Raw genomic sequence first — 288,358 nt, 5'->3', positions numbered from 1 at the left:
ATGAATGAGAACAGTGGGAGAAAAGTGTTAGCTGGGACTGTAAAAAAGCTGGCCAACAAGATATCAAGAAGAAATGCCTTAATTACTCATCTGTATATCCCATAGATCAACTGAAGTGAAAAAAACAGCATCCAGATGCTAGGAAGGCCAATTATAGTCATCATTCAAAAAACCAGAAAAATGAAGATGTTCCAAACATGTTGGATGTTCTAAAGGATATGAATAAGGTTAAAGTATGTGCTATTGAAACGTCCCCTGGAGGCAGAACCATTCATAAAAGGAAAAGAGAAGACTCACCATGGGATCTAGTGTCTCTAATATCCTATGCACTTAAGCAGAAATTTGTGTTCCAAGAAGATTCCTTTGAGAAAGAAAATAATTGTTGGGAGTCTTCTACATTTTCTAGTCCAGAAACTTCAAGGGTACACTTATAACTTTGGACATCATATCTCAAGTCAGAAGTATGTTGAACTAAAGGTAGAACCAACAAACCCAGCAGGTGTAGACCAAGCCATGAGCAACAGGGCCTGTGTCTATTCCTAGAAGGCAGGACTGCAGAAGTGTACCTACACGCCTCTCCCTGCACGTGAAAGGATCCCGTCTCCTGTTAATGAAGTTAAATGTAGTCCATACACTGGGGTATGTTAGTGCAAAGGTCTGAAGGATCTTAACCTGTCTCTGGTTTTATAAGATCCAACAGTTAATGGGCTACTGATGATGGCTAGGTGTATGGATCTTTCTCATTTTTTTCCACATATGTTGGGCTTCCCTTGTGGCTCAGCTGGTAAAGAATATGCCTGCAACGTGAGAGACTTGGGTTGGGAAGATCCCCTGGAGAAGGGAATGGCTACCCACTCCAGTATTCTGGCCTGGAGAATTCCATGGACTGTATAGCCCATGGGGTCACAGTCGGACACGACTGAGTGACTTTCACTTCACTTCACTTCATATCCCATAAATCCCTGCTCTAGTCAATCTATGACTATAATAAATGTATACTTATTTACTTACTCAAAAAAATCATAAATAATTTAGTCATAAAAGCAGTTCATTTGTGGAAGACTAATTCACAGATTTTAATAACCACAGTCTTAAAGCAGAAGTTTATTTATTACAGGTGATGTAGTGGATAAATACAGTAGGTCAAGGCATAACTATCAAACAACTGAAAATTATTATGACTAACTCAAGCAAGAAAATTAAATTTATTAAATTAACACAAAGATGTGGAAAACATATTAAACCATCTTCCTGCCTTCACAAGTCTGGGAATGAAGGCTGTTTTGGGTCTTCAGCATTAAAAACTTGAAATCTTCTCTTGCCTATTGATTTTAGCTACAGCAAGCACTCATAGCCCTCAGTCTCTATGTGGCTCTCTTCAAGTGTCATACTACAAGAAAAAGAACTGGATTTGCCTAACATAAATCAGACACTCCTGTCTTTAGTAAATCGGCCAAGTAAGTGTTTCAGGGCAGAGGGTGGTGACATTGACACAACCGTGAGGTAAAAACTGAGCCATTGGCCCAATTTGTATCACTGCAATTGCTTATCCTCCTGGTTCTCTTGGAGTAGAAGTGGATGGTGATGCTTGAAGAGTCCTCTCAGAATATGGCTTGACCACAGTTGGGTTTGCTCTAAGACTAAACCAAGTGAATTTATATCTCTTAAATTGATTTGAATAAGCAGAATATAGTTTGCCAAATCCTACAGCCCTGACCTATCACTCAGATTTAAAATACCATTCCCGCCTCTTCCCGCTACCCACTCCAGTACTCTTGCCTGGAAAATCCCATGGATGGAGGAGCCTGGTAGGCTGCCGTCCATGGGGTTGCTAAGAGTCGGACACGACTGAGTGACTTCACTTTCACTTTTCACTTTCATGCATTGGAGAGGACATGGCAACCCACTCCAGTGTTCTTGCCTGGAGAATCCCAGGCACGGCAGGGCCTGGTGGGCTACCGTCTATGGGGTCGCACAGAGTCGGACATGACTGAAGCGACTTAGCAGCAGCAGTAGCCTCTTCCCGCTTCCTCCAGTTTCTGTTATAGAAACAGTGGCCACGTTTCTTTGTTTCATTTTTCTCAAGGTTGCTTCATGGAGAGCTGTCTCCTTATTGACTTATGCAGTCCTGTGTTTAGCTCAGTAGATGTGAAAGGACTACATCTTGTTGGCTCTTTGCTCATGCTAGCAATTATTAGCCCATACTGTGGCAAACATTTCCTAAAAAATGCATGATTGTATCTATCTCTTTTAACCTGAAATGGTATATTTTAAACTTGAACACAGCCTGACAGCTCATAATTCTTAATTTTTTAAGGTGAAATAGTCATAAAAATATACTTATAAAACTTCTATTAAATAGGAATATCAGAAAAGATATATGGCCAGATGTTTTAGTTATCTGTTAGCTCATAGCATATTGTTCCAAAAGTTAGCAGCATAAAAAACAAACATTATCTCACTCTCTCTGTGGCTTAAGAATTCAAGTGCAGCTTAGTTGGGTGCCTCTGGATCAAGGATTTTCATAATGTCATAGTTAGGGTGGTAGATAAGACTGTGATTCTACTTGACGGCTCCACTTGGAGAGGATGTGCTTCAAACCTGCCTCAGTATGATTACTGACCGAATTTAATTTCTCATGGGCTACTGAACTGATGGCCTCAGTTTTTTACCAACTGATGGGTAGAGGCCTCCCTCTTTCTCTTGCCGTATGAGACTCTCCATAGAGCAGCCCAAACATGCCATTTGGCTTCTGTCAGCAAGAAAGTGAGAGTGTAAGACAGATTGGCAAGATAGGAACCATAATTTATTTGCAACCTTATCTTATAAGTGACATCTCATCATCTTTATGAGAATCACTTAGATCCAATCTAAAGAGGAAATATTTATATAAGTTTGCAGATCCCAAGAAGCAAGAATCATTGGGAGCTCTCTTAGAGTCTGCTTATGACACCAGGGAAAACCAGACCTGTGATTCTTGAAATTTGAATTACAGGTACATTCTGACATTTAGCAAACAGAAGGAAAGTCAGAAAATAGTGCACAACAAAGTAACATTAAAACTAAGGCGAGATTTTGGATAAAAATGAAAAGCATTTACTAATATGGTTCTACAAACCAGGAGAGGAAGGGGTTTGATTTCTGAGACATATTTTCAGTCACAAGCATGAGAACTTTTACACCGAACATTCACTAGGCCACCGATTTCTGTACAAGTGTTAAGAATGTGAGGGAGGAGCCAAGATGGCGGAGGAGTAGGATGGGGAGAACACTTTCTCCCCCACAAATTCATCAAAAGAGCATTTAAACGTCAAGTAAATTCCACAAAACAACTTCTGAATGCCAGCAGAGGACATCAGGCACCCAGAAAAGCAACCCAACTCTTCAAAAGGAGGTAGGAAAAAATATAAAAGACAAAAAAAGAGACAAAAGAGGGAGGGACGGAGTTCCGTCCCAGGAAGGGAGTCTTAAAGAGAGAAGTTTCCAAACATCAGGAAACCTTCTCACTGCCGAATCTGTGCTGAGCTTTGGAAGCACAGAGGGCAACATAACAGGGAGAAAAACTAAATAAACAATTAAAACTTGCAGATTGCAAGCCCTATGGTAACTCCCCCAGCGGAGAAGCAGCGCAGACGTCTGCACATGCCATTAGCAAGCGGGGGCTGGGCAGGGAGGCGCGGCGCGGGCTGCATCGCTTAGAGTAAGGATCTGGCCTGAATACCCTAAGCGCTATCTGAGCGAAATAATTTGGGCTAGCAAACCAGACTGTGGGATATCTACCACGCGAAAAGCCAGCCCTAACCTAAGACACCGCCAGGCCCGCGCAGGGAACAAAGAATTGAACAGAGATAGCCGGCTGCAGACCTTCCCCCTCCGGTGACAGGCAGCCAGAGCCGGAAGGGGGCAATCGCAGCCCCAGAGAGACATTATCTATAAAACTGTAAGCAGGCTTCTTTGCTAACTAAAACTTCTTGGGGGGTTTGGATGGTCAACATCTCCCTGAGAAGGTGCACCGGTTGTACACCCAGATAACCGAGCGGCGGGGAGGCGATAAGTTGCAGCAATTGTGCTCGCTAAACACCTTATCACCTGAGCTGCTCAGACCTGGTAAGGGCACAAAACGCAGGCCCAACCAAGTCTGTGCCTCCGAGAACTACCCGAGTGCCTGAACCTGAGCGGCTTGGACCTGGGAGGTGCATGCAGTCCAGGGCCGGCCTCGGATTGTTCCCGGCGGAACAACCTAGAGCCCGAGCAGTGTGGGCAGGGAGGCTACATGCACTGTGAGTGGGGGCAGACCCAGTGTGGCTGAGGCACTGCGAGCACACGCTAGTGTTATTTGTTTGCAGCATCCCTCCCTCCCTCCCCACAGCATGACTGAACAAGTGAGCCTAAAAAGAAAAAAAAAAAAAAGTGTCCTCCACCGTCCCCCTTGTGTCAGGGCGGAAACCAGACACTGAAAAGTCCAGCAAACAGAAGAAGCTATAACAGAGGGAACCGCCTTGGAAGCTACAGGCAATAGATTAAAACCCTGTGGTTAGTACCAACTACATAGGAAGGGGCCTATAGATCTTGAGAAATAAAAGTCGGACCAAGGAACTAGTCAAAAATGAGCTGAACCCACAACACTCACAACAAAATCAGAGAAAGTCGTCAATATATTTTTACTACTTTTGCGATCATTCTTTCTTTCTTTTTTAAATTTTTTTAAAAATTTCAAGTCCTCTATTATTCCTTTAATTTTCACTTTTATAACCTATTACTTTGCAAAAAAAAAAAAAGACCCTATTTTTTTTTCTTCAGCAAACTTCATATATATATTTTTTATAATTATTTGATCTTGTTTTTTTTTTTTTTTTTCCCCCTTCTTTTCTTTAACATTGTATTTTTGAAATTCCAAACTCTACTCTAGATTTTTAATTTTAGCTTTTTGGTATTTGTTATCAATTTTGTACCTATAGTTTTTTTATAATTTCTGTGACTTTTTTTTTCCTGTTTCTTTCTCTTCTTGTTTTATATAACATTGTATATCTGAAATTCCAAATTCTACTCTAGATTTTTAATTTATGCTTTTTGGTGTTTGATATCAATTTTGTACCTGTATTTTCTTTATAATTTTTGCAACTTTGTTTGTTTTTATTAGTTTGTTTGTTTTTCTTTTTCTCTCTTTCTTTTTCTTCTTTTTTTTAACATTGTATTTTTGAAATTCCAAACTCTACTCTAGATTTTTAACTTTTGCTTTTTGGTATTAGTTATCAATTTTGTACCTATATTTTCTTTATCATTTTTGCGACCTTGTTTGTTTTTGTTTGTTCATTTTTTCTCTCTTTCTTTTCCTTCTTCTTTTCTTTAACATTGTATTTTTAAAATTACAAACTCTACTCTAGATTTTTAATTTTTGCTTTTAGGTATTTGTTACCAATTTTGTACCTTTAAGAACCCAATCCTCAGTACCCATTTTTCACTAAGGAACGAGATTACTGGCTTAACTGCTCTCTCTCCCTTTGGACTCTCCTTTTTCTCCACCGGGTTGCCTGTGTCTCCTCCCTAACCCCTCTCTACTCTACCCAACTCTATGAATTTCTGTGTGTTCCAGACGGTGGAGAACACTTAGGGAACTGATTACTGGCTGGATCTGTCTCCCTCCTTTTCATTCCCCCTTTTATCCTTCTGGACACCTCTGTCTCCTTCCTCCGTCTTCTCTTCTCTGTATAACTCCATGAACATCTCTGAGCGGTCCAGTTGTGGAGTGCACATAAGGAAGTGATTACTGGCTAGCCCACTCTCTCCTCTATTGATCTCATCTCATTCGGGTCACCTCTAACTCCCTCCTCCCTCTTCTCTTCTCCATGTAACACTGTGAACCTCTCTGGGTGACCCTCACGGTAGAGAAACTTTTCATCTTTAACGTAGATGTTTTATCAATTGTGCTGTATAGAAGGAGAAGTTTTGAAACTACTGTAAAAATAAGACCAATAACTGGAAGCAGGAGGCTTAAATCCAAACCCTGACTCCAGGGAACTCCTGACTCCAAGGAACATTAATTGACAGGAGCTCATTAAACACCTCCATACTGATACTGAAACCAAGCACCACACAAGAGCCAACAAGTTCCAGGGCAAGACATACCAAGCAAATTCTCCAGCAACAAAGGAACACAGCCCTGAGCTTCAAGATACAGGCTGCCCAAAGTCACTCCAAAACCATAGACATCTCATAACTCATTACTGGACACTTCATTGCACTCCAGAGAGAAGAAATACAGCTCCACCCACCAGAACACCAATACAAGCTTCCCTAACCAGGAAACCTTGACAAGCCACCTGTACAAACCCACACACAGCAAGGAAATGCCACAATAAAGAGAACTCCACAAACTGCCAGAATACAGAAAGGACACCCCAAAATCAGCAATTTAAACAAGATGAAGAGACAGAGGAATACCCAGCAGATAAAGGAACAGGATAAATGCCCACCAAACCAAACAAAAGAGGAAGAGATAGGGAATCTACCTGATAAAGAATGCCTAATAATGATAGTGAAATTGATCCAAAATCTTGAAATCAAAATGGAATCACAGATAAATAGCCTGGAGACAAGGATTGAGAAGATGCAAGAAAGGTTTAAGAAGAAATAAAAAAGAGTCAATATATAATGAATAATGCAATAAATGAAATTAAAAACACTGTGGAGGCAACAAATAGTAGAATAACAGAGGCAGAAGATAGGATTAGTGAATTAGAAGATAGAATGGTAGAAATAAATGAATCAGAGAGGATAAAAGAAAAACGAATTAGAAGAAATGAGGACAATCTCAGAGACCTCCAGGACAATATTAAATGCTACAACATTCGAATCATAGGGGTCCCAGAAGAAGAAGACAAAAAGAAAGAGAACATGAGACATGAGAAAATACTCGAGTAGATAATAGTTGAAAACTTCCCTAAAATGGGGAAGGAAATAATCACCCAAGTCCAAGAAACCGAGAGAGTCCCAAACAGGATAAACCCAAGGAGAAACACCCCAAGACACATATTAATCAAATTAACAAAGATCAAACACAAAGAACAACTATTAAAAGCAGCAAGGGAAAAACAACAAATAACACACAAGGGAATTCCCATAAGGATAACAGCTGATCTTTCAATAGAAACTCTTCAAGCCAGGAGGGAATGGCAGGACATACTTAAAATGATGAAAGAAAATAACCTACAGCCCAGATTATTGTACCCAGCAAGGATCTCATTCAAGTATGAGGGAGAAATCAAAAGCTTTTTAGACAAGCAAAAGCTGAGAGAATTCTACACCACCAAACCAGCTCTCCAACAAATACTAAAGGATATTCTCTAGACAGGAAACACAAAAACGGTGTATAAATTCGAACCCAAAACAATAAAGTAAATGGCAACGGGATCATACTTATCAGTAATTACCTTAAACGTAAATGGGTTGAATGCCCCAACCAAAAAACAAAGACTGGCTGAATGGATACAAAAACAAGACCCCTACATATGTTGTCTACAAGAGACCCACCTCAAAACAGGGGACACATACAGACTGAAAGTGAAGGGCTGGAAAAAGATTTTCCATGCAAATAGGGACCAAAAGAAAGCAGGAGTAGCAATACTCATATCAGATAAAATAGACTTTAAAACAAAGGCTGTGAAAAGAGACAAAGATGGTTACTACATAATGATCAAAGGATCAATCCAAGAAGAAGATATAACAATTATAAATATATATGCACCCAACACGGGAGCACCACAGTATGTAAGACAAATGCTAACAAGTACGAAAGGAGAAATTAATAATAACACAATAATAGTGGGAGACTTTAATACCCCACTCACACCTATGGATAGATCAACTAAACAGAAAATTAGCAAGGAAACACAAACTTTAAACAATACAATAGACCAGTTAGACCTAATTGATATCTATAGGACATTTCATCCCAAAACAATGAATTTCACCTTTTTCTCAGGCGCACATGGAACCTTCTCCAGGATAGATCACATCCTGGGCCATAAAGCTAGCCTTGGTAAATTCAAAAAAAGAGAAATCATTCCAAGCATCTTTTCTGACCACAATGCAGTAAGATTAGATCTCAATTACAGGAGAAAAACTATTTAAAATTCCAACATATGGAGGCTGAACAACACGCTGCTGAATAACCAACAAATCACAGAAGAAATCAAAAAAGAAATCAAAATTTGCATAGAAACTAATGAAAATGAAAACACAACAACCCAAATCCTGTGGGACACTTTAAAAGCAGTCCTAAGGGGAAAGTTCATACCAATACAGGCATACCTCAAGAAACAAGAAAAAAGTCAAATAAATAACCTAACTCTACACCTAAAGCAACTAGAAAAGGAAGATATGAAGACCCCCAGGGTTAGTAGAAGGAAAGAAATCTTAAAAATTAGGGCAGAAATAAATGCAAAAGAAACAAAAGAGACCATAGCAAAAATCAACAAAGCCAAAAGCTGGTTCTTTGAAAGGATAAATAAAATTGACAAACCATTAGCCAGACTCATCAAGAAACAAAGGGAGAAAAATTGAATCAATAAAATTAGAAATGAAAATGGAGAGATCACAACAGACAACACAGAAATACAAAGGATCATAAGAGACTACTATCAACAATTATATGCCAATAAAATGGACAACGTGGAAGAAATGGACAAATTCTTAGAAAAGTACAACTTTCAAAAACTGGACCAGGAAGAAATAGAAAATCTTAACAGACCCATCACAAGCACGGAAATTGAAACTGTAATCAAAAATCTTCCAGCAAACAAAAGCCCAGGTCCAGACAGCTTCACAGCTGAATTCTACCAAAAATTTAGAGAAGAGCTAACACCTATCCTGCTCAAACTCTTCCAGAAAATTGCAGAGGAAGGTAAACTTCCAAACTCATTCTATGAGGCCACCATCACCCTAATACCAAAACCTGACAAAGATCCCACAAAAAAAGAAAACTACAGGCCAATATCACTGATGAACATAGATGCAAAAATCCTAAACAAAATTCTAGCAATCAGAATCCAACAACACATTAAAAAGATCATACACCATGACCAAGTGGGTTTTATCCCAGGGATGCAAGGATTCTTCAATATCTGCAAATCAATCAATGTAATACACCACATTAACAAATTGAAAAATAAAAACCATATGATCATCTCAATAGATGCAGATAAAGCCTTTGACAAAGTTCAACATCCATTTATGATAAAAACTCTCCAGAAAGCAGGAATAAAAGGAACATACCTAAACATAGTAAAAGCTATGTATGACAAATCCACAGCAAACATTATCCTCAATGGTGAAAAATTGAAAGCATTTCCTCTAAAGTCAGGAACAAGACAAAGGTGCTCACTTTCACCTTTACTATTCAACATAGTTTTGGAAGTTTTGGCCACAGCAATCAGAGCAGAAAAAGAAATAAAAGGAATCCAAATTGGAAAAGAAGAAGTAAAACTCTCACTATTTGCAGATGACATGATCCTCTCTACATAGAAAACCCTAAAGACTCCATCAGAAAATTACTAGAACTAATCAATGATTATAGTAAAGTTGCAGGATATAAAATCAACACACAGAAATCCCTTGCATTCCTATACACTAATAATGAGAAAACAGAGAGAGAAATTAAGGAAACTATTCCATTCACCATTGCAACGGAAAGAATAAAATACTTAGGAATATATCTACCTAGAGAAACTAAAGACCTATACATAGAAAACTATAAAACACTGGTGAAAGAAATCAAAGAGGACACTAATAGATGGAGAAATATACCATGTTCATGGATTGGAAGAATCAATATAGTGAAAATGAGTATACTACCCAAAGCAATTTATAGATTCAATGCAATACCTATCAAGCTACCAATGGTATTCTTCACAAAGCTAGAACAAATAATTTCACAATTTGTATGGAAATACAAAAAACCTCGAATAGCCAAAGCTATCATGAGAAGGAAGAATGGAACTAGAGGAATCAACCTACCTGATTTCAGGCTCTACTACAAAGCCACAGTTATCAAGACAGTATGGTACTGGCACAAAGACAGAAATATAGATCAATGGAACAAAATAGAAAGCCCAGAGATAAATCCATGCACATATAGACACCTTATCTTTGACAAAAGAGGCAAGAATATACAGTGGATTAAAGACAATCTCTTTAACAAGTGGTGCTGGGAAATCTGGTCAACCACTTGTAAAAGAATGAAACTAGACCACTTTCTAACACCATACACAAAAATAAACTCAAAATGGATTAAAGATCTAAACATAAGACCAGAAACTATAAAACTCCTAGAGGAGAACGTAGGCAAAACACTCTCTGACATACATCACAGCAGGATCCTCTATGACCCACCTCCCAGAATATTGGAAATAAAAGCAAAAATAAACAAGTGGGACCTAATTAAACTTAAAACTTTCTGCACATCAAAGGAAATTAGCAAGGTGAAAAGACAGCCTTCAGAATGGGAGAAGATAATAGCAAATGATGAAGCAACTGACAAACAACTATTCTCAAAAATATACAAGCAACTCCTACAGCTCAACTCCAGAAAAATAAATGACCCAATCAAAAAATGGGCCAAAGAACTAAATAGACATTTCTCCAAAGAAGACATACAGATGGCTAACAAACACATGAAAAGATGCTCAACGTCACTCATTATCAGAGAAATGCAAATCAAAACCACTATGAGGTACCATTTCACACCAGTCAGAATGGCTGCAATCCAAAAGTCTACAAGCAATAAATGCTGGAGAGGGTGTGGAGAAAAGGGAACCCTCTTACACTGTTGGTGGGAATGCAAACTAGTATAGCCACTATGGAGAACAGTGTGGAGATTCCTTAAAAAACTGGAAATAGAACTGCCTTATGATCCAGCAATCCCACTGCTGGGCATACACACTGAGGAAACCAGAAGGGAAAGAGACACGTGTACCCCAATGTTCATCGCAGCACTGTTTATAATAGCCAGGACATGGAAGCAACCTAGATGTCCATCAGCAGATGAGTGGATAAGAAATCAGTGGTACATATACACAATGGAGTATTACTCAGCCATTAAAAAGAATACATTTGAATCAGTTCTAATGAGGTGGATGAAACTAGAGCCTATTATACAGAGTGAAGTAAGCCAGAAAGAAAAACACCAATACAGTATACTAATACATATATATGGAATTTAGAAAGATGCTAACAATAACCCTGTGTATGAGACAGCAAAAGAGACACTGATGTATAGAACAGTCTTATGGACTCTGTTGCAGAGGGAGAGGGTGGGAAGATTTGGGAGAATGGCATTGAAACATGTAAAATATCATGTATGAAACGAGTTGCCAGTCCAGGTTCGATGCACGATACTGGATGCTTGGGGCTAGTGCACTGGGATGACCCAGAGGGATGGTATGGGGAGGGAGGATGGAGGAGGGTTCAGGATGGGGAATGTATACCATGTATACCTGTGGGGGATTCATTTTGATATTTGGCAAAACTAATACAATTTGTAAAGTTTAAAAATAAAATAAAATTTAAAAAAAAAGAATGTTCCTAGCCACCCTCTACAAGAATAACTGCTTATCATGACTTGTGGTTACCAATACAAATAGTTAAGTAAAGATATTGACAGTTCAGAAATGACTTTGGTCAACACAATAAAAAATGTGAAAAAGTATTAAATAATTTTAACAAAAAAAAGGTCATAAGAAAGTGCAATAATTTAAAAAACTTAGTAATAAGTTTATAAGTAATAACACTAAAGAAAAATATGTTTTAGGCAAAGGAGTTTAAGACCTATGGCTCTAAAAGAGACTAGCCAGTTATACCTCTTCATAATGAAAAACAAGGAGGATTACCAAATTCCTTAATAATTAAGAATGTTATATTTAGATATACTAATCTTCTTAATTAAATACTCTGAAATACATACTCAGAATGAAAGCTATTTTGGGTGGGGGAGTAGCTGAAAAGTAAATAGAGAAAGAAAATTAATAGACATTGGTAGAACAACTTAATACATCCAATTTGGAAATGTCGAAATCAACACATTTTATTTAAGAAATGGCAGATACTCTATACCACTAGCTACTCTATACCCCACCCCCAGATAGCAGGAAATTCTCTTAGATGTTTTATTTCAAGGGGAAGAATGGATAGGTGAAGTAATACATTGGTACCCTATTTGGAAATGTGGGAAAAAAAATTTTAAATAAACATTTTCAAATCAATTCATCAGAAAGTTTATAGGAACATAATGATTAGAAGATTTTAAAAAATGTCAACAAACCAGTGGTCCCAATATACCTAGCAACTCACCACAGTTTATAGAAGGTCGACAGTGGGAAGAGCACTGTGCACCACAGGCAGCCAGTGAAGCACAGTTTACATAATTATTTTGTTTTACAATAATATTTTTCTAGTTATTATTTGGAAAGAAATTGAAGGGTATAAAGAAGAAAATATAAAATCACAAATACATAGTTAACATTTTGGTATGTTTTGTGTTAAAATTTATATGTGTTTTTACATATGAATATGTATATGTAAATTTTAAATATTGGTATGTAATTTTTAAAAATTACTTTGCGCCTTTCTTTTTTCCCACCTATGATGTCAGGGTTTTTTTTTCTTATGTTACTACATGTCCTTATAAAAACATCTTTTCAGTCTTTATTCTAAAGGCTTTTAGAATATATTTAGTATTCTATTTGTGATTGTAATAAATTAATTAGTTGATTTAATGATATCATTAACAAAATTTAATATAATAATGTAATTATAAATATAAATTATATTCTTAATTTACATAAAATATAATTCATTAAATCTCCTCATATAATAGATATTAAGCTATTTCCAACCTAAATATTTATTTTGTCTATTTTTGACATTCATGCACTGGTAAATATCTAAAGCAAAATGTGCTGGTCATTTACAATGACACACACAATCTGTGCTTTTAGAATTCTTTCTCTGGTGAGAACAAAAAACAGTATAAATAACTGTTCTGATGTGGTAAAAGGTAAAGGATAAATATCAATTTCAATGGAAGCATAGGTGATACAGAACTACCTGCCTTCTGCCTACCTGTCAAGGTCTCACAGAGATCTCACTTGCTTGATTCTTCAAGGAGAAATATGAGCTTGTTAGCAGGAGAGATAAGAGACGTGGATCTGATCCCTGGGTTGGGAAGATCCCCTGGAGGAGGGCACAGCAACCCACTCCAGCATTCTTGACTGGAGAATCCCCATGGACAGAGGAGCCTGGCTGTCGGGGTGCTACAGCCCATGGGGTTGCACAGAGTCTGGCATGACTGAAGCGACTTAGCACGCACACGCAGACAGACCATGAGCTTAAAGAAAGGTGCAAGCATGGCATTTGAACAGTGATTAACTGTTGTTTTCTTCTTGAAACATTCTCCTCTCTTGATTTCCATGACTCTAAATTCTTCCTCTTTTCCTCCTGTCTCTCGTTGGAGGAGGAGTACATGTATTATCCATTTCTCTTGCTTCCAGTGGATGGAATTCACTAACACAAACTCCTGGCCGCTTGCCCCACCCCTAACCACTCCTCCCTGTGAAGACTGCAGATTGTGTTATGGTTAAAAGTCACTGGTCCACATTTTATGTCAATCATCTGCTATCACTGAGGATTTGAATGTCTTTTCTTCTTTCTTTAGCAGACCAATAGGAAGCAGAGAAGCTTAAGTTACTTTTTCAATACCAAATTAACTCCTAGAAGAACTTTCTGAAGACATAGATGGGAGGTAGGAGAGGAGCCAGGGGCTACCAGGACTTTCTAGTCAGTCCATTTGGCTCTCATCCAACTTCAGGAGTTCAAGAGCAATCAAGATAGTATTTAATTTGGTGCAGCCATTATGGAAAATAGTGTGGAGATTCCTCAAATAACTGAAAATAGAACTACCATATCAAGCAATCTCACTGTTTGGTATATATCTGAGGAAAAGAGAATCACTAATTTGAAAAGATACATGTACCTCAATGTTTATAGCTGTGTTGTGGAAGCAATCTCAGTTAACCAGACAAATTAACAAATTAACAAATCTCATTAACCAGACAAATGGATAAAGAAGATGTGGTATATATATAGCTTAGCTATAAAAAAAGAATAAAATTTTGCCATTTGCCACAACATGATGGACCTGGAGGGGATTATGTTTAGTGAAATAAGTCACCGAAAAAGATAAATTCTGTATGTTATCATTTATGTGTGGAATCTAAAAAATAAAACAAATTAATAAAGATAACAAAACAGAAACAGACTTACAGATATAGAGAATAAACTAGTGGGAAGAAGGAAGGTATGAGGGCCAAGACAGGGGTATGGGATTAAGAGGTACAAACCACTAGATATTAAAAAAAAGCCAATATGATCTCCACTTTCTAACACTCTTCTCAATTGCTTCTGAAGTGGACAAATAAAAGGGGGTACTGTGTTACTGACCACCTGAAATCCCAGTAATTTGCATCCCACTTGTAATTATTTTCTGTGTGCCATGAGAATTGGTGGTTGGTTAGATATGGAAGGTGAGAGAGAAGTAGAATGATTCCCCAGATGCTAAGAGAACCTTTACAGGAGAAGTGGCAGAAAGCAGTGAATACCATAAGTCTGTTCTCTGAGCTTAAGGCATCTGTGGGACTTCAAATGGAGACATCAAGGAAGAAGTTACAAGAAGAGTTACAGCCTTGTTATGCAAGGTGCCAAAAATTCATTCCAGAATACACATTTCATAAGTTAAGAGAAGAAAGTTGATTTACAGATTACTAAAGGCAACACAATGTAGTGAGAGATAGCCATAGTCTCATAAAAAGACCACCATATCCTAGAAGAAAAATTTAGGAATTAGAAATATTCAAAGCATTTCATTAATTTGAAAATCTGTGTGATGTGAGGAAAACCAGCAGTGACAACGTTTGCTGATATCTGTTTCTTTAAAATGAGACTGATATTCAGTCCCATTTCCCTCCTCTGCACTAATCTCCACAGCAGTACTATTACATGATTAACTGAAAAATGTCAGTGACTTGGAAGCCTACATAAAATCTTACCAGGCGAGGTAAAGGAAATGTTCAAGATTATAATTTAATGTGTGAACTCTGACAGTGGGAAGCATGCCAACTTTTAAAGAAGAATTTATGAGTCAAAAGCAAGCAGGAAAGTACCTAACAAGTATGTAAAAGTATTAGCTACTAAGATAAAATATATCTTCCAAGAGAAGTGTGTTTGCAGTGGGTGACAAGCTTCCTTATCATTTTTATCTTAATAAAAATGTATATGTTCGTAGCACTTTGTCATGTAGCTAGTTCAGTAAAAGCTACACGCAGTGAGTCACATAAAACAGTTATATGCCAACCCAGGCTTGTGTAAGTTTTCAAACCTTAAAGGCCAGTTTGCTATTTCACTGTGCTGACAAACTTGTGTTCTTTACAAATAGTATAAAGAAAATCTGCAGGGTTTTCAAGGAGGGAATGAGAAATCACATCCAATTGGGGGACCAAAGAAGATTTTAGAGAGGAGGTGGAACTTGAACTAGACCATCAAGAATTCTGACAGATGAGTCTGTGGCAGAAGGAAGAGGACTGGAAATATAAATGTTTCTCAAAGTACATTAAACACTGTAGTGCAAAATTGATATTTTGAAATTAGTTATGTCTCTTTTCTTGCTACCTTGACACAAGGCATTTAACGCAACCTGAACTCTTTGGAACCAGTAACCCAAATGAAAACGAGCCCCAGACCCATCTGGGGAATTCATGGCAATCAAAGTCCCCATCAGTTCCTCTGTATCATACTCCTATTCTCATCCTTATTTTCAATATGGTTCTGACTCAGCCCTGGCTCTTATTTGAAGCTACATGTTTCACCTATTGGATCTGGAAGTCTATATTCAATCTCCCTGACTTTAGTTATTGATTCTCTTTAATCGGTTTTTGACATTTCAGTTCAGTTCAGTCGCTCAGTCATGTCCGACTCCTTGTGACCCCATGGACTGCAGCACACCAGGCTTCCCTGTCTATCACCAACTCCCAGAGCTTGCTCAAACTCATGTACGTATTTTGACATATACGCCAATGGTAAAGAACTCGCCTGCCAATGCAAGAGATGTAAGAAACATGGGTTCAATCCCTGGATCAGGTAGATCCCCTGGAGGAGGGCACGGCAACCCACTCCAGTATTTTTGCCTGGAGAACTCCATGGACAGAGGAGCCTGGCAGGATGCAGTCCATAGGGTCACAGAGTCGGACATGACTGAAGTGACTTAGCAGCTGTAGCAACCCTGTTACACTTCCCACTCTAGACTGTCTCTGGTAGGATGGTTCTCCTTTGTTTTGGGATCCACTCCCAGTGCCAAGGTTGGTTGGTAGCCAGAGTACCTTAACACAAATCCACATGAAGGATTTGGATAGTGTCAACTGTCACATGGAAGTGACTTTTGTTTTATTGTTATTTTTTTTCTGGTAACATAAAAAACACATGTTCATTGGAGGAAAGTATAAAAAAAGAAGAGAAAAATCAGTTGCAGTTCTACTATTCAAGATAAACACCATTAACCTGTTGATCTATTTTTTTCTAGTACTTTTTCTATATGTTTGTTTATATACATATTTTTAAAACTAAATTTGTTTCATAACACATATACAGTTTATATGTTTGCCTTTACATATTTACCATTTTATCATGATCATTTCCCAGTATCATTAGATAGTTTTGGCTCAAAAAAATGTTTTTTTCAGGGCTATATATTTCAACATATAACTATAACAAGATGAAACTCTATTATTAGGCATTTATGTTGTTTTGTTTTTTTAATTAGAAACACTTCTATCCAGTGGGCTGTGTAGTGCAAGTCACAATCAAGGGACTAAAGGTATAAAACTAAACGTACTAAAAATAACATAAATTCTATACGTGAATCTTGGAAAACATCCTTAGGGAATCAATAAAGAGGTCACTAAAATTTTCTGTAACATTCCCTAATCATTTCAGTCTATGCAAATATCCTGTTTCTTTTACCCACTAAATACATACAGCATTCATCAGTGATGTTCTCTATAGGAGTATTACTGTGATATTCTAATGGTGATTTTCTATTTACCTCATTTTTTCTTCATCTATTATTTGGAATTTTTCTGTAAGAAAGATAAAAACTATTAAGGAAATCAAATGCAAAGTTTAAAAGCCTCTTGTAGAAATTTCAGATTATAACATAAATAAGTACTATAAATGTGATGTACAACATAATAGTTAACTCTGTTTGTATGTTATATAGGAAACTTATTAAAAGAGTAAGTCCTAAGAGTTCCCATCATCACAAAGAAATAGTTTTTCTGTTTCTTAAAAAAAAAGCTATCTACAGCCTGATATTCATAACATTATTTACAATAACCAACATATTAAAACAATCTGTTTATTGGTGAATGACCGGAAAAAGAAGTTGTGATAAACATTATTGCAATGGAATATTACTTAGCAATATAAAGTGAGGAAATCCTACCACTTGCCAAAACGTGGATGAAACTTGAAGGCATTATGCTAGTGAAATAAGTCAGAGAAGGACAAATACTATACAATTTCATTTATACATAGAATCTAAAAAAAATTAAAGACAAACCCAAACTCATAGGAAGAGGTCAAACTTGAGATTATTGGAGGCAGAGAGTGTGGGGTGGGGGAACTGGAGGAAGGTGATCAAAAGGCAGAGACTTCCAGTTGCAGATACAATGAACAATGTGATGACTATAGCTAGCACTTCTGTATGATACAAAAGTTTTTAAGTAAGAAAATCCTAAGAGGGAAATTTTCTCATCACAAAAGGAAAATTTTTTCCTCTTTTCTTTTTATTCTATGTATATAAGAAGTTAAATGTTAGCTGAATCTATTGTAATCATTTCAGAATATATGTAAATCAAACTACCATGCCCAACACCTTAAAATTATACAGTGATATATGTCTATTTCTCAATAACAGTGAAAAATAAAATTACATAAAATTACATTTGGTTGGTGGCATACTCTGGAATTTCTGGAGTCAGATAGGGTAAAAGAAAAAGATTTACAGAGATGTCAAAACTTAGAATTGGCTCACCAGTCCTCCTCAGGGACTGAAATACTAAAGACAAATGTTTTAGTATGTTAAGATGAGAGTTTACTGGATGAGCCAATTTTCATACCAAAATAAAAATCAAGTTAAGCAATCAAACACAAAGAAACTTGAATCCTCAGTCCTGACACTTTTGAAATCTAAGAAAATAAATCAACAAATACTAAGTATGGTTGACATGATAAAATCAACCATGTAGGATTTAAGAAGAAATATCTATATATGTGTGTGTGTGTGTGTATATATATATATATGTATATATATATTTCAAAGACAACCAACTACTATAAAAAATGGAATAAGAGAGAGAAGGAAACATTTGTTATTAATTATTCTAATTAGGGCTCTTATACCAAAGAATCTAGGCAATAGATTTCTAAAGTTAGCTCTGCCCCTTAGGAACAGGGAATTTAAACTCCTCAAACCTCAGATATATCCTTCACAAGGTTGGAATAATGATAGTAACCTACCTTACGGAGTGCTTGTGAGGATTAAATGATGTAATAAAAATTATGCTCTGAGATCTAAGATCAAGGATTGAATTAAGTTCTCAGCAAAAGGTTGATAATGATAATGATTCAGTTCTTCAGTCCAGTTTCATAATTCCTCCAAAACAATACAGTGGGGGGTGGGGAATCTAGGAGTTAAGAGCTCTCAAGTTTGTATAATTTTTTAACTAGCAGAGTTGCATCAGTGAAGTCATTTGGACTGAATTTTCTCATATTTTTAGTACATTTTTAGTCCCTCAATGCTCAGATATACTGCACCTCTTTATGCAATATAAAATTAATGAATAGTCAGTTATCTCTGGAAAGCAAAATGCATGCCACATGACAACAATCTCACTTTTTCCCATAAGTAACAGAAAAAGTTTAGTTGAAAAAAAACCCTGTAAACTATTAAGAAAAAAAAGAAACTATCATTTTTCAAGTATTTGAATATTATTTGTCACACTTAGGTTGATTGAGTCATACAGATTTGAACAGTTTACATGTATGGTGGAAATTAAAATCTGTTTTGACATTTTCTTGGCCTACTGTTTGAGAATTTTTAGAGTAATTCTTCATAAAATCTGATTGATAGGAAACAATTGTTTTGAAGAACTGCCTCTTGAAACCTAGCCCTTTTTTATCCTGATGAAAACACTGTGCTTCCCTGATTGTTTAGTTTTCACCAGTTACTTGAACAGGTACACTTGCTTCCAGAAACACTTGAAAATATTGACTATAATCATACATTAATTGAGGAAAAATTCAACTGAGAAAATGACTCAAGAAAATGAACAAAATGTAGAGGGTTATCTCAAACAATCCTAGAGAAAAAAAAATTTTTTTAATACAAACTAAATTAATTTTGAAAGCTGTGTATATGTGTATGCTCAGCTGTGTCCAACTCTCTGCAGCCTCATGGACTGTAGCCCTCCAAGTTCTTCTGTCCATGGAACTCTCCAGGCAAGAATACAGCAGCAGGTTGCCATTTGCTACTTTAGGGGCTCTTTCTGACTCAGGGATCAAACCCACGTCTCTTGTATCTCCTGCATTGGCAGGTGGATTTTTTACCACTTCCCTGGTGACTCAGACAGTAAAGGATCTGCCAGCAATGCAGGAGACCTGAGTTCAATCCCTCAGTCAGGAAGATCTCCTCCAGAAGGGAATGGCTACCCACTCTGGTGTTCTTGCCTGGAGAATTCTATGGACCAGATGAACCTGGCAGGTTAGTCCATGGGGTTGCAAAAAGTCAGACTAGATTGAGCAACTAACACTTTCACTTTTTCTTTACTACTAGGGCTACCTGAGAAGATTGAAAGTTAATAGACAAGAAATGGAAGACACACCACAGTTTTTGGTTTGAAGTTTTTAAAACGTACATTTAGTTGGAGATGGTGGTGGCGGTTTAGTTGCCAAGTTGTGTCCAACTCTTGTGACCCCATGGACTGTAGCCTGCCAGGCTCCTCTGTCCATGGGATTATCCAGGCAAGAATACTGGAGTGGGTTGTCATTTCCTTCTCCAGGGGATCTTCCTGACCCAGGAATCGAACCCAGATCTCCTGCATTGCAAGCAGATTCTTTACCAACTGAGCTACAAGAGAAGCCAGCTGGGGATACAGAATAAGATATATAGGCAAAAGATCATATAATTTCCTAGGCAAAAGATCATCTAATTTCGTAGGAAAACATTTAAAGAAACATGCAAATTTTATGATATTTCCCCTTCAAGTTTGAATTACCTTCCATGGGATAGCAGTGTGACTTTATTTTTATTTGGGAAATTTTAAATTACTCTGGTACTACTACTACTACTATTGTTATTTTCAGAGTCAAAGTAAAAGAAAACTGAAAAGTAGAAAGTAATCATTCTCATCATAAAATACTTTCTTTTTATATCATTTTTAAAATTATGCTATACCTGTAAATATTATTTTAAAAAGTTGGGTGAATGTTTCTATTAACACTTCTAATTCTCTGATTTTTATGTCAGTGAGACTATATTATTTATAATTAAAATTTATTTGTAAGTAACTAAGGAATAACATAATTATTGCATTAAGTGAGATATACACCAAATTGTGGATGAAAAAAAGTAATTCATCTTACATGAACAATTTTCTAAGTTACACAGGAAAATTTTTTCTTTGAGAGAAGGCTGGCATTAGAATAAATTACTGAGGTTGGCTAGAGATTATAAATCTTTGGAAATATTTATATGTCAAATAAACAATGATGTGATGTACATATTCTTCACTTTGCATATATGTCAATATAGATAAATAAATAAACATTTACATATTTATTACTTATATGTTTCTCACTTCATTTAAGCTTTTGCTCAGAAATAAGCATCTTGAAAAGACTTACCCAAATCATTCTATTTAAAATAGTCCCATTACTTTACATTATTTTTGTTTGTAGCACTTTATGGCTATCTAATATAAATATTTTATATTTATATAAATGCATATTTATTTTATGTAAATATATTTTATTTTATATTAATATTTTATATTTATTTATACACTTATTTTGGAGAAGGAAATGGCAACTCACTCCAGTATTCTTGCCTGGAGAATTCCATGGATGGAGGAGCCTGGAGGCTACAGCCCATAGGTTTGCAAAGAGTCGGACACGACTGAGCGACTAGCACACAAATACACTTATTTTTTTCTCCTCTCAATAATATAAGTTCCATGTTAGTAGGGACTTTGTTTTGGGCTTCTCTGGTGGCTCAGCAGTAAAGAATCTGCCTGCGATGCAGGAGCCACTGGAGATGAAGTTTCTGTTACTAGGTAAGGAAGATCCCCTGGAGGAGGGCATGGCAACCCACTCCAGTATTCTTGCCTGGAAGATCCCATGGACTGAGGAGCCTGATGGGCTACAGTCCATAGGGTAGCAAAGAGTCAGATGCAACTGAAGCAACTTAGCATGCAGGCACAGGGACTTTATTTACTAATGTATCCCAGAATCTATTAAAGTGACTGGAATACAAACGTGATCAGTAAAAATATATTTGACTAATGAACGAAAAACTGTCTTCCCTAGTAGATGTTGTTGTTGAGAGCCAGGATATTCACATTCTCCAGAAAAATATTTTGCCTTGTAAATAGCTGGCTTATAATAGATAACTAATGAATTTTGTTCTAATGCTATAAAAGTCCTTAGAGGAGAAAGATAATATGGCATTATGTGGAAAATATTTAGAGTTCTTACTTCCTAAGATGTCACTTACCTAATATAGGCATGTCGTATAACCTAATATAATGTTCAGATTTCTCCTATGAGGTCAGATAAATTCATTTTCCAAATGATGACCTACATGAGCAAAACTATACATATTGATATTTCTCAGTGCTTGACTTTGCCTCTTATTGAAATTCCTTTTCACTGGAATTATCTGCCTCTGGTCCCTATCCACTCCTCAACAATACCACTACTTCAAGAGCTCGTGAAGGCTGAATAACATTTCCTGATCTAACTTGGATGATCAAATTTTAATCTCTGTGCAACCCTCTTTTTAGTTTCCATTTTATATGATGGATCTGATCAATTCCTTAGCTTACCTTTCTCTCTCTCTAGAGGTTAATATTAACTATATTAATAGGCATCAATAATAACTTATTAACTATTAATAGATAGGCATGAAGTTACTTTTCATGTCTTACTTACTATATTTTCTATGATATATTATCTCTTTGAATTCTAACTAGCATAATTAGATAATTGGGGGTAATACATTCAAATTACTTTTATTTAAAATATATGTTTCTAAAAATAATTTTAACTTTAAAATAGAAGTCATTTGATCATAGGTTAAACTCAGAACATGATCTGCTCATTAAGAGCCAGTGTTTATTTACACATCAACACTGTCTAAATTAAATAATTACTTGGTTATTATAGCAAAGCTAAATTAGAATTGATTTTACTTACAATTGGGTTGGGCTTCCCTGGTGGTTCAGTGGTAAAGATCCACCTGCCAACACAGGAGACCTGGGTGCAATCCCTGGGTCGGGAAGATTCCCTGGAGAACAAAATGGCAACCTACTCCAGTTTTCTTGCTTAGGAAATCCCTTAATCAGAAGAGCCTCGTGGCTACAGTCCATAGGATTGCAAAAGAGTTGGACCCAATTTGGCAACTAAACAACAATTGGATTATTCTTCTAATGATTTTTGTTTTTCTAAATTATATTACAGCATCACATGATCTAGTAATCTAAATTTTTCTTTCAAGTGGAGACCTATTTACTATCATATACACTACTTTTTTTGTACTACTAGATTATCTGTTGTTAATGTGTTGCAACTAGTATTACCTGCCAAATGAAAAAAAAAATTAAAAAAAAAACAGAGATTCAGGGAAATAAATTATTCAAACACTGGTAACATCTTTTATTTTCCTCTTAGTCACACGACTGTGAAAAACAGATCCTATATATATAAATGAAGTACTAAATTATGTTATCTTTACATTTTTAAACAATATCAATCACACCTTGTCTCTTTTTGCGTCTGTTTTAACACTAAAATCGACATTTTCTCACATCATTACAGTCTATTTTTTAATAGCTTTAATTTTCCAACAGTTTTTCCAGTTATCTACCACTGCATACCAGAAAAACTTAAAGCTTGTGGCTTAAAGCAACAACTGCTTTATTGTATCTCAAAATTCTGTAGGTTGACTGGGCTCAGCTGAGAAGTTCTAATGTACTACATCATGTTGACTGGGGCCACAGTCATGCTGAAACTGCACATCTCACATTGGACTTGAACACATGTACCAGGACTCAAATCCAGGCAAAACTCAGTCTGAGACTTGAACCCACGAGCTGGGACTCAAACAAGCCAGAAACATTGTCTTTTATTTGAGATCACAGACCTGGTCTCCAAACATAATAAATGTTCTTTATGTCTAAAGATGTTCTTTATGTCTAAATGTTCTTTATACCTTGGGCTTCCCTTGTGGCTCAGCTGGTAAAGAATCTGTCTGCAATGTGAGAGACCTGGGTTCGATCCCTGAGTTGGGAAGATCCCCTGGAGAAGGGAAAGGCTGCCCACTCCAGTATTCTGGCCTGGAGAATTCCATGGACTGTATAGACCATGGGGTCACAAAGAGTTGGACACGACTGAGTGACTTTCATTTTCACTTTCTTTTATGTCTCATTGAAGAATGAATTCAGTGAGAGACAAAGTGACAGATGAGTAGAGGATTTATTTAGAGAGAAACATTCCACAAACACCGTGTGGGCCATCTCAGAAAACAGTTCAGTTCAGTTCAGTTCAGTTGCTCAGTCGTGTCCAACTCTTTGCGACCCCATGAATCGCAGCATGCCAGGCCTCCCTGTCCATCACCAACTCCCGGAGTTCACTCAGACTCATGTCCATTGAGTCAGTCGTGCCATCCAGCCATCTCATCCTCTGTCGTCCCCTTCTCCTCCTGCCCCCAATCCCTCCCAGCATCAAAGTCTTTTCCAATGAGTCAACTCTTCGCAAGAGGTGGCCAAAGTACTGGAGTTTCAGCTTTAGCATCATTCCTTCCAGAAATCCCAGGGCTGATCTCCTTCAGAATGGACTGGTTGGCTCTCCTTGCAGTCCAAGGGACTCTCAAGAGTCTTCTCCAACACCACAGTTCAAAAGCATCAATTCTTCGGTGCTCAGCCTTCTTCACAGTCCAACTCTCACATCCATACATGACCACAGGAAAAACCATAGCCTTGATTAGACGGACCTTTGTTGGCAAAGTAATGTCTCTGCTTTTGAATATGCTATCTAGGTTGGCCATAACTTTTCTTCCAAGGAGTAAGCGTCTTTTAATCTTAATGTTAGTTTTTATGGGCTGGATAATTTCATAGGTTAATGACTGGGAGAAATATCAATAACCTCAGATACGCAGATGACACCACCCTTTTGGCAGAAAGTGAAGAGGAACTAAAAAGCCTCTTGATGAAAGTGAAAGTGAAGAGTGAAAAAGTTGGCTTAGAGCTCAACATTCAGAAAACTAAGATCATGGCTCCGGTCCCATCACTTCATGGGAAATAGATGAGGAAACAGTGGAAACAGTGTCAGACTTTATTTTTTTGGGCTCCAAAATCACTTCAGGTGGTGACTGCAGCCATGAAATTAAAAGATGCTTACTCCTTGGAAGGAAAGTTATGACCAACCTAGATAGCATGTTCAAAAGCAGAGACATTACTTTGCCAACAAAGGTCCATCTAGTCAAGGCTATGGTTTTTCCATTGGTCATGTATGGATGTGAGAGTTGGACTGTGAAGAAGGCTGAGCACCAAAGAATTGATGCTTTTGAACTGTGGTGCTGGAGAAGACTCTTGAGAGTCCCTTGGACTGCAAGGAGAGCCAACCAGTCCATTCTGAAGGAGATCAGCCCTGGGATTTCTTTGGAAGGAATGATGCTAAAGCTGAAACTCCAGTACTTTGGCCACCTCTTGCGAAGAGTTGACTCATTGGAAAAGACTCTGATGCTGGGAGGGATTGAGGGCAGGAGGAGAAGGGGACGACAGAGGATGAGATGGCTGGATGGCATCACTGACTCGATGGACGTGAGTCTGGGTGAACTCCGGGAGTTGGTGATGGACAGGGAGGCCTGGCGTGCTGCAATTCATGGGGTTGCAAAGAGTCGGACACGACTGAGTGACTGAACTGAACTGAACTGAATGACTGGGAGTATTATTCCAACTGTATTGGGGAAAGGAAGGAGAGTTCTAGGAACTGGGACACTGCCAGTTTTTTGGCCTTTTATGGTTGGCTTAAGAGCTGTCATGGCACTGGTGTGTCACTTAGGATACTAATGCATTACAATGAGGATACAATGAGGCTCAAGTTCTCCTGGAAGTTGAATCTTCCACCATTAGGGTCTAGTTAGTTCTAACCAGTTTTTGTCATGCCCTATGGCTATGTCATTCTTTTAAGGTTGTGCCCTGTCCCCTTTTCTCCTGTTTCAATCTGGGGCTCACTTGGGCTGGAATGTGCCAGGAGGCTCACTCACATGGCTGATAATTGATCCAGGTTATCAGAAACATCATTTTTAACAGTGAAGATTAATACTCCACTATAAGAGAAAAATCTCTAGATGGTGGAATTGCATGTGATTTTTATTTTCTTCTCTTTCTCCTTATCTGTAATGTCTAATTACCTTGTGCACATATATTGCTTTTGTGGCAGGATATTACTCAGTAATTATTATTCATAATAGTAAAAAGTATCTTTCTAAATCAGATTAGCATTGTATATACCAGCAAAAAAATAAATAGTACAGTATTTAAAGAGGTAAATCACAGGAACTTTGTATGTAGTTTAGAAGATTTAATAGAAGTTTTTAGAGTGCTCTGTCCTTTAAGTAGCATTAACTCTGTAAAAGTTAAAATGTTAATTCCTATTATAATTAAATAATATTTAAAGCATATCTTTTTTTTCTTCCTTCTCCTTCTCTTTCCTTTCCACCCACCTAAGTATAGAGTAGGAAGACATTTCAGTGCTTTTTAAATTTTTCTGCTAATTTTTACATTGAAAAGAACAAAGTTAAGAATATCCTTAATAATCAGGTTTAGGGACAGATGGCCATACAAAAATAACCAAGTTTGCCAAAATGATGGCAAAAATGCCACATTTCTCTGAACATTGTCACTGAGCAACAGGAATAAAATTCAAGGTTTCTATGCCCCCTTCCTCAGAGCTGAAGAGAGTGATGAAATAACAGTATGAGATCAGTTAATATTTTCCCTATTTATTTCATTTGGATTAGTTCAACTAGAGACTTACATGAATAATTTGACCTCTCTCTTAATAGTCTAGCCTTTAAAAACCCACCAGAGAAGTTCCCTGGTGGTTCAGTGGCTAAGACTGCACCCTCCCAGTGCAAGGGCCCTGGGTTTCAACTAGATCCCCATGTGCTGCAACTAAGGGCTCACAAGCCACAACTCAAAGATCCTGCCTGTGCAACTACGACCTGGCATAGTCGAACAAAGACATTTTTTTTCCAAAAACAAAAACCAACCCCACTCCCACTAGGCTGTTACTCTCTTTTCCTCAGTGCTATCAAAATTGTTGTTGCTATTGTTGTTCACTAGCTTTGTTTGTAGTGATGTTTCCTAAAGCCCACTTGACTTTGCATTCCAGGATGTCTGGCTCTAGCTGAGTGATCACATCATCGTTGTTATCTGGGTCATGAAGATCTTTTTTGTACAGTTCTTCTGTGTATTCTTGCCACCTCTTCTTAATATCTTCTGCTTCTGTTAGGTCCCTACCATTTCTGTCCTTTATTGTGCTCATCTTTGCATGAAATGTTCCCTTGGTATCGATAATTTTCTTGAAGAGATCTCTAGTCTTTCCCATTATATTGTTTTCCTCTATTTCTTTGCACTGATCACTTAGGAAGGGTTTCTTATCTTTTCTTGCTATTCTTTGGAACTCTGTATTCAAATGAGTATATCTTTCCTTTTCTCTATATCCTGGAATGTGAAATCAAGTGGGCCTTAGGAAGCATCACTACGAACAAAAGTAGTGCTGGTGATAGAATTCCAGTTGAGTTATTTCAAATTCTAAAAGATGATGCTGTGAAAGTGCTGCACTCAATATGCCAGCAAATCTGGAAAACTCAGCAGTGGTCACAGGACTGGAAAAGGTCAGTTTTCATTCCAATCCCAAAGAAAGGCAATGCCAAAGAATGTTCAAACTACTGCACAATTGCACTCATCTCACATGCTAGTAAAGTGATGCTCAAAATTCTCCAAGCCAGGATTCAACAGTATGTGAACCATGAACTTCCAGATGTTCAAGCTGGTTTTAGAAAAGGCAGAGGAACCAGAGATCAAATTGCCAACATCTGTTGAATCATAGAAAAAGCAAGAGAGTTCCAGAAAAACATCTACTTCTGCTTTATTGACTATGCCAAAGCCTTTGACTGTGTGGATCACAATAAACTGTGGAAAATTCTTCAAGAGATGAATTTTACCCACCTTACCCACCTCCTGAGAAATATTTATGCAGGTCAAGAGACAACAGTTAGAACTGTACGTGGGACAACAGACTGGTTCCAAATCAGGAAAGGAGTACATCAAAGCTGTATATTGTCACCCTGCTTATTTGCAGAGTACATCATGTGAAATCCTGGGCTGGATGAAGCACAAGCTGGAATCAAGATTGCCGGGAGAAATATCAATAACCTCAGATATGCAGCGGAGAAGGCAATGGCACCCCACTCCACTACTCTTGCCTGGAAAATCCCATGGACGGAGGAGCCTAGTAGGCTACAGTCCATGGGGTCGCTGAGGGTCGGACACGACTGAGCGACTTCACTTTCACTTTTCACTTTCATGCATTGGAGAAGGCAATGGCAACCCACTCCAGTGTTCTTGCCTGGAGAATCCCATGGACAGGGGAGCCTGGTGGGCTGCCATCTATGGGGTCGCACAGAGTCGGACACGACTGAAGTGACTCAGCAGCAGCAGCAGATATGCATATGACACCACTCATATGACAGAAAGCAAAGAAGAACTAAAGAGCCTCTTGATGAAAGTGAAAGAGGAGAGTGAAAAGCTGGCTTAAAGTTCAACATTCAGAAAACTATGATCATGGCATCTGGTCCCATCACTTCATGTCAATAGATGGGGAAACAATGGAAAGTGACAGACTACTTCTTTGGGCTCCAAAATCACTGCAGATGGTGACTGCAGCCATGAAATTAAAAGATGCTTATTCCTTGGAAGGAAAGTTTCTACCGACCTAGACAGCATATATTTTAATATGAGCAGAGACATTGCTTTGCCTACAAAGGTCCATCTAGTTAAAGCTATGGTTTTTCCAGTAGTCAGAACTATAAAGAAAGCTGAGTGCCAAAGAATTGATGCTTTTGAAATGTGGTGTTGGAGAAGACTCTTGAGAGTCCCTTGGACAGCAAAGAGATCAAACCAGTCAATCTTATTGGAAATCAGTCCTAAATATTCATTGGAAGGACTGATGCTGAAGCTAAAGCTCCAATACTTTGGCTACCTGATGCAAAGAGCTGACTCATTGGAAAAGACCGTGATACTGGGAAAGATTGAAGGCAGGAGGTAAAGGGAATGACAGAGGATCAGATGGTTGGATGGCATCACTGATTTGATGGACATGAATTTGAGCAAGCTCTGAGAGTTGGTGATGGACAGAGAAGCCTGGCATGCTGCTGTCAATGGAGTCGCCAAGAGTCAGATATGACTGAGCAACTGAACTGAACTGATGGTTTTTCAGTCCCTAAGTCAAGACCAACTATTTGTGACCCCATGGACTGCAGCACATGAGGCTTCTCTGTCCTCCATGAGTTCCTGGAGTTTGCTTAAATTCATGTCCAGTGAGTCAGTGATGCTATCTAACCATCTCATCATCTATTGCCCTATTCTCCTTTTGCCATCAGTCTTTCCCAGGATCAGGGTCTTTTCTAATGAGTCAGGTCTTCGCATCAGGTGGCCAAAGTACTGAAACTTCAGCTTCAGCCTCAGTCCTTCCAATGAATATTCAGGACTGATTTCCTTTAGGATTTACTGGCTGGATCTCCTTGCAGTCCAAGGGACTCTCAAGAGTCTTCTCCAGCCCCACAGTTCAGAAGCACCATTTCTTTGGTGTTCAGCCTTTTTTTGGAGAAGGCAATGGCAACCCACTCCAGTATTCTTGCCTGGAAAATCCCATGGATGGAGGAGCCTGGTAGGCTGCAGTCCATAGGGTCGTGAAGAGTCAGACACGACTGATCTACTTCACTTTAACTCTTCACTTTCATGCATTGGAGAAGGAAATGCCAACCCACTCGTGTGTTCTTGCCTGGAGAATCCCAGGGATGGCGGCGCTTGGTGGGCTGCTGTCTATGGGGTCGCACAGAGTCAGACACAACTGAAGCAACTTAGCAGCAGCAGCAGTATTTTTTATGGTCCAACTCTCACATCTTCCCTGGTGGCTCAGACGGTTAAGCGAATGTCTACGATGTGGGAGACACGGGTTCGATCCCTGGGTCGGGAAGGTCCCTGGAGAAGGAAATGGCAATCCACTCCAGTACTATTGCCTGGAAAATCCCTTGGACAGAGGAGCCTGGTAGGTTACAGTCCATGGAGTCGCAAAGAGTCGGACATGATTGAGCGATCTTCACCTCACATCTGTATATGACTACTGGAAAAACCATAGCTTTGACTAACCAGGCCTTTGTCAGCAGTGATGTCTCTGCTTTTTACATGCCATATAGGTTTGTCATAGCTTTTCTTCCAAGAAGCAAGTGCTTTTTAATTTCATGGCTGTAGTCATTGAACATCGTGATTTTGGAGTCCAAGAAAAGAAAAATCTGTCAGTGCTTCCACTTTTTAACCCTTCTATTTGCCATGAAGTAATGGGACCAGGTGCCATGATATTAGTTTTTTGAAGGTTGAGTTTTAAGCCAGTCTTTTCACTCTCCTGTTTTACCTTCTCATGAGGCTCTTTAAGTTCTCTTTTGGTTTCTGCCATTAGAGTAGTTTCATCTGCATATCTGAGGTTATTGATATTTCTCCTGGCAATCTTGATTCAAGCTTGTGATTCATCTAGTCCAGTATTTCCCATGATGTACTCCTTATACAAGGTAAATAAGCAGAGTGACAATATATAGCATTGTCGTACTCCTTTCCCAATTGTGAAACGCTGTTTCTGTGTAAGGTTCTACATGTTGGTATTTGACTCACCTACAGGTTTCTTGGGAGTCAGGGAAGGTGGTCTGGTATCCCCATCTCTTTAAGAATTTTCCGTAGTTTGCTGTGATGCACAGGCAAAGGTTTTAGCATAGTCAATGAAGCAGAAGTGTAGATATTTTTCTGGAACCCCTTTGCCTTCTCCATGATCCAAGGAATGTTGGCAATTTGCTCTCTGTTTCCTCTGCCTCTTTGAAACCCAGCTTGTACATGTGGAAGTTCTTGGTCCACATACTGCTGAAGTCTAGCTCTAAGGATTTTGAGTATAACCTTGCTAGCATGTGAAATGAGTACAACTGTAAGGCTTCTTAAATTACTCCATCTTTCAGCTTCCTCAGCTGTAAAATAATGAATTACATCCTTGGATGTTTTCTAACTTTGAAATGATTTTACTCCAGATATGAGAAAGTGACAGTAGCTGTGACTTCCTAAGAGGTCTTGGTTCTTACTCTTCACTCTATTCACACCCTCTCTCAGTACCCCACATACAATTCAACTCAGTATTCTTTGTTAATTTCTATTAAGCTAAATATGTTTTTTTATTTAAGTGATAAATTATTTGAGTCAGTGGTTAATTGAGGACTGTGAATTTACTAAAATATTACTTTGATGCCAGTAATCAGTAATTTTAAATCTCCAATGAAATATGGGCTTCCATCCTTCTGATTTTGGTCAGAGGACTTCCAAATACTCAGGAAAGGCAACTACAGGCATTAAAAAGAGAAATTACTCATTTTAAAATCAGAAACTGGTAGGAACTTCTGAGAACCAAGAGGACAGTCTTTTGGAGAAATGATAGGAACTATAAGATTGAAATGTTATTTTTCTTTTAAAGCACTATTGTGTCTTTTAATTCATGTTGGTGAAATTCAAATCTCTGAACTCTTTTCATTCATTCACACATTCAACATTCACTGTATTAAGTACTAAAATTTATATTAAGTACTAGAATATGGAAGAAAGACGTCCTCAGTACATATGTGAATCTTAAAACTGCTTCATTTATAGAAGGGGAGCATCTTCAGAAAAGATCAATTAGCAACTTGTCTGTTTCTATAATGAAAACATCTCCAAAATGTGCTAATAGATTTACAAAGCCATTTAAAAAGGGTGTTAGTGAAAAAAGGTAGAGATGAGAGCCATTTAGCTTGTCCTGAGGAGGTATTTTCTATATTTAGAGTATTGGCAATGAATACAGACAATGTATTCATTGTCTGTAAAAATGATCTTTGGAGGGGTAGAGGTGAAGGGAGAGAGTTTATGTAGACAAGCTGACAAAGGAACATTTCTTTGCAATTCTGTATTAAATTTCAGTTTCTCTATTGAACTAACTGCCTTTATTAGTGAGGTCTCCAGTTCCTTCACTGCATCTGTACTTTGTTACGTGACTTGGTTGCTAAAGACGGCTAAGCTTTATGACACCAGCTACACCTCAGCAAAGTGTGTATACATTATTCCTTGACAGGGCTCCTTCCCCAAATCCCTGCCATAACGTTTGGTTGGATAAGTCATAGACATCAAAGATCCCTACCCCCACTTTTTAAAATCTCTTCCTTAAAGTTTAGTTCACAGCTAGTCCATCTCCCCTTGATCCTTTTCCTTTGATCCTATGCTGGCCTCAAATGGCCATCCAGAGCTGAGGATCTCCCAGACTGTTTTATAGTCCTATAGGGAGGTATTAGTCTCTTATCACAGAATCTTCCCCAGAAAAGTTGCCAATCCAATCATAACATTCTTTCCTTCCCCTCAAAATCTCCACCCTAGTACAGGGATCACATTGTGTATCCATTAAGAAACCATTACATAGCCTCTCTCTGAAGCTGAAGTGATGAGAGTGTGGGAAGTAATCTTTACTGAAAACAACAAGGTTATAGGAAATCCAGTATTTGAGAAAATCTTAGCCATTGCGTTGTTGAAGCAAACAGAGGAAGAGACAGATGCAGAGTACCCAACTCGGGTAACAAAAAGCTGCTGTCAAACTTTTACAGAAAGGAGACGATCTTAATTTTATCTTTGTCCATATCTCCGAGATAAATATTGCTGAGCAGCAAATGATGCTAACTCTGTTATAAAGTCTGAATGATAAACATGGACATTGAGAGTACTGGGCAATTGTATTTAAAGCCCTGATACACCTCTCTGATATAAAGCAAGTGGCTATTCCAATTCAGACAAGACTCAACACAGATATGAAAGACGGAGAAATGAATGGAATAACTGAGTAATTTTAAAAGAGATTTGATCTCTTTAATGTTTTAATCTCTTTAGAGATCTTCTTTGGCCACATATGCCTAAGGATTTTACCAGAGAATTAAGAATGGAAGTTCCAAAGGACTTCATTGTTTATAGCAGGTTGTATTTATAGTTATTCTAGAGGATGAGATGGTTGGATGCTATCACCAATTTAGTGGACATGAATTTGGGCAAATTCCACCAGATGGTGAGGGACAAGGAAGCCTGGTATGCTGCAGTCCATGGAGTCTCAAAGAGTTGGAGACGACTTGGTGACTGAACAACAACAACATAGTAATTTACATACTTTTTCAAGTCTTAGTGTATATTTGTTTAGTTTCAAGATATTCTTATTTTTTTTTAAATAAAATCCCAAGTTTTTATTTTTATCCCAAATAAAATAACTCTCAGTTCAGTTCAGTTCAGTTCACTCAGTCGTGTCCAACTCTTTGCGACCCCATGAATCACAGCATGCCAGGCCTCCCTGTCCTACACTAAAGGCAATTAGGTAATCTGATAGAAACAAAAGAATGACTAACATTCACAAGTCCTGTGTACCTGGAGAAGCAGAGCCCTCTAAGAATAGTATTTTAATACAACTGATTGATTCTTGCTGAGTTGTGCAGCAACCTTTCATGGACCCTGCTATCAGTTGGCCAATAGGAGTAAATTTTGTACAGTAATTTGGGTTGTTAGTGAGCTAAAATATTTATGTAACTCCACTGTCACTGAGAGGATTTCTGGTTCTTTAAACAAAACTGTAGGACAGGAATTATAAGTAGCAATAAAAATTAGCACCACTTAATATAATCCTAAAAGAAACAGATTCAGAATACAGATTTTAAAAGTGCCTTAATTAAAATATTAACTAAATCAATAGTGGAACTGAGAACTTAATGCATCCCAAAAGTTATTCTAGACTTAAGGCGTATTTGTTTTCTCCTGATTTCAGATGTATGAGCCACTCTTACTCAGCTCCTTAAGACCCATTTCTTTTTTTTTTTTAATTTATTTTATTTTTAAACTTTACAAATTGTATTAGTTTTGCCAAATATCAAAATGAATCCCCCACAGGTATACATGTGTTCCCCATCCTGAACCCTCCTCCCTTCTCCCTCCCCATACCATCCCTCTGGGTGGTCCCAGTGCACCAGCCCCAAGCATCCAGTATCATGCATCGAACCTGGACTGGCGACTCGTTTCATACATGATATTATACATGTTTCAATGCCATTCTCCCAAATCTTCCCACTCTCTCCCTCTGCAACAGAGTCCATAAGACTGTTCTATATATCAGTGTCTCTTTTGCTGTCTCGTCCACAGGGTTCTTGTTAGCATCTTTCTAAATTCCATATATATGCGTTAGTATACTGTATTGGTGTTTTTCTTTCTGGTTTACTTCACTCTGTATAATAGGCTCTAGTTTCATCCACCTCATTAGAACTGATTCAAATGTATTCTTTTTAATGGCTGAGTAATACTCCATTGTGTACATGTACCACAGCTATATCACCTCTTGGCTGAAGCTGTCTTTGTCCTCTCTCTGCAAATACATGCAGTTGCTCCAGCTGTACTCACTGTTCTCTACATGGACTCTTAGAACACTTTGTACATAGCTCTGTCATAATTTATTATTAGAGTGAGTTGTTGTAACATATTCCTTTCCCACTAGCTGTGAAATTATGCTAACGCATGAACAGCATTTTATTAGTATGTTTATCTCACTGTTTAATACAGTGTCTAAAACTGAGTGGTCACGAATTAAATATGAAGTTTGGTGGAATGGTGGATCTGCAGCCAGTTACACTAAAAAGTGACCATGGATAACACTAGCAGCTGCCGTAGATAACATTTGTTAGCCATAAAAGTTCTACATTGTTTATTTATCTTTGGTCCCTTAGATCATTCTCCATGTACATCTGTATCTTCAAAATTCTCTGTGGATTATATTCAGCCAAAAGACAAAATGCCTACTGACTTAAATTAAACAGACTTCTCTTCTGTTAAGGGCTCTTTAAGCAAGTCGCAGAATTTGATGCCTTTATACAGCTATGGAAATAAATTATAAAATGTAATATAAAATGGATGGTATGTCTGGATCAAGCTTTTAAATTGTATTTTATTTAAAAGTGCTATGATTCATCAGGAAACAGATCAACTACTAAGAAACAAACAAATGGAAAAAAAATGTGAGCAGCTACTGAAGCACCATATGTGATGGGTCATGTCCTTCAGAGTACCTGATAAAGGGGTTTAAAGGGCTTCTGACTGACTAAAGGAGTTCATCTTTATTACCCTTGTAAGACTAAAAGAATATATTGCTGTTAAATACTGGCCAGCTGACAACAGGGAGTCTTGAAGTCTTCTACTGACTTTATTTTGAAGTACCCTAACTAAAGTTGCTTACAAAAACCTAGCTCACTTGTGGTAAAGTTCCAATAATTATGAACACATGGTGATCATTAGACTCACTAGAAATAAAGTTTTCCTTTGTGTGTGTGTGTTTATAACCATTTGTTTATAGCACTATTAATGTAATGTTTTTATCAGTGTTTGTTTAGATGGAAACTGAAAATTTTGGTTAGGTTACAAAAGATAAAGAATTACTTTGGGATTTCACTTATCTCTCAGTCTAGCCCACACACAGGAGGGAACACTATCACAAATATCCTCAGCTAATGAAAGGATTGGGAGAAGGCAGTGGCACCCCACTCCAGCACTCTTGCCTGGAGAATCCCATGGATGGAGGAGCCCAGTAGGCTGCAGTCCATGGGGTCACTAAGAGTCGGACCCGACTGAGTGACTTCATTTCACTTTTCACTTTCATGCATTGGAGAAGGAAATGGCAACCCACTCCAGTGTTCTTGCCTGGAGAATCCCAGGGATGGGGGAGCCTGGTGGGCTGCCGTCTATGGGGTCCCACAGAGTCGGACATGACTGAAGTGACTTAGCAGCAATGAAAGGATTACAGTGTAGAGAAGATACTGGCGTAACACTGAAGTCTAATTTTAAATATCCTGTCATGTTTGGTAATTAAACAATTATTCTTACCAGGAAAACAAGGGCATCCCTCATTCACCAGCAAGACATTATAGATAGCATCAATCTCCATCAATACCAGAAGGCTTTTTCCTTTTTTTGTAAAAATTGAGAAGCAGATTTTAAAATGTATACAGAAATGTAAGAAGCCAGCATATCCAACACAGTCATGAGAAAGGAGACTAAAGTTGGAAAGCTTATATTACCTGATCTCAAGACAAAATATAAAGCTACAATTATTTGGGGTTTCTCCGGTGGCTCAGTGGCAAAGAATCTGCCTGCCAATGCAGGAGACTCAGGTTCGATCCTTCAGTCAGGTGGCTCAGTATTCTTGCCTGGGAAATCCCATGGACAGAGGAACCTGGTGGGCCACAGTTCATGGCACTGAAAAAGAGCTGGGTACAACCTAGAGACTAACAGCAACAATTATTTGAATAGTTTTGTACTGGCATATGGATCAACAGATAGACAAATGACAAAACAGAGACCGCAGATACTGACTTACACTTTCATTCAGTTTTTTGGTTCTTCACAAAGGCTCCAAAGCAATCTGTAAGAAATGAAAATCTTCTCAGCAAATGGTGCTAGAAAACATAGATATCCATATGAAAAGAATACACAAAACTTTAACTCACAGTTTGCAAAAATTAATTTGAGATGGATCATAGACCTAAAATGTAAAAGAAAACATTATAAAAATTTTATAAGGAAATATAACAAAATACATTTGTGACCTAGGGGTAGACAAAGATTTCTCAGAAAAGGCAGTAATAACCATAAAACAAAAAATGACAGCTTAGAACTAATCAAGATAATAATTTCTACTCATAAAAACATATCATGGAAGAAACAGACAAGATGCAGAATGTGAAAAAAGTATTTGTAAAACTTATGTCTACTAAAGAACCGGTATCCTTTATTATAAACATAGGCATGACCATATCAAGAGTATGGTGGTTTTCTTGGCAGTTAATTGATAGGAATTTAATGAGAAACAGTAGCCAGGTCAGCCTTGGTCCAAGGAAGTTCAGGTTATTGAGCCCATGCATAGCCTCCATACTTGTCATCATGGCCACTTTTTCTCTGAGTTCATTGAGCAACCACTGAGGTGGTTGGGGAAAGAGACAACTAGCCAAGAAGCAAGACTACAGTGGAGAGAGCAAGTCAAGAGACAGAATTGTTTAGATTGCTTCATTTCCTCCTTTAGAATATCAAGAGCTTGAAGGACTTGTCTCACAGAGCCCTCCTGTAGTACAGAAGCACTTCCTACCCAATAACGTAAAAGCAGCCGAGTTTGCTGATACTCAAAGGCAGAAGGGAGAAATGACATAGGGAAAGGAGAACAAACAAAAGTCATTTTTTCCAGTCCCAGGGGAGAAAAGGAGGAGACAGCAACAAAGAAAGGTAAGCATGAGCTGAGTGTATGACAACCTCCTTTGGTCCTCCATCTTCTGGCTTAGTTTAAGAAAGAGGATTAGGTGATTTAGAAAAGTGAAGTCAACACGGGGATGGGGAGAGGATAGTGTGGCTATTCCTCAATCTCTTAAGTTATAGAAAGAGTTTACCTTGTGTAATGCTCTTGTGGGAAATGGCAACCCACTCCGGTATTCTTGCCTGGAGAATTCCATGGACAGAGGAGCCTGGTGGGCTACAGTCCATGGGGTTGCAAAGAGTCAGATATGACTGAGCAACTAACACTTTTATGGGCTTCTCTGGTGGCTCAGTGGTAAAGAATCCGCCTGCAATGCAGGAGACTCAGGACATGCAAATTTGATCCCTGGGTGGGGAAAATCCTCTGGAGGAGGGCATGGCAACCCATTCCAGTATTCTTGCCTGGAGAATCCCATAGTAAAACCTGAAAGCTGCAGTTCAGAGGGTTGCAAAGTGTCAGACATGAAGCGATTTAGCCCAGTCCTCTTGTACTACTCTGGGGCTGGGCCATACTTACTTGATGTTCTATGAGATAGGTGAGATAGGGGTCTTAGGAATCAACCTTCTCAAACCTTTCCACCTTGAGTGACATGGGTGAGCATTGACAGAGGGCTTGCCACAGAGCCAGCTGGAAGGAGCACAGTGATTCCTGGCAGAGGCTTAGGATTGAGAGAGAGAGAGGACGTGGAAGCACCTCTTGATTCTGTAGCTAGAAGGAGATGAAGTCAGCTAGGCAATGCCATTCAAATTCTGGCCAAGACAAGAGGTGCCAGTTTACAAGTTATAATACATTAATTACAGACCAGAATTAATGTGGTCTGTAATTACAGGAGACTGCTTTGAGACCAAAGGTAGCCAGGCATGCCCCACAGTTATTCTAAGTCTTCCTTTTCAACACAATCTTGGGAATTCCTTATACTTTTCCTTGGTTAGAATACTTGTTTCCCAAATCCCATATTTCTTTGTTTTCATCCCCAAAATTCTCTTGAGCCTAGTAGTTTCCTGAAGAGGCATGTTTGGGAGGAAAATTTTCTGAGAAATTGAGCACCTGAAAATGTCTTTATTATATACTTATCCCTCAATTAACAGTTTTTGTTTATTTCTGAAAATCCTGTTGCTAAGTAAACAGTTATTAAATGAAAAACTAGTCTCCCATTAATTTAATGGGGAAAGCAATGATTCATTCTTTCCTAATAAAAAATACACATATTATTTTCACAGCTAGAAAAATATATCAATTGAGCAATAAAAATGTTTCAGTTCAGTTCAGTTCAGTTGCTCAGTCGTGTTCGATTCTTCGAACCCATGGACTGCAGCATGCCAGGCCTCCCTGTCTATCACCAACTCCCAGAGTTTACCCAAGCTCATGTCCATTGAGTCGGTGATGCCATCCAACCGTCTCATCCTCTGTCATCCCCTTCTCCTCCCACCTTCAATCTTTCTCAGCATCAGGGTCTTTTCCAATGAGTCAGTTCTTCACATCAGGTGGCCAAAGTATTGGAGTTTCAGCTTCAACATCAGTCCTTCCAATGAACACTCAGGTCTGATCTCCTTTAGGAGGGACTGGTTGGATCTCCTTGCAGTCCAAGAGACTCTCAAAAGTTTTCTCCAACACCACAGTTCAAAAGCATCAATTCTTCGGCACTTAGCTTTCTTTATAGTCCAACCCTCACATCCATACATAACTACTGGAAAAACCATAGCTTTGACTAGACAGATGTTTGTTGGCAAAGTAACGTCTCTGCTTTTAAATATGTTGTCCAGGTTGTTCATAACTTTCCTTCCAAGGAGTATGTGTCTTTTAATTTTGTGGCTGCAATTACCATCTGCAGTGATTTTGGAGCCCCCCAAAATAAAGTCTGCCACTGTTTCCACTGTTTCCCTGTCTATTTGCCATGAAGTAATGGGACCAGATGCCACGATCTTCGGAGAAGGCAATGGCAACCCACTGCAGTACTTTTGCCTGGAAAAGCCCATGGATGGAGGAGCCTGGTAGCCTGTAGTCCATGGGGTCGCTAAGAGTCAGACACAACTGACCAACTTCACTTTCACTTTTCACTTTCATGCACTGAAGAAGGAAATGGCAACCCACTCCAGTGTTCTTGCCTGGAGAATCCCAGGGATGGGGTAGCCTGGTGGACTGCCGTCTATGGGGTCGCACAGAGTCAGACATGACTGAAGCAACTTAGCAGCAGCAGCAGCGGCAGCAGCCATGATCTTAGTTTTCTGAATATTGAGCTTTAAGCCAACTTTTTCACTCTCCTCTTTCACTTTCATCAAGAGGCTCTTTAGTTCTTCTTTGCTTTCTGCCATGAGGGTGGTATCATCTACATATCTGAGGTTATTGATATTTCTCCTGGAAGTCTTGATTCCAGCTTGTATTCATCCAGCCCAGCATTTCTCATGATGTACTCTTCCTATAAGTTAAATAAGCAGGGTGACAATATCAAATGTTTATATAAAAATGCTTATATAAAGATATCAGAGGAGGCAATGGCAACCCACTCCAGTACTCTTGCCTGGAAAATCCCATGGACGGAGGAGCCTGGTAGGCTGCAGTCCATGGGGTCACTAAGAGTCGGGCACGACTGAGCGACTTCACTTTCAATTTTCACTTTCATGCATTGGAGCAGGAAATGGCAACCCACTCCAGTATTCTTGCCTAGAGAATTCCAAGGACAGAAGAGCCTAGTGGGCTGTCATCTATGGGGTCGCACAGAGTCAGACACGACTGAAGCGACTTAGCAGTAGCAGCATATAAAAATATAAACATGTTTATATAACTAAATATAATAACTTGCAATTGAATAAATGCAAAATGTAGTATAATAAACATTTATTGTACTCACCAAGGCATGAAAAGTAGATTTGACAGTGGTTGGTGGCTGGTGGAAGAAGGTACAAGGAAGCAATTCTTCGAGACTTTGGTAAAATAAAGCTATGTATAAGAGCACTTTGAAATATATAAACATAATATAACACAATATACATGCTCTGAAGGGTCATAGAAAATCTCTTCATCCTTCTTGGCTGTTTATTTATATTTAAGAATGAAGCCCTAAAATGCTGACGAGGTGAGATGTGTTGATTGGGGGATTATGGCCATGTGGTAATTGTAGATGCTTGTTTTAGGATCCTCAAACTATAGAATCTGTGGCACTTTTAGACTGGTTTGTTTCCTCAGAAAGTACTCCTCCAATCTTTGACTAAGAAATGCATGTGATAAATGGCATAGGTTTAGCTGTCAGTATTAAATTAAATATAGGAAGTGGGTTGGGATCTCATAGTTCACTCTGTATGCTTTCAATTAATCATCAAGTCTTTAGTATATGTCTCTAAGTATAGTTCCAGTTGGATTCAATTTCTCCAGAAAACAAATTTCTTTTTAAATACCAGGATGTAGGAAAGTGAAAGTGAAAGTAAAGTCGCTCAGTCTCGTCTGACTCCACGACTCCATGGGCAGTAGCCTGCACCAGGCTCCTCCGTCCATGGGATTTTCTAGGCAAGAGTACTGGAGTGGGTTGTCATTTCCTTCTCCAGGGAATCTTCCCAGCCCAGGCATCGAACCCAGGTCAGCCACCAGGGAAGTGGGAAAGTAGACACTAGCAAAAGGTAAGAATGGAATCAAGATGCCTAACTACCTCTTAAAGAGAGGTAGTTTCAACCTTTCTATTTTCCTGGGTAATTAATGTCTATGATTCCTGAATCTTTATGGTGCTATGACACTTCTCTTGTGTCATGTGACATCTCTCTTAAAAAAAAAAAAAGATTTGTTTTTCCTTCTTTGATTAAATCAGTTACCAATTCATCCATCAGATTTCCATCTTCAAAAATTTGTTGATGTATAATATTTTATGTTCCATTATCTCCCATTCCTTTTTCCCCTTCTAATTCCACATTGTTATTCCTTTACAGTAGTTTTGGAAACAGAGAGGGCAAACATGAATTCATCTGTAATCTTTAAGAAGAAATTTCCTTCTCACTCTTTTTCTCAGACTTGGTAAAAATTTGCTCATATCAAATGACTTTGAATTAAAATTTCAGTAGAGACTGAAGAGTAAATATGACAGACTAAAGTGACAAAAAATTAGAACCTAAAAAGTGTTCTACTTGACCTGAAAGTGAAATTTGGGATAACATGCTATTAGGAGTTCCATTATTAGTAAATGATACCATACTGATTAACACATAGAAGGAAAAACTTCAGATCCAAGTAAGTAAAAAAAAAGTGAAAGTCGCTCACTCTTTGCAACCCCATGGACTGTATCCCACCAGGCTCCACTGTCCATGGAATTCTTCAGGCAAGAATACTGGAGTGGGTAGCCATTCTCTTCTCCAGGGGATCGTCCCAACCCAAGGACTGTACCTGGGTATCCTGCATTCAATTTGGGCTCTGCCATTTATTAGCTGTGGGACCTAGAGAAAGTTGCCTTGGTTTCCTCCTTTAATTAAGTGAGGATAACTAATGCCTACTTGATAAGTTTTTTTTTTTTTTTTTAATAATATCAAATGCTTAAGTGAATACCTCACTCAAACACAGTGCTCTATGGTAGTTATTAAATTTGGCTACCCATCATAATATTTAGTACTCCTGAAAAGCTTTACACTTTACAGTACCATTATTCTCATTGTTTTATAGAGATATATATGGTATATGGTATCTACACACTATATAGTATGAGTATATTATGTAGTATACAGTACAGGTGAGCAATTTGAAGAGGCACTAGCAACAAGAAACATAAAGAAGGACTGGAATCTAAAGTTTCATCTTTGAAGCCACCTTTTCCTATCCTATTCTATATGCCAACCACATTGTAAAGACATCTCTATAGTGCTAGCTGATCTATGCCAAAAGAAAAAACACAATAAAATTCATAGTTGAGATAAACTGAGTGCTATGAAGTGCTGATGTTATAAACTGACACTTCGCCTGGCTTTTCCATTGACTGTATTCTCTTCCTCTCTGTGATCTTCTTTGGGCTTTTAGCCTAAGGATATCTTCATAACTACAGGCAAACTTTCACAAGAATCCTTGACCAGGAATAACATGTGTAGTATCATGTTCATTTGCTTGAGGTCCCTATGGGTGTGAAATCTAGCAAAGAAACCCTGGAACAATACACCTGCTGGTCTTTCATTAAAATCAACTATGCTGAAGTTGTAAATCTAAAACTTGAACACCAAAAGGAAAATTATAAATATAAAACCACTTTTTATCATTATCCAAACCAGTTAAATTCCCTTTAATCCAGGGAACAGAACTGTAGTGTCTATGCCTGACATCTATCTATACCATCATGGAGTTATTAAAATAATTCTCTTATGCAAAACCCTGTTTTAAAAATAGGTTTCTCTTTTTCTGTTTTAATCAAGTTAAAGTAATTAATTATTTTTTGGCCGGGCTCGGTCTTTGCCGCTGCGTGGGCTTCTCTCTAGTTGAAGTGAGTCCGGTCTACTCTGTAGCTGCGCTACTCTCTAGCGGAGGCTTCCAATTGCGGTGGCTTCTCGTATTTCAGGCTTCAAGGGTGAAGCCTTGAAACAAGTCTAGGGTGCCCAGGCTTCAGTAGTCGTGGTGTGTGGCCTCAGCAGTTGCAGTTCCTGGACTCTAGAATGCTGGCTCAATGCTAATAGCTGTGGCACACGAGCTTAGTTGCTCCGTGGCATAGGATCTTTCAGGATGAGGGATCAAACCTGTGTCTCCTGCATTAGTACGCAGATTCTTTACCACTGAGCCCCGAGGGAGACACCCTCAAAACCTTAAAAAAAAACAAACAAAAAAAACAACTCTAGGTTGAGCATGGCAACAGACAGGGTTAAAATGTTAAAATAATATTTTTCAAATAAATTATACTGAAAATTTCAGTGAAAGGAAGAGAGAGGAGCTCTGCACATGCATGAAATGCTACCTGAATCAATAACCTTGCATAAAACACAAGCACTTTTTGTCCTATTTTAACAACTTTCAATAGTTTGATTCATCCATATTTATTTTGACACCTTCAATTAATATCCAGATTTATAGCCTGAGAATTTCTTCTGGGCATAGAGAAACCTTCTTTTGTCTATTCGGAGACAGGGCAATAGATTTTCCACCTCATTATCTTTAATTATATAGTTTGTCTTCTCAGTTATTTGCAGGGAGAAAATGATTACAAGGCAGTTACTTATAAGAGAGTCTTTAAAGACTTCAAGGAAAGGGATCAGGTTTGAGACTGAGTTTAGTATCTTTTAAGGCCAGAAATAGACCGAAGATTTTTTTTTCTAGCAGAGTAAACTATATTTTTAAAAATTTCATATGTGAAAACTAAGTTGGCATTTTATAGATGTGGGGGCCCTTTGAGAATTTTTCAAAAATGGAGAATTTTCTTGGCTGTGATGAGAGAGATGTAACAGGCAGGAGGATCAGTGAAATGCAACATGGGAAGGACTTAATAGCAGCATGACTGGCTTTGGGGATGAAGGAAGGGGAGCACAAGTCAAGGAATGAAGTGACCTCTAAAACCTGGAAAAACAAAGAAATTCTCCTCTAGAATCCCCAGACAGGAACATAGCTCTGCCAACACCTTGATTTTAGCCCAGTGAAACATAGGCTTCTGTTTGATTTCTGATCCACAGAACTGCAAGGTAATACATTTCTGTAGTTTTACGTTATTATGTTGGTGGTAATATGTTACGCCAGCAATAGAAAACTAACAAACAATCTTTAATACATTTTATAATCTATGCACTTCTTTAGTGTTCCATGATGTTGAAATAGAAATTGTCTTGGTAAAAAGATTTTCAATACAAGAAAGAGTAAGTAATTAAACATTTTCAAAATATGACAGGTCTAGGAGTCAATAGCTTTATACACAAAGTCTTTGCTCACAAGAAGGCATACAGTTATATTCATGACAAGTAAGTTCTAAAACTCAAAAGTAACTAAGTTCTGGGGAGTTAATGTACAGTTTGAAGACTATAGTTAAAAGTATTATATTGCATACTGGAAAGTTGCTAACAGAGCAGATTTTCATGACAAGAAAAATTTGTAACAATGTGAACTGATGGATATTAACTAAATTTATTGTGGTAATCACTTCACAACATTTTCAGATATCAAATCATTATATTGTACATCTTTGTTGTTGCTGTTGTTCAGTCGCCAATTTGTGCCCAACTCTTTGTGACCCCATGAACTGCACATCAGGCTTCCCTGTCCTTCCCTATCTCCCAGAGTTTGCTCAAACTCATGTCCATTGAGTCAATGATGTCATCCAATTAAAATGTCCATCCTCTGTCCACCCTGCTTCTCCTGCCCTCAGTCTCTCCCAGCATCAGGGTGTTTTCCAATGAGTCAGCTCTTTTCATCAGGTGGCCAAAGTATTGGAGCTTTAGCTTCAGCATCAGTCCTTCCAATGAAATTCAGTGCTGGTTTCCTTTAGGATTGACTGGTTTGATCTACTTGTTTTCCAAGGGACTGTCAAGGGTCTTCTACAGCACCACAATTCAAAAGCATGTTTTTCAGTGCTCAACCTTCTTTATGTTATTGCTCTCACATCTGTATATGACTACTGGAAAAACCATAGCTTTGATTACATGGACCTTTGTTGGCAAAGTGATGTCTCTGCTTTTTAATATACTGTCTAGGTTTGTCACAGCTTTTCTTCCAAGGAGCAAGCATATTTTAATTGTATACCTTAAACTAATACAATGTTACATGTCCATTATATCTCAATAAACCTGGAAAAATATAAAAATTCAAAAGAAAAAGTGTTTTCATGATGCCAAAGAATTAATCTTATATAACTTGTAAAATAATATGCAATATCTCTTGTCACAAAGGAACTACTAGATTAATTTCCTTTACTAATTCTAAGATTCTATACTAGTCATGGCTAAGTCCCAAGTAATGGAATGTTTTTATCAAGGCTTAAATAAATTATTAATTAAAGCTGTTTGTGACATGTAGTAGATAAACCTCAATTCCAGGGCTTTTGTGTATGAATAAAACCAAATACCAAGATTCACAGATGTTGAAGAAACCCATCAACATCTGGAAATTAAAATCATGGGAAGGGATAGTATAATGACAACAAAAGAATGAAGAATTAATCTGCTGGGAATGTTTGCTTTCTGGAAACTAAAGGCAATTTTCCTCCAAAGTGAGAAATGTTTTGAATTAAATACAAAAACAGCATAGAACAAAACAACCTAACATAACCCAAATGAAACACCTGTAAACTTCATAAACAATATTTTTTATCATAATATTACACTTGTTAGCATATTAGAATATAAGCATATAAGGCACCAAGCATATTTAGATCTCCAGTGTACAGAGCACTCTGCTAGGTATTGTGGTTGATTTAGAAAATCTAGTCTCTGACATTAAGGAAGGAGTCAAGATAAGAGCAAGCAAAATGACAGAGAATTATTATATAGCTATTATTAAGAAGTATATGATATTAAAATGATGTAGAAGACTGATAAGAGTAAAACAAGAGATAGGGAAGACGAGATAGGCAGCAATACCCAGAAGTAAATTGGGTTGCCAGGTGCATGATGCAAATGGCTATGTGCTGAGAAAGCCACTTTTAGAGAAAAAAATATTTTCCCTGCCAGCGCTCTGCATACATGTGTGTGTGCTAATTCGCTTCAGTCATGTCCAACTCTTTGCAACACTATGGACCGTAGACTGCCAGGCTTCTTTGTCCATGGGGGATTCTCCAGGCAAGAATACTGGAGTGGGCTGTCATGCCCTCCTCCAAGGGATCTTCTCGACCCAGGGATTGAACCCACGTCTCTTAGGTCTCCTGCATTTGTGAGCGGGTTCTTTACCTATAGCACCATCTGGGAAGCCCTCCCAGACCTCTAAGGTGACTTAAACTTTTACCATTAATCTGACCCATTAGCTATTCATTTAACCAGACCATACTTATTGAATACCACACACCAAGTTGCATGGGTGCCAGTGCAAGTATTTTCTTTTCTCCCTCATTTCTTTCAGTTTTGAGTCATTTTAAAGATGATTGTTTCCCGGAAGAGTAACATAGAAAGTCATCAACAGATGCTAACACAACATTATTACTTGTAAGTTCCTTTCCTTCCTCATCCCTAACTTCACTGAAGAATTAAAATCAGCTTTCAGGTATGTTCCAACTATCCATTTTCTATAGATAGTTGGAACATACCTAAAAGCTAGAGATAGTCTAAAATCATAACTCTTACCATATTCTCATATTTACTATTAAGTGATCAGGCCCTAAAGTATTCAGGCCATAGCCGAAGTGAAACTAAGAAAAGTTTAGACAGTGCTGGGGAAGAATTCAGGAAATGACTAGCACTCAATCACTTTTATGATTCTGGTAAAAGAGATAATAGGTAATAACACAAAGGATAATGAGTGGATGAACATATTTTTAAAAGTATCAATTTTGGTAAAGAAAGATAAGAGTTTAGTATTTGATATTAGCATGACTGATCTACAGAAAATTATTGAGAGTTTGGAACTTAGGGTAAACATTTAGCAGTTAATCCATACAAAGCTGATAGTTCATCATGAGAAAGGAGGAGTTTCTGAAAATAATAAATGATAAGGGAAAGGAGGAAAGACTAAGACATTAATTCCTGAGAATTCCTAAAGGATTGCAGGAGGAAAAAGGAATCGGAGAAAGAGTATTCAAGGAAAAAATGATAGAAGAAATGAATGCTATAAATTTTGCAACAGGGCTTTAAAAAATTCTATTTTATTTGCAGTCAGAGTTTATGTATGGGATGTTGTAACTAAAATAAAGTGTTCTGTGAAATTCTTTCTGATTCTCTTTTGGGTCAGGTAGGTTTTGATATTAAGCAGGCTAAATGGTTCCAATTCTTCTTTTCTGAAAATTAAATAAACCAGAGCAGCTTTTTGGACTGTTTATAAAAGAAGAAAATGAGCTGTCAAGATACAGTTAATAATGTTGTATATCTTTGAATTTGTCATGGAGGAACTTTTAACAAGCCTTAGCATGACATCTTATTTTGGCATAACCCAGCCAGATAACTTCCCAAATTTCTTATTCTTAAAACGGCTCATTAGTGTGAGCTGGTAGCCAAAATACAGCAATAGCACAGAAACACTGCTTATTCAGCCACAGAGTTGCTTTAAGTGATTTTTACCTACTGACTCATTAAAATGAACCATGGTAATCCAACCTTTTTATTTACAATGAAGTAGCTAAAGGTGTTTTAGCCTCATGACTATACATTGAATTGACTACAAAAACAAAACAAAACAATCATTTTGTGATGTTATCCATAAACCCTCCAAGAAAAGACAGGAATCAAGGAATGAAAAAGCAAAAGAAGACAGTTTATATAGTCTTGCAGTTCTTAATTTCCCATTATCAAAGTGTTTCAGAGGTTGGTATGCCCACAGAGGGCATATACTGCCACCCTCTTGTCCATTGCTTACTGTCACTGATCACTCTCCTCCTTTCTGCTGAACAGGGATGAACCAGCATAGGATTCTAGGCAGCCACTATCAACTGATCTGAGCTAGCATACTACTTGAAAACAAATTGCCATGCTCACAACATTCAAAAGTTATCCAGGAAAAGACTGAAAGCGATTCAGTTCAGTTCAGTGGCTCAATCATGTCTGACTTTTTGTGATCCCATGGACTGCAGCATGCCAGGCCTCCCTGTCCACCACCAACTCCTGGAGTTTATTCAAACTCATGTCCAATGAGTCAGTGATGCCATCCAACCATCTCATCCTCTGTCATCCCCTTCTTCTCCCGCCTCAATCTTTCCCAGCATCAGGGTCTTTGTAAATGAGTCAGCTCTTTGCATCAGGTGGCCAAAGTATGGGAGTTTCAGCTTCAACATCAGTCCTTCCAATGAATATTCAGGACTGATTTCCTTTAGAATGGGCTGGTTGGATCTCCTTGCAGTCCAAGGAACTCTCAAGAGTCTTCTCCAACACCACAGTTCAAAAGCATCAATTCTTCTGTGCTCAGCTTTCTTTATAGTCCAACTCTCACATCCATACACAACTACTGGAAAAACCATAGCTTTGACTAGACAGACTTTGTTGGCAAAGTAACATCTCTGCTTTTTTTTTTTTTGGCAGCCATGTCTCCTTTGGCTGGAGTCACTCACACCTCACTCTACGCAACTCCAGGCTCCTCCCAGGCTCACCCCCTTCCCCTCCGACACGAGGCGAACCCAGGCACACACTCCGCCCGCCCAAACTTGAGGAGAATGAGAACGCAGAGGGGGGACTGCAGGGACTCCAGAACGCGGACCACAGCCGCTCCCCAGCTTGCTCCCATCTCTGCTTTTTAATATGCTGTCTAGGTTGGTCATAACTTTTCTTCCAAGGAATAGGCCTCTTTTAATTTCGTGGCTGCAGTCACCATCTGCAGTGATTTTGGAACCCCCCAAAATAAAGTCTGTCATTGTTTCCATTGTTTCCCCATCTATTTGCCATGAAGTGATGGGACCAGATACCATGATCTTAGTTTTATGAATGCTGTGTTTTAAGCCAAACTTTTCACTCTCTTTCACTTTCATCAAGAGGGATTATTTTAATGCATTTTGGGGGTAGTATATGATCATAGTTTCATGAATCCTTAATCAAGAAGAAGGGCTCACTATTATCTCTCCTAGCTATCTATCATCTAGTCATTCACCCATCCTTCAATCAATCAATCTTTTTGTTCACATCCCCTTAGCAAAGGCTCCTGTGAGTTATTGCTTTAGAAAGAGCTTAAAATTGTCATTTTGAGTTTCACTCAAATTATTAATTATATTGCATGAACTCTATTTAGATGTGAAGACTTCCTAATTCCACTTGTGATGGTCTTATATTGGCCTTATTGTGATTTGTTTTTTAAGAGAAATCTCTGCTTTATTTCATCTAATCTGCAGCATCCTCTAGGGCCAACTCTTTCAATTCCCAAGACATAAGAAAAGCATAGCTGCCATGTATGCGCTTGTATTTACTTGGAATGTTGCAAACATGTGATTTGCAGTAACAGGAGCTAGGAAGACAATAGGCAAGTCACTTAAAAATATGCCATGAGAGCAAAGCTAAGCGATCACTTACTCTTCTTAGGGGAGAAAGAAAGCCTTGATAGAAAAGGTGATGTTTTCCAGAAAAATAAGGTTAGAGGTCCTTCAGCGGAAGGGGAAAAAGGGGGAGGGCTTGATAGTTGTTGTCAAAAGTATTCAGAGGACCCATGGGATACAGAGGTGAATAATTAAATCAATCTCATATGTAAGACCAGATGTGAAATAACTTTAGTCCCAAGATAAAGTGTTTGGATTTTTATGCAGTAAATGAGTCAGTAGAGATTTGTTAAACTGGGTAGTAAATACATAGTCAGATTTGGAGTGGAGGGGAGAGTAACCTTATTCTTTTATCAAATTTGGTTTTTCTTCTTTTATTCTTATCAGAAAAGAATATTTATGTTTAAAATTATAAATATAGATAAGTATAATAAAATCATGGAAAATAAAAATCAACTACAATCCCATCCACTCAGAGATGAATCTCTGTTAAAATTTTGTCAGCTAATATAAAGTACTTTTCCCCATGAATTAGGGTAAATATAAATATTCATGTGATATATTTAATAGTAATTATAATATTATTAAATATAATTATATCTTTTCAATATAATCATATTTATATCTAAATATAATTATGTCTTTTAATGAATATTATACATAGCTTTTTTTTTAGTCTACTTTTGTCCATCAAATACTATACTGTAAACATCTTACCGCTAAATAACATCATTTTCAATTTTTTAATACCATAAACAATACTGAAATGGTGGTTCTCTGTGTTTACATTCTTATATTATCTATTTCTCTAGGACTAATTCACAGAATTAGTGATTTTTTTTGCTTTATTGACTATTCCAAAGCCTTTGGCTGTGTGGATCACAATAAACTGTGGAAAACTCTGAAAGAGATGGGAGTACCAGACCACCTGACCTGCCTCTTGAGAAACCTATATGCAGGTCAGGAAGCAACAGTTAGAACTGGACATGGAAAATAGGTTCAAATAGGAAAAGGAGTACGTCAAGGCTGCATATTGTCACCCTGTTTATTTAACTTATATGCAGAGTACATCATGAGAAACGCTGGGCTGGAAGAAGCACAAGCTGAAATCAAGATTGCCAGGAGAAATATCAATAACCTCAGATATGCAGATGACACCACCCTTATGGCAGAAAGTGAAGAGGAACTCAAAAGCCTCTTGATGAAAGTGAAAGAGGAGAGTGAAAAAGTTGGCTTAAAGCTCAACATTCAGAAAACGAAGATCATGGCATCTGGTCCCATCACTTCATGGGTTAGGGTTAGGGTTAGGGTTAGGGTTAGGGTTAGGGATAGCGTTAGGGTTAGGGTTAGGGGAAACAGTGGAAACAGTGCCTGACTTTATTTTTTGGGGCTCCAAAATCACTGCAGATGGTGATTGCAGCCATGAAATTAAAAGACGCTTACTCCTTGGAAGGAAAATTATGACCAGAGACATTACTTTGCCAACAAAGGTCCATCTAGTCAAGGCTATGGTTTTTCCAGTGGTCATGTATGGATGTGAGAGTTGGACTGTGAAGAAGGCTGAGCGCCGAAGAATTGATGCTTTTGAACTATGGTGTTGGAGAAGACTCTTGAGAGTCCCTTGGACAGCACAGAGATCCAACCAGTCCATTCTCACGGAAAACAGTCCTGAATATTCATTGGAAGGACTGATGATGAAGCTGAAAGTCCAATACTTTGGCCACCTTATGCGAAGAGTTGACTCATTGGAAAAGACTGATGCTGGGAGGGATTGGGGGCAGGAGGAAAAGGGGATGACAGAGGATGAGATGGCTGGATGGCATCACCGACTTGATGGACATGAGTTTGGGTAAACTCCCAGAATTGGTGATGGACAGAGAGGCCTGGTGTGCTGCAATTCATGGGGTTGCAGAGTCGGACAGGACTGAGCAACTGAACTGAACTGAAGAGCAATCTTATTCAACCACTCAAAACTATTTGTTGAATGCCTTTTATTTGTCTCAAAAAACTAGTATATGAAGGTATATGGTTTAGCAAATGATCCCTGGTCCCTGATCAATTAGCCTTCAATCACTTCTTTCTGAGGATTTGACCAATTTATCACAATAAAAGTTTTTAAAATACCCTGTATTTTTTATTTGGTTCTGAAGACATCTTGTCCAATAGCAACATAACTTTAGCAACATATCATTCAAGCTAGTTTATATCTACTGAAGGTTAGTTTCATCCATTTTAACATTGCATTTATTAATTGCAGTATCAAAGAATAATTTTTATAAGCTTATGACAATACTCTTGAATATATCTTACAAGATTGGAATACTGTCCTCTTCTTGAGTAAATCATGTTATATATTAACAAAAAAAAAAACACACTTATTTCACTTGACATACTACATAAAGCAGATGTGTTTGCTGGTAGATTTTTTAAAAGATGAATTTAACATTTGTAGTTGTTAATATGTACACTGTATCATCTAGGAGAGACAAATACAAGCAGAGAAAATGCATCATGTTTGAAAAGGAAGGGACTCTGAAAGAAACAGGTCTGGATTTTGAACCCCTTTTCTATTCATTCCCAAAGTGTTTAAGATAAAATTATTGTAAATTTCTTACTGTTGTTATAACAAATTACCACAAAAACTTCATGGTTTAAAACAAATAAATGTATTCTTCCACAGTTCTGGAGGTCAAAAGTCTAAAAGCAAGGTATTTCTAAGGCTACATAACTTCTGGATGTTTCTGGGGAGAACCTCCTTCCTTGCGCATTCCAGTTTCCAAAGGCTGCCTCTCATGGTCCCTTTCTCCATTCAAAGCACACCACAACAACCTCTTGCACTGTTAGTCTCATTTCTGCTTCTGACATTCTTGCCTCCCTCTCATAAGGACATGTGATTATATTGGATCCATCCAGATAAACTAGGCTAATCTTCCACCTAAAGATGCTTAATTTAATCACATCTATAAAAGCCCTCTTGACCATATAAAGTGACATCTTTATACCAGGGATTAGGATACGGACATCTTTTGGGTGTCATTACTCAGCCTAACAGTCACTATACTAGGGAATTCTAACTAATTGGAGAAGACACACAGCTGATCCACACGCTTATTGACTCATCTTTAACCTGCTACTTTCATAAAAGAACAGTTCATTGTATGGATACATATTTGGGCAAGTACGAGTTCCTTGAACCTTATGTGTCCTTCACTGGTAAAATAGAACTAATGCCTACTTACTCAGAGATGTCCTGAGAACTCAAGGACATAGTGTATAAAGAGCTATTTCCATTCTATCATGTAAGAGTATGTGGGTATTGTGCTAAAAAGTAACTCTTGAGGGCAAAAGGGATAAACTCGGTACTTTTGCCGCATGTTTGCAGCACACTGAAATTTCATTCCGGTCACCCTGAAATTACTTGAATTAACTTGCATGCTTGAAGAGAGAAAGATAAATAATGTAAATAATATATGCCATTCCACCTAATGGATACATGAAAGAGTGACTATGGGCTACTTGATTCTGCTCTTACTTAGGTTCAATTTTCTCATGTCTTCCATAGCATGAGTCTCTTGGGATCAACTGTTTAAATATATGTACTCTTTCAGATATTACTGCAGTTATTAATTGTTTGTTTTTACAATATGAAATAAATCTGAAGTTTAACACAATACCCAATGTAGTCAGTGTTCAATGTATGACAAGTATTATTATTATGCAAATAAATACTTGCTTGAAAAAAAAAAAGTGCTCACCAATAAACTGGCAACATGTAAGGAGAGATAATAGACTAGTGGAAAGAACAAATTTCAAAGTTGGATACATCTGAGTTCAAATCCTAAATTTTCCACTAGCTGTTTCTTTGGATATTTTACTTAACCTCTTTAAACCTCAGTCCTATCATTTTAAAAAGAGAAATTGTAATCTAATCTCTTTAGATGTGAGGATCAAATGAGGACTATACTTAGACGCCTAGAATAGTTTCTGTCAGTAAATGGTAATTATTATAACCTAAATAAATATTTTCTTAATTTAAATATATTTAGCAAACAACTTTCTGAATAACAAATATAGCTATCATAGGTGGAAAAAACAGAATTATTTAAATTCCATCTAATCACCTAGATTTCTAAAGTATATGAATTTAAAGGATCTATGACCGCACAATTGCACTCATCTCACACGCTAGTAAAGTAATGCTAAAAGTTCTCCAAACTAGGCTTCAGCAATATGTGAACCATGAACTTCCTGATGTTCAAGCTGTTTTAGAAAAGGCAGAGGAACCAGAGATCAAATTGCCAACATCCACTGGATCATTAAAAAAGCAAGAGAGTTCCAGAAAAGCATCTATTTCTGTTTTATTGACTATGCCAAAGCCTTTGACTGTGTGGATCACAATCAACTGCGGAAAATTCTGAAAGACATGGTTATACCAGACCACCTGATCTGCCTCTTGAGAAATTTGTATGCAGGTCAGGAAGCAACAGTTAGAACTGGACATGGAACAACAGACTGGTTCCAAATAGGAAAAGGAGTACATCAAGGCTGTATATTGTCACCCTGCTTATTTAACTTCTATGCAGAGTACATCATGAGAAACGCTGGACTGGAAGAAACACAAGCTGGAATCAAGATTGCCAGGAGAAATATCAATAACCTCAGATATGCAGATGACACCACCCTTATGGCAGAAAGTGAAGAGGAACTCAAAAGCCTCTTGATGAAAGTGAAAGTGGAGAGTGAAAAAGTTGGCTTAAAGCTCAACATTCAGAAAACGAAGATCATGGCATCCGTTCCCATCACTTCATGGGAAATAGATGGGGAAACAGTGGAAACAGTGTCAGACTTTATTTTTCTGGGCTCCAAAATCACTACAGATGGTGACTACAGCCATGAAATTAAAAGGTGCTTACTCCTTGGAAGGAAAGTTATGACCAACCTAGATAGCATGTTCAAAAGCAGAGACATTACTTTGCCAACAAAGGTTCGTCTAGTCAAGGGCTATGGTTTTTCCTGTGGTCATGTATGGATGTGAGAGTTGGACTGTGAAGAAGGCTGAGCGCTGAAGAATTGATGCTTTTGAACTGTGGTGTTGGAGAAGACTCTTGAGAGTCCCTTGGACTGCAAGGAGATCCAACCAGTCCATTCTGAAGGGATCAGCCCTGGGATTTCTTTGGAAGGAATGATGCTAAAACTGAAACTCTAGTACTTTGGCCACCCCATGTGAAGAGTTGACTCATTGGAAAAGACTCTGATGCTGGGAGGGATTGGGGGCAAGAGGAGAAGGGGACGACAGAGGATGAGATGGCTGGATGGCATCACTGACTCGATGGACCTGAGTCTCAGTGAACTCCAGGAGTTGGTGATGGACAGGGAGGCCTGGCGTGCTGCGATTCATGGGGTCACAAAGAGTTGGACACGACTGAGCGACTGATCTGATCTGATGGCCTATTAATAGTTTATTACTAAGTGGGAGGGATTCGGGGCAGGAGGAAAATGGGGCAACAGAGGATGAGATGGCTGGATGGCATCACCGACTCGATGGACGTGAGTTTGAACTCTGGGGGTTGGTGATGGACAGGGAGGCCTGGCGTGCTGCAATTCATGGGGTCACAAAGAGTCGGACACGACTGAGCGACTGAAGTGAACTGAACTGAACTGAAGTGGATTTTGAGTACTTGTACTGGTGAGGCTATTTAAGGTCACATGCACAATCACTAATGTACCCTTAGTGAAGGGGTTTACGAGAATATAGACAAATACTAGTAGCACAGTTCTTAATGTTAGCAACAGCGCAGTCAACCCACGTTCTAGATCTTCTGAGACTGGGATATGCAATAGGATCTACCAATAAGGGATTTGTTGTTCCTCTCTTCAGTTACTGTGGCTTGGTTGACTCAACTTCTCTATTTTCACAAAACATTTGATTTGGAAACTACTCAAGCCACCACATAGGTGCTTGGGTTTCCTCTTACTTAATCAACTTAAAATTATCTCTGATTCACAACAGCCAAGACATGGAAGCAACCTAAATGTCCATTGACACATGAATGGGTAAAGAAGATGTGTACATATATACAATGGAATACCACTCAGCCATAAAATAGAATGAAATGATGTCAATGTCCAATCCCTAAACTGTCTGTAAGCCTCAAGGCATCAGTAGGGGCTGCTTGTTCCTTTCCCACTTGCTGCTGCATGGAATCTTGGGCCTACGTTTCTATGTCTCATCATTCCAGCTATGCCTTAAAGTAGCAAGTAAAATGTCTCCCTCAGAGGCCCTATCCTTTGACCTACACCTCAGTCAGCTTTGGCTCCTCAAGATTTTCAAAGATTTGCTTCTCAGGAGTGTTCTTACATGGGACCCCACATATAAACTAACCTGGAAGGAGGATAACTAACGACAAAGGAATAAATATCAAAAGAAACACACCAAAAAGAAGTGAGCACTGTGCAGAGGAGAGAATTATTAAACGAACATATTTACAGGATCATAATATGGTTACCTGAGTCCCTGAAATCTTCACAACCTCCCACAGTTACCCTTGGATATTCTGACTCTAATGACATATATTCTAGGAAGGCAGTGTCCTAAGCTGCAGGCTCTGAAGACTTAGCCTGCATGGTAATTAATTTACCTTTTTCATTTTTAATAATTCTCTGGCCTATAATCAAGTATTTCCTTTTTTACAGTTCTTTATATTTATGCACTCTTCAAAATTTCACTGTGTCTGGTGTTCAGTTTTGTTTGAAAAGAAATGCAAAGAATTTTTGGAACCCATGTAGATTCATGAAAGAAGAGTTTTTAGGCACAGAGAATGGGAAGTGTAAAGGCCCTGGGGTGGGAGTTCAGCAAGAACTGAACTTGGCTGGCTGAGATGGAATGAAATGGGTGAAGTGGAGAGAAACAGGAGATTAAGCCAGGAGGAGGGTCATGTAGGACTTTTAAAAGCACATTAATCAGACTTTTTTTTTTTTGGCAGATTTTTGAGAGAGGATACAAAACTCAGAAAATGTGAAGAACAATTCCTATATTCCCACCTGTTGAGCAGGCTTACCAGTTCCAATTTGTCTTTGGTTAATGTCAGACTGACTTTGGGAAAACATGTTGCTTTGAAAAAGGTTTTTCTTGGATTACGAAGCACTGAAAATGTATTTAAATATTTAAAAAACTATCAGTGGATTTTATTTAATTTCTTGTAACAGGAAATCCAATGCAATGGGTTTAAGAACAAAGGGAAAATAATTACTTCATGTGTCTAAAAAATTCAATTTCTGGCTTCTACTGCATCTTGACTGGGGACCAAATGATGCCACCTGAACCCAGATTCTGTTTGCTTCTGTTCATTCATTGTGCTCCTTTACTGTCAGATTTCATGCCCTTCATGCTCTAACTCCTGACTTAGATGGTCTTTCAATCAAAACAATGGAAAAGAGCAAGAGATTTTGGGAAGTTCCAGCATTTTAGTAATTTTGACACATATAATTCCTGAACTTATGGCTACAAATGGCAATGGTACAGGGGATGAAATGTACTGATTTCTTTCAGGGTGGCTTAATTTCTCCCCTCCAGCAGAGCATCCTTGAATGAATCTCCCAATGGCAGTACTAGAAATAGAGTGAATTGATGTTGAACAGCAGACACAACCAAGGAAATGTCCATTCTTTTTTCTAGTCCATATTCCCATTCGATCATATTCAAAAAAAGCCCTGCCTACATAATAAATCTATGCTATGTCCCATCAAAAACACACTCGCCTCTACCTTCCCAAAGTATTAACAATAACACTTAAAGTCTCATTCATTTACAGCTACAGCTAGAAGTCAAAAATACGTTTAGTGCACAGTCTTCTCAATCAGATCACTCTCTGATTCCTTTGTGCCCAGAGAACTAATGCTAAATAGTACATTTTAATGAATCCCTAAACATCTAAAACACACCTTTTCCCATAGGTTGTCATTGGAGAAAGGGAATGACAAAAAACAGTTTCTGGTACATAACTTACATTGCATCTTATGTGAAGGATAAGGTAAGGACCCTTCAGTCTAGAAATAAAATGCAGTTTCTTGGTCAACAAGTCTGGCTGTTCTAAACCTGTTCTCTGGAAGTATCTTTGTTCCGTTGTTGAGGAGAAAATGGTTAATCACAGGTCAATAAATCACTTCTCTCCAAGTGGAGATATCAGGAAAAAATGATTTTCATCAGATCTCCTTACACACAGGAATTCCCTACTTATATGTTTTAGTAGGATATTTCTGATCCATCTGTTTTTCTTATTGTACACAAATCTGAAACTTGTGGACTTTAACCTCTATCTGGTATTTGCTTATATTTTTGATATAAAATTGTTGAGAATAAAGTAACATTTATGATTTGTATGTGTCTGCTTTGACAATTCAATCTATTGAGCAAACACAACTGTCTTCCATGACCACATTTGAGATGCCTCTTGTAATTCTTTATCAGTGTACTTTAACTTCAGGTTCTGGAGTCTGAGGATTATTTTAAGGTTTGAGCAACCTCAGCCTCTTGTTTGTAGGGCTTGAGATTTCTCTAATAATAAAATTTATTTAAACTATTGGTATACTTTTAACTATTTCCATTAACTCTATATGATGGGGTAGTAAACAAAGAGTATCAAGAAGAATCATTCTTTCAAACAGGAAGTCACCCTTGGATTTCCTGTCTTCTAGAAATTGACCATGGCCACTTATGTGGCTTGAATTTTGTCCCTCTAAAAATACACTGAAATTAGAAATCTTTGTACCTAAGAATGTGACCTTATTTTTACATATGTTTGTTGCAAACATAATTAGTTAAGATGAGGTCACACTAAAGTGGGTCCTTAATCCAATACTATAGATTAAGAGGAAAGGAGACAAAGACACACAGACACACAGTCACACAGACAGAAGAGGGGAGAGAGAGGGGGGGGGAGAGAGAGAACGCCATGCCATATGAATGTTGGCAAAGATTAAAATGATACATCCACAAGCCAAAGCACATAAAAAAAGACTGCTAACAACTGCCAGAAGCTACGAGGAAGTTATGAAACAGATTTTCCTTCAGTGCTTCCATAAGAATCAACTCTGTCAACACTGTGATTTCAAATTTCTAGTCTCTCAAACTGGGAGACAATGCATTCTGTCATTTTCAGCCACCCAAGTTTGTGCATCTTGTTACAGCAGACCCAGGAACCTAATACAGCCACAATGCACTGCCAATCCCTTTGGCCTTGAGCTGAATGTCCTTTTTCTTAGTATTTGTGCCTCTGGATTACATCTTCTCAATAGGAGTAATTTGTTCCTACCTCAGGCAATGTTTGGTTAAATGGAAGAATGTGAAAGGGACCTACTAGATTACAATTTCATCTACCATTCTTGATAAGTCTCCCAGCTCTGATTTTGCTTGAGTCAACTTTAGTTTGGGGCAGAGAACCTGGAGTGCTAACCCTTGCCAATCCTGCTACTGTAGTACTGGCAGCTATGTCAGGCTTCAGACTGCAGGTAGACAGGGTCCTTATACTAAAATAATTCTCTGATCTGGTTGCAGAGAGAATGGATCCACCTTAAGACTTTTTTGTTCTTGTTGACCTTCCTAAAGGTTCTAACAAGTTGATTTTTCAAAACAAAGACTCTTATCATGTTGACTTTTCAAAACAAATATTCTCTTACCTGTTGCCTTGTTCAGCACAAGACACTCAGTTTAGCCAGTTGTCTTATACTTAAAACTGCTAACATCCAAGATTTGGATGGAAAGATCCATGCTGCCCTTCATGTGACTTCATGAGCTTGGCCAGACTACCCAGAAGGTCTAGTCCTTGTTCCAAAGTTGGCACAACGACTCAGATATAGCTTAAGTTGCTTCCACTTTATTGTCTTTTCAGATGCATTTTGACCAAGTCTCCAACAAGGTCTCTAACCCAGTTTCCTATCTCCGTGATCTGCCTACTCTGTCCTGACTCCATTCTTAATAGGACCTCTTGTTATGGTGGGAAGGTGGCTGCTACAAATATAAACTTACATTCTCTCTCATTTTAAGTCAATAAAAGCCTCACTTGGAAAATTTTGAGCATTACTTTGCTAGCATGTGATGAGTGCAATTGTTCTGTAGTTTGAACATTCTTTAGTATTGCCTTTCTTTGGGACTGGAATGAAAACTGACATTTTTCAGTCTTGTGGCCACTGTTAGTTTTCCAAATTTGCTGGCATATTGAGTGCAGCACTTTCACAACATCATCTTTTAGGATCTGAAATAGTTCATCTGGAATTCCATCATGTCCACTAGTTTCGCACTTCAGGATGTCTGGCTCTAGGTTAGTGATCACATCATTGTGGTTATCTGGGTCATAGAGTCTTTTTTGTATAGTTCTTCTGTGTATTCTTGTCACCTCTTCTTAGTATCTTCTGCTTCTATTAGGTCCATACCATTTCTGTCCTTTATCGAGCCCATCTTTGCATGAAATGTTCCCTTGGTATCTCTAATTTTCTTGAAGAGATCTCTAGTCTTTCCCATTCTATTGTTTTCCTCTATTGCTTTGCATTGATCATTTAGGAAGGCTTTCTTATCTCTCCTTGCCGTTCTTTGGAATTTTGCATTCAGATGGATATCTTTCATTTTCGCCTTTCCCTTTTGCTTCTCTTCTTTTCTCAGCTATTCGTAAGGCCTTCTCAGACAACCATTTTGCCTTTTTGCATTTCTTTTTCTTGGGAGTTTTGATCACTGCCTCCTGTACAATCTTATAAAACTTCATCCATAGTTCTTCAGACACACTGTCAGATATAATTCTTTGAATCTATTTGTCACTTCCACTGTATAATCATAAGGGATTTGATTTAGGTCATACCTGAATGGCCTAGTGGTTTTCCCTATGTTCTTCAATTTAAGTCTGAATTTGGCAATGAGTTTGTTCTGAGCCATAGTCAGCTCCAAGTCTTGTTTTTGCCAACTGTATAAGGCTTCTCCATCTTCAGCTGCGAATAATATAATCTATCTGATTTTGGTTTGATCATCTGGTGATGTCCACATCTCAAGCTGTCTATTGTGTTGTTGGAAGTGGGTGTTTGCTTTGACTAGTATGTTCTCTTGGCAAAACTGTTATTAACCTTTGCCCTGCTTCATTTCATACTTCAAGGCCAAATTTGCCTGTTACTCCAGGTATCGCTTCATTTCCTACTTCTGTATTCCAGTCCCCTATGATCAAAAGTACCTATGTTTTTTGTGTTAGTTCTAGAAGGTCTTGTAGGTCATCATAGAACCATTCAACTTCAGCTTCTTCGGCAGTAGTAGTTGGTGCACAGACTTGGGTTTCTGTGATATTGAATAGTTTGCCTTGGAAATGAACAGAGATCATCTTGCCATGTTGAGATTGCACATAAGCACCGCATTTTGGACTCTTTTGTTAACTATGAGGGCTGCTCCATTTCTTCTAAGGGATTCTTGCTCCCAGTAGTAGATATAATGGTCATCTGAATTAAATTTGCCCATCCGGTCCATTTTAGTTCACTGAGTCCTAAAATGTTTATGTTCACTCTTGCCATCTCTTGTTTGACCACTTTCAATTTGTCTTGATTCATGGACCTAACATTCCAGGTTCCTATGCAACCTTGTTCTTTACAGCATCAGACTTTACTTCCATCACCAGTTATATTCACAACTGGGCATTGTTTTTGCTTTGGCTCAGCTTCTTCATTCTTTCTGGAGCTATTACTTTACTCTTCTCCAGCAGCATATTGGGCACCTACTGACCTGGCGAGTTCATCTATCAGTGTCATATCTTTTTGCCTTATCATACTGTTCATCTAAACCTAATTAACTCCCAAAGGCTCTACCTCTAAATACCATCACATTGGAGTTAGGGCTACAACATATGATTTTGGTGTAAACCTATTCAGTTCACTGCAGAGTGAAAGAAGTCAGACAAATATATATAAATTTTTAAAAAGGTAAACTACTCTTTAGAGACAGAGAGCAGATTAGTAGTTTAGGGACAGGGCTAAAACGGAGGGATGAAACTGGAAAGGGGACAAAGGACATGAGGAAATTTTGAGGGGGTGGCAAATAGGTTCACTATTATAACTGGCGATACTTTCACAGGCATGTTATATTGTCAGAACTTAAATTATCCAATTCAAATATTCTACTTTTCATGAATATTTTGGTTATTTGTTGGGGCCCCAATAATCTTCCTAAGAACCTTCTGGTAGCTGTCTTTTAGTGTGCATTATATGTATTTCTTTTGTCTATACAACTTGGAGTGGGATTACTAGGTATGGGTATTTACCTAACCCTGAAAAGTTCCCTAAGGCTTCTCAGGTGGCACAGGGGTAAAGAATGCACCTGCCAATGCAAGAAACACGAGGCGTGGCTTCAATCCCCGGGTCAGGAAGATCCCTTGGAGGAGGAAATGGCAACCCATTTCAATATTCTTGCCTGGAAAATTTCATGGACAGATAAAACTGGTGGGCTACCGTCCATGGGGAAGCAGAGTTGGACATGACTGACCAACTGAATACAAGCACAGAAAGTTCCCTTGGGCTCCTTTGCTCCTGCCTTAACCCTGTAGTTCTAGGCATCCACTATAAATTATCTTGAGATTTCACATATATGAAACTGCACATAATGTACTCTTGTGTATGGCTTCATCTGTTCAGATTCATCTATGTAGTTAAATATGTGATTTTTTTTTAATTGCTGAAACTTATTTCATTGTTTGAATATTACAACCTATTTATCCATTCTGCTGATGAACATTTAGTTTACTTCCAGTTTTGTGCTACTATGAATGAAACTATGAACATTTGCATTATGGTCAAAGAACATCATCTTTTAGAATTTACTAAGGCCCTTTGAAGCCTGATAGTATACTTCTTTTGTACCACACTGTTTATTTGCCTTGTCTCCATTACATTTCATTAGCGTGAGCTTTCTTCTGATTACAAATCAATTTTTTTGTGTATTTATTTTTAACATAAGTTCCATAATTATATTTATTTACCCTAAAAGTGAAAGTCACTCAGTTGTGTCTGACTCTTTGCAATCCCATGGACTATACGGTCCATGGAACTCTCGAGGCCAGAATAATGGAGTGGGCAGCCTTTTCCCTTCTCCAGGGGCTCTTCCCAACTCAGGGATGGAACCCAGGTCTCCCGCATTGCAGGAGGATTCTTTACCAGCTGAACCACAAGGAAAGCCTGAGAATATTGGAGTGGGTAGGTTATCCCTTCTCCTGGGGATCTTCCCAACCCAGGAATTGAACTGGGGTCTCCTGCATTGCAGGTGGATTCTTTACCAACTGACCTATGAGAGAAGCCTTATTTACCCTACTAATGTCTTAAACTGATGTTTTGAGTATTTGAGTAGATACTAGACCGTTAGCAAGACTTCATGTCCCTTTGGCTCCTACCTCCCTTTTTTGCTTTAAGTTGGAAATATGTTTTATTAGAGTAAATTTATTCAGTAGGGAAAGCTTCCCTGGTGGTTCATATGGTAAAAAGTCTGCCTGCAACGCAAGAGACCTGGGTTCGATCCCTGGCTCAGGAAGATCCCTGGAGAAGGGAATGGCAACCCACTCCAGTATTCTTGCCTGGACAGTTTCATGGATAGAGGAGCCTGGTGGGCTACAGTCCATAGGGTTGCAAAGAGTTGGACATGACTGAGTAATACTTAGTAGGCATGAAATTTGGAAGAGAGGATGGGGGAATGAATGTCTGTGGATCTGGTGTTCAGTAGACCACTGGACTCATAGGTCAGGTGCTTAGAGAAAATCTGGGCTACAGATTTGGAATCACATATAGCCAAAACACAGGCTTCCCTTGTAGCTCAGCTGGTAGTGAATCCACCTGCAATGCAGGAGAAGTCAGTTCAATTCCTGTGTCAGGAAGATCCCTTGGAGAATGAATGGATAGGCTACCCACTCCAGTATTCTTGGACTTCCCTGGTGACCTAGACAATAAAGAATCTGCCTGCAAGGTAGGAGATCTGGGTTCGATATCTGGGTTGGTAAGATCTCCTGGAGGAGGGCACGGCAACCCACTCCAGAATTCTTGCCTGGAGAATCTCCATGGACAGAGGTCCCTGGCGGGCTACCATCCATGGGGTTGCAGTCAGGCACAACTGAGCAGCTCAGCACATAGACAAAACCATTGCTCCAAGAAGGGGGGAAGGATGGGTAGAAGAGTGAACACTAAAATTTAAGGTATAGGCAGAGAAAAACCCCACAAATGATACTGTAGAGTCACGAAAGGAATTGGTGTCATACAAAGAGACCATTTAAAATGCACACACTACATCTACTTTCAGGAATTCATTTTACAGATACTGCTATTAGAGTAAGGTATATTTTTGTTGACAACCCAGTACTGCTGATTCTACTTCCAAAGGGCAGTCACTTGGCTTGCCAGGGCCTACCAAAAACAGGGCTCTGGTCAAGAATGGCTTTGTGGTTACAAATCTTTTTTTGGCCTCTTTCAAATCTACACAGAATTCTACTTCAATTTTTAGGCACTGAGAAATTCCATAGCTCTCAAATAGCTCCTATTACACTGCCTGCAACTTTACAAAATAAGAGGCTCACTTGACTTACCTGTCAAGATGGCCACCCATTAATCAAACTATGCTCCTAATATCAGAAACTGAAGCCACAGGAGAGGAAGGAATAAAGAAGACTGAGTATTAATCATGGAAGTCTTTAAGAAAGGGCAAACTAAAATGGTTTTGTAAGGGGTATTCTGTTCAAGGCAGAAACATGAAGGTAACAGGTTCTTACAGAATATAAATGCTACTTGATGGGAAATATGCTATCCATTACTACAGTCACAGAATTCACCAAGAACGTAGATTCTAAAGCACATGAATTTGCCTGCAATTGTCTTCAGAGACTTTTAGGTATATTTCATCTTATACTGCTTCCTAATGACAGTGACTGCTTCCTAATGCAGAGTTCCAAAGAATAGCAAGAAGAGATAAGAAAGCCTTCTTCAGCGATCAATACAAAGAAAAAGAGGAAAACAACAGAATGGGAAAGACTAGAGATCTCTTCAAGAAAATCAGAGATACCAAAGGAACATTTCATACAAAGATGAGCTCAATAAAGGACAGAAATGGTATGGACCTAACAGAAGCAGAAGATACTAAGAAGAGATGGCAAGAATACACAGAAGAACTGTACAAAAAAGATCTTCATGACCCAGATAATCACGATGGTGTGATCACTGACCTAGAGCCAGACATCCTGGAATGTGAAGTCAAGTGGGCCTTAGAAAGCATCACTATGAACAAAGCTAGTGGAGGTGATGGAATTCCAGTTGAGCTATTCCAAATCCTAAAAGATGATTCTGTGAAAGTGCTGCACTCAATATGCCAGCAAATTTGGAAAACTCAGCAGTGGCCACAGGACTGGAAAAGGTCAGTTTTCATTCCAATCCCAAAGAAAGGCAATGCCAAAGAAAGCTCAAACTACCGCACAATTGCACTCATCTCACACGCTAGTAAAGTGATGCTCAAAATTCTCCAAGCCAGGCTTCAGCAATATGTGAACCGTGAACTTCCTGATGTTCAAGCTGGTTTTAGAAAAGGCAGAGGAACCAGAGATCAAATTGCCAACATCTGCTGGATCACAGAAAAAGCAAGAGAGTTCCAGAAAAACATCTATTTCTGCTTTATTGACTATGCCAAAGCCTTTGAGTGTGTGGATCACAATCAACTGTGGAACATTCTGAAAGAGATGGGAATACCAGACCACCTGATCTGCCTCTTGAGAAATTTGTATGCAGGTCAGGAAGCAACAGTTAGAACTGGACATGGAACAACAGACTGGTTCCAAATTGGAAAAGGAGTTCGTCAAGGCTGTATATTGTAACCTTGTTTATTTAACTTATATGCAGAGTACATCATGAGAAATGCTGGACTGGAAGAAACACAAACTGGAATCAAGATTGCCGTGAGAAATATCAATAACCTCAGATATGCAGATGACACCACCCTTATGGCAGAAAGTGAAGAGGAACTCAAAAGCCTCTTGATGAAGGTGAAAGTGGAGCGTGAAAAAGTTGGCTTAAAGCTCAACATTCAGAAAACGATCATGGCATCTGGTCCCATCACTTCATGGCAAATAGATGGGGAACAGTGGAAACAGTGTCAGACTTTATTTTTCTGGGCTCCAAAATCACTGCAGATGGTGACTGCAACCATGAAATGAAAAGACGCTTACTCCTTGGAAGGAAAGTTATGACCAACCTAGATAGCATGTTCAAAAGCAGAGACATTACTTTGCCAACAAAGGTTCGTCTAGTCCAGGCTATGGTTTTTCCTGTGGTCATGTATGGATGTGAGAGTTGGACTGTGAAGAAGGCTGAGCGCTGAAGAATTGATGCTTTTGAACTGTGGTGTTGGCGAAGACTCTTGAGAGTCCCTTGGACTGCAAGGAGATCCAACCAGTCCATTCTGAAGGGATCAGCCCTGGGATTTCTTTGGAAGGAATGATGCTAAAGCTGAAAGTCCAGTACTTTGGCCACCTCATGCGAAGAGTTAACTCATTGGAAAAGACTCTGATGCTGGGGAGGGCTTGAGGGCAGGAGGAGAAGGGGACAACAGAGGATGAGATGGCTGGATGGCATCACTGACTTGATGGACCTGAGTCTCAGTGAACTCCAGGAGTTGGTGATGGACAGGTAGGCCTGGTGTGCTGCAATTCATGGGGTCACAAAGAGTCGGACACGACTGAGCGACTGATCTGATCTGAATGACAGTGAAGAGCAAGAGTGCGGTAGTATGCTTTTAAGGTGTCTTAATTTGAGTTATTTTTGCATTTTAATAAATAAATTTATATACCTTATATTTAATGAATATATTTTATTTTAGATTATTTATATATCTGTTGGCTTAGATGCCTATGGAACATCTAATCTAATAAATATTAAATTTCTAGTAATTTGTTTGCAATCATTGATATTATGTATGCTAATACATATATAAATCATATACATCTGGAAGTCTGAATCTTGCAATTACAATAACTAGTATCTATTATTTACTATTGTCCCAAATAATTTAAATATAACATGTTTAATATACATTGTCTATTTACATTTGCTGAACTTATTAAACAAACCAATTGAGAAATGTCATAGAATTAAACAAAACTTCTGATATGTAAACATTGTGTCCCGTTCCTGAAACAGATGTAGATATCTGATAAAAATTAAAAATTGCTTGTTGGAAAGATGTCCATAAATAAGTTTCATCTTCATCAAAACTAAAAATATATTGACTCTTCAGCTTTTCTAGTCTGACAACGCAACACGATCAAGCTATGAAAGTGAAAAGTGCTAGTCACTCAGTCATATCCGACTCTTTGTGACCCCATGGACTGTAGCCCACCAGGCTCCTCTGTTCATGGAATTCTTCCAGGCAAGAAAAGTGGAGTGGGTTAGCTTTTCCCTTCTCCAGGGGATCTTTCTGATCCAGGGATCAAACCTATGTCTCCTGCCTTGGCAGGCAGATTCTTTACCTGTTGAGCCATTAGGGAAGACCATCAAACTATAATCAAATATAATAAAGACAACAGTGAATGGATCCATCTGTATCACTGGTAACATGGCTGTTAAAACTGTTTCATTCTTTGAGACACATAAAAACAATTTAGCCAATCACATCCAATAATTTTCATGGCTGAAAAATAAAACCACAAAATTCACTGAGTGACGTTAATCATGGTTGTGGTCAAAACTTTTGGTAAAAGTTATTTACAGTGTGCATGGCTGAGCATGCACTATTTATAGATACTTGCCAATTTATTACAATAGGAGATATATATCTATTGTAATATATACATAAGCAAATATACAACATACATTACATATATATACCTCCTTTTAATAACTTTATGAGGAAAAGTATTTTTCCCAACCTGCAGATAGGGAAACTGATGACATGCGGGTTAAACAACTTCTCCTAAGTTGTACTTTTTTAGCAAGGGTGGTACCAGTATTTGAATCCAGGTAGATTCATAATTCAAACTAATTATTTCATTACACTGACTTCCAACTGTGCATATATATAAAATTTCACATATGAATTTAATTGTCTCATTTTCTTAACTGAGTTTCTGTCACTTTGGGTTGTAAATGTATCACTCTTAGGAACTAAGTTAACACATTGGGCTTCCCTGGTGGCTCATATGGTAAAGAGCCTGCCTGCAGTGCAGAAGACCCAGGTTTGATCCCTGAGTCGGGAAGATCCCCTGGAGAAGGAAATGGCAACCCACTCCAGTATTCTTGCCTGGAAAATCCCATGGATGGATGAGCCTGGCAGGTGACATTTCAAAGGGTCGCAAAGAGTCAGACATGACTGAGCAAATTCACTTTCTTTCTTTCATTTCTCATATCATTGCTAATAAAACTACCCACCAGCTCTTCTTTCTTTGTGGAGGCTCAAATGTTTTGAATTACTATTATATTTTTTCACTTTAACACTAAAAGGCAATTCAGGTTAATGTTTTAAAAAGTATCAATTTAATACTGAATACTTAGAAATACGGTACACAGATGCCATAGAAATATAAAATGCATACAACTAGCAACTATTTTATGAAACTTTAACATGGAGGGTGACATTTTCCAACAAATAAAACTACAGACAAAAGTACCAGATATATTTGAGGTTTCATTTTAAATACCATTTAGTCATGCAGACAATTAGGAGGTTTTTAAAAAAATAAATATGACAAATATATGGATTTCTGAAGTATAAATTGACATACAAATCTATATATTTTCATAATATTTTTCATTAAAGCATCTTTAAAGAAGCATTCTGGAACATGAAGTTGAGAGCTCAAATTAGATGAAAGGCATGAGGTTTTATAGAATTGAGTAATTCACATACCAGATATCTACATAAAAGTAAATACAAAATTGCAAACATATGTTTTATCCTCCAAATTATCAACTTCATAAAAATTACTTACTGGAATAATTATTATAAGACAAAATTCCCAATTCTGAATGTTAGTAAGGAAACACATATAGGAACAATATGAGAGTTAATTCTTCCTTCTGAGAAGCAGTGAAGGAAAGTGTAGCATAATTAACCCTTGGGGATTGTCAAAGCTTTCCTAGAACTCCACAGAGTAGGTTCTTTTGTAAAACAGCAAGAACTAAAACTACATCCTCTTACTAATACATAAACCTACGATAAGCTTTTTTTTCTATGATAAGCAAACTTACAGATGCTTACAACGCTGAAACAAGTTAGTGAACTGGGCTAAAATATCCCTACACCCCATTTCCTCAAAATGGCAGCTCCAAAGGAAAAAAATATTAATTCCCTTTTTCACCTGAACAGCTTGAATAAAATTTGTATTATGAATTTAAAGAGAAGAAATAATCTTATACCTAAGCAAGCTTGATGGAACTTAAGATGAAATAAATACTAGGTATCAGAACATATTCCTTAGTTAAGTTAAAGCATCAGAACTTAATTGGATTATATCACTAGTTTAAAAGTTAACATGGGAGACAGAAGAGGATTTTCTTGAACTAATTTAGACTAGTGATCCTTAACCCTCACTATGAATTAGAATCACTCTGAGAGCCTTTGGAGAAACTGACGCACAGCTTGACAATAAGAAATTCAGACTGCACTGTTGTAGGGTGGGGTCTAGATGATTCTAATATGAAATGAAGGTTTAGAAACATGATTTGGAAAAATTAATTACAGTGAATTTGATTTAAATAAATTATTCAACATGATAGGCATTAAGTTCTAATATGGAGAACAATTTTTTTTCTGTAAAAATCATTAGATAATATTAATATATATTTTGAAGGTTACATAATTTTATTAAAATATTATTCAAAGTTTTTATTCTGGTCTGCTGTCATAAAAGATTGCCTTCTACTTTTCACATCTATCCTCACTTGATATTATAAGAAGACATTAAACTCAAACTTCTCAAGATATGTGCAGAGAATGTAATAACAATTTAATTTTTCAAGTCATAGTATATGAGGTATTCTCCATCATATATCCAGAGTAACAAAGCTGTGATTTAAAAACTGAAATTAGGTATTGCTTTAATGCTTTAGTGAATCAAAAATGCACTACCACTGTCGTCAGTGCTCGGTTTATATTGCCTAAAACATAATCTATGACAGAGCCTCAGAGAGCCTAGTAAGAGTGGGTCTCTAATGCAGACCATGTTTCTTATGAGTATTTATAAAACATTTAAGAAAAAAGTTACAAGAATGTGGTTTTTGAAACATTAGAAATTATCTCAAAGGAACAGAAATAGTTTTTGAAATGCTACATTATAAGTTAGTTACTATTCCAGGATGATAGCTTGACCTTTAACATTTTAAACGAAAACCAACTATATTAGTATTATAAAATGCATTTTACTCATGAAAAAAATCAGATTTAAATTAATAAATTGGATTTGTATCTATTCTTCAAACAATTTTCAGCTTTAAATGTGCTAAGACCAGCAGACTAATTTGCTAATCCTATATTTGGCTAATTACCATTTTTTCTAGCTGGACAGCAGGCCAAAAAAAATGATGAAATTTTGGTTAAACTATACTAAATGCCCTGGAAGCCTGGCATGTTGCAGTCCATGGAGTCTCAAAGAGCTGGACATGAGTGAGCAACTGAATGATAACAAATATGTATGCCGAGAAAAAATGCAATAGCAATTTATTTTCCATACTTGATGGAATTAAAAGTGTTAAGAATTTTATGAAAGCTCAGTAGTCAAAATAAATATTTAATAAAAATATACACCATAACAAGCTATCAAGCACTTAGTGTTTAAAAATAAACTTTGTCACACTGTTTTGCCTTCAGTTAGACAGAACTCAATTTAGGTATCTAATTAAGGTGTGTTTTGGAAACAAAATTAAAATTCAAGTAACTCTAGAAAGATAACACTAACGTGAAAGAGAATCTTACTACATTTTTAACTCAAAAGTTTAATGAAGTTATACTTACTGGGATTTCTCAATATGACTATGACCCTAAGAAACAGGACAGTTTGGGAAATAAAAGTCAGGGTCAATGATTATGTGGTGATTATGTGGTTCATGCTGTGAAACTCAGTACACAAATCAAAGTCCAGTATAAATGAGCACCATCAGAAATGTGTGTGTATATACTTATTTAAAACTTTCCCTGATTAAAAATTGCCATATAGATAGGGAAGTTAAGGACAAGCACACAGTTATGAAAGTATTAATACATTCTAAAGCTAACATGTCATATGACTTATTTTAAAATGTTTCATCTGGCTTTCCTTCTAAAAATCAAAAAAGAATACAAAGTGAAGAAAGCCAGCCAGTATTCTTTTGTAGTGCAAAGTCCCTTGGTTAAATAGAAGGTTACAAAGGGAAAAAGTATGTGTTAAATAGTGTTTTCAACTCACAGTCAGACTCCAATAGTTAAAGGAAAATATGGTTAGCTAATCAATGTGAATTCACAGAATAAACCAGCACATGTTGGATTTGCCACCATGGGATTATCATTCAGACCTCAGATTATTTTTAATTGAGAGTAGTCAATATTATTCTGCTGAAAGAATCTATCTACCTTCTATAAGAAAAGATACAGATTTGCCACCTGTGATTACTACTTATGCTACAGTTCCCAAAACTCAAAAAACTACTGTCAAATATAAAACATATCCTGGGGTAATGAAAGGGTCTTCAATGAAAATCTTATTTTGATACTACGTAGAGGCAGCTCATGAGAGACTCTTAGTATGCTCACTATTTTCAAAGCTCTCAGTATAAGTAATCACATGATATAGACTGAAGTTCTTTGAAACCCTGTCCCATGATAAAGAGTAATGCTATTCACCATTTAAAATACGTTCAATCTCTTCTAGTCTTTTTAAAGCAGCAACTCTTTTCTTCTCAATTTCTTTGATTTCTTTTGTTGTTTTGTGGGGAATTTCTTTGTCTGTATTTTTTCCTAATTGTTTGCTGGCTTTAGATTGACTCTTATTATCATTTGTTTTTATTATCTGTGTAGGTCTGGGCTCGCTTTTTATTTCTTTGACATTTTCAGTTGGAATTTTATCTCCTTCAACACCTGAAGTCTTACCAGCTGGGAATATAGGTTGTTCTACAAAACTAGATGAAGAAATTTTATCCCTGACTATATTCAAGTGGCGTTGAATATATTCTTCATGTGGTGCTAATGCCAATGTTTCAACCAGGCATCTTTCAGCTTTTAGTAAGTCCTTCTCTTCAAAATAAACAACACAGAGATTGTGTTTTCCTTGCACATTGCTTGGATCCATCTCCAAAATCTTTTCAAAACATTTTTTTGCTCCACGTATATCTTTCTTTTGATTCATCAGGATGTCTCCCTTTAAAATGAGACCCTTGATATGATCAGGATAGTATTTGAGTAATTCTTCCAAGACTGGCAAAGCCATTAATTCCTTTGCAGTCTGAGAGTACAGGAGAGCCAGATTAAACAAAGCACTTCTGAAGTCGGCTTGTAATTTTATGGCTTTCTTCATCCACATCTCTGCTTCAGAGTCCTTTTTGTCATCCATGGCAAGCATTCCCAAATTGAAATAACCATTAGCATCTTGTGGCTCTTCATTTATATAGCTTAAAAGTCGTTTTCTAGCTTCAGGTCTGAGTCTAACTTCTCCTAAGAATTTTTTTAAAAAGAAAAAAAAAAATTATATCATTAGCAAATGAGTAAGTCTGAGGTAAAAAATGGAGGTGCAGATATATATCTAGATTATAAAAACATAGCATCAAAATAGGTGATGGACAGGGAAGCCTGGCGTGCAGCAGTCCACGGGGTTGCAAAGGGTCAGATACGACTGAGTGACTGAACTGAGCATCAAAACAACTAACTGGTGTATCTAAATTAAAAAGCAGAAAGCAAAACCCTCAAAGTTTTCATAAGAAAAACAGTGTGTTTGATGCACTGGATTGACAGCGCATTACAAGTAGTAAGAGTTCCTCAAAAACTAAAAAAGGGTGAAATATTTCCTGATAAGTTTAGATTCTAACTGGGAGTTGAGAAAGAATACAGAATTAAGAGGAAGGTGCATGGAATTTGAAAATACAGACATATATTCAGTCATGATTCTGTTAATATTATGACTTTTACTCACTAAAATAATTACTTGTCTGGGTTAATCTATTGAATCTTATAAGAATTATATGAGATATATACAAAATGCTCAACAAATAGTAACTATTTTGGATAAACAAAATGTTTCAGTCTTACTAAATTAGATATATTTTGTATGTTATTTAAAATTTTTTAGGAAATTTCAAATATAAAAAGAATACTATTATATCTAAAGCCTATAAATATCAATTAAGATTCAGGAAGCAAACATTTATTGAGATGATTTCTACTGCAAATAAGTACCAAAAAAATTTCAACTTCTACAACTATACACCCCAGGGTTTAATCTTGTGTTAAATTATAGGCACTTTTCATGATTACTAAGGATAGCTAACTTTACAAAAACATTAGTTTTCTAAATTAAGCTTTTCTGAATGCCAAGCATAAAGATCTTTATCCTTTTATTTGATAACATGATGATTAAAGAAGTCTGAAATAAATCAGTAGGCTTAAGTCCTTGTCTTGGACTACTTACTAACCTAGCCATATGAAGTTAGGGTAGTTAATACATTTATTTGGTCCTCACTCTCTAATCTATAAAATAGATGACTGGTAGAAATAAACTCAAAGACTCTCTTTAATTATAAAATATGATTCTTACATTTTTTGCAGAAGTTTTATGAAAGTATTTAATAATTAATATAAAGATTTTTCCAAACATAAAAATTAAGAAAACCATAAATTATATATACTGCCTTCTGGAGCAGAACTAAAATTCTGATATATCAAAGATCCTAGTTTATTGTGATGAATAATTTGGTTTTGCTAATTTATATAAAATATAGGAAATTATAATAATATCTCAGAAAACAGTAACACTGGATATAACATGATATTGAAAATATTTGGACTTATAGATCAAGGGAAAATAGAATACTATTTTGTTTAAAACATATAATGCTCTTGACATCCTAGAAATAATAACTTAAAACTTTTTTTTTTTTTTTACAAATTCAGATTATTTGAATAGTATGATATTTATGCATAAGAAATATACTTCCAGGCATAAAATGACAAAATAGATGAATAAAGTATTGTTAATAGACTGTCTGAGAAGTCATTTTTAGCATATACCAGAGAAATTAACATTTAGAATGACACATATGCTAGGGTATATTACCTGAAAGGTTTACGTTAAGTATTTAAAATATTCTTCTTATAACTATTTATGAAGTTTTGATAAAAACCATCCATTCATAAAATGTTTGCTGGGGTAACATAATACATGACTTTACCATATTTCAAACTAGAGTATGTTTAAATATAGAGAAATTTTGAGAAAACATACCTGATTCTTGCATTAATATAGCAGAATTGAATAATGCTAGTTTATGCTTTGGATTTAGTTCTAAAGCATGATTAAAGTTTTTCAGCGCATCATTTGGTTCCTTAAGTTCAATATGAACAATCGCCAAGTTGTACCAAAGATCTGCATTATTTCTGTCCAGCTCTAGGGCTTTAAGATATGCTTCTTTTGCTTTGGCAGGTTTATTCATTTTTAGAAGCAATTCTCCTCTGTGGAAAAACACAAGTTTTACTTATACTATCATGTCAGTCTGTAGATACTATTTTCACAAGTTTTAAGCTTTTCCACATATTCACAGCTTTCCTTTTAACTTAGGTTCTTAAATTTTTTTTTTCAAAAATAACTATCTGAAACTGTCCTTACACCTAAACACATTAATTTTGAACATTTGGTTTGATATGTTTTCAAGTATTATTAAAGAAGGAAAAAACATGCCTGATTCTAGAGGGTAAGATATCAGGAGGTATCCAAAAAAGGGGAACAGAAGATACATCCTTTGAATATATCTTGAAAAACAGCAGACTAGTCTGCATAAGAAAAATGGTAGCAACTAGAGTGGGAGATCAATTTGTCAGAAGATGAGTAGCATCTGGAGAAGGAAAATAAACATAGTAGTGATGGGGAAATTCCAGTATTCAAATCTTTGTTAGCAATGTCTAACTATAAAAAAAAGCAGAACATCTGAAATTGTTTACCCCTTATAATTATTTAGTTTTCTTCAATGAATTCTTAAAAGAAAGGAATTACAAAGCTGATCTGGTAGCATGGAAGGGCAATACTGCCACCTGTAGATACTTTTGAGGAACACATCTGGAAATGATGATCAGTCTGAAAATCATTCTAATAAGGTTATATTTTCTGTTACAGAACTTAAAAAGTCATTTTTACATATGTGAAAATCAATTTAAGTACTGATATAGAGTCAATTTTATTTTAATACTACTCTTTCCTAAAATATTAGCATAGGCATGAAGTCAAATGAGCTATTAATATTCACACTTCCTAGAATGTGTCCAAAATATTATTTTTAAAATAAATGCAAAGATTATTAAGCAATTCTTTATAAGTTTACTTAAGACAGTTTTATTTATTGATACAACCCCAGTAAACTTAGTGAATTTCAGCAAGTACTAGATAATGTTGAAGAAAGACAGCTTTCAGCTTATGAACAGATTTTATTTCAAAAACTTAAATTCTGAATGCATTTTCCATGTAAACAATGTGATAAATTATAATTAGGTTTCTGGAGCAGGCTTCAAAACAAAGTTTAAAACAATTTTTTCTCAAGTATAACACAAATGATAACATTTACATGAGAAAATATCTAAGATTCTGACACTTATTGCCAAATTTTTTTTACTAGCAACTGAAGTGTCTTTCTAATAAAATCATAAATAACCAGTCAATTCTCTTAATAGTTGGATATTATATAATTATTTATTATTTATTTTATATATAATGATTCCATAATTATACAATGATTTCTTAATCTATAATAATTAAGAAGTAATAACTTCTTACAAAAATAATTATTTTGTTACAATTAAGAAGCAATTATAAAAGGTAAATTTTGGTTGTTTTAGGTAAAAATGAATTTGGTGTTGAGAAGCAGAAGAAACCAATGAGCTTTTCCTACCCTTCCTTTTGTATAAATAAATCTAAGTTTGCTGCTTTAAGTTATGGATTCTCTTGTCAATTTAAAATAAATTAAATTTGTTAGTCTAAAACAAGCTATGTTTCTATGCTCTTGGTTGTCAACTAAGATTTACCAGAAGAAAAAAAAGCCAAATTAGTGAAGATAGCCTAAATGTATATGCAGATGAAGCTTCCATCTTTTATAGTGAAAACCTAAAGCAAACTACAATACCTGCTAATGTAAGCCTGCTTGAAGTCTGGCCTCATGCTTATTGCTTGTCGGTACAGCTGATCTGCTTCTTCTAGTCGGGACTCATTTGCTCGGATCAGGTTGGCCAGATTAATATAAACATTTAAATGGTTAGGTGCAATTCTGGCTGCATATTTTTTACCAGGAATAATCTGTTAATAAAAAAACAAACATTTCTACAAGTTGATATTTCAGTACCAAATAAAATCTGAAGTAAGAAGTCCTAGAGTCTTATTTAAAACTTACACAGAGTTCGATGCACGATACTGGATGCTTGGGGCTGGTGCACTGGGACGACCCAGAGGGATGGTATGGGGAGGGAGGAGGGAGGAGGGTTCAGGGTGGGGAGCACATGTATACCTGTGGTGGATTCATTTTGATATTTGGCAAAACTAATACAATTATGTAAAGTTAAAAAAAAAAAAAAAACTTACACAGAGCATAAAAAGCTAAATTGCTGTATTAAAATAAAACATAAAAATATGAAATAACCTGCAGTATTCACAAAATATAAGTAAAATAATGCTTTGACACAATGACGGATGTATTTTTTCATTCATGTTATCTCAGTAGATTATCATTAGATTTTCATATATGTGTTATTTTATGAAGTCATATAAATCAGAACTTCCACAGGCTAAAGTCCCTTAGTACGCTTGAGTCAGACCAGGAACAGAACTCAGGTCTTTTTCCTCAGTCTAGTATATTTGTTACACCATGTCAACTTTCAAGTTGTCAGCAAAATGTTTCCTGGTTGTGACAGAGGGGTAGTTAACTTCAGAGCTTTACTAATTCCTCACTTGTTTGCTGGAGTTAAGACATAAAAATATCTAATTAACTCTAAAAGTTATTAGGTATAATATATGTGAACCCCAATTCTCAATGAATATAATAAATTATATCTGATAAAAATCCGCTGAACACAATTTAACTTTAGAATCTTAGGACTGAAAGAATTCTTAATGTATCATGTGGTGTAAGTGTTTTAAAAACATTTATCAAACTATCAAAATCAAACTATCAACTCATTTCAATATTGCTACAGTATTAATACAAACTACTACTGAGAAAATTAGAGCCCAATGTAAACTATCTTTTTTGATTACACACAGCTGATAAAGGGCAGTGTCAGATTTTGTAACTTTGTCTTGTGACATCCAAGAAATCTGGTACTTGTGACATTATAGCAACTGACAGGCACAAATATATATCTACTCATTTTATCACTTTGCTTTGTTCATTTATTTTTTGATAGGAGTTAATGTTTACTGCTTAATGTACATAAATAAAATTCTTTTCATTTAAAGTCACTTAAAGTCATAGATAACTTATAATAAAAAATATCTAAAACTCATAATCTCATAGATTTAGTTTTCATGACTATGAACTTTTTAAATTATGAGCTAGATAGGTAAATGCAATCTTTTATAACACAATAATAGATGGTTCACTGGACACCTTAATTTTAATCCAAATTAAAGAAAAGATGAAGATTTTCCATCTGGATAATTCTATTCAATATAAACATCCAGCAGACATGACACAATAGGAATAATTTTTGACAACTTACCTGAGGCATCAGCGACTTAGCTGTCATATAAGATTCTTCAGCTTCTTTGGTTCTATTTAAATTTTTGTAAGTTCTTCCTACATTCATGTGGGCACCAATATCATCTAAAATAAAAAAATCATTTGTTGGCAGATACACTAACTAGTGTCCAGTATAAACTAAGAAGACACGTTTCGAGCAACAAACAACTAGGCAAAAAATGTGAAGCAGGCAATAGGTCCTGCTTTTTCCTTAAAGCTCTTCTAACACAACTTACTATAACTTATGAGCAAGGCTATACTAGAAGACTATTAAATAAAGTACTGGAAGAATAGAAAATACACATATGACATGAAAAAACTATCTGAATGGTTCCTGGAAGGGTTAAGAGATGAGACAGGAGAAATAAACATAATGAAGGAATTTACGGTTTTTTTTTTTCTTCACTATATTTTACTGTCCTCTACTAAGGCTTCTATTTCCTTAATCACATGGCTGTGGAATTCACTAAGAAAGTATGGCTCAACTCTAAAAGTGAAAAGGATCACCATAATTCCCAGAATAATCTCAAGTATTATAAATTGCAAATATGCATCCATGGTGGGAAAGGGGCAAAGAGACTGAAAAACTTAGAAACTTTAAAAAAATTTTTGTGAATATGGTTGGAGTGTAAGTTATCAGGTTCTATAGTATTATTTAAGATGCAGCAGCCCAGCTCCCTTAAATGATGATATATTACCATATAATTTAATTAAAACTTTTAAAAAGGTTGTGTTAGTATCAGAATGTCAGGAACTTTTGTCTCATTTTGTGATACAGAAAATTGAGCCCTCAGCAAATTTGTTCAGAGACAGAAAAATATGCAATTCAAATTACAAAGATATGAGGGTTCACTGTACACTAGTTTTAAGATATACTTTCCAGTAAATATTTCAAAGGTTTGGAATAAAGATAGAGAGAAGGATCTTAATTTAGACAAATTTTACTCAACATGAATCTCTTAACAGACATGACAAGGTTTCAAATTATGATTACTACTTGCCTGTGACACCGATGATGATTTTGCAATTGTGGAATAGTTCTCTGCCTGCAACTCCCAGGACACATAGGGGCCAAGCATATATATCTTAGGCATTCCCCTAGGAGGAGAGTAACAGTCCTAAGATCTTGCTATATTATGTTTCAGGTTGGCAATTGTGTGTACTGCACAAAAGCTGTTAGATGCCATACAGCTTCAGTTAGAGAACTAAGGGACAAGATTGGGGAAAAAAGGTTGATTTTTTTGTTTTTAGATACATTACTGAATCTCTTGGGGTTTCAGTAGGGGGTCAAGTCAAAAAAAAGAGAAAAAAATGCTTCCCAATACTGGCTGCATTCCGAACACTTGTGTAGCTTTGAAAAATTCAGATATCTTATCCCACTCAGTTCTATCAAAACAGAATCTTCAAAAACAGGACTGTAAAAATGTTTTTTAAAGTTTCAGAGGCAATTCTGATGTAGAGCAAAGGTTGAAATATACCGCATTACCAAGAGTATATAGAGTTTTGCTCTTAAAAACTTTTTTAAAAATTTACTTTTTATTGAAGTATAATTGTATTACAATGTTGTCTTAATTACTGCTGTCCAGCAAAGTGACTCAGTTACACATATATAAGCTTTCTTTTTCATACTTTTCCATTATGGTTTATCACAGGATATTGAATATAGTTTCCTATGCTATACAGTAGGATCTTGTTTATCCAAGCTCTTTATTTTTTTAAACATCAGATAAATCTATACCAATTACTCTAGAGATCAGAAAGTTACCCAGAAAAAACGAAAGAGTGTACAGAACCTGAAAAAATTAATTATACAGTGAAAATTTAATCTAAGAAAAGAATAAACTGAAAGTTTAAGTAAATAGTGCAATTAGGTCAGCTAAGTATTTAATATATCACTGAAAGGAGCTCCAATTAATCTTAGAAAAGAAAGAGGTTATCCATTAGGATGAAAGACAAGGCAAATTACTACACACTGGTCAGGTTCTTAGAATTATGACAAGGAGATATAGATGAAGACTTCAGACACTCAGTAAGACATCCTTACTTTCTCAAGGAACAAAGATAGCAATTAGATAGCTTTTAGCATCAAAAGAACTACATGACACATCTAAAAAGAAAAAATGAAAAAACACAATTTTTAAAGCAAATTTCTTTATAAGTTACAAAGTTTTAAGATTCCAGGAGGAAACAGCCTTACTGTTAAAGTAAATTTAAATTTGGAAAAAAAAAAAAGGTAAGCAAGCGGGCAAAATATAAAAATCAGTTACATTTGAATGACTAAGAAGCTACAGAGTTTCAAAAAACAACCCTGCTATTGTGAGTGCACTATCCAAACCAAAAGCAGCATGAACCTGGCAGTCTGTCTTTAATTCAACATAAAGGAGGACTGGCAGACATCAGGCAACTCTGTGCCGAATAATTCTTCAGCCATAAACAGTAGAGCTACGTATTCTCGCACTGATAGCCTAGGCATCTGTGTTGCTTTCCCATTATTTCCTATGCACAAATTTGTCAATTTTATTTAAAAAGATAAATTATAAACATCTGGAAACGTCTGAAAACTTAAAAAATCATTCCCTTCTTGATGGCATCAAATCTGAACTACAGGCCCATGATTGTTTTATGATATAAACAGTGTCTAAGATTTGTTGGAGTTAGATAAAAATGAAATTTTACTGATTTTAAGGCAAAAATAAACCATAGGGGAAATCTGGTGTTTCCTGAGAAAAATCCACTCTCATAATGTATTTATGGAAACTTTAATTCTATTCGAAAAAATTTTAGCTTGTGAATTGATTTTTTAAAAACACCCGTAACCATCAAAACAAACAAACAAAAACCCATCATCAATTGTTTGTCTAACATGCATGTCACCTGGTTAAAGACCACTCTGCAGTTTATATTCTTTTTCTGGCTAAGCAAGAAAAGCCTTCAGATTGAATGTCTTCTTGTTTTTTTAAAGCTACTTTAAATGTTAAGAATCTCTACTCTCTGTGATCCTACACTTCTCTAGAGTTTTAAATACTACCTACATGCTTGTTACTTCAAATCTTATCTTTAGTCCTGACCATTCATTACCCTTATCTCCAAACTTACAGATCTGTCTCCATCTGCACATCTAATAGGGACAAAAAGACTTGATTTCCTCCTCTCCATGTTGTTTCACCTGTCAAATCTATCTATGAAGAACATAGCTGAAAAACACAGAATGAGCCAGAAGTCTCTGAATGCCAAATTCAGTGTTTCTAAGATTATGTACTTTTTCATTGTAATAAATGAAATACAATGAAAATACATTTAAGTGAAATACAATAAATCATTGTAATAAATCATTTGCCTATTTTTCTAGCTCATTGCTTATTATTAATAGAAATAGCAACTTTGAGCGGATGGTAGGTAAGTCATACTAAAGGAGATAGGTTTAGTAAGTATCTCAAAAACAGCCAAAAGTGACAACTGACAATGAGAGGAAAAATGATTTTAAACTAAACATCCATAATTACATCCACTGGTGAAGAACCCGCCTGTCAATGCAGGAGATACCAAAGACGTGGGTTTGATCCCTGGGTTGGAAAGATTCCCTGGAGGAGGGCATGGCAACACACTCCAGTATTCTTGCCCGGAGAATTCCATGGACAGAGGAGCCTGGCGGGCTACAGTTCATGGGGTTGCAAAGAGTTGGATACGAATGAAGCTACTTAGCACTAGCTGCTGCTGCTGCTGCTGCTGCTGCTGCTAAGTCGCTTCAGTTGTGTCCGACTCTGTACGACCCCATAGACGGCAGCCCACCAGGCTCCCCCATCCCTGGGATTCTTCAGGCAAGAACACTGGAGTGGGTTGCCGTTTCCTTCTCCAATGTGTGAAAGTGAAAAGTGAAAGTGAAGTCGCTCAGTCATGTCCGACTCTTAATGACCACATGGACTGCAGCCCACCAGGCTCCTCCATCCATGGGATTTTTCAGGCAAGAGTACTGGAGTGGGTTGCCATTGTCTTCTCCAACTTAGCACTAGCATGCAGCCCTAAACACAATTTCATTCAGTTTCAACAATACAATGAGATAGAAATTACTATGCCAATTTAAGATAAGTCTGAAGGGGCCTAAATACCATCCTAAGTCTCAAAGTCCCTGCATGCCCGGCATAAAGATGACTTTGCTTCTCTAAAAACTCCTAGAATGAACCTAAAAGGCTTTAGAAAGCAATGAATTAAAACTGCCAGAGTTAGTGACTGCTGACTGTGTATAAAACTGTGCTAGATGATGCAGTAGGTACGAAGATGAGCCAGATGTTCATGCTACCCCTAGGGAGCCCCACAGTTTAAATATAACATACATATTTTAAATAAATAAATATTTTAAATAAACATTTAAATAACAGATATCACAGGAAAGATATGAAAGTTGTAAGGAGTCTTGAAGATGAGAAACATTTGCTTCTAATTTGAAAGACAGAAGGGTTTTTTTTCCCTCTAATAAGAAGAGAAGCCATGTGAGATGGGTTGCAAGAGATGCGTAGGATATGGTAGAAGGTAGATTGGAAGGAAAGGAGAAGAGAGAGTTCTAGGTTCAAACATGTTCTAGGTTCAACATGAACAAATGCAAAGAGGTGAGGAAGCCCACCACATATCCCCTATATTTCGAGAAAAAACTAAACTGCATGAAGAGCCAGGGGAGATAAAACTGGAAAGACGGCCAGACCATCAGTTACATATTTCTACAACAATCTCTAACTAGAATTCAGCTTTGCCTTGGGGAAACTGGTAGTTTTTCCAAGTGATGACTGTGATGTTTTTATCTTTTGCAACACTGGGCCTGGAGTTAAGTGTCCTCCTAGATCCATACCACTTGCAGACCACTGCCACTCCTTAAAACCACTCCTTTCTGAATTTCAGGTCATTAAACTCTGTTATCCACTATCCCTCCTTACTGTAGTGACCAATTGCAAGCTTCTGGTTCCTTGTTATTCTCGCCTTCTCTCCAACATCACACAGTTGTCACAGTTCTTTAGTGGTTTCAAATCTATGTAAGGTGTATCTTCTAATACTTGCTTTGATATCCTTTCTTTCAATGATTTTCACCACCATTCTCCTGTAATTTGTCAGTTCAATGGTCACTGTCTTGTCCAGCAGAAACATAGGGGGCCATGCACAGCACTCCCCACCCCGCCAGTATATTGAGAAATGTGTGTGTGTGGAAGTACTTTCTGGTTATCATGCTGAATGGAAAGTAATGAGTTTATTTGGTAGGTGGGGGCCGTATTTGGTACATACCCTGGAATACAGACAGTTCTGCATACTTGAAATGCCGACAGCATTTCTACTGAAAACAAGCAATGCTCCAGCTAGACCGTCCTCAGAAGCCAACAATTTCAGATCTATAAACCACTGATCTGATCATCTTTTCCTCATGTTTCACCCTCTCTCACATCTCTTCATAACCAGTTTAGACTATGTTTCAAAATTCCCTTAACCCTTTGTTTAGTAATACACATCTGACAAAATCCTAATCCTGTTAACCAAATTCTCTGTGCCTGCCTATACTATATATAAAGTAGTGGGAGAAAAACATAATCACATCAATCAGTTTAATTTTAATTAAGCACTGCTAACCTCAAGAAGTGGAGAAGGCAATGGCACCCCACTCCAGTACTCTTGCTTGGAAAATCCCATGGACGGAGGAGCCTGTTAGGCTGCAATCCATGGTGTCGCTAAGAGTCGGACATGACTGAGTGACTTCACTTTCACTTTTCACTTTCATGCATTGGAGGAGGAAATGGCAACCCACTCCAGTGTTCTTGCCTGGAGAATCCCAGGGACGGGGGAGCCTGGTGGGCTGCCGTCTATGGGGTCGCACAGAGTCGGACACGACTGAAGTGACTTAGCATAGCAACCTCAAGAAGGGTGTTACAGCTGCTTGGCAATCACACTGCATTTTCCTAGTCTATACATTTTCCTAGATCTTCGTTTCTCAACACGTGATTCATGGGCTAAGTATCACTTAGGAACTTATCAGAAATGCAGAACTTCAGGCCCTACTCTAAATCGCTATACACCAGAACATGCACCATTAGATCTCCAGGTGACTCACACACACATTAAAGTTTCTGAAGCCATGTCCTAGATGACTACTTCAGACTCTCTCCTGGTCTTAGATCTCCAGAACGTCCTTTCCCTTCCCCACAATCTACTGTTGATTCTGCTTTTTATGTCACTGAGAAAACAAGCAAACAATAACTTTCAGAAGTTATTTGTCTATTATTCACCTGCCTATCTATATCCATGTTTCTACACTCTGCTTTCCCTGTTACTATATGGTAACTACCGGTTCAGCTGACTGAAATCCTCATCCTGAGTATCAGATCTTAATTATCTATTCTCATCTATTCAAGAACACTGATCCTTTACTCCGTTCCCCAACCCTGAATTACTACTTTGCCCAACTTCAATGCACTAGTCACATACATGCCTTGTTTCTTTCATCTTTAAAAAAAAAAAACCCAAAAACCCCAGCATCCTACTACCCTCTCTTGACCCCACACTCAACACCAACATTTCTTACCAGTTTTTAATATCAACTGTCTCCAGTTCTTCTTCTACTCTAATAGGCCTTTGTATCTATCATTCCACCAAAATTGCTCATCACTGCCATCCAACAAATCTGTATTTAAAAACATCCCTAAATGTCTGATATAAACAGCTCTAACATATAACCCAATTCAAAAAATAAGCTAGCACCAAACATTATAGTATTCAAGTCAGCTGGAATAAAGCTTGAAAATAAACTCCACCTACTTTCTACAAATATAATCAAATTTTCAAAAAGAAAACAAACTATTAACAATAGCTTTATTAATCAATAATGCTTACCTGGCTGAACATGCGTAGCCTGTAAGAAGTATTTCAAAGCTCTCTCAAAGTTTTTTTCATTTTCCAGAGCATGACCCACATTATTCCATAATTTGGCATTATTTTTATTTACCTTAAATACAGAAGTACAGATAGAAATTAGTTAAATTTTTAAAAATGAGTCTAATTAACACAGGTTTTATTTGGTATACTATTAGGAAAGGAGTACTCCACAGAAATGTCTATGAATGGATGAAGGCAGTTCAAAGGTACAAACTTCTAAGTTATAAGTAATGTCTAAGGATGCAAATATATAGAACAGGGAATACAGTTAACAGTACTATATTGCATGTTTGAAAGTTGCTAAGAAAGTAGATTTTAAAAGTTCTCATCACAAGAAAAAAAGTAAATGAAGTTATGGATATTAATTTATTCTGGTAATTGTTTAATATATATATCTAAAAATAATTATATTATACACTTTAAAGTTAAGATGAAGTTATATGTCAATTATATCCCCAAAAAACTGGAAGTCATTCAGATTTCTTTCAGGAAAAAAAAAGTGTATGTACATGTGTGTGTGTATATGTGTATATATATATAACTCCATATATATAACTCCAATTAACACAGATAACTGTCTGATATATTATTAGGAATAGAGTTTTCCATGGAGATGAAGAAGGGGTCAAAACGAAAATTGCTTCATGAAATTTAACCTCTCCTCCCTTTCAACATCAACATGCTAAAACTTCAGTTCATCTATTTTATATATTAAAATTTTACTTCATCAAAGCATAGAGTTGTTTGAAAATTCCTGCTCTATTATTTATAGTCTTTTGGGAAAGAAGGAATTTGCACGAGAGAATATGTTTAAACACTGCACTGATGACTTATTTTGAGGCTTGACATAAAGCTATTTATGTAGTCTATTAGAGTAATGGGAACTGTGCAGAGTACAGAAACAGCCAAAAAGGAAGTTAAGAGTTTAAAGATTTGAAGAAAAGGAGCAACTGAAAAAAACATCTTTGCTTATAACTTTTACAGAAAACAAATCATATGATTTTTAAAAAGAACTTTTCTCATTTATATTGTCCATTCCATAGAGATGCAACATCCCTCCTTTCTGCCAGTTCCTATCTTTCTTATAGTTTTATAACCATTGGTTATCCTCAGTATGATAGGGCGCCATTATCTGCCATGTATTTTATTTCACTGAATCTAAGATGCCACCATGCCGGGGTCCAGCCCTGGCTGATCCAGGGTATTCGAAGCGGGGACGGCGTCGGTGACCTATTTATTTAAATATTTTATCAAAGATATAAAGAGTAATAGGATGAGGATAGCTCAGTAGGAAAATTCAGTGGAGAAAAGAGGCTGAGTAGCTTGGTTTACGCGGGAGACCAATAAAACTTCAAGACAAGAAGCTTGTACCACTTATTTAGGCCGCAGGCGTCCTTCTGTTCTCCCGAAGGAGAGGAGACACTGAGGCCTCCCCGGTCGGATCTTAGAAGCCCAGGCATAATTAGTAAGCATGGCGGGTTCCGCGCTCCAGATGGAGACTCAACCAGAGTGAGAGAGAGAGCGACATGGGGAGACCAGTATTTCGAGAAACTGATCCCAATTCTTTATTTTCCATGGTCTACTTTTATACACTGAGATGTTATGCAAAAGTCATGCGGGGTCAGCATTCCTGACTTTTATCAAAGTCAGGTGCTTCATACAAATGTATACAGAGGTCTTAGGGGTGTTACATCATCTTCTGGCCAGGGGGGCCTGCTGACAATTTATGACCCTCTCCTTGTGACAGTGGTCAGTCAACCAGGACACTTATTTCTCCAGGGGTGATTATTCTTAAAACAGACACTACCCAAATAAAGTTACATTCCTATAGGGTGAGGGTGTAGTGGGTTTTAGTTAAGGAAAGAATTTACTTAGCCTAAGGTCTAATGTGATTAATATCAAAGGTTAATACTTATTTCTTCTATATATTCATTAATGTATGTAAGGGCAGGGGATGTGGAGACTTAGCAACAAACATTGGCTCAACAAATGAAAAACCCTTCACCAATACAATTTCTAATCAGCCCATTATACTTATACTAATAGTTTTCTAACTTTTCTAAGGAACCTGTTTTTAGAAGGTTTAAAGCATCTCGTGCCTCTCATGGTTGGGAGGCTGTGAGCAATCACATGTGGCCGGATAAGCCTGTCAGGCAGGCTAGAGAACCTTCAGAGGAGTTTGTAGGTTAAAACACTCTTATCATGCCCAGGAATTATTATTAACTGGAGCTCTAAGTTAACTCCTTCTCTGAAAGAGGTGGTGGGGGACAGCCCCCCGTAAAGTCAGAGGTGTAGGTGAGCACAAAGTAGTAAAGTAGGCAGGCTCTGGTTATGGGGGTAGATGCTTGAGGAGTTCCAGGGGGACTCCTGAGGTTCGATCCTGCCTTTGCGTATGTCGAGCCTCCTTCCTCATGACCTTTGTCACAGGCGGAGTACCTCACTCTGGCCCCCAACATCACCAGTTATAAGGCTCATGGTTATCTTATATATCATTAAGAAACAAAAAAGGTCATTAATTGTAAGATGCCTTTCACTGTAAGATTTATTCTGATTTCAGACATGTTAAAAGGTTAAAAAAAAAAAAAGTACACCTTAAGAACAAATGAAACAAAGTATTCACATTTAAACATTTTATCATTTAAGCATCTAACAATTGTATAGCATTTGGGGAATTATTCATATATGCTCCAGACATACAACTAAGACTATTCAGAGCACTGGTTATGGTGTAGATTATACAAAGAACAAATTGTTTTTATTAATTTTTTGGTGAAGTATTTAACATTGAGAATTAATTGTCAAGTTAAAAGTAAAGTTAGAACACCGTAGCAGAAATGGCAATAAGAAATAATTGGTGATATATTTTGAATAACATTTTACCTTCAAGGCTGACATAAACAGCGTATATTCAGACTCCCAATCCCAATTCCTGTGGAGTGTTTTTAAGGCATGAGTGAATATCACCAAAGATAGACAAACCCAGGATAACTTTTTAAATACACTGTTTAAGGAAGAAAAAGCAGAACAAAAAAACATTGTCTTCATCACCAAAAAGAGGTAAGAAATATGTTAAATATCTCTAAATGTTGTGTTTGAATTCTAAAGACTAGGGACTGTTCTAATAATCATCCAGCTTGAGAGAGAATAACACCAAAAAAAATTATTTACTATAAACACTACTGTATAAAGTTCAATGACAAAAAAACTGATAAACCAAATTTTTAATTGTGACTTCTTAGAGTTCTTTTGTATCATTACCTATAACCTGAATATTCTTAGTGGTGTTTATAAAGGGTCAATCTCATCCCTGGCTATATTTAAAAACATTACCACTTACAATACACACCACAGGTTATCATGATATTCTCCAAAGAATCTTACTTTTTTGTGTGTGTGGCTGTGCTGGGTCTTCGTTGCTGCGCACAGCTTTCTTTAGTTGTGGTGTGCAGGCTTCTCAATGTGGTGGCTATTCTTGCTGCAGAACATGGACTCTAGGGCACATGGGCTCAAAAGTTGCGGTGCATGGCTTAGCTGCCCTATGCATGTGGGATCTTAGTTCCTGAACCAGGGATTGAACGTGTCCCCTGCATTGGCTGAGGGATTCTTAACCAGTAGACCACCAGGGAAGTCCCAGAATTTTACATTTTAAAAAGCTAGAATTATTCATTAAAAGTCATAGTAAAATTAACCCTTTATAAAATAGATGCAAATTACATAGCTTTAGGTTAATCACTTGGGACACAATTTGTCACTTACAAAATGATTGTTATACTTCGATAATCACTATGATCTTATTTGGTATTAGTAGTATTAATGTTCTTTGAGCTTTTGCTTTTTGCCTCAGTTACAGAGTTCTGTTTCTTTCGATAGATCCACTTAACCAGGATAAGAGTGCATGGATCAGAAGGACCATGGACATGAGAGATAGTCAGATATAAATTTAAATCAAGACTCTACTGTTTACTAGCTGTGTGTTCTTGCATAATTCAGGTAACTTATATGAGCTTCAATTTTCAAGTGTGCAAAATGAAGTTAAGGGATGTCTAGATTAAACGAGAAAACAAATCTATATAGTGTATTACAGAGCTGGCACACGGGAGGCACTACAAGATAGGCAGTGATTATAACTAGATACATCTACGAGAAAGTTTAGAGTGAAAATTGTAGTCATGGATGAGATCGTCAGGGAGAACATGCAATGTGAGAAAAACTCTGAGAAATAAAAAAACATTTAAAGAGCTGGTACAACAGGAAGAATCTGAAAAGAGGCTGAGCAGAAATGAGCACAGGTGGTGGAGAGTCAGGACAGAGACTTTTACAGCTGCCAGGGAGATACACTTTAAACCAAGCACTGATTGGATTTAGCCACAAGACTCAATGTGTTACATGACAGTAAAGTGATGAAGACAAGTCAATTCTGTGGGTTGAAAAGGGACAGGAAAGTAGGAAAAAAGAAACAGTGACTATTTTTTCCATATACAGTCAGTGATTATTCTGTTCCTTAGCAGTGAGTTCAAACATGGTGGTTTCTATGAAGCAAGAAATTACATATTGCTTTCCATATGCATTTTACATGTATTAATCCAATATGACTCATTTAAGAAGACTGTATCTTAGTTCATTACATATGAAAGCAGCAATGATCATTTGAAACTTTAGTCTCAATAATGTTCTTTGTAGCATCTGTGTCTGAATGAAAGTCTCTTATGTGTTAGACTGCAAAATAAAATTGTATAAATATGAGGAAAAACATAGATAAGGTAGGAGTTAAGGAGCTAAGGAGACTATCAATGTGAAAAACAAAAAGGTTAAAAAGATGACATAAAAATAGAATAAACATTTTAAACACTTAAATGCATCATACTAAATTCTACAGTTAGTAAGCATTAAATGCACTAACATTTTAATTCACCTTTTGTTTGATATTTTCTGCCATCCATGGGCTACCAAAATACAGAACCCCATGCTAGGAACATATAATACTCGCTCAGCAACAACAAATCCAACTGGGAAAAAAAGATTTGATGCAGGAATAAATGGTAATGCCATTAAACAAAGCGCCTACAAAGAGAAAAAAGATAATTTATTAAATTAAAAAATATACACACATCAACAGTCAAATCCAAATATTTTATCATTTAATCTGGATAATGTACCAGTGGATCAATTTTAATAACACTATAAAGAATACTGATTTAAACATAAAGAAGGAAACTTAAGGATGGTAACAATAAACATGAGGATGTATGTCAGCAAGGTGAGATGAAGTCTTCCTAAATAGTATTAGACCTTACACCTCAGCCTCATCAGATAAAAAAAAATTTTTGAAAATATATCTAAAAAAAATTAGTAATTTTTATATATCTAACTAATGTGCACAAAGAATCAGACACGACTGAGCGATTAACGATTTACATAACTTATGTGCACGTGGTAAAAACAAACTGACAGGAAAAGATATTAGTACTACTACTATGTGTAAGGAACACTGGAAATTGATAAGCTACATCTCAAACAAGACAGCAGCCTACTTCTACATGTTACTTCAGGGCTGCTCTGCATAGCATTCTGATGGGTCACATACATTTAAACGACTTAAAAATAAAACTGGCCCTTTTAAATCAACAGTCATTTATTCCATAAGAATTTCTAAATTTCCAACACTGTGCACTGTGTTAGAAATAAACATCACAAAATGCGTAGACGTTTTTGCCATTTTGAGAATGGGATGGCATATGGTTTCCAGATTATAGTCATTACAAAAGATAAGACAAAATAACTAGCACACAAATAACTTATGGAAAGAAATAGGCTGGTTGTCAGTAGGATATCTGTTTCCATGGACATCTGCTTCCATATTCTGTTACTCTGATTTGTTTTATAGTACCTTGTGGAATAAACATGTTGTTTTTTCAATTTCAGAAGTCTGAGAGTCTTCTAATAGTTTGAGGAAGCAATGTTTTTTATTATACATTACTACTGAAAATCGATGTAGAAATGTAAATAGTGAAAAGAATACTTTCTCCATGAATCACAAATTAATAATTTGTAATGATCCAACACTGAATCTGAAGAAAAGCACTACCATCAAACTGCTCACTTATTATCAATTTATAAGTCTGAAATTTTAGTGCTTTCTTTTTAGTCAAAAAGGTAAAACATTAAGAGTGCATAATTCACTTTCCACTTCCCAGAAATATTTGACAAAAACAACCAGGTAGCTGTGAAACAGAGGTATTTGTTCCTAAATACATGATCCTTTTAAAAAAAATACCCTGTTAATTCATGGATGCCCTAAAGCAATTTCATTTGAAAGAATAAAAAGTGTTAAATTCATCTAAAGAGGCATCATGGATTGATGAATAAGCTACACACAAAAAAAGCCCTCTCTCAAAAAAAAAAAAAAAAATCTATTGATTCTTCAATTAGAAATCTCAATGATTAACTTACTCAGATGTTCTAATACACTGTTAATGTATGCCAACCAAGTTAACTATAATGCAATATCTTTTCAGAGAGTGGAAAGAGCAAAGAGTTCTGGAGGCAAATCTGTTTCACTTTTTTATAATAAGGTAAACTACTCCAATCACCTTGTGACTCCATTTTTTAAAATAAATAAGCGGGATTATTAACTACTTATACTATTGAGATAAACATGACATCTTATTTACTAAGTGCCTAACATACTGGTGCTTGGTAGATATTCCTTTGGTCTACTTACCTCTTTCAGATATCTTCAAATAATATTACCATTAAAAACAGTATGTTTAGTTTTATACATACATATTAATTTATTTTCAGACTATTTTCTATTATAGACTATTACAAGCTATTGAATATAGTTTTCTATTTTTTACGTATAGTATCAATAGTTTGTATCTGTTAACCCTATACTCCTAATTTATCCCACTTCTTCCTTCCCTTTCCCTTTTTTAGATTGCTAAATTGGTAAGAGTCCTGTCCAACTCTTTCACGACTGCATGGACTGTAGCCCGCCAGGCTCTGTCCATGGGATTTCCCAGGCAAAAATCCTGGAATGGGTTGCCATCTCCTACTTCAGGGGATCAAACCTGCATCTCCTGGGTCTTGCATTGGCAGATAGATTCTTTACCACTGAGACACCAGGGAAGACCCTTCACCTTCGGTAGCTAAGTTTGTTTTCTACAAAACTAACAACACAGTATTATAAATTGACTCTATTTCAATTTCAAAAAATTTAAGAGTATGTTTAGGACTATATTTAAAGCAGTTATACCTAAAGTCACAAGGGTTCCTTTTTTATACAAACAAACTATAACATAATTAATGTAAATCTATGTTAATTTCATTGGCAATATCCTTTCTATTTTTTATTCAGTTTGCACTATACAAATTATTTTATTTGCCAAAACTTTGTATTTAACTACTCTTCTTTACTTTGCTTTTTAGTAGAAACTCACTTTTGGATGTATTCTACCATGTATCTACTTCATTTTTATTTATGTGAGCTGCAAAGTCCCAAAGCAAAAATAAATCTGTATCGTCATAAATTCATGATCAACTTCAAATTAAATCCTTAAGACTGCTCAAGATTCTAGGTTTCTTTGGTAGGCTCACTCTCACTCTCTTTTACTATTTTCAGTCTTGACTATTTTTCTCAAATTTTTGACCCATGTCACTTTTAGGAGGTGACTACACTACCAACTTTCAGAAAAAACAAAAGCGATAAAACAAGAATTTCTTTAATTCTCTGCTACTAAATCTATTAACATCTACATTCACGACCATTGCCATCCTTCCTATAACATAAGCAGTGTCTCCATCTATCTGAGGCCAAACCTGAGCTCCACACCTCTAATCTTACTATCAATTAGCTTTTCTTTCATTTACCTAATCACTTTCTTATATCAACTTTCTATGCTAAAAATGCTCTTGCCTTTCCAACCTTAAAAATCTTCTCCTTTGACAATATTATCTTTAAGTTATCTTAACCATTCATTATGACCCTTAGGTATAAAACAAGTTCCCATACTCTTAGGGAAAGATTTTTGTGGACATGGATCACAAGCAGTTGGTTGTAACCTCACTTAACGTTTCAACTCAAAGAGCATGTTTTTGTAAGCAAACCCATTAGTAATATCTCTGTGTATAAAGGTCAGCCAACTGAGCACTCCAAGGAATGTGATTCTAAATGCCAACCAAGCAAGTCTTTCCCCCAATATCAACCCACTTCAGCCTCGGAAGGTCCATCAATTCCAGGTCTCTATGCTTCCCCCAAGCCCTGACCCCCCAACAAAAGATCGGTTGCTTTGTTATACTTGAAGCCATTGCCTGACTGGCTATCTTCTCTAAATTAGACCTTATCTCAGTTAAATCACTCCTAAAGGTTACCTTCACTAGCAATCTTCCTTTCCTCATCTCCTAATCAAATCATTCCACAGATACAAATTTCATTTAAGTAACTACATAAAAGAAGTCAAATCCAACTGATCTCACTCACTACTTGACAGCAACTGTTGGTGTTAACTATTCTTTCCAGAAACGTTTTCCTACCTTTCTGTCCATTTGGTCTATTTCCTATTTGGTACTCTTGCCTGGAAAATCCCATGGATGGAGGAGCCTGGTAGACTGCAGTCCATGGGGTCGCTGAGAGTCAGGCACGACTGAGCAACTTCACTTTCACTTTTCACTTTCATGCATTGGAGAAGGAAACGGCAACCCACTCCAGTGTTCTTGCCTGGAGAATCCCAGGGACGTGGGAGCCTGGTGGGCTGCCGTCTATGGGGTCGCAGAGAGTCGAGCACGACTGAAGTGACTTAGCAGCAGCAGCAGCAGCTATTTGGTTTATTTTCCTTTACACAACACCTAAATATGGAAGCTTTTAAAGACTGACTGAGATACAGCCTTCTTCTCTATTCAGCCCCTTCAACTCTTTATTGAGGGAAATTTAAGAACAAATAGTCTAAGGCATTATATGTATGAATTAACTTCTATGCATCTAGAACGGTGATAGCTAATTACCATCTCTAAGAGATGTGACAAAATCCCAGTTGAGAAAGGCTGCTCTATAACCTCTCCAAAGGTCTTCTTCTTTATATCTTGCTTTCAATTACTATCTCTATGGCAGCTGTCAAACTTCTCTGTGGCAATTTATCATATGTTTATGTGTATCTCAGGCTTTGCCACAGAACTCCAGGCACAAAGCGCCATTCAAAATCTCCGTTAGAAAATTTCAAAGACACCTCAAACTCAACAGGTCCAGATACTAGTAAATATGATCTTTCTTCAAACCCTATATTCTTTCAAATTTCTCTAGAATGTGAGTTCTCTGGCAATGGGGGCCCTGTATTTCTTTTACTATCATATACGCAGTGCCTAAAACGCTACCTGATACATAGGCTACAAATCAAAATTTTTATTGAATGAATAAATGAATCTAGTGCTGCAGCCAGAATACACTTGCAAAGTATTAAAAGCACTTTCTGGCATACAGTAAAATCTGAAGAAAATGTTAAAGATGATTATTTCCTTCCATAATTTAAAGTAAGAGGCAACACAATTATTATGAGTAAGAAGTGAGGGCAGAGCTAAGAAAACTGGAAACAGAGCTCATAAAAACAAAAAAAAAGACTTTCAAATAATCAGAATTCTCTGAACACAGTAAGAAATACTTCAGGGAGTAATTAAAGTTTTGCTAATGAAAAATAAAGAGCTATGCATTTCTAGGGGCTTATCTTACATGATCCTCTTCTTTGTGCCAAGAAAACAAAGAAGTATACAGTATACTGAATATTTCATTTCTTTAAAAGGATGTATAATCTAGTGGGGTAAAGGTAAGAAATATTAAAAAAAATATTAAAAAAAATTAATGCTAAAAAGGATGCTCCATGATTTCAGAGATCCCACTAAATTAGGGAAATTCATAATCACTCTTTGTGTCACATGCTGAATGTGCAGCATTAAGCAAAATCTGACATAAAATTACAGGATAGCCTAAAATAAGTTCATAAATTAGGATGACATGAACAAAGACAGCAATTTTTCAAAGATGCTTTTGAAAAAGTAAAGGCACTCAATAAACTGAATATAGTATTATCTGAAAATTTAAGAAGCTTTCTTACCATTAAAACGGTCTTGGAGGAGTTACTAGGATATCTGAGACTAAATACTCCCAAAGCTCCCAAAAAGCAAAAAAAAATAAATGTGGCAAGATTTCGAACATCTAGAAACGACTCTATCAGTGGTATTGTTCCCATGGTCCAATCACAGCAGAGCTCTGAAGGATTTAATAGAAGCCAAGCATTCACAGGAAGCAGGTAGTTAAAAGTTAGCTGCCTTGTAGGAGTTGGGCTTACAGCAGCTGGGTTATCAAACCTGTATAAAGAATGGGAAAAAAAAAGTTACTGAAATTAAAACACTTTAAACACAAAGTTAATATATAAAAGATACAAATACTGAACAACAACAATAAGACCGGCATTTTACATGTAATCTTGTTAAAGACATAAACTTTTTATGGATACCTTAGATTCTTGCCTGAGTTCAAATCTCTTTATGAAATGTCTAGTTAAGAGGAATGATATTTATGAAGAACTGTTTGAGGGGCAAGCAGGTTACCTATTTCTAGTTTATTATGAGAATGCTTCAGACAGGTATTCTATAATATTATGACATTCTGCAGAAATGCTTTTATTAAACTATGGCTTTCTGCTTCAACATCATAAGAAAAGTTTTGTACGATTCATTGTTGTATGTGTTGTATGAATGCTTCTGAGAACACTAATGTTTTCCTTTAAGAGATGTTTCTTTCATCACCAAATGCTAATGAAAACTATGTTTTCTAGAAAGAATTTCTATGTTTTCTTTTGTCACAAACAGAGAAAACTAAATCACCTATGAGCTTTTTCTTTTTGATTTCTACAAAGCTAAAAACCAAATTCTAGTACAGAGTAGTAACTTCACAGCCCTATGGAACATTTTATTTGTGCTCTACTTAATACAAACTTATATCCTAGTTTATATAGGCCATGATATATTATTAGTCTGTTTACTGCAAATTAAGTCAAATCATTTTTTAAAAGTACATTTAAATTAATCACTTCAGATTTTTAATTCTTTACACTATGTTTTAAATTGTATTAACATATCTAAATTGTGTTAACATATAGTTGTTTAAATCTTCCCTGGTGGCTCAGATGGTAAAGAATCCGCCTGCAAGGTAGGTCCAATCCCTAGGTCAGGAAGATCCCCTGGAGAAGGGAATGGCCACCCACTCCCAAATTCTTGCCTGAATTCCATGGACAGAAGGGGCCTGTGAGCCACAGCCCATGGGGTCACAAAGAGTTGGACACGACTGAGTATCTCTCCTTCCTCTAATATAGTTGCTTAAAAACCCAATTCTCATTTTAAAATGAGTAAGTCAAGGAAAAATCAACCTCTATCACTTATTTGACGTGGTCTTCTTAAAAATATCAACTGGTTGAGAAAAATGAATTATTATTTGAACAAATAATATTTTCTAAACTTTCATGCTGTGCTAAGTCACTTCAGTCGTGTCCTACTCTTTGCAACCCTACGGACTGAAGCCCTTTAGACTCCTCTGTCCTTGGGATTCTCCAGGCAAGAATACTGGAGTGGGTAGCCAACCCCTTCTCCAAAACTTTCATACTTCAATATATACATGTATGAAAAATACTAAATCTTGAAAGTCAGGATTTGAATTCTCAACATGACCAACAAAACTGAACACAAAACTTTTTCCTGTCATCCACTTTTCAGAGTTCATTTAAAAAATTAACTATTTAGGATAAATTATTTGATAATCGAACTTTAGTCAAAGAATATATGTCAAACCAAGTCTAATCATATTATAATCAACCTCATAGGATAACAGAATAAAATTTATATAACACAAGTACATATACACACATTTTAAAATGCTTATATTTGGAAAATACAGTGTAAACATAACATACTCCATATACCCATCTACATATATATACAAAAAATGAATACATTCACACCTATAAGGCACATTGTCATATTATAGAACTAGAGATGCAAAAGAGTTGATTCAAATTCCCTAAAACAAATGATAAACAGGAAACATTAAGGAGTGAAGAAGGAAATACAAAATATCTATCTACAATTCAATCTATTTTCCACACTATTATGCTTAAATGAGCTTTTAGTTTAGCATGGCTAGACTCAGAAGTAAAAATTCTGGAGGTAAAATGTTTAAATATTCTTTATAGAAAAAAATGTTATTAAGGATAATTATTATACAATAGAATATTACTCAGACATAAAAGAACAATGAAATAATGCCATTTACACGACTCTGTGCGACCCCATAGATGGCAGCCCACTAGGCTCCTCTGTCCCTGGGATTCTCCAGGCAAGAATACTGGAGTGGGTTGCCATTTCCTTCTCCAATGCATGAAAGTGAAAAGTGAAAGGGAAGTTGCTCAGTCGTGCCCGACTCTTAGTGACCCCATGGACTGGAGCCCACCAGGCTCCTCTGTCCATGGGATTTTCCAGGCAAGAGTACTGGAGTGGGGTGCCATTGCCTTCTCCACCATGGACAGACCTAGAGATTATCATACTTGGTGAAGTAAATTAGGTAGAGAAAAACAAATACCATATGATATCACTTTTTTGTAGAATCTAAAAGATGATACAAGTGAACTTATTTACTAAACAGAAACAGACTCACAGACATAGAAAACAAATATATGACTACCAAAGGGGAAAAGGTGAGGGAGGGATAAATTAGGAGCTTGGATTTAACAGATATACCTTACTATATATAAAAGAGATAAACAAGGTCCTATTGCATAGCAAAGGGAACTATATTCAGTATCTTGTAATAACCTATAATGGAAAAATATTGGGATTTTGTTTAAAAAAAAAGTTCTTGCATGTAATGTCAGTCACTTGAACAAAACTATGAATAGGTAACTTTGTAAATTTTCTTTTAAACTTTGGATGAGTGAGGTGAAATGGAAAAATGCGATGAGAGCAGGAAAAAAAGATAAGAATGTTAAAATTCAGTATAACTTTTGCTTCTAGCCTTAAACAAATAAAAAAAATGGAAAATTAAAACTTCCTTTAACATTCTAAGCATCGAGCAAAGAAAGACAATGACACTCGATTGATAGGAAAAAACCAAAACAAAAACAAAAAAACAGATGAGGGGAGCCCTATCTAAAGAGTTTAGAACTTGGATAGAATTTTTAGTCTGTGCAGTAGCAAGAGAGAATCTGAGTGGAGACCATTTGTATCCCTAAATTGAAAAGATGAAGCTGGGAGCCCTAGAAGTCCAGGGGGGTTAGAATTAGCAGGTAGAATACCAGGGAGAAGAAAACTGTTGAGAAAGAGAACTCATATCTGTAAAGGATTTCTCTCTAGTTTTCAGTACTATTGAGAACTGATCAGCATATATATACAAAGAAATACCTAAGGACAGTATAGTGGGTTGATTTCTGTTTCTCCAAAGTTTATGTCTACCCAAAACACCAGAATGTGACTTTATTAGCAAGTAGGTCTTTGTCAATTCAGTTATAGTTAAGACGAGGTCATAATGGATTAAGGGTGGGCCCACTGTCTAATGAGGGCATGGTGACACACTCTAGTACTCCTCCCTGAAGAATCCCCATGGACAGAGGAGCCTGGCAAGCTGCAGTCTACGGGGTTGCAAAGAGTGGGACATGACTGCACGACTAAACACAGCACAGCACCATCTAATGACTGATGTTCTTATACAAAGAAGAGAAAATACAGAGAAACACACAGGGAAAAAGGCTAGGCAAAGACAGAACAGATTACAATGATACAGCAACGTGCCAAGGAATGTCAAAGATTGCCAGCAACCTCCAGAAGCTAGGAAAGAGGCATAGAACAGATTCTTTCCCAGAGCCTTCAGAAGGAACCAACTGTGCCTGGTACCTTGATTTTTGGACTCTGGCCTCCAGCACCATGAGAGAATAAATTCCTGCTCTTTAAGCCACTCAGTTTCTGGTAAATTGTTACAACAGGTCTAGGAAAATACAGTTTGGAAAGTACCTTCTGAAAGGATTAGATAAAAACTCACAACTAGGAACAGTTCTTCAGCAGCCAGAGTGGAAATCCTCATAATGCAAAGTCTATCAAGTAGAGAAGTCAGAAGGGTCTTGTGTCAGCAAAGGAGCAAAATTAGCCTTATCCTAAATGTTGCTATGCTTCCCAGGTGGCTCAGTGGTAAGAATCTTCCTGCCAATGCAGAAGTGGGTTCAATCCTCGGGTAGGGAAGATACCCTGGAGAAGGAAGTGGTAACTCACTCCAGGATTCTGGCCTGAAAATCCCATGGACAGAGGAGCCTGGCAGGCTATAGTCCATGGGGTTGCAAAAAGAGCCAGACACGACTTAGCTATTAAACAACAACAAACACTGCTATGGTCTCCTAAAACAAAGCTTAAAAGCAAGACTAGAAGACGAAACATCTTTCAAATAACTTACATGCATCTGAGAACAATGCTCTACAATATTTATAGGAATACATTAGGTAAAATCAGATACAGTACCTATTAGAAACACTACCAAGCATGTGAAGAGATAGAAAAATACAATCCATGAGGAGAAAAATTATTCAATCTAAACTGACCAGGAAATTACACAGATGACAAAATCAGTGGAAAAGGACATTAAAGTGCTAAAACAGTCAGAAACATGGAATACACGCGCGCGCACACACACACACACACACACACACACCTCAAACAGAACTCAAATAGAGATGAAAATGTCTGAGATGAAAAATAAAAGAAATTAAGGACAGATTAGACATGCAGAAAAAAATTAGTAAGCTTGAAGCTACAATGGAAGAAATTATCCAAAATGAAAATGGGAAAAATGGCTTTGGAGGGAAGAGGAATAAATACAGAGTAACAGTATTACTTCAAGAAGCCTAAAATACATGTAATTGGTGTCCCAGAGGAAGAAGGGAGAGGAAAGAAAAAAATATTTCAAGAAGTTTATAACTGAAACAATTCTAAAATGTAATGAAGTAAGAGTTACATATTCTAAAAAGCTAAATTAACCTAAGCACAAGAAACATGAAGATAAAACAAACAGTAACTGAAAGCTTGCAACTTTTGGCCCTTTTCACTCAAACTGTATTGTACAATAAGTCCTGAAGTTGCAATGTATAGCATCATGACTGTAATTAACAATACTGTATCATATATTTGAAAGTTGCTAAGAGTGTAGATCTTAAAAGTTCTCATCAAAAGAAAAAAAAAACTTTTTGGTAATTATGTGTGGTGACAGATGTTGACTAAATTTATTATGGTAATCATTTGTGTGTGTATGTATAAGATTCATTATGTTGTACACTAATACAATGCTACATGTTAATTATGTCTCAATTAAAAAATACAGAGAAGAGAAACAATAAAGAGAAACTATTAAAAGCAAGGATTGAAAAATAAAGACATACTACATGCAGAAACATAAAGATAAGGATGAAAAGATTTTCCGTTTAACATAACACAAGCCACAGAATATAGAGTAATATTTTTAGATTAGTGAATGAAAACCAGCATTGTAGAATTCTACACTCAAGGAAAATATCTTTCAAAAATAAAGGTAAAACAAAGGTATTATATATCAGATCAGTCGCTCAGTCGTGTCCAACTCTTTGCGACCCCATGAATCACAGCATGCCAGGCCTCCCTGTCCATCACCAACTCCCGGAGTTCACCCAGACTCACGTCCATCGAGTCAGTGATGCCATCCAGCCATCTCATCCTCTGTCGTCCCCTTCTCCTCCTGCCTCCAATCCCTCCCAGCATCAGAGTCTTTTCCAATGAGTCAACTCTTCGCATGAGTTTCATGAGTTTCAGCTTTAGCATCATTCCTTCCAAAGAAATCCCAGGGCTGATCTCCTTCAGAATGGACTGGTTGGATCTCCTTGCAGTCCAAGGGACTCTCAAGAGTCTTCGCCAACAACACAGTTCAAAAGCATCGATTCTTCAGTGCTCAGCCTTCTTCACAGTCCAACTCTCGCATCCATACATGACCACTGGAAAAACCATAGCCTTGACTAGACGAACCTTTGTTGGCAAAGTAATGTCTCTGCTCTTGAATATGCTATCTAGGTTGGTCATAACTTTCCTTCCAAGGAGTAAGCACCTTTTAATTTCATGGCTGCAGTCACCATCTGTAGTGATTTTGGAGCCCAGAAAAATAAAGTCTGACACTGTTTCCACTGTTTCCCTATCTATTTCCCATGAAGTGATGGGACCAGATGCCATGATCTTCATTTTCTGAATGTTGAGCTTTCAGCCAAGTTTTTCACTCTCCACTTTCACTTTCATCAAGAGGCTTTTGAGTTCCTCTTCACTTTCTGCCATAAGGGTGGTGTCATCTGCATATCTGAGGTTATTGATATTTCTCCCAGCAATCTTGATTCCAGCTGTGCTTCCTCAAGCCCAGCGTTTCTCATGATGTACTCTGCATATAAGTTAAATAAACAGGGTGACAATATACAGCCTTGATGTACTCCTTTTCCTATTTGGAACCAGTCTGTTGTTCCATGTCCAGTTCTAACTGTTGCTTCCTGACCTGCATACAAATTTCTCAAGAGGCAGATCAGGTGGTCTGGTATTCCCATCTCTTTCAGAATGTTCCACAGTTGATTGTAATCCACACAGTCAAAGGCTTTGGCATAGTCAATGAAGCAGAAATAGATGTTTTTCTGGAACTCTCTTGCTTTTTCCATGATCCAGCGGATGTTGGCAATTTGATCTCTCATTCCTCTGCCTTTTCTAAAACCAGCTTGAACATCAAGAAGTTCACGGTTCACATATTGCTGAAGCCTGGCTTGGAGAATTTTGAGCATTACTTTACTAGTGTGTAAGATGAGTGCAATTGTGCGGTAGTTTGAGCATTCTTTGGCATTGCCTTTCTTTGGGATTGGAATGAAAACTGACCTTTCAAAAGCTTAAAGAATTCATCACCAGCGCAGTCCTACACGGTCAAGAAATGTCAAAGAAAGTCCTTCAGTCACAAGGAAAAATGGTACCAGATGAAAATCTTGATCTAACAAAGGAAGAACACTAGAAATGGTAACTCTACAGGGTAAAACAAAAATTTTTCTAAGTTTAATCTCTTCCAAAGATAACTGTTTAAAGTAAAAATTAACAATGTATCGTGGGATTTATAATGTATACTCAATAAAAACATATGCAAATAGCACAAAGGCTATGTTATTATTTAAAGTGTTTATATATAAACTTATTTATTGTATATGTATTTGTACTATATATACTGACATTTATAATTTATATTCATACAATTATAATATTCCTTAGAGATAAATTGTGATAAACAAATGATGTAAACCAAAAATACCCCTAAAGCAATCACTAAAAATACACAGGGAAGATTTATAGCTAATAAGCCAACAAGGAGATCAGAATGGAGTAATATAAAACATTCAATTCAAAACACAGAAAAAATGGAACAAAGAACAGATGAGACAAAGAGAAAACAATTAGCAAGATGGTAGATTTACAACAAACTGTATCAGACAGCTGAACCTACCATTTAAAAGACAGATTATCTGACCAAACAAAAAAGGAAGACCCAACTATATGTAGCCTATAAAAAAATCTACTTTAAATATAAAGATATAGATAGAATTAAGAGGTAAAGAGATGAAAAAAGATAAACCGTTTATCACTAACAAAAGACAGCTGGAGTAGTTAATATAAGGAAAAGTGAATTTCTTAGTAAAGACTATTAGCAGGGATAAAGAAGCTCATTTAATAACGATAAAGGGATCAATACATCAAGAGAACATTAAAATCCTAAATATTGATATACTTTAGTTTTACAATAAATACAGGAAGCAAAAATTGTCAGAACTGAGGAGAAATAGACAAATTAGTCAGTTTGTAACTCTGATCAGTTACAGTCAGAGATTTCAACATCCTTTTCTCAATAATTAATAGAGCAAGTAGGCAAAAATGACTAAGGATATGGAAGACTTAACACTTAACCAACTGGGGGATCATTATTTTGACTGATGCTTCCAAGAGTGTACATGTATGTCAAAACCTATTAATCTGAACATTTTAAATACATGAGGATTCTTAAAAAGTATAAATTATAACTCAATAAAGCTGTTAAAAAACCTTAATGCAAATCAAAGACTTTCTGGAACATTTGCAATCACTTAAAACTCAAAGTTAAAAAAAAGGAAAAATACAAAAAGAACCAGAATGTCATACCTGGTGAACACTGGAAGTTGCGACTGAATAACCTGGACTCGAATCACAACAAGTAACAGGGTACTGAACATCAAGACAATGAGTTTTATTAGTGTCTGCAGCATAGAAAATGGAATACTACCCTTTCCACGAAGAAACTGTCCAGCAGTAGTACATAACAATGGCAAAGTATACTAGAAAAAGAAAAAAATTTAAGTAAAAAATAGCAATTTATTGTAATGTTTTCAACAACTGTACTTTCTAATTGCAAGATTAAATAAAAATTGACTATAATTATAAAATCAACATGGAACTGATAATGAATAAAACTGAGCCCCAAAGTCTTATCCAATAATGAATTACACTATGCAGTATTACTGGGTGCTTTCCCAAACTGCCCTATAGTTCCTTTACTGAAACTTAAAAATCTGTCCTTACAAAACTGAAGGTGTAATATAAAATGTTAAGTAATATTCAGTGGGTATGAAGGCAAAACATGCTTGTTTTTTGCAAATTTTTGCTAAATATTATTGGTAAAGCAATTTATATGATGATACATTTAGAAAATAAATTCATTAGAATTTGATTCAAATAGTATAAAAGACAGCAACAAGGAAATTTATATTTCTCCTTACCCCTTGGGCAATAAATACTTCATATACACAGCAAATTCCCACAACTGTTATTCCTTGTTCTTTACACAGTGTTGCAACAGCCACTAAAAAAACTGTCAATGCAATTGGAGTCCACACTACAATTCAGGAACAGAAAAATATAAAAACACACAAATTCAATTTTATAATATCATTAAAGAATAAGACAATTAGATATTACTGAAAAACTTCAAATGTTGTAAGCAATTTCTGCTTTATATATTCAAAAAAATACATTAATATATATAATTTGAGTTTTACAGCTAAAGGAAAAGTATTGAATATTAGACATTTACCTATGGAATTATCTGGTCCTTTTGATTTAGTATATGACAAAAATGCAGCTAGAAAAAAGATAGATGACAGAAGTTCTGCTCTTCCTACAACACCTGTTACCTAGAAAAGGAAAGGCAGGGAGGTCCATATTAATGAAAAGCATTTTGAAATTTTAACTATATATAATTGCAACAGTAGTTTAATTAGAAATTAAGCTGCTGTAACTTATCAAGTGCACATTTCTGTTTTATAGGCATTCCTTGAGTGCCCTCAGGTGGTGAACTTGTGTATCTTACATAAAAATATATTCATCAGTAACTTTTATTATTTTAACTATCAATATTTATAGACTCCGAGGAAGTTACAGAAATAGTACAGAGAGGCCCTTGTTTACCCTTTACCCAGCTTCCTTCAATAGTAACATCTTACAAAATTATATAGTATACCATCTAGACTTAGTTCTAAATTTTTTTTAAGTACAAGTGTTCTTAAAATATAAGTATATAATAAACTCAACACAATGCATCGTATCTCACAAATAAAACCTGAAAAGTTTAAAAAGATAATACACTTTAAAATATCCTTTTAAACTCAAAAAAATTTAAATATAAAATCCCCCCAAACTCCCTTTAAAGTGTTCTGAACTCACTATAAAACTTAAAACAACCTAGCATCTTTGCAGATGTATAGAAAAATGTTCAGTTAGAAACCAAAAGGTTCAGGATATTGGGAGAGACACACAACGCCCCTGCAACACACAAACACAACTCTGCAAAGTTTAAATGCACAGATTATTGTTTCAAACTAAAAGCTTGTAATAAAACAACTGAATAGAGTCCTCCTTGCTCTGCTGAGAGGCAATTTTGGAGTCTCAAGACTACAGAATTAAGTAAGGTTATAATTTGAATATGTGTTGGTCATAAGCATACTGGCAATAGTAGAGACAGCGCACAATTTTTAAACTCATGGTAATAAATAATATGAAATTACTGAACATCATTTGTTAGGATGTCTGCTTATATTTGCATGTATTCTGATACATTTTCATGCCTTACATAAGTTTCTCTTATTATTTTCTGTCCTTTGAAACACAAAGCCAAGTTGACAAATACTTAAAATCTTTATTCACAAAAAAAATTAGCAAAGAAAAGAACTGTATTCATTTATATTTTACATTGCTAAAGTTGAATAATTACACATTAAATGTTTATGTTTCAAAAATTGTTTTAAACTGAAAAATTTTACACACTAGGAAAGCTATATCTTGTGTACTAGGAAGGTAAGACACTGTACCAAATTAAGGAGTCTTTAAACACTTGAAGTCATGGTTAATTTTTTTTCCTTAAAAACATATACCATCATAGTCATGTGTAGGAATAATGCAAAAAATAAATTTTACTTACTGCTTCTGTGTGTATTGGGTGCACTGCAAAAAGTAAAGAGGCAATCATACTACTCTGGTTATTCAGAAAAAGTCTGCAGACTTTAAGAAATATCACACTAACCACAGCATGAAAAATCATATTTAGGAGATGATATGACATTGGTGTTAGTTCACTGAACAGATAATTTAAGCGAAATGTCAATACTGTTAAGGGACGGTAAGACTTGTGGCTTCTCTCCTATAAGGAAAAAAACAATCATTGATTATTAAAGTATCCTGGTTCTTCTGGATACATAAACTAATCACTGCTTTTACTACTAAAGAATCTACATTTGGCTGAGAAATAACAATAAAATAATAAAAGTCTCAAGAATAACATAAATATAAGACATAGCTTTACGTGGGTTTTTGTGTGTGTGTGTGTGTGTTTTCCTACTTTCTTTGTCCAAAAACAAGGCAATTTCCTCTTTGATATATAGTTGAGTTCAGTTCAGTTGCTCAGTTGTGTCTGACTCTGCAACTCCATGGACTGCACAGCATGCCAGGCTTCCCTGCCCATTACCTACTTCTGGAGCTTGCTCAGACTCATGTCTATTGAGTTGGTGATGCCATACACACACACACACGCACACATATATATACACACACTGATATAAAGTAATCAAAGAATAGAAGAAAAACATTTGACTATTAATTCAATACCCAGATTAAGAAAATAGGATAATGGTGGCATTAATCAAATTGTAGTACAGGATTTCCCTCCAAAGCCTGTTTCCCAAACTATTACCAAAAAACATTCATGTAACTGCTGGCTAGATTTTCTAAAGGAAACATAAGAATAGAATGATCGCCCAGTGCCATTTAAATAACAATGACTCAAAAAGGTTGCCTAGATGTCTCATGAAAAAACACCTCCATAATGTATAAACCTGAATATATTAAACCAAAAATTCCTAAGTACCACACAGGGAGTGATATAAGAGAAAAACTTTCTTAAAGAATAGGCACCTTTGCTATTGTGGTCTCTACTTGTAGCAGATAAAATTTTATGTTAGGTACTGAATTTCTTTATAAACTAAAAGTTACATTTAACAAGAAATATTTTTACTCTAAGACAAAATCAAAGCAGATTAAGAATAAAACACACAAGTTAAAAAGATACAAAATATTATCCTAGTCATTTTTTTGTAATTTTATATAAGGCATCCACACTCACATTCCTTGCTCTCCTACATCTACCGTATTTCGCTATAACTCTGTTTTATATCTATAGACTTAAGCCTGCTCATCCCCAACAGGGAACACTGGGAAGCACAAGAACCAAACATTTCTTATTTTGAAATTAATAGCACTCTAATATCTCCGTCTGTACTGACTACATACAACATGAGTGCTACCTACGTCGAATGTTTTTCTCTTTCTTGCCTAATTCCTGTACATCCTTCAGGTTTCACCTCAAACATACAGAAATGTTTTTAAGGCAATGTACTGAACTGAGATCACTTATACCAGAAAGCACCTTTAAGGTCAAAATCTAATATCATGATTAAAACCACAGTACATATTAGCATAATTTGGGGACAGAGGGTATGCGTACAGGGGAATGAATTATCTAGAAAATAATGTAGTATTTATCAAGAAAGTAATATCACAACAGGACCATATTTTTCCCTTGTTATCAAAAGACATTTCTTCTAAAGGTTAGAATTGGGTGAGAACAGAAAGGCTGCAGGAAAATAAATAACCTGCTTCTCTAGTAAGAAAAAAAAATACTTGTTTGTGACTAAAAGAATGAAAGATTCCATACCCCTTCTTGAGAAGTTTCCAAGTTTGGAGAACTTGGAAAGGGGCCATGAATGACAAATGACAAAAAGAGTGTTACATGCTATGTTTCAACAACTATGTGCTACATATTACAGACAATTAATGAATCCTCAGAGTTTATTCTTTTATAGATCTGGAAAATACCTCATTACCTAAAAGCTGTGTGCCCACCTACTTCACACAGCTTTTATATCATACAACTAAAATTAGAATCTAGTCTATATGATCCTAAGCTGACAGGTGTTTGGTCCTTAATAGTTTAACACTGACCTTCAAAATAAAGTTACTAGCACAGGAAAAATACCTTCATAAAAACAACCTAAACTTTTGGGTTCTCAGTATAAAATCAAAATAATTATTAGATATGAGATATGGCACAAATTAAAATTTTTAATAAATCATTTTTTTCTGCAGAAAAATAGTTAATATGTGTACTTTGCATTTTTACTCAATCTGTAATGAAGCTATATAATTTTTAAATGGTTAATGCTTAGTTGCTCAGTTGTGTCTGACCCTTTGCAACCCCATGGACTGTAGCCCTCTGTGCTCCTCTGTCCATGGGGATTCTCCAGGCAAGAATATTGGAGTGGGTTGCCATGCCCTCCTCCAGAGGATCCTCCCAACTGAAGGATCGATCCCAGGTATGCCACATTGCAGGCGGATTTTTTACCAACTGAGCCACTAGGGAAGTCCTTTTAATGGTTAAATATACCACAAACAGTTATCTCCTTTGCTTGAGTCATAAAAAAGAAAAAAGAAATGAAGTCAGTTAGCAAGAAATAGTTATGTATTGCCCTTATTGTCAGAGAAGGCAATGGCACCCCACTCCAGTACTCTTGCCTGGAAAATCCCATGAGCGGAGGAGCCTGGTAGGCTGCAGTCCATGGGGTCGCGAAGAATCGGACACGACTGAGCAACTTCACTTTCACTTTTCACTTTCATGCATTGGAGGAGGAAACGGCAACCCACTCCAGTGTTCTTGCCTGGAGAATCCCAGTGATGGAGAAGACTGGTGGGCTGCCGTCTATGGAATTGCACAGAGTCGGACACGACTGAATCGACTGAGCAGCAGCAGCAGCCCTTATTGTTCTCCTAATACATTTGGTTTTTACACACATATATTAGTTTTAAAACATTTAAGCCAAGGTACACAATCAAGGAAAGTATCAGGTACTACTTTAAAAAAAAAATCACGTTTTCCACTTCCTATCTAATTTATTACAAATATTCATGTCTTATATGAAATATCTGAGAAAAAACTAAACTACTAAAACATTTTAAAATCTGAGATACATATAAGTAATTCATACTTACTTCAGACATAGGGGTCCCCCAGAAATCATTCTGAAATAAAGTTTTTAAAGGTGTAGATGGATGCAGGTCTTTATTATCCAGTATTGCTGAAACATCATCAAAAACAAAACCACAAAACAGGCTGTTCCAATAGCAAACAGCAACCACACCAACTATTAAGGTTACTTCTTTGAGGTTAATATCAGCCATCTTTTCCATAAGCACTTGTGGACAGGATCTGGGGAAAAGAACATGAAGATACAATGAAATAGTGAAGTTGCTCAGTCCTGTGCAACTCTTTGCAATCCAATGGACTGGAGCCTACCAGGCTCCTCCATACATAGAATTTTCCAGGCAAGAGTACTACAGTGGGTTGCCACTTTCTTCTCCAGGGGGATCTTCCTGACCCAGGGATCAAACTCAGGTCTGCATTGCAGGCAGATGCTTTATCCTCTGAGGCACAAGGGAAGCCCAAAATGAAATAAACATTTTTTTTTTAATAAGTGCAGCCATGAAATTAAAAGACGCTTACTCCTTGGAAGGAAAGTTATGACCAACCTAGATAGCATATTCAAAAGCAGAGACATTACTTTGCCAACAAAGGTCCGTCTAGTCAAGGCTATGGTTTTTCCAGTGGTCATGTATGGATGTGAGAGTTGGACTGTGAAGAAAGCTGAGCACCAAAGAGTTGATGTTTTTGAACTGTGGTATTGGAGAAGACTCGAGAGTCCCTTGGACTGCAAGGAGATCCAACCAGTCCATTCTGAAGGAGATCAGCCCTGGGATTTCTTTGGAAGGAATGATGCTAAAGCTGAAACTCATGAAACTCATGCGAAGAGTTGACTCATTGGAAAAGACTCTGATGCTGGGAGGGATTGGGGGCAGGAGGAGAAGGGGAAGACGGAGGATGATATGGCTGGATGGCATTACCAACTCGATGGACCTGAGTCTGAGTGAACTCTGGGAGTTGGTGATGGACAGGGAGGCCTGGAGTGCTGCGATTCATGGGGTTGCATAGAGACGGACACGACTGAGCAACTGAACTGAACAGTTTTAATAGAAGGACAATAAGTAAAATAAAGACAGAATGTTAACTCTCACAGAGAATTAATTCTTTAAAACTCTGTTCTAAAACCATCCACCTAAGAAGCATTAGTAGACCACCTCTCCATATTCCAAAGGTAGAAGGAAATGGCAACCCACTCTAGTACTCTCGCCTGGAAAATTCCTTGGATGGAGGAGCCTGGTAGGCTACAGTCCATGCAGCTGCAACGAGTCGGACAGGACTGAGAACTTCACTCACTCACTCTCTTTCATGTGTGTTTTCATACCTCTATTACAGTTCTTTATCACATTAATCAATCTTTAAGCCTATCTCTTTAGCTAACTTTAACCTTCCCTGGTGGCTCAGAAGTTAAAGACTCTGCCTGGAATGTGGGAGACCTGGGTTTGATCCCTGAGTCGGGAAAATCCCCTGGATAAGGAAATGGCAACCCAGTCCAGTACTCTTGCCTGGAGAATCCCATGGAGGGAGGAGCCTGGTAGTCTACATTCCATGGGGTCACAAAGAGTTGGACATGACTGAACGACTTCACGTTCATGTTCTTTAGCTAACTAGACAGCTAACTTCTTCAGCTGTCACAGGTCAGGTTACCTGGGAAACAAAGATAACTGAAGAAAACCTGGTATGATATGTCCCAGCAGGATCTAAATGAATCCTTGTGGGAAAACAAATACATACTTAAAAAGACACTGATCATGGGTTTTCTAAAATGTAGATAAATCTCACGTTTTAGTACCTTATGAATCTGAAGATCAACTATTACTTACATCAAGAGTCCAAAATTGTAGCCTGAAGCCTTGCTCAGATTGATCAAGTCTTTTTAAAATGTCTGTCTGAATGCCTTTAAGCTCACTGTATACTAGCCAGTTTACTACAGTTCCTTTATCTTTCACTGAGGTTGAGTTATTCGATGGATTTATGTTATCTGGTTGGCTCCTGGGGTATAGAAGCAGTTTATGATCCAGATATAAACCACTGTTTTCCTTTTTCCCAATGTAACAAAAGCCTTTAATCTACAGACTGGCCTTCATTCATACATGACAATGCATAATTTAAGTTATTGCTTTAAAAAGAATCCAGTGAAACAATATTTATAGAGGAGAAAGAACTATATGAAGTGGAGGTTACTGAAGAAACAACCCTATTATAAAAATAAGGATGCTGATGATTTACTTTTCTAGCTTGAGTAGTGTCATTAGCATAACTTTAGTTTATCACTTGTGGAGGGAACCCTCCCCAAATATGTAAACCATCTTAACCTGTGAATATGTTCAGTTCAGTTCAGTCACTCAGTCATGTCCAACTCTTTGCAACCCCATGAATCGCAGAACGCCAGGCCTCCCTGTCCATCACCAACTCCTGGAGTCCACTCAAACTCACATCCATCGAGTCGGTGATGCCATCCAGCCATCTCATCCTCTGTCGTCCCCTTTTCCTCCTGCCCCCAATCCCTCCCAGCATCAGAGTCTTTTCCAAGGAGTCAACTCTTCGCATGAGGTGGCCAAAGTACTGGAGTTTCAGCTTTAGCATCATTCCTTCCAAAGAACACCCAGGGCTGATCTCCTTTAGAATGGACTGGTTACCTTACAGCAAAATAGACTTCACAGGTGCGACTAAATTTAGGATTTTGAGATGAGGATATTATCCTGGACCATCTAGGTGGGCCAATTCAATGAAAAGAAGCCTCACAAGTCAATGAGGGACACAGGAGTCAAAAAAAAAAAAGCAGAGGTCAGAGTGATATGATGGTTAGCTGGGGGCCACAAGTACAGGCAGAAGCTGGAACAGGCAAAGAAACACATTATTCATTAGAGTTCCTCAAAGGACTACAGCCCTGTTGAGGATTTCTGACTTACAGACCTGTAAAATAATGAATCTGTTATTTTAAGCTACCACATTGTGGCATGTGTTACAGTAGGAACAGAAAATTAATGTATCATTCACAGAGCCAGAAGATCTGGAACCTGAGATAAATCTGTAGGAGTTCTGGAAAGATCAGAGAAGAACAAGAGACTTCCAATCAGATGTAAGATTTGTATAAAAATGCATACACAGAGCCTATGAGAAGGTATTAAATTATTTTAGAGTTAAGAACAATTTAGAAAACATTAAACTTTTTAAGTGCTGCACGCAATATGCCAGCAAATTTGGAAAACTCAACAGTGGCCACAGGACTGGAAAAGGTCAGTTTTCATTCCAATCCCAAAGAAAGGCAATGCCAAAGAATGCTCCAACTACTGCACAATTGCACTCATCTCACACGCTAGTAATGTTCAAAATTCTCCAAGCCAGGCTTCAAAACTATGTGAACTGTGAACTTCCAGATGTTCAAGCTGTATTTAGAAAAGGCAGAGAAACCAGAGATCAAATTGCCAACATCCTCTGGATCATCAAAAAAGCAAGAGAGTTCCAGAAAAACATCTACTTCTGCTTTATTGACTATGCCAAAGCCTTTTGACTGTATGGACCACAACAAACTGTGAAAACTTCATTAAGAGATGGGAATACCAGATCACCTGACCGGCCTCTTGAGAAATCTGTATGCAGGTCACGAAGCAACAGTTAGAACTGGACATGGAACAACAGACTGGTTCCAAATCAGGAAAGGAGTACATTAAGGCTGTATATTGTCACCCTGCTTATTTAACTTATATGCAGAGTACATCATGAGAAATGCTGGGCTGGATGAAGCACAAGCTGGAATCAAGATTGCCAAGAGAAGCATCAACAACTTCAGATATGCAGATAATACCACACTTAGGGCAGAAACCGAAGAAGAACTAAAGAGCCTCTTGATGAAAGCGAAAGACGAGAGTGAAAAAGTCGGCTTAAAACTCAAAGCTCAGAAAACGAAGATCATGGCATTTGGTCCCATCACTTCATGGGAAATAGATGGGGAAACAATGGAAACTGTGACAGACTTTTATTTTGGGGGGTTCCAAAATCACTGAGATGGCTGGATGGCATCACCAACTCGATGGATGTTGAGTTTGAGTGAACCCTGGGAGATGGTGATGGACAGGGAGGCCTGGCGTGCTGTGATTCATGGGGTGGCAAAGAATCGGACACAACTGAGAAACTGAACTGAACTGAACTGAAAATCACTGCAGATGGTGACTGCAGCCATGAAATTAAAAGACGCTTACTCCTTGGAAGGAAACTATGACCAACCTAGACAGTTTATTAAAAAGTAGAGACATTACCTTGCCAACAAAGGTCTGTCTAATCAAAGCTATGGTTTTTCCAGTAGTCATGTATGGATGTGAGAGTTGGACTATAAAGAAATTTGAGTGCCAAAGAATTGGTGCTTTTGAACTGTGGTGTTGGAGAAGACTCTTGAAGAGTCCCTTGGACTTCAAGGAGATCCAACCAGTCCATCCTAAAGGAAATCAGTCCTGAATATTGATCGGAAGGACTGATGTTGAAGCTGAAACTCCAATAGTTTGGCCACCTGATGCAAAGAATTGACTCATTGGAAAAGACCCTGATGCTGAGGAAGATTGAAGGTGAGAGGAGAAGGGGACGACTGAGGATGAGATGGTTGGATGGCATCACCGACTCAATGGACATGAGTTTGAGTAAACTCCAGGAGTTGGTGATTGGTAGCGAGGCCTGGAGTGCTGCAGTCCATGGGCTCGCAAAGAGTTGGACACAACCGAGGGACTGAACTGACTGACTGACACTTTTTAAAGACATGCTAAATTGAAACCAGCACATCAGAAAGGTAATTAGCTGTACCTTTTGAAGATGTATAGAAAAATTATTGAAGGGCTTATCTTGAATCCAGAAGCAATTTAGCATATCTAAATGGTATGGACTTGCATATACCTATTATCATGACAGAGTTGATACTGCTTATTTAAAGAGTAGAGAGATCTGCTTAGTTCCTTCTCAATCATACTAAAATAACAGTTGTTACTTCTTAGAAAAGGAAGGCTATACATTCACAAGGATAAAGACAACTGGAGAGGAGATCTCAGAACATTTTGGAAGCTAAAAAGGCAAAAGGATTCCTAAATGACTCAACAAAGCTCAGGAAAGTGAATCCTTAACTGAAGGGGGAAAAACTGGAAAATTTTCTGCACCCCTTACAGCACCAATCTCAAAAACTGGTGCAAAGGAACTCAAGAAGTAGGGTGAGGAACAGATGGATTTGTTAAAGTTTAGACTCCTCTCTCACTGCATACAGTCAAGTAACTTTCTCTCCTAAATCAAGGCAGAAGACTGGAGAATTTTTCTCTGGAGCAGGTAAAACAGAGTGTCTGCTACTGGAGACAATAGAAAGGACACAGCTTATCGAAAATGAGGGTTAAGTTAAAAGTACATGCTTTTAGACCCTCAAGCTATCTTCTACCATTTGAACCCAGAATCCTGTACAAAAAGAGAGGGTACTAAAACCTTCAGAAAGAAATGAGGCAGGTTCCATACCGAAGGTCAGAATCCAATTAAAACCCTTTTTTTCACCAACAATACTAGCAGCCAGAGAAAAAAATCCAGAAAACAAAAAGGAAATAATGCTTCAAATTTCTGCTGGGTAATCATTTCCAAATTAAAATTTTATTTTAATAAAGTGTAATTTCCCAAGTAGGAAAGCAGAATAAAATACTGTAAAACATTCAAGATCTCAAAAACGTACCTCCAACAATTCTCCTCTCAGGAAACTAATAGAAGACTTACTCCAATAACATGAGGGAGTAAGAAACACAAAGACAGGGAAATCAAGAGACAGGGAATCAAGCACAAGAGAGTAACAAAGGAAATACCCAAACTACAGACGTTCCAAGCAGTAATACCCAGGCAACAATAGAATAGGTCAGCAGGCTATAGAATGACATTCTCAAGAAGATATAATTCATAGAATACTTGATGCGTTTAAACATAGAGTGAAGAATGATTTTACTTTAAAATCATGTGTGTCTCTAATTCAGAAAAACAAAACAACTCAAGACATTCACCATCAGGTAGTGAAAATCAAGTCTTGTGTATGGGGTCAGAAACCTCTCAGGTCGCTGACCAGGTAATACTTGGGGTGACAAACTGCTGCCTGGCTATATGTTTTCACATAAAGAAAGTTTAAAACTAACAGAAAAAATAAGCAAATTAAACTGATGGTTTTAATACTTTGAAATTATATACGGGAATAATATGTTTTTGATTTTTAGAGTACTTATAATGTTGAAGAGTATTTAACATATATACTAGAAACTCTGATATACTAGCTTCAAAACTGTAAGTTAAAATACAATATTATGTAAAATATATAACATCAGTCAGTCAATTCAGTTCAGTCGCTTACTCGTGTCCGACTCTTTGCAACCCCATGAATTGCAGCACGCCAGGCCTCCCTATCCATAATATTAAATTATCGACCATGCAATTTCTGGATTTAAGACTTTTAGTTGAAAAGTATAAGAATTTATAGCCAAGTTTACAAATATTGAAATTTTTGTAAGACCAAGGCAGTTGCCATAGTTTTAAGTATAGTTTTCTAGCTTTATAGAAGTTGTTTAAATTTTGAGAAAGTTTTGCTTGTTAAGTCAGGCATCTGAAGTCCCTGAATAAAAATGAAAACACTAAAATTACAAATGCAGCTTTAAATTAGGCAAATCAAGCTTTAAATGTAGCTAAGAGCAGTTAGTCCTTTCTACTTCTTGTAGTCATATTCTTCAATAGGTTAACCTGAACTTTAAATGGTACTGTCAGGAAAGCCAGATGGTAAGTCCCAATGCACATGCACTTTTCAAGTTCTTGCATACTGCATTTTTTTTTACTATCAATCAAGCAAGGTAAACCCAGAAACAATGTGGGAGAGGTTATAAAGGGTCAAGACAATAGAATTTTTGAAGATTCTCTAAGGAAGCATATTATGAGAGAAAGGGAGGAGAGCTACTTCTCATATATATCCTGAGTTCAGTTCTGGAGCCATCTTGGGTTTTGTCCAAAAGAGTCACCTGCAAGGGAAGAGGTTAGGGCAAAGGGAGAGGGTTACATAAGGACACAGAGAGAGGGCAGCGAGATTCACTTTACTGTAACAATGTAACACATCCCTGTTGAATGCTATAGACTGGATGTTTGTGTGTCTCCCCCACCCATAAATTCATGTTAAATCCTAATGCCTGATGTTATTTGGAGGAGGGGGCCTTGGGGAGGTGATCAGGTTATGAGGGTGGAGCTTCATATTATTATAAGGGCATTAATCCTATTAATGGATTTGAGAGATCCAGTGCCCCTTCTGCCATGTGAGGACACTGTGAAAAGATGCCTGCTATGAACCAGATCCTCACTAGATACTGAATCTGCTATGCCTTGATTTTGGATTTCTCAGTCTTCAGAATTGTGAGCAATTCCTACTGCTTATAAACCACCAAATCTACGGTATTCTGTTGGCAGCACAAACAGACCAAAGGGAACTTCCAGTTCTTTTCCTAGGCACAAAAGCATATTCACACAGATGCACAGTGTGAGTGGATGGAAAGATTGACTGGCTTACCAAATGCAATGTCACTATATGCAAAGAATCCAAATGCAACTGACCACTCATAAACACATTACGAACACAGAAAACAATGTAATTCCTTCAAAATTGTAGTGAGTGCTCACTCTTCCATATCCCGACAATACAATCATGGAAAAAAGAAATCTATAGGACTATTTTATGAAATACTTATATAAAATCTGGGAGTATTTAGCCTGGAGAGGAACGTCTTCTCAGCTCAGTAATTTCATGATTATATCTTCTTCAAAAGTAAAACTTTGGCTTGCATGGTCTGTATTCACACTGACTCCTACTAATCTTTCCAGTCTCCTCATGTTGAAAGAAGACAAGTGTTTGCTTGCTGCACACTGATTCCTCTCCATGAGTGCAAGGCAAAACAAAACATTTTCTGTACACAGTAGAGACTAAATTTTTCAACACCATGCTTTATGTTAGACACTGGAACAGTAAGTTACTATTCCTTTTCTTGATAAGGTAGCATAAAAGGGATGGAAATTACATCTAGAATGCAGGTTGGTTGGTACAGAGAACAGAAGTATCAATTATAAAAGGCAAGCCTTTCTTGTGAAATGATTCTGGGAAGATAAAACTGCTCATAAAACCAAAGAGATGAAAGAAGGCAGATTTAGGCAAGTGCTCCTATAGTAAAGACATTTACAAAACTGTCAGATAAATTCCTTCTCTTGGTGAAAATTGAGTGATTTAGAAAACTACACGAAGAATAACAGTGGGTTTTAGGGATTTTCCTCAAAATTATACACAGGAAGTGACTGAACTAGAACCTGAGTTAAATTTCTTTCTCCACAGTTAAGTACAAACATACTACAGTGCATTAGAGCCTAGACCTTAGTTAAGCCATTTCCTACTGCACCCCCAGTGTCTAGCAGAGTGAATAAGCCCTAAAATACTGTTAGAATAAGTAATGTGTATTAAAGAGTAGAGACATCACTTTGCCTAGAAAGGTCCGAAGAGTCAAAGCTATGATCTTTCCAGTAGTCATGTACAGATGTGAGAGCTGGACCAGAAAGAAGACTGAGGATCGAAGATTTGATGCTTTCTAATTGTGGTGCTGAAGAAGACTCTTTGAGAGTCCCTTCGACAGAAAGGAGATCAAATCAGTCAATCCTAAAGGAAACCAACGCTGATTATTCATGGGAAGATTGATGCCAAAGGTGAAGCTCCAATACTTTGGCCACCTGATGTGAAGAGCTGACTTGCTGGAAAAGACCCTGATGATGGGAAAGATTGAGGGCGGGAGGAGAAGGAAGTGACAGAGGATGAGATGGTTGGATGGCATCATCAACTCAATGGACATGAGTTTGAGCAAACTCTGGGAGATAGCGAAGGACAGAGAAGCCAGGCATGCTGTAGTTCATGGGGTCACAAAGAGTCAGACATGACTTAAGAGACTGAACAACAATAACAAAGTTATAAAATTTAAGTGAGATTTTGCATTTAATCAGTACTGCAATTGAGATGTGGGTTATAACTTTAGTTTCAGTAAGTATTACAAAATTACTTAGGTTCTCTGAACCTATACTCATTCAGTTTTGAAAAATGAGAATAAAACTTACTATTAGGCCAGGTACCCTAAATGTGAATAAGAAAGTGAGGAGAGGTAAAGGTAGAAAAGACTAAAACAGACAAGAACAAAAATAATAAATAGAAAATAACAGTCACAATGAATGAAAAAACAAGAACAAAAATAAGGTGATGCAGCAAAAATAACAGATTATTACTACAAAAGCAAGTATGTAGTTTTAAGCACAGTAAATGACATATGTGCTCCAGAAACACTAGCTTTCCTCTCTGCCTCCCCCTGCTAAATTATGAATTGAAAACACTGAATATGAAGAATATTTAATTCAAATTCTTGAGTAAACAAAGTTATGTAATCAGAATACATATTTTAATATGGACAGCAAGACAGAGGAATAAGCACATTACAAGTATTGGTATCCAGCACGCAAGAGAAAGCCATGTATCAGTTATAAACATATCCTTTAACCAGAAAGATTCGTGTGCAATCATACTACTCAAGTCTGAGCAGAGTTCTTAAACTCTCCAAGCCTAGGTTTCTTAACTTAGTTGGAAAATGAGAACAATATAAGCAGCTATTTCACTGAGTTATTATGAAGATTAAATGAAATAATGAATACGCTATGGTAATCAAAACAGTTTGCAACTAGCATGAAAAAAAACACACACACACACACACACACGGATTAATAGAACAGACTCAGGAGGCCAGAAATAGACAAAAGAATCAAGAATATACAATGGGGAAAGAATAGTCTCTTTAATAAATGGTTTTGAGAAAACAGAACCACAAGCAAAAGAATGAAACTAACCCCTGTTTTACGTCACTCACAAAAATCAACTCAAAATGGATTAAAGAATTGAACATACAACCGACAACCATAATCCTTCCAGTAGAAATACGGGGTAAGCTCCCCGACATTGGTCCCGGAAATGACTTTTTGGATTTGGAACCAAAGCACAACAAAAACAAAACAAAAATAAATAAATGGTCCTATGTCAAATTAAAACATTTTCACATAACAAAGGAAATCCATGGAACGGGAGAATATATTTGCAAAAATAGATATGAAAACAGGTTAATATTCAAAATAAAAACTCATACAACTCAATCACAAAAAAACAAAACCTGATTCAAAAACGGCACAGGAACTTCTTCCAAAGACATATAATGGCCAACAGGTATATGAAAAGGTGCTCATAATCACGCAAAGTCAGGGAAATGCAAATCAAAACTACAATCAGAGTATCAATTACTTCACACCTGGTAAGAATGACTATCATCAAAAAGACAGGAGATAAGTATTGGTGGCAAAAATGTAGAGAAAAGGGAACACCTGTGTATGCTGGTGGGAATGCAAACTGATGAAACCATCATAGAAAACAATGATACAGGTTTCTCAAAAACTTAAAAACAGAACTACCATACTATCCAGCAGTTCCACTTCTGGGTATATATTTGAAGAAAACTAAATCACTCTTTTGAAGAGATATTCATTCAGTGCTACTTACAATAGCCAACCCATGGAAACAACCTAAGTATAAATGCATGGATGAAAGGATAAAGGACATGTATGAATAGTATGGACACACAATGCAATATTACTCAGACACACACAAAAAGAAATCTTACCATTTATGACATCATGACAACATGGATGGAACATGATGGCATTATGCTAACTGAAATGTCAGAGAGAGAAAGAAAAACAACTGTGATCTCCTTTATATGTGGGATCTAAAAAAAGCAAACTGACAGAAAGAACAGATCTGTCAACAGGTACAAACCTTCATTTACAAGATAATTTATGGGGACATACGGCATAGTCAAAAAAGGGTTAATGTTTGGCATACCATCTTCCAGGGAAGGACTAGACAAAATGATCACTACTACAAATCCGATGAACGTCTCTAAATGGATCACAAAATTATGTTTTTTATTTTCTACTGAATGGTTTGGAAAGAAATTATTTTCAAAAGTAAACTTCGGTATCAATTATAGTTAGCAAATGAAAAGAAAGTGTTTAAAATTTTACAAAGATGGATGCACTGGTCCAAACAGTTGAAAATGTATTCAGATTTCAAGTCTACAGCTTAAGAAAGTTTTCCTAGCGTTGTATCACATTCCAGAATGGTTGAGAGCAGCCCGATGGGCAAAACTTGCACAAAGAAAAGCTGCAAGCGTTTAAGAAGGCAGTTGTCAGGGAAAGCCACCCTTGGTCACCAAGCGAGTGACAGCAACAGGGCTGCTGAGTACAGAGGTGCCTTATCTTTCTACCCCCTAGCAGTGGCCTGGGCAAGTTCTAACCTCTCCTCTCTGGAACCTTCGCTCAACCTTCAAGTTCGTCAACCCGCGAAGATAATGGGGCTACAGGTAAGGCGTACGAGGTCGGAGGATGCGGTGTCCTCTTCCCAAATTCTCACTCGCCCCCTGCCAAGCTCGCGGCCCCCACTCCACCGTACAGGGACAGACTATGAAATCAAAGAAGCTAAAAGTTCTGCCTTCTTACAGAGGGCACCACCCAGGGCGTCGCCAGCGAACGCCCAAGGAGAGGGCGGCGTCTTCCCACCTCTTCAGACTCTGGCTGGGCCCCTCAGCCCCAAAGGCAGGAGCTTCTCTCACCCGGGACCGCTCCCGTCAACTCCTCCCCAGCCACCAACCAATAGCCCGACCTCACCTGGGAGCAGTTCCACGCGGGGTTGACTTAGAGAAACCTCGGGAAAAGCGGTCCGTCGAGCGACGCCACCGAAGGCACAGGCATGTTCGGCCTCTTTCAGGTCACCAGCGCAGACACGCCTCGGCCGCAGCGCCTCCCGCCTCCGGGCGGTTCCCCCGCACCCCGGTACCGCCGCAGCCTCCCGCACTGCACGCCGGGAACAGCCTACCTCCACTTCTCAGAGACTTCATCGTCCTAAAAGTCCCGGCCTCCAAGCAGAACTGCATTTTGGGATTTGGAGTCCTCACCTCACGCCTTCACTTCGTCCATAACACACAGTGCAGGGAACTCGCGGGGGAATCTGAACGTAAAGCATCACCCACGGTCGTGAAATGTAGGCATCGCTAGCATCCGGGCTCTTGTTGCGGCCTCGGCGGGGTGGGGAATGGTGTCGCCTAGCAGCCGCCGTCGCTATTACTCGCTCCGGACCAGTTGGCTGGATCCAGTGTCCGATAGGAACGGCGCTGGAGAGCGGTCAGGTTTGGCAGCTGGGCCGGGCCGAGTGGGTATGGTAGCTGAACGGCCGCCGCTGGTTGCCAGGTTTGGTGTAGGTAGGTGGGTCCTGGTGAGCGCAAACCGATAGTCTCTTCCCACGCAGGTTCTTTAACCTTCGGGGCCCAGATAGACAACAGCTTAGTTTCCCCATTCCTTAGCCGCCTGTCCGCAATCGGTTTGCTTTCCTTTTTCTGCAGCCCTGATTTCCCAGGCCCAACTGCACTCGTTTCAATCGTAAATTTCCTCACTTTTTAAAAAAATTCTAGCTCTTGTTTCTCAGAATCAGGGCTCAATTTCAGCCTTTCAAGCACCCCCGCGCTTGGCACCATTAGGTGTTCGAGGTGGTAAGGGGGCGTGGAGGAGCGGGACTCAGAATCTTAGTTCTGACTTAGATTAAGCGTGGAAGTTTAAGCGTGGAAGCCTTCGTAAGTTATTTGACCGATAAAATATCTGATGATTTTTTGCAACTGTTGTACTTTTCATACAGGCTATTTAATCGACATATCTGTTACACAATTAAGAAGCAATAACTTTTTGCAAACTCCGTAGAGAGTTGTAATAATCTGATCTGTAACAACTTTAAATTACTGTAAAAACAGTAATGCTACTTACCTTGTAAATGCTAATACCCACTTGTTTTGTTATAGAAGGTAAAGCACAGTGAAAGAATTCAAGATGCCGCCTAATATAAACTGGAAAGAAATAAGAAAGGTTGACCCAGATGAGCTGCCTCGTCAAGAAGAATTGGCAGATAATTTATTAATTTCCTTATCCAAGGTACTTAATTGATAAATAAAGCATAGCTACATACATACAACTATGATTAAATTGTCCCTGAAATCGCTGAATGGTACAACTGAAAGAATTCTTATATTTTGTTTAAGAATTATAAAATATGAAATTGTTGCTTTTCTCTTAGGTGGAAGTAAATGAGCTAAAAAGTGAAAGTCAAGAAAATATGATACACCTTTTTAGAATTACTCAATCACTAATGAAGGTTTGTATGTAGTACTTTAATAATAGCTTTAACTTTTAGAGAAAGCTTAAGAATCTCTTCTTAGATAAGTTAATCTCTAAAGCACTTTGTAAAATCTAAATGACAGCTAAAGTTCCTAAAAGACTGTGTAGGGGAAACAGAATAGTTGTGTTTTAAAAGGCATATGGATGTCTTACGTTAGTGAGTGAAAGTTGCTCCGTCCAGTCCGACTCTTTGTGACCCCATGGACTAGATAGTCTATGGAATTCTCCAGGCCAGAATAGTAGAATGGGTAGCCTTTCCCTTCTCCAGGGAATCTTCCCAACCCAGGGATTGAACCCAGGTCTCCCACATGGTAGGCAGTTTTTTTTACCAGCTGAGCCACGAGGGAAGCCCGAGAATACTGGAGTGGATAGCCTATCCCTTTTCCAGAGGATCTTCCCAACCCAGGAATGGGACTGGGGTCTCCTGCATTGCAGGCAGATTCTTTATCAACTGAGCTATCAGGGAAGCCTGTTTTATTTTAATTATGTTATAATTTGTTAGAGTAGCCAACCACTGTACACATTTGTTAGGAGAGGAAGAGATTTAGATGTGAGAATACCTTTTAGATGCTGGGAAGAATTGGGGGCAGGAGGAGAAGGGAACGACAGAAGATGAGATGGCTGGATGGCATCACCGACTCGATGGACATGAGTTTGGGTAAACTCCAGGAGTTGGTGATGGACAGGGAGGCCTGGCATGCTGTGATTCATGGGGTCACAAAGAGTCGGACACAACTGAGCAACTGAACTGAACTGATTTTTAAGAGCTTTGCTGTGGCTCAGCAGGTAAAGAATCTGCCTGTAATGCAGAAGACCTGGGTTTGATCCCTGGGTTGGGAAGATCCCCTGGAAAGGGAACGTCTACCCACTCCAGTATTCTGGCCTGGAGAATCCCGTGGGCTATACGGTCCATGGGGTCGCAAAGAGTCAGACACAACTCAACAATGCTCACTCTCATACCTTATAAAGGTCAAAGACTTGTTGAGTAGTTTTTGGTAAGTGGAGGCAATGGTAAAGTGTTTACGAGCTTCTAGCGCTAGCGTGCATGCGTGCTAAGTCACTTTAGTCATGTCTGACTCTTTGTAACCCTATGGACTGTAGCCTGCCAGGCTCCTTTTGTAATCCTATGGACTGTAGCCTTCCAGGCTCCTCTGTGCATGGGATTCTCCAGGCAAGAACACTGGAGTGGGTTGTCCTGACCTCCTCCAGGGGATCTTCCCGACCCACATCTTTTACGCCTCCTGCATTGGCAGGCAGGTTCTTTATCGTTAGTGCCATCTGGGAAGCCCTCTAGAGCTGAAAGTGAAAGTGAAAGTCGCTCCGTCCTGTCTGACTTTTTGCAACCCTATGGACTGTACAGTCCACGGGATTCTTCAGGCCAGAATACTGGAGTGGGTAGCCTTTCCCTTCTCCAGGGGATCTTCCCAACCCAGGGATTGAACCCAGGTCTCCTGCATTGCAGGTGGATTCTTTACCAGCTGAGCCACAAGGGAAGCCCTCTAGAGTTGAAAGTTACCGTAAATAAAAACTGGGGATAGAAAATATGCATATTCTTTACATTTGAGGAGACAAGTGCAGAAAGTTTATAGCAGGTTGTAGAAGAAACAGATGTTGGAATAAGCTGTCCAGGGCCTTAAAGGCATATCTTATGCTCAACAGTTAGAAGCCATTAAAGGTTTTTGAGCTATACAGTTGCATTCAGAGGGTTAAATTAGTTATGTTAAATGACACATTGAAGAGAATTGAAGTGGTTTAGACATAACATTATGTAAGAAGTTAGACATAAGTTATGGGCTAGAGTAATGAAAATTAAAATAGAAAAAAGAGATAGCTGAAAACATTACAAAGGGAAAGTTGCAATGTTTGATATAAGACTTGAGGGAAAAAGAGGAATCAAAGATGTTTCAAACTTTTAGGAATCTAGAAATTATAGCCTTAAGTAAGAAATTCACCTATTCATTCAGCCCATATTCGCAGAATGTCTCCTTGTGCCAGGCATTGCAGGCCCTAAGTAGTAGGATAGAAAATAAAACTAAATTCTTATTTTTAGTGCTTATATTCTGATGTAAAGGCATACTGAAATAACTTTTTTTAATGTTTAGATGAAAGCTCAAGAAGTAGAGCTAGCTTTGGAAGAAGTTGAAAAAGCTGGAGAAGAACAAGCAAAATTTGGTAAGTGCCTTGGAGAAAGGATTACTGTGGTGTTAGAGTAGATTCCATTTATTCACTAAGCAATAGAGAATCAACTTTAATATAGACTCTATAAAATGTGTATAGTTTATTTCGAAAGATTTTTCTGGAACTCCTGTTTCATGGAAAATGTACAAAATAGTTACTTTCTCTTCTGTTACCTTATTATAAATATGATAGACTTTAAAAAATAATTTTATTATTTTGTTGAAATTTATTTAAAAGTTTGTTTTGAGATCTAACCAATTCAAACATTTATCTTTTTTAATAGAAAATCAATTAAAAACTAAAGTAATGAAACTGGAAAATGAACTAGAGGTATGTTCTTTTGTATTTCTTAGGGTATAATTGTAAATATTATCATTTTCAATTATTATTTTCAGATTTTTTTCATTATATTTGGCTGGAAAATCACTGGAATGATACTGTGTTTATAATTACTTGTTCAGTATATATTTTACATGCCTTTATGTACCTTAAATTCTATTAAGGATTGCACGTCCAATTGTGAACAAAATAAAAATGTTGAGTAACCTCATGGAGCTTACAGTCTAGAGAAATATACAGAGAGATTACTATTACTGAGGTGTAGTGAGGCAAGTTGGAATTTGAGGAACAGTGACAGAAAGGTGTAGGAGAAGAGGAGCTTTTTGAGAAAGCCAAGAGCCGAAATGTGAACATAAATTTTCAGTGAAGGAACTGAATACATTGAAATTATTGAGATTATTGGAAAGAATGTGATACAAATGGATTAGTCTTTATAAGGAGGAAGGACCTTTTTTCCTTTGTACTTGTAAGGAAGGAAGAATGGATGTTTACAGAAGCTTTTCATGTCGGTAGGTTTAGTGCCTGGAATTTGAGAGGATGAAGAGGTCATCTGCTAAGAGTGGGAGATGTGTAGTCAAACTTTAAGGAAGTCGGATAAAACCTAAAATATATGGAGAATGAATTGGAGATTTCAGGATCTGGAATGTTCAGATCTTGGTTCTTTCACATATTAGCTGTATGGATTCAGATGGTTTTATTTTTTATTCCTTATTGTATATCCAGCTTCTAGGGAAATACCAGTCTTTCTCAATAAGTACTTGTTAACTGAATTATGAGAGCTTCCTCAATGGCTCAGTGGGTAAGGAATCTGCCTGCAATGCAGGAGATGTAGGAGATACGGGTTTGATCCTCAGTTCGTGGTATTTTCCCGGCCAGAAAAAGTGGGCTACAGCCCACTCTGGTGTTCTTGCTGGGAAAATCCCATGAACTGAGGAGCCTGGTGGGCTATAGTCCAAGGATCACCAAGAGTCAGACGCAGCTAAGCACAAGCACAAGTGAGCTAACGGAGTCAGATCAAGTCTGTGCTAGTGTTTAGCAGGGCAACTGCTACAGAACAGAATAGGGCAGTTGGAGATATTGGTTGAAGCAGTGATTATAAAAAGCTAAATAGGCAAGGAAATCAAGGTTGGGATGTTAGGGAGAGATTAAGGAGAAGAGGAGTCAAGGGGTTAAAGGGTCTTGTGAGGTAAAAGGGCAGATGTTTTGTGAATAATTGAAGAATGTTTCTGCTTGGACAAGGTCCTGGTGTGGGGATGGGAGTGTGAGGCTATAATGCAGACAAGAAGAGTTTTTAAAAAGAAAGTCCAGAATGAGAGTTACATATGTGTAGAAATTGCTTGGGGACTTTTGATGGAAGACTGTGAGCCACGTGCCAAAATTTCTCAGTGAATTTGTGAAGGAATGACTGAGAAGTTGGTAGTTTGCTACTACCATGAATAGGTAGTGATAAGAAAGCTGGCTATCACGTGAGATTCAAAGCAGCAGGAGGAGTTTTTACAGGATGGCGGAGGAATGATAGCCTAGAAATTATAGTTTGGGGTAAATCAACACCTTTTCTTAACCCCTAGGTATATGAGATTTGAAAGAATAAGCATTTCCAATCTGAAAAAGTTCCAAATGAAGTAGTGTACTAAAAGAGCCAAACTATAGCTAAAGCAAGGAGGTAGAAAGGATAAGTCACTGGAAAGGCTGGGAAAGTAAAATACTAGTTTATCTTGGAAGAAGGTTTGCTTTGAGAGCATAATGGAAGGCTTTTTGAGGGAGGTAAAGAGTATGAAAAATTTGGTTAACATAGAAGAATAACAGAACTGAATGGCAGGGAGATGACTTAGAGACAGATTAGAGGACCAGAGGATTTTTGGTGTTTTCGACCATGACCCAAAGTAACTGGCTGCTAAGTCACTTCAGTCGTGTCTGACTCTGTGTGACCCCATAGATGGTAGCCCACCAGGCTCCGCCGTCCCTGGGATTCTCCAGGCAAGGGTACTGGAGTGGGGTGCCATTTCCTTCTCCAATGCATGAAAGTGAAAAGTAAAAGTGAAGTCGCTCAGTTGTGTCTGACTCTTGGTGACCCCATGGACTGCAGACCACCAGGCTTCTCTGTCCATGGGATTTTCCAGGCAAGAGTACTGGAGTGGGGTGCCATTGCCTTCTCCAAAAGTAACTGGAATATGAAGCAAAATGTATTTAGTCTGCTGCAATATTTTAAAGGTAATCTGTCTGGATGTCTAATATGATAGTACTAGCCATGTGTGGCTGTTAGCGTTTAAATTAATTACTGTGTGAATTAATTACAACTTAAATTAAGAAATCATTTCATTGCACTAGTTGCATTTCAAGTGCTCAGTAGACACATGTATATGGGGCAGTGCAGAGAACATTTCCGTTATCCTAGAAGTTCTTTTAGATAGCACTGGTGTAAATATGAGTCAGTGATATGAGGGGAAGGGCTGCTTAATTTAAGCTCCACGGGTCAGTGACTAGGGTGGAGGCTCAGGTGGATTCTGGTGTTGTTTCAGAGCTCTGGTACTCAGGGAAAGCCTAAATAGTTCATTGCATAGACCATTATATGCCTTTGTAGTTTACCCTGATGCCTGTGGCTCAGCTATAACAGAATCTGAGTGATTGACACTCAATTCTTTGTAGCTCTGGGTAGCTTAGGAAGAGCTTAAAGGGTTGTCTGTGAACTAAAGCCTAAATAAGCTTAATAAAAATGGTTCTTCAGCAGCTTGATTTTAAACACTTGGTACTGATTATAATAAAATTTAAAAGTCAAAATAATTATTTGCTGTTGATTCATTTGAATCTCCAAATGTAATGGAATTAATTTATACTTTTGGTTTATTACTTTCAGATGGCACAGCACTCTGCAGGTGGACGTGACACTCGGTTTTTACGTGATGAAATTCGCCAACTTGAAAAGCAATTGGAACAAAAAGATAGAGAATTGGAGGACATGGAAAAAGAGTTGGAGAAAGAAAAGAAAGTTAATGAACAAGTGAGGCACATTTTTCCATTGACTCTTAACTGTTCAAGTTACCAAAAAACACTACCTGTTTATACTTTTTATCATTTTTAGTAACGATAGCAAGTTTTATGTATTTGTGGAAATTGATCTATATGTATTTCTAAGGTTTTATATCATAGCTGATGTTGTCATCACGTCTTTAAAATACAATGGATCAAGTACTTCTAGTGAATGAATATGACCTAGACATTAATTCTTTATATATGGAGGTATCTTTTTCTGCAGATGTTAAAAATTCTTTACATAAAGTTGATGATTTGGCCTGGAATATTGATTTGAAAAAATTAGGCATTCAAAAATCAATTGATTTTCTTATTTGCCATAATTTGGGAAAAAAGTTTTTATTTATATTAGTGGTAGACTTGGAAATTAATCTTTAATGATATATTCAATAATAATCAAATTTTTTATTTTCAGGCATACCTCACTTTATGTAATATAGAGGTTTTTAAAGAGTGTTAATGTCACCATTTTGTAAATCAAATCATATATTAAATCATAATGTGTCATCTTTTATACAAGCATAGTTTATTATTCCCTCTTATGTTATACTTGTTATTTATAAAATAATTCAATGTTCACTTTAGTTTCAGAAAAAAATTATATTTTTGCAGATAAATTTATATTTCCTTTTAGAAAATAATATGTTTTCTTTTTTTGCTTCCACTGTCACTGACTTAGTAAAAAATTTGGTGTATATGTGTATTAGTTGTCCCATCCCTGATGCCCAGAAGCTTTTTGTGTCCTTTATAAGGTCAATGTTGTATCATGTCCTGATAATCTTATTTTGTCCTTGTTCTCTTGGAAATAGATTGTTATAAATACAAGTAAATGACATTGATTATGAGGTAATGTTGATATTTAAAAAGAATTCATCATAGACTGATATATAAGGAAAAACATTCCTATTCTTTTTTTCTTTTGGCTGTGCCATGGGACATGTGGGATTTTGGTTCCCCTGCTGCTGCTAAGTCGCTTCAGTCGTGTCCAACTCTGTGCGACCCCATAGACGGCAGCCCACCAGGCTCCCCCGTCCCTGGGATTCTCCAGGCAAGAACACTGGAGTGGGTTGCCATTTCCTTCTCCAATGCATTAAAGTGAAAAGTGAAAGGGAAGTCGCTCAGTCATGTCCGACTATAAGCGACCCCATGGACTGCAGCCCACCAGGCTCCTCCATCCATCTGATTTTCCAGGCAAGAGTACTGGAGTGGGGTGTCACTGCCTTCTCCGTTCTCCTACAGTTGGTTCCCCTACCAGGGATCAAACACATGACCCCTGCATTGAATCATGCAGTCTTAACCTCTGGATCTCCAGTGAAGTCCCAAATTCCCATTCTTGATGTATCTATTTTATTAGATAGTTTGGAAGTAATGTAAAAGTGAGCTATTAATATCTGTATAGTTTTTGCAGTGAAAAAAGTGTAGATTGATGCCACCTAAAGGTGACGAATGGTGGCTTAGTGGTAAAGAATCCACCTGCCAATGAAGGACATGTGGGTTTGGAGGATCCTCAGTGTGTCAGCAAATTTGGAAAAGTCGGCAGTGGCCATAGAACTGGAAAAGGTCAGTTTTCATTCCAGTCCCAAAGAAAGGCAATGCTAAAGAATGCTCAAACTACCTCACAGTTGCACTTGTCTCACACACTAGTAAAGTAATGCTCAAAATTCTCCAAGCCAGGCTTCAGCAGTACGCGAACCGTGAACTTCCTGATGTTCAAGCTGGTTTTAGAAAAGGCAGAGGAACCAGAGATCAAATTGCCAACATCTGCTGGATCATCGAAAAAGCAAGAAAGTTCCAGAAAACATCTATTTCTGCTTTATTGACTATGCCAAAGCCTTTGACTGTGTGGATCACAATCAACTGTGGAAAATTCTGAAAGAGATGGGAATACCAGAGCACCTGACCTGTCTCTTGAGAAATCTGTATGCAGGTCAAGAAGCAACAGTTAGAACTGGACATGGAACAACAGACTGGTTCCAAAGAGGAAAAGAAGTTCGTCAAGGCTGTATATTGTCACCCTGCCTATTTAACTTATATGCAGAGTACATCAGGAGAAATGCTGGGCTGGAAGAAGCACAAGCTGGAATCAAGATTGCCAGGAGAAATATCAATAACCTCAGATATGCAGATGACACCACCCTATGGCAGAAAGTGAAGAAGAACTAAAGAGCCTCTTGATGAAGGTGAAAGAGGAGAGTGAAAAAGTTGGCTTAAAGCTCAACATTCAGAAAACTAAGATCATGGCATCCTTTCCCATCACTTTATGGGAAATAGACGGGGAAACAGTGGAAACAGTGGCTGACTTTATTTTTTTGGGCTCCAAAATCACTGCAGATGGTGACTGCAGCCATGAAATTAAAAGACACTTACTCCTTGGAAGAAAAGTTATGACCAACCTAGACAGCGTATTAAACAGCAGAGACATTGCTTTGTCAACAAAGGTCCGTCTAGTCAAGGCTATGGTTTTTCCAGTGGTCATGTATGGATGTGAGAGTTGGACTATAAGGAAAGCTGAGCACTGAAGAATTGATGCTTTTGAATTGTAGTGTTGGAGAAGACTCTTGAGAGTCCCTTAGACAGGCAAGGAGATCCAACCAGTCCATCTTAAAGGAGATCAGTCCTAGATGTACATTTGGAAGGACTGATGTTGAAGCTGAAACTCTTAATACTTTGGCCACCTGATGAGAAGAGCTGACTCATTGGAAAAGACCCTGATGCTGGGAAGAATTGGGGGCAGGAGGAGAGGGGGACGACAGAGGATGAGATGGTTGGATGGCATCACCATCTCAACGGACATGAGTTTGAGTAAACTCTAGGAGTTCGTGATGGACAGGGAGGCCTGGAGTGCTGCAGTCCATGGAGTCCCAAAGAGTTGGATAAGACTGAATGACTGAACTGAACTGAACTTGAGAAGGAAATGGCAACCTATTTCAGTATTCTTGCCTAGAAAATCCCTTGGACAGTGGAACGTGATGCGCTACAGTCCATGGGGTCACTGAAGAGTTGGACATGACTTAGTGACTAAATAACAACAACAAAAGTGAAGAATAAGCTCTTAGCAAATTATTGTTTAGTTGACTCAGTGAAACATAACAGACCTATAGATTTCTTATCATGAAGGATCCTACCTATGCTGTACAGTAATAGAATTGCTTAGGGAGATTTTGGTGTGTGTCTTTTTCTAGGCTATTGTTCTTTGTCTAGCCTGTGTATTCATCAACTTCTCATCACTGATACCACCCACTGTTAGCTAATCAGAACTATCTTGTCCATTCATATCCTAGACTACTATGTTTATTCTTAGGCACACACAGACAACTTGTTCAGTCGCTAAGTCTTGTCTGACTCTTTGCAACACCAAGGAATGCAGCATATCAGTCTTCCCTGTCCTTCACTATCTCCCAGAGTTTGCTCAAGCTCATGTCCGTTGAGTCAGTGATGCCATCCAGTTATCTCAGCCTCTGTCATCCCCGTCTTTGCCCTCAATCTTTCACAACATCAGGGTCTTTTCCAGTGAGTCAGCTCTTTGTATCAGGTGGCCAAAGTACTGGAGCTTCAGCATCAGTTTTTCCAATGAATATTCAGGGATAACTTGAATACATAGTTAATATACCTTTCCAGCCACTGCTGCTGCTGCTGCTAAGTCACTTCAGTCGTGTCCGACTCTGTGCGACCCCATAGACGGCAGCTCACCAAGCTCCCCTGTCCCTGGGATTCTCCAGGCAAGAACACTGGAGTGGGTTGCCATTTCCTTCTCCAATGCATGAAAGTGAAAAGTGAAAGTGGAGTCGCTCAGTCATGTCCGACTCCTAGCGACCCCATGGACTGCAGCCTACCAGGCTCCTCTGTCCATGGGATTTTCCAGGCAAAAGTACTGGAGTGGGGTGCCATTGCCGTCTCCTAGGTTCCTTGAAATAGAATATGGATATGAGTTGCTTTGGCAATTTGTTTTTGCCCTTCACCAGTCACTGAGTTTTACTGAGTAGTTATAGAATGCGAAATACTAAGGATACAGTGGGCATACTATTCTGTTTCTTAGCCATATTCACTGTCAATTTCAAAGATAATGTAAGATTATAGGATACTCTGGGGATACATTTGGATATAAGAATGCTGTGGGATACCATGGAAAGGTATACATAAGTCAGTCTTTTTTTTTTTGAGTTTGATTTTTTTAAAACAGTTTTGCAAATTAATTTATTTTTGGCTACACTGGATGTTCATTGCTGTGTGGGCTTTCTCTAGTTGCAGTGAGTATGGTCTACTCTTTAGTAGCATTATGTGGACTTCTCATTGCAGTGGCTTTTCTTGTTGTGGAACATGCATATTCCAAAAGGATATCTGTGGATTGGAAATCATGAGAGACACTGGATAGATGATAAGAGTTTGTGGGTCACAGATACTGAAGCAATAGAAGTGATTGGAAGGCTGATCTCTAAGGCATAGAAATGTCTAATGAAATAGAAAGAATGCTTCAAGGAACAGCCCAAGAAAAGTATCAGGAGTATGATGTTTCAAAAACCAAGGAAAATGAGCATTAGTAGCATAAACGGTTTTGTCTTTAAGTTCTTGACATGTGTTTTATTGTTAAATTTTCCAGTTCAAAACAGGATAGGACTCTTAATTCCCAGATGATGATAATGATAATGGTAAACTTGTAAAATTTATAAGCGTGCATCACTTCAGTCGTGTCCAACTCTTTGCGACCCTAGGGACTGTAGCCCTTCGGGCTCCTCTGTCCATGGGATTCTCCAGGCAAGAATACTGGAGTGGGTTGTCATGCTCTCCTCCAAAGGATCTTCCCAACCCAGGGATTGAACCCCTGTCTCCTATGGCTCCTGTACTGCAGGCAGGTTTTTCACTGCTGAGCCACCAGGGAAGCCCCCAAATTTGTATAGCACATTGCATTTGATTATGAATTTTCTTTAAACTTTTTATTTTGAAAACTTTATCTTCATGAAGATTTTAGGAAAAGCAATAAACACTCACATACTGTTTATGTAGGCTCACCAGTTAACACCGTGCTACATATGCTTTATCTGTCAGTGTCTTTGCACACACAGACTTACTTCCCTCCCCTTCCCTCCTCCTCTTGCTTCCTTCTCCTCTCCTTTCTTTTTTGGTGAGCCATTAGAGTTAATGTGAGATAGTGTGGTACTTCTCTTTTAAATATTACAAATATTATGATATTTTATTCTTAAATATTTCAGTATATTTACACTGAAAGGAGAGGTATTTTTCAATATAACTACTTATATAATTAGCATACTCAGGAAATGTAGTGTCAATTCAATGCTGTTTTCTAATAGATAGTCCATAATTAGATTTCCTCTGTTGACCCAGTGATGTCTTTTTAGTTTCCCCAGCCAAAATCCAAGCATCCATGGTTCTTTTTAAGCATTATGTTGTACTGCTTTGTATTTCTAAGTAATTTAATGCTCCCTGAGAGCGAAGTCTTTTAGCTCTGATGATAGAACTGCAAAACAGTAGAGATCTTGGACAGAAGACTGCTCATTAATAGGTTTTAGGCTGGGGAATAAGAGTAATGGTTTTGTTTTCTGTATCCTTTGGTTAGAGTCTTTTGTTTTTTAAACTCAACCTGCTTAATCCTTCCTATCCTTAGTTTTCAAAATTTTGGCTTACTGTTCATGTCTTGGGTCAACATGAAGTCCTCAGTAATTAAACATTCTCTGCTTTATTGACGAGAAACTGAAAACCTGACATTACATTGAATTACCGCTGAATGTTATCTTTTTAATTTTTTTTCCTATTTTAGTTGGCTCTTCGAAATGAGGAGGCAGAAAATGAAAACAGCAAATTAAGGAGAGAGGTTGGTAAAACAAATTCAGTAGTTGTGGTGGTTCAACAAAGATACATATTAAAAAAGTTTTCATAAATTAATTGTGTAACCAGAACTGGAATTGTCTAAGTAATTGATGTTTTGAACTGTGATTTTTACGGTATGACTTTATCTTAGGGAAATAGAAAATAAATAGAAAGGTGAACTCGTTAAGTACTGCATTCATTTGTTAGATCTCTGTGGGTAAATCTTACTTTCTTTTTTAAGCTGTTCATTGCTAGTTTGCTAACTCAATGTGTGAGTGGATTTCTGCCTTACTTCCTTTTATTTTATCTGGCATTCTTTTAAAACTTTTGTTTCTTATGAAATCTTACAAATTCTGTTAATTATTTGGTTCTTCTGAGCCAAATAATGTACATTGTTTATCATGAATTTTTATTTTTTAATATAATCAAAATGTTTTTTGTTTTGGTTGATAATTAATATTCTTGCTTTCTTTGATTATCCAAAATAATATCTTATTCTCCTAAAATTTCTTTTTTTCCTTTAATTTCTTATTATTATACTTAATTATATATTATCTTTCTCATTTCTAATTACCTTCTTCTTGTCCTTTTCTGGAGAACAAACGTCTAAAGAAAAAGGTGAGGCTTTAAGTGTTGTGAAACCTTGGGATTTTAAAGGTCTGTTTTGAGATCATTATTTAGAGGGTGAAATTTTGTTTCTTTGGATAGTTTTTTTAAAATAGAATATTGTGCTTGATCTACCTTCAGAATGAACAGCTTCGTCAGGATATTATTGACTATCAAAAACAAATAGATTCGCAAAAAGAAACACTTTTATCAAGAAGAGGAGAAGACAGTGACTACCGATCACAATTGTCTAAAAAAAACTATGAACTTGTCCAATATCTGGATGAAATTCAGGTAAAATGAATGGAAGTCAGTTCAAAGCCATAATTTTTTTATAAAACTTTCACTATAATGTAAATCTAGTAATATGTTTAATGTAAATCTGCAAATGTGTATTTGTAAAACATTAAATAAATTGCATCTTTGGAGTTCCAAATCTTGCAAATTTATTCTTGTTTTATGTCTATCTTGTACATTTCTTAAGAACTAAGATTCTTAGTTATAGTTTTCTTAATATTTGATTTAGTTGGTAAATTTGATTTAGTTGATACAAAATATCTGTAAAGTTCCATTTTCTCCAGCAAACACTTATGATTCCATTTAATTTTAATTTGTTTTAGTAAATTGTTTTTAACTATAATGCCTTTATCTTTCCTAGACTTTAACAGAAGCTAATGAGAAAATTGAACTTCAGAATCAAGAAATGAGAAAAAATTTAGAGGAGTCTGTCCAGGAAATGGAGAAGATGACTGATGAATATAATAGGATGAAAGCTGTTGTGCATCAGACAGATAGTATGATGGACCAGTTAAAAAAAGAAAATGATCATTACCGGCTTCAAGTAAGGATTCTCGTTAGATTAACTTATTTGGACAGACTTCATATTGCCTCATTACTGTTTATTTGAAATTGGAAAGTACTTTAACTTCCTAGGATATGAGATTTTGTCCTATGCTCTAATATACCATCTTACACTGTGATATGTTACCATGCTGATATATTTGTCTCTATGTGCTTTTCTAGTTTCATTACCCATACCTTATACTTCTTGCCATGTAGGATGTATGGGTGATATCTGAATGAGTATATAGACAGCAGTCCTACAAAGCTATTAATTTGGGGAACTTTCTATTAAAGACTCCTAGAGGTCCTGTGAACAACTGTAAAGATGCACAAACCATTTAATGTCACCCTAGGTACAGAACTGCTCCAATAATGAATATGCCTTTAAATATATATGTATATATGTGCATGTGTATGCTTATCACTGTGTATAATGCATGTATAAATATTCAGTTATAATAAATATGTTTGTGTTACACTGTTTTACAACGTTTTTGGAATAATTGTTGCCTTTTAGGTGCAGGAGCTTACAGATCTTCTGAAAGCAAAAAATGAAGAAGATGATCCAATCATGGCAGCTGTCAATGCAAAAGTAGAAGAGTGGAAGGTGCTTTTTTTCAATTGCTGTAATAGCTTTTAATTTTAGATTTCAATTTTTAGTCTTAATTTTCTTTAAAGGCTTTGTACTGGTTAGTGACATTTTTATTAGGCATTTCCAAAGGTGTATAAAATATCTTAGCTCGAAAAGTTTTAAGAACTGCCATGTATAGACCTCTAGAGTTGTTTTTAGTCATTTTATTTTGGAGGAGAGACGTTAGTAAATGTATTCTTCACTTTGTTTTTACTTAGTATCTTAAGTTTTAGTCTACATCAGTACATATAGTATTGCTTTGTTCTTTTTAATGACTGTATGACTGTAATTTTTCTTTGTAGATAATGCCTCTTTCATTCATTCAGGATATGTATGCTTCTTCATGTCATTTTAATGTTTTCTTTTTAAAGATTAGTTGTATACACTTTGTAATTGCAGGGAGGTAGTTATAACTTCTTGTTTTAGGAATGGGTTTTGAAAACTTGAGGTTGTTTAAATGAAAAGATTGAATTCCTTAAAAAGAAAAAAGCACAGTGTATATCTTTGAATCACTTCTTATTTGAACTTCAGGCGGTATGCACAAAAGGGACACTGGTCATTCCAATTGTTGCTGTGTTCTCACTTCCAAGATTTTTTTGCCTGCATTTTCTTGATCTGCTAATAGTATGTATTGAAGTGTTGATCATAAATGAGAAATGCTTTATTAATTTTGATGCTATGTAACAGACCCTATTTTGTTTATTTCTAGTTAATTTTGTCTTCTAAAGATGATGAAATTATTGAGTATCAGCAAATGTTACATAGTCTGCGGGACAAACTGAAAAATGCTCAGCTTGATGCTGATAGAAGTAATGTTATGGCTCTACAACAGGTAAAACTTTCTCAAAATTTGATTTGTCAATGAGTTTTATTAAAGTTGGTAGTGAAACTCTGAACTGTCTTTCATTTATCTCCTGGGCCTAATCTAGTCACTGGCACCTTTGGGTAGATAATAAAGTTTTTAGAAGTTTCTTATACCATCCATTCCTAGGCAAAAATTATAATTAGGTTTACAGTTAGGAATAGAATTATTTTGTGTATTTTTCTCTGTTGATGCAGATAATACATTTATTGTTTGGGAATTATTTATAAGGAACTATTAGAAACTTTTAGAAATTTGAATATCCTAATACTCTTACTAAACTTTATTATACTGTGTTTTAGTGCTGAAATATGCTGTACAATGTGAAATAAACTAAAATATGGCTATAATTTTTACTGCATAGAATTTTTATATTTAGTACCAATGTATTCATATATGCCTGGTAGTCCAGTGGTTAGGACTCCATGTGCCCACTTGGAGTGGGCATGAGTTTCTGGTCTGGGAACTAAGATCTTGCAAGCTGTGTGGCATGACCAAAAATAAGGAAAGGAAAAAAGGAAAGAAGTTACATGAGTTTGATCCCTGGTCTGGGAACTAAGATCTTGCAAGCTGTGTGGCATGACCAAAAATAAAAGAAGGAAAGGAAAAAAGGAAAGAAGTTACACTTGCATAAACTGTTTTTTCTAGTCATAGTCTAAAAGAAAGAAGGAAATTTAGGAAGTATTTGGAGAATAAGGACAGTTGCAAAGGACAAGATTTTCATTTGAAGTGTACTATAAGGATGAAAGTGAAGTTGGGTAAGGGAAAAAAAGCACAAGGCAAAATGGAAACATAAAATGATAAAAAGATAGTTGGATGATGAGGAAAAATAACACTTAAGAAGTCATAAGTCACAAACATTAGAGAGTTCTGGAATTTCTGTTTGCCAGAGTGCTAGCCCTTGTATTATCTTTAAGTACTGGAGAGACAGCAGTATACCTACAGTGAGTAGTGTAGTTGAGGTATACAAAATAGTAAAAGACAGAGTTTTGACTTACAAAAAATATATTTTATAATTCTGTTGAATAAAACAAGACCTACCTTTTTCTTACTTCTAGTGAAAGTTGCTCAATCGTATTTGACTCTTTGCAACCCCATGGACTGTACTGTCCGTGGAAGTCTCCAGGCCAGAATACTGCAGTGGGTAGCCTTTCCCTTCTCCAGGGGATCTTCCCAGCCCAGGAATCGAACCCATGTCTCCCGCATTGCAGGCGGATTCTTTACCAGCTGAGTCACAAGGGAAGCCCTCTTACTTCTAAATTGTATATTAATATTCAGAAAGTGAAAATATGTGATGTTCAAAATATTTTATAGGGTATACAAGAGCGAGATAGTCAAATTAAAATGCTCACTGAACAAGTTGAACAATATACAAAAGAAATGGAAAAAAATACGTTTATAATTGAAGATCTGAAAAATGAGCTCCAAAGAAATAAAGGTAATTCAGTGTTTAATAAGTATGTAGTTATTTTAGATACCATTAAATTTTAAAAATGTTTTATTTTTATTAAAATGGAATTATGTTATAGCAATAGATATATTGTTGATTTTTCTCTATTTGGATTTTACCATATTTAAAAAAATTTTACCTGATATTATTAACTACTTTACATGTGATACTAGTGTTTAAACTTGTAAATGGTGGCAGTATTTTCTATAGATTTTCTCTGATGAAAATTACATTAACCTCTATTGCCAGATTGGCTGTATAAAAGAAATGAAAAATGGTGATAGTATTTATCCTCCTTTTTGTAATCAACAGAGAAGGAAAGAAAATAAACTTTTGATAAGTGTAACAATGTTGCAGAGATTTTTCAAAAGTAATTGACTTGTCAACATGTGAATTAATCTTACCGGACTTGCTAATGTCATTTTCTCCCTACCCTGGGTCATGCAAGCTTACCTAACTCATCAAATCTTTTGAATGTAAGTCCTTACAACATCCTTGATCCTGTATTTCCATACCACTACATGCTATAGTTATCCTAGAGCACATTAATGCAAACTGTTCATAATTTCATGACATAGTAAGTCCATTTATTATGATTGCCAAGATAAAAAAAATAAGACATGGGAAATAATGAGTGAGTCTGTGTGTGTGTTTTTGTGTAAGTGAAGTAACGGTGTTGGTGTTGGTGAAGGTGTAGTTGTAATTTAGATAGTGAAACAAAAGCCTCATTGAGGAGATATTTAAACAAAGACTTAAAGGAACTGAGGGAGGGAGCCATGCATATGTTCCTGAGGAGGGGGCAAATAAGCTCAGGGCACTGAAGCAGGAGTGCATGGCGCATGTTTGAGGGACAGCAAAGAAGCCATTTTGCCTGGAGTAGAGTGAGCAGGTGGGCAGTCCTCCGTATGCAATCAGAGAGGTGAGGCTGTATCATATGGGGCCTTACAATTCATTGCAAGGACTTTGGCTTTTCTTTTAAGTGAGAATGGATATCAAGGAAAGTTTCTGAAGAAAGGAGTGATGTAGTTTGACTTGGACTGTGTTTGCCGTAGACTTGAGGACTGGTAAGGACAAAAGCAGGGAAACCTGCTTACAATAAATCTATTGTAGCAACCTGGGGAAAAGCGACGGTAGCCAAAAGCATGGAGGTAGCAGTGAAGTTATAAGTAGTCAGTTCTGGATGTATTTTGAAGGTGATGGAAATGAAATCTGCTGACAGATAACATGCAAGAGGTAAGAAAGTTATCAAGGTTTTTGGTCTGAATGCCGGGGAGGACTGTGGAAAGAGAAGGTTTAGAGATGATCAGATACTTAGTTAAATAAGACTTGTTAAGTGAGAGATGCTTAGTAGACATCTGAGTGAAAGTGTTAAGTAGGTGGTGGTGGTGGTGATTTAGTTGCTAAGTCATGTCTGACTTTAGTGACTCCATGGACTGTTGCCTTCAGTCTCCTCTATCTGTGGGATTTCCCAGGCAAGAATACTAGAGTGGGTTGCCATTTCCCCCTCCAGGGGATCTTCCTGACCCAGAGATGGAACCCAGTTCTCCTGCAGCAGTCTCTTACATTGCAGGCAGTTTCTTTACTGACTGAGCCACCAGGGAAGCACATTAAGTAGGTACTTGTATATAAAAGTCTCAGGTTCAGGAGGGTAGTCTAGGCTAAACATACCAATTTGGGAACTATATGCATAAAAATGGTAGTGGAAGTCATGAAGCTGGCTGAGATGATCAAGGGAGAAGATAGAGAGTGTTGGTTAAGAAGAAAAATCTTAAGACCGAGCTCTGGGATGCTTCTACCTTAGAGTTGGGGAGATGAAAAGGAACAACCAAAGAGACTGAAAAGGAAAGACCTGGGAGATGGGAGGAAAACCAGAAGTGTAAGGAGTCCCGAAACTCACATGAGGAATGTCATTAAGGAAGAGCATAAGCAGCTGTGTTCAGTGCTATGTTCATTGCTGCTGGTAAGTCAACAGGAGCACTGAAAATTGACCACTGGATTTATCAGTGGTTGTTTTAGTTCAAGAGAAAATACAGAGGTGAAATAGGGCAAATACAAAGACTTCTGAGGGCTGTTTCTGCAAAGGAAAAGAGAGAAATAGAGTTGTATCTTGGGGGAAGAAGGTTAAAAAGTGTTTTTTAAAATGGATGAAATAATCATATTTCTAAGTTAATAGGAAAGATCCATTAAAGAAGAAGCAAGTCATGAATTGATGAAGCAGGGAAATGAGAGAAGGACTTCTGAACTAATAGCCTCGAGGAAGCAATGGGATGGGATCTAGTGTTCACTGGAGTAGAAAGCTTAGGAGCATAGAGTTACCCATAGTAGCAGGAAGAAAGCTAGAGTGTATACATGGAGTTGAATGTGGTTGGGTAGATGTCCTGACAGTAAAAACTTCTATTTTCTCAGTAAACAAGCAGAGTTCTCAGATGAAAGTGTGGATAGAAGCAGATGTATTAGAAGTTTGAGGTGAAAGAAGTAAAGAGAAAGTATGAACTGGTCATCTGGAAGAATGAACAGACTCAGGAAATGTACTGTAATCATTGAGCACCATCAAGGTCCACTGGATATACTTATTTATATGTGTGTCTCTATTATGTATGTATGAGAGTTACATTTTGCCAGTAGCTTAAATTACTTTAAAAGGATGATAGATATTGTGGAGTTCGCATATTCCAGTCAAGAGGAGGAAAACTGACAGTTGATCTCTGCTGTCAAATAAGGAAGAGGTCTTATTTAATGACACTATGTTGGAGAAGGCAATGGCACCCCACTCCAGTACTCTTGCCTGGAAAATCCCATGGATGGAGGAGCCTGGTAGGCTGCAGTCCATGGGGTCGCTACGAGTCAGACACGACTGAGTGACTTCACTTTCACTTTTCACCTTCATGCATTGGAGAAGAAAATGACAACCCACTCCAGTGTTCTTGCCTGGAGAATCCCAGGGACGGGGGAGCCTGGTGGGCTGTCGTCTATGGGGTCGCACAGAGTCGGACACGACTGAAGCTACTTAGCAGCAGCATGTTGGTCTGTAGTCATATGACCTCTAAAGCCTACAGAAGGGGTGTATACTACACAGTCTCTTTGTCTTGGCTTTAACATGTATATGTCAGTCTGTGGTGTTCCCCCTTCATTGATTTGGGTTAGTTTTAGCTCTCAGGAGTATCTGAAAAATGGTGGCAAAAATCACAATGGAAGTTTATTTATCACTGTGTACTGATCTAGAATTAGGTGGTCTAGGGTATTGCCTTCATTTGCCTCATGTAAAATAGAACTTTACCCTCACTTCCAGTCCCAAACAGCGAGATAGAGCAAGAGGAGGCAAGAAGCAAAGAGCGTGTACTGAAGGACAAGGAGTAATTTACTGCGGAAGGGTCATGCAGCGGAAGTCCTTACAGACTGCAAGGAGATCAAACCAGTCAGTACTAAAGGAAATCAACCCTGAATATTCATTGGAAGGACTGATGGCTGAGGCTGAAGCTCCAGTATTTTGGTCACCTAATGCGAAGAGCCAAGTCATTGGGAAAGACCTTGATGCTGGGAAAGATTGAAGGCAAAAGGAGAAAGGGGTGGCAGAGGATGAGATGATTAGATAGCATCACCAACTCAATGGACATGAATTTGAGCAAACTCCGAGAGGTAGTAAAGGACAGAGGAGCCTGGTGTGCTGCAGTCCATGGGGTCGCAAAGAGTCAGACACTACTTAGCAACTGAACAACAATGCAGAAGAAAGGGAGAATAGATTGTGGGGACAGCAGACTCTTTCACATTCTCCAGAGAGCAGGGCTCACTTCTTAGAAACACGTGTGATCTCCCACACTAGACTGATGCCTTATATAAGTATAAACCCTGTAATTCAGTAGATGTTTACTATATAAGAGTGATTATTGGCAGTAAATTTTAAAATGATAGGAATGTTTATTTTGGTCTTAGCAACAATTTGGTAAGATGTACAAGTAGGAATTTTTAGCAACTAGTTACAGTTAAGTTTAATTGCAAGTGATAGAAAAAAAAAATCAAATGTAACAGTGGTTTAAACAGGATGGAAATGCACTTTTCCATAATATAATCAAAGCTGAGGCAACTTGTATAGGGTTGGTGTGCTAGTTGTACAAATACCAGGTACCAAGTCCCTATTATCTTGTTGCTCTGCCTATCTCAACATGTGGTTTCCATCTCATGTTATAAGACTGAGTCTGGCCGGAGCCCTAATGTACATATTCCAGCTGGCAGGCAGAAGGAAGGAGAAAAGAAAGTTTCACTCCTCTGCTTTAAAAAACATTTCCTGAAAATGTGCACATGGTCTTTCTGTTTATGTCCTTTAGTCACATGGCCACCCTTGGCTACTGAAATATAAGTGGAAATTTAGTTTTTATTTGAAGTGGCTCTGTGTCCAACTAAAAGACCATAATTCTATTACAGTGGACACAGTGGGCCACAATGATCATTCCTTGTAAAGCAGTGCTTTCCAGTCTTTTATAATCCATACCCTTTCAGCTAAGAAGATTTTCTTAGAATCCTTTTTAGTTTTATTAATAAAACTGAATTCAGTTCAGTTTAGTCACTCAGTCGTGTCCAGCTCTTTGCGACCCAATGAACCGTGCCATGCCAGGCCTCCCTGTCCATCACCAACTGCCGGAGTCCACCCAAACCCATGTCCATTGAGTTGGTGATGCCATCCAACCATCTCATCCTCTGTTGTCCCCTTCTCCTCCTGCCCTCAATCTTTCCCAGCATCACAGTCTTTTCAAATGAGTCAGCTCTTCACATGAGGTGGCCAAAGTATTGGAGTTTCAGCTTCAACATCAGTCCTACCAATGAACACCCAGGACTGATCTCCTTTAGGATGGACTGGTTGGATCTCCTTGCAGTCCAAGGGACTCTCAAGAGTCTTCTCCAACAACACAGTTCAAAAGCATCAGTTCTTGGTGCTCAGCTTTCCTTATAGTCCAACTCTCACATCCATACATGACCACTGGAAAAACCATAGCCTTGACTAGACGGATCTTTGTTGGCAAAGTAATGTCTCTGCTTTTGAATATGCTATCTAGGTTGGTCATAACTTTCCTTCCAAGGAGTAAGCACCTTTTAATTTCATGGTTGCAGTCACCATCTGCAGTGATTTTGGAGCCCAGAAAAATAAAAGTCTGACACTGTTTCCCCATCTGTTGACATGAAGTGATGGGACCAGATGCCATGCTTTTAGATTTCTGGATGTTGAGCTTTAAGCCAACTTTTTCACTCTCCTCTTTCACTTTCATCAAGAGGCTCTTTAGTTCTTCTTCATTTTCTGCCATAAGGGTGGTGTCATCTGCATATCTGAGGTTATTGATATTTCTCCCAGCAATCTTGATTCCAGCTGTGCTTCCTCAAGCCCAGCGTTTCTCATGATGTACTCTGCATATAAGTTAAATAAGCAGGGTGACAACATACAGCCTTGACGTACTCCTTTTCCTATTTGGAACCAGTCTGTTGTTCCATGTCCAGTTCTAACTGTTGCTACCTGACCTGCATACAGGTTTCTCAAGAGGCAGGTCAGGTGGTCTGGTATTCCCATCTCTTTCAGAATTTTCCACAGTTGATTGTGATCCACACAGTCAAAGGCTTCGGCATAGTCAATAAAGCAGAAATAGATGTTTTCTGCAACTTTCTTGCTTTTTTGATGATCCATTGGATGTTGGTAATTTGATCTCTGGTTCCTCTGCCTTTTCTAAAACCAGGTTGAACATCTGGAAGTTCACGGTTCACATACTGCTGAAGCCTGGCTTGGAGAATTTTGAGCATTACTTTACTAGCATGTGAGATGAGTGCAATTGTGTAGTAGTTTGAGTTGTTTTATAAATATAAATTTGTAATATTAAATGGTCTTTTTTAAATGACATATCACTCTTCCTGCTTCCCATATTGTAATCAGTCATTTATAGGAGTAAGTAATCACTTCAGTTCATTGATGATTTTAATTTTTACCCTGTAGGAGCTTCAACACTTACGCAGCGGACTCATTATATGAAAATTCAGTCTAAGGTTCAAATTTTAGAAGAGAGAACTAAAGAGGCTGAGAGAACAGCTGAACTGGCTGAGGCTGATGCTAGGGAAAAGGATAAAGAACTGGTTGAGACTTTGAAGCGATTAAAAGATTATGAATCCGTATGTATTTTTATCTTGTCAATCACGGAACCACTTCAAGTAAGACTGTTCTGTGCCATTTACTGTGTGCATTTAAAAACATTCCAGAAGTATCTCATGATAAAGGTTATCCTAACTGAGTTACACTGAAGTGTTCAGACTTCTGTGTAACATTAACTTTTTGGCAGGAAAATTGTTTTCAGACCATCTGGCTAAAGGCTTTTGCCCAGATAATCAGCTTTGCTGAGGCACCTGGATTCCATTCTTTGTAATCTATGCCACTGTACCACCATGTGACACCACTGATGGTGTAAAAGTTGTAATTGGGGCAGGTTTGTAAGTACTGTGCCAACACAGCTTTACTTTGTGCTTTTTATATTTTTAAATCTGATTACAGCTATATCACACAACTGATAACCTACTTATTCTAATGGTATTGCTGATTCTCCCTTACTGTTCTTTTTCCATATGTTGTTAACTGTTTAATATGTAATATTCTGAGTTGCTTTGCCATTATGATGCTGTACTGGGAAATGTCAATTGTTCCATTTCCTTTATTATTACTCCTGGATTTGTTTTTTAAAAGTAGCATAAATAAACACAGTTTAAAGATGTAAATATTAGTTATTTGTGTATTTCCCCTCGACTTAATAAGAAAACAAATTTTTGAACTTGAGAATTTATTCAAATAAACAATGTTATATTTAAATCACATTGGGTATTTTTCAGGGAGTTTATGGTTTAGAAGATGCTGTTATTGAAATAAAGAATTGTAAAAACCAAATTAAAATAAGAGATCGAGAGATTGAAGTATTGACAAAGGAAATCAATAAGCTTGAGTTGAAGATCAATGATTTTCTTGATGAAAATGAGGCACTTAGAGAGCGCATGGGTAAGGCATCTTTTAAGATACGGAGTTTGCTCAACCCTAATTGTCAAGTCATTTTTTATTGTTTGTTTTTATTTTTAATAATTGGATACCCTTTTTTTCCAAATACTTTCTCCTATAAAAATATTTAAAATTAGTGAAAGTGGAACTGTTCCAATTGAAGTGGGATTATGGATTTGATGGAATGGGGATGATAGTTGGCCAGATCTGGAGCATTACTATATTCAGTCCAAGATCTCCTCAATAATAATTGCTTGTTTAAAAAATGAAAGTCTACTTTCTTAATACCATATATTACACATTACCTTTATTTTCAACAAAAGTAATTTGTTAGTTTGAAAAATGCTCTAACTTCAGATGAATGTTGGAAACATTTAGAAATACTGTTTAATCCTTTTTAAGACTTTATTTGATAAATACTTGAATTTTATAGTTTAGATTAAGTTTTACTTAGGTTGAGTATTATAAGGTTACTACCGATTATAAGAAGTAGTTAGTAAATATAGCTTGAAAGTTTGTATATTGATATCAGTAAATAGTTCACTAGTGAATATTTCACTAGTTTGAATGTTATGACAGTCCAGTATAAATTGCTACTTGAAAATGAAAATAATGTTGTAAATAATGATTTAATTATACTTGGTAGATACCAATTAATGCTCTTCTAGGGTTAAAGTGATCCCCTGTAAAAACTATTCTCCAAAGGAAAAAGAAGTAAAAATTTTATACATACTATTGATTTGTAAAAGTTTCTAACTGGGACCCAGAGTCATGCAAGGACCTCAAGTTAGACTTAGTCTAATCAATTTGACCTATCAGATTATGGCCAACTTGAATCTGGATGTTCGTAAAGATGACTGAACTATATAGATAGTAGTCACAAACATCAAACTTTCTGTATTTTAAAGGCCCCAAGTCTTGCTTCATAATTATTGAGACAGTCTTGATATCTGGTTTTCACAGCATGGTGGCATCTTAGTAATAGGAAAATAGGAAAGAGGCACACTGAGCACGTCAGTCTAGTCACGATGATATAATTGATGTTGATATTAATAATGACTGCTCTGTGCTAAGCACTGCTATAAATACTTTATTTGGGTTAATTTTATTATACCCCTGACAACAAGCCAAGAAGAAATACATATATACATACATGCTAAGTCGCTTACATACATACACTATTATCCCTGCTGCTGCTGCTGCTGCCAAGTCACTTCAGTCATGTCCGACTCTGTGTGACCCCATAGACGGCAGCCCACCAGACTCCCCCGTCCCTGGGATTCTCCAGGCAAGAACACTGGAGTGGGTTGCCATTTCCTTCTCCAATGCATGAAAGTGAAAAGTGAAAGTGAAGTCGCTCAGTCGTGTCCTCCTCTTCGAGACCTCGTGGACTGCAGCCCACCAGGCTCCTCCGTCCATGGGATTTTCCAGGCAAGAGTACTGGAGTGGGGTGCCATCGCCTTCTCCGATTATCCCTGCTGCTGCTAAGTCACTTCAGTCGTGTCCGACTCTGAGCGACCCCAGAGACGGCAGCCCCCGAGGCCCCCTTGTCCCTGGGATTCTCCAGGCAAGAACACTGGAGTGGGTTGCCATTTCCTTCTTCAGTGCATGAAAGTGAAAAGTGAACGTGAAGTTGGTCAATTGTGTCTGACTCTTAGCGACCCCATGGACTGCAGCCCACCAAGCTCCTCCATCCATGGGATTTTCCAGGCAAAAGTGCTGGAGTGGGGTGCCATTGCCTTCTCCAAACCGATTATCCCTACAACTAGTTAATAATTAAAAGTAGGAATTGAACCCAACTGTTTTATTCCAAAGCTTCTATTCTTAATACATGATAGTACCACTATGATAGTCCAACATTGAGAAGACAGATCATAATATGTTTTTGTCAGGATTTCCATTAAAAATTGTGATAAAATTTTAGCTTATACAGTTCAAATACCTGAAGAACTCTTGCACAAAAAGTACCCCGTTCTTCAGTGATGCTGGCTAAATAGATTATAACCAGTTGCTTGATTATAACCAGTTGTTATATGAAGTTTTTTGTAGCTCATTTGAATATTAATAAGGTTTTAATCATATTGCTTTTTATTTTAGGCCTTGAACCAACAACAATGATTGATTTAACTGAATTTAGAAATACCAAAAGTTTAAAACAGCAGCAATACAGAGCTGAAAACCAGATTCTTTTGAAAGAGGCAAGTGCGGTAGTCAACTGGTTATTTTCCTGGTTGAAGCAAAGAGAAATACTAATAGTTTATACCTTGTAGATTGAAAGTCTAGAGGAAGAACGACTTGATCTGAAGAAAAAAATTCGTCAAATGGCTCAAGAAAAAGGAAAAAGAACTGTCACTTCAGGTATACTCTGTTACTCCAAACCTTTAAAGAATCATTGGAAAATGAATGGTGTGGATATAGAATTTTCTGTAAGTTGGAAATATTATTGCTATATTCCTGTGGTTTTACTACAAGTTTAATAAATGAAAATAATGGCCTGATGAAAGTGTACGAGTGTCATTGAGTTCAGTCCTAAATCTGAAACAGTTAAAAAGAATAATAAGTGAACAAAAAACAAACTTCAGAATCATGGACTTTAGAAAACTTTATAGTATAATCTTACTAATTTCTAGTCAATCACAGTATGTTGTGATTAGTAATGATAAAACTTAGTAATTTGTTAATATATTATTATGTTAATATTTTCTCTTTCCTTAAAAGCTATGCACTGAAAGCTTTCTTTGTACATTATTCTTTGCTAAGTGAAAGTAATATTTTATTGAATAAAAATTAACATATTTTTTTGTTTTGATTTATCTTACATAATATAAAGAGAACAGTTGGATTAGTTCTTTAATAGCTATTGCTTTTTTGTAAGGAGACCATAGAGACAGAATTTTTTTTCTAACTTGGCCCCAGCTCACAAGTATCTGTGAATAATAAAGATTTTTTTTTTTTTAGCTTTATGCTCTCTATAGTATATCAAACATTTCTCGAAGGGCAAAACTTTGTAATTTATTCATATATTAAGCAATTTAGTAATCATTCATGATTCTTTATGGGTATATCTGTTAACTATATTGGCACTTACTAATATGTGAAAAAGAAGGATAGAGAAGATAGAATTCGTATTGTTTCTCATTAATATCTTATTAAAAGTAGCCTAAAGTAGGCAGTTGTAGAGGAGGCTACATGTGGATCCAGGATCTTAGAAATAATTATTTTACCTTTTGTTTGATTTAAAACTTGATTTAGTTTTTAAGAATTAAAGTTTTGGGGGCTTACCAGTGGGTAAGAGTCCGTGCTTCCACTGCAAGCAGTGCAGGTTTGATCGCTGGTCTGGAAACTAAGATCCCATGTACTGTGAGGCATAGCCAAAAAAAAACCAAGAACATTAAAATATTGGAATAATAAGAGTTATTTTTATGTTTCTCATTTGTTAATTCTTTTATTTGTAGGATTAATTGCTGAGGACCTGAACCTAACTGAACACTTTTCTCAAGAGAATAGAATGGGAGAAAGAAAATCTGATTTCATGAGCCTCAAAAATATGAGTGAAGAACAGTCAAAGGTAGATAGTAAAGTATTACTATGGCAAAGTTAAAGAATATTATTATCAGGCTTTCATTTCTTCCCCTATTATCTCATTTTGGACATTGCTTCTTTTTATACTTGTTAAAAAGTCTCAGATAGATCCCAAGATTAATGAAACGTTGTTTACTCTGAATACAGATTAGGAGTTCAGATAAAGTAGAGCTGCTGCATAGGAGACCATCATTCAGTATTCCACAGTCATGTCAGAATGAGCCAGAAGAGAATATGACCATGGGATCATTATCGAGAATGTTATCTGAAATTCACCAGCGTGTAGAAAGTGAAGTGAATCCTTTTGTCTCTTTAACTACACATTCTTCATCTGTACAAGTGAAAGATGATATTTCACCTCCAGAAACTATTACAATAAGGGAGATTTTTAAAGCACCCTGTCTACAATCTTTAAGAAATCTAGAATCATTAATCAGTACCTTTAGTAGAGAGAGTCATGAAGAAATAAACGAATATTTATGTTCTATTTCTGATGAGTCTATGAAGAAAGTGACAAGAAGCCATCAGGCACTTGAAAAGACTAATTTCACACAAAAAAGTGATTCATCTTTACGAGCCTTATCAGCAGCTTCAGATTTAATGCAGAAGTTATCACTTAGGCAAAAATCAGCAATATTTTGTCAACAAATTCATGACAATAGTGCTGGCATGGATAAATCACAAGTAGCAACATCAGAAGATGAACAGGTTCATACCCCAATCAACTTTGCTGATACCAATTTGAAAGAAGATATAGGAAAAAGTGAAGTTCCCATACAGACAGAAATCTGGAAAGGTAAACTTGAAGTTAATGTTCCGGACCCTGTGCCAATTACTGCACAATCAAAATTACCTCAGATAGATCCACTTGAAAATCTTATAGAACAGCTACGGACAGAACTAGTATTTCTTAGATCTCAGGTGAGCTATCCTCCAAATAACATTCCTAGGACTTTTTTTTAAATTCATTTTTATGACTTTCTAACGAAATTCTGTAAGTAGCAGTTGTAATAATTTTTCTGTTTGCACATTAACACTAATTTATACACATTCTGTCTTTTAAAAATCTAAAAATGAAGTACGTTTGAGATGAACTCATTAACTTGCCTAATTTATAACATGTTTCTTTAGAATGAAGTCATAGCACAGGATTTATTGATCAAAGAAGCACAGAATAGAAATGCAGAAATAGAGCTTGCACGTCATAGAAGCCAGGCAGAACAGGTAGTGTAAAGGCAGATCATTAAAAGAGATGATTGTGGTGCTAAAGACAAAAACCTTCAGTATCTGTTTCCCTTTTGCCATGGTGTTTCAGGGAGGGAGAATGTGGGAGGGGTGATCATTACGTATTTCACCTTTTAAATTTTATTTTTATGACTGTTGCTATGTTTCTGTAGCTTGTTTTAGGTATTTTAAACCTCAGTTGATCAAACTTTTCTTTAAACTTCAAAACTATAAATATTGTAATATTTTTTTAAAAAAACAATTTTCTCTTTGTTTTGTTTAGAATGAATTTCTTTCAAGAGAACTAATTGAAAAGGAAAGAGATTTAGAAAGAAGTAGAACAGTAATAGCGAAATTTCAAAATAAATGTAAGTCACTGTTATCTCTTATTTTTCTTTACTTACTTAACCTGTACTGAAAATTATGGGTCTAAAGGACTAATACATTCTGTTCTCTAGTCTGTTTTAGCCTTAACAATGTCTATAATGTATCAATGTCAATCTCTCATTTATTTGGTTTGCCTTGCTTTATTTCTTTTTCAGAGAATGTTATTAATCTGAATTTATTGTAATGATAAATGAGTCTATTTTTTCTCTTTGGTCCTCTAATGAAAGTGAAGTTAGAAAATAAATGTAAAAGTTTTAATATAAAGTGAAAGCAAAGTATGCTTATGATTTATTTATTTCATCCATGAGCTATATATGTATATGTGTATTATTTAAATAGGTGTCCAGTTTTATTTAACTATTTACCCATTGGATTTATACTTGAATTTTTTGCACATTTATTTGTATTCACATTTTATAAATGGGCTATTTTTGCTATATTTGAAATACTTGTCATCTCTATAGCATAGTATAATTGGAAATTTATACCTAGTGTAAATTATAAATTGTAAATCTCATTCATTCAATAAATATGTCTTTTTTAGTAAAAGAATTAGTTGAAGAAAATAAGCAACTTGAAGAAGGTATGAAAGAAATATTGCAAGCTATTAAGGAAATACAGAAAGATCCTGATATTAAAGGAGGGGAAACATCTCTAATTATTCCCAGTCTTGAAAGACTAGTTAATGTAAGTTATTTTTATATTAATAGTTTTATTTTGTTGTTTCATCACTTTAAAAATGTTGTTCCCCTCTCATGGGTCTCCACAGCTTCTAATGAAACATTACTGTCATTTGAGTCATTCCACTGTATGAAATGTATAGTTCTCAAACTAGTTCAAAACTTTCTCTTTTTATTTTGTATTCACCAGCGTGATTGTAAAGTGCCAAAGGGTGTGTGTGTGCGTGTGTGTGTGTGTGTGTGTGCCTTGTTTGGGGTTTCCTGAGGTTGTTCACTTATGTTATTCACCACAATTGAGAAATTTTCTGCCATTAATTTCTTCATTTATTTTTTTCTGCCCCATTGTCTCTAGGACTCCAGTGGTACATGTTAGACTTTTTGACATTGTCCCACAAATCCCTGAGGCTCTGTTCATTTTTTTTCCATAAAATTTTATCTTTTTTCTCCAAGTTGGATAATTGCTATTGATTTATCTTCAAGTTCACTGATACTTTCTTTGTCATCTCCACTTTTTATTTTAAGGGTCATGCTGAGACAAAGGCAGCAAGATGAGTAAAATCATATGTAATCTCATCAAGAGTGTGATCTGGGATTTAACTCAAGGCAGTAGATTTCTAAGAGTAAGCCTTTACCCTAAGGAGATCAGAACAGGCTACATGAAGTAATAATTTATACTGATTCAAAAGGGATAGCAGGAAGAAATAGGCAGAAGGAGGTACTCTGACAGATGATAAAGTAGTCTAGTTAGTTGTCTTGTTGATAAATAGCATCATGTTGTCTATAAGGCCTTTTGGAAAATGAGATTGAATTAGACAGTGATAGGGACCCAGAAAAATATCCTATAGCGATAGAAAGTAAACTTAAGTGCATAACAATTATCTGATCTAAAGTGCTATTCTGATGATCTCTTAGACAAGATACTGGTATGTCATTGAATGGGATATATCAATCAGAAAAAAAGAAAAATAATGACCCAGAAGAGAAGCAGATGAAGTCTATGGAAGCAGTGGTATCAGGAATGCTCGAGGCTGTCAATTAAAATAGAAAAAGTTCGAATTTTACTGGGCTATTTGTCACTAAATAGAATTCCCCTTGTAGAGCAGAGTTTGATCTGAGACATAGTATTCGAAGTGGGTTGGTGACTTCAATATTTGACATATTTTTTTTTTTTATCCAGAACTCTTGGATAAGACTTTTATCATACTTTCCTTTTGTTATCTTGTATGCTTTAACTGTATGGAAAGGAAGCAGTGTAAATTTTATCTGATTGAATGTAGTAGCTATTTCATTCCATTGCTTATATTTTACTTTAAGATGCTTCATGGTTTCAAAGTATTTACATATAAATTATCTCATTTTGACTGTATAAAAGCTTTGTGAAGCAGACAGAGCTAACATTACTTCCCCTTCTTTAGAGATAAAGAAGCTAAGATTTAAGGAATTTTAAGTCAATTGTCCAGCTAGCAAGAGATTGGTTTATATTTGAACCTTAGTCATCTTGTTCCTGTCTAAGTTGTTTTTCTGGTCTACCAGTCTACTTGAGTTAGCTCAGTATTTGTTAATTGTTAGAATGAGGTGATCAGTATGCTTGGTAATACTGATGTAGGTTAACTGGTATTTTATAAATTTGTAAGAGATAGAGTTGGTATACATTATTACACATGGGAGTAGTATAATGCTTAAATGTAAGTGTTATTTAAACTTAATTATTATACTGTGATTTTAGTGTTTTTCTTTACATTTCTTCAATATAATTTAAATATATTAGGCTATAGAATCAAAGAATGCAGAAGGAATATTTGATGCTAATCTGCATTTAAAAGCCCAAGTTGATCAACTTACTGGAAGAAATGAAGAATTAAGACAGGAGCTCAGAGAATCTCGGAAAGAGGCTATAAATTATTCTCAGCAGTTGACAAAAGCACATTTAAAGGTGAGAATTTTTTTTAAATAAAAGAAAATGCTAAGCTTATGAACAAAGGTTTAATATGAAACATTTGTTTTCTTAATGACTATTTTATGAGAATATGCCCCTTGAATTAATTCTTTCTATATTAGAAAAGCTTCTGTTTGGATTTTTAAAATAGAATTAGTGGAAAAATCAGTACTTTATAATGTAAAAATGTTTGTGTGTTAGTTGCTCAGTTGTGTCTGACTCTGCGACCCCATGGACTGTAGCCTGCCAGGCTCTACTGTCCATGGGATTTTCCAGGCAAGAATACTGGAATGGGTTTCCATTTCCTTCTCCAGGGGATCTTACCTGACCCAGGGATTGAACCCCGGTCTCCTGCATTGCAGGCAGATTCTTTATGGTTTGAGCCACTCAAATCAGATCAGTCACTCAGTCGTGTCTGACTCTTTGCGACCCTTTGAATTGCAGCACGCCAGGCCTCCCTGTCCATCACCAACTCCCGGAGTTCACTCAGACTCACATCCATCGAGTCAGTGATGCCATCCAGCCATCTCATCCTCTGTCGTCCCCTTCTCCTCCTGCCCTCAATCCCTCCCAGCATCAGAGTTTTTTCCAGTGAGTCAGTTCTTTGCATGAGGTGGCCAAAGTACTAGAGTTTCAGCTTTAGCATCATTCCTTCCAAAGAAATCCCAGGGCTGATCTCCTTCAGAATGGACTGGTTGGATCTCCTTGCAGTCCAAGGGACTCTCAAGAGTCTTCTCCAACACCACAGTTTGAGCCACTAGGAAAACATAAAAGGATACAGAGATTTTAAATGTATTCTTAGGCATCTCTAAGCAGAAATTACATTAATTTAATTAATACCTGGCAGAGCATTCATATATCTACTTGTTAAAGTTACTCTTTAGGAAATTTAAGTTACTGCTTTTTAATTTGTCTTTTTGTGTAAGAGATGAGATTCTCATTTCTGAATTGTTTGTTTCCAGATAGATCATCTTGAAAAAGAAACCAGTCTTTTACGACAAACAGAAGGATCAAATGTTGTGTTTAAAGGAATAGACTTACCTGATGGGATAGCACCATCTAGTGCCAATATTATTAATGCTCAGAATGAATATTTAATACATATCTTACAGGTACTGAAAACTTTATATGTGAATAGCAAAATAACAATCATCAGCTGTTTCTTTGAGTTCTTAGACTATTAACAGTGAGATGTATTTTTACTGGATTTTGATGTTAGATGGAATGTTATGAATAAAAGCAGTTTGTTCTATTCATCTGAATGAAAAGCAGGCATGCCATTCATATGAAATGTATGATTGACAGAATAACATGCAGCTACTATAAGGTAGTAATGTATAAGTAAAGTGAGCTCTTTTATCTGTTGCTGGTTGGAAAAGCAATTCAGATGGATAAAGTCTGACACAGCTTTTTGTGTAATGATTAGAATTGTTCCTTTTTTGTGTGTTAACCACTAGAAAAACTTTTAAGAGAAATTGTCTTAAAATTGTCTTTTATTTCTTTCTCCCCTTTGCCCTGTAAGGTTAGTTACTCCGTTAGCAAATCACAGAGGATACTGCTTGCCCTGTGTTGGTTTGTCAGCTTTCCTCTCTATGTTATAGTCATTATGAATGGCCTAATGAGAGTCGCTTTTCATTTTTCCATTTGAAGTGTGTGTGAATAACCATAAAATCACTTACTTTGCAAATATAATTACAAATGTGTTCAGAATCAATGAAAATAAGTTTTTGATTGTAAGCACTGCTGTTTCCCTTTCCTAAGTAATCTACTTGTGAATATATTTGAGTTATGCTTATCAACTGCTTGTATTTGTAAATTATATTACTTAATCCTTGAGTTGGAGAAGGCAATGGCACCCCACTCCAGTACTCTTACCTGGAAAATCCCATGGACAGAGGAGCCTGGTGGGCTGCAGTCCATGGGGTCACTAAGAGTCGGACACGACTGAGCGACTTCACTTTCACTTTTCACTTTCATGCATTGGAGAAGGAAATGGCAACCCACTCCAGTGTTCTTGCCTGGAGAATCCCAGGGACAGGGCAGTCTGGTGGGCTGCCGTCTATGGGGTCACACAGAGTCGGACACGACTGAAGTGACTTAGGAGCAGCAGCAATCCTTGAGTATTAGAATTGAACTGTTTATTGGATCATTACTTTATTATTCATGTTGTGTCATTATTCTTAGATTTCTGATTTTAACACTTTTCCTGAATTTATTCTTCTTTACTTCAGGAACACTGTCAATAAGTAGTATGTCAATAACAGTATAGCCTTGTCATGTTACTTGTGATGATTCATTATTTTTTAATCTTTGTGTAAAAACACACACACAGACAAAACACATAGAAAGCATTGTGGTAGATTCAGTTCAGTTCAGTCACTCAGTTGTGTCCGACTCCTTGTGACCCCATGAACCACAGCATGCCAGGCCTCCCTGTCCATCACCATCTCGTGGAGTTCACTCAGACTCACGTCCATCGAGTCAGTGATGTCATCCAGCCATCTCATCCTCTGTCGTCCCCTTCTCCTCCTGCCCCCAATCCCTCCCAGCATCAGAGTCTTTTCCAGTGAGTCAGTTCTTCGAATGAGGTGGCCAAAGTACTGGAGTTTCAGCTTTAGCATCATTTCTTCCAAAGAAATCCCAGGGCTGATCTCCTTCAGAATGGACTGGTTGGATCTCCTTGCAGTCCAAGGGACTCTCAAGAGTCTTCTCCAACACCACAGTTCAAAAGCACCAATTCTTCGGCGCTCAGCTTTCTTCACAGTCCAACTCGCACATCCATACATGACCACTGGAAAAACCATAGCCTTGACTAGACGGACCTTTGTTGGCAAAGTAATGTCTCTGCTTTTTAATATGCTATCTAGGTTGGTCATAACTTTTCTTCCAAGGAGTTGCTGCTGCTACTAAGTCGCTTCAGTCGTGTCCAACTCTGTTCGACCCCATAGAGTAAGCATCTTTTAATTTCATGGCTGCAGTCACCATCTGCAGTGATTTTGGAGCCCCAAAAAATAAAGTCTGACACTGTTTCCACTGTTTCCCCATCTATTTCCCATGAAGTGATGGGACCAGATGTGGTAGATTAGCAAACACCAGTTAAAAATCCGAAGACCTGTTCAAAGTGGCAAAACAATACTTGAACTCCCAATCCTAAGGCAGCATAGAGTGCTGGAAGTAGCAAGATCTCTGGAGTCAGCCAGACCTGACTGCAAGTGTTAGATCTGCAAATATGTAGGCACCTGGCACCAAGCTTGGCATACGTCTCAGAAAATGGTTACCAAGCCTAGTACTAATGAGGTTTTTAATGTTAAATAAGTTACTTGATCTTTCTGAGTCTCAAGTTTCTTCATCTTTAAAATTAAATAATTGGAGAGGACAATTTGAGTGAAGATATGAATGCATATGTTCACTAAAGGGTATGTGGGGCTGAGTGGCTAGAGGCAAGTTTGTAACCACTGAATCTGATCATTTGATGGTTACTGTAACTATTACAAATATATGATGAAAATAATCTTACCTGTTTCATAGAACTTCTCTTTTACACATATTATCTCATTCCATATGCCATAAGATGTTCAAAATAATCATAGAAATGATCTGGGCTGCTTATGGATTTGTTGTCGATTATCTTTTATATATTTTTCTATAATCTTGTCAGAATATGAATTTATACTTTCAGATTTGAAATATATCCTGATGATTTTTTCATTCTCATTTCTAAACCAATTTTTAGGAACTAGAATATAAAGAAAATAAGTTAAAGAATTTAGAAGATTCTCTTGAAGACTATAACAGAAAATTTGCAGTAATTCGTCATCAACAAAGCTTATTATATAAAGAATACCTAAGGTATAGGTGTTAGCAAAACTTTATAAATATGAATGTAGCATATTCTTATTAAAGTTAAGTAACAAAAGATATTTAGATATTTTCTTTTCCTTTATCCTCCTGCCTCTTCTCCTTTGCTTTGTGTTTTAGTTCCTTGTCCGTAAAATTCTGTGATAGTGATACTTTTTCATAGTTATTATTAACTCAATAACTTAATTATGTGAAATAACTTAATTATGTGAAAATGCCCAGATCTGAGTATTTTGTGAATATCATGGCACATATGAACAGTTCGTGTCAACAGTAGTTCTTTTTCATCACCAGCATCATTATTCATGTGTTTTCATAGAGAACTAGCCTGTTTCTTCTTATCTCTGCCATTTCATCTGTACTAATGGACTAATAGCTTTAGTAATAATTAGAATATCTGATCAAAGTTTGTTTAAACAGTAAGAATGATTATGATTTAATCCAACAAGAAAGCCAAAGCTAATTATAGGTGGGTCATGTTTGGGAATCTTCTAGTGTATGTCATGTTATCTCCTATGATGGTGCAGGAGTTAGGATTTCAAGGAAGATGGAACCATGTCCATTGAAGAAGAGGGGTGTTTTCTTTTCACACAATTCTTCATTTTTATTTATAAAATTTTTTCTAGAGGACTCCAGCAGACTTAGATCTCATTAGCCAGAATAGTAAATGAGCTGTCCAAGTCATATGTCCAGGTTTGAACCATTCAGTGCTGACACCATAAGTGGTTTATGCCAACCAAATTGGAGGTCTGGGTAGGCAATAATATCTTATACACCTTCTTTAAGTCTAATGATTTCTCACTTTGTATGGATTCTAAATATTTCACGATTATTTAACACTCAAATTTAAGAATAGGGTCAGAATACTGAGACTTGATTTCCAGAGTAAGTTTGGAATATTGATTATTTTCTTAATTATCTTCTGTTTTTAATAAAATGTTTACAAGATCCATTATCATTATATTGTAATAGTTATAGAGTAGTAATTTGTAGTTTAATTTGATAAAATAATTTCTTTTACCTTCATTTAATTAAATAATAATAATAACTTCCAGGATTAACCCTTTCAAGTGGGATTTTAACTTATGTTATCATATGTTGATTAGTTATAATTTCTCTTGTTTTATGGTAACTAAATTTCCATTATCTAAAGTTATCTGTTCCTATAGATTTACTGTATTGCTTTATTTTTAAATTCTTTAAAGTGAAAAGGAGAACTGGAAAACAGAATCTGAAACAATGAAAGAGGAAAAGAAAAGACTTGAGGATCAAATCCAACAAGATGCTATAAAAGTAAAAGAATATAATGTAAGTAAAGCACTTTTAAAACCAATATTCAATAGTATTCAAACTAAGATAGCTAGATTCAACAAGTAATATAAATGTGACTTTGTGCAGAATTTGCTCAGTGCTCTTCAGATGGATTCAGATGAAATGAAAAAAACACTTGCAGAAAATAGTAGAAAGATCACAGTCTTACAGGTGAATGAAAAGTCACTCATCAGGCAATATACAACTTTGGTAGAAATGGAGAGACAGCTTAGAAAAGAAAATGGGAAACAGAAGAATGAATTGATGGCAATGGAGGCTGAAGTTGGTGAAAAAATTGGACGTTTGCAGCGTTTTAAGGTATGTCTGATTTTTTTCAACTCTGAAAGTTTTCAGACAAGAAGGATAATATGTAATAACTATCACTTGGATTAATAGGAAACAGTTACTAACATTTGACCATAATCGCTCCATCTGTTTTTTGTAAGAGTATTTTAATTGCAGACATTTCTCCCCTTAGTATTTTAGTATGCATCTCTTAAAAAAAAGTCTTTTTCTGTTTATATGACTACAGTAACTTTATCATACTTAACAAAATTGACAACAGTACTTTATATATTGTCGAATGTCCAGACCACATCCACATTTCCTTATTGTCCCTGGATCCAGTCAAGGACTCTGCATTCTCCTTGGATGTTTCTTATCCTAAATCTTTTTAATATAGAATCTCCCCCTTTTTTTCTCCTCCTCTCTGAAAAATACTGAATGTTTAATTATATTCTGTCATAATTTTATTTGTTCCACTAACCATTATATTTACTAAAAGTTATCTTTGAAGCTGTGGTTATATTCAAGGAAACATTTTTGGCAAGACTACTTTGTACTTTGTAAGTAACACTTTATATTGTGTCATTCAAGAGATGGAATATCTGGTAGTCCCATTTTCATGACTGATAACTGTGTTAAGGGGAAGACAGCCATATATCTCTATTTTTAAGTGATTTAGTTAATTAACTCTTTGGTAATGTTTTGATACCATGCAAATAATCAGTTCTTTATTAGTTCTCTAATGGTTTTAACATCCATTGGTAATTGTTGCCTGACCCAATTATTTCATCAGGAGTTGCAAAAATCATGATGTTTCTAGTTTATTATGTACTTTTCATTTATTAGCAGATATTCTTTTATAAAATAAACAGCTTTTCCTCATAAGCCAAAGCTCTTTGGTTATCTTGAAGTATGGTTCCTGCTGTCAGACATAGTTTAAAGTTTCTTTACAGTTCTTATTGTCTTTATACTATCTCTGAGTAAGAATGTGTCATCAAAATAACATATTCTATAGTGATGTGAAGTAATTCTCCTTTGTGTGGTTATGATATACATTTGCTGTGGTTAGGCTCATTTGTTTTACATTTGTTTTCAACTTCACGGATAACTTTTTAAAAATTAAATTTGAATACATAAAGTATTTACACAAAAGATGTCATCAGAGAAATCTTACTTCTGTCGTTGTACCTTTTGCTTCATTATATTCCACCTGTTTGCCTCTTTTGTTGTTGTTTAGTGGCTAAGTTGTCTCCAACTCCTTTGTGACCCCATAGACTGTAGCCTGCCAGGCTCCTCTGAAATCTTGCATGGGATTTCCCAGGCAAGAATACTGGAATGAGTTGCCATTTTCTACTCCAGGGAAATCTTCCCAACCCAGGGATTGAACCTGTGTTTCCTGCAGTATCAGGTGGGTTCTTTAGCACTGAGCCACCTGGGAAGCCCTTTACCTCCTTTGCTGCTGCTGCTGCTAAGTCGCTTCAGTCGTGTCTGACTCTGTGCGGCCCCATAGATGGCAGCCCACCAGGCTCCCCCGTCCCTGGGATTCTCCAGACAAGAACACTGGAGTGGGTTGCCATTTTCTTCTCCAATGCATGAAAGTGAAAAGTGAAAGTGAAGTCGCTCAGTCATGTCCGACTCCGAGCGACCCCATGGACTGCAGCCTACCAGGCTCCTCCATGGGATTTTCCAGGCAAGAGTACTGGAGTGGGTTCCCATTGCCTTCTCGCTTTAGGTAACTGAAAATCCTTCTGTTTCCTTTTGCAAGTGTTAGCAAAGACACAAAAAGTGGCATGCCATGTGTATTATTCTACATCTTGTTTTACATCTGATCTTATAGCTTATTTAAGTATGTATATATTCGTTTGCGGAGAAAGCAATGGCACCCCACTCCAGTACTCTTGCCTTGAAAATCCCATGGACAAAGGAGCCTAGTAGGCTCCAGTCCGTGGGGTCGCTCCGAGTCAGACACGACTGAGTGACTTCCCTTTCACTTTTCACTTTCATGCACTGGAGAAGGAAATGGCAACCCACTCCAGTGTTCTTGCCTGGAGAATCCCAGGGACAGGGCGGAGCCTGGTGGGCTGCCATCTATGGGGTCGCACAGAGTCGGACACGACGGAAGCGACTTAGCGGCAGCAGCATATTCATTTGACATGTCTGAATTTATATAGAGCATGTAAATCTTCCCTGGTTGCTCAGTGGTAAAGAATCCACTTGCGGTGCAAGAAACATGGGTTCAATCCCTGGGTCGGGAAGAGCCCCTGGAGAAAAAAATGGCATCCCACTCCACTATTCTTATGGGAAATCTCATGGACACAGGAGCCTGGTGGGCTCCAGTCCATGCAGTAGCAAAAGACTTGGACACGACTAGTCACTAAACAACAACAACAGTGTAAACCAAAGAATTCAAAGTAAAATTAAAATGTTACTTGAGTTCCTTGCCATCTCCTTTTAAAGATAATAGTGAGTGAAATTGTCATGCTAATAAACTTATCTACAATATGAAATGTTATTATTTTTGTGTTATATTTTATAGAATGTTTTTCTTGGAGTATTACAAATATGGCTAGTATTTGAGATAGAAGGAAGAAAGAACTGGAATTTTCTTCCTCTTCAGCCTAAATTTTTGTTTGTTTTTGCAACACTTTGAAAGCCAAAAAGAAAAGGTGGGGCTGTTATTTTTAAAGATGTGAAACATGATCTTCCTCACCACACAGCAAAAGTGAAACAGAATCCCAAGGGTAAGGTAGAATAGGGGATACTTATTTCTATAGAGGAGTTTTCAAAATGAGGTCTGAAGTACTATTACAAATATTTTCCCCTCATTATTCTACTTCAGAATGAATTATAACCATAAATAATTTGGGGGGTTTTTTACTTTTTTTTTTTTTTTTTTTAATTTTTGGCTCTGCCACTTGACTTGCTGGATCTTAGTTCCCTGACCAGGGATTGAACCCAGGCCACCACAGTGAAAGTGCTAAGTCCTTACACTGGACCACCAGGGAACTCATAAATTCTTTATCTTTCTCATGTCATAAATTTGGTTTTCTGTTCAGACATTTCTTTTTGGTGTTAATACGATGTCTTTAAGTAGTGACTTTCATAGGTCTGTAACTAAAGAGTTGAAGATAAACCAAGTAATTTAGACTTCGATACTATTTATTCTAGATAGCTATGATTCAAAGAAGTTTTTTTCCCCTATATAATGTTTCTTTTCTGTGAGCAAAAGATTTTCTTTAATTTTATAGCGAGTTTGTTTAATAATAAATAATCAGAAATAGGGACTTCCCTGGTAGCTCAGTGGTAGACAATCTGCCTGACAGTGCAGGAGACATGGTTTCGATCCCTGATCTGGGAAGATCCCACATACTGTGGAGCAGCTGCACCTGTGTGCCACAGCTATTGAGCCTGTGATCTGGAGCCTGGGAACCACAACTCCTGAAGCCCGCACGTCCTGGCGCCCGTGCTCTGCAGCGAGAGAAGCCGCCATAGTGAGAAGCCTACGCACACCTAGGGAGTAGGCCTGCTGGACACAACTAAAGAAAAGCTGCGCAGCAACAAAGACCCAGCACAGCCAGAATTAAAAAGAAAAGCAGAAGTAGCTAAACTCTAAATGTTACCTGCAGGGATGCAAATTTTGCCTTTCAGTTTTCAAAAGACAAGTTTTTTTAAACCTTATAAAATTTTAAAAAGCCATCCAAAGATATATTCTAAGTGATACGCTTTCTTGCTGCTGTATATATACTTCTCAGATTAACTGAATTTCATTTAACTATGACAGGAGTTATAAAAGAATTCATTTTATTTTTGTTAAGATTTTCAATGTCCAAATATCATTTCTTATATGAAAGTAATTAATAATTATTGCAATATGTTTTCATACAGGATACATCTGATTCTTTTAATGATTCTGAAATCTGTTTTGCTTTCAGCTGTATTATCTCAAAAGTGGCTAGTGCTTTACCAGAAAAAAAAAAAAACAACACTTCAATTCAATGTATCTTTATTTACATAGGAAATGGCCGTTTTCAAGATTGCAGCACTACAAAAAGTTGTAGATAATAGTGTCTCTCTGTCGGAACTAGAATTGGCCAATAGACAATACAATGAACTGACTGCTAAGTACAGAGATATCTTGCAAAAAGATAATATGCTTGTTCAAAGAACAAATAACTTGGAACACCTAGAGGTAAGTTGATGTGATCCTTAAACCTTGTGATATGAGCCTCTCTTTGTGTGTGAGGGGGGTGGTATCTGTAGGTACAGAATAATTTCTGGACAGCTTCTTCCAGGTCATCTTCCTTAGCCTATTTGCGGAATTTAGCTGAATCAGACCTCTTAAACCAGGCACTTGAAAAAAGAATGTGGAACATATAGAATAATGTAATCAAAAGAGAAAGCATTATTAAGCATCCACCGTTTTCACTTACCCTGACCTCTGATTGCCTCATGGCCCATAGTTTTGGGGGATGGATGTAGCAGAGAGTAGATGAGACATAAATCTCTCTTCCTGGATCATGGATGACCTCTGCAAATCTGTAGCCTTTCTTACTGTCTGGAAAGAGAAAAGTGGCCTGGAGTATCTTGGTTTAATTCAAGTCTATGAAATAACCCTGGTGGCTCAGATGATAAGGAATCCGCCTGCTTTGCAAGAGATCCGGGTTTGATCCCTGTGTTGAGAAGATCTCCTAGAGAAGGGAATGGCTACCCACTCCCAGGATTCTTGGAGAATTCCATGGATAGAGGAGCCTGGTGGACTACAGTCCATGGGGTCGCATAGAGTTGGACAGGACTGAGTGACTAACACTTTCATGAATAGGACCCAAGACCCTTTATAATTCTCTTCTAGCCACTTGATCTTCATATGTTTTACATTAAGCAAAACAAGCTCCTGTTTTTGTTTCTCTTCTTCATCAAAAGTAAGAAATTATGTCTTTTGGTTCATTTTCTTTTATGATACTCATTGAAATAGAATGAGATCTAAATCTTTTGGTTTGAAAGCTCTCACTTGCTTCTCAGTTGAGTTCAGTCGCTCAGTCGTGTCCACCTCTTTGCGACCCCATGAATCGCAGCACGCCAGGCCTCCCTGTCCATCACCATCTCCCGGAGTTCACTCAGTCTCACGTCCATCGAGTCGGTAATGCCATCCAGCCATCTCATCCTCTGTCGTCCCCTTCTCCTCCTGCCCCCAATCCCTCCCAGCATCAGAGTCTTTTCCAATGAGTCAGCTCTGCACAGAGTTTCAGCTTTAGCACCATTCCTTCCAAAGAAATCCCAGGGCTGATCTCCTTCAGAATGGACTGGTTGGATCTCCTGGCAGTCCAAGGGACTCTCCAGAGTCTTCTCCAACACCACAGTTCAAAAGCATCAATTCTTCGGCGCTCAGCTTTCTTCACAGTCCAACTCTCGCATCCATACATGACCACTGGAAAAACCATAGTCTTGACTAGACGGACCTTTGTTGGCAAAGTAATGTCTCTGCTTTTCAATATGCTGTCTAGGTTGGTCATAACTTTCCTTCCAAGGAGTAAGCGTCTTTTAATTTCATGGCTGCAATCACCATCTGCAGTGATTTTGGAGCTCCAAAAAAGAAAGTCTGACACTGTTTCCACTGTTTCCCCATCTATTTCCCATGAAGTGATGAGACCAGATGCCATGATCTTAGTTTTCTGAATGTTGTGCTTTAAGCCAACTTTTTCACTCTCCTCTTTCACTTTCATCAAGAGGCTTTTGAGTTCCTCTTCACTTGCTTAGGGAGGCATATTCAAGAAAATATTCTGAATAGCTTTCAGTGGCTCCTACACAGTTATATGTTTTTGTTGTTCATTTGTTCAGTCATATCCAACTCTGCGACCCCATGGACTGCAGCATGCCAGCCTTTCCTGCCCTTCACCATCTCCCAGAGCTTGCTCAAACTCATGTCCATTGAGTCAGTGATGCCACCCAACCATCTTGACCTTTGTTGTCCTCTGCTCCTCCTGCCTTCAATCTTTTATTTTTTATCCTGCTTTCAGTCTTTTATAATGACACAATTATCTGAGTCATTATTTATTAGTATTAACTAGAAATAATCAGGATCAGTTTACTTTTTATTATTTTTGTTGAAGAGAGATGATTATATTAATTTTGTATAAAATTCTGCATATTTAAGTGTGATAATAATCTCACCTTTTCCCCATCTTTTATATCTGCTGTCCTCACTTCTCTAACATTAAAAATTATAGATATGAATGAATAACTTTTAACTTTTAAAATTTATTTTCCCAGATAATATTTTTCATTTCTACTCAAACCTTAAACTTTTTTCTATTTGTAGTATATCCTTTTCTCTTCTTTACTTCCTGTATCTCAGTTATAATTCTGAACATATGTGCCTCTCTACTGGGAAGTCTTAGTTTTATTCTCTACCATTATTATTGTGGTAATGATTCAGTTCAGTTCAGTTCGGTCACTCAGTCGTGTCCAGCTCTTTGCAACCCCATGGATTGCAGTATGTCAGGCTTCCCTGTATCACGAACTCCCGGATCTTACTCAGACTGAGGTCTATCGAGTTGGTGATGGCATCCAACCATCTCATCCTGTGTCATCCCCTTCTCCTCCCACCTTCAGTCATTCCCAGCATCAAGGTATTTTCCAATGAGTCAGTTCTTCGCATCAGGTGGCCAAAGTATTGGAGTATCAGCTTCAGCATCAGTCCTTCCAGTGAATATTCAGGACTAATTTCCCTTAGGATGGACTAGTTGGATCTCCTTGCAGTCCAAGGGACTTTCAAGAATATCGTCCAACCCCACAGTTCAAAAGCATCAATTCTTCAGTGCTTAGCTTTCTTTATAGTCCAACTCTCACATCCATACATGACTACTGGAAAAACCAAAGCTTTGACTAGACAGACTTTTGTTGGCAAAGTAATGTCTCTGCTTTTTAATATGCTGTCTAGGTTGGTCATAACTTTTCTTCCAAAGAGCAAGCGTCTTTTAATTTCATGGCTGCAGTCACTGTCTACAGTGATTTTGGAGCCCCCAAAAATAAAGTCTCTCACATTTCCATTGTTTCCCGTCTGTTTGCCATGAAGCAATGGGACCAGATGCCATGATCTTCGTTTTCTGAATGTTGAGCTTTAAGCCAACTTTTTCACTCTCTTCTTTCACTTTCATCAAGAGGCTCTTTAGTTCTTCTTTACTTTCTGCCATAAGTGTGGTGTCATCTGCATTTCTGAGGTTATTGATATTTCTCCCGGCAATCTTGATTCCAGCTTGTGCTTCATCCAGTCCAGCATTTTTCATGATGTACTCTGCCTAGAAGTTAAATAAGCAGGGTGACAATATACAGCCTTGACGTACTCCTTTCCAGATATGGAACCTGTCTGCTGTTCCATGTCCATACTTCCATGTTACATTCTACTTGCTGCCACCAGAATGGTCATTCTAAACAGGAATCTGACGATGCCCTTCCCTTCCTTAAGGGAAGGTTATGAAACTGTTGAGTATCCATGTTGGCCAGAAGTGAACATAGCATAAGCTAGTGCTCAGAAGGTTAGGATATACAAGATGTACAAGTATACAATTTTATATACTGGATATACAAGATTTTAATGATTATTTTAAAATAATATTTTATATGTATGTTCATACAACATATATACATGTGTATGTCTATATTTGTATTACATATAGGGAAACTTCTACTTTTGTTAAAAAAAAAAAGTTGGTGAGCTTTAGGACATTATTGTGTGAAGTTAAGACAATGTCACTTCTGTGGTATTAGTCAAAATTACAGGGTCCTTTCTCAGTGATGTTGCTATTTTATTTAGTGTGAAAATGTATCCCTAAAAGAACAAATGGAGTCTATCAGTAAAGAACTGGAGATTACCAAAGAAAAGCTTCACACTATTGAACAAGCCTGGGAACAAGAAACTAAATTAGGTAAGTATTATGACTCTGATAATATAAAATAATTAAGAGCTAATAGTGAGTATTTTTTCATTTAAAGTTCTCTTTCTATACCAGATAGATAAAAAGGAAGTTGTTTGATAAAAAATGAACTCTCTGCCTAACTGTTTAATTTAGCAGGCAGTTGATGAATTAGTGTTGCACTAATCTCTACCAAGATTTGATTTTTAGTTATTAAACTGGATTTGTTTCTAAGGAAATCATATGTGCTAAAATTTATGAGTTAGCATTAGGTATTATATTGAACCATTTAAGAATTAATGCAGATGATAATTTTGAAATATCTGTATTTTAATGATAGTATAATGAACTCTTTCACTGTGTGTAAAGTTACATTAGCAATATATCATTTGATATTTTTTTTTTTAATTTTATTTTATTTTTAAACTTTACATAATTGTATTAGTTTTGACAAATATCGAAATGAATCCACCACAGGTATACATGTGTTCCCCATCCTGAACCCTCCTCCCTCCTCCCTCCCCATACCATCCCTCTGGGTCGTCCAAAGATGACCTTAAGCATATTGCTACAGTTTCACTACTATATCAATTTTGTATTACCTTATACATGTTTATATATTTTATATACTTAAAACTATAATAAACATTGTATGCTATATTTATTTAGTAGATACAAAATATTTCATTTTTTATTCATTATACTTATAAATATTCATACCATAAAGTACTGTGTTTGAGGGATTAAATCACCCGCTTTTCTAAGTTTTGGTATTGCTTATTTATTGCTGCTGTCAACATTTTCATGTGTATCTAACAGAGATACTATTGTCTCAAAGGGTATTAAATTCTATGTGGCTTCTGCTAAGATTTTCCATATTCATTTTTCAAATGGTTTTCCTAGTTCATGAGATTTAAGTTATTTTATCTTACTAGCATTATGCTTTCTAGATAAACTTGCTCCTTTGGGTAAGGTGTTTCTTTTGTTTTCTATACCTTGGAGCTCTAATGTTTTTCAAGGTTTCTGTTACTGTTAAATTGTTAACAGATGTAGTTTAGAGAGGCTTGACATTGGGAAGTCTAAAATAAGCTACTTTTAGAAATGTGATTTTTAATTCATTAAGAGATTAAAAGTGAATTGACTTTCATCTAACTCTTAAATGAAAGAAGATGAAATTTTAACTGAGATAGAGAAAAGAATATTATATACAGTTTCAGTAAGCTCTTTGTTCATCCTATCCTGTGTCTCTTTAATAAGTGCTGAGTTCCTTATAGAAATTCCTTAATTTCAAATACTTTAATCTCTCTGATACATGGCTTTGTATCACTGAATTTTTAAAAGCTTTTATTTCCTGTTGCCCTTCCTTATCTCTTTGTTTATTAGTGTCACTTTATTACTTTTTTTCATGCAGGAATTGATTGGTGTTGGCTGTTACTCTCCCTAGGACACTCCAAATACAGAGTGTCTCTTTTCACTATCAGAGTTTAGCACAAAAGAAAATGGAAAGGGGTTTTATGTTCTTTGTATATTTATATTTACTGCAACTTTTTTTCTGTCCTTCATGGTGGTTAGTTGCCTAAATGGTTCCATAATGTTTTCCTAACACATTTAGCTTTCCAGTAATGTTACTATTAGTTATTTGATCACTGCCTGCAGCAACTATTTTAGATATATACAGGACAAAAGGAAGTACTTCTTAAAACTGATGTAGACACCAAAACAATTTGCCTGGTTTCCAAAAAATTTATGTACTTTTGAGCAAACTCAGTTATAGAACTCAAGCTTGTAAAGCTAGAAAGATAGAAGGGCATTATTGTAAAAGACAAAATGAATCACTGCACAGTTCCTTAAAATAATTGACTTGCCTGAACATAATGATTAATTGACACTCTAAAAAATAAAACTCTCTACCAAATGTCTTTTTCCTGGAGCACGTCTGTTATGCATAACAGAAATACTCATTTTCTCTTCTTAAAAAATGACTAACATTCCTACATGATACCTTTTCATTGTAAACTGGGGTGTTTTTTTGGTTTTCTTTTCATTTAACCACAAACTTTTGTGTACAAAGATAAGCTATACAACTGCATATATGAGGGTGTAATAACTAATAAAATTAAATAAAATAACTTATTTGAGGATGGCCCAGTGATCAAGATTCTGCACTTCTACCACAGGGAGTCCGGGTTCGATCCCTGGTCAGGGAACTAGATCCCATATTCTACAACTAAGAGTTCTTATGCCACAACTAAAAGACCACACATTCTGCAACACAGATTGGAAGACCTGTGTGTGGCAACTGAGACCTGCTACAGCCAAACAAATAAATAAATATTTAAAGATTAATAAATAATGGGATTCTCCAGGCAAGAATACTGGAATGGGTTGTCATTTCCTCCACCCAGGGATCTTCCCAACCCAGGGATCAAAGCTGCATCTCTTTCATCTTCTGCATTGGCAGACAGTGTCTTTGCCACTAGCACCACCTGGGAAACCCATTCAGTTCAGTTCAGTTGCTCAGTCGTGTCCGACTCTTTGTGACCCTATGAATCGCAGCATGCCAGGCCTCCCTGTCCATCACCAACTCCTGGAGTTTAGTCAAACTCATGTCCATCGAGTCAGTGATGCCATCCAGCCATCTCATCCTCTGTCATCCCCTTCTCCTCCTGCCCCCAATCCCTCCCAGCATCAGGGTCTTTTCCAGTGAGTCAGCTCTTTGGATAAGGTGGCCAAAGTATTGGAGTTTCAGCTTTAGCATCAGTCCTTCCAATGAACACCCAGGACTGATCTCCTTTAGGATGGACTGGTTGGACCTCCTTGTAGTCCAAGGGACTCTGAAGAGTCTTCTCCAACACCACAGTTCAAAAGCATTAGATATATACAAAAGCCAAATAATATTCAGGGTTAAAGAAGATATTTGGTAAAATCGCTAAATCACATTGCTTCAGGTTTTACTTTTTTACTCTTTAAGACTTTAAAAGTAAAGTCATTGAACTTGCATTCACAGAGTAGTGTTACTTCACTGTATTTCTTCTTATACAGTGTATTTCTCAGTTAACAAAATGTGTTTATTTGCCCTTTTTTGGCTTCCTATTTGTGACACCTCCCACACTACATCTTTTACATGGTTACTTCTGTACAGGCATACCTTGGACATACTGCAAGTTCAGGTCTAGACCAGCACAACAAAACAAATATTGCAATAAATGAGTCACAGAAATGTTTTAGTTTCCCAGTGCCTATAAAAGTTATGTTTACATTATACTATAGTATATTAGGTGTGTAATCGTATTATATATAAACAAATAATATGCATACCTTAATGCTAAAATACTTCAGTGCTAAAAAATGCTAGCCATCATCTGAACCTTCAGTTTGTCATAGTAGTAGCATCAAAGATCACTGATCATGGATCACATAACCAATATACTAGTAGTGGAAAAGGGTGAGATATTGTGAGAATTACCATTGTGACACAGAAACACAAAAAGAGCAAACGGTATTGGAGAAATGGCACCAGTAGACTTACTCGGCTCAGGCCTGTCGCCACATACCTTCAGTTTAAAAACAAAAAGAAAAAAAAATGCAGTTATCTGCCAAGCTCAATAAAGTAAAGCACAAAATGCCTTTCATCCTATGAAGAATAATTTTTATGATCATTTGAATGATGAAACGTGGAAGTTCCCGAGAGATTAAATGGGGTAGGCAGCATACAGACAAGATGTAACAGAGCTACGACTAGTGCCCAGGTCTGTCATAATTCAAAAGGCTCATGTGTTTTCCACAGAACCATATTACCTCCTTATATGATGTCTAAAATATTGGGGATAACATTTTGATAAGAGGAGCATAAGATTTACCAACATATTGTTGCATTTAGGAAATGAATCTAACATGGATAAGGTAAAGAAATCTGTAACCAACAGTGAGATTGTTTCTATTTCAAAAAAAATCACTATGCTGGAGATGAAGGAATTAAATGAAAGGCAGAGGGCTGAACATTCTCAAAAAATGTACGAACATGTGAAGACTTCACTACAGCAAGTGGAGGAACGCAATTTTGAATTGGAAACCAAATTTGCTGAGGTTTGATATTATAATTTTTATCATGCAGTTAGAAAGTAAATAATTATTCACGGTAGCCATTGTATTATTGGAAGAGGTTTGTTTGTAACTCTGAAGCAGCATATTAATACAGTGCTTGTGTTTCATGTAATAGATAAATAATGTAGCTTTATATCTGAAATGTTTAAAAAGAAACCATGTATTTCTGTGATTGAGTTCTTATTTCTTACCAGCATTACAAAATTTAGGTGTAATGTGCAAAACGATGTTATTTGCTTAATGGAATTTCCTTCCATTGTCATCCATTCATTTAACAGTTATTATTTCTGAGTGCCTATAACATGCCAGATGCTGTGTGGGAACTGGAGTTATAGCACAAAATAAGAAAGACAGTAATCTCTCCTCTCAGGGACTTCATTCTAATAGAAAGTTTTAGACTTTTTTGATATGGTTAAAATTATTAAATTGGCTGGCAATAATATCGTTTGCAAATATTCAACAATTTATGATGAATATATAATCATATATATTCTCAAGCACTCTTCCTTGACAATTAGTAAATTTCTCAGGTCATTCATGTTATTTTGTTTGTTTTAACCAAGTCATTAAATAATATATTAAGATTTCATTAATATTAACTTTATTTATAGATGATATAATTGAAGTAAAATGTAACAAGCATTTTAAGTAAATTAAGAGTATCATAGATTCATATCTTACTAGATTGTGAGTTGACCAATATAAATGACTTGGTGGGTTGACATATAACTAGAGTTTTCCTAATTTGTTCCTGGCTTTTTCTCTCCTTATCATCTTCAATCTATTCTTAATACTTGACACCCAAGTTAGTATCTGGACTAAAATAAAGAGGACTGCAGGATGCTTAAAGGTATATTAGGAAAACTTCACCAAAGCTAATGTTTCTAAACATCTTTTGTTATTTTCCCAGCTTACCAGAATCAATTTGGAGGCACAGAAAGTGGAACAGATGTTAAGAGATGAATTAGCTGATAGTGTGAGCAAGACAGTAAGCGACGCTGACAGGCAACACATTCTAGAATTAGAGAAGAGTGAAATGGAACTAAAAGTTGAAGTATCAAAGTAAGTGCGTGTGCAAGTTTTAGGCACTTGGTTAGCTGTGTCCGTGCGCGTCACTTGGTTAGCTGTGCCCGTGCGCGTCACTTGGTTAGCTGTGCCCGTGCGCGTCACTTGGTTAGCTGTGCCCGTGCGCGTCACTTGGTTAGCTGTGCCCGTGCGCGTCACTTGGTTAGCTGTGTCCGTGCGCGTCACTTGGTTAGCTGTGTCCGTGCGCGTCATTTGGTTAGCTGTGTCCGTGTGCGTCATTTGGTTAGCTGTGTCCGTGTTTGTCATTTGGTTAGCTGTGTCCACTGTGCTTTGTATTATGAAACCTCATTACAGTGATCAAGGGTAATATCCTTAGTAGCAGTTGATGCTGGTTTCTTTTTATATAGAACTCTGTTAAGTAATAATTGACTTCCCTGGTGGCTCAGATGGTAAAGCGTCTGCCTACTATACAGGAGACCCAGGTTCAATCCTTGGGTCAGGAAGATCTCCTGGAGAAGGAAATGGCAACCCACTCCAGTATTCTTGCCTGGAAAATCCTATAGATGGTGGAACCTGGTAGGCTACAGTCCATGGGGTCGCAGAGAATCAGACACGACTGAACAACTTCACTTTCACTAAGTAATATTAACAAGATTGATATTTAACTGGCATAAATAACAATATTGGAGAGGAAATAACTTCTCAAGATTTATATTTATCAGAACCCAGTATTACAGAAAACACAGAACTTGGCATCAGGACCCTATGAAATCTGTTTTTTTACCACATACTAGTATTTTTTTGGAAGGAAGGGTTGTGGCATTTACTTAAACTTAACTTACTAAGAGAGTTATAGTATATCTAGTTATAATAGGGTTGCTGTAAAAATATAAAGAACAATTCAGATTTGATTCAGTTTGCATATCTTGGGAATCTACTGTGTACTGTTTGTGGGCTCATTCGCTAAGTCATGTCCAACTCTTGTGACCCCATGAGCTGTAGCCCATGGGGCTCCTCTGTCCATGGAATTCTCCAGTCAAGAATACTGGAGTGGGTTGCCATTTCCTTCTCCAGGGAATCTTCCCAACCCAGGGCTCTAACCTGCTTCTCCTACACTGGCAGGTGGACGAGCACCTGGGAAGCTACACTCTGTGTACTGTGCTTTGTATTAAATACTTATTGAATCATCCCAATCCACTTAATAATCCAGATAACATTTGTTGTTTTCATTTTATATAAAGAAACAGTGTATTCTCTTAGAATTCAAAATATATGTAGGAGGAAGTACTATACACCAGGTATATGCTTGTATCCATTTGTAATCATGTGTTAGCTGCTTTAGAGTAGTATGAGGATCCTTGAGTTGATTCATTAAGCTCAAATAATTAGTAAACAGGGTTATGGCTAACCCATGAAAGTATAGCCATTGTTTTGGAACCTTGTTTTGGTAATATCACTAATTTCCAGCCCTTTCACTATGAAGGACTCCTTTATTCTTCTTATGTCATGGACCTCACCTTTTTTAGTAAACTAAGTTATAATTAATCATTTTGTCATATTTTAATTGATTAAGACTCATATAACTGGCAATGAGAATTTCTAATCAACATGAGGAAACCAGACTTATCAGTTACACTGAACTAAAATTATTCCAGTCCAAAGTAAAATGCATTTTAGTTTACCTATTTAATCTTATCACAATGGTCATATAGGACATTTAATAATTATCATCAAGCTCCCCTCCTTTTTTGGTAATAGTAATAAATGTATAATCTTTTTCACATTTCTGCTACCTTATAAATTAAAATAAAGCCAATCAAAGCATCATTGATTGACCTTGAAAATTTAAATTTCTATAATCTTAACTGTACAATTTGTCAAGTAAGCCTACCTAATACCTTATTCCAGCTATACCAAACCACGGTAACAAGTGTCTCATGAAAAAATTTGTGAGAGGAGTTTGTTGGCCATTTATGTTTGGGAAATGTGCATGTACAGATTGAGATCATTTTTTACTTTAGAACTTCTCAGAGCATTTGATATGATACTGTGTATATGAATTTTCAAGGGAGAGCAATGTTGGGAATGGAGCGGTTAAAACCTGTTAACCTCTCATGGAATTATGTTCCATGAAATACTTCAGGAAACTTTAGTATTTCGTAAAAAGAAGAGATGCTGCAAGCTAACAGCTTTTCCACAAGGGTCTAGAAATTGGAAAATCTAGTATTTATTTACTTAGAGTATGTACCTAATCATATCTGAAGTATCTTATTACTTCCTAGACTAAAAGAGATTTCTGATATTGCCAAAAGGCAAGTTGAAATTTTGAATGCACAACAACAGTCCAGGGAGAAGGAAGTAGAGTCCCTCAGAACACAGCTGTTAGACTATCAGGTATGTGCAGTGTTAACTCTTCTACATAGAGGCTTTTCTTTTCCAAAATTTATGTTAGATATTGGGATCATTTTGTAGTTTTAATCAGGATAAATCAAATAGAGGCTCCTGTTTTCGTTAATTGTAACTTGATTAGAAAAATTTTAATTTGAAATGCCATTGGTAACACAGGAAAACATTTAAATGCTTACAGATGCATTGTAGCAACTGCTGATCACAGTTCAGACAATGGGGAGAAACATGTCTTTCATAACAGCATTGTTCCTTGTATTTATGTATAGGTTTCCACATATTCTCACATTATAGTTTTTTTAGGATTAAAAAACTACCCGTTGTCTACATTAGTATTATTATCAGTATTGTTATTTACATATGGACGTTTAAAGTAAACTTAGTAATATTCCAACTGGTATGTAGTTAGGTGCCAGATTTAGATTTTAAATAAGTTTCATTCTAGTTCTTTTTATTCTGCAGTCTTTTGCAATTTATGTTAAAGCAAGGTTAGATTTTTGTAATTGTTTTAAATTAGTAAATTCTGATTTTTAAGTCCACGATAAGTTTCACTGGGAAAACTTGAAACTTACTACAAATATTTATTTTTCATGTCAGGCACAGTCTGATGAAAAGGCACTGATTGCCAAGCTGCACCAACACGTAGTCTCCCTTCAGGCTAGTGAGGCTGCTGCTCTTGGCAAGGTGGAGTCAGTTGCATCTAAACTGCAGAAGGTGGAGGCCCATACTCTGCGCTTAGAGCAGAAACTCGATGAAAAAGAACAAGCTCTCTTTTATGCCCGTTTGGAGGGTAGAAACAGAGCAAAACATCTGCGCCAAACAATTCAGTCTCTACGACGACAGTTTAGTGGAGCTTTACCTTTGGCACAACAGGAAAAGTTCTCTAAAACAATGATTCAGTTACAAAATGACAAACTTAAGATAATGGAAGAAATGAAAAATTCTCAACAAGAACATAGAAGTCTGAAGAACAAAACACTGGAGATGGAATTAAAGTTAAAGGGACTGGAAGATTTAATAAGCACTTTAAAGGATGCCAGGGGAGCCCAAAAGGTAAAACACCGATTTTAAGTTCAGTATGTTCAAAAGAGGTACATAATCATTTTGAGTTAATATGTGCCTATGTGGAAAATGCTTAATATATGAGCAAAATTCCAGATATAATTTATTAATTTAGATTATATAAATTAGGAGTTTGGGCTATTAGAATATCTGTTTATAAATAAAATGAGACTCCTCTAAGCCATAGTTTCAGTAGAAATGCTTAGAGTGTAATATCAAAGAATTTTAAACACTCTAGGAAAGTATGTATTAATTAAATACTAGTTGTAATTGTTCTTAAACATTATAGTGATTAAACAAGTAGTAGGCCTACATTTTATTTTTTAATGTAATTTTGTTTTTACTCTTATTTGGAAGGAATTAATGAAAAATAATTATTTTGAAATTAAATTTTATTCTCTAGGCTGGAAACATTTGGGATTTTTATTTACGAAAGTAAAACCAATGTTGCAATTACACACAAACACTAAGGACCCAACAAATACATGAAAGTAAATGAATAAATAAATGTGATTATTAGTGATATCCGTTTCAGCATATTTTGAAAAATGTTTTATGTTAAGATTCTACATATTAAAAAAGTCTATAGAAATTCTAAAAAAACTTTTCTTTTTGGCACAACCAAGGATAATTTTATATCTTATTTTATTTTAGAATGTCCATTAATTTGAATTAAAATCATTAAGATCAGTAGAGAAATACATTATTTGTTAATATAATATTAACATTTGTATATGTAATTTATAAATATTTAGGTAATCAGTTGGCACACAAAAATAGAAGAACTCCGTCTTCAAGAGCTTAAACTCAATCGAGAATTAGTCAAGGATAAAGAAGAAATAAAATATTTGAATAATATAATTTCTGAATATGAGAACACAATCAGTAGTCTGGAGGAAGAAATTGTGCAGCAGAATAAGGTTTCATTTTATGTTTATTTTGGTGTTTTGTTGCTAAGATTTTTAATATAACAACATTGCATTGATGACTACCTTATTTTCCTAATCAAGTATAGCTTCTATTATTATTCTTATAAAATATTGTTTGTCATTTTTTAAGCTATTCTAATTAGTAGTCTTGAAAGGAAGAATTCATAAGCAAGTTTATTTGGTAAGTTAATTTTTGTTTCACTGTTGGTTATTTAAATTCACCTTTACCAGTTTCTACTGGCCGTCACTGATGGAATAAGGCAGCTTGGTATAGAATAAAGCACAGAAGCTTTGAGGCAGATGCAGTTCACTAAGCAGATGCTTACTTGCGTTAGACATTTTGTTGTTCCTTCTGCTTAAATTGTTCTTACCTAAGATACCAATGCTTTCACTGCCTTCTGATCTTACCTCTAATGTCTTACCTTATCAATGAGGCCTTCACTAGTTACCCAACATACAACAGTAAATTTTATCATCAAGATTCCTTAAATACGGATTACCTAGTTTCATTTAACTCCATAGCACTCATCGCCCTCTGACATATGACATACTTATTTGTTTACTATCTCCCCCTCAGTAGTATATAAATCCTGTGGTGAAGGGGACTTGGTTTTGTTTATTGCTGTGTTCTCATTGTCTCGAGTAGTATTTGCCACATAGAATGTGTCATTAAACGTGTTTTGGATGAATGGATGGATGGATAAATGGATGGGTACATGGATGGGTTGAAATCCTGACTCCACACCTGCCTGTCCTTGTCATCTTAGGCAAAAATTACTTAATCTCTGAATTTTCTTCCTTTTTCCTTAAAATGAAAATAATAACAGTGACCTCAAATGGTTGTTGTGAGGATTAAAGAAGAAAAACGTATGTAAAAATTCTTCTCATAGGCCTGGTGAGTGTCTTTGTGTGTGTATGACCCAACTATCTTTCTTTAGTTTCATGAAGAAAGACAAATGGCCTGGGATCAGAGAGAAGTTGAGCTGGAACGTCAACTAGATGTTTTTGACCGTCAGCAAAGTGAAATACTACGTGAAGCACAAAAGGTATAAATGATTAATCCTGTTTGCTACTCTATAGCAGGACCTATAATGTTAACCAATAGAAATATTTTCTAAGGTTGGATGGAATTTTATTTTTATTTTTCTGTTTTTTTTTTTTTTTTTTTAATTGGAGGATAATTGCTTTACAGTGTTGCATTAGTTTCTGGTATACAACAGTGTGAATCAGCTATATGTATGCGTACATCCCCTCCCTTCTAAGCCTCCCTCCCAGTCACCACATCCTGCCCCTCTAGGCTGTCACAGAGTACTGCGGTCAGCCCCCTGTGTCATAGAGTAGTTTACCAGTATCTATCTATTTTACATGCGGCAGTGTATATACTCTTTCAATTCGTCCCACCCTCTCCTTCCCCTGCTGTGTCCACAGGTTCATTCTCTACATCTGGGTCTCTATTCCTGACCTGCAAATAGGTTCATCAGTACCATTTTTCTAGCTTCCTTGTATATGTGTTAATATACGGTATTTGTTTTTCTCTTTCTGGCTTACTTCACTGTATGACAGACTGTAGGGGTCATCCACATCACTACAAATGACCCAGTTTTCTTCCTTTTTATGGCTGAGTTGCAATTTTAATTGATGATATCTTTTTATGTGTCAACTATAAGTGTATTTAACCATGTCTTGTCATATAGTTGTAAACATTAATATTGTTATTTCCAATGTTGCAACTGCTTTTTTTAAAAAAAAATTCTATTTCTCAATAGTTTGAAGAGGCTACAGGATCAATGCCAGACCCTAGTTTGCCCATTCCGAATCAACTTGAGATTGCTCTAAGAAAAATTAAGGAAAATATCAGAATAATTCTAGAAACCCAAGCAACTTGCAGATCACTGGAAGAGGTAATTAGAAGAATTTGCATATTGTTGTTGTTCAGTTGGCAAGTCTGACCCCAAGTCTGACTCTTTGTGACCCCATGGACTGTAGCATGCCAGGCTTCCTGGCCCCTCACCATCTCCTAGAGTTTGCTCAAGTTCATGTCCATTTCATTGGTGATGTCATCCAACCATCTCATCCTCTGTTGCCCTCTTCTTGCATTTTGATAAGTGTATTATTGGATATACTTCTGGAATTTTATAAGTAATATTTTTAAATGAGGATGAAGCATAAAATGATGAATCTGTTGCTTATTCTACTCTACTTTTCTTTAGTCTTTCTTTTGCCAACAAAGAACAGTAGACATGGCTAATTTGAAATCACTCTTCTTTTAGTCATTACTTATCACTTTTGGGTACACTCGTCAGTTGCTAGCATGAAAGGAAACCAAAAGAGCATTTGACTATAGCTTTATGAACAATGTGTTTCCTTCCCCTCAATGATCAAGAATTGTTTTCATCCTTGTTTATTTTTATATTTTATTTTGAAGCATATGTTCTAAACTCTGGATCAATTTTCAATTTATTTCTTTTTGTGGGTGGTTAAAGGGCTTGAGGGTAAACTAGAAATTGTTTCTTAGTTTAATATAGGTCTTAAATTTGGTTAATAGATGGTCACATCTCTCTTTGTTAAATTATACAGAAAATAGTAAAAACTGAATATATTTAGATGCCAACTAAAATGAAAATCATATTACTATAAATACATTTAAAATGATTTTTTAAATTGTGCATTTTTAAATCAACCAAAGAAACTTAAATTGTCTTCTGTATTGTAAATTTGTCATTTATGTGAATTGCCACTGAGTTATTTGATTTTTGAGTATTTGCTTAATTCTGTTGAGGAATAAATACTATTTTCAGTTTTGTTTTGAGAAGCTGCCCATTTTATAATGGAGAGCCATTGACCCAGACCACTAAAATTCCAACTTTTATACTTTGTTGACTTCTATGGGTTACTCTTCTGGTGCTCTAATGAGTCAATGAATCAAAATAAAAGAAATGATTTATTACATTTTCTTTATAGATCTATCACCATCCACGTTTCTATTTCTAAAACTATAAGATCTAAATAAAGTATTGTAACTAAATTTCATTTTCATCATAACAATGAAGTTTCTAACATATATAAAATCTTATAAATAAAATATGCATGTAGATAACTGCTGTCACATAGAAATACAGTTTAACCTTATTAAGACTCTTGAGAGTCCCTTGGACTGCAAGGAGATCCAACCAGTCCATCCTAAAGGAGATCAGTCCTGGGTGTTCTTTGGAAGGACTGATGTTGAAGCTGAAACTCCCAACACTTTGGCCACCTGATGTGAAGAGCTGACTCATTTGATGCTGGGAAAGATTGAAGGCAGGAGGAGAAGGGGATGACAGAGGATAAGATGGTTGGATGGCATCACCAACTCAATGGACATGAGTTTGAGTAAATTCTGAGAGTTGGACAGGGAGGCCTGGTATGCTGCAGTCCATTGGGTCGCAGAGTCGGACATGACTGAGAGACTGAACTGAACTGAAAGTAGCATTTGGCTATCAGTGCACTTCCCTTGTAGCTCAGTTGGCTGAGAATCTGCCTGCAATGCAGGAAACCCAGGTTCGATTCCTGCATTGGGAAGATCCCCTGGAGAAGGAGATGGCAACCCACTCCAGTATTCTTGCTCGGAGAATCTCATGGACAGAGGAGCCCAGCAGGCTACAGTCCATGGGGTAGTACGAATTGGACTCGACTTAGTGACTAAACCACCACCATTAGTCTGACTAAAATTCAGATGAAGCATTTAAAAGAAAAAAAAGTATTTTTTTTTTTTTTTAATGATTTATCATTACAGAAACTAAGAGAAAAAGAATCTGCTTTACGGTTAGCAGAGGAGAATATTCTGTCAAGAGACAAAGTAATCAATGAACTGAGGCTTCGATTGCCTGCCACTGCAGAACAAGAAAAGCTTCTAGCTGAGTTCAGCAGAAAAGAGGTGGAACCAAAATCTCATCACACGTTGAAACTTGCTCATCAGACCATTGCAAATATGCAAGCAAGGTTAAATCAAAAGGAAGAAGTGTTGAAGAAGTATCAACATCTGCTAGAAAAAGCCAGAGAGGTATTTGATTATGTTATGCTATCTTATTTATTATGGTGTTTTTAGACAAATGCCAAATACTATTCTGCCCTTAAATGGTGTTTCATTTTTTGTTTTCAAATGATTCTATTCAGGTATTGTTACTTTCACGTGATTGGATTACAGATCTGTCAGTAAAACTGGCAGTTTGTGTTATTGACTGAGTAAACCAGTAATGGTGTTCATGGTGAAACTGTGATTTCGAGTTAATAGGTGAAGATTGAGGCAGTAAGTTAGAATGAAATCCATCACACTGGTATCAGTGAAAATCAAATTTGCTAGAATTTTAAGGGGTAAAAAAAATCTAAAATTTAAAAATTGCTAGAAACAAGTTAAAAGATAATGAATCCATATTATTCTAATATTAAGAATAAATTATACTCTAAGGCTAGGCTTGTCAATTTGAACATGTGCTAGAGAAATGTATGCACATGTTGTTCCTTCCTTCTCATAAGGATTTTAGTATATTAAAGATAAAATATTTAAGACTTTTAGAATGTAAATTTATATGAATCACAATGTAAGCTATAGTTTTAATTTGTTATAAAACAGGAACAAAGAGAAATTGTTAAGAAACATGAAGAAGAACTTCATACTCTTCATCGTAAATTAGAACTGCAGGCTGATAATTCACTCAGTAAATTCAAAGAAACAGCTTGGGTAAGATTACAGTTTGGGTAAGAGTCTAGGAACTTTGTTCTATTCTTTATTGATTTTTCAGACCATACAGTTGAAAATTTAGCTCTGTTTTTGGGGAAAGGGGGTTGGAAGCCATCCTACTTTTTTTTTTTTTTTTTTGCCAGAATAATCTGAATACACAGCTCTGATCATTTTTTTCCCTAGACGTACATTTGTTATAGCTTACTGCTGCCTAGAAAATCATGTTTATATTTCTTCCTCTGACTTGTCTGTCTTTTCAAATCTGTACATTATTAGTTTACCTGTATCTAACTGCTTTCTATGTTCTGAATTCAGTTTATTCTTGCCTCTTGATCATTGCATTCTGTATGTGCAAAAGACCTGTCTTTCTTCTCCTAACATGCAAACCTTAGCTTTCTCAAACTTTAACTCATTAATTCAATCAACATTTATTTATTGATCCTTCCCTACATGTAGGTACTTTGCCAGATGCTGGGAATACAAAGAATAAGATCTCTATTTCCTGTCTTCTCTAAGCCTTCATTGCCTTCATTACATTTTAGATTTGATATTGTTTTGATTATTTAAGGAACCAAGTTAAAATTATGAGATAAGTATGGCATTGCATTGTACCTGCTCATGGCTAATATAATGGTATTTCATAGGATTTAATAAAACAGTCTCCCACTCCAGTTCCTACCAATAAGCATTTTATTCGTTTGGCTGAGATGGAACAGACAGTAGCAGAACAAGATGACTCTCTCTCCTCACTTGTGATCAAACTAAAACAAGTATCTCAAGATTTAGAGAGACAGAAAGAAATCACTGAATTAAAAATCAAAGAATTTGAAAATATGAAATTACGGTAAGTCTTAGAAATAGATTGTAAATATAGGAAAATGGGAATAATGATATAATAAATATAAATGTAAGCATTTGTTATATCATGCACTGGTCTAAAAATATTGACTGTATTATCTCATTTTATCCTCAGTACTACTAATGATATGGGATAGTCACTCCATTTTGCAGATAGGAAGCTAAGCTACAGAAGGCCTCAGTAACATGCCTAGGAGAAGATGGGAAAGCCATGATTTGAATCTAGTCAGTCTGACTCAAAAGATTCTTGCGTAGAATTTCATCTTTAACCTTTGAAAATTTCCTTTTTATTATCTGTAAAGGAAAATGACAATACTTTGGCTCTTTCAAGGTGGTTATATGAAGGCCAGATGATGCTATATATGGAAGTAGTTTGAAAATTGTAAAGTAACATAAATACAAAACTTTTACTTATATACCTGTAACAGTTTGTGGCCCCACTCCAGTATTCTTGCCTAGAGAATCCCGTGGACAGAGGAGCCTGGTGGGCTGCTGTCCATAGTGTCGCACAGAGTCCGACACGACTGAAGTGACTTAGCAGCAGCAACAGTTTGTGGCATACATTTAAGGCTCAAATATTTGTTGAATGAAATATTAATCTTTTTTATTAACCACATCAACGGTGGAGGGCTCAAAGCATTCTCTATATTAGAAATTCTAAACATTGTTCATTCATTTATCAGAGTATACATTTTAAAACTAAGATAGGTATAGGAGTTCCCTGGTGATCCCGTGGTTAGGGACCAGGATTAAACCTGGTCCAGGAATATTGCACATGCAGCGAGGCAGTAACGCCCATGTACCACAACTGCTGAGCCTGTGCACTGGAGCCTGTAGCCTCGACTATTGAGCCCAAGTGCTGCAACTGCTGAGCTCTGCATGCCCTTGAGCCTGTGTTCCACCACAAGAGAAACCACCTCAATGAGATGCCCACACACAGCAACTAGAGAGTAGCCCCCACCACTCACCGAAAGCCTGCATGCAGCAGCAAGGACCCAGAACAGCCATAAATAAATAATAAAATAAGATAGGTTTATATTTAGGTATTTTGTAATCACTGGAGAACTATCTCTAGTGTTCAGTTTCTTATCTGAAAAAAAAATGAGAAAGTAAACTACTTGGCTTATAATTCTATTCCATCTCTGACGTCCTTATTAGAACCTTTGATTTATTCATTTATCCAAGATACTTCTGACAAAGTTAACACTATTTTTGCTTTATTAAGAAGCTGCCACTTTAAATGAATTATTCTCTAAGAGAAAACAGAAAGTAGCATGTGATATATAAGTTTCTGTCATATTTTAGAGCATAACATTTCTCTCATTTCTGAATCTGATTCTTGGATGTTGAAAATAATCAACTTTTGATATCATCTTGTATATTTACTATCTCGCCACCTGAAACACTTGAAGTTACTGTTTTGTACCTCTGTCATTTTAGCCTAAAGTTAATACTTTTATTCTCTGTGTGTGCAATGGTATGCATATTTTAATGTGTCTTAGGAAATTATAGTTCTGTGTGATTTCTTTAGTGAAACCTTATATTTTTACAGTATGATGATTATTTAAAGTGACTTAAGTTTTTGCTGTAAGAAACAAGTCTCAGATTGTTTAACACTGTACCTGTTGATAGTTCAACATACCTTTCATTGAACAAAGTTTAATAATTTGAATATCAATATTGATGGCCTTATTAACGTAGTATCTATGTAAGTACAGTGAACTGGATGTAATGATGTAATTCCATGTATGAGACTAATATTGAATGAGCAGTAGGACTAATTGAATTTACTAAGTCTTTGTGCATGCATGCGTGCATAGTCACTTCAGCTGTAAAAAGTCTTTAGTTACTACTATAGTATCTACTTCCATATAGTATAGAGCTACAGAATTATAGATGCAATACTGGTGACTTTAAAACCATATACAAATTAAGAGTACACATGGATGGTTTCTGTGAAAGTTCATATTTTGTCTTTGTAAATGTCACTATAGGGCAGTGATTTTTCAAGCAGAAGTGATTTTTCTCTCCTCTCCCCTCAGGGACATTTGATGTAGACATTTTTGATGAATGATTAGGAGTAGTATTGGCATCTTGTGGGTAGAAGCAAGGAATACCGCTAAATGTTTTAAAATGCATAGACAGTAGCCCCCACCCCCAATGAAGAATTATCCAGCAAAAATGTTAATAGTGCTATGGTTGAGAAACCCTTATATAAAGCAAGCAGTTGCATCTTGCAGGAACCATAATATTTAAAGTGTTATTTTGTTCATTCTCTATATTATTTCATCTAGAGCCACAAATTACTGATGCAGTTGTTGCAAAAACATAGTAGGCAGAAACTGGAAGAAAGTCTATTTTATGTTAAGTTAAATAGTAGTTAAGTAAAGAATTGTTCATCTTTCAGGATTTAGATTGAGACTTAGATTTTTAAGGATACCGAGGACCAAACATTTGTTCTTTGTAAAATTTGTATCAATCAAACTGTTAATTGCAACAACCACTCTACTAAATACATATGTTTGCTGTATATTAGGCTCCAAGAAAATCATGCAGATGAAGTGAAAAAAATAAAAGCAGAAGTAGAGGATTTGAGGTGTCTTCTGGTGCAATCACAAAAGGAGTCACAAAGTTTAAAATCTGAACTTCAGACTCAAAAAGAAGCAAATTCAAGAGCTCCAACAACTACAATGAGAAATCTAGTAGAAAGGCTAAAGAGCCAATTAGCCTTGAAAGAAAAACAACAAAAAGTAAGTAACAATAGAAAGTTAACAAGATTTCAAAAAAACATGTGGTAGAATGCAGATTTGTAAAAGATGATAGCATGCATCTCTCTCTTGTAATAAAAAGTATAAGCATTATCTTAAGGGAGCCTGGTGGGCTGCCGTCTATGGGGTCGCACAGAGTTGGACACGACTGCAGCGACTTAGCAGCAGCAGTAGCAGTAAGCTGTTAAGCAAGTTTGGGTTTTTCAACTCTTTTTGAAAGCCCTATAAACTGGTGGTGTTTTTAAGTTCAAATATAGTCCAACTTGGGCTTTCCTGGTGGCTTAGACAGTAAAGAATCTGTCTCCAATGCAGGAGACCTGGGTTTGATCACTGGATTGGGAAGATCCCTGAAGAAGGAAATGGCTACTCACTCCATGGAGAATTCCATAGACAGAGGAGCCTGGTGGGCTGCAGTCCATAGGGTCACAAAGAGTCGGACATGACTGAGCTGCTAACACTTATATCTGTGCATCGTCTAACTTATCTTTCTATGTTATCAGTCTGATTTGTGGGTTAGCTATAGGAAATAAAGAGAAATCTTCTTGAAAATATTTTCTCTCCTTTTCTGTTAGGATGCTCTGTTAGTGAGGCCATTTTGAACAATTTAAATAATTAAAAAATTTTAAACAATTCTGGGGATTAAGGAGGAGATAGGATAAGAGGAGGAAAGATTAAAGGAGATCTCAGAGACAGTGCTGTGAAAAGGAGTTGGTCAGTGGATTAACAGGTTGATTAGTTTTCCATTTATCTCAGATTTTGTATATAATTAACTGTTTTAGAAGGTGCTACTGTTTTTCTGTGCTAGCTCATGAAATTTATTGGCAGATTTTAAGTCTTTTCTAATCTTGTAACTTCGTCTTCTTAAATTCAATTAATTTCACATGGAAGCATATATTAAATGAGTAATTTAAATAAACATTTCAGCTTAGAATTTTGAGAACAAAACATGCCTGGGTTGTGTAATGCAGATTGTTTGATATAATGCTGCTGCTGCTGCTGCTAAGTCGTTTCAGTCGTGTCCGACTCTGTGCAACCCCATAGACGGCAGCCCACTAGGCTCCCCCATCCCTGGGATTCTCCAGGCAAGAATACTGGAGTGGGTTGCCATTTCCTTCTCCAATGCATGAAAGTGAAAAGTGAAAGTGAAGTTGCTCAGTCGTGCCCGACTCTTAGGGACCCCATGGACTGCAGCCCATCAGGCTCCTCCGTCCATGGGATTTTCCAGGCAAGAGTACTGGAGTGGGCTGCCATTGCCTTCGCCTTGATTTAATGCTAGATTTTCACAATTATCATTATCAAGATTTTGAATTCTCACACTCAATTTGGGAAGAATTGAGTTCACTTACTAATGGAAATCCATTTGAAACAGCTGGATTGTTTGTGAACACTGATTAAACATATGGTATTATAAGAGAATAGTTTAAAGTAATGAATCTTATGTATATTTTATATTACATGTTTCTCATATAAAGTGTCATTTTTAAAAAATTATGTATGGTTTGAAATTTTTAGGCACTTAGTCGGGCACTTTTGGAACTTCGGGCAGAAATGACAGCAGCAGCTGAAGAACGTATTATTTCCATGACTTCTCAGAAAGAGGCAAATCTCAATGTTCAACAAATTGTGGATCGACATACTAAAGAGCTAAAGGTGATCATGAACGTGTGCATTCATATAACAGAGTTCCCACTAATTCCTGTTGGAAGAAAATTCACTTAGATATATAATAATTTTGGTAATGAATAAGGAATTTATTCTAATAAATAATTAGTGCATAGATGTATACATACTCAAAGTTCTGAACACTAAATATCTTTACCATATTCACTGAATATCGTCTTGAAGGTTAGTAAAGAGTAGTCCATTATAAGACAGTCCTCTTAATAGAATTAAATTTAAGAAACATTTTTCTTAGGCTTTTTAAATTCTGTATTGATAAGTGAGATTAGTTTTTGCTAAGTTCATAATATGACTTAATTGGCTTTCCTTTTTTAGCCCCTGAAATAGTTTATGGAAATTATGTAGTCCACATTTAATCTATAGGGCTGCCCAACATTAAAGCCTTTTCTTTTTTAAATTATTTCTTAATTTTTAACAGTGTATTATTTTCTTACCCGGTTATTAGGTTTGTTACTATATGAAAATTTTTTTTTCTAAAATGTGTACATTTAATTGTGATTTTTAAATTTCTCTACATAGAGTTTCATACAGTTTGAATAAAATGAAAAATCTAGTTTTTATGTTTTATTTTGTTTGTAATTTTTATTTACTTTTGGTTTATTTATATATACCCTTTATCACCATTAAACCATGTAAGGACTGGATTTTACTCAGATTTTTAAAATCTCCTATTGGACCTATTGAGATTATTAGCATAATTGACAGTAAAAATCCAGTAAGTCATAACTATGTAAATAGGTATAGCCCTGTGATGATCAGTCCCTTTTTCTTTGTCTGAAATTTCTGCTCTGAATTCCTTAAATACTTCCAGTCATTTTTCTTGAAACCATTTTTGACTTTTCCAAGGGAGTTTGTATTTTGTGTAATTGCTATAATACTACTAATTTCCTATTAGGGCTATTGGTATTCCCTTTGGGCCTGTAATAATTTATTCAACAAAACATATATTAAGGACCAATAATCCTATCAATGTTGCTATCTAGGACAGCTTGGAACTCCTTTCTAGTGGCTTATGTATACTGTCTAGTATTGTGAGCTGCCCTTTTATGTCTTGTCTTTACAAAAGATTACAAACTACTAAAAGATTTTTGTTTTATGCTGTTCTTAGGCTTCACAGTGTTTGGAAAAAAAAAAAAAAAAACGCCTTATACAGTGATATTTACTTGTTTTTCTAATAAATTAATTCAGCCAAAGTGAAACATTTGCTTAGTTGATGAAATTTTGGTTCTCGGTGTTTGCTGAAGATGAATTGCTTTAGACCGTTTTTTCATGTTTTGTTTTTTCCCTTAAAGTAGACTTAATTCATTAGAAATGAGGATAGAAGAATTTATGTAGTTTTTGGTGGGTTTTTTTGTATGTGTGTCCTTAAAAATTTAGATTGAAACTTTATTAGTAAGTATTAGTGGTGTACTTTATTATTATTGCTTTTATCATTGATATTTGCTGAAGATTCATGATTTACACCTTTATTTATCTTATATTAGTCGCAAATTGAAGATTTAAATGAAAATATTTTAAAACTTAAAGAAGCTCTTAAAACAAGTAAAAACAGAGAAAACACACTAACTGATAATTTGAATGACTTAACCAATGAACTGCAAAATAAACAAAAAGCCTATGGTAAAGTGCTTAGAGAGAAAGATGCAGTTGATCAAGAGAATAATGAACTGAAGAGGCAAATTAAAAGATTAACCAGTGGATTACAGGTAATCTTATTTGTGATAATGTTTTGATTTACAATAAACAGGTAGTAGTTTATTTCCACTTTTTCATTTTATCTATAATATTTGCGAAGAGTTGACTCATTGGAAAAGACTCTGATGCTGGGAGGGATTGGGGGCAGGAGGAGAAGGGGACGACAGAGGATGATATGGCTGGATGGCATCACTGACTTGATGGACGTGATTCTGAGTGAACTCCAGGAGTTGGTGATGGACAGGGAGGCCTGGCGTGCTGTGATTCATAGGGTCGCAAAGAGTCAGACACGACTGAGCGACTGAACTGAACTGATAATATTTGCTGAAACTAGTTTTCAAATCACTTTGATTAATGTAGCCGCTAATTCCTTCAGTGACCTCTATTGTATTTGTAGTTTTAAAGTAGCATATCTTATTAAAATATAGAAGTAGTTACCATGTTATGCTTAAATATCAACAGTGTCATTTAGAAAGTATGGTTAGCTGTAGTCTCAAAGTTTCTACAGTTGGAATATTTATTGTGTATTTTGTTTGATACTTTTATGCTTGTTTAATGTAAAACTGCTGCAGCTATTGCTGCTCCTAAGTTGCTTTAGTCGTGTCCGACTCTGTGCGACCCCATAGACGGCAGCCCACCAGGCTCCCCCGTCCCTGGGATTCTCCAGGCAAGAACACTGGAGTGGGTTGCCATTGCCTTCTCCAATGCATGAAAGTGAAAAGGGAAAGTGAAATCACTCAGTCGTGTCCGACTCTTCGCGACCCCAACGACTGCAGCCTATCGGGCTCCTCTGTCCATGGGATTTTACAGGCAAGAGTACTGGAATGGGGTGCCATTGCCTATATCTTGTTTTTTAGGGCAAACCTTTGATAGATAACAAACAAAGTTTAATTGAAGAACTCCAAAAGAAAATTAAAAAGCTAGAAAGCCAACTGGAAAGAAAGGTGGATGAAGCAGAAATGAAACCTATGAAAGAAAAGGTATGTGAAGAGATGTACTGATATGTTTAAGGCAGTGATAGTTAAATGTGTAGTTGAAGACTAGATAATTTGTTCATCTGTGGACCTGATACATATACCATAAGTGGTACTGGGTAACATAGAGGCATTCAAGACAAGTGTCTGTCCTTTAGGAATTTACTAGTCTACTTGAAGAGATACCAGTAAGTCTTCGTCAGAAATTACTCTTCTTTCTGACATTACAGTACATCCAAAATGCCTTTATACCCTATGTATTCAGCTGTATTTATCACTTTTCCCAGTGTAATTGTTTATATAGATTGGTTTGTACAGACCTTTGGGAAAGAAATCTGGGCATTTTTATCCTTACTTCTTGACCCAGATGTGTCCTATTTAATCCTTCAGTGGACTGGATTATTATTTCAGAGTAAATAGAGGGACTTGGATATATTCAGTGTTTACAGTAACAGTCAATAACCAACCCACTCATAAATTGATTCTGTAGTGTGAAAATAGCCTGAAATTTTCTTACAAGTTAACTAGTATTTTGTAGTAAAAAAATTACTGATAGAAATAGTCCAAAGAAGAACTCAAATTGGTTAAAATCCATGTGATTAAACTTGTAAATAATTTGTTATTACTTACAGAGTGCCAGAGAAGAAGTAATTCGGTGGGAAGAAGGTAAAAAATGGCAAACCAAAATAGAGGGAATTCGAAACAAGTTAAAAGAGAAAGAGGGGGAAGTCTATATTCTAACAAAGCAGTTGACTACTTTGAAGGATCTTTTTGCCAAGTGAGTTTAATGTAAAACTAATTAATTATGTATACTTTTTCATTTACCTGAAAGTTACATAGTTTTTGTGTACTTGCTAAAATGAGAAATTCTCTAGCTTTATCATTTATTATCTGTATTTCACTTTTTATTTTTTTTAAATATGCGTTAAATATATTTTAACAATTTCTAAGTGAAATTTCTTTAATTTAGCTCATAGCAAATAGAGAATGATCTGGTTTTTGTACATACGTACGTCTTATAATAAGGAAGCTACAATTTAATAAATTGAACAAGCCAAACAGTGGATGGTACATTTTCATGATTCTGTATTAAATCCCACAGAGCTGATAAAGAGAAACTTACCCTGCAAAGGAAACTAAAAACAACTGGCCTGACTGTTGATCAGGTTATGGCAGCGCGAGGGTTGGAGTCAGAAAAAGAGTTAGAAGAATTAAAAAAGAGAAATCTTGACTTAGAAAATGACATATCATATATGAGGTAAGCTAATACATTAAAATGCAGAAGCATATAACCATACATATACCATAAGTGGTACTGGGTAACATAGAGAAGTTCAAGACAATTCCTTTAGGAATTTACTAGTCTACTTGAAGAGACAGCAGTAACTCTTAGTCAGAAATTACTAAGCATGGCCCCGCACATCAGAACTAGACCAGGTTTCCACCACAGTCAGTCTCTCGCATTAGGAAGCTTCCAGAAGCCCCTTATCCTTATCCCTCAAAGGGCAGACAGAATGAAAACCACAATCACAGAAAACTAATCAAACTGATTACATGGACCGCAAACTTGTCTAACTCAATGAAACTATGAGGCATGCCATGTAGCGCCACTCAAGACAGACCAGTCAAGGTGGAGAGCTCTGACAAAACATGCTCCACTGGAGAAGTCAGTGGCAAACCACTTCAGTATTCTTGCCTTGAGAACCCTATGAATAGTATGACAAGGCAAAACGATAGGACACTGAAAGATGAGCTGCCCAGGTTGGTAGGTGCCCATATGCTACTGGAAAAGAACAAAGAAATAACACCAGAAAGAATGAAGAGACAGAGTCAAAGCGAAAACAACGCCCAGTTGTGGATGTGACTGGTGATGGAAGTAAAGTCTGATGCTGTAAGAAACAATATTGGATAGGAACCTGGAATGTTAGGTCCACGAATCAAGCTACATTAGAAGCGGTCAAACAGGAAATACAAAGGGTGTACATCAACATTCTAGGAATCAGTGAACTAAAATGGACTGGAATGGGTGAATTTAACTCAGATAACCATTATATCTACTACTGTGAGCATGAATCCCTTAGAAGAAATAGAGTAGCCATCATAGTCAACAAAAGAGTCCAAAATGCAGTACTTGGCTGCAATCTCAAAAACGACAGATTGATCTCTGTTCGTTTCCAAGGCAAACCATTCAATATCACAGTAATCCAAGTGTGTGCCCTAACAAATAATGTTGAAGAAGTTGAAGTTGACCGTTTCTATGAATACCTACAAGACCTTCTAAAACTAACACCCAAAAAAGATGTCCTTTTCATTATAGGGGACTGGAATGCAAAATTAGGAAGTCAAGAGATACCTGGAGTGACAGGGAAGTTTGGCTTTGGAGTACAGAATGAAGCAGGACAAAGGCTAACAGTTTTGCCAAGGGAACACACTGGTCATAGCAAACACCCTCTTCCAACAACACTAGAGAAGACTTTACACATGGACATCACTAGATGGTCAGTACCGAAATCAGATTGATTATATTCTTTGCAGCCAAAGATGGAGAAGCTCTATACAGTCAGCAAAAACAAGACTGGGAGCTGACTGTGGCTCAGATCATGACTACCTTATTGCCAAATTTAGACTGAAATTGAAGAAAGTAGGGAAAACCACTAGACCATTCAGGTATGACCTAAATCAAATCCCTTACGATTATACAGTGGAAGTGATAAATAGATTCAAGGGATTAGATCTGATAGAGTGCCTGAAGAACTATGGACGGAGGTTCATGACATTGTACAGGAGGCAGTGATCAAGACCATCCCCAAGAAAAATGCAAAAAAGGCAAAATGGTTGTCTGAGAAGGCCTTACAAATAGCTGTGAAAAGAAGAGAAATGAAAGGCAAAGGAGAAAAGTAAAGATATACCCATTTGAATGCAGAGCTCCAAACTATAGCATGGAGAGATAAGAAAGCCTTCCTCAGTGATCAATGCAAAGAAATAGAGGAAAACAACAGAATGGGAAAGACTAGAGATCTCTTCAGGAAAATTAGAGATACCAAGGGAACATATCATGTAAAGATGGGCACAATAAAGGACAGATATAGTATGAACCTAACAGAAGCAGAAGATATTAAGAGGTGGCAAGAATACACAGAAGAACTATACAAAAAAGATCTTCATGACCCAGATAACCACGATGGTGTGATCATTCACCTAGAGCCAGACATCCTGGAATGCAAAGTCAAGTGGGATTAGGAAGCATCACTATGAACAAAGCTAATGGAGGTGATGGAATTCCAGTTGAGTTATTTCATATCCTAAAATATGATGCTATTAAAGTGCTGCACTCAATATGCCAGCAAATTTAGGAAACTCAGCAGTGGCCCCAGTTCTGGAAAAGGTCAGTTGTCATTCCAGTCCCAAAGAAAGGCAATGCCAAAGAATGTTCAGACTCCCACACAATTGCACTCATCTCACATGCTAGCAAAGTAATGCTCAAAATTCTGCAAGTGAGGCTTCAACAGCACATGAACCAGGAACTTCCAGATGTTCAAGCCGGATTCAGAAAAGGCAGAGGAACCATAGATCAAATTGCTAACATCTGTTGGATCACACATAAAGCCAGAGATTTCCAGAAAAACATCTACTTCTGATTTATTAACTATGCCAAAGTCTTTGACTGCATGGATCACAACAAACTGTCCAAAATTCTTAAAATGATGGGAATACCAAACCTCCTTACCTACCTCCTGAGAAATGTGTTTGTAGGTCAAGAAGCCACAGTTAGATCTGGACATGGAACAACAGACTGGTTCCAGATAGGGAAAGGGCTACATCAAGGTTGATATTGTCCCCCTGCTTATTTAACTTATATGCATGTGAAATGCCAGGCTGAATGAAGCACAATCTGGAATCAAGATTGCCAGGAGAAATATCAATAACCTCAGATATGCATATGACACCACCCTTATGGCAGAAAGCGAAGAAGAACTAAAGAGCCTCTTTATGAAAGAGAGTGAAAAAGTTGACTTAAAACTCAACATTCAGCAAACTAAGATCATGGCATCCGGTCCCATAACTTCATGGCAAATAGGTGGGGAAACAATGGAAACAGGAAGAGGCTTTATTTTTGGGTGCTCCAAAATCACTGCACATGGTCACTGCAGCCATGAAATTAAAAGACGCTTGCTCCTTGGAAGAAAAGCTATGGCCAACCTAGATAGCATATTAAAAAGCTGAGACATTACTTTGCCAACAAAGGTTCATCTAGTCAAAGCTTTGGTTTTCCCAGTAGTCATGTATGGATGTGAGAGTTGGACCAATAAGAAAACTGAGCGCCGAAGAATTGATGCTTTTGAACTGTGGTGTTGGAGAAGACTCTTGAGAATCCCTTGGACTGCAAGGAGATCCAACCAGTCCATCCTAAAGGAAATCAGTCCTGAATATTCATTGGAAGGACTGATGTTGAAGCTGAAACTCCAGTAGTTTGGCCACCTGATGTGAAGAACTGACTCATTAGAAAAGACCCTGAGCTGAGAAAGATTGAAGGCGGGAGGAGAAGGGGACAACAGAGGAAGAGATTGTTGGATGACGTCACCAACTCGATGGATATGAGTTTGAGGACGCTTTAGGAGTTGATGATGGACAGGGAAGCCTTATATGCTGCAGTCAATGGGATCTCAAAGAGTCAGACACGGCTGAGTGACTGAACTGAACTGAAAATGTTTTATCTTAAGCTTGAGTTCTGGTTTTTCTTTTCCCATGTGAGTAGAGATGTTTCTGGTTCTTTTTACATCACATAATACAGATTATATTATTGAGCTTCTGAACATTATATTCTGCAACTCTGGATCTTGATTGAATTCTGTGGAAAATGCAGTATTTTTGTTTTACCAGGTCTAGATAGTCTCTGGAGAAGGAAATGGCACCCCACTCCAGTACTCTTGCCTGGAAAATCCCATGGGCGGAGGAGCCTGGTAGGCTGCAGTCCATGGGAACGCGAAGAGTTGGACACGACTGAGCGACTTCACTTTCTCTTTTCACTTTCATGCATTGGAGAAGGAAATGGCAACTCACTCCAGTGTTCTTGCCTGGAGAATCCCAGGGACGGGGGAGCCTGGTGGGCTCCTGTCTGTGGGGTCGCACAGAGTTGGACACGACTGAAGCAACTTAGCAGATAGGCTCAGCCTCATTTTTTAACCTGCTTTCTGTGGGCTGTGGTTCCAGTACCATTTTCAAAACTTTTACAGTGCTCTTTTGCTTTGTTCTGCCTGAGCATTTCCCTATTGACAGTCTGGTATGTCGGCTGTCTTCTGTTAGGTCAGTTCTCAGATTCTTTAATGTTCAGATTAGGATCAGATGCATACATGCGTGCTCAGGAGTGAGCTCAGTACTTCATTAACTACTTTATAAGATTCCTTTCTAGAGCTCTTTCCTTCTGTCATCTCACTGATGCATTTGGTTTCCTCGGGCTCCCCTTTTTGGTTGTTATTGTTTCATCACTAAGTTGTGTCCAGTTCTTTACAACACCGTGAACTGTAGCCCACCAGGATCCTCTTTCCATGGGATTTCCCAGGCAGGAATACTGGAATGGGTTGCCATTTCCTCCTCCAGGGGATCTTCCTGACCCAGGGATTGAACTTGTGTCTCTTGCATCACAGGCAGATTCTTTAATGCTGAGCCACCAGGGAAGCCCCCCTTTTTGGTCTCTAGGGCAAAAGACCTGAGGCTTTAGTTGCCCGTTATACTGTGCACTTCAGCCATTGTGCTCTTGTCTGCATCTAAGCCAGCAGCAGGAGAGCAGAAAAGGGGACATGTGGTGGTGGGGTCCCTACTTTGCCTTCCCCCTTTACTAATCACAGCTCTACCAATTGGAGGAGATTCCTCTCCCTAAAAATTTCGGCTCCTTTGAATTTCCTTTGCAGCCTTTGCCACCACTGCCTTGGGATTGCCTGAGGGTTGAGATAGGAGAGTGCATAGGAGAGAAAAATAAGGAGGGATTTTTGCAGTGCCTAAGAGTATTAAGTGTTCTTAAGGGCCCTTGCTCCTGCTGAAGCTAGAACTTGAAGCTTTGCTGATGCTCATCTTCATGTTTCAAGCTGTGTTGTATTGAGGCTAGGAAATACTAGAGGAAAGGAAGAGGTAAATTCATCACCTGTGTGCTGGTATTTCAAATTCCAGAACTTTATCCCAGTCTGTAAAATATTTACTTTTTAAAGTCCTCATGAGCTACCTATATTCCATTTCCTTCCCTCCTAAATGATTGTTTCTTAAATTCTTCAGAATTTTCCTTGATGGTGAAGAACAAAGTGATTGAAAATTTTTTCTTCGCTTTGACACCTGTTAGAGCCACTGTCTGGATCTAGCTTCCTTGTTTTTCTTAGTCTAAGCATATATTCAGAATAAAACCAAATCCTTTTATTCTTCTTTGCAGTTTTCAGAAGGATCAAAATATTTTACTTTTGAAACCTTCTAATACTTTTAGATATTTAATAGCTTCTTTTCTAGTATGAGCAGTATGACTCCATGTAGGCTGAAATAATTGAGAAGACTTTATAAAAGAGAACTTCAACTTGTCTTCTGTCTCAGTTCAAATGTGAATTTCTGAATTTTATGAATCACATGTAGCTATTAAAGGGAGAAAGGACATTCCAAGAAAATAGAACCCTAGCAGAGACATAGGGGCAGAAGTGATCTTTCTTGTGTGGGTAAGAGTGGATGTATTTTCCTCAGTAAGGGAAAACTCGTGGACAGCTGTGTTGAACAGATGTGGTTGTGCCAGATAGTGGAGGGCCTTGTATATCATGCAGATGAGTATGAACTGAAAAAATAGATTATCTGGCACCACTAAGAACCTATTAAAATCCTTGAACTTTTTGAGAAGCACATGAATGTTATGAAATTATTATGTGATGTTTTAAAAATAGTAGGTATTTTTATTCAGTTATCTTACACAATCCCAAAATAGATGTATGTTCTTTACAAATGTTAATGCGTTTCTTTAAATCAAAATACGCTTTTTAACTCTTACTTTAAAGGAGGCCAGCCATGAAATCGTCTGTAGAGGATCATTTTATAGGATAGTCATATCCCAATTTAATTTTTGTATAGTTTTGAAGTTTTGTAGAATTTAAAATACAGTGTTAAAAATATATTTTTCTATATTTTAATGTAATAAAACAGAAAAGAGTTGGCAGTTTGAATAATAAAGAGTCTGTGATTATTGTTCATAGGTCTCATCAAGCTCTTCCTCGAGATTCTGTTATAGAAGACTTACATTTGCAAAATAAATATCTCCAAGAAAAACTTCATGCTTTAGAAAAGCAGCTTTCAAAGGATGCATATTCTCGGCCTTCAGTAAGTGCATATCTTTTCATTGTTTTAATTCTAAAGTTTAAAAGTGAAATAACTTCTGCCTTTATCTGACTAGAAATAGTAGATCCTTCTCATTAATATTAATATAATAAATCCAGCTTTTGTTTTTACTTGGTAAAGATATATGTTTTCTTTAATTCTTTTTACATAATATAAATTTGTGGTTCTTATGCTTTGCATAAAGGTTCATTACAAATGATTTCTGTAGATTTTAAATGTAGTTATGAGTTCTGTTGTGGCAAGAACACATAGATAAATTAGGAAGATACATTATAACATTGTATCCATTTATGTGTGTGATACATTTCTAGTGTGTCTTTATAAAGTCTGATCAATGTAGAATTATTTGTTGTATCTTATTTTAAAACACTTGTGTGTTATATTTTTATTATTTTTTTCCTTTTCCTGTTTCTTTTCTTCTGTCTGCTTCAAGCAGAATGTGTTATGTGACACAACTACACTTTCTCCTCTTGCTGCCAGTGTTAATAAATACAGGCATAATATTTTTCACAAAAAGAACACTTTACACAGGAAACAAAACAATCGCATAACAGAACTCAGAATTAAAAATAAGAAAGAAATAGATGTTAGTGCCAACTTACATCATCAGGTACCTAGACATAATCTACAGTATTACAGTAATGAAGAAAAACACGAAGCAGAAGATATTGTAGATCCTACGGAGTTAAATAAATCAGAGTCAAAAACAAACAATACATCAAGTCCATTTAGGTCAACTGAAGGTACCTTGACTGATTTTAACCCCAATTTTGAAAATGATCCAAATTCTAAAGTTCAAAAAATTAATCAAGACTGTTGTGAAAATGATGAGCAGAAAGATAAAAACAGGGAAGAGAAAGCTAAGCAAGATGAGAAAGAAAAGGGACACCTAACTGAAGAAGTGAGTCACAGCAAGCACACGGATCCAGCAGAAGCTTCTGGGGAGGACCGTGGCTGGGCCACAGGGGTGGCTGCACTGAATCAGTGTGCTGAGGAGGGTGCACAGGCCCACCCTGAAACCAATGCGCCAGGCCAGCCAAGAAATGAAGCGGCCCAGCTCTGAGTACATGGCAGTCCTTTATTTCTCTGTTGGCTGAGTTTTCTTAGAGCAAGTAGCATATGCGTATGGTACAAATGGAAACAAATTGTGTCAGATTTGTAAACAATATTAACTGTTAATAAACTTCTTAAACCCCAATATTTGACTGGTTCCTACTAAAACTTAGTGGTTGTGCATTTCTCTAATTCATTTGTGTATTGGTATTCACTTAAAAGTATTAGATAACTGAATAACAAAAATAAGGCCCTTTAGAAGTGTTTTGCCTTAGAAATTCCTAATTCAGCATGTTGTAAAATCTCACTGCAAGTCAAATTTCACTACAGGGAAAATATTAATAAAAATCTGTTATGATGCTCTGTAACCTTCTAATATACATAGCAAGTTCCTTTGATGATCTTTTTGCTTTGTATTATAACAGACACTTTTTTATATATAATGAGAAAAGGGAGTTTATTTGTATTGCTTAGGTATAGTTCTCACAATACTCTGCAGAGAATTATTTCTGTTTTACTTGGGAAGCTTGGAGAAACATCTCTAGTGATCAAGAAGATGCAGAACTAGGATTTATATGGAGGTCTAATTCTAGTTAATGAACTTTCTACATATGCTCTACTTTTGGTCAATTTATATGGCAGTCCAGAGTAAGAAGTTCGTTCCGAGTTGAAATCAAATAGCATTCATTCATTTGTTCTTTCCTTTCCACCTTGGATATTCTAGTTACCTAAGTCCTCATTAAATTAGACATTTAAATTACAAGAAAATGGGAAAAAATGACTTAATTCTTATTTCATTTCCTTTTTCAGGCATTTTTCACTTGATAATAAGTAATTGAGAATTTGAGACTTCCCCTGTGTATTATCTCTAACTCCCATCCTCTAAGAACTTGACTTGTAGCGATGTATACCTTTTAATAAGATTCTCCTTCTACAGAACAATTTGTAAGTCTCCCTGAAATTGATTACACAAGAATTTTGTTTATTTTACTTTTATAGATGAGTTTACTAGAATTTTTCCCCCCAAATTTAAACAATTTCAGCTAGCACTTTTGTTTTCTGAGAATAGGAAGAAAAAAATGATCCACGTTCACTTACTTGAATAATTGCATCTGTATTTTAGTGAGGAGAACTGTTGAAAAACTATCTTCATGTAAGATCAGATAGAATTAGTCTTTCCTGTGGGTGAAATATATTATGTTTTATATCTATCAGTCAGGGGTACTGATTATCATTTATTAAATTGCTATTGTAGACTGAAGAGATGAAGTAAGGGAAACAGAAGAACTCAGGGATAGGAAACTACAGCTTGCCATGTCTGAAGAGACCTTAAACCGTATCAGTGCCTTCACTTGTGAGATGTAGAAACAGAGGACCTTACAGGGGTTGGTTTTGCTTAGTGTTAACCTTAATAGTTACAGTTGGAGAAGGCAAGGGCACCCCACTCCAGTACTCTTGCCTGGAAAATCCCATGGACGGAGGAGCCTGGTAGGCTGCGTTCCATGGGGTCGCACAGAGTCAGACACGACTGAGCGACTTCACTTTCCTCACTTTAACCTTAATAGTAGTAGAACCAGAATGTAGACTTGGATTATCTGACAAAGTACGAACATATTGCTGTAGTTTACTGACACCAGGAAACATGTCTGTCTGCTTTTGCTGGCCACTGTGTATGTTCGTATGGACACACCTTCTCTCAGACAGTTAGAAATCAGGTGGATGCATGCAGTGTTTCTGCCAGTGTTGTGTTGTGTTATATGCTCTCAGCTCAGAATCTCTTTACTTTTCTATATCCTATTCTCTAATTTCTTTACTTTAACTCTGTTTTACCTAAGAAAACTTACTCTTTTTTTTACTTTTTTTTTAACCAAAGAGTGAAAGTGTCAGAATGTATTTAACCTACTGCTAATTCAAATGATGTTACAGAGCCAGGTATAATAAATGTATTTACAGAATATTATACCTTAATAATGATGTATATAAGCATATAATATGATGATCATAATAATGTCTCTGGAATTACTGACTTGATAGTTAACCAAGCCAAGAGAATAGAATGGGAGAGAAAAAACTAAAACTAAAACTGTTCTGAGTGCTTTCACAACATTATCTCATATAATGCTCTTTAACAGTCTTATAAGTGGTAAAAAGTAGTAAAAAGTAACCAAACACAGATTTCTCTTTCAAATAACGTACAGTTTAGAATGAGAAATAAATATGAACATGGATAATAACCCCCCAAGGTGGATTCATGCCAAAACAAATGCAAATAAAGTGTTACTGGATTTCAGAGGAGGGAGTGATTATTTTAGCTCCAGGAATGAGGAATAGCTTTCTAAAGGAGGAAGGAATTGAGGCACTTTTTGTAGGCTGGTGTATTCATCTGCTATGGCAACCATAACAGAACACCACGGAGTTGATGGCTTAAGCAACAGAAATGTATTCTCACAGTTCTGAAAATCAGAAGTCCAAAATCAAGGTATTGGCAGAGTTGATTTCTTCTTTAGTCTTTGGGGAAAGGGTCCCTTCTTCTGGCTCATAGATGGCTAGCTTCTCCTTGTCTCTATAGTTACTCCCTTCTGTCTGTGTGTCAAATTTTGTTTTTGTGTGAGTACATCAGACATTGGATTAAGGCCCACCCTAGTGACCCTTTTTATCTTAATTATCTTATAGCCTGAAAAGGCCCTGTCTCCAAATAAAGTCATTTGAGGTACTGGGAATTAGAACTTAAACATACGAATTTGGGGGTTTGATGGGGGTTGGGGCACAATGCAATCTATAACAGTCTGATAACAATAACATTTTATTTTGGACTGAAAGAACCACAAATTATATGTGTGGACATCATTAAATCATATTGACTTTGTTTTCTGTATTAATTTCAAGAGACTGATTACCTTTTGTGAGTTTGTTTATGGTTGTTTTCTCTAGAGCTCTCCAATTTTCTCATTCTTTTGAGGAATAGCGTTCCCTTTTAGCATAGTGTTTTCTTACCCAGCATGTCTTATGCAGCTTTTATTTGCTACACCTTAAAAATACTCCTAACTTCATTTTCCTGAAGACTTCAGGAATAGATTCAGATGATCATTATCAAAGAGAACAGGAGCTCCAGAGGGAAAACTTGAAGTTGTCATCCGAAAATATTGAACTCAAATTTCAGCTTGAACAAGCAAATAAAGATTTGCCAAGATTAAAGGTAAATTTAATATTCTTTATTATAGTTAGAAAATCTAATGCCTGAAAACCTTTTTCTCCCTACTTAATTGTTATGTTTACTATGTTAGCTTATGAAGAAGCCAGAAACTCATATTCATAAAATATGGTAGCGTTTACACTGTATACATTCACTCATGTAACAGTTATTTGTTGAGGGCCTTCTTTGTATCAGGTACTCTTCTATGTGCTGGGAAACAGCCATCAGAAAAATCCTTGCACTTGTAGAGCTTATATTCCAGCAGGAAGGCTCATAATAGGTAAACATCAGTATATTGTATGTCAGCGGATGTTAAATGCTAAAAAAAAAGCACGGTTTGTGTGTGTGTGTGCATGTGTGTGCGTTGGATAGGGGTATAGTTGACCCTTGAACTACAAGGGTCCATTTATATGGGGATATTTTTCAGTAGTAAACACTGCTGTTTTACCTGATCCATGGTTGGTTGAATCCATGAATGCAGAGAAACTGCAGATATAGAGGACTGACTATAAGTTATATCTCCACATTGTTTAGCAGTCAACAGTATATGGGATTGCTCTTTAAAATACAGTAGTAAGGGGAGGCCTTATTAATAAAATGATATTTTAGCAGAGAACTAGGGGACAGGTAAGGAAGTGGGTCATACAGATACTAGAAAAAGAATTCCAGACAACAGAAGTGGCAAGTTCAAATGCTGTGTGTGTGGCAAGACGATAGTTGGTGTGTTTAATTAACAGTTACCACATTTCAAAATATTCGGATAAAAAAGTAATAAAATATTAGGGTAGCTCTTAAAATATAAAGTCTTTAAAAAATGTTTAGGATGATTGTCTCTGTTAGAAATTTTACTTTATTTTTATATTTATAATAAATTTATTTTTGGTTTTTGAAATCTTATTTATTGGAGTCTTTTTCTCGACTGTTTCATTTCTGTTTTTTTAACTTAGAATATTAGCAACGCGTTAATACCACTGGTAATAGTATAATTAACCTATGTCCTATTTCTTATTCTGGTTTTTACACTGTTAGAACTAGTGTCAGAAGAGCAATTGTTTATTTCTTTGTACCATGTGGATATGGTTCTAAATATGTAATTTATGGGACAGTTAAATCAGAAGTTCTGAACTCAAATTTATTATTGTGTACTAAGGCGGTAATGATGGACAGGGAGGCCTGGTGTGCTGCAGTCCACGGGGTCGCCAAGAGTTGGTTATGACTGAGCGACTGAACTGAACTGAAGTAATAATGTAGGAAATATATATTTAAATCCATATATAATATCTCTTGTATTAGTACACTTTACTTCAACATATGTCACAGTTCAAAATCCTCTCATTGGTAGGAAGGACCACTTGTTTACTTAAGCTATACAGTTGAAGAGATTGGTAGTTAAGATGATTTGCCTTTCCTTATCAGTGACTACAGCTGTGTTAAACGGTTACATGTTTCTTTAATATTCTAGAATCAGGTAAGAGACTTGAAGGAAATGTGTGAATTTCTGAAGAAAGAAAAAGCAGAAGTAGAGCGGAAACTTGGCCGCGTTAGAGGGGTGAGTATGTGAGAGTATACCACATGTTGGTTCTAGCTTCAGAAAGGATAAGCTGGAAGTGAGAATAAAAGCTTGGATATGTCATAGCAGCACTGATATGCCTTTACTAGTGCCTTTAGTTTCAGTTACGTTCTGCTGCATGCACAGGGTAAACATCACTAAGCTTTCTCTTTGTTTCAAGTTAATAAATTTCATCATCTGTCACATCTTACATGCTTTTTCTTCCACTTGGACTCTATACCGTCTCTTTTTCCTTTGCATCTCCCTCCACACCTTGAAAACATTTAACTTCCAGGAATCTTCCTTCTTCTATTCATTGAGGTAACTACTAACTGCTTCTTGGTCTAACATTTCGTAACTACTTTTTATGCTATTCATGGCAGCTTCTGAGTTATAATGCTAATATACTAATGTTGGGTTTAAGCTGTTACTTATTAGCTGCGTGACTTTAGGAATATCAAATTCTCTGAGTGTTGATTTTCTTGTATGTAAAGTGAAGACTGTAATTCCTGTTTCATAAGGTTATTATAATGAATTGAAGTAATACAAACTTTGGCTTCAAATGTTAGGAATCAACAATGAGTTTAATAATAAACCTCTTGTATTATTGGTACTTTATACTGTACTTTCTAAAATATTTGGTTAAATAAAAAGTTAACATTCTTTCCTAGTCTGGTAGAAGTGGAAAGACAATCCCAGAACTAGAAAAAACCATTGGTTTAATGAAAAAAGTAGTCGAAAAAGTCCAAAGGGAAAATGAACAACTGAAAAAAGCATCAGGAATATTGACCAGTGAAAAAATGGCTAATATTGAGATGGAAAATGAAAAGTTGAAGGTAATATTCTTAATGCCATTTGTACAGAATGTTATACTGATACAATTTTTATTAATTTTTAAAGACAGTTTTAAATATAGTATATAAAGTGGCTTTAACGGATGCATAGGTATTTTAGACATGTGAAAAAAAATATTGGAGACAATGATTAAAGTGTTACAGTAGCATCATGTGGTCATCTTACTATTTCCAGACCATTGGTTCTCACTCTGGCAATAAAAAATAATTAACTGTGTCTATTTTCAAAAATACAGTTGCCTAAGACCCTAATTTTAAGATTGATCAGTTATTTCAGGATTGGTCCCACCATTGGTATTGTGTGTTGTTTTTTTTTTTTAAGTCATCAACTCATTCTAAGCCAAGATCGGAAACCATCTGCTCTAGATGACCAGTATTAAAGGGAAGAATTTAATTCTAATTGTATCAAATATGAGCTCTAAAACTACATTAGACTAAGTTTTATGAGTTTATGGGATCATCATTTATTTCCTCGCTTTGATAATATAGAGTTTTTTAAATTACTAGGCTGAATTAGAAAAACTCAAAGTTCATCTTGGACGTCAGTTGAGCATGCACTATGAATCCAAAGCCAAAGGCACAGAGAAAATTGTTGCTGAAAATGAGAGACTTCGTAAAGAACTTAAAAAAGTATGACTTTCATTATTGACTATACTTATTTTTATGTTAATTAATACATTTTGGGAAAACTGAATGAAAAAGTTGATGAACGTCTATTCAGAATAGATATTAAGAAATTTAGGAATTGTGTTTTATGCCTACCATCCTTTCATAGTGAGGAACACTGAAAATAAAAAATTAATAAATTAACAGGCAGTATAATGTAGAAGCTGTGCTTCCCAGGTGGTATAGGGGTAAAGAATTCACCTGCCAGTGCAGGGGACAGGGTTTGATCCCTGGGTTGGGAAGATCCCCTGAGAAGGAAGTGGCAGCCCACCCCAGTGTTCCTCCCTGGGAAATCCCACGGCCATAGGAGCCTGGCAGGCTATAATCCAGGGGTTGGCAGAAGAGATGGACATGACTGAGCACACATGCACACATAATGTAGAAGCCACACAGCTGGGATCAATTTTTAGCTTCAGTTCAGTTCAGTTTAGTTCAGTCGCTCAGTCGTGTCCGACTCTTTGCGACCCCATGAATCACAGCACGCCAGGCCTCCCTGTCCATCACCATCACCCGGACTTCACTCAAACTCACGTCCGGCAAGTTGGTGATGCCATCCAGCCATCTCATCCTCTGTCATCCCCTTCTCCTCCTGCCCCCAATCCCTCCCAGCATCAGAGGCTTTTCCATTGAGTCAACTCTTCGCGTGAGGTGGCCAAAGTACTGGAATTTCAGCTTTAGCGTCATTCCTTCTAAAGAACACCCAGGGCTGATCTCTTAGAATGGACTGGTTGGATCTCCTTGCAGTCCAAGGGACTCTTAAGAGTCTTCTCCAACACCACAGTTCAAAAGTATCAATTCTTCAGTGCTCAGCTTTCTTCACAGTCCAACTCTCACATCCATACATGACCACTGGAAAAACCATAGCCTTGACTAGACGGACCTTTGTTGGCAAAGTAATGTCTCTGCTTTTGAATATGCTATCTAGGTTGGTCATAACTTTTCTTCCAAGGAGTAAGTGTCTTTTAATTTCATGGCTGCAGTGACCATGTGCAGTGATTTTGGAGCCCAAAAAGATAAAGTCAGCCACTGTTTCCACTATTTCCCCATCTATTTCCCACGAAGTGATAGGACCAGTTGCCATGATCTTAGTTTTCTGAATGTTGAGCTTTAAGCCAACTTTTTCACTCTAATCTTTCACTTTCATCAAGGGGCTTTTTAGTTCTTCTTTACTTTCTGCCATAAGGGTGGTGTCATCTGCATATCTGGTGTTATTGGTATTTCTCCCGGCAATCTTGATTCCAGCTTGTGTTTCTTCCATTCCAGCATTTCTCATGATGTACTCTGCATATAAGTTAAATAAGCAGGGTGACAATATACAGCCTTGATGTACTCCTTTTCCTGTTTGGAACCAGTCTGTTGTTCCATGTCCAGTTCTAACTGTTGCTTCCTGACCTGCATATAGGTTTCTCAAGAGGCAGGTCAGGTGGTCTGGTATTCCCATCTCTTTCAGAATTTTCCACAGTTGATTGTGATCCACACAGTCAAAGGCTTTGGCGTAGTCAATAAAGCAGAAATAGATGTTTTTCTGGAACTCTCTTGCTTTTTACGTGATCCAGTGGATGTTGTCAATTTGATCTCTGGGAAGTTCCTCTGCCTTTTCTAAAACCAGCTTGAACATCAGGAAGTTCAAGGTTCACATATTGCTGAAGCCTGGCTTGGAGAATTTTGAGCATTACTTTACTAGCGTGTGAGATGAGTGCAACTGTGCGGTAGTTAGTTTGAGCATTCTTTGGCATTGCCTTTCTTTGGGATTGGAATGAAAACTGACCTTTTCCAGTCCTGTGGCCACTGCTGAGTTTTCCAAATTTGCTGGCATATTGAGTGCAGCACTTTTACAGCATCATCTTTCAGGATTTGAAATAGCTCAACTGGAATTCCATCATCTCCACTAGCTTTGTTTGTACTGATGCTTTCTAAGGCCCACTTGACTTCACATTCCAGGATGTCTGGCTCTAGGTGAGTGATCATACTATCGTGATTATCTTGGTCGTGAAGATCTTTTTTGTACAGTTCTTCTGTGTATTCTTGCCACCTCTTCTTAATATCTTCTCCTTCTGTTAGGTCCATATCACTTCTGTCCTTTATTGAGCCCATCTTTGCATGAAATGTTCCCTTGGTATCTCTAATTTTCTTGAAGAGATCTCTAGTCTTTCCCATTCTGTTGTTTTCCTCTATTTCTTTGCATTGATCGCTGAGGAAGGCTTTCTTATCTCTTCTTGCTATTCTTTGGAACTCTGCATTCAGATGCTTATATCTTTCCTTTTCTTCTTTGCTTTTCACTTCTCTTCTTTTCACAGCTATGTGTAAATCCTCCCGAGACAGCCATTTTGCTTTTTTGCATTTCTTTTCCATGGGGATGGTCCTGATCCCTGTCTCCTGTACAATGTCACAAACCTCCGTCCATAGTTCATCAGGCACTCTATGAGATCTAGTCCCTTCAATCTATTTTTCACTTCCACTGTATAATCATAAGGGATTTGGTTTAGGTCGTACCTGAATGGTCTAGTGGTTTTCCCTACTTTCTTCAATTTAAGTCTGAATTTGGCAATAAGGATCTCATGATTTGAGCCACAGTCAGCTCACTGTATTTTTAGCTCCATTACTTCTTAATTCTGGGAATGAGGGCAATCTCCTATTCCTTCTCCTTCTTTCTGTTTCCTCATCTATAAAACTGGGACTATTAAGTGTATCTATTTCACAGAGCTGCTACAGGGTTTAAATGAATTAATATTTATGCACTTGTCTTAGAATTACACTTTATGTACAAGACAGTATATGAAACTATTTTGTTAAACAGTAAGATTCCTTTCTATTTAAGAGACAGAATATATTCCTTGCCCCAGACAAATGTGTTATTATTTATATGGATGATCCAGTGAATTAATTGAAATTAATATTTTTAAACTAGTTATAATGGAATCTGAATGCATTTTGAGGCCAGAGTGATACTGTTCTTTGAATGTAGATGTTTAATAGGGGAAATAATCTGTGGTACTTACACACAGTTTATACTTATAGTTATGTCTCAGGTATTAAAGAGCCAAAACATCTTTTTTTTTAAATTTAAAGACATAAACTATCCTATTTTCTGTAACTATTATAACACATATGACAAAGTAACTATGGAGTAAAATATTGTAAATGTATTTCTATAACCTCATTTACATGCATGGTTGTAATTAAGTTGACCATATTGCAGTTTTAGAGTTTAAAAAATACTGGATTTTTATTGGACTTTTAATCAGCATTTAGAACTTCAGGTTATTTTTCTTTCTAGTTTGTAGTGATAATTTTGAATATATTACATTCATGAGAACAGTTTTACCTTTTGGCATAACATACTAATTAGCTTTTAATGATAGGAAACTGAAGCTGCAGAGAAATTACGGATAGCTAAGAATAATTTGGAGATATTGAATGAGAAGATGACAGTTCAACTAGAAGAGAGTGGGAAGAGATTACAGCTGGCAGAGAGTAGAGGTCCACAGCTTGAAGGTGCTGACAGCAAGAGCTGGAAATCAATTGTTGTTACAAGGTAGGAACAAGCAGCTTAACATTTGCACAGTTTTATCAGTTCTAATTCTCCCATTATTGTTTTTAAAGAATATGACACTATTCTAATTCACTTAGTTCTTTTGTGAAGAAGGCGGTTTAACATGATCCTTACTCTTTCTTCCTTAAGAGATTTAACTAATTGGGGTGTCAGGGCATGGATCATAGCAGAGCTAGGGCTGGGCTGAGGGTGTTGGAGCCCAGTAAGTTTCCTGAAGCAACTGTCGACCATGAGCCCAGACTGACGGTGCCCAACTAGTCCTGCCTTTCTTTGTGCTGTGTTCGTTTTCTACCCCGAATATAAGCCAGGCACAGTGGAGCCGTCTTGTCACAAGCTGTGGCATACCAGAGTAGGCTGTGGGCAGCTTGGTCTTCATATACCTTCAGCAGATGAATTCAGCAGACAGTTTTAGTGTCTTTCAGCTGCTACTTTCTGGCACTTGATTTTCTCCCACCCCTTGAGCCTCTTCTACAAGTATATGTGATTCCTGCCTATCAAATAAACTTTGTGGCTATGAAAGAGATTCAGGCTATAATTCACTGGCAGGCTATAATCCCGGGGTTGCCAGAAGAGTCAGACATGACTGAGCACACATGCACACATAATGTAGAAGCCACACAGCCAGGATCAATTTTTAGCTTAATTACTTCTTAATTCTGTGAATGAGGGCAACAGGAAGTCACTAGCAAATATTCGTATGTTCATTGTCACTACTGCCAGGGGTGGTTCATTGTGACTGATGAGTCACTAAAAGGCTTTGATGTCATTCTCATTTCAACCTTAAGCAATTACTTCAAGGAGTATATATAGAAGTGGAGACCAATGAGATCCTGCCCACGTCCTTCCCTGCGACATCATCCTGAATGAAGTTGTGTTCTCTACATCTGCTGACCCCATTTCAGAAGGCAGACTCATCTTTATCTTACCGTATCCCCAGAGTTCCTTGTCTGTGCATCTAGGTGTCCTCTTGGATGTCTAGCTGCTGTTTAGGATGGACTGGATGTGGGTTTGTGGTCACCGTCACTACAGCTGGGATGGAAATCTTAGCACACTGAGGCTACAGCAGGTCTCAGAGAACGCCTGCTGCACTGCACTTGCCCCTGCCAGACAACTCTAAGGAGGAAGGTTTTACAGGTAGATTAGAGGGCCCAGGTGGCCAGGCAGTCCTGAAGAAGGGTCTCTTTCTAACATCATAATGAGAGTACTCAGAATCTACTCTTCTTCCCACCCCATAGCTGTTTCTTGATTCTGTCAAGGGGCTAATGTAAGGGCTGAGTGAAATAGTTTGTGATGGTATAAAGGGGAGAAGGAGACTCTCCTTTTGTCTGCTTGGACTCCAGCAGAGGCTATCAACCAGCAGGCCATTGGTTTCTTGATTGGCCCTTTATTTCTTGCTACAATCATGTAGGGACCAAAAGAATTCTGAGTTGCTTTGAGATGTATTTATCCAGCAGGTATTTTCTCAGTACCTGCTACATGCTAGACTCTGCTTTATGTTAGATGTATTTCTAAAAGGCCTACTTTAACTAGGTTTCTTCAGAAAGCCAGGTAGCTTCTGGGGCTTCTTGTTGTTTAGTCACTGAGTTGTGTCTGACTGTTTTGTGACTCCATAGACTATAGCCCACCAGGCAAGAATTTCCCAGGTGGAATACTGGAGTGGGTAGCCGCTTCCTTCTCCAGGGGATTTTCTGATCCAGAGTTCAAACCTGTGTCTCCTGCATTGGCAGGCAGATTCCTTACCATTTAGCCACCAGGGGAGCCCTTCCACGCTTAGAAGTACCTTGGACTGGCAAATAGAGGCCTGGCGTGGGGGTGGGGGGTCAGTGTACCTCAGTTTCCTCCCCAACAACTGACTTTTTATAATATCTGAACACTGAGGAGACTTCCCTGGTGGCTCAGACAGGAAAGAATCTACCTGTAATGCAGGAAACGTGGGTTCAATCCCTGAGTCAGGAAGATCCCCTGGAGAAGGAAATGGCAACCCACTCCAGTATTCTTGCCTGGAGAATCCCTTAAGGAGCCTGGTGGGCTACAGTCCATGGGATTGCAGAGTTGGACACGACTGAGCAACTGACACACACATTTCTCACTATGACCTCAAGTAAATTACAGTTCTCCTGTGAGTTAGTTTTTTTTTAAATCTGTGGAAATGATAAATCCCGTCCTTTCTTTTCTAAAAAGGGCTCTGTGAAGCTGCACACACAAAAAAATTACAAATGTGAAAAGGGTTTATAAAATTGAGCAGGGAAATGAGAGACTTTTTAGATCATTTCTGTGTTTTTAATCTGAAAACTGTATAGGTAACTGAGCATAGAGTAGGCATTCAATAAACACCTTTCAAAAAAGCATAGCTTTATAGAAGGCTAATTCTGGTCTGTAGCCTCATATATCCCTAAATCCACCTTAAAAATGGCTCAAATCTGCAGCTGGGATTAGACACCCAGGTCAGTAAAGTGATTTATCTTTTGGTATCCATGACACATTATGCTTATACTGAAATCCTTTATAGTTGTTGTATTATTTACTCAATAGACTAATGACATCTATTCTGTCTGGCTTTATAATACCAACTGCTGAGACAGTCCAGGGTGATGCAGGAGGTGTTTTAGACAGGTGGTCAGAGAAGGTCTCTCTGGATGGCATTAGAGCTTGGAATTAAATGAAGTGCAGGAGTGCACTTCAGGTACTTCACTTCAGGTATTTCAGCACTTTTTTGACAGTTTTTGTTAACAGTGTTGCCTTATAAGTTCCTAAGGTTTATTAAATACTCTGATGATAATTACTTTGATGTAATATTGAAATAATAATTTTTCTTCCTTGTCCTGTCCTTAACCTGATTTTGCCAAAGTGTTTCTTCTTTTTCTTTTCTCTGGAGAAATTTGAATGTTATGAATGTTGTCTCTTTTAAGATAGAATATGCTTGTGGAAACCGTTTTGGCTCAATGTTTTAGAAATTTCTTTTGGGGTCTTTTTTTTTGTTTTTGAACTATTGATCATTTCCTGAAAGGTTACAAATCTATTCAGATAGGCCATTTTTCTTATCCCTACTTTTACACATTCTGTTCCCTCTCCCAGGAGTGTTGTACTGGTTTTGTTCTAACTGGATTAACTCAAGTGTGTGTGTGTGTGTGTGTGTGTGTGTGAGAGAGAAAGAAATGCTTTAGTTATCTTTAAGTATATTCCTAAGAATATCCAGCAATATATAATTTTATATTCTTATGAATTTAATTTCTATTTCTTAGTTTTGTGACTGAAAAAGGTATTAATTTTAATCTTTTACAGTGGTCAGATTCATCAGGCTCCATCCTTGTTTATAACCTTGGGAAACACCTAAATCCTCAGTTTAACTGGCCTGTTAATTAAAGGGCACTTCTCTGTTGCTGTCATGTAATGCTAAATAAATATGTAGGAGATGATTTGACCAGAAGAACCAGTACAATAAGATATTCTTTATTTTTAATGAAGAAATTTTCAGTGGCTTTTAAATCAGTAAGAGAAATTGTTTTCCATGTCTATACCATTTTTTACCTTTATACTTTTAGAATGTATGAAACCAAGTTGAAAGAATTAGAAACGGATATTGCCAAAAAAACTAGAAGCCTTACTGATCTTAAACAGCTTGTAAGACAAGCAACAGAGAGGGAACAGAGAGTTAAGAAATACACAGCAGACCTTGAGCAACAGGCAAGTAGTGTCCTTGTTTCACCTTCTCCGTGTGTGCGTGTGTGTGTATGTTTAGTTGCTCACTTGTGTCTGACTCTTTATGGCCCCATGGACTGTAGCACTGCAGGCTCCTCTGTCCATGGGATTTCCCAGACAAGAATACTGGAGCGGGTTGCCATTTCCTAGTCCAGGGGATCTTCCCAGCCCAGGGATCGAACCTGCGTCCCGTCTCCTGCACTGTAGGCAGATTCTTTACCACCAGCGCCACCTGGGAAGCCCTAAGTGAAAGTCGCTCAGTCGTGTCCCGACACCGCGGCCCCACACAGTCCACTGAATTCTCCAGGCCAGGATACTGCAGTGGATAGCCTATCCCTTTTCCAGCAGATCTTCCCAACCCAGGAATCGAACCAGGGTTTCCTGCATTGTAGGCGGATTCTTTACCAAATGAGATATCTGGGAAGCCCTGGGAAGCCCTACCCCTGACATATTTTCCACGTATTTACCAAGTAGTCCTTTTAAAGTATAAAGCACATCATAGCAGTCCACCCTTAGAATCTTCCAGTGGTCCCCATACCCTAGCATAACATCCTGAAGTTCTCTCGTAGCCGGCAGGGACCTACATGGTCTGACATCTGGTCTCCTCTCTGGCCTCCTCTTTACTTTCTCTGGCACTTAGTGTTCTAGCCACAGTAACTCCTTTCAGTCCTTGGAACAGACCAAACTCATTTGGTTTATTCAGGGCCCTGCTTTTGTTTCCCTTGTTTAGAATACTGTTTGCCCAAATATTCCCATACCTCACTCCCCACTGGCATGTCTCTCCTTAAACGCAGGCTCCTCAGACCCTCCCAATCCCCACACAGTGTTCCAGTCACTCTCTGTCCTGCTACTCTGTTATTTTTCTTAAGAGGCTCCTCCATCTTGAAATGTAAACCAATCACATCACATCACATGCTCACTGTCTTCCCCCACTGACACTGAGAGAACCACAGGAACATGCAGGAAGGGATTTTGCCTGGTTTTTCCACTGCTGTATCCAGTGTGCCTAGGACAGTGCCTGGCATGCAATAGTTCGTCAGTAAATAATTGTTGAATTAATAGTGGATAGAGTCACCATAGATGTGTAATCATATGTACTTTTGAAAGCTCAGATTATAAATTTATGCTTTATTGAAAGTATGGATCTTTATAAAACCCCATATTTCCATGTCAAACTTTGTCTTCTAACTTTTCATTGTGCACAAAGATTGAGATTCTCAAACATGTTCCTGAAGGTGATGAGACAGAGCAAGGCCTTCAACGGGAGCTTCGAGTTCTTAGGTATATTATTTGTTCATATGACTACTTTTTTAAAAATTATTTTTTAATACAACCAGGTTTGCTGTATCTAGAGTTAAGATTTTTCACCCTTGCTGCCTAATTGGTTTATCAGCCTTCTTTCACCCTTCTAATGCCAGTCATTCTTTTATATAATAGATGGTATAAAAAGGATAAACCAGATCCTAATACAGGTGTCATCTGTAATTTAAACTTTCTTAGTAGCGTAGAATATATTAAACCTTAGCTTCCAAAGGCAAGTATTAATGGAATGAGAAAAAAAATTCTTTACTTCCAAGGCTCCTCCCTACAAAACTACTCTTGAAAATGACATAAAATTTTAAGAAAAACATGGATTTTTAATCTGTGATTTCTGTTTGAGAATGGTAGCACTGCAGTAGTTGAAGTAGATGGGCAAATGTTTACCTTTATAAATATTAGCAAGTTCTAAGCACTGTGTATCACACAGTTAGAGAAATGCTCAGACCTATTTTGTGGTGCAGTGTCTTTTTTTTTTAACACATTATCATTGTGTTCTAGATTAGCTAATAGTCAGCTGGAAAAAGAAAAAGAAGAATTAATCCATCGGATAGAAATTAGCAAAGACCAAAATGGACCTGACAGTACCATATCTGGTAATGTATTTTTTAACATACTTATAGCATGTTAGCTAACCCAAGTTTTTGAATTAGGATTTGCCTTGTTTACAGATTTAACTGTCTTCCTAAAAAATCAAATCCTTGATGTAAGTTTTTAGAGCTGTCTCTTTACTCCACAGAGCAGTGTTCCCATTGAGCCCTTTATTTGTAATACTGAGTAGCAGGTATTCAAACCTTTCTCCTTGTGTCCCTTCTGGATGTTACAGATTTATCATCACATAATGCTAAGTAATAAATACTAAGTCTCTTGCTTCCAGTTTCTCAGTATAGGCACTTTGAAGCCCATTTAACATATTCTTCTAAATGTACTTTCATCTTGTTATTAATTTAAAAACTACGTGTACATAAGCAAACATTGCCTATATCCTTTCTTTTTTCCTTTTACAAAGTAAAATCTAACCTTCTAGTTTCTATTTGCATTCAGAAGTGGTTACTAATCATTTCGCTATTCCAGTGTGCATAGGTAATGTATTAATAAGCAATTGGTAGCTCAGAGGTAAAGAATCTGCCTGCAATTCAGAAGACCTTGGTTCAGTCCCTAGGTTGGGAAGATCCCCTGGAGAAGGGAATGGCAACCCACTCCAGTATTCTTGTCTGGAGAATTCCATGGACAGAAGAGCCTGGCGGGCTTCCGTTCATGGGGTTGCAAAGAGTCGGACATGACTGAGCAACGAACACACACACATGTAATGTATATACATGGGTATACATATAGTGAACAGTTGATCCTCATTATTTGCAGATTCTGTATTTGCATATTCACTTACTACAATTTACTTGTAATCTAACATCAGTCCTGTGTGGTACTTCTGCAGACATAAACAGAGCAGTGAGAAATATAAGTTTTATGATGCAGTTTTCCAGATGAGATTCAACAAGGTGACACTCTGTGTTTGTTTCAGCTGTAGTACAAGGAGGACCAGAGGATGGAGTTAGTACTGGGGAGTGCAGCACAGGGCAGGAACCGCTGGTCCTGGGACCAGCTGGAGTCAATTTAAATCTCAGTTCTGATACCTGTTATTGGGGCAGACTCTGACACTTCTGAACCTTGTCTTCTCTCTTGTAAAACAAAATAGAACAAGTTCTAGGATGAGTGTTTCCAGGATATCAGATATAAAATCTATGTGAGATATATGTGTATATTTTCCCTAAGGACGGTGGTTCAAAATTCACTAATTGATTTTTTCATGTTATAGAACTTAACTACTGCAAATAATAAGAATATATTGTTTGTATGCATATTGTACCAGACACCTTGATGGAAATGCCAAATTCTGTTCCAAAGGATTATAGTAACTTATATCTGAGCAGTTTTTTACTATTTCACATAGCTTTTCAGTATCCTATCAAGTAGCTTTTATACAAAATAGCAACAAGACTATCATGTATGAGTTGTATTAAACACTATGCTAAATGCTTTGCAAGCATTTTATAATTCTTATGACCCTGAATTTTGAGTACTTCTGTCTCCATTTTACCTCCAAAGAGGTTAACCTGTCCCCAAGGCTACAACAGCTAGGAAGTAGCCGACGCAGGATGAAGCCTAAAGCTGTAAAACTCCAAAGTTCCTTGCTATTCTCTGCTATTGACCACTATACTGCATCACTTTTCGGTGACTGGAAGTACATGCATAAACCTCTTCTGACAACATCTCTTACAGCAGCCAGTTTGGTATACTACACCAGACACAATACCAAAGAGTTGTTAATGCTGTTGACATTCGGCAAGTTCCCTTTTTCTAAACTTAAACCTCCCAAGAGGGGATTTCTGAACCCTCTTAATCTATTTAAAAATAAGGATATCAGTAAAAGATTGTTAAGGCTCAAAAATCAATTTGTTTTGGAAATTTTAAAGCACTATTTAACTATAAGTGCTTATTAAGCTAACTTTTGGAGAATGCTTATACATTATAACTGGGCTTCCCAGGTGGCACAGTGGTCAAGAACCCACCTGCCAATGCAGGAGACACAGATGTGGGTTTGATCCCTGAGTCGCAAAGGTCCCCTGGAGTATGAAATGGCAACCCACTCCAGTCTTCTTGCCTGCAAAATTCTATGGACAGAGGAGCCTAGCAAGCTAGTGTCCATGCGTGACAAAAAGTCAGACACGACTGAGCACACACACATACATAATCAATTTTACTGCACTATTTCATTACCAATGTGTGTAATATATAGCATCGCACTGATTAAGACAACTCACACAGCATTTCAGTGATCAAGAATCAATCTGTAAACAAAATCACGAGCACTTTATGCAAAGGTGAGGAAAGCTTTGAAAAGTATGAGGAAAATACTTGTCTCCTACTTAAATTAGAGGAGCATTCCAAGGTCACCTTAATAGAATATGCTTCCTGTCCCATTATTGAAAATGTGTTTGCTGACCATTATTTTGTCAAAATTTAGCATTTTAAAAAATTTTACCTTTTGATGGCTATATGACACATTATATGCAGTTTAAATAAAATGTTTCTAGCAAAGATGGTTAATTAAAGAAAAAATACTGTAGATCGATTCTCTTTATAAAATTAGAGATATGTTTAACTCTGGAGGAAATCAATAAATTAAACTAATGCCCTTATGCTTTCTATGTTTTCCTACCAAAACATCAGGATGTATTCATCTTTGTGTATCCATCCTGCCCAGCACATTCATCACATAATAACTACACAGTAAATGCATCCTGATGCACAGGCAACAGCCAGAGCTGCTGGTAACCGGAGCACTTGGCCACCTTATGGCTATAGCCCCTTCCCTAATCATGTACTTATTCTAACGTTGTACATTTAGACCTAAAAAATTTTCTTGGTTCTAGAATTTTCCTCTGCAAATAATGATTTCTTCCATGTAAAAAATTAACCTGACTCTATACTTCTAACACCTAGCTTATGTCTCTTCTCTTTGTTTGCTATGGAATTGTAATACTTGATATAGAGGTTAACATACAGAATTCACAGCCTGAACGGTTTCAGCTATAAAAGGCCACATTTTCCAGGCTCTAGTTCCATAAGTTTCTTCTTTCTCTTCTAAAATAAGTTCATTATCTTGAACTCAGAGTGGGAAAAAGCTTAGTCTAATTTTCACTTTGTGGGGGCAGATCCTGATCACCTAATGGAAAAGATCAAAGATCTAGAGACACAGCTCAGAACCTCAGACATGGAAAAGCAGCATTTGAAGGCAAGTATTTAATTATATCTAATTATCGTATTATACATGTTTTGTGAAAACAGCTGTTGAAAACTATTTTTATGATCACCATCTCTGAGTTTTAACTATGTATCCTAAATATTCCTGGAATCATGTTTTATACTTACATTTAAACCTTGACATTAAGGTTTTTATATTCGTCCGACTTAAAATATTAAAAATATTATAGAGAACTACCAAAAAATTGAGACAGAACAAATGGGATTCTTTAGAGAGTTAATTATTTTTAATTGTCACAAATATAGCTCATTATTTTAATATTTTCCTAAGTTTTGGGTCACAGTGGGAATAGTGTCTTTCTCTTTTTTAAATTCTTTTCAGAAATAGTTCACATAAAGATATTTGATATGCTTTTCTCTTTCTTTAATACTCTAAACACAATGAAAGAACATAAATATGAAAATTAACTAGTGCTCACTGGCTATTCTACCTGGTCATTAAAGCTCAAATTGTTTCTTTACCAGATGCTTACTTTTAGCCAGGCAGAAGCCATACAGTTTCCATGATCATAAATATAACAGGTGACCATTATTCATTAAAAATTAGATACTTGTAAAGAAAATACAAATGAAGCCTAAACCAAAGAATTGTAACCAGAATAACTTCAGTGTTGTGAATAACCAAGTTTTTTGACTGCCTCACACTGAGAACATCTTAATATTCTTTTGGGGAAAGATTAAATCCCCTCTGATTTAATAGTTGATAAATTATAGTGCCAGACTAGGATATAACTTAGAGAATAATTTGACTTCTGCCTTATATTTGACTGTTCAAGTTTCTTTGGCTTTCATGTTTGTAATTCATTCTCTTTAGTTCATACCTAAATAATGTATTTTTTTCCTGTGTATACCTTTAAAAGATAATATATTCTTATTAGGAGGAAATACAAAAGCTGAAAAAAGAACTGGAAAATTTTGATCCATCATTTTTTGAAGAAATTGAAGATCTGAAGTATAACTACAAAGAAGAAGTGAAGAAAAATATTCTCTTAGAAGAGAAGTTAAAAAAACTTTCTGAACAATTTGGAGTTGAATTAACTAGTCCTGTTGCTGCTTCTGAACAGTTTGAAGATGAGCAGGAAAATCCTGTTAATTTCCCCATATACTAAAAGGCCATCTCTAACAATAGTTTTATTTAACTATTTACTAACTTTGTAAGTTAAAATTCCATCTGGAAATCAAGCAAGTTTGACCTACATGATTTCCTTCCCAATACCTCATAGCTTTACTTAAATTGGAATTTTTAGTAAATAAAATTATATGAAAATTTCAACATATTAGGAGAGTATATTTTTGAAGACTGTTAGTATAAGTTATGTCTGTCAAATAGGCAATGAGCTATGGTAAATTTTTATACATTTATAATGTACTAATTTTTTTAAACATTTAAAACTGGGGTTTTATGTATACTTACATATTTATATATGTGTTAAGATTCTCAAATTATGTCTATATAAATGTTATTAAGTTGAGCCATATGTTTTGTTAAATGTCTAGCAATTTTAAATTCAGTGTAAATTATTTAATTTTTAAAGTAATGGTCCAAAATTGTTGGTTTGTCTTTTAAACTACCCACATACAATGGACCGAATCCAACCTCTGTACAAAGTGGAGAGCTTATTATTATATTTTTACTTCCAGAGGTTAAAATTCATTTGCTGTTTCTAAATAAAATTTTGAATAGATATTTGCAACTGGAAAATTGATTGCTTCAAATGCTAAAATGCTGCTATATTAAGACACTGAATAATAAACTGAAACTGAGATATTTTTACCTTATAAACATGGCAGAGTATTCAACATTAAAACAGAACAACAATGAAGCTGGTTTTTAATTGCACTTCCAGTTTATACAGTAAGTATTATATCTTTGAGCCTACCAAATTTCTGATTGTCTATTTTTGAAAAATGATTAAATAAACACTTAGCATCAAAGGCATACTCATATTTGTTCAGATTCATGTTGATAATAACTGGTTTTGAATTCATATAAGTATCTGGGATCGGCCAACATAAACCAAGATGGTGGCGATGGACCTGAAAAGAAAAAAAAAAAGTTAGCTTTAGCCTATATTATTTTTGCTCACTTACAAATCTTTTGAGTGCCTACTATTTCCCAGCCTCTGGGAGTTATTTAAGGTTCCACTTCATCTTAGCCTTTTTTTTTTAATAGATGTTTTCCTCCTGACATAGTATATATTTACTTGCTTATTGTCTGTCTTCCCCATTAGAATGTAAGCTTCATGAAGGCAGAGACACTGTTTTGTTAACTCTGTACTTTCAGCACCTGGAGACATTCCAGGAACATAATCAGGGGCTCCATAAAAATGGTAACGAATAACAAAGTCTGTTGCTAAATACAGAAGGTAGCCAGCTGAAAAATGTGGGTAGAAGTCATTCTAACCAAAGGGAATAACATGTGATAGAATAGTGCTTTTTGCTCTGGTTGCATTTAGTTAAGAACATACACAATGTGTATGTTTGAAAGATGAAAGTGGAGAGTTCTAGAAATTTTAGCAGGTGCTAGATCATGAAAAATCTTAAATGTCACTAGGCAGGGGAACAGTATTCTCATTCATTTGTAAAGACAGGACAGGAATAAGACTGAAAGATAATGCTTGGGATGGTGATAAAATAATTCAAGCATGAGTCTTGGTTTAAATTAAAATTAACAGCCCATTGGTTGTTGAGAAGTACACAGATACAACAGATGAGAATCTTTCAGAACTGATAATTAGATGTATGAAGTGATGGACAGAGGTGTTAAAAATGATTTCTAAGTTTTTGGCTTCAGTTAATTGTTTGGAGTCTGGGTTGGTCCAAACTGGATTAGTTCCAGTTTTGAACATTACAGTGTGAACCTATGTGAAATTAAATAGACAAGTCCAGGACACAGAAAGGGCAAAAAGTGTAAAATAATTTATTCTGTACATATTAACTGTCACCTTGGCACTCTCTTAACAAATTCTATAATCAAGCAAGTTTGAGAAATGCTTTCACGTGAAGTCATTATAGTACAGATGATTCAGAGAACACATATGTTCAACATGAATTTCCAAGAAGGAATATGTAGTATGTAGGGTCTTCCAGATGTTTTCATCACTAATTCTGAAGCACATCTGGAAGAACCAAAGCCCCACAGAACGCATATTGGGAAACAATGTTATTGTATAAAGATGGTGGCACGTGAGATGAAGACATTACTGAGTATCAGAATTACTGCAATTTGATGAAGACATTATTGCATATCAGAACTGCTGCAATTTGTAGAGTACTGCAGTGCCACTTCTACTTTGTTTCAGGAACATAAAGTGACATAACCTTACAAATTATTTTCTGCCATTACCTTGATTAAACAACCATCATTGCAATGCCATACTATTCCTTCAATTTTACCCTCTCTGCAACCATCAAACCAGGACAACAGATCACTGTGCTTCAAGGTAGGTAGATTTCTTATTTGAAACGCTCCATGTGGTATAAGAAGATGTAATGGATGCTTTTTGCTTCCTAACCCTAAAATCATAAAAATTTGCCATTAGCCATTCAGAAGTTTCAAAAAGAATTAGAAAATTTCTCTCTCCAAGTAAAAAAAAAGCCTCTTAAAACACTGAGGGGATAAATTTACCAAAAAGTCTAATTCCTTGAAGAGAAATATATTACAACTGCCTTCACTCACCAGTTGGCACTTTATCCCACTAAGTCTAAATTCTACTTCAAGTGCTCTATACCAGGAGTTGGCAAACTTTAACCTTCAGACCAAATCCAGCCAAATGCCTATTTTTGTAAACTGTTTCAATGGAACACAGCCAACCCATTCATTTAAGCACTATCTACGGTCTTTGAGAGATATGCCCCCCCAAAACTAAATATTTACTATGTAGCCTTTTAGAGAAAAGTCCACCAACCACTGCTGTACACCAGTGGCCACAATCATTCAGTGTTTGTCAAATGGCCACGCTGTATCTGGTAACTTGCACAGTTACTGTCTTAGCTTCTTTTCACCTGCTAATAATCTTCTGATCGCTATATTGGATTTTGTTATTATAGCTTTAATGACCTTGGGTCTGTCTTCATTTGCCTGTCAACAATACTCCATAGTGCCCTCAGGACTTGTACTCAAATAATCATGGTATATATTCTGATGCTTCTTACGATATTCATTGCTAATTCTTTTATTTATTTTACTCTTACCTGTTATAATTAAACTAATTACCTCACCATGAATGGATAAAGATATAGAGTACACATATAGAAAATGGAACATTAGGCATAAAAAAAGAATGAAATCCTGTCAATTGTGACAACATGTATAAACCTAAAGGATATTATACTAAGTGAAATAACAGACAAATACGATATGATTTCACTAAAAAAGTGAATCTAAAAAAACAAATAATTCCAAGCTTTATCAGTCACTCCTATAGTGTGTATTTCTTTCAGTTGAACCTAGGAAGTTTTCTTTATAAATAACTACTGTAACTAAATAAGAAAAAGGCTTTACTCACCATAAGGATTTCCATTAATATTGGTTCCTATAAGCTCCAGTGTTTGTTCTAGAAGATCTGAGAGCGGCACTGCACTGATTTCCAAAAGCCCAGGGTCGTCAGGATGATGCCTCAGGACCAGGGCGATCTCAGACTCGTAATCGACTACGGACGAATGCCAGCAGTGCTGTTTGCTGTTTTTCTCCACTGGGACCCAACCTGTCATTTAAAGAAACAAGTGAGGGGTTTTGTTTTGTTTTTTTGCATTGTTTTTCTCTGGATTAAGACTATGATAATTTTAATTTTTGTCGCCAATTTTCTGGATGTTCTATCACACAAAGGTGTCATTCAACATCAGTGGAGATGTTAACAGTTTTGCTACTTTGTAAATCATCCTCTCTTTCTAATCATAAGGTCTCTTGATTCTGCAGAGGAATTAACCTGTTTGATTATTTACTACAGAGTACCCAGAATTCTTTTAAAAGAAAATTCATATTTTCAATAAGAACTGAGCACCATTCTAAGACACAGCACTAAAACCTTTTTTCAGTTTTCTCTCTACCTCCTCTCCAGTTTCAGGGACAACAGACAGATGCAATTGTTCCACAATTTATTGTATTGTTCTGGTATTTATTGAACAATGTATGGATTCTACATTTATCGAATGCTATTCCCTTCCTAACTCCTGTTGCCAGATTAGGCTTCTTTGTTGTAGAGAATTCCTTACCAAAAAAAAAACCTCCAAACTATGGCATAAACACTATTATGACCATCACATCTTTGGTATTCATTATTCATCCAGACTACTGTAATAAGCTCTTCACTAGTCTACTATCTCCAACTCCCTACCCTACTTTTATCACAGTTCTATTTCAAGAATTTATATTTAGTTCTGCTGTATCGCTGCTTAATAGTCATCTTTAGGATAAACTTCACAAAGTTCTTCACAAACTTCACAAAGTCGGTGATGCCATCCAGATAGAATACAAAGCCATTTAAGATGTGACCCCATTACACATCTCCAGCCTCTACTTTTATAACTCAAGTTATAAACATTCCAGCCACAGTAAGGTGTTATTTAAAATTTCCGAAAGATGCCATGACCTCTCCCCTTTGTAGGAGTTTGCCTAAGCTAACCTCTCTTCCCTTGCCAACTAACTTCCTGGCTCTTGAGCTTCAGGATAAATGTCCATTCTCCTTAGATGACTCTACTAACCACCAAGGTTGAACTAGGAATTCTTCCTCTTTTCTCCAACTGTACCTTGTGCATTATTTCCTTCTAGTTCTTAAATCATACTATTATTGGTAGACTTTTTTTCCTACTGTCTACAAGATCATCAAGGATAAGGGTTCTGATCTTCATTTTTATATTATTAAAATCTAAGAATACTTTGCACATTATAGGTACTTGAAACATATGCATATTGTTATCTTCAGTCTAAAAAGTAAAGGCTTAATATGATTTAATCGATCATACCATCTATCCTGACAGTACTTCAAGGCTATTCCCAAACTCAATGCTTTATTAATTTTTATAGACCAGAGGTAGTAAACTGTCCATCTGAGAAAATATTCTAAAACTGAAAGGACACTCTTGATATGAAACATCTTTGGTATAAATACCATGAACCACCATATTAAAATTATATTCTATAATTTCCAATTGCATGTATCTTATTCTTTTTACTAGTAAACACAAAATTGTATCTTAGAAGAGATCTAGTAATACCAGGAATGTGTCCATTTTCATCAGGTATCGGATTCCCATTTATCTGTTCTATTTCCTTCGCTGGTATCCAGCACTCTGGAACAGGTTTGAAGTCCTCCTCAACATTCCAAAAAAATTCTAAAAGAATTAAATAATCTTATGTGTGGTGACACTTTAAACACTATAAAACACTGAACAAATTCGAAGTGGGAACAACTAATGAGTCCCATCAAATCAGGTACCATATTAATTAGTCTCCATTCATTACCACCACCACATTTCTCAGGGTTAAGCTACTAACACTTCAAATTTTCAATTTTGAACCCACCATCTGTAACAGTAAGTTAACAGTCTAATTAAAGCAGCCAATGTTACAGTATGTATAGATTTATGGTGAATTTTTAATGCACTATGAATACAAATATATAAAGTTATATATATGAGTGGATATATAATGATACATGTATTCAGTTCAGTTCAGTCCAGTCGTGTCTGACTCTGCGACCCCATGAATCACAGCACGCCAGGCCTCCCTGTCCATCACCAACTCCCAAGGTTCACTCAAACTCACGTCCATCAAGTCGGTGATGCCATCCAGCCATCTCATCCTCTGTCGTCCCCTTTTCCTCCTGCCCCCAATCCCTCCCAGCATCAGTCTTTTCCAGTGAGTCAACTCTTCGCATGAGGTGGCCAAAGTACGTATATATCTACTTAGAGGAATGTAACGTAAAACTATTAATAACCAAATGTGTCACTCATAGTAACTTGTATGTATTAATCAAACTGACAAACTACAATGAGGAGTCACAGAAATGTTAGGAAAATATTTTGAAATCTTTTTCAAGAATATGCTTTTACATAAAAAGATACTCAGTTGTAATTTTTTTCTTTTCCCAAAGTGCTTAAACTGTAAAGAAGGAATAATGTATAGAACACCACAGCAAGAAATAAGACAAAAATTTCAACTTAAATCATGAATAACTTTAATAAAAAAAAAAAAGGACCCACGAACCTTTCGAGTTTTGTTTTAAATGTAGAAAATTTTTAAATCTTTTCTCAGCTAATTTGTTAGGTTTCCTATCTAGCCGAGCCCAAAGGTATGGCTGACCTAAAAAATAATAAAGAAAAAAAAAGTTTAAGAGGCAAACAATAAAATTTAGCTTGAAAGACATTTCAGTATAACCTTTTTCAATAAACGCAGGGTCATTTCCTCTAAGAGAAACAACCCAAAAGACAAAGAGAAATATGCAGGATAACAAACAAAACAAATTTGACCATTTCAGTAAGGACATCATCCCACAGACAGATGAGAAACTAGCAGTCGCGAGAAACTGAAGCTATCTCTTTGCTAACGGAAACATAACCAGAAATTGTACTCACACCTGCTCTAAAATGTAACTATGTTACATTATGCTATGAGGGTTAACCCCCAAAACGTGGAGTGAAGCTAGTTGTTTCACATGGCTCTGACCCCTGGGCCAAGGCATGGAACACTGATTTACAGTGATGCTTTGCAGTCGGGGGTCTCAGACGTTTCCCCTGAAACTTTTACGTACGAAAAAACATACCAGCATTTTTTCTCGACAACAGTGAGACTAAGGAGTTGCACTTGGTCTCAGTGAGCCTCCTGCGGGGCTGCTGCTGAGGCTGGTTACTTAGCAGGAAGATGCCTTCATGACCAGCAAAATATAAAAATCCCCAGCTGAGACTGCATTTCAGATTCTCTGTTTCTGAGGTGTTCTCTGCCTACATCAGCGGTGGTCCCTAATTTTAAAAAGTTTGTCTTTCCTAGATTTGTCAGGAAGGTAGGGGAGGCATCAGGGGAGGACCATAGACGCTTTCACCAGGTCTCATCAGACCCTTCGGAGAAGGCAATGGCACCCCACTCCAGTACTTTTGCCTGGGAAATCCTATGGACGCAGGAGCCTGGCCGGCTACAGTCAACGGGGTCGTGAAGAGTCAGACACGACTGAGCGACTTCACTTTCACTTTTCCCTTTCATGCATTGGAGAAGGAAATGGCAACCCACTCCAGTGTTCTTGCCTGGAGAGTCCCAGGGACAGGAGTCTGGTGGGCTGCCGTCTATGGGGCCGCAGAGTCGGACACGACTGATGTGACTTAGCAGCAGCAGCAGACCCTTCACTCTGAGAGAGTCTTTGGTTGTGATATGCATCCTTTCAATGCCCTTACTGCCTCGCCTATCCTGTACCTGTAATTAACTGTGGATTTACAAGCACTGTCACTCTGGGTTCTCTAAGTGTTCTTTAGCAATCCAATTTTGTTTAACTGCCACCATTATATTGATAGTAATTACACAATGTGATGCATACTTAAGTTTCTTAATATAAATATGTGCCTGTGTGCTAAGTTACTTTGGTCATGTCTCACTCTTTCTAACCCTGTGCACTGTAGCCTCCCAGGCTCCTCTGTCCATGGGATTCTTCAGGCAAGAATACTGGAGTGGGTTGCCTGGCCCTCCTCCAGGGAAATCTTCCTGACCCAGGGATGGAACCCACTTCGCTTATGTCTCCTACATTGGAAGGAGGGTTCATTACCACTAGTGCTACCTGGGAAGCCCAGAATATAAATATAAAACCCTAAAGAAAACTTTGTTTCTTCAAATATATAAATCAGCTATTTGAAAAATTATTGATTACAGTTTGGGTAAGGCATTCTACATTACTTATTAGCTATACCAATAAATAATATGAAGAACCAGATTAAAACTACACTGTCATTTCTGTTGAACAAACCTTTTGCTCTTTTTAAAAATAAACATAAAAAATGCATTGCACACCCATTAAGATGGCTACTATCACAAAAACAGAAAATAACAAGTGCTGGTGAGGATATGGAAAAGCTGGAACTCTTCTATACTCCTGGTAGGAACACAACAGTGCACTTGCTACAAAAAAGAGTATGACAGTGCCTCAAAAAAAACAAAAAAGAGTTACAGTAGCCATTCCACTTTGGGATATATACCCTGAAGACCGAAAGGAGGGATTCTAAGAGAGACCTGTGTACCATGTTCATAGCACGGCTCACGACAGCTAATAGTCCCACCTAGCACACACGGATGGATGAACAGTATGCACGCAATTATGTGGTATACACAAACATGCGGCATTCACCCTTTTATAAAGGAAGGCAATTCTGACATGCACTACAACACGAAGGAATCTTAAGGGCAATATGCTAAGTGAAATAAGCCAGTCACCAAATGACTCCACGTACGTGAGTTACCTAGTCAAAATCCTAGAAACAAAGCAGTGTGTGCAACAAGGTGGGAGGCTGTTATTTAAAAGGTGTGAAGTTTCAGTTTTGCAAGATGAAAAGAGTTTTGGAGACGGATGGTGTTGACAGCAGCACAACAATGGGAACTGCGCACCACACTGAAGTGCACACTTAAAAAGGACTAACAGGGAATTCTATGTTATGTGAACGTCAGCACACCACAAGGAAAAAAGGTGCACTTCAGACGAGACTTCCTATTATGAAGAATGTATCCAATAAGCATTTAACTTTTATTTCTCTTGCTGGAAGTGAGAAGTAATTTCAATATCTAGAAAAAAAGCACAAAGATTATTTCTGTCTTTTCAATGCATTTTTTTCCATAACATAGTTGACAATTTTGATTTGAGTTTCTATCTCTTACTAAAATGAAACAAATTAGAGACACTGGCAACAGTAATAAAACAACTGAATTAGCACTGGGCTCAGCAGAATAAGAACAAGCTTTAGGGTCACATAAACCTGGGTCCTATTACCAGTTGAGCCTTCATTAATTAAATGGTTTCGAACAAATTATTTATGTTCTCTGAGCTTTGGTTTCTGTTTCAGTGAAACAGGAGAGGCTTATTGTGCAGATAAGGATAACACATAAAGCATTTATCATACTGTCTGGCCCTTAATCAGTATTAAGTAAATATTAAGTTATCTTCCTTTCTTCCCCCAAGAGAAAGATACAATGGTACAGTGATTGTGACTTTATTATCTTCCCATTATACTTAGGTTTCCAAGGGTTTATGAAGAGCACTTCAGATATATACAGTTTAAGTGATTAAGAAAAATAAATATTTGTAGTACAGTTTTATTTTACCTTTGTAGTTAGTAACATAACAACATGTTCCATCCACTTTTTCTGTTGGAATTGCATTGTGTATATCTGCATCTAATGCCTTGTGACTTAAAGTTTCAGTTGCCAAAACTTTAAATGGCTTAAAAGAGAAAAAGAAAACTGGTTTAAGATAAACAGCCTCTATGCCTTCTACATGCTCTCACCTGGAAGTTTTTAATTTCCCTAGTTCCAAGGTATGACCACCAGTTTATCCTTCAAAATATTTCTCCTGTAAAGTTCTTACAAATCATCTCCTCCTCTTCTATGCTATCACAGCAATACATGTTTGTCCACCGAGATTTGTTAAGTACAGTTGACTCCACCAACAGGGGTTTGAACTGCATGGGACCATTCACACGCAATTTTTTTTTCAATAGGAAATCCTGCAGTACTACACACAGTTGGTTGAATCCTGGATGCAGAAGCCTTGTTACGGAGGAAACTTGAATATGAGGGCCAACCACAAGTTATACTCGGATTTCAGGGGATCGGACCCCGAATCCTGGCATTGTTCACAGACCAACTGTATTCACATGTTTCTTTATCCACCATAATGAGCTTGACACCAGGAATCATATCCTATGCAGAGCTGTATGCCTAGCTCAAGTGTTACGTGTGTTCATTTACTTGATAATCATTTGCTAAAAGCCTCCTAAGGGTTAAGCACTGGCCTCAGCACTAGGATAGAGGTCAAATGGCACCTGCCTTCGGTGGAACGTTTATTTTAAGGAAGGAGACAACAGTCATAAAATGCATAATACAATGTTAAATACGTTAAGTGCAAAGGAGAAACACGGGCACCCTTTCAGCTTTATCACTAGTAAACTGCGTTTTTAATTTATGATTTGCTTATTGTCAGGAAGCCAAAAGAGCATCAAGAATGGAGGGAAAAAAAGTTCCAACGAACTTCGTGATTCATTTTCACTTCTGAGAAAGACTATGCCACCGTTTTACAGTCTTTACAGTCTACGACACTTTTATCTGAAGTAAGACCTGTACCCTAGGCCGCCGGAGCGAACCCTGCAGAGAGACCCCCGGGCTGCAGGGCGGCTCTACCGCGCCTGGAAGCGCTCGCGGGTTCAAATGCAGCCCGCGTCGCGGGGAGGAACCCACCCGCGGCCGCCCCGCGGGCCCAGTGCTCCTTGGTACCTGATGCTCCCTTTTGGTGGAAGGCTCCTCTTTCACCTCCGTCACAAACACACACGGCATTTTCCGCTGCACCGACCCCAAGCGCCTCATGGTCGGTCCTCAAGCAGTGCTATTGGAGAGGGCCCTTCCGAGCAGCGCCGGGTCCTGACCAGGGAAGCGTTCAGAGCGGTCAGCCGCGTACTGAAGTCGCGAACACGCCGCGAGCTGGCCAGCTAGCACCGCTCCCCATTTCCCCGGTTCCGAGCGCAGGACGGGGACGCACGCCCGGAAACGGCCTCCTGGCCGCGGAGCCTTCTGGGAGTTGTAGTGCGGAAGCCGAGGTACCTTCGTGTGCGCTCTCGAGAGCGTCCCTCGGGGTTCTGATGACCGTGAAAATACAAAGATCCGTTTCTGGTTTTATCCGTTTCTGGTGTGTGTGTATTACTAGCCGATGATATTTATGAAAATTAAATGTTATCAAGCGATAAGTAATGAACTATTTCAGGTGGCTACTTAACATCATTTTGATGAAACAGATTTACTTGTTCCCTTTAATATTTTCCTGGGGAAAGCACTGTGCTGCTACTGCTAAGTCACTTCAGTCGTGTCCGACTCTGTGCGACCCCATAGACGGCAGCCCACCAGGCTCCCCCGTCCCTGGGATTCTCCAGGCAAGAGTAGTGGAGTGGGGTGCCATTTCCTTCTCCAATGCATGAAAGTGAAAAGTGAAAGTGAAGTTGCTTAGTCGTGTCCGACTCTTGGCGACCCCATGGACTGCAGCCCACCAGGCTCCTCCGTCCATGGGATTTTCCAGGCCAAGAGTACTGGAGTGGGGTGCCATTGCCTTCTCCAGGAAAGCACTGCAGAAGCTTAGAAATATCCGGGGACATCTCAAAACGAAATGAAAAGTAATTTCCCAGGAAAAAATGTTAGAAAACGCTACAATTAAAATATCTGGGGCCAAAAAAAGAAAGAAAATTACCGTTTGGATTACGCCTTGTTGTGAGGCATCAGTTCAGTTTAGTTCAGTCGCTCAGTCGTGTCCGATCATGCGACCCCACGGACTGCAGCACGCCAGGCCTCCCTGTCCATCACTGACTCCCAGAGTTTGCTCAAACTCATTGTAAGGCATAATATGGTCGAAGTTGGTTCTGGTGTTTTGTTTTGTTTTCCAGAGTGAGTGCAAAGTTTAGTATTAGACCAATTCCAAACCACTGGAATACCAACAACCAGATTTCAGTCTCATTTTTTTCATAGGAATCTCACTTACCTTAGTTAAGTATGAGCTCCAACAGAATGGCTTGAGTACTTGTCAGCAATCAACTGCAGAGCTAAAAACAGCTCTGACTTCTCAAAAGAATTTCGGAGGGTAAGTAATAACAATCAAACGGCTGAAAAAGTAAACTTTTAGTAATAGTACCCTTTCTCACTGAAGCAAGTAGTCCGGAATAGGGACTTTTGATTACTGCCATCTTTTAGGTGCTTTGACAAAGCCCGAGTCTCATTTCTATAGTTGTTTTATCTGTAGGCATCAAAGTTCCCAGCATTTTCCTGATTTAGCTCTCAGAAGATTAAACTGCTGTATTACACTTGGAGGTATCTATGTATAAGGGAATTCCCAAAGAATAAAATATCCCTCAAAAAAAGTCACTGTTTTTTGATTGCTGGATTTAGAGGGGAGGGAGGGAAGAAGAGATCTGCCATACAAAAGTATTTACTTTTTCTTTTACTATCTTTGACTTTCTCATAGGAAAAATAAATAAAAAAGGGCCTCGGGAGAGGGGCGGGGGGGAGGTGGTGGTGGCGGGGGGGGGGGGGGGGGGGAACGTGGGGGGGGGGGGGGGAGGTGGTGGTGGCGGGGGTGGGGGGAGGTGGTGGTGGCCGGGGGGGGGGTGGGGGTGGCGGGGTGGGGGGGGGTGGGGGTGGCGGGGTGGGGGTGGCGGGGTGGGGGGGGTGGGGGGTGGCGGGGTGGGGGGGGTGGGGGTGGCGGCGGGGTGGGGGGGGTGGGGGTGGCGGGGTGGGGGGGGTGGGGGTGGCGGGGTGGGGGGGGTGGGGGTGGCGGGGTGGGGGGGGTGGGGGTGGCGGGGTGGGGGGGGGTGGGGGTGGCGGGGTGGGGGGGGTGGGGGTGGCGGGGTGGGGGGGGTGGGGGTGGCGGCGGGGGGCGGTGGCTGAAAACACCTAATGTGAGATCCTGAGATCGGAAAGTCCTTAACATTGCATAGTCAAAAACCAGGGACTTTTTGTTCCTCCACAGGAGTCCTAAACTGAGAGCTTGTTTCATGGAACTCAAGGAGACAACAATGAAATAACTCCTAAAACTTGCAACTGCCATTTCCCAAACTGCCAGAGAATCTTTTAGGTCCAACCTTCTATCGTTTCTGAAGATCACCTTCCAAAATATTCCACTTGCTGTTTGAAAGTAGCAGCAAAGCTAAACCATGTTTTAAGAAGCGCTCTATTTCTATTACTTTGATTTCATCAGTGCCTGGAGTAAAGCCTCCAGCAGAAACGAGGTAGTCCAACACTAAGGGGAGCCACTGGTGCAGTTCACACTCACAGTCTGGACTCCCACTCTGACAATCAGCAGCCCGCCCCTTTGATTTTCATAAGTCTGAAGAGCCAGCAAGGACTGATTACCAGCCCCAGTATTTAAAAGTGGTGTTACAGGATTTCACAATCTGGAAGAAAGACTTTTTTTCTCTAATGTGTTAGTGTTCTGACATGAACCGAAAATGAAGTATACAGTGCAGAGTATACCTTGGCCAACACACTCAAAAAACAAAATTTGCAGGCCTACCCTGAGTAGTGCATGCAAATTTCTCATAACTCTGCTTTACTCATTACAGAGAGAAAAGTCATCCTGGGTATGGTCATAGCTTTCCCTAAAAAACTAGAAGGAATTTCACAACAGTTAAGAAATGAAGAGAATAAGGAAAAGGTGGGAGAGAGGGTAAAAAGAAAGAAAGGGAAGGAAAAGAGAATTGGAAAAAAAGAAGAGGAAATTAGGGCTCCAGGCATGCTAAAGACTACCAAAATTCACAGATCTATTTACAATGACAAAAAAAAAAAAATCCCCTTGTGGGTTTTTGTGTTTTTGCTGTTTCTAATGGAACATAGTTGTTCAAAACTAATTTCAAGAGGTAAAGCATTTTTTCAGCCTTTCTCCTATGTAAAACATGGATTCTCACAATGGCTTTAATCGTGATGTTAATGTAATCATGCAATAATGGTGTTTGGTAATAGTGATTACCAAAGTATTTGATAATAGTGCAATGCAGCTAGCTGTAAGTTCATATATGAAGAGGAAGTTTATCTGGAGGCAAAGACTACTTAAAGCTGTTTCTTAGGGGTGTTTCTCCCAGTAAGCTATGTGCTTGAGATGGGTGCATTATTATTCTAGAATTAGAAGGTAGGGCAAAACAAAAGTTGAGATATTCGATTTTTCTATATATAATTGCTAATATTTTCAAGGATTTAAGTTAAGTCTTTATTTTCTACTTCATTTACTTTCAATGCTGCATGGCTCTTGTTTTTTATTTTTGACTTTATTATTTTCCCTTATTTACAATTATAATTCTTTATAAATTTTAGCATACTTTCTAGATTTTTATTCTAAAGCAGTGTACTCAAGTTCATACCAACTTAGTCTGTTTCACTTAACCAAAGTGAATATGTCTTTTTTTTAAATTTAATTTAATTTTATTTTTAAACTTTACACTATTGTATTGGTTTTGCCAAATATCAAAATGAATATATGTCTTGATCTTGTAAATTTCCAATTAAAAGTACAAAGGTATTTAAAAATACATGTTGATCTATTGTAATTTCTCATCTCTATGGCATCTCCTAAATTACCTACTATGAATATTTTTATTAATTTCTTCTAGGTTCTAGTTTTTAGTAAAGATACTAAGATGAAGAAAGATCTCAATAACTGCTGATTGAAATGTCTCATTCTGGGAATCGGAGTACTTCACTTTGCTTTCAACAAATTCTCAAAATTTGCAAGCATCTGGAAACTTAGTGCTATAGGAAGAATCTATTTCCCTTTTAATGATGGATGAAGAGTGAATGGACTATAGCTACAAGATGAATAAGTAGTCCAACTTATTTTCAGGTATTATTAAATATCCCAATCTGAATGGTTTTTTTCCCAAATCAGTGGATAGTGGTGAGTACATAATTTTGTTTTCATCTTAAAATAAATATAGCATATTTACTTATATAAAAATTTGTTTTGTTTTAAAATCATACATAGAAATGAGTCTAGAAAATAATTAACTTGTAAAATATTTAACACTTCTTAATTATGAAAGTATGAACTAGTTTATATTCCATATTTAATCAGAACATTGAAGGATAAAATATACTGTTTTATTTGTATTAGCTTTTTCCGGTCAATAACTAAACTGAGTAACAGAAATACTGTACAGTATTCACTAAGGTAAACTAGCCTACAGTTAGATATGATGTCATTTATGATGAGCAAATAATGAATTAGGTAACAATGAGGAAAATTCTGGAAGTTTGAGTTTGTGTGCTTACTAGCAACCACTTTCAAGGTTTCTGCAAAGCTAGAGAAGGTATCTTCTAATTTAAATTTCTTTAAGAATTATCTATTGTGTAATAGACTGTCAACAGGAAGTCAGTTTTAAAGGAATACTACTGATAGCCTGAAAGACTGTGGAAAAGAAATTCTTTTTCCCCTTACACACTGATAGTTCTTATATTTGCATCCCTGCAATTCTTATATTAAAAAACATTGGATTAGCAGCAAGAGAGTTGAAAATGGCAGAAGTTGGGAATGACTGCTATTTCTTTTTTAATTCCACATGCATAAAGGTAAATATTGTACAACTTATGGTACATATTCCACATGCTTAAGCTTTTTAGTAGAATGAAGGAAAATATGGCAACAGTTTATTTGTATTGCTGAGTAAAAATTTACTATTTTCCCACAAAATATTGTACATAGTTAAAATATGAAGTAAAGCCTTATCATGTATTTTTGATATGTTGAGTTTCTCTGAGGAGATCTGGTAATATTTAAAATTATCTGAAACTCTCCTTCTATTTGCCAGTTACGAGCCTATGGCTTTTTAATCCTCATGTGGCACTTTTGCCTATATTATGGCTCCTTGAAACATCAAATTACTAATGTTAAAGCATATGATATTTTGGTTAATGTGATTCCAGTCATATATATTCAAATAGTTAAATTCAGGTTCACTATCAAACTCAGCTTAATAAATCTAATTGATTCCCTCTTTTGGAATTTTTTAATGAAATTATTGAATTTTCCTCTGTCAAAGTAATAGTAAATAATTAATATCATGGAAAAGGCAAAAAATAATACAAACTGGCCAAACAAGAATTCAAGTTTATAAAGTTAAAATGGGAAAAAAAAAATGTCTAAGTGATTTGGATTAGTGGATCTCAATGAAGCCAAATAAATGTAGAAATCCAATGTTTGGAGCTTCATGTTCATGTCAGAATGAACCCAGTGAAAGACGTGCTGTGTCTGGTTTGAAACATTTCATCTCTGCTAGGATAACTGAATAGAGTCAGCCTCTTAGACTGTAAGAATTAGATCCACTTCTATTACCTGTTACCTTAAGATTAAACCCTGGGATGATGATAAATAATAGAATTTATGTTCTGTGTGGGCAGAGAGTTTTGTCAGTTTCACTGCTATATCCTCAAATTCTAAGTTATCAATAAATAATTAAATGAAAAAAATAAAAAAAATAATAGCAATCACATTACCTTATCTCCCATAATTTTTACAACAGTATGTGAGAAGGGCATTTTATTCCATTTTTACAGATGAGGAAACTGAGGCACAGAGAGTGAGTAATGGATTGATTTTGTGATTATGGGCAAAATAGAGTCAGGCATTCAAATACTGGTTTATCTGGTTTCTGCCTGCTATCTAGGTCTATGAGATCTACAGAGCCACCTTAAAAGGGAGAGAGAGTGAAGACAGACAGTAAGAAGGTGGGGGAAAAAAATAAGGAACAACCCTGAAACCTGTCAAAAAAGGGATGAGCTTAATAGGATATGTTTGCTTTTGTTCTATGTCACCCACCCCTCTGCTGAAAAAAAGACAATGACCTACAATTTTCCCAGCTGTTGATCTATGTGTAAAAGACATAAGATAAGCAAAAAATAGCAGCCCATTCAAATAATCCACATCTGCTTTTGTTGAGATATAATGATGTAAATGTATAAATATATATGTGTATATAACTTAGTACAATGTGCTAAATATTTAAAATTCCACAATAAAAAAGTTTAAACTCTGTTCACTTTCCCTCTATAAGCACACTTAACAGTTTGTGCCTAATCTGAGTAAGAGAACAATTATCTAATAAAAGTTATGATTAATAGAGATAATCTCCACAATTAGAATATGGGTGATGATTCTTAGAAATAATTCTGGCTTTCATAAGGAAAATTAGATCCCTTTGTCATTAGACTGTGATCAAGAGTGTCACTGACCTTTTATATATTGATCCTTGTGAAGTTGCTCAGTCGTGTCCAACTCTTTGCAGCCCCATGGACTGTAGCCTACCAGCTTCCACCATCCATGGGATTTTCCAGGCACTACGAGAATTTTATCAGTGACTTATGGAATGTACTGTTTAATCATTAGATTATTTTATCAGTCTTACTAAAATTTGGTACTTTGCTAAAATTTAGACTTGACAGTCTTGGATTTGTAGTGTTTTTTAATTTTACTTTGATCTCATACTTTATTCAGTTGATTAGTAATCTACTGTTAAACACTGATGTTCATATATTGACTTTTCTACACTACTTTTTTCTTTCAGGGTTCCCAGTGCCGATTCCGACACTGTGAAGAGGCCCTTGGCAGTGACACAGTGTGCTCATTATGGAGAGAGGGAAAATGTTTAGATCCACTTTGCAGATTTAGACACATGGAAATGCAGGTAGAATTATTCAACATTATCATGTTTGTTATAAGCACCTCCCTCCGATAGTTTTGAACTCTGTACTCTTACAACACAATAGAAAAGAAATGATTCTTTCCTCCAATGACTTAATTTTAGGCATTTTCCACTTTGCTCAACTTAAATTCTTAAGAAAAATGGGCAAATGTATTTGAGGGGTACCCATTGCATCTTTTAAATAACAGAGCTTCGAAACGGAGCCTAGAAACACACACAATCGTAAATCAGCAATTCCAGTAGTTTTTGTCATGTCGTGTTGCAGCACGTTGTATTTAACTGTGATTATGGCATCTCATCCTTACATTTGCCTCACTCCTTTATCTAGCAAAACTGCAGTATTTCATGCTTCTGGGAAACTCAACCTCTTGGTTGTGTGAAGATCAGTTGTATCTTTTATCACAGCAAACCTCGAAATATCAATGGATTATTTTTGCCACCAAGTAGCAGTGAGTATATTCTTTGAATAACATGGTTATACCATATTATAGTCTGATTTTGGAATAGCAGCATAGAATGACACATTAAAGTATGGCAAGGTGAGTAATACAGTGTAATCGCCAGTGGATGATTTAGGATGGTTATATCAAGAATTATGAGATTGAGCCATCAAGTAGCTAACCAAATGGAATGACCAGAGTTAGTTAAATTTTCTCTGACTGTGTTTCTAAAGTGGATTTTAGTCATGTGAAAAGTGAGATGACTGCTGCCCTCACTGGATAGAGGGGAGCTGTCTCAGCAACTCATCCCATGATTGGAGCAAAGCTAGGAGGTTCTGGCCTCACCACTGCTCCCTGTAAATGTGCAGAAACCTCTTATACATGGGGAGAGCAAGGGCATGCTCTGGTTTGCACGCTTCTGCTTCTAGAAGAGCAGCTAGATGTGTGGTTCTTCCTAAGACTTCATTTGTGGGGAAGATGCAATCCCATTGTTGCTAAATAAGTGGCACCCTTCAAACCAGCTAAATGCTACTGAGACTCTACTGTGTGGTGAACCTTAAACTAAGTTATGGGAAAGGGGTATAGAAGACACCATGTCCTATAACAGTAAATGGCAAGAACTTTGAAAAGTTGGGAGAATCAGGTTTCTCTGATGCTATAGCCACTTCACTCTCTTGCTATGGCCACTGCATTTCTTATAATGGAATTATTCTAGAAATGAGTTTATAGAATATCAGTCCTTTGTATTTGAAGATTTGGCTTCAGATAATCCTTGGCAAATGAATGACTAAAAACCATGTCTCTTTGTTATAGTCTTCTGGAAAATGCTGCTCTCAGAGCATTCATCATACATATAATACCTGGATCAATGTTTTTCTTCACTAGACTGTGAACATCACAAGGATGGGGCTCATAGCTAGTTTCCCTACCAATGCTTAGCACAATGTGGGGAGCCCAGATGCTCAGTAAAATTGGATGCTTGGATAGATGGATAGGAGGTAGGAGGAGAAAGGGATGACACAGGATGAGATGGTTGGATGGTATCAACGACTCAATGGATATGAGCTTGAGCAAGCTCCAGGAGTTGGTGATGGACAGGGAAGCCTCGTGTGCTGCAGCCTATAGAGTCACAAAGAGTCGGAGATTACTGAGTGAACTGAACTGATAGATGTACAGATGACTAGTGAAGGTAACCTACTGGGATGAAAGTTATTACACCTACTAAGTGGTTAACTTGGTCCCATTGGTTAACATCTAGTGTGATTTTATTTCATTAAGAACATTGTATTAAATTCTCTCTATATAGTGTGCTAGCCTACTTCCTAGTGGTCTAGGGGTGAAATTGCTGTCTTTCAAACTAATTATTTCAGTACTAGAGGAAAGACTGCATCTCCGAGGGCAAAGGAAAGGTAGAATGTCTCTGTAACAAACAGTGGGCTCCCCACTGTTAAGACATGTCCTCAGCTAAGTTCTCTAGGGATACATTCCATTATCCTCATAGATTAGGCATAGAATCTGGGGGTCAAAAATAGTTCTGGCTCTTCTGGAAGTCTCAGTTTCTTCAACACATGTCAAAACTGCTTCTGACTCTTGGGATAAGCTTTCCCCTCTCTTGATAGGGTCAAACCAGATCCATGCACTGGTTTTGGAAGGACCAGATCCTTCTCCTAGCCATTCTATTCCCATCATGAGAGGAGATAAGCTCTGCTTTATCTTTGCCACTTCCATATCATTTTCTCAGATATATTTCTTCACTACATCTATTGTTTGTCTGACTCCTCCCTATAGAATGAAATTTCTGTAAGAATAGGAATCTTTGTTTACTGATAAATCCCAACCACCAAACATAGAGTATTACCTTTCACATTGTGGCTAATTCTATTCCAGGAAGTCCTGAAAAATATTTATTCACAATAAGTAGGTAACTATTTTTTCTCTGCCCAGGCACATTTCTGTGCTTTAGGAAAGAGGATTCAATTTCCAGGCTGTAGGAAACTATTACCCTGGAGAAGGAAATGGCAGTATTCTTGCCTGGAGAATCCCATGGACAGAAGCCTGGCAGGCTACAGTCCATGGGGTTGCAAGAGTCAGACACAACTTAGTGACTATACCACCACCACCACAGAAAATTACTAAACTCATTTGAATTATGTATTGAACTACTGCATCATTTATTCATTCTAAGAATATTTCAATACCTCAGAAGTTATAGTGTGATTTTTTGTAGACCTAATATTTCCTAAAATATTTCCAGGAGCATCTACCTACCAAGGTTCATATTAACCAGAACCAGGAAATTAAATCCTCTCACCTTAGACAAAAGTTAAATTACAAAGTTATAACTTTATTAAAATCTACCTTTATGTTTTAGTGGGTACACGTGATAAACAAATTCAGGGTAGGATTATGACAGGGTTTTTTTGGTAGCAAAATATAACTATTGTTTCATATATGGCATTGTGTAATTCATGTGTAAGTTTGTGTCCAGTTAAAATAAGATAAAATCTAGGTTATTAAATGCATACACTGTGAAAATTTCTAAGGCTTCTGATCAAGGAATTGAGACCCATCATGTGGTCCATATTAAGTGGGTGAGTTGCAGCCGCAGCAGTGTTATCTAAGTTACCAGCTGTGCTCTTCCAGAATGAGGTGTTTGCCGAAAGCAATTTCCCATTAGTTAATTTGCCATTGTCTGTTATCTTTAAGGACTAAGTTCAATTATCAGGAGTCTGACATTTTTTGTCTGGACGTGTAAAACTGCCAGTTAGTCTTTTGCAATTTAAACTTTAATCTGCTAACAAATTTAAAAAAAGGTCTTGGACTCTTTTGCCAAATATTTCATTTAAATGTTGCTAAACTAGACATTTTCAAAGGTGGCCTAATCCCTCTGGTTATCATCTCTAAGTTTAGAGGCAAATAGCTATTAAAACCAAATGATAGTGCTAAGAAAAACATAGCTCAGTTAATATTTGCTCTAATTATAAGAATTTGCAAGGCATTTCTGAGTACATTTTGCATTTTCTTTGTGAGCTTGGTGGGTTCTTGTTCTTTCTCCCATGGTACGCAGTAGAGGTTAGTATACCCAAACAAAGGGTTCCTCTTAAGAAACTCCTTAAATTTTGCTAAGGGACAATTTATTCAGAACAGAGTAGCTCAAACATTGAAGCAAATGCTCATCTCCTTGATTATTTGCCATGTTATTCTAAAATGAATACCTGAAAGGATAATTTGATTTTTGTGTATTCTGAGTCACTGTCTTGGAGATGCCTTCAACAACTGACTATTTGACCACATTAAATGAAGCCTGGGTAGCTCACTTTACAAGGTCTTGCCTACATGAATATGTGTACATGACCTTTTCATTATGTCTTAAAAAACCAATGTCTCGTGTTTTTTAAATAATTTAACAAACACCTTGACTTACATATTTGAGTCAGTAAAACACAGACTAGTTTTGTGTGTGTGTGTGGATAAGACACAGAGTAAGACAACTGTTAATAGTTATAAGAGGAAAAACTGTTCACATCAGTTCTTTCTTCTTTGGGGAAAGGGGAGAGGGGTTGAGCAAGTGTCTTAAACCAGATGATGGTGACCCCTGTAACAATTTGGGTTTGGATGGGAGACTCCTCATCCTAACTGGACGCTGTCTGCTCTCATCGATGAGCATGGTACTTCTGGAAGTAAAGTTGGTTACTCCCTGCTGGCTCAGCTGGTAAAGAACCCATCTGCCAATGCAGGAGATGCAGGAGACTGGATTTGATCCCTGGGTCGGGAAGATCTCCTGGCAAAGGAAATGGCAACCCACTCCAGTATTCTTGCCTGGGAATTTCCATGGACAGACGAGCCTGGCGGGCTACGGTCCAGGGGTCACAAAGAGTCAGACATGACTGAGCACACTCATGCTTCATACTCAAGTCTTAGTTCCCAGGCCTAACATTGTTAGTCATGTCTGAGATGTCCACAGACTTTCTCTTTAAGACTTTATAAACTAAAAATGTAATCGATTAAAAAAAAATGAAGTAGGATTATGAGAAATGAGAAAATCTCATATCCACAGTTTTCAAATAATATGAGTTTTCTGTGTGGCACCCCTATGCTGAGTTCTATGCATGCCTAATTTTATGTAATCCTCACAAAAATCTGAAAAATAGTATTCTTATTGTACAGATGAGGAAAATGAAGCCCAGACAGGTTAAATACCTTAGGTGACATAATATATCTCATAACTAGAGGTACCTGACTTCAAACACAATTCTGACTCTAAAACTGCCTAACAACCCCAGACTTGGCATTTCAAGTATAACCAGTCCTTTTGGTAATTTGAATGGATCCACCCACGAGACCACCTAATCCGGCTTCCTCCTTCTAAGAGGTAATGCTCTTCCACCCTACGGCACAACCTTCCTTTCAAAGCTATTAAGATTCTTTACATATAATAAAAGATGCCCTTTCCCCTTTAATTTACATTAAACAGTAGAATACTTCTAACATTTATGATTTATGTGTATTTCCATTAAATAAATTTTCTTCTTTCTTTCTCTTTTTCTGTTTACTTCTGGACACACATAGGTGGGGCTTGTTCCCTTTAACCATCGGAATCCAGGAAGACCAGGTACCCCGAATCATGTTTCTCAAACCTGGCTCCCCTTTAGAATTATCTGGGGAGCTTGAAACAACAGCAGTAACTGAAAAGAACAACCCAACCCATCCCCCCAAACCATTCCTATCACAACTTAGTTCAGTTCAGTCGCTCAGTCCTGTCCGACTCTTTGCGACCCCATGGACTGCAGCAGGCCAGGCCTCCCTGTCCATCACCAAGTCCTGGAGTCCACCCAAACTCATGTCCATTGAGTCAGTGATGCCATCCAACCATCTCATCCCCTGTCGTCCCCTTCTCCTCCCGCCCTCAGTCTTTCCCAGCATCAGGGTCTTTTCAAATGAGTCAGCTCTTCGCATCAGGTGGCCAAAATATTGGAGTTTCAGCTTCAACATCAGTCTTTCCAATGAACACCCAGGACTGATCTCCCTTAGAATGGACTGGTTGGATCTCCTTGCTATCCAAGGAACTCTCAAGAGTCTTCTCCAACACTACAGTTCAAAAGCATCAATTCTTCTGTGCTCAGCTTTCTTTATAGTCCAACTCTCACATCCATACATGACTACTGGAAAAACCATAGCCTTGACTAGACAGACCTTTGTTGACAAAGTAATATCTCTGATTTTTAATATGCTGTCTAGGTTAGTCATAACTTTACCTCCAAGGAGTAAACGTCTTTTAATTTCATGGCTGCAATCACCATCTGCAGTGATTTTGAGCCCCTCAAAATAAAATCTGACACTGTTTCCACTGTTTCCCCATCTATTTGCAATGAAGTGATGGGACTGGATGCCATGATCTTAGTTTTCTGAATGTTGAGCTTTAAGCCAACTTTTCACTCTCTTCTTTCACTTTCATCAAGAGGCTCTTTAGTTCCTCTTCACTTTCTGCCTTAAGGGTGGTGTCATCTGCATATCTGAGGTTATTGATATTTCTCCCGGTAATCTTGATTCCAGCTTGTGCTTCATCCAGCCCAGTGTTTCTCATGATGCATTCTGCATATAAGTTAAATAAGCAGGGTGACAATATACAGCCTTGACGTACTCCTTTTCCTATTTCCTATTACCACTTAAGCCAACAGTTAAATTCATGAGTGTTAGAGCTGAGCCTTCAGTGTACTTTTCTAGCTCCAGCTTTTTATTTCAAAAATGTTCAACCTACAAAAATGTTTCAGAATAGTTTCAATGAACACCCAGCCATGTACTTTTCACCAGGATTCACCAATTTATCAATTTATTTTCTCTTTTCCCTCTATTGTACTTACATATACACAAAAAAATGTACAAACATATATTTCTGTCCTTGTTTTTGAACCATTTAAATGTTAGTTGCAAATATCATGACACGTTATCTCTAAATGCATTGACATAGATCTCCTATGTTTAACAACACTCTCAGATATAACCATGGGCTTCTGAAGTGGTGCTTGTCCCACCTACCAATGCAGAGATGCAGGTTTGATCCCTGGGTTGGAAAGATCCCCTGGAGTAGGAAATGGCAAGCTGCTCAATTATTTTTGCTGGAAAATCTCATGGACAGAGGAGTCTGATAGTCCACGGGGCCACAAAGAGTTGGATGCAGCTAAGCACACGTATACCTAACCACACTACACACAAGCATCACATATAGAAAATTTATCTACATATCCCACTATTATTGAATAATAATTTAGTATTTATCATCTATTTAGGTTATTTTTAGGCTTTGGTAAGTACAGACCTTGCTCTTGTGAACATTAAATCAAAATAGGCCACAAAGACCTAAATATGAACTAAAATTATAAAATTCTTATTAGAAACTATAGACTACTCAAACAATTCTTAGTTATGACACCAAACGGAGAAGGCAATGGCACCCCACTCCAGTACTCTTGCTTGGAAAATCCCATGGACAGAGGAGCCTGGTAGGCTGCAGTCCATGGGGTCACTAAGAGTCGGATACAACTAAGTGACTTCACGTTCACTTTTCACTTTCATGCATTGGAGAAGGACATGGCACCCCACTCCACTACTCTTGCCTGGAGAATCCCAGGGATGGTGGAGCCTGGTGGGCTGCTGTCTATGGGGTTGCACAGAGTCAGACACGACTGAAGTGACTTAGCAGTAGCAATAGCAGTATGACACCAAAAGAAAAAACAAACAAGCAGAAAAATAATTGGATTTCATCAAATTAGAAACTTTTGTGTTTCAAAGAATATCAAGAAAGTAAAAATGCAACCCACAGAATGAGAGAAAATATTTATATCTTTTATATAAGCATTTTATATCCAGAATATATGAAGAACTCTTGCAGCTCAGTAATATAGACAATTCCATTAGAAAATGGGGAAAGAATCTGAATATACATTTCTCAAAGATATAAAAATGGCTAAAAGACATATACACCTGAATGCAGAGTTCCAAAGAATAGTGAGGAGAGATAAAGCCTTCCTCAGTGATCAGTGCAAAGAAATAAAGAAAAACAATAAACTTGGAAAGACTAGAGATCTCTTCAAGAAAATTAGAGACAACAAGTGAACATTTCATGCAAAGTTGGGCACAATAAAGGACAGAAATGGTATGGACTTAACAGAAGCAGAAGATATTAAGAAGAGGTGGTAAAAATACATGAAGAACTATATGAAAAAGATCTTAAACCCAGATAACCAAGATGGTATGATCACTCACCAAGAGCCAGACATCCTGGAATGCGAAGTCAAGTGGGCCTTAGGAAGCATCACTACAAACAAAGCTAGTGGAGGTGGTGGTTGAATTCCAGTTGAGCTATTCCAAATCCTAAAAGATGATTCTGTTAAAGTGCTGCACTCAATATGTCAGCAAATTTGGAAAACTCAGCAGTGGCCACAGGACTGAAAAAGGTAAATTTTCATTCCAGTCACAAAGGAATGTTCCAAAGAATGTTCATACTACTGCACAATTGCACTCATCTCACATGCTAGCAAAGTAATATTCAAAATTTCCAATTCAGGCTTCAACAGTATGTGAACCAAGAACTTCCAGATATTCAAGTATTTAGAAAAGGCAGAGGAACCAGAGATCAAATTGCCAACATCTGTTGAATCATAGAAAAAGCAAGAAAATTCCAGAAAAATACCTACTTCTACTTCATTGACTACACTAAAGCCTATGACTGTGTGGATCACAACAAACTGTGGGAAATTCTTCAAGAGATGGGAATGCCAGACCACCTTACCTGCCCTCTGAGAAATCTGTATACAGGTCAAGAAGCAACAGTTAGAACTGGACATGGGACAACAGACTGGTTCCAAATTGGTAAAGGAGTACCACAAAGCTGTTTGTTGTCACCTTGCTTATTTAACTTATATGCAGAGTATATCATGCAGAATGCCAGGCTGGATGAAGCACAAGCTGGATCAAGATTGCCAGGAGAAATATCAATAACTTAAGATATGCCAGTGACATCACCCTTACGTCAGAAAGGGAAGAAGAACTAAAGAGCCTTTTGATGAAAGTGAAAGAGGAGAGTAAAAAAGCTGGCTTAAAACTTAACATTCAAAAAACTTTAAGATCATGACATCTAGTCCCATCACTTCATGGCAAATTGATGGGGAAACAGTGACAGTTTTATTTTCTTTGACTGCAAAATCACTGCAGATGGTGACTGCAGCCATGAAATTAAGACACTTACTCCTTTGAAGAAATGCTATGACCAACCTAGACAGCATACTAAAAAGCAAAGACATTACTTTATCAACAAAGATCAGTCTAGTCAAAGCTATGGTTTTCCAGTTGTCGTGTATGGATATAAGAGTTGGACCATAAAGAAAGCTGAGTGCTGAAGAATTGATGCTTTTTGAATATGGTGTTGGAAAAGACTCTTGAGAGTCCCTTGGACACCAAGGAGATCAAACCAGACAATCCTAAAATAAATCAGTCCAGAATGTTCATTGGAAGGACCGATGCCGATGCTGAAACTCCAATACTTTGGCCACCTGATGTGAAGAAGTGATTCACTGGAAAAGACCCTGATGCTGGGAAAGTTTGAAGGCAGGAGGTCAAGGGGACAACAGAGGATGAGATGGTTGGACGACATCACCAACTCGATGCACATGAGTTTGAGTAAGCTCTCGGAGTTGGTGATGGACGGGGAAGCCTGGCATGCTACAGTCCATTGGGTCACAAAAAGTCGGACACAACTGAGCAACTGAACTGAATAAGCTCATGCAAAGATGCTCATTGTAACTCACCATTAGATCAATGTAAGTCAAAACCATGAGGTATCACTCCTATCTACTCAGATGGTTTAATCAAATAGATAATAAGAAGATTTGACAAGAATATGGAGATATTGGAATCTTCATACATTTCAGATAGGAATGTAGATGATGCAGTTTTGGAAAACAGTTTGGCAGTTCCTCAAAAGAGTAAATATAGATCACTAAGTGTGCATATGTAAGTTGCTTCAGTCATTACAGCTCTTCCTGAGACTAAGTATTGTAGTGCACCACGTTCCTCTGTCCATGAGATTCCCCAGGCAAGAATACTGGAGTAGGTTTCCATGCCCTCCTCTAGGGGATCTTCCCGACCCAGGGATCGAACCCATGTCTCTTATGTCACCTGAATTGGCAGGTGGGTTCTTTACCACTAGAGCCACCTAGGAAGCCCCTAGAATCACCATATGTCCTACTTACTCACTTCTAAGTATATCCAAGAAATGTGAAAACATATGTCCTAATGAAACTTGTACAACAATAAATATTCATACTAACATTATTTAAAACAACTAAAAAAGTGGAAATAAACCAAGTGTCCATCATTTGATGAATGGAAAAATTATGGTATATGCACACAGTGAAATATTATTTGACTATTATAAAAACACTGTGAGAGGACTTCCCTGGTGGTCCAGTGGCTAAGACTCAGCACTCTCAATCCAGGGGATCCAGGTTTAATCCATGGTCAGGGAACTAGATCCCATATGCAGCAACTAACGATCCTTCATGCTGCAACAAAGAGCAAGTGTGGCCAAACAAATAAACAATTTAAAAGCACAACACTATGGTAAGTTGAAGAAGTCATGTACAAAGGACTACATACTGTATGATTTCATTTATATGAAATATCCAAAACAGGCAAATCCATAGAAACAGAAAGTATACTAGTGTTTGTACAGCTGGAGACATCGGGCAGACATGAACGGTAACTGCTAATAGGTATGGGTTTCTTTTTTGAGGGGATCAGATATCCTAAAATTGATCATGGCAATATTTGCACACCTCTATGAATATACTAAAAAAATGTTTAAATGTGTGAATTGTATAGTATGTGAATCTCAAGAAAGCTTTTAAAAAATGGGACTAACATTTACTGTTTTGAGTGTTCAGTGAAGCTTTTCTTTGCAGCTAATGACAAGTCTTGGGAATAGGTATTTAGAATAGCTGAAAAGTTCTGTTTAAAGCCATCTTTTTCCTTCAGAATTTCTAACTAGTGCTCTCTCTTCACTGATGCCGTGAGACTTTTTTTCAAAAATGACATATTCTTTAACAAGAGTCTAGAAGTGGAGGAAGCAAAAATTTTCAATAAAAATTCTTAACTACTGACATACTCTATCATGCATGTGAATTCAGACCATTCCAATGTAAACCCCAGTAGCACTTTTTCTAATCCCATGTGTATTTGTTTCCTGTTACTGCTGTAACAAATTACCCCTAACCAAGTGGCTTCAACAACTCAATTCTATTAGCTTGTAGTTTAGGAATTCGATGAAATCTCTCTGAATTAAAATTAAGGTGTCTCCAGGGCTGCATTCCTTCTGGAGATTCTGAGGGAGAACCTGTTTACTTATCTTTTCCAGTTTCTAGAGGTCTTCATTATTTCTTGGTTCACGTACCCTTTCTTGAAGTTCAGAATCAGCAATGGGTAGTCAAGTCCTTCTGATACTGCATTACTCTGACCTAGCTTCCACTGTCACACCTGTTCCTCTGCAACTTGTCTATTTCCAAAGGACCACCTGAATAATCAAGGATAATTTGCTAATATTGAGGTTGGCTGATTAGCTGTCTTAATTCCTCCTTCCTGTATAACCTAGTGTGTACACAGGTTTCAGCAATAAAAACTTGGACATCTTTGGGAGGGCATTATTCTGCCCATTACAACCTTTTCTAGGAGTGTGTATAAATCAAGGTGATGGAAAAAGCTTTATGGGTTCCTGGTGGTCTGATTATTCAGCAAAAGAGGATTTCTCTTTTGGGCAATGTGCTATATAGAAAATGTTGGCATGAGTAAAGGGTTGTTGTTCAGTTGCTAGGTCAGTTCCAGCTTTTTGTGACCCCATGCACTGCAGCATGCCAGGCTTTCCTGTCCACCTTTATTTTGTAAAGTAGAGAAAAGGCTATTATGGACTGAGACCTGTTCTCGGGCAATTTTAGGTGAAATAGATGTAGAAATTAAGAATTTGGAATACAATTGATTGCTTTCAGGGCTTCCCTGGTGGCTCAGATGGTAAGAATCTGCCTGCAGTGTGGGAGACCTGGGTTCGATCCCTGGGTCACAAAGATCCCCTGGAGAAGGGAAAGGCTACCCACTCCAGTATCCTTACCTGGAATAATTCCATGGACAGGGGAGCCTGACAGGCTTTCAAATTATTCTGGTGGCAAAACCGCTAAAAGGCTTCCCATGACCCTGGACCCCAGGTAGATGATCCTTGATTTGGGGCATTGGTTTCCAGTCTTGACTGATTTTGCAATTATCTGAGACATTTGAAAAATAGCATCAGATTTCCAGGCTTTAATCTCAACCTTCAGAATCAGAAGTTTGGAAAACAGAGACAGAAAAGATGATTTGAATAATTTCTTCAGTTGATTCTGATATTTAGCCAGATTTGATAACTATTGGCTTGAAAAATAAAGAGACTTGAATAAGTAACGATCAAAGATGTATGTGTTCACTAGCTTTTTCTATTATTTGCTGGTTAGTTTTGAAGGTTACAGAACATTTAAATATGACCTAGAGCTTTGTTCAGTCTGACCTATGTGGAGCCAATAGAGAAATCTGAAGGTATTATTCTTACTTCCAAGTCGTCAACCCCCAACCACAGAAAATTAGAACCTCTGGATTCCCCCCCCCCCTTTAAACGTGTATACTCTGACATTATAAGTTATGTCTTATATGAGTTTACCTTTGTTAAATAGTCATAATGTGATTAACTAAGTTATTCTTATCCCATAGATGTAATCGAAGAATACAGTAATGCTTGTGATCACTTTGTGTTTATACCAAAGTATGATATATACCCAAATGTGGTTATAATTACTATCTAAAGTCTATGAATTAGCACATTTTCCACATCTTACCAGCAAAATGCTGATTTTTATAAGTTAGTTTAATAACCTTTCTAGAAACGAGACGTCTTTTAACAAAAGTATGCAGTTAATCAAGAGGACAATAGTTAATCATTGAACATGTGCCAAAAGGTATATCTTGAAGACTAAAATGTTGCCTTTTCTCTATAGATATCATTCTACAGAAAGAAACTCAGGAAGGAATTCCACCCCCAACCCAGAGTCAGGAACCTCTAAAACCTCAGGAGAATATATCACGACCCATTCACCATCCTTTAGTTTTAAAAACTAACTTTGAGGAAGAGGAGGAGGAAGAAGGTGAACAAAATGGTGAATAAACCTTTTGTCACATTTATAGTGCACATTCAAAAACTTCATGATATTTTCTGCATACTTGTTTAACTTTTAGAAGTTTATAATATATAAGACATATTTTGGTGAGAAAATAGCTTTAATTTTATTAAATATATTAAATTCATTATGTTCTAATTTGTTCGACATCTACACATATATTTATGATTGTTTGGATTGAAAGTTTTTTGTTGTATGATGGCTAGAAGACAGATCTCAAGTTTAAATATGCACAGTTGCTTGTAAGTATACTAATAACATGTTTTATTTGTGTATAAATTAACATTGATAATATGATTTATATAATCATATAAATTTATATATAACATTGTCTGTTTATATGTAACAACATTGATATACATAAGTGTCAATCTATCTGTCTCACATTTAATCCTTGAAGCTATAGAGATCAATAGAGTAGTTTGTAATGTGTAAACCATTATCATCTGCATTATCCCAGTAATCCTTGCCAGCATAAAGAAGACTAGAACCCAGGTCTTACACTGTAGTCCATCTTATTCCTCCCATATCACCACAGCACTGCAATGCCAATAAGTATGTACAAACAAGTTAAACATCCAGAGAAATAAACTAAGTCTGTCTCTGCCCTGGAATTTGTCATTGTATGGAAACTCAGAATGTGGGCACATTGAAAAGACTGAAATGTTACATTTTTTTCTGTAGCTGTCTTACTACAGAAAGATAATTAATAGGGAATTCCACCTCTGATCTAGAGTCAGAACCCCCTGAAACCTCAGGAGGATATATTACAACCCACTCATCATCCTTTAATTTTAAAACTAACTTTGAGGAAGAATAGGAAAAAGGAGATGTGCCACTTTCTGCTGTTTAGCTCTGTCTCTATCCCAACATCCTCCTTCTCCAGACAAACATAATCTCAAATGTGAACCTATATGTCCAGCCTCTCATCTCAAGACACATATAATGTACAGTCATTTTTCTCTTGACTGATTCTTTCTAAAACATAAAATATAGCAATAAGAAACATTTGTTAGTACACAAATTATTGACTTTAAATATTTTTAAAACAGTAATCCATTTATGAGGACAATGTGTGGGATTTTTCATTCTGGTTTATAAATTTTCAGATTATTTGGCTTTGGGACAATTTAATTTAAAAAAAATATATCCTATAGATGCTTCTAGTTTATGGACAAAGACTCCTGAAGAAATTGAAGAAAAAAGAGCAATAAAGGAGATGTGTTATAAATCTGGTAAGAAATCAAACATTTGTATATTTTCTAATATTTGATGTGAGAAGTGCACTAACCATTGATTTTCTTGTGGGAGATTAGGTGAATACTACAGAGTTCATACTCCTTCAGATATTTCATCATCTAAAAGCATAGCCTCTATAGTGGAAAAAGAGATAGAAAAGTCTTTGGAAAGTGGCAGTGAATTGCAAGAAGGTAAGGAATGAAAAGGAAGCTTTTCAAGGTGGTGAATACTTGGTGTGATAGGCTGTGGATTATTAAGTGTGCACTGGAGTTAAATGACAAATAATACATCAGAATTGAGAGTGAGAAGGAAGTGATTTTATTGCATAAACTAAATTTAATATGAAAAGCTGCTATTAATGTAATCATGTTTTCCCAGAGGAACCACAGAATGAATAGACTACATAAACCATGGTGACACTACATACCCCATGCAGTCATTCTGTAAATAACTTGGTTTTACCACTTCATTTGTCTATGAAAATAAATCTCCCTGTAAAACAAATGTAGATTTTTTTTTTCATAAGTAGAATGGACAAATTAGCCCTAGAAGGACAAAAGGGAGATCACGGAATAATGTTAGTGGCAGGACAAGGGTATATTTGTTCATTGAATGAGTGCTTCCTGTGTACCAGCCAATTTCAAGGGCAACACAGGTGAATAAATATAAGGCTGTGCCTTTTATGGGTCTTATGTTCTGGTGAATCTGACTTTTCTGTTGGTGAATGTTTTGCTCTTGAAGGCAAGATAAAAAGAACACTGTTTTCTGGATATAAAACAAGGAACTCAGAGAAAAATCCATGGATGCCATGGGTTTAAGTAGTTTTCTTGCCTCTGGGATGAGCTTAAACAAAAAAACCTTTATAGCAGTAAGCGAAATCAGAATTCTTTCCTCCTCTTAGGTACCGAAAAAATAGTTGGAAAAGATTCCCAGGATCAAGATGAATATAAGATAAAGAGTAGAATGTCTGTCTTGCAAGTATGTGTGGCAAGCCATTTAAACATATATGGCAGTAGGTGGCAGCAACATACTGTCAAACGGTAGAACAGTCGAAAAACCCAAGCTGATAGGTGGGGGCCATCCAGTGAAGGACAGATTGTCCGAATTACACACACAAGGGCTTCCCAGGTGGCGCCAGTGGTAAAGAACCTGCCTGCCAACGCGGGGCACACGGGAGACATGAGCTTGATCCCTGGGGAGTGGAGATCCCCTGGAGAAGGAAATGACACAGACAAGAAAAACAAAACAAGGGCAAACATGTTAGCAATGAGTATTAAAAATGTCAGATAGAAAGACAGTTACATGCGTTTTCACTTTACATTATGGTTTTAAAAAGCTTTTTATTTTTAAATAATTCCAGTTAATTCATGAACCTTCTTTACCCAGACTTCCCCAAATATTGGCACTTTACACATTTGATTTTTTCATTCCCTTCCTCTCTCTCTCTCAATATACACATTGTTGTTATTTTTTTTCAAATTGTTTGAGAGTAAGTTGCAGGCGTACATAACTCTCACACAAATGTGGTATAAATACCAATATCAGAAGATTACTAGTGATATTATTTACAAACCTAAAAAAAAGTTTCACTAATTGTGCCATTAATGTTCTTTATACTAAAATGAAATCTACCTTATTTAGAATCCAGTTCAGAATCACAAGTTATATCAGATTACCATAGCTCCTTTATTCTCCTTTTAATATTTTATTTTAGGAGAAAATTATCTAAAAATGTATAAAGAGAATGGAGAGACTTTAATTATCAGTATAATTAGCATTTTTCAATCAGTGAAGTGAGTGAAGTGAAGTTGTTTAGTCGTGCCTGACTCTTTGCAACCTCATGGACAGTAGCCTGCACCAAGCTCCTCCGTCTGTGGGATTTTCAAGGCAAGAGTACTGGAGTGGGTTGCCATTTCTTTCTCCAGGGAATCTTCCCAACCCAGGGATTGAACCCAGGTCTCTCACAGTGTAGACAGACGCTTTACCGTCTGAGCCACCAGGAAGTAGATCCTAATACATTTTACTCAGTTTATTCATGGTGAGTAGATAAAAACAAAAGAAATATTATAAAATTCATTATATGTCACATCAACTAAATTAAATATATATACACTATAGCATTAGATTGCTCACATTTTTTAACTGCCACTTGTTACGTTATCCACATAAGAAAATAAACTTCCCTTCTGCTTTCCTGATTATTATAAGTTGGCTTAAAATGTATATAATTATAATTTTATTGTTCATGAAATCACTAGACAAACAATACTTCGATTAACTTTTAGATTCTTTACTATCATCATAAATTCTCTCAGAAACTTAGATAAGCACCTAATGGTTTCTTGAGTGATTTCTTTTTTTTTTTAATTTTTAGGGGATGGTCTGACAGTTCCAACAAAATTCAGCCTATTTGAAAGGCAAGGTGAAATAAAAGCATCATTGGACAGGAAACCAAGGACTGACATTGCTGCTTTTGAAAATGGAGGTTAGTTAATTTATTACTGATTGATTCTGAGTATATCACCATAAAATACATAGTTCTGAGTTTTTTCTCTCATAAGCAACTTGTTTCATCAATGTCTCTTTGATATTTTATCACTGACTTTGGATAAGCTCCTTGAGGCCAGGAATTGTGTATAATCAGTTGCTCTCTGCAGTAGAATTCCTGGCACATGCAGTACACTTTGTAAATATTTGTGGAACAAACGGCTTTGTGTTTAAACAGTTGAACGGCGATTACATGTATAGAGACGTTGTTTATAAAATGCACAGGTGACCGGAAGCTAACACGCTGGGACAGTGAGTCGAATGTAAAGAGGCAAAGGCAAACTGTGATAAACGTAGCCTCTTGCAGTTAAGTCCAAGACGTAACTGGTAGGTTTTCTTCAAGTTGGGAAAGACTTGGTATGATACAGATTGTGAGGGAAAAATAAATGCTTTTGTTGGCCACAAAGTTTCAAAATGATTAAGTAACTTGTGTCAGCTACCAGATAGCTAAGATAAACTTACATTGCATTATTAGGAGTACTAAAGAAAAATAATTAAATGCAATAAGTCATTTAAAATATTCAGTAGACTATCTGACATTTAGAAAGATGCTGTATAAATGTCATCTATTATTGTATTAGTTCCACTGATTTCTATACAGGGTAGTCCATATTTGAGAATTATTTTTAAACAAGGTTACTTGAAAACAAGTATTCTATGTTAAGAAACAGAAACTTGTATGGTGAAGATCTGAAATTAAGTATTTAAGTACATTTTAAAGCACCTGTGGATATTTATCCTGGAAAATAGATCTTTAGGGAATATGAAAACTGCTTTCATACACTTGAGGATATTATATGGAAAGCAATTATATTTATTGAGTATCTCTAAAGTGTGGTAACAGAGAAGGCAATGGTACCCCACTCCAGTACTCTTGCCTGGAAAATCCCATGGATGGAGGAGACTGGTAGGCTGCAGTCCATGGGGTTGAGAAGAGTCGGACACGACTGAGTGACTTCACTTTCTCTTTTCACTTTCATGCATTGGGGAAGGAAATGGCAACCCACTCCAGTGTTCTTGCCTGGAGAATCCCAGGGACGGGGGAGCCTGGTGGGCTGCCATCTATGGGGTCGCACAGAGTCGGACACGACTGAAGTGACTTAGCATAGCATGGCAAAGTGTGGTAAAGATTGTTAGATGGAAAACTGTGTTGACTGAATTTTCTGACAATTACCTGTAAGTGTACATACTGAATATTCATATACATATATATTAATCAAAACATATATGATACGTATAGAGATGGCAATAGTATCACTGAGAAGTATTTAAATAGTGTTTCAGAGGAGGAGAATGCTGTATTGAAAGATAGCTTTGTACAATTGTCCGCCATTGTTGCCACTGACAGTAAGTTATTGTCCTAGGAGGTGACTGCTATGTTCCACAGAGAATCATATTTCTTGGAGTAGATGAAAATGAAGCTTTAACTGAAGAGAAAGAAAGCACCATATCAAAATGTTCAAATGCTAAAGGTAATGAGCCAGTCTATATTTTGATCCATTTGTGATTTGTATAAATAAGTAACAAACGTAAAATTTGATTGTGTTATACAGTTGTAGAAACCAATACAAGAGACAAGGTAATAAATAAAAATACACACCAAAATATACTGGATAGGAGTCAGGGTCCCTCCGTATCCAGTCCTGGCTCTGTCACTAATTATTCTCCTGTAGAGCTTTATCTTTCTTACCTTCAGTTTCCTTATGGGAGAAACTAGCCTGTTGGACTACACAATTGCTGAGAGTCCTCCTGGCTCTAAAGTCATTGGTTCTCTCCAATGGTAATATCCAGCTCTCTTTAGTTTTTTTTTTTTTCTCCCAGCTTCTAATATTCAGTGTGATTGAATTTTCTTAGAAAGCTTTTGTGAAGATATATCTACTGAGAAGAGTACTAATCTCATGCTGACTTCCCGCTTTAGGATTATTACTAACTGTAGTCTGAGAATAATCCAGAGACATGTTAATATTGTACATTTTCTATAGGTTTATGCTGCCTCTACCTTGCTAAGAATCCCCCAGCTGGGACCTTGGCTGGGCAGCTCTCTAAGCCACAGACAGAATAGCTGTCCTGTAATTAGAGGACTTCACCTATTCTCCATATACGTGTTAACCAATTTTATCTACTGTCTTCTCCATCATTAAATAAATATTCTCAAAGACAGGGAAAGACATGTGATCAAACTCTTCCTATGGAAAACAATATGTAAATCTCTCCTCCTCTCTTTTGTTCAGTCCATCAAAAAACACACCTCTAACTTCACAAATAACAGTAGCCATCATTCGCGTGTGGCTGTTAACACTGAAGTTAATCAAAATTAAATACAATTTTAAAATTCAGTTTTTCAGTTGCACTAGCCATATTGCATGTGCTCGGTATTCACATGTGACCAGTGGCTATCGTTTCAGATGGCACAGAATGTTTCCATCATTGTAGAAAGCTTTGTTGGATTGTTCTGCTCCAAAGCCTAGAACAAGTGAAGTGTTTTACAGATATTTCTTCATCCTTGGTTTAAATTTGCATACTTGGAACTTGCCAGACGGTCCATGGCTAAGACTCCGTGCTCCCAATGCAGGGGGCTTGGGTTCAAACCCTGGTCAGGGAACTAGATCCCATATGCTGCATCAAAGATCCCATGTGCTGCTACTAAGACCAGGCCAGCCAAATAAGTAAATGAAATCAGTAATTTTTTTTAATTGGCACATTTGATATAAAATTGATAACCCTTTTTTTAAAAACAATTTTTTTTGTATGGAGGTATTAAAAATATTGCCACAAATACATATTTACCTATTGAAGATAATGGCTGTATTTCAAATTTTTAATGTTTTGATACTGACAGATTTGGAGGACTCAATGTGCTAACTAGGGAATTTCAGTGGTGGGTTCTAAAAATTAATATGCATATATATTTTTTAAAGAGCATAGATGGGCATATATATGCCCATCATATAATGCTTGCAAAGTGAAATACCAACAGAAATACTTCTTTTTTTTTTTTTTATTAATACTGACATTTTATTTTCTTAATTTGCTTTAAAAGATAACAAGGACAGCCCTCATCCAAAGCGTTCCCTAACTACCCGACTAGTACCTACAGCGCATGTATTAAATGCTACTGAGAATATCAGTATGAAGTGCAGAGAGGACCTTTCTTCAAGTGAGACATTAGCTCTATCACTTTTTGGCCTTAGATATATTTGTCTTATCATGGATTTGTTTTGCTTATTTGAAATAGAATTTTTAAAAAGAAAGAAAAAAGGATGGTTTGAAAATTATTCAAGATTAAGAATTAAAGACACAATAGTCTTCTACTAACTCTGACAATGAATTGTGATGTGGGTCCTAGTAAATTAAATACTTTCCCATTAGTTTAATTTAGGTATTAAAATTGATAATATAATACTACATTCTTAGAAGATCCATTAGTATGATATTTTAAATTTAACCTGTTGTGGGATTCATTGACATATTTTTTAAATTATCTTTCTTTTTTTTTAATTTTTCTTGATTTTGCTTCTCCTTGCCATTTAGTACTCTAAGCCTCTTCTCTTGATACAATCAAGACTCATGAATCTTCTTTCCCTCCCTCCTTCCTTCCTATTTCATTTGTTGAACCCCTGTAATATTCTTCAACCCCAGCTAGGCAACGAAGAGAACCATGGTTTACCTCAGAGGAGCTTAGTTCAGTGACACTTGTGAAAAATATAGTTTCCAAATTCTAGGAAGGGGAGCATGCGAGTAAGGATGGAGCATGATGTTTGGAGAGGAGGCAGTGAATCAGGGCTTCACTGAACGCTTCCTGCTTAAGCTGAAGATGGGAGCTAGGGCAAAGAGAGATTTATTAGCCCACTATAGAGAGCTAATGCAATCTACATAGTGATTTTGATATTCATTTTTACTCTGGAGAAATGTACCTTAGAAATTCTTGGAAAATTGAGCCTGCACATAAAATTTTCCGTGTTAAAACAAGCAAGCAAGAAGTGAATAACTTAGTAATATTAGCACTTACAAATTTTGATTATTGAGTCTTGTTTCACCAAACTATCCATGACCCCAGCTTAGAACAATAAGATAATATTCACTAAAAGTATTTTACACTAATCCAACTTCTTAAGAAGTAGTAGTTTTGGCTTAAAAAGTAAAGAAAGATTTATGTTCACAATGACAATTCTAAAACTACTAAAAATAACATTATAATGAGATATATAATTATATTTGGATTGTAATTTTATGTTCTTTAAAAGGATCCACATATTCCTTTGGACGAAAAGCATCTTTCCTCCAAAGGAGTGTTACTTATTGAAAGTTTTCTCATCAATCAATTTGATGAGAAAAATCAAGATAGAATCTTTTTGGTACTTAAAAATAAATCACCATTTGTTCTAGAAAGTAAAGTATTAGGGTGGTACATTTCTTTCCTCCTTGCTTGACATGTGAATGCACAGATATGTAATTAGTACCTACAGTAATTTTCAGATGAAAGCATCTCCTTAAAAACTGTAAAAATTTGTAACTTCTTTAAGTGAATGATGTCCATCCAGTGATGAAGCCTCATTTTAAAGGTGTGAAAAAAAGAAAATGGATATATGACGAACCAAAGAACTTTCCTGACCCAGGGATGCAGAGAGGTAAAGTGTCTCTATATTTGGTATTCCTGAATTATAATTTGAAAATAGATTAAATAATATTTTCTAGCCAACAAACAAGGCACTATCATGCACCATGTATTTGAGATGTCAATTCCTATAAACCTAGTTCTTTCAGCTTACATTATCTTCCATCGTGCTATTAAACATTTAAAGCGCAGTGCATTAATTACAGGTGTGAAACCAGATTGCTTCATCCCTTGTTCCCTTTCCCCTTTCCTTTATTATAGCAGTACAGGCTTCAAATCCCAAAAATAAAATGAGTTACCATCGGAATAATAAAAACAAAAATTCTGAGAATGCATCCTATATCCATGTTCAGAGAGATGCTGTCAGAACTGTCTCATTGAATGCACCTCCTCACGGCAGGCCTCCACACGGGTCCTACAATAAAGCTGATGTTAACAAGGAACCCAAATTCAAGCTCTGTTCAGGTGAGGTTCTACACTTACATAACTGTTGATTCATGTCTGTGATTTGCATCCCTGTGGGACCAGCTAATCTTAGCTTCTCCCCACCCCTTCCCTTTTCAGGCCATCACCACCATAACATCTTAGAAAACTAGTGAGAGGATTTTGTCCATGTGTAGGAGTACACATGGTTTAAAGGACATTGGAGAGAACGTGTTAGGTGCAGATAGCTTGTCACTGACCCTCTCTAGAGTTTTGTCTCAGAGCACTGCACTTTGTTCCCCCTGGATGGCTTTATTTCACTCTTGAGGATTGTTTTTGAATGGTTGACATTTTCTTGTTCCACCAGCTGCATTGTTCTGTTATCACTTTTTGGCTACTGCCTTGGTTTTTCTTTAGGCCTTCATGATTACTTTCTGAAAAGGTTAGTTTGGGGGTTAACTGCAGTATTTTTGACAACCGCTCATCTCTCCCATCCATGTCCAGACTGCTTTTAAATCATTCCATCATGTAATAGGCCAAGTCATAGTGTATGTGTCAGGAAGTACAAGGCCCTGAGGGAGGAGGGAACCAGATTTATTTTTGAATCCCTTGTCTCAGATGAATTTGGTTCTTTTAAAGCTGGGTTTTGATTTTCTCAATTTAACAAAAGGTCACTCATCTCCCTGTAATTTTGTTTGTATTTGCCTGTTTTTGCCTCTAGTCAGTGGAATTCTGATTGTTGTATACTTCTTGAAGCATAAGTAAAAAACTCTGTGTCTATCTTTGGTCCTTCTTTTACAATTTACATAGAAGCTAGCTTTTAAATTATTTTTCTTCTGTTTGTTTTCAAATAGAATCTGTATGGATTTATATACATGATTTTATTTATATTTACTACTGTTGTTGTTGTTTAGTTGCAAAGTCATGTCCAACTCTTTTTGCGACCCCATCGGAGAAGGCAATGGCACCCCACTCCAGTACTCTTGCCTAGAAAATCCCGTGGATGGAGGAGCCTGGTAGGCTGCAGTCCATGGGGTCGCTGGGAGTCGGACATGACTGAAGCGACTTAGCAGCAGTAGCAGCAGCATGGACTGTAGCCTGCCAAGCTCCTCTGTCCATGGGATTTCCCAGGCAAGAATAAAGCCCTTTACTTCTATTATCATTTTATTATTATTTTACTGTGAGTGGACATTTGTGAAGAATACAGTGACTACCGGACAGTTAGATGCGATTGTCTAGATTTGTATTTGGGGGGCCTCAGACCTTCCTTTCCTTCTTTCCTTCTCTCCTTCCTTTCTTTAGTTCTGCAAATATTAGCAGAATTATATGTAAAATCACAGGAAAGCCAGACAATGAAATATTTTGATCACGTACATGTATCATACTTTAGCTTAGCCTCATGGGAGCAATTCTTATTTGAGGAACTGAACAGCCAATTAAGAGATGTGTAACCACGGTCATTGATAACTTAAATGGTCTTAATAAGCTTACTTGTATCCCTGATTCCTTACCCTTGAAATGGTAAAATGAATTACTTAGAGATTAGCTTCACCTCTGAGAATAATAACTTTGAAATACGCCTGGAATATGATTTTAACATTATAAAATATTTAATTCCTGTTTCCTTTTTCTCTCAGATAAATATATGTCAACATCATATAATGGTTCAGCGTGGCAAAAAAGAATTCCTTTTTCAAAAACGTATTCAAAAAATGAAAAGATATATACAGGTAAATATTTACTAGTGGTTTTAATGTATCATATAACTCTAAAATGAATGACAAGTTTTAAGCTCAAGGAACATATTTTAGAAAATTTTCATGATATATATGAATATAATTACTTGGAGTTTAGAAGAGATCTCACCGACTAGCAATTTTTTTTTTTTGCCTTTTATTTATATATTTAATTGGAGGATAATTGCTTTACAATGCTGTGTTGGTTTAATTTTACCTTTTTTTAAATTAGGTTTTTCTTTGCTTATTTTTATTTTATCAGAAGTCTTTTGATATATTTCTCTCCTTAGCCAGAAGCATAGTAGTTTCAGCAATTATATAATCTGTTAAGATGCATTTTTTGTTGAACTACAAAGCAATATATAAGACCATATTTTGACACAAAATATTAAAGCCCTGCTATATCCTGGCTAGTGAGTACATAATGGCTAGTGCAGGCTGACAGGGCACCTAAGTTGTAGTTTCCAGCCTGGGAGGTTCAAAGTGACTATGGTCTCTGTTTTGTGCTCTTTTCCCTGGGAGGGTGTAGGGATTCTGGGGACCTCCTGAGGGTAAAGGTTTTTAGAAGCTCCAACCTCGGGTTCCAGATGTGGTTCTTTTACTAAAAAGCTTGGTGTCTTACCCCAGCTTATTCTGAGGCTTGCTCAGTAGGTTTGAAAGATCACACAGGATAAACTGGTTTCAGTTACTTCTTAGAAACATGAAACTTTCAGAAAAACTCCTAGGTAGAGAGTTCCTACCTAAATCAGTAGCCTAGAACTTTCAGAATCATCTGAAATTCATAAAACCTTATACAAGAGATTCCCAGAATAATCAGAATACATCCAGACTAGAAACTGTACACTTCCCAAAATAAAGAGCCAGGATCTTCTAAAGCAGTATTTCCCTATAAACTCTTCACTACAACTGTGATGCAGTATGTAGACCTGTATATATATTTATAGGTCTTCCCTAGTGGCTCAGACGGTAAAAAAAATCTGCCTGTGATGCAGGAGACCTAGGTTCAATCCCTGGGTTGGGAAGATCCCCTGAAGAAGTGAATGGCTACCCCTCCAGTATTCTTGCCTGGAAAATTCCATGGATGGAGGAGGCTGGCAGGCGGCAGTCAGTGGGGTCACAAAGAGTTGGACATGACTGAGCAACTAACACTTTCATATATATTTATACTGGAGTGAATCGCTTTTCTTTTTTTCCCGTCTCTGCATATGTTACTACAAGAGAATGCTACTGCAGTGCTATTTGTTTATATTTCATCTTAAGTTCATGTGGGCTGCACTTAATTTTGTGAGGAAAGAGGTGAAAAGCCGGTGAAAATCCTAAATAAAACTACCAATTGTTAAGCCATGTCTTTTTCTCCCATGATTTCCTTGTGGGTGGGATGTTTCCACCCCTGTCCCAGGGACAGCTCCTGTATTCCGACAGCCTTCACCTACATAGTTAAACATGAATCACCAAAGGTTTGGGAGGGAAGAGGGGTCACTTCGGAATATGAAACACGTACCATCCCTGTATGTGACAGGAATGCAAGCTAACAAAACTGCTTTATTCTTTCAATTTTGGAGAGCATGGAGGAAGGTACGTGAAACAGACAGCAAGAGAACAGAAACTTTGTGGAGCCTCATCTTTCACCACCTCCAGCTCCGCCAGGGCCCAGGGGTAGAAAAGTCAATGACAGAATTTCCCTTGAATTTTTAAGAATCAGAGCATAGAAAGGACCTGCAGTGTACTTCTCAGATGCAACCTAGGGGGAAAAACTTTGGAGAGAATTTCTCAATGCCCTCTGGTGATGTGGTTGCAGGGAGGGTAAGCCCGTCTAATGCTAGAGGGTTGGAGACAGAGCCTCTTGAAATTGCCAAGCTCCAAGTTTGCTTGGGAGGGCATTACATATTCCTGTGAGTTTCAAGTAAGAGTGAGTTTCTGGGAGAGAGGACTCGTGGGTGTACACAGAGTCTCCTGGCTGGGACTGAAGGGATAGCATCAGAAAGATGCCTTTGTGATTGGGTTCTCTTCCAGGGGAGGACTCGGCTGGAATCACAACAGATTTCCAGGGAGTTGATTAGAAACCAGGCCATCACTCACTGATCAAACCCTTGTTACTTGAAGGATGGTCTGAGGGCCACCAGCAATGACATCACTTGGGAGCTTGTTAGAAATATGGAATCTCCATCTCAGACTTACTGAATCAGTATCTGCATTTTAACAAGATTCCCCAGGTGATTAGGATACACATTAAAGTTTGAGAAACCTTAGACTATGTTATATGGGCACTGTTCCCCAGCATAGGACCCAGACCTTGTTGAAACCCAAGATTGTTGAGATGACATTCTTTTCCTAATGGTCACACAGCAGCAGCCATTCTCCCCAGTCCCAACCCTGCATGCATGTGTGCTAAGTCACCTCAGTCATGTCTGACTCTTTGCGACCCTGTGGACTGTAGCCTACCAGAATACTGGAGTGGATTGCCATGCCCTCCTTTGGGGGGTCTTCCCAACACAGGGATCGAACCCAAATCTCTTGTGTTTCCTGCACTGACTGGGTGGGTTCTTTACCATTAGTACAACCTGGGAAGCCCAGTCCCAACCCTAGAAATTAGGATAAACAGCAGGAAGGTAACGGAGGGAAAAAAAAAACAAAAACAAAACCAACCTGGGAAAGAGTTTGAATGTGATTGAAAGATACATGTGAAATAACTGTGGAACCACTGAATTTGGACTAAGTTTATAGGCACAGGACTAGATAAATTTTCGATATCAGGCTGAATGGGAATTTAGAGTCAAGAAATTAAAAAGGCTTCTAACAAAATAAAGTTAGTTTTCTTATTTGCCTAAGGTTTGGCTGGGTAATGTGTAACCCCTAAACACTTCCCCTTTGCAGTTGTTGTTTTCCCCAGAATAGGGAGAGAAAGGTTAGTTTGTGTTTTCTCGCCTGCACTTCCTGCTAGGGCACAGTGGAGAGATTGCAGCATTTCCCAGTGGACAGATGGCCTGTGGAGAGAGGAGGCAGAAAACACGAGCTGCCACTAGTCTGTTCCTCTGAGGAATACCTGAGCGCCAAGGCCAGAGGAAGTGTAAATGGGTGAGAGGAGCCCTTTGGGAAAATGTTTTTGGACGCTCTGAGGATAATGCAAGAGGAGAGGAAAGTGTGTCTGTGAGAATCGAGGAAAGGAGCTGAAGGCAATTAGAGATGTCATTGTCAGCCTTCCCTTGAGGCCACATGTCCTTTCCGATAGGGATATAGCTGGTTGACTGGAGGTGCCTGTCTGCACAGAAGGCAATGTTCATTCTCTTCATTCTGGGTGCCCCATGGTGCAGCCTTCTGTATAGTAGTATTTCTATTCCTTTCTATCCTCCCCTTCATCTAAATTCAAATCATAGCACGCTTTGGAAAGAAATGGAATTAATTTGAATGGCGTTCTGAAAATTTATGAATTAAAACAAGCTTAGTTTTTGTTTTGTCTTAAGATTTATGGGACGTAATTAACAAAAGAAATGCAAAATGTTTGTACCCTGAATAATGCTGAAAAAGAAAATAACTGAAATATGTTTTGTGTTTCATTATTAGAGCCAAGAAGAAATGGGAGCAAGTAAACCTGGAGGTTGAGAGAAGAGAAAAATGAGAAAAGAGAAAAGTGCCAGAAATCATCTGATTTACAATCAAAAATGAAAATTCAAAGAATGAGATATTCAAGTACTCCATACTATATACTGGATAGCCAAAGATGATAAAATGCAAATTCTGAAAATAAGATGCAGGAAGTACATTGTGCTCTTTCAAAACTGATAAAAATGCAAATTACAAACAGCTGCCTGTGTATTTGTATAGGTCTGGGATTCATTCGATGCATTGCCACAAACATTTAATAAAATTTAAAAGTTTGACAATTAAGATCACTCTTTAATTGTAAACTAAATTAGATTGCACAGATTGAGGAGTAAAATTGTGCCTTTGATTTCTGTTTTGCAATATTCTTTAAGGAAGAAACCTCACATTTTCTTTCTTTACCTAGATTTTAACTGGGCCCTCTGTGATAGTTACAGATAAAATGTAAACAAATTCAGTGAAGTCCCAGGGTTACAGTATGGTGATGAGTATGAGAGGAATTCTAACATATACACTTTGATGTGTTATAGAAAGAGACAAAGTCTGGTTTGTCCTTCAGGGCTGTTGCTGAACAATGGCTTTTAAAGGGAAACTACAAAATCTACCCGCTGGAATGTGCTACGTTCAGAACTGAAAAACAAATATTTCCTACCATGAAAACAAAAATTATATGATCATACTGGAGAAAAGGACTCATAAAAGAAAAAAAGTGAATTAATAATAGGGTATCCCAAAAGTCTGAGTGAACTTTTAAGGTTTCAGAAACTCCAGAAGTATAAATGCTTATGAATGCAAGAGAGAGACATCATTTGAAAATTTATTTCCATTTTGTTTGTGCTCGTTTAGAATTGTGAATCTTGAATAACAAAATTTTATTATTTAAAAAATTTCATCTGCAGAGTGACTGAAACAAAAACTTGAAATTAAAAATTTATTCTTCAAACTTAATACAAGAGCAATATAAATAATTAACCTTTCAAATGATATGTTTGTAAATTTGTAACATTTGTACTCCCATGTTTATAAAAGTTCAGAACTTCACTAAGACTTTGGAACCCCCTGTATTTGTATTTGCTTGTGTCTTATAGTTACTGGTAGCCTCTTGTTCAACATTTATTGGAGAAGAGAGGCAATCAGGACTCTTAGAAATATTTTATTTTTAAAACATTTTCTAAAATCACTGCAGATGGTGATTGCAGCCATGAAATTAAAAGACGCTTACTCTTTGGAAGGAAAGTTATGACCAACCTAGACAGCATATTTAAAAGCAGAGACATTACTTTGCCAACAAAGGTCCGTCTAGTCAAGGCTATGCTTTTTCCAGTGGTCATGTATGGATGTGAGAGTTGGACTATAAAGAAAGCTGAGCACAGAAGAATTGATGCTTTTGAACTGTGGTGTTGGAGAAGACTCTTGAGAGTCCCTTGGACTGCAATGAGATCCAACCAGTCCATCCTAAATGAGATCAGTCCTGGGTGTTCATTGGAAGGACTGATGCTGAGGCTGAAACTCCAATACTTTGGCCACTTGATGTGAAGAGCTGACTCACTTGAAAAGACCCTGATGCTGGGAAAGATTGCGGGCAGGAGGAGAAGGGGATGACAGAGGATGAGATGGTTGGATGGCATCACCGACTCAATGGACATGGGTTTGGTTGGACTCTGGGAATTGGTGATGGACAGGTAGGCCCGGCGTGCTGTGGTTCATGGGGTCGCAAAGAGTCAGACATGACTGAGCGACTGAACTACACTGATGCTGTGGTTCCAACTTGTGGAGTAATAAACCATAGTTTCTTGCTTTTAATGGGGCTCTGTCTCCACACTTTCAAAAACTTAAGGATGTGGTCATTATGGTTTTTTTTACACATAGATATAAATAAAAACTGGGTCAGCAAAATATCCTGGTAAGACAGACTGGAGAGGGAGATAAGAAAAGAGCTGAGTTGAAAAGCTGTCTATTAATCAATGGAGGAAGAAATGCTTATAGACTCTTAAGTGTACAAGTAGTGCTTTTAAGCTTAAATTCCATTATGCCCCTGGTTGGGCAGTTGCTTTTTTGGAACATAAAAGAAGTTTGATGAATTTTACTGGTGTTCAATGAGTCTATTCATTTCAAAATGCAATAATAATAATAATTAAAATAGTATTTATTGGAAATGTAGTATATTAGTTTGCTGGGGCCACTATAATAAAGTACCCACAAACTGAGAGGCTCAAACAACAGAAACTTATTGTCTCACGAATCTGAAGGCCAGAAGTCTGAAAACAAGGCGTCAGTTGGTTCCTTCTGAAGGATCTATTCCAGGACTCTCTTCTTGGCTTACAGATCACTATCTTTTTCTTTGTGTCTCTTTATATAAAAATCCCTTTATATGTGTTTATGCATTCATATCTCTTCTTTTATAAGGATACAGTCATGTTGGATTAGGGCCTATCTAAATGACCTCATTTCAACTGTGTAGACCTTATATCCAAGTAGGTCACATTCTGAGGTGGTGGGGTGTTAGATCTTGCAAAACATATGAATTTGGGAAGACATAAAGGTGGCTCTTGGAGAAGGAAATGGCAAGCCACTCCAGTGTTCTTGCCTGGAGAATCCCAGGGACAGCAGAGCCTGGTGGGCTGCTGTCTACGGGGTCACACAGAGTCGGACACGACTGAAGTGACTTAGCAGCAAAGGTGGCTCTGCGACCCTTCCACGGAGGATGAGTAGTTCTTAGGTGACAAATCCATTCAAAGACTCCAATCTCCCTAAACCTTTGAATCCCTTCCTCTACAGTAAATCAAGGCAGGTCTGGCATTTCTAGCCTACTCATTCTGGACTACTTTTTAGTCCATATTTAAATCAACCAACAAACCAAACTATTAGAACCGTTTCTAATGCCCTGAGCTGCAACCAAGTGCAAAATCTCTGCTTAGTGGGAGAGATTCAACAAATTAGGCTTGATCTAACTTTTTGTTCTTTCCATGATTATTCTGTATCTTTAATATTCATTCCCACATGAATTCCCTCAGTTTTTGCCTGTGTAAATTAGAAAACTCAAGTAGTTACTGTAACGTGTAGCATACATCTTCAAGTGCCACACACTGTACTTTAGGAGCCTCTTGGGACTTGAGTCTAGTTATAGATGGGTAGCAAAGAGGTGTTCAGGGGGTGGATCCTGAGGGAATCAGCATATCTGGCATGGCAGCTATCTCAAGGTTAATTTCAGATGGGGGTGGAAAGGCTGCTTCTACTGTGGGGTAGAGAGACTACTTCTACTGGCAAAGAAGATATCAAAATTTAGGGGCTCCATGTTCCCAGCTTCATCATAGTCTTCCTACATATTCCTATTTCAATTTTCAGGATTATGTTCCTTCCCAATCAGTGCCATCATTGTAACCTATGAGCCTGGGAACTCAATTTGCACTGTATTAATTCAATCATTATAACAATTCAGTCACTTTAGGATGAAATTTTGGGTCTGTTTTCCAGCACTCTCAACAGTGTACCTATGAGCAATAGAGAGCATTCATTCAGGGCAGACATAGAACTTTTCTGGTCATTTATTGATGTATGAGCTAGGAATTACATTTATGTAAATTAAAAATTTACATAAATGCATGACACATTTGCATTTGTAAGTGTAAAGAAAAATGCACATGACAGTTGTGAGTTTAAGTTTTATTCAGGATCTTATTTGTGGATTATCACTGGGGAGATAGCTTCTCAGTACCTCTGAGTAACCAGCTCTGAAGAAGTAGAGGAGAAGCCAATACATACATATATGAATTTTTTGGCTAGGAAAAATGTAATCAAGCATATATATATCAAATCTTAGTAAAAGATTACTGCTAATCACGAAGAACAGTTATCTCACAATGATTTTAGAGCTTTCCTATGTATGGAAAGATGCACAAATCTGGGATTATTGAAGTTCTTCTTGAGATGTTTATCCAATGGCCTGTTTATTCCAAAGCTCAGCATGTCTCATCCTGTTTTTTCCATCCTGAATTCCTCTCAGGGCATGCTGTGTCAGTGAGCAACTGCAGTGGGTTGTGATTTAACCCTTAATATAACTACTCCGTGTTCATTTTTGTTTGTCTTTAAATATCCAAATTCCTGAGCTCATTTTTTTTTTCTTTTGTTCAGTGATATTAGGAGCAATCAGCCAGTCTCATATTTGTTAGCGTGACAAAAATGTTTGAAAGTATCATATACACAGTCACATGGATCCTTGCCCTACCTAGGTATTTGATAATGGGTATCCAATGGCGATATTTGTGCATATTTCTATTGCCACATCACACCATGAGCTAGCAATGCTTTATTGCTAGAAACAGAATAATCAATGTCTTCAAAACTAATCAGATTAGAGATCTAAGGGCAGAAAACCCAGGAACAATCCAGAAAACTCATCCTTATGTTCCCATACAGCCACTCTTAGACCAAAATTTTGATTAGGATTTTCTAAAGAAACATAACCAATAGGCTGTGTGTGTGTGTATAGAAAAGAGAAAGAGATTAGTTTAAATAATTGATTCATGAATGGGCAAAAATTTTGTTCATAAGTCTATAAAACATTAATGAAACTTATTAATAACACCTAAGAAATAACATTCTAGACCAGGATCATGGATAAACAAACACAATATATTAAAAAATGTCAATTGTCTACAAATTTGATCTAGACATGATATCATGTGAACCAAAATTCTAACAGGTTTTTTCATGAAACTTGACAAGCTTATTCTGAAATTAATATGAAATTCCAAAGCCTTAAGAATAACCAAGATACTACCATCTGAGAAAAATAAAGTTTGGGGCTTTGCCTGTCATATATTTAGATTTTCTCTAAAGCTTTCTAATATTATAAAACTATATTTTATACCTGAAACAGAATAATGTTGACATTATTATGATATTTGAGGCAAAATTAAAGAGAATAGAGAACCTAGAAAACCAACCTACATATCTATGTCAATCTGATATATGGCAAAAATGGTCCTGTAGATCAGTTGAAGAAGAAGAGGTTATTAAATAAATGTTTTGGGAAATTGAGTATCCCTAAAGAAAAAAAAAAAAGACAATGAATCCCTAATCTTACACAGAAAATAAATTTGAAATGACTCAAATACAATGTCACAGGCAAAATTTAAACTCTGCAAAAACTACTTGTTGAATGAATGCATGAATCTAAGAATATTTAGAATGTACCACTGAATGAAAAGTTTGTTAAGCTTCTATTTACTGCTATGCTTGCCAATATTTGGGTAAAGGAAGGAAGGCAGGAAGAGGAACAGGCAAGCATGTTCAGTGATTCCTAAAGCTGCAAGAACACGCTAGGTATACTTTCCAAATAAACAAGGGCACGTTTATAAAAACTAGGCATCAGTACTCTTGCATTTATCACCCAAGAGGCTGTGTTTTACTTCTCTTCTTATTTAAAACTCTTTATTCCTTTGATGTAGATAACTTCTTACCTTATAATATGACTATTATACATTTTAACCTAAATTCTCTTAGATTTACTTGAGGGATCCAAATAGCTTGTTTTCCATTCTAATCTTAGGATATATCTATGCTATCTTTAAAGACAGTTTTCTATAGACAGGCTTTCTTTCGAAAATAATTTCCAGACCCTTTTACCAGAGGCTGCTGTTTGACCTGGAAATCAATTTTTTTCCTTACAATTATTTTGTCACAAACTGGAGACTAAACTGCCTGAAAAAATAAAAACCACAACTTCTACTTTCCTCCTGAAAAAACTCAGAAGGACAATTTGTACCATTTGAAAGCTAATCAAAACCGATCATCCACAGTAAGGCTGGGAGAATTTTCATTACAATTCAATCTGCTTTGGGTTGGCTTTGGAAGGCAGTGTTTGTGGAGATAATTGCCCCTATTGCCAACTTGATATTTATGTTCTTCCCCCCAGGGAAAGACTGCTGTAGAACAAATTAAGGGTGATTATCAAGGAGAGTAGGTAATTGCCAATGAGTTCAATACATTCACATGGGCTTTGGAACCAGGGGACATTTTTAGGCTCCTGGCTTTGCCTTTTGCTAGTTGTTTGACCTGGGAGAAAATATTTAGTCTCTTTGTGCATAAATTCCCTCACTTGTAGTAATAACACCTTTCTGATAGGGTTGTTTTGGGCATTAGAGATAATACGTGAAATGCCATGAGTTGCGTCTGGGATAGAGGAGATTTTCAGGGCTTCCCAAGGTGGTGCTAGTGGTGAAGAACCTACCTGCTAAAGCAGGAGACATAAGACACAGGTTCAATCCTCGAGTCAGGAAGATTCCCTGGAGGAGGGCGTGGCAATCCACTCCAGTATTCTTGCCTGGAGAATCCCACAGACAAAGGAGCCTGGTGGGCTACAGTCCGTAGAGTCATGAAGAGTTGAACACAACTGAAGCAACTTATCATGCAGGCAGAGGAGGTTTTCAACAAATGATACTCATTTATTATTATTGGAAGTTATCTGACAGATTATCACTACTTGTTGATCAATATAATAGAAATAATGTGGCCATACTCTCAGGACTTAACCTGATGTCTTCTTTGCCTGATATTGAACAACAACCGAATATAATAAAATCTGTATATTTCTACTGGAGAATAGGCAGAAATACAGTTTGAAGTTGTTTTTGAGAACAGATTGATAATTCTCAGACTCACTAGCTCCTTTCCTGAAGTCTCCTGGTGACTAAAAGATGAGCAAATGTTTCCCTTTTTTATATTTTTGATTCAGAAACAATGTTCAATTTGAATATATATATATACACACACACATATACAAAACAAAATAAGAAGGAAATAAATTTGATACATTATACCATTAAAAATTAAGTAAGTCTTAAGTTGTAGGAGAATTTTAAAAGATTCTTTTTTATTTTCCTTTTTAAAATTATGATTTAATAATTTATACCCTCCAGGCATGCAGTGCTAGAAAATTTCTAGCCTAGGGCACTGTGACTGCATGTGCTATGCTGTGCTAAGTTGCTTCAGACTTTGTGCAACCCCGTGGACTGTAGCCCGCCAGGCTCCTTGTCCATGGGACTGTCCAGGCAAGAATACTGGAGTGGGTTGCCACAACCTTCTCCAAGGGATCTTCCTGACCCAGGGATCAAATCCATGTCCCTTAAGTCTCCTGCATTTGCAGACAAGTTTTTTTTTTTTTTTTTTTTTACCAGTAGGGCCACTAGAGTCAATTAAGTGATTTTCTTGAGATTTTCCACAGGAAAATGATTTCATTTGCCTCCTCCTGACATACAAAAGCTTCTTTTTTCCCTCCATATGGGTTATATTTAAAGGATGTGAAATTGCTTTCATCATACTACATGAATTCTTATTCAAAATAAAATTGTTTTATTAAAAAGGTTATTTAAATTTTTAGAGAGAACATTTGTTAGTTGGTTGATTTTATGGTTTATCTACATTATGCTTCTTGCATGGGCCTGAATAATCAAGAATGCCTATTTATTATTGGGAAAAAATAGTTCTATTGATGTAAGTATATATACTTCTGAATCATCTTCAGACTAGCATTGTGCTGTATAATTTGTAAATGTGACTCTCTGAAATAATATATTAACATGCTATTATAGTAATATCAGAGAAGGCAATGGCACCCTACTCCAGTGCTCTTGCCTGGAAAATCCCATGGAGGGAGCCTGGTAGGCTACAGTCCATGGGGTTGCTAAGAGTCGGACACGACTGAATGACTTCACTTTCACTTTTCACATTCATTCATTGGAGAAGGAAATGGCAACCCACTCCAATGTTCTTGCCTGGAGAATCCCAGGGACAAGGGAGCCTGGTGGGCTGCCGTCTGTGGGGGCGCACAGAGTCGGACACGACTGAAGCGACTTAGCAGCAGTAGCAGCATTATAGTAATACATGTTAATATATTAATGTGGTATACTAAGGGTTATTTATTTCCAGAAGTGCATAAAATTAAGATCCCACACTTGATCAGCTTTTGTCCAGTTGTGTGCTGATTAATGTTTGACAGTTGATCCTTAGCAAAAACAGCCGCAGTTTGTCTATTTCTGTGGTGTAAAAGTTCTCACCATGGTTGATTTCAAGCCACCAAATCGAAGTCATCAAATACAGAATTAGGAAGAAATGGACGACTGACTGTCCTGAGGACTGATGCTGAAGCTGAAACTCCAATACTTTGGCCATCTGATGCGAAGAACTAACTTATTGGAAAAGACCCTGATGCTGGGAAAGATTGAAGGTGGGAGGAGAAGGGGACAACAGAGGATGAGATGGTTGGATGTCATCACCGACTCAATGGACATGAGTTTGAGTAAACTCCGGGAGTTGGTGATGGACAGGGAGGCCTAGCGTGCTGCAGTCCATGGGGTTGCAAAGAGTCAGACATGACTGAGTGACTGAACTGAACAGACTTTCCTGAGCTGGAAAGAACTCACTTCAGCACATCTCTGCATGTTCTCTTTGTTATAATAAAATAATTTAAAATAATCAAATTTAATCCAGTTCTGAACCCGTTCCAATTCAAGAGATTTGTGATATCCCATTAACTACATATATTGTATATCATATGTTTGTTTGTTTATTTCCAGTTTTTATCCTTAAGAATAAAAGCATCGTGAAGGTAAGGACTGTTTAGTTTATTATTGCTTTCTCTGAGCCTCAAGTGATGGCTCACACATAGTAGGCAATAAATAAGGACTTGCTGAATCAAAGGAAGGAGACTCAATCTCTGTCTTAAACAAGATTACAGTCTATCAGAAAATGAAATAAAATAATTATTTAAGGAGAAAAACAGATTAGAACATGTAATAATTAAAAGTCAGTATTTTTCTAAAGTTGAATATTAAATTATAATAAAATCCATAATATTATAATAAATAATAAATTTTGCCTCTAGCATAGCTATATTTTACTGAAGCTTTATGTGTTGGTTGTGACCAAAAATAAAAAAGCAATGACACCAACAGTAATAGCAAAATTTTATAGATTGCTTACTTCGTAGTAGGCATATGCTAAGTGTATTACATGCATTATCAAATTTAATTCTCATAATATTCTTTCAAATATGCACTAATTTTACCTTTCCACCATATAAAATGAGAATGCTGTGATTCCCAGTTTCTTAGTAACTTGTTCAAGTCAACAGCCAAAAAGTGCAGCACTCCATTTTGTACCTAAGTCTTTCTGATTCTAGGATGTATATTCTCAACCTCTATGTTCAGGTTTGTAAACACTAACTTTCTTCTTGGTTGTTACAAATTGGTCCTGGAGAGTTCAAGGTTTCATTTAGATGACTTGCAAAGTGCAAAAAACCTTTAAGAAAAGGGATGTCAGTGGCTTAGAGGCAGGAAGAACCCTGTCGAAATTTTAGTCAAGCTGAAGAGAATTTTCAGGTCTTCTTGGTTAGTGCCTTTGTTCGTAAAATAGCCAAGAAACCAACTGGATGGACTGGAAAGAGAAAGAGGGAGTGTTGTGAATGATGGGCTTAGAGAGGTGGGCTGTAGAGACAGGTCAGATGGGGGTTTGTGGTTATCTCCAGACTTTAGTCTTTTCTCTGAGAGCCCAGGAGGCCATCTGGAGGTTTTGGGCAGCAGAATGCCACAACCTGCCTTCCATTCCTAAGGGAGCACGGTGGCTGCTAAAGCTAACAGACTCCATGTAGGATGAGAGCCGCAGGTTCAGAGAGACCAGTTAGAAGGTTATCACCATAATACCAGTGAGGGAGCATGTGGCTTGGGACAGGGAGGTGGTGGAGAGGGTGAAAAGTGCTGGATTGTGATGTGTTCAACAGCAGACCCCATTGGATTTATCATGGACTTGTAAGGTGAGAGAAAGAAAGGAGGTAAGGTTAACGCCAAGATTTTTGGTGTGAATAAATTGGAAGGCTAGAGACTGAAGGAGTTTGGTTTTAAGTTATGTTCAGTTTGAGATGCTTCAGAGGGAATGTCTGTGATGAAAATTGAAAATGTTCACATCTCTTCTAATAATTCCTATTTTAAAAATTTCCCAAGCCTTAATTCTCAGACCCAGTACTTATATTAAAGGGCAATTATTTACTTATTAGTGAACTTAGAATTTTTATGTTTCCACTAATAGACTTCCTTGGTAGCTCAGATGGTAAAGAATCCACTTGCAATTCAGAAGAACCAGGTTTAATCCCTGGGTCAGGAAGATCCCCTGGAGGAAGGCGTGGCAACCCACTCCAGTATTCTTGCCTGGAGAACCCTACAGTCTGAGGACCCTGGAGGAATACAGTCCATGGGGTTGCGAAGAGTCTGACATGACTGAAGCAACTAGCACACACACACACACACGCACACACACACACGCACACTTACCACTAATAGAAGAGCCAAACCTGAGTTTTAAAAATACTAAACAAAAACCAAGTTACAGAAAACATTGGTGTTCTGTACACTAGAGGTCAGCAGTATCACACTAACAGAAAATGAATGGAGGAAGAAATCCCAATAAGACAGTTTGGGAACATTTATTTCTAACTCACTGATACTAGCAGCAGGAGTCTTCAGAAATGAAAACAAACAAAGCATAACCTTTTCATCGAAGAAAGGTTTTCTTTATCATTGGATAAAGAAAAAAATAGTTTATTTCAGGTTATAGGGATCCAGAGAAGCTATAATGTAGCTGGAGGGCTTCTACAGTATCTGAAAATAAATAAAAGCATAAAGACAGATGGAGTGGAGGACACTCTGGGGCGTATTTTTCTCTGGATCCCTTGCTGAAACCACGCTTGCAGCAATGAATTGCATTAGGAGAGGGAAGACTGAAGCCCGGCTTGTCCCAGTTCAGATTTGGTATTCCTCTCCAGGGCCAGGCTGCAGACTTTAGTATATATGCCTCCTAAGAAGGTGACACTGCTGCCCGAGGCCCTACTTAAATCAGCTGTAGCTGTTGGGCCCAGCAGGTCAGGAGTGCTTGAGTCGGGGGTGGTAATCTTCCTTCCACTGGGGAATAAAGGAGGATGTAAGAAATAAAACAAAAAGAAATAGTGCACAAAGGTAGAAAGTGCAGAGTCCCAGGGAAACTAGTAAAACTTTAGTGTTTGCTGAAAAGGATGAGAAAAAACAAATACTTCTTTATTTTAGAAAGGAACACACAGCCTTGTATAAAAAAGGTGGTGTATCTATTTGTGTTAGAAAACAGAGTAGGTACTGATATGCGTACGCAAACTGTCAGAAGATAATATACTAGATTTAAATTTGAGGGAGGGTGATTGTTTTTTGGAGAAATTCAGTTATTTTGATAAAGAAATTGAAAAGGTGTATGTGTGTGTAGTGTCTGTGTAAGAGACACAGAGACAGAGACACAGATAGAGTATCTATTTCTCCTGGTATTGCCTGACCTTCTGTGAAACTGCTGTTGGCCAGTGTTCCCGGTGGCTCACCGGTAAAGAATCCGCCTGCAATGCAGGAGCCGCAGGTTCGATCCCTGGGTCAGGAAGATCCCTTGGAGAAGGGTGTGACAACCCACTCCAGTATTCTTGCCTGAGAAATCCATGGACAGAGGAGCCTGGCGGGCTATAGTCCATGGGGTTGCAAAGAGTCAGACACGACTGAAGCAACCTAGCAAGCATGCACAAACTGCTATCAAGATCTAAAAATACATTCAATCAGGGTATATTTCTTGACAACAGTATTTAACAATATGATGCTCACAGAAAGGCTTTGTTATGTGTCAAAATTGCTGCCTCATTTTTTCTGTGGAATAGGGAAATATATAAATGGTTTATACCTTTTTTACAGGATAAAGGGCAAATGCATTATAATTTACTGCCCTCAAGCCCTGAAGGGACAAATGGACGAAAAAACTATTAATGCCAATCAGGCACACATGAGTATAAAGTTACGTAACTACAACTCATTATTTGCATTCACTTGAAGTTCTTGTTTTTATCCTTACTTCATTCATCTGTGAGATGAATTACATACCTTTGCACCTTTCAATCACACTCCCCTTAGGACTTTGACTAAGGGCTTTAGGTACTGATACATTTTGTTTCTCCTTCTTTCTTGGATCATTAAGGCCAGGCTTCCTTCCTCCACCCCATCCTTCCTTAATTCCTACTTCCCTTCCTCCCCTCTTGCTATGTCCCTTGTTCTCTCTCTTCCTGGCACCTTTCCTTGCTTCTTGCTGCCCTCGCTCTCTCCCACACTTCCTCCTGTCTTCTTGTTATCCAGAGAGTGTGTGTTAAGCTCAGTATACAGAAGACGCCATGCTGTATGGCGTGATTAGAGAGATGAAGAGGACACATAATCCCTGCTCCCGAGAAACTCAGGTTCAGTTAGACAGATATCAGCATAAACGACTTAAGTGCTGCTCGATAAATGCTATGTCAAAGGAATTAGCCGTTTTTCTGTTGTAAAGCTCATAAATCCAGGAAAGTAGAACATCTGTCACTATTCTTGTTTTACACATATGATAAAGGGATTAGAGAACTCAAATGGCACATGTCAAAATTCACCATCATCAATTAGTGAGTAGGATGCATGGAGTATTTATGTTGCTGTTTCCAGCGTCACCATGCTGCCACTCAGTCTCATCTTTCATGATTCCTTTTATTCATGTTTCTATAGAATACTTGCATTACTTTTTTTGTGACTCTTATTTTACTTCTAGTTCCTTTGTGTCACCTTCATTGATAGCTCTCTTTCTCAACTACCTCTGTAGCTAATATTGAATAATCTTTTTGCAATAGGGAACTTCATGACTGTCTTTCTCCTGCCTGTATTCCAACTGTTCAATACAATAGAGAACAGTGTTACTGTTAACAGTGTTAATTCAGTGTTACAGATTAGTTTATTAGTTTGCTTCCTGTTAAAAGCTAGGTAGACCCCAGCTTTTGAAGGATGAGGTATGGTTTTAGTACTTTTTTAATTAATAAATTTTATTTTTAGGGTAGTTTTAGATTCAGTACAAATTTAACAGAAGGTACAGAGTTCCCGTATATTCCCTGCCCACTCCTACCCACCCACACATATCCCACTCTAGCATGGTTCATTTGTTGTAACAGACGACATATAGTGAAACACTGCTATCACCCAAAGCTTACATCCTGAGTTTTGACAAACGTATAATGATGTGTATCCACCACTGCAATGTCATATAGAATTGTTTCACTGCTCTAAAACACTTCTGTGCTCTGCCTGTTCATCCCTTCCTTCAAAACTTTGATCCTTTTACTGTCCCTACAGTTTTCTGATGTTTCAGAGTGTCATATAGTTGGAATCATACAGTATGTAGTCTTTTCAGATCAGTTTCTTTTATTTAGTAATATGCATTTAAAGTTTCCCCGTGTCTTTTCATGGATGGATAGAATTCATTTCTTTCTTGTGTTGAATAACATTCCATTGTCTGGATGTACCATGGTTTATTTATCTGCTCACCAACTAAAGGACATTTTGGTTGCTTCCAAGTTTTGTTACGTTCTTTCCTTTCTTAACACACTAATATTATATAAATATATAAAGTGAGATCTTTAGTGGTTGCCCTAGAATTTGCAATATACATTTTCAATGAATCTAAATTTACTTTCAAATAATACTATACTACTTTATGGATAGTACAAGTACCTTATAAAAACAAAATAATCCTAATTCCTTCTTTCTGTCCCATTTTTCATTGCTGTCATTCATTTTACTTACGGATAGGCTTACATAAACACACACATACATACATCAGCATACACAACAATATATTTGTTGCTATTATTAAGAAAAAACTTATTTAAATTAAGAATGAGTAAAACGAACGTTTTTATTTTACTTTCATTTAATTATTCTTCTCTGCTCTTCCTTTCTTTATGTAGATCTAAGTTTCTGACCTAAATTACTTTCCCTCTCTCTGAAGAATTTCTTTTAACATTTAAAAGGCAGGCCTATGTGCGTGTGTGTGAGTGAAGGTCGTTCCATCGTGTCCAACTCTTTGTGATCCCATGACTGTAGTCTGTCAGGCTCTTCTGTCTATGGAATTCTCCAGGCAAGAATACTGGAGTGGGTAGCCATTCCCTTTTCCAGGGAATCTTCCTGACCCAAGGATTGAACCCAGATCTCCTGCATTGCAGGCAGATTCTTTACCATCTGAATCACCTGGGGAGCCCATAAGGCAGGTCTACTGGTAACAAATTCCCTCATTTTTTCTTTGTCTGAGAAAGTATTTGTCCTTCATTTGTGAAGGATAATTTTGGGGGGATACAGAATTTTAGGTTGGTGATTTTTTTTTTTCCTCAACACTTTAAACATTCCACCCATTCTCTTCTTCCTCGAATGGTTTCACAGGAGAAGTCAGCTATAATTTTCATCTTTGCTCCTCTATACGTAAGGTGTTTTTCTCCTCTGATCTCTTTCAAGATTTTTCTTTATTTTTAATTTTTTAAAGTTTGAATATGACATGAGTAGGAATAGAATTTTCTTTCTTTTTTTTTGGCATTTACTCTGATTGATGTTTTCTGAGCTTCCTGGATCAATGGTTTGGCATCTGACATTAATTGGGGGGAAATTCTTAGTTATTGCTTCGAAGACTGCTTTCCTTCCTTTTTTCCTCCCTCCCTTCTTTCTTTCCTTTCCTCCCTTTTTGGTATTCTAATATACATATTTTACACATTTTCAATTGTCCTACATTTCTAGGATATTCAGTTCTGTTTTTTTTTTTTTTTTTTTTTACTTTTTTCCATTTTCTTTTCAGTTTTGGAAGTTTCTATTGTCATATCCTTAATGTGGAGATTCTTCTATGCTTTTACAGAGACATAATTGACACAGCATTCTATATTAATTTTAGGTGTGTGTGTATGTGCGCTCTGTTGCTCAGTCATGTCTGATTCTTTGTGACCCCATGGACTGTAGCTGCCAGCCTCCTCTGTCCATGGAATTTTTCAGGCAAGAATACTAAAGTGCCATTTACTCCTCCAGGGGATCTTCCTGACCCAGGGATCGAACCTGTGTCTCCTGGGTTACCTGCATTGACAGGAGGATTCTTTACCACTGAGCCACGTAGGAAGCCCATAATTTTAGGTGTACAACATAATGACTCGCATTACAAAATGATCATCCAGTTAACATCCAGTTAGGTCCAGTTAACATCTATCACCATACGGATTTAGAAGTGTTTTTTTCTGGTGATGAACCTTCAAGATCCACTCTCCTTTCAACATCCAAGCTACTTTTAAATAATCAATACAGTATTATTAACTATAGTCATCATGCTGTAATCCTCTCAATACATTCATTTTGTAAATGGAAATTACAAAATGATCTCCTTTACCCCTCCTCAGGCATCCACAAATTTGTTTTCTATATCCACAAACTCATTTTTTTAAAGAAAGACCTCACAGATAAATGAGATCATGCAACATTTATCTTTTTCTGTCATGGAGAGATTCTTTTTTCAGCCATTTCAAGTCTACTAATGAGTCCATCAAGAGCTTTATTTCTGTTACAGTGTTTTTGATCTCCAACATTTCTTTTTGATTCTTTCTTACAATTTCAATATCTCTGCTTACATTATCCATCTGTTTCTTGAATTTTGTCTACTTTTTCCATTAAAGCCTTTAGCACACTCATCATAGTTTTAAAAATCCCTGGTCTGATAATTCCTGTTATAGCTGACTCTGGTTTTCAAGCTTGTTCAGCCTTTTCAATTACATTTTCTGCCTTTTAGTGTGCCTTGTAAATTTTGTTGAAAAATGGATATGACAGACAGCATAAGAGGAACTGCAGGAAAAAAAGCCTTTCTAATGTAGAGTAAGGTATGAGGGAAAGGTAAGCCTTCTGTGGTCCCTTGATTAGGTCTCAATCTTTTTGTGAGCCTGTGTCCTTGGACTAGGAATTTCAGTTTTTTCCCCCAACTTGGATGAGATGGAGTTTCTAAAGGGAGCTTGAGTTGACTATTTCCCTCTGTCCAGATTGGTTAGGCTCTGATAAAACCCCAGCATGTTAGATTGTAGTAAAGGCTTTGTGAACCTATTTCCAGGGCAGGACTAGAGATGCAGACATAGAGAACAGACATGTGGGCAAGGGGAGAAGGAGAGGGTGGGAGGAATAGGAAGATCAGCACATATAACTAATGGGAGCCTGCTGTGCAGCACAGGAAACACACCAGGTGCTCTGTGATGACCTAGAGGGGTGGGGTGTGGGGGGGGGGGTGTGGGAAGGAGGCCCAAGAGGGATATATATATATATCTCTCTGATTCACTTCTTTGTACGACAGAAAGTAACACAATATTGTGAAGCAATTATACTCCAATAATAATAAGAAAAACCAAACAGAATACTCGGGTGTATTGGGTTAGTTTTCCTCTTCCCAGCCAGTAACATTTTCTCTGATATTCACTGTGAAGACTTGGTAGGACTCTTGGAGGTAAAACTCCCGCTGGAGGCTTTAACTCTCTGATTGTCCACACCAAGCCTCCAGCAATTCATCATTTGCAGTTCAGTTTTTCCCACCCCAGCACTGATTTCTAAGGAGGTTTGTGCTGCTGAGTTTCATTCTGGTACGTCATGATTCTCTATATCTGTCTGTTTCTCCTTCTGATTTTGGGGGCAGTGGTTTGCCTTGTGACTTCACTTTTCTGCCAGATCTAAGAAGAGTTGTTAATATTTTCTGTTTGTTTAGTTCTTGACAGGAGTGAGTGGCAACTTCTAATCCCCTTATGTGTCAGACTGGAAACCTGGAACCAGTTTATACTGATTATAACAATGATGGTGAAGGGAAACCATGTTAATGGTAATGGGACAGGTAATAAGAAGATATTTTACACCAGATTAAAATTTGTGGTTACAATGGACCAGATTTCCCATCAGAGTGAGTCAGCTATAGGATAATTGCTTTAAAATGTTTACATAATTTAGTTATCATCTGAAAATGCTTAATCTTTGTGAATTCTAATTTCAAGTGATTTTACATATTGCTGTTTTAATTTGTTTCCAAAGTGGAACAAAAGTCCAGAAAGTTATTATATTGACTAATTTGTGGTCAGATTATTTTAGGAAATTTCACATATTATAGACTCCCCTTATAGCTGAAAAATTCACTTTAGTCCATTAAAGGTTCAGGTAGAATAGTTAGCCCAGGAGCAACCTACGGCTTGAAATCACTTCTTAATGTGAAAGCTGCTTATATAATTTGACCATTATTTCTTTCTCTAATGCACTATTACAGTGGAAAACAGGTATTCATTCAGTAAGATTAAAAGGGAAACAAGAACAAAGAACAGAATGGGTAAAATGTGAGTCCAGAGTAAGCCAGGCTAACTTTTGGACTTCTCTGGCTGTGCACATTTCCAGTTATGTGACCTTGGCTAAATGATCCCACCTTTCTAAGCCTCTGTCTCAACACCCCTTCATCACCTGTGTACAGAGAATATCAGGGTGCCTATCTCAAAGGACAGCTGTATATGGACTGTTCAGCACTGTCTGGTATATGGAAAGTTTTCAATAATTTTTTTTGTCCCTGTTTATTTACCAGATATCACTGGGCTCCAAATAAATACATGCCAAGCTTTATGCTAGACACTGGAGATTAAACGGCAAGCCGAAAAACCCAACAAACACAGGCCCCTTTTCTTATGAAGCTTAATGTTGAGGAGATGCGAAAGACATAAACCAAATAACCACATAAATGAATCAGATTTTTGTGATTGTCCTGAAGTGAGCTACATGGAGCTATAACATATAACAGGAATGTGACCTCCTCCGGATCCCAAGGGGCCCTTGGAACATCCTACCTGTGTACTAAGAAACATTTTGGATTTTTGTCTTGTGACATCTCTTCTTTCACCAACATGGAAAAATGGTCACTGTGTTCCTAGAGTGAGGTACTGTAGGTTCGGATTGTTCCATCTGAAGATGTTATAACAAAGGGAGAACACAGGAATGGGCAATGTTTTTAAACAGTATAATATCTGTTCAGAATTTGTGTCTGCTACTTGCTAGTTTTTCATTGTTGCAGAGAATAGAAACAATGCCACTGTCTCACAGTGGCTTGAGTACGAAGAGAGGTTGTTCTTCGGTCTTATCACCACTAACCACCCAGTTTATAAAAGACAGAGCTGGATATCGGTGAGACTGGGAACACATTTTCTCTTTTGTTGCAGCTGCTGGGTTGTGTCAGCAGAATATGACTGCTGCTCTGTTGCTGTATCTCTGTCTTTGTCTAAGATGGTAGGGGACGGAGCACAGCTTACACTTCTCAGCTAGTTAAACCAATATTGGAACTACAATAGTCAAGATGCATTCTACATAGATTAAACGTGGATACAATGTTAGATTAAAGTAGAATAAAAATGCATAGGATTGTCTCCAAAATTTTCTCCACTGTGAAGTTTTTTAAGATAATGATCTGTTTTATTCATTTTTATAACCCTAATAACTATCATAACGCCTGGCTCACATCAGATTTTCAACCAGGTTTTGTAGTACTGGAATCTTCTTAGCACTCTTGAGTGTATTCGTGTGGGTTTTCTCTCATATGAGCAGGTACAAGCCAGCCAACAGTCTCCTGTGATCATTCACAAAGAAGGTGAAGCAACAATGGTTTAATATAAGCTTTTAAATCACTTTCTTGGCTGGAAGTTTTGTTCACTTTTTCCCTAATGGCCTGATATAAATGAACATTTTGAGTTTCTGAAAATACTAACTTATCTGCCTTTTAAAATCTAATGGTACAATCAGTGAAATTTCTTATATTTGAATAGTATATTACATATAAAAGGGTTCCTAATGTGACTTGTCCTTTAATTTCTAGAAACAACTGAAGTAGGGATATTATTTTTCTTTCAGACACCAGCAAACAAGGGTTTGGATATGCAAGTTGCTTCAGGATTAAGGCTCTACTATACGAAGTTCTAGCATTCATATACAATGTTTTAGATATTATTTTAAATAAGCTACATGTGAATACAGTTCTATCAATAAAATCAAAACTTTTTTTTTGTATTGGAAATTATAAAAACATATAAGGAAAAGAATTAAAGTTATCTGTAATCTCACAGTTTCAAGATGACTACTAACATCTAGACATACTTCCTTCTGGTATGTTTTCTATGTATATGTATACAACTTTTAAGTTAAAGATCATATAACAGACTCAGTTTTGCATTTAGTCTTTTTATTTCTGTATCAGCTCAGGTTGGAGTCTTTGACTAAACCTACCTGGGAAATTAAGTTTTATTACTATGGGGCCTAGAATAATAATACCTTGATTATTTCACAAAAGAGGTAAGCAGGAAGACCGTGCATTTCAGAGTTAATATTTATTGCTCTAGTGTAGCTTACTGTGTGTTAGACATTATTCTATTATTCCAAGTAGTTTATGTGCATTAATTAATTTAATCCTATATCAACCCTAGCGAATCCTGTGGACAGAGGAGCCTGGCGGGCTACAGTCTGGGTTGCAAAGAATCGGACATGGTTAAACGACTAAGCACATGCATGCACATCAAACTGTAAGGTAAATAATGTTATCATTACTATTTGGCACAGGAAAACATAGGCACAGATTAGTTAAGTATTTTACCAAAGTTCACACAGCTAGTAAATAAAAGGGCTGTAAATAAAAGGGCTGCAAATTGAATCTGAACTGTTTGGATCCAGAGTTCATGTTCTTCCCTACTACACTCAACTGCCTCTTAGAGTCCTAACTCTCCTCTAGGTTAGTATGCTGAGGAAGCAAATACTGAATGCCTTAAAAATAACATTACAAACCTTGGGACCTTAAATGAGGGTCACTTCTGGCCAAACTGGAGAGAGTGGAGTTGCTGGTACATCAGCTTTCTTCAAATGATCAGGTTTAAGGAGCTTAGCAAGAAAGACCTGGATAGACCAGGGGAGAGACCTCACAGCGGCTTGGGCCAGCAGGGCTGGGGTAAAACCTTCTGCACACACATCTGTTAGGTTGGGAGGGTTAACTGAAGTGATGGCACCTGCAGACCAATAGACGGTGGGTCTCTCCCCAGCCAGGGAAAGGATGGCTGGCCTGCCCCTCTTTTGTACTACATGAGCCCTTATGTCTCCTGGATGGTGGGGAAGGCATATGAGATGATGGGAAGAGGAGGTGTTCCAAGACTGTGATAAGAAACCTTTTGCCAATATGTTAGATGGAGGCTCAAGTAAATTCCAATATAATTTAAGTTATAAATAAACACAGTGGGCACAAAAAGATCTACCACACTCATATAACCATTGCTCTATCCTTGAATATTTACTGATATAAATAATGCTGTAATAAACATGCTTGAAATTTCACATTTGAGAGCAAGAATTTTATAAAATAATAAGTCCTCACAGTACTGAGCAACAGAAATTTCATACAACAAATTATAAACTGATTCCCTTTATATGACACTCAAGAATAGGCAGCATTAATTTACACTGATAAAGTAAGAATGGGGGTCACTTCTGTGGGTAATTAATTCAGAAGGGAGATAAGAGAAACTTCTGAGGTTGTTGAAATGTTCTATGTCATGATCTGTATGATTCTACAGGGATATATATATATATATATATATAATGTATATATGTAAGTACATATATATACTCATATATACATATGCATATTTTAAGTAAATATGTCAAGCTGTACACCTAAGATTAAATGTCCTTAACTGTTGGAATATTATACCTTAAAAAAGTAAAAGGATGAATAATCAATAGAGATCAAATATTTAGGACTTCTTTGTTTTTTTCCTACTGAAAGGAGTTTCTATTTTATTTTTCCATCTCATGGCTCAATAGTCTAGATCGAGGATCACAAACTTTGACCCATGGGCAAAATCCAGCCTCCAAAATACGGCCTCCAGTGTTTGTAGATAACAATTTGTTAGAACATAGTAACGTATATTTGTTTATGTACTGTAAACACGGCTTTCATGCTACCGTGGCAGACCTGAACATTATTATAGAGACTCTATGGCCCACGAAGTCTAAACTATTCCCCATCTGGCCTTTCACAGGAAAAGTTTGCTGCTTCTTGATCTAGATGACCTTTTGGTTCCCTTCTAATACCAAGATTTTGACTCTATGATTCTTGAGTTCAGCACATTTTCCTCTGGAAAAATCTACAGAATTAATGCCAATGCCCCTTAAGATTTATTATTCTAAGGAGAAAGTAAGAGGACCACAGCCCATTTTGTCTTGATCTTTAATTTCCACCTTTTATGTTTCTATTAAAAAAAAAAAAAGGAACAGAAGTGTTTTGAGTATGCTGCTGCTGCTGCTAAGTTGCTTCAGTCGTGTCCGACTCTGTGTGACCCCATGAATCGCAGCACGCCAGGCCTCCCTGTCCATCACCAACTCCCGGAGTTCACTCAGACTCATGTCCATCGAGTCAGTGATGCCATCCAGCCATCTCATCCTCTGTCATCCCCTTCTCCTCTTGCCCACAATCCCTCCCAGCATCAGAGTCTTTTCCAATGAGTCAACTCTTCACATGAGGTGGCCAAAGTACTGGAGTTTCAACTTTAGCATCATTCCTTCCAAAGAAATCCCAGGGCTGATCTCCTTCAGAATTGACTGGTTGGATCTCCTTGCAGTCCAAGGGACTTTCAGGAGTCTTCTCCAACACCACTTAGGCCATAAATCATATTAAAACTGTTCATCTTTGTACAGGAAGGATGATGAACTCTGCAACAGAAGATATTGAACTGGAATGTTATTCCTATCAGTTTCTAAGATATGAAGGCAAACAAAGAAAAAAGAGAAAAAATGGGAGAAAAAGCATCCTGAGAAGTCTTCCAGCTCCACCTCCACTATGTTTCAAGTGTGCAAGTTGGTTAATGCTTAATGCTTCTTACCTTGGGACTGTGGATACCTGCTGTTTAAGGCATTAGAAAAGCGATCAGCTTGCTCTGGATGAAATTGCTGCAGAATAAACAGCCTTATAAGCAAGCCTAGCACTACTGTGCTTTCAGTGTATTATTCACCCATTCAGTTTCTCTTTACTCTTTGGAGGCTTCACAGGGTTTCACAGCATCTCTTCTGAACTGATGATATTAATGATGCCAATAGGCAGGCCCCAGAGATTGCTGTTTTAAGAAAGCTTTACTGGAGCAATCTTAATATAACTTCCTGAGTCTCTTTGGATTTTTAAAATTTTCTTTGGCTCTCTTTTCCCTTTGCTCTTGAGAAGCCCACAATTTGCTATTTCTTGTTGCTATTTACAGTTTCTCCTCTACTGACACTTTGGATTAAGGTTGTTATTAAGTTACCATTCCATTCCTTTGGCACAACCCTATCTCCATACATTGTAGGTAGAACCTTGCCAGCAACCTGCTGTTCACAAATGGGGAACTACAGCAGAAGCCAAGCAATTCCTTTGTTGCTGTCATTTCAGATACTTTGAGCGCTATCAATGTATTGAGTATACAAAACAGAAGGCGCCTACCATCTACATGCTTACAATATTGGCCTTCAGAGATAGGAAAGCTCTTAGGGCAAACAGAGCAGTTAAAATTAGTGAGGGCAGTGATATAAACAAGGTCTAAAAATAAAGTAAAACTTGTTGTGCTAAGAGCATTTGCAAAATGAATTCTTCAGCTTTGAAGTCATCTTCTCTATCTCTATTTATTCTGTTAGCACGCCTCACAAAAGTTTGAAGTTCTTTAGACAGAGTCTGATACTTTGTCATTCAGCCATCTTTCTCCTGGCCCTTGACAAGCCAGGATTCAGCATGCCACATTCTCTGAAGAGAGGCGTGGCCATCTCTGATCCTACAGGAGAGCTCCCGCAGGGCTGCAAGCCAGACCTCTGAGCAAGGGGCGCCAATGAGACAGAGTTGGTTCTGGAATCGCTGGGGAGACTGAAACCTGGATTCACCTGCTGCTGTGGAAAGGAACTACCTCTCAGGGTGAAAACGTGTTGCTGTCTTGGTGATCTCAGCAAACTAATGCAGAGAGGAATCCTGGAAGAGGCATATAGGGAGCACATGGAAATAGCATGTTTCCTTTTCTTGCGTGTCTGGCTTCCTAGTCTTCCTCTATCATTCTAAGGGAAGGAACTGCCACAGCCAGGATGAAGCAGCCTTGCTGATATGACACTTAAGGTCACTGTGGCCGTCGGCAAGCCCACCAGAAACCCACAGGAACAGGAAAGAGAAGAAGAAGATGGAAAAGAAGATCCTTCTCCTCCAACCTAGGATTCGTCTAGCTCCTCTTACTGTCAAAGCTTAACAGGCAGCAGCCTGTGAACAAGAAAAGTGGTTTGCAGAGTCCCGTCAAAGAGAGTAAGAGAAGGGAGGTTTGGAGCTGAGACATGGCGACTTAATATGTGGCATAATTCCCTTCCTCACAAAGTTGTGTTCTGTGTTCACTGATCGTATGGAAACACTGATGGGTACTAAGAAATACATTTCTCAACTGTGCTGTGAACCATTCGCTAGACTATCTGGGAGTGAAGAAGAGAAAGGGAAAGAAGAAGAAAGACTTTGAGGACGGAACTGGAGATAATGCCCCAGGAATGGACTTCACTCTCAATTGGAAACTATTATTGGTTAGTTAGACATGTTCTCAATATGTAGGGAATGGAAGACAATGAGAAAAAGCAAGTCGAAAGAGAGCCAATCATTTCACAGGCAAGTTGTCTCCACTTGCCAAACATTATGCTGTTTCTCTAAACAGTTAATCCTGTTCCTCACACCCTCTGAAACCCCCTGGGCAGAACACAATACAGAAAACATCTAGAATGAGCTGAGTGCCTTTGAGTAAGAAGGGCATGGTGAGAATATGCGTGCAATTCTCCTCCATGTATGGAAGCCTCAAAGTCGTTTGTTTGTTTTCCTAACTAAATGCTATGCGGTTGGCTGTCATCTGGTATGTCAGCTGGTGTGGCACACAAATGGCTCAACTTCTTCATTTCCCACAGGCTGTATTTATAATGGCATGATATGTGTCCAGAATTCCAGTTAAGAAGAAAAGGGGAAAAAGTCATAAGTAGAGCACTACAGCCTTAAACCTCAGTGAGTTAGGAGGTGATGGTTTACTGTAAGTGTTCCTTGCTACAAATAATAATGAAGAAACGCTGTGTGCTGTAAAATTCTCTTTTATTTTAACCCTCAGTTTATTCAGATTGTTGTGTGTTTTATTTTTCACATCTTTGGAGTGAAAGTGGCCATACTGTATATCTTTAAGGACTTCAAAAACTTCAAGGAATATACAGCTGAATGTGAGTCTTGCTTCTGGCACTTACGAGTGAGATATCTTGGATTAAAACATACGAATAGGTCCGAAGTTCAGTTTCTTTTCTAAAATGGGGACAAAGAATAGGCTGAGGGTGGTTAAGTACTTCAACACCTTGACTTATCCATATATATCACCAAAATATTAATTATTATTAGCTAGCATTATTATAATCTCATGCGGTAAACAATCTACCTGCCAATGAAGGAGACACAGGAGATGTGGGTTTGATCCCTGGACCAGGAAGATTTCCCTGGAGGAGGAAATTGCAACTCACTCCAGTATTCTTTTCTGAAAAATCCCATGGACAGAGGAGTGTGGTGGGCTACACTCCATGGGGTTGCAAATAACTGGACACAACTGAGCATGCACATGCATGTATTATATAGTTACAATATTATTTGTCCCTATTGGTATTATAATTACTACTGCAAAGCATTGTTATGGTAATTTTGTCATTTACCTATTTGTTATCTCTTATTTCTCTAAAGTCTAATTTATACTTGTAGACTAAAAGCATTGCTTGCTTTCCTTGCCCATGTGTCTTGCCTGAAGGAGCAGCAAACTGGGGAATATAAAACTCTATTAAGAGAAGTGAGCACAAGGCTATTCGGCAGCTGCTCTGTAGAATCCAGCACATCCGTGGGCAACATTCTGTTTGCAGCTTGAACTTACCTGCAGGGGTGCTCACTGTGGGCAGATTCAGTTTGCATGTCTGATATAACACCTTGGTGATCAAGAAGGCATTTAAAATTCAAATTGGTATCATCTATCAGTGCCAATACCAAGGAAATAACTATTTTATTCCTATATGCTAACAGTGATATGAGAAATCAGTTAAAAATAATATTTAATCTGTATAACATTGAGGAACACTTTGTAATTTATTGTTAGATCAACACACAAGAATTTGAACTTTCAACATGGAAAATAAATGAAAGATTCCTAATTTAGCCCTATTAACTGCCTAGGATACTGCTAGAGCTTGTGGGATTTCAGTGAATGATTTGAACAGGCTTTTTATCTCTCTGAATAATAACACACTTGGGATGTACATAGAAGTACAATTTGGAGACACATATGGCAAGGCTGCAAGGTGGAAATAATTTGGAAAAATTTCCTAAGGTTTTGGCTAGATTACTTAAACTAATTGGTAATCTCTTTCCTGAAATGTCAAATAACTCTGACACATCGAAATGATGTGCTTGGTTTTAACCACTTGCAAGTGAAGTTCCAGGACTCTAGCATCTGCTCTTGTGCCAAGATTGTGACTAATGCCTGCTGTTAGTGTTCCTGGAAAAGGATGTCCTTCTTGGGCATCCTTTCTTGGTAATTAAAGGACGTCTTCAAACTCACTGTCCTTAGGGGGGCATTTCCATCCCCAGTCTATTTCTCTACTTAGAGCAAACACTTAATTTTATAATTATTGCATGGTAGTGAGGATAATTATTCTATAGCCCCAGCACTTGGATCAAATAAATTATCCCTCCAAAAGAGAAGGTTCAGATATTTGTTTTTATATTTAATGAATATAATGCAGGTTCATGAGTGGCTCAATTGTAATTGATGTAAACAATGCAATTTCTTATTCAAAATAATCTAATCTAACTCAAATTTATTTACTTCTTTCCAACCCCAATGAGGTTTTAAAAATTCACGTGTGGTGATCAGATCTTAAGATGCCTCCACTACCCAAGTCATGTTGGGGAAATCCACATGGCAAAGAACTGCAAGTAGCTTCTGAGAATGGAGGATGGCCCCTGGCAAAGGTCAGTAAAAACTGAAGATCTTAGTTTTACAACCACAAGGATCATAAGATTGTCAAAAACCATGAAAGTGGGGAAGCAGATCCTTCCCTAGTCCCCAGATGAGAACACAGCCCTGGCTGATACTTGGTAAACATATAAAACCTTCAGCCAGAGAACCTGTCTTGCTGCTCGCACGGTTCACTGAACCCAGGGTAGATAAGGCATGACCAGGGAAGCTTTCTTATTTAAGGAATAAAGTAGATTTTTCCCAGAAAATTCTAGCACTCCTCTTCACTGAAGTGGATACTAGCCCTCTCCAGAAGAATCACTGATAGGAAGGATCGTTTTCCTATAACCATATTCTACCCTTGATTTGAGGTCAGTTGTAAAAAATGAACTTTTACTTCCCATTCAGTTCAGTTCAGTGGCTGAGTTGTGTCCGACTCTTTGTGAGGAGAATATTAGTGAACTACAGAATTCACTACATTTTATTTTTCAATTATAAAATGAAGAAGATGGATTAAATAATTGGTAACATCCTTCCTATCGCCAGTTTTTGATCAGAGAGCAGAGGTTAGAAGTTCTTACCATTTTTCAACAAACTGGAATAACTGCAACACAAAACATCTATATTGGCATGTAGTTGGTAGAAAGTGAAAGTGAAGTCGCTCAGTCGTGTCCGACTCTTTGTGATCCCATGGACTGTAGCCTACCAGGCTTCTCAGTCCATGGGGTTATCCAGGCAAGAATACCAGAGTGGGTTACCACTTCCTTCCCCAGGGGATCTTCCCAACCCAGGGATCGAACCCGGGTTTCCTGCATTGGAGGTAGACGCTTTAACCTCTGAGCCACCAACACCAAACTGTTAGGAACAGTAATATTTGTGGGTTTTAGTGGCACATTATATAATAATAGTTACTGTAACTTTGAAGTAGTGTTAAGAGTAAACAGTAGCTTAAAATCTCTTTCAGATATTTACTAGTGTAAATGTTAAAAAAAATGTTAAAACTAGTGATTTGCTAGTACATTAGTAATGCAGAAAATTACAAATGTCACTTAGAAGCTAATGAAAATAAAGATATAATTATTTCTTCCACCTTAATCTATCAAGTTCCTTCTATTCATGAAACTCTTAGAATTTCATGGACCCCTAGATCAAGAAGCTTTGTCATAGAACATGTTTCAGGAAATTAATAAAATACATAATATGAATGATTGCAAGCTTGGGGATTCAGTTGTAGTTCTCATATAATTTCCCACAATTTTCTCATAATCTGATTATGGAAGTGTGTGGTTTATTTTCACAGCTAGATTGTGAGCAGCTTAAAAGTGATTATCCACATTTTTGATTTACTTCTAGCACTATTCTTAAAACTGACTTTTCAATAAAATAACTTTGGAAATTGAAAAAACATATAGATATTCCCCACCTATCTTAGACCTTCTGAATCACAGTGACTGCACAGGAACCTGGAAATCTGTATTTCTAAATGCTTCCAAGATTATTTTGAAAAGCAATTAGCTTTCACCAAGTTGATGATTCACATTAAAGAACTACTGTCATTTAACACCTGGCATAATGCCTTTACACGAATTACATTCTCAGTAAATGGTTAGGGATTTGAATGAGAGAAACTAGAACATACAAAAGGAGTTTACACTACAAAACACCACCAAAAAGCCCCTCATTCAAATATGACATAAAAGTATTCCCAAGAAAAAGGTTCTGTTCCTAGGGTTTTTTAATAACAAAATTATGTTTGAAGACATACTCCATTGCTCTTACATAAGAGTTCTTAATACAAATTGCTCCTCCAATTCAGTGCCAGGGAATTTTTAATTCCTCAGATGAACAATTATTGTTCTATTTATTATAATATAAATGCCAGGTAGCTTTGACTTGACTTTATAGAATTTACTGGAGAGACAAGGAGTGGAACTATTGTTAGATCATTTATGTTAGTTGCATTGCAAATGTCATTGTGAAATATGACTTGGAGGAATCAATCAAACATAATTATTTGTGAGAGTTGGACCATAAAGAAAGCTGAGTGCCAACGAATTGATGCTTTTGATGTGGTGTTGGAGAAGACTCTTGAGAGTCCCTTGGACTGCAAGGAGATCAACCCAGACAATCTTAAAGGAAATCAGTCCTGAATATTCATTGGAAGCACGGATGCTGAAGCTGAAGCTCCAATACTTTGGCCCCCTGATGTGAAGAATTGACTCATTGGAAAAGACCCTGATGCTAGGAAAGATTGAAGGCAGGAGGAGAAGGGGATGGCAGAGGATGAGATGGTTGGATGTCATCACTGACTCAGTGGACATGAGTTTGAGCACACTCGGGAGTTAGTGATGGACAGGGAACCCTGGCATTACTCCATGGTGTCACAAAGAGTCAGACATGACTGAGCAACTGAACTGAATTGATACTGAACCAAACCATGGCCTTTTGGATCCAAATTTAAGATATATTAAACCCTAATACCGCAGTGTTATCCCTGAAACATGAGAATACATTTCTTGAGAAGATAGCCAAAGAACCTATGAATTAACTATTTGCAGATGTATTTAAATATTAATCAATGTTCATTTATTATAAATTAACCATAGCTAAGATGTGTCCATGTACATATACTACTTGTGTCAGTTGACTAACAAGAGTGCTCTTAATTAATCACAAATCCTTTACAAATGGATTAGAAAACTCTTCTTACCATGGATGGCTAGAGCCAATGACAGAGTTTACCCTTCCCTTTTATTATGCATATTTACTTCTGCCTGTTCTGGAATATGCTGCTTCTCTTTGGTTGAACTCTGGCACTCTCTAAATTCCTTTGCATTTTCTCAGTTTCTTATCTCAAGACCATGCCATAACAATTTTATTCTTCCTACTGTCTTTCCTTACTGTATATACTGCACAACTTTGCTCTGTGTACAGCCTTGTTTCTCTTTGAATCCCTTCTTTTTGCAGCTTAAGCAAAGTTACAATTTCATATTTCGCTACCTATCTTCCTCCCAAACTAACCTTAGACAAACT

General features: G+C 37.2%; 4 protein-coding genes across 22 annotated transcripts; 2 read left to right on the top strand and 2 right to left on the bottom strand.

Annotated features, from left to right (window-relative positions):
- Positions 1-67,565: 67,565 nt before the first annotated feature.
- On the bottom strand, positions 67,566-119,514 carry TMTC3 (transmembrane O-mannosyltransferase targeting cadherins 3). Its single transcript, XM_070788908.1, has 14 exons — positions 119,355-119,514; positions 107,600-107,816; positions 104,481-104,699; positions 103,098-103,197; positions 102,784-102,899; positions 102,170-102,342; positions 94,018-94,270; positions 88,830-88,978; positions 86,798-86,918; positions 83,876-83,987; positions 76,992-77,095; positions 75,404-75,573; positions 73,519-73,745; positions 67,566-71,735 (listed from the first exon to the last, which is right to left on the bottom strand). Exons 2-14 carry the CDS (start codon positions 107,795-107,797, stop codon positions 70,921-70,923), a joined length of 2,757 nt encoding a protein of 918 aa, XP_070645009.1. The 5' UTR covers positions 107,798-107,816; positions 119,355-119,514; the 3' UTR covers positions 67,566-70,920.
- Positions 119,515-119,594: 80 nt separating this feature from the next.
- Positions 119,595-215,827, top strand: CEP290 (centrosomal protein 290). Of its 8 annotated transcripts, none has more exons than XM_070788904.1 (54): positions 119,595-119,727; positions 120,536-120,665; positions 120,808-120,885; positions 123,011-123,080; positions 123,370-123,416; positions 126,280-126,423; positions 132,229-132,282; positions 133,026-133,178; positions 133,543-133,725; positions 134,245-134,334; positions 134,890-134,982; positions 135,068-135,190; positions 136,535-136,658; positions 142,642-142,814; positions 143,523-143,685; positions 145,780-145,880; positions 145,953-146,040; positions 147,138-147,250; positions 148,772-148,856; positions 149,420-149,562; positions 151,324-151,488; positions 152,454-152,603; positions 155,225-155,340; positions 156,555-156,657; positions 156,748-156,978; positions 160,961-161,134; positions 164,756-164,867; positions 168,736-168,941; positions 169,870-170,021; positions 172,268-172,379; positions 172,989-173,444; positions 174,209-174,373; positions 175,321-175,428; positions 176,149-176,283; positions 178,155-178,421; positions 178,992-179,099; positions 179,744-179,943; positions 182,494-182,707; positions 184,238-184,375; positions 185,890-186,111; positions 186,958-187,080; positions 187,707-187,852; positions 188,177-188,332; positions 194,292-194,415; positions 198,548-198,682; positions 200,142-200,228; positions 200,900-201,064; positions 201,590-201,712; positions 205,111-205,283; positions 208,844-208,985; positions 210,208-210,281; positions 210,819-210,913; positions 214,034-214,113; positions 215,021-215,827. In XM_070788904.1, the coding sequence occupies exons 2-54, from the start codon at positions 120,564-120,566 to the stop codon at positions 215,249-215,251; spliced, it is 7,515 nt and encodes a 2,504-aa protein (XP_070645005.1). In that variant the 5' UTR covers positions 119,595-119,727; positions 120,536-120,563; the 3' UTR covers positions 215,252-215,827. The 8 variants fall into 8 exon arrangements, 7 of the variants coding, with proteins under 7 accessions (XP_070645005.1, XP_070645004.1, XP_070645008.1 ...); XM_070788903.1 differs by lacking the exon at positions 119,595-119,727 and adding an exon at positions 119,741-119,872; XM_070788902.1 differs by lacking the exon at positions 119,595-119,727 and adding an exon at positions 119,746-119,944.
- On the bottom strand, positions 214,348-225,844 carry RLIG1 (RNA 5'-phosphate and 3'-OH ligase 1). The gene is made up of 7 exons (XM_019960322.2): positions 225,604-225,844; positions 224,437-224,554; positions 221,350-221,445; positions 220,359-220,475; positions 218,651-218,848; positions 217,489-217,658; positions 214,348-216,179 (listed from the first exon to the last, which is right to left on the bottom strand). Exons 1-7 carry the CDS (start codon positions 225,691-225,693, stop codon positions 215,991-215,993), a joined length of 978 nt encoding a protein of 325 aa, XP_019815881.1. The 5' UTR covers positions 225,694-225,844; the 3' UTR covers positions 214,348-215,990.
- Positions 225,845-225,926: 82 nt separating this feature from the next.
- Positions 225,927-259,823, top strand: C5H12orf50 (chromosome 5 C12orf50 homolog). 12 transcript variants are annotated; one of them, XM_070788918.1, is made up of 17 exons: positions 225,927-226,012; positions 226,840-226,951; positions 227,837-228,991; positions 229,470-229,699; positions 232,416-232,535; positions 232,882-233,002; positions 245,062-245,220; positions 246,351-246,476; positions 246,558-246,671; positions 248,855-248,965; positions 250,392-250,499; positions 252,068-252,184; positions 253,551-253,655; positions 253,904-254,107; positions 255,703-255,795; positions 258,743-258,876; positions 259,363-259,821. In XM_070788918.1, the coding sequence occupies exons 5-16, from the start codon at positions 232,524-232,526 to the stop codon at positions 258,835-258,837; spliced, it is 1,365 nt and encodes a 454-aa protein (XP_070645019.1). In that variant the 5' UTR covers positions 225,927-226,012; positions 226,840-226,951; positions 227,837-228,991; positions 229,470-229,699; positions 232,416-232,523; the 3' UTR covers positions 258,838-258,876; positions 259,363-259,821. The 12 variants fall into 12 exon arrangements, with proteins under 12 accessions (XP_070645019.1, XP_070645012.1, XP_070645013.1 ...); XM_070788911.1 differs by having other exon boundaries at positions 229,470-229,753; XM_070788912.1 differs by lacking the exon at positions 227,837-228,991 and having other exon boundaries at positions 229,470-229,753.
- The last annotated feature ends 28,535 nt before the right edge of the window (positions 259,824-288,358 follow it).

This window comes from Bos indicus, chromosome 5 (genome assembly GCF_029378745.1).
Source record: "Bos indicus isolate NIAB-ARS_2022 breed Sahiwal x Tharparkar chromosome 5, NIAB-ARS_B.indTharparkar_mat_pri_1.0, whole genome shotgun sequence".
Classification (NCBI taxonomy): Eukaryota; Metazoa; Chordata; class Mammalia; order Artiodactyla; family Bovidae; genus Bos; species Bos indicus.
This window is presented reverse-complemented; position numbering and strand designations above follow the sequence as displayed.

What these genes read in the sequence shown, in the direction of transcription:
- TMTC3 (XM_070788908.1), bottom strand. Translation starts at nt 107,797, where the DNA reads ATGGAAAAGATGGCTGATATTAACCTCAAAGAAGTAACCTTAATAGTT. An exon ending in GGGGGACCCCTATGTCTGAA is followed by an intron (nt 104,700 to 107,599) that starts GTAAGTATGAAT and finishes TTTTCCTTATAG; the next exon opens with GAGAGAAGCCACAAGTCTTA. An exon ending in CCTCCAAGACCGTTTTAATG is followed by an intron (nt 88,979 to 94,017) that starts GTAAGAAAGCTT and finishes TTCTCTTTGTAG; the next exon opens with GCGCTTTGTTTAATGGCATT.
- CEP290 (XM_070788904.1), top strand. Translation starts at nt 120,564, where the DNA reads ATGCCGCCTAATATAAACTGGAAAGAAATAAGAAAGGTTGACCCAGAT. An exon ending in GTCTTGAAAGACTAGTTAAT is followed by an intron (nt 149,563 to 151,323) that starts GTAAGTTATTTT and finishes TAAATATATTAG; the next exon opens with GCTATAGAATCAAAGAATGC. An exon ending in AAGATTTGCCAAGATTAAAG is followed by an intron (nt 198,683 to 200,141) that starts GTAAATTTAATA and finishes TTAATATTCTAG; the next exon opens with AATCAGGTAAGAGACTTGAA.
- RLIG1 (XM_019960322.2), bottom strand. Translation starts at nt 225,693, where the DNA reads ATGAGGCGCTTGGGGTCGGTGCAGCGGAAAATGCCGTGTGTGTTTGTG. An exon ending in CCACCAAAAGGGAGCATCAG is followed by an intron (nt 224,555 to 225,603) that starts GTACCAAGGAGC and finishes TTCTCTTTTAAG; the next exon opens with CCATTTAAAGTTTTGGCAAC. An exon ending in TTATGTTACTAACTACAAAG is followed by an intron (nt 221,446 to 224,436) that starts GTAAAATAAAAC and finishes ATTATTTTTTAG; the next exon opens with GTCAGCCATACCTTTGGGCT.
- C5H12orf50 (XM_070788909.1), top strand. Translation starts at nt 230,371, where the DNA reads ATGGCAGAAGTTGGGAATGACTGCTATTTCTTTTTTAATTCCACATGC. An exon ending in AAAATGTTCAAATGCTAAAG is followed by an intron (nt 250,500 to 252,067) that starts GTAATGAGCCAG and finishes TTGCTTTAAAAG; the next exon opens with ATAACAAGGACAGCCCTCAT. An exon ending in AAATGAAAAGATATATACAG is followed by an intron (nt 255,796 to 258,742) that starts GTAAATATTTAC and finishes ACTTCCTGCTAG; the next exon opens with GGCACAGTGGAGAGATTGCA.